Consider the following 288,358-nt stretch of genomic DNA (forward strand, 5'->3'; position numbering starts at 1 on the left):
CCCCGGGGCGGACAACGTTCGGGCAGACGCTCTCTCTCGGCGTATCCTGGCCCCGCACTAGTGGATGCTCAATCGGGAGATATTAGGGATTATCTCCCAGTTGTTCGGGTCGTTCCAGGTGGATCTGTTTCCTTCTGGGGGGACGAACCAGATTCCAGTGTTTTTCTCTCGGATACCCGATCCGAGAGCCATCGCCTCGGACGCTTTCCAGTTCGATTGGACGGGCAGGGTTCTGTAGGCATTCCCGCCAGTACCCCTGATTCTCAAAGTCCTCTCGCAGCTTGCCACCCAACCAGCTCGACTTCTTGTGCTCCTTGCACCTCTTTGGTCGGCTCAAAGCTGGTTTCCGGTACTACTCAGGTTTCTGGCTCAGCCTCATGTACTAAAACACTTTCGACCGGACCTACTATCCCAGAACTGAGTGCCACACCCGAATCTCAGGATTCAGTGGGTGGCCTGGCCACTGTCCGGAATCTCCTCCAAGCGAGCGGAATTCCTGCACCAGTTGCAGACACAATTCTGGCTCCTCGGAGAGATTCGACAAACATTTAAGATGAGGATAGATGGGCCTGTTATACGCGCTAGTGTGTCAGCAGAGGGATTCTCGATCCCTTTTCTTCAACTGTAGTTGAAGTACTGGAGTTCTTACAGTCTCGGTTAGAGGCCGGCTTAGCCGCGTCTACTATCCGGGGCTACTCCAAGGGAATCTCTGCCTTCCATGTACCTGCCGACGGTGCTCTCTTGGGTCAGCACCCTCTTGTGCAGCGCTTTTTAGCAGGCGTGGACAGAATCCGTCCGACTGTCCGGCGGATTAGTCCCCCGTCCCTCTTTCACTCCCGCTGTTAAGTTGGAAGGCTGCCTTTCTTGTGGCGCTAACATCTGGCCGGCTGGTAGGCGATATCCATGCGATGTCTGAGGTTCCTGCTCTGACTGCCTTTCACAAAGACAGAGTCAGTATTTGGTTGCCAGACTCTTACCATCCTAAGATCGCAGGCGCCTTTCACATAACGGCGCCTATTGAACTGCCAGCTTTCACTCAGCCTCCATCACCCGGTACCTCTCTTCGACGTGCTCACGTCTTAGATGTCCGTAACACTCTCAAGGCTTATATCAAACGAACAGCTGCTATCAGGAAAGATAAGCAGCTGTTCTGCTGTTATGGCAGTGGTAAGGCTGGTCTTCCGGCGAACAAGCAGACCATATCTATGTGGCTTGTCTAAATGGTTAACTCTCCCTGATGGGTTAAAGGCTCATTCGGTTAGGGCAGTGGCGACATCTAAGGCATTTGCATTTGGAGATCTGCTCAGCTGCTATTTGGAACCGAATCGAGTACGTTCATCCGCCATTATCAACTGGACAAACACTCACGGGAATGTGCTCAGTTTGGCCAGACAGTTCTCACCAGTGGGCAGTGTCGTGACTCTCTAGCCAAATGAGCTTTCGAAGTCACGATTGTTTTTATTTCCTGGTGTCGGTTTTATAAAATTCCACAATTTTTGTTGGTGGCGGTATCAGATTGGTGGTGGTTTTTACCGATTTTATTGGCTCTAGCGTTGTCACACGCTGTATCCACTGTTTTTCTTCCCTGCACCACGCTTCGCTGGTTTGGGATTATGAATGGTATGTTTAGGACTTGTCCATACATTCCTTCCCATTTTGATGGTGGGGGATGGGTGGGACTTATGTCCGTCATTAAAATTCCGCCAAAAGCGTATAAGCTAGGCTCTTTATACCCCGCCTTCTACGCTACTCCCCCGCCTGATTAACATCAGCGGTCAGGTGACTCGGTAAGTGTATTTTCTCCCTCTCTCTCGGCTTCGGCTGTGCCTTCGATTGAACTAGGGGGAATGTTAGCCAGACAGAATACCGCTCACTAGTCGCCATCGTTGGGAGTCTGTATTATGCTTATATGTTCCCCAAGGAGGACTTCTTCTGAAATAGAATTGTACAAACCTGTAGAGGTTATGAATTCTTTAAAGCAAAGTCCTCCTTGGGGTACGGACACCCACCTCCCCTCATTCTGTCTGACACGCTCAGCATGAAACGTGAGGTATGAGGTAAGCAGCCAGAGTTACCTGCTCTTGGCTGTAGGGGCCCCCAATGAGGGGCCCTATAGAGGTGGTCTCACTAAACAAATCGAGTTTTTGTTTGGTAAAATATTTTATTGAAATATTGTTACAACTGTCATAGGTATGTTAAAATGGACATTTTAATGCTTATATGTACCCCAGGGAGGACTTTACTTCAAAGAATTCATAACCTCTACAGGTTTGTACAAATTTATAGCCAGGTTTTAGTATACACACAATGCACCATACATGGTATGTGAAAGCTATATTCCAGTGTGAAAATGAATGAAAACAGACCAGTGTACGCATAACGACTAGTAAGAAAAAAGACTTGTTTCCTGCTCAGTAATTCAAAGAGTTGGAGTCTGGGGGTAGCCTTAATACTCCTGATTAGTGATGCAAGAGTACAACATGTAAAAGTGTGTAGTGTAGAGCCAGTAGTGGAGAGCCACTAGTGATATAGCTGAAAAAGCTGTAATTCAACTTGGTGATTCAGTAAACCTTTTTGACAGATATTGAAAGGAGCTGTTGTTATGATAAATGACAAGGAAAACTCTTACAGTAATGGGGAATGTAGGTATTGGTTGAGTTTGGTTACCATGGTTACACTAAAGCAACAGCTGGGTCCCATTTTATACAGATCCCTTCACAGATATCTGTGTTTAATAGTATGAACTACAGCTTCAGTAATATTTCAAATTGTCTGAGTGTTGAAAATGGCTTTGTGAACCAAATCTCATTAAAATCACATTCTGATGTAATACCTCTGAACATATAGGTCAAAGCACACTGTAGGAGGTTGCATAAAGTGAACTTTCTATTCAGCCAACCTGAATTAAGGATTCTACATTTTTGGTACAGGTGATCTGCTGCAGTGCATTCCCATACAATGAACTAAACGAACTAAAAGGACAATCTATAAAATATTAAGCAAAGCTGAAGTCTTTGATTGTACATGCAGATATTATTTTCTACATTTTGATGAAAGTAATACTGTATGTACATGTAATCAGTTGCCGCCATTATGTAGTCATGGAGAGATAGCATGAGAAAAAAATTCTGTGGTCTACCATTTTGTCAATCAATTTAAGGGATCCATCATTGTAGATTTCAGGTTAAACAACACAAGTAACCATGGTGACAGCAACACTTTTCAAAATGTTTTACCCAATATACCATGTATATGAAAAATATTATAACACAGGTGTTTTGAAAAGCATTTTGCTGTATGCCAGTATGCCTATTGTCCATGTCTGTGTCAGGCCATTCTACCGAGTTGAGCAGATGATCATCACCCGGACTGGCAACCATTCCAAGGTCGCCCACAAGCTCCCCGCCTCCATCCACAGAGTATGAATACTTCCCAGCTATCTTTGATAAAGAGTTCCTGCATCAGGTAAGAGAAATCAGTAAAATTGAAGCAAAATAATTTGATACATCTGTTAGCAGGGTTAGTGATGTCATCAACATGGTATTATTAGAATAAAATGATACATGATATATGCTTATTGATGTGATAATGAAATGGTTTTGCTGTGTCAAACAGTTCTGTACCACAGGGCAAAGTATTGTCTAATCTATGTCTGTCTTTAGTTTGGCCATGCCATTGAACAGGAGATCTTCAGGAATGATTAAGCAGCATATTTTTGAGGAGGTGGAGTACTGCATTTTCCTTTGGCGATCTAAATCCTCATTCAGATTCAAAATGGCAGTTTCATTTGGAACCTATAGAGTCCAAGATATTTAAATGCTTGAAGTGTGTGATCTGTGTGTTCCAGGTTCTGAGACTGCAGAACACACTGGAGCATCTGACAACAAAGCTCGGCAACGACACCGTGAGTCTGCAGGATATTTGCTTCCAGCCCATGGCGCCAGTATACCCCAACTGTACCATTCAGAGTATCTTCCAGTACTACCAAGACTCGCATGAAATGCTGGACAAGTCAGTAAACGACAGCTCGGGTTTCTTTGTGGAGGCGGATTACCTGGACCACTTCCTCTACTGTGTCAGGTGAAGATCTCTGATCCTTAGTACCTTGTCATACAATGTTCATTGACCATGAGTACATACAATATAACCAAGATTGCTTGAGATGTCTGAAGTCTTGGAGGGGTGGTGTGGTAGCCTAGTGGTTAAGGCATTTGCTTGTCACGCTGAAGACCTGGGTTTGATTCCCCACATGGGCACTATGTGTGAAGCCCATTTCTGGGGTCCCGCCGTGATATTGCTGGAATATTGCTAAAAGCGATGTAAAACTAAACTCACTTACTCACTCACTCACTCACTCCAATGGCTGCTTTCTTTTCTTTTGAGCTTGCAAAATTATAATATCAGGTAACCTGACTAGGTAAAAAAAACTTTCCATCTAGTAAAGTATAGTAAATTAACCTAAAAAATAAGACCAATGTCTAAATACTTTGTTCGCATGCGCGCACGCACGCACAACCGCACAAACACACCCTCCCTCCCTCCCTCCCTCCCTCTCACCCACTCACTCACTCACCCAAGTCTGGGAAAAATTTCTAAGTCATACCAGAGTTGTGACTTTGAAGGAAGCTACTTCAATTGAGATATATGGTTTAGGGATCTTCCATGAACCCTGTACGTGCCACACTGCAATGTGATTCTTCTGTAGCCTGAGTTCTTTTTGTCACCAGAGCCCCTGCATCGCTGAATGACACCACCAAGCTCCACACCTCATGCCTAGGAACGGACGGGGCACCCACCTTCCCCTGGGTGGCGCTCGGAGGGTATGATGGTAGGTACAGGGTGGACTGACTGACTGACTGAGTTTGGTTTTACGCCGCTTTTAGCAATATTCCAGCAATATCACGGCGGGGGACACCAGAAATGGGCTTCACTCATTGTACCCATGTGGGGATTCGAACCCGGGTCTTCGGCGTGACGAGCCAACGCTTTAACCACTAGACTACCCCACCGCTCGTACAGGGTGGAGGTTACAGGAATACTACTGTTGTAATACTGATGTCAACTGATGGGGCTTAGTTTGAAGGGATTTACCCTGACTTGCCCAGAGGCCAATATTTGACCTTAATACAGAAGATACATTTTTTTCCAAACTTGAATTTTAAAAATTTCAAAGTACTTTTATCACAGTCATATTGCACTTATGATTATTTTGAGTTGATGCATTTCATAACTAAATAGAAAACAAAAAGGCATTTATGTTTTGTTTGACAGTTTTGCATTTAATGAAGTATTGAAATGTTTTTTATTTAAAAAATACTGACATTTAAAAACACATTTAAACAAAGTTATGGTGATTTCTCCCAGTTTGTCTGCAAAATAGCATGGAGTCCTGGTAAATACTGTAATGGTCATGTAATACATGATAAAAGCTGGTGTTTCCACCTTTATTCTAGTGAAGTAGTAACCTTTGCTTCTGTCAACAGGTGAGAACTACCATAATGCTACTGCACTGGTTATATCATTCCTGGTCAACAACCATGTGAACGAGGCAGACAACGCTAAGGCAGAAGCGTGGGAATCAGAGTATCTCAAATTCATGAAGAGTTACTCCAACCCCAACATGTCTATTGCCTTCTCCTCGGAGGTAAGCATGACATCACTGTAAGGGACGTTACAATGTTTTTGTGAGGAGGCTCTTCCCAATATGTGCATTCCTTCACCGCGGAGGTAAGCGTGACATCACTGTAAGGGACGTTACAATATTTTTGTTTTCCTTCTCCTTGGAGCTAAGCGTGACATTAATGTCAGGAAAATTATAATAGATCAGTGATCTGTGAGGAAGGTTTTGCCCAGTATCTCCATTGTCATCTCAGGAGTATGTTTGATGTCTTTTAGCATTGTTAGGAACATGTGAAGGAACATTTTGACAGCTCAGTGTAATGAGATGAAGAAATATCCATTAAGCTGTCCTTGTTTTGTTTCAGTGTTAAACAGGTGAAGTGTCAAAGAAATGTGTTATTGAAACGTTGGCTGTATCCATAACTGTATATGTATTTCATTGTTCAATTTAGCTCTCATTCTATTCTTTCCCCAGCGTTCAATCCAGGATGAGATCAACCGAGAGAGTAGTTCTGACGTCATTACAATCCTCCTAAGCTACCTCATCATGTTTGCCTATATCTCCCTGACCCTTGGCAAGATCAACACCTGTGCCAGATTCTTTGTAAGTCACTCCAGTTTCAAAATTGATATTCTATTTGAGTCCTGTTTATCATTTTTCTTCATACAGTTTGCTCTGACATAAAATTTTCATCATTATCATGAATTGTATTTGAAAAAGGTTATCTCAAAATTCGAACACTTGACCATTTGGTCTTGTGGACCAGAGTTAACTCTGCAGAGTTACTTCCCTTAGCCTATTTAGGATGGTCATAGGCTTGATCACCTGTATTTGAAGTTTTCACTAAAGTGGTTAAAGTCTGTGACCTAGCACATGTCTGTTTTCATCCACATGTAGAGAGATGGTGTCAAATAACTGAACTGCTGTCTAGCGTGAAATCAAACTATTTCACTTCATTTAACTTGTCGGCTGTTCTTTGATCTGAATAAGCAGTAGTTAAGTTTCTTGAAATGCACAAACGATTTCTATATCTGGACTAAGCTACATTGTAATGATTTTACTCCATGGTGTGGTGTACCTTTGTTGTATTTCATCTTGGGTGGCGGAAGAGCCAAGTAGTTAACGTCTTTGCTTGTCATGCCGATAGATCGGTTCCATTCCACCCTTGTGTCCAGTGTATGAACCAATTCTGGTGTCCTTGGGTCCCGATCCTTAAAACATCTGTAGCGCTACGACATTCGTAAGCCTATGATAAACTATAGAGTTACGACAGGTCGTAACTTTACAAACACTTTGTGGATCAGGACCCTGGATGATACATGGCAGGGGTTCTGTTACAACTGACTGACTCACTGTTACTGAAATACAAGTCCTCTGTCTCTTCCTCAGGTTGACTCCAAAATAACGATGGGTCTGGCCGGCGTGCTGATTGTGCTTCTGTCTGTGGGGTGTTCATTAGGCTTCTTCAGCTACGTAGGCCAGCCAGCAACACTCATCATCATCGAGGTTGTGCCGTTCCTTGTGCTTGCTGTGGGTGTGGACAACATCTTTATTCTAGTACAGGCATATCAGGTAACTTTGGATAAAGTCAGCTTTACCTAGATCATAGGACGTTAGTATCTGTACTTCAAATATTGTCTTGTGTAGAAGAGTATGCAGTAAAGAACTCCTGATCTCAACCTGGAACACAATTCATTTCTCAATCACATTACAGATTCTGTCATTACTCTGACTGCAGAATGTCCATATCAGTCACACTGAATAACTGCTAGTCCTCTTATAAAAAATCATTTTAGTCTTGTGTCTTGGTGCACATTATCTTATGTTGTTTCCACATTGTCTGGGTTATTCCAGCGTGATGTGCGGCTAGCGTCAGAGGACCTGGAGCAGCAGATTGGCCGCATTTTGGGCAGAGTGGGTCCTAGCATGATGCTCACCAGCTTCTCCGAGTCCATTGCTTTCTTCCTGGGTATGTGCTGGGTGTGTGGGAGGTTGTAGGGGTTGTTGTTGGTGTGTGGGAGGTTGTTGGGTAAATTTACTTTCATCAGTACATGTATAAGCAATACAATATGGAACAAGATTTTATGGATAACAACTTCTTTATTTCGTGAGTGCGACGTTTCGATACAGATTCTTGTACCGTTGTCAAGCAAGAGTGACAATGGTACAAGAATCTGTATCGAAACGTCGCACTCACGAAATAAAGAAGTTGTTATCCATAAAATCTTGTTCCATATTGTACGTCTCAACTTCTCAAATGCCACTCAAACAAGTATAAGCAATAGCTGTGAAATATCTGGCCCGATCTGAGCACAATGCATTTTCCAGATTCAGGGGTAATGGCTTTTTCCTTCTTTTAAACCCTAATAGTTTTTACTGGAACTCAGTCACTAGTATTCAGTGCTTGACATGCCAGTTGTTGTTTTTATTCTCCAAGGTGCCCTGACCGACATGCCCGCAGTGAAGATCTTCTCTCTGTATGCTGCAATGGCTGTCTTATTTGACTTCCTGCTGCAGGTCACGTGTCTGGTGGCGCTGATGTGTCTGGATGCCAAGAGACAGGAGGTGAGTGCCTGCAGTTATAACTGGAATATGGACGGTGGTGTAGCCTAGTGGTTAAAACATTCGCTCGTCATGTTGAAGACCTGGGTTCGAGTCCCCACATGGGTCCAATGTGTGAAGCCCATTTCTGGTGTCCCCCACCATGATATTGCTGGAATATTGCTAAAAGCGGCATAAAACTAAACTCAAAACTCAATATTACTGGAATATTGCTAAAAGCAGTGTACAACCGTATTTCCTCACCCTTACGTTAACGATTGGATGCCAGTGGTGTAATGATGCAGCAATACAGAATTGTATCGAGATACAAGGCTCATGATACAATCGACTTTCAGCTCCTGTATCAGAGCACATAGTAAACCATCATTACAAGGTGCAGTGATGTAAAACTAGACTAATATTGGTAATAACAGAAATTGTTCAACAACCAGTGTATGCTTATTCTCTAGTATTTCCTGGCTGGCTATAAACAACAGAATCTTCACGGTGGCCCCAGGGTTTAATGTCTCACCTCCATTGTCCCAATATCACTGTCTGAAATTTAATGATTCAATGTTGTGAATCCAAAAGGGGGAGAATGTGGATTTATGAAATAAAAGTACTGTACAAATCATATCGCATTCATATTATCGAGATAGCATCGCATTGCGTCTTCTATTGTTACGTCTCAACTGAATGCCTTTATTGATTAAGGGGTTGGGGTTTTTTTCTAGAAAAATCACTTTGACTGCTGCTGCTGCGTGAAGATGAGGAACGTAGATAAGGAGGAGAAACACGAGGGCCTTCTGTATACATTCGTCAAGGAATACTACTCTCACTTCATCATGAAGGAGTGGGTCCGGCCGATTGTGGTCAGTTTTAATCAAATATCATTATTCTTTCACATTCAACAAAACAAAATCTACCAGCATCAGGAACCCGTGAAGATCAGGGTTAGAATTGGTCTTCAGCAAACCATGCTTGTCGTAAGAGGCGACTAATAGGGCCTGTAAGTCCCACGAGGCGCTACCTCCAGTACTAAGCTGGTCCCCGGCTCCCTTTGCAACTGCCAACTTGCGATATGCGAGACGGGGCCCAACTTACTTCTGGTACCAGATTTCCAGTGACAAGCGTATATTCCAGAATAAGTTCTAGTTCCAAATTACGCCACCACCAAGTATGACTTTACTAGACGGCACCAAATGTACAACCATGCTTGGCTGCTACAGCCTTTGACAGTCGTAATAGTTGGCTCATTTTGGGATGGTTAGATCGGAAATGTGTTATTCCTGCAAGGATTATCAGTTCCTTACTGTCAACTGACAACCATGAGACCATTCAAAAAAGTATGAACCGTTGTTTGTCACCGGAGGTAGTAAGGTCTCGCTAAGTACTGTGACCTACTTGGGATCACGTGGCCAGGCTTGCAGACTTGGTTGACACATAGATCGATGCTTGTTACGCTGATCAGTTGGATTGTCTGGTTCAGTACTGTATAAGTACTAGTACAATTCAAACATGTATCCTAGCACAATATATGTACTTTTCCTTATCCTGACTCATGATTTTTTTGCTTATCGCCTTCTTCTATGCGAATGTTAGTGGAACACTTGAATCCCTTGTAGTTCCCTAAAGCGGACGTAAAAGTTCACTCACCCACGAGTTACCTCTCTTTTCTCGCGCAAACAGTCATGTGACCAGCCATACTTGCCACTCTCTCCTTCATCATCCAAGCGGATGGTTGTGCGAGCACTGGAGCACTATACGGCATTATATCCTTTACATTTAGATCCTTTTATCCAAATTACGCTGTGTATGGCTTTCGGTTATAACTAGCTTGCATTATATGTAAAAAAATTGAAGAATTTATTTGTATTTTGTAATCGGACCACTCTGTCATCATACAACAGGATGAAAGATACGCGAAAGCTACTAACTCTACGACAACTTCGTCTGTGAACCCTCAACGTTCGAGAACATCTAGGAATCCATCCCCAAGAGCCAGCCGTTCCAGCTCTACATCCCACAGCTCTCATACGTGAAGAGAAGGTTCACGAAGGCAAGGTTCGCGAGATGGAAGTTCGCGAAGGGAACATTCGTGAGAGACTAGTTCGCGAAGGGATAGATCAAGAGACAGAGGTTCGCGAAGGGAGGAATCACGAGACAGACGTTCGCGAAAGGATGACTCACAACATTCGCGAAAGGAAGGTTCGCACGCGGAGGATTGCGAAGGCATAGTTCTACGGAACAAGAACTATCGGATGAACATACCGACTACGTCTTCTCAGATACGGAAGTTACAGTTTGGATAGCTAATGGATTTAACTTAGAGTCTCCCTCCAAGGAATTGGATGAAGTTTACACATATAAGATGTGCAAGGATGACTTCGACTCAATCACCATTGCGCCGGTTGAACCTATATCCATGACAAAGCTTCTAGATTCCAGAATCAACATCTGCCAGCATTTAATGCGAGGAAATTGCCCTTACATCACATGGACCCCTTCATGAGAGCGCCGGACTTAGATGAAAATGTAAAATTGGTTAATGACTCTCGAAACAAGGTCTACAAGGTGGAGGATAAGAAGTTGGCTCAACTTGATACAGCGATGAGGAGATCTTTCTTCGGATTAGTGAGGTCCAGAGCAATCAATGAGGCATTGATTAACAAGTTCCAGAACCCCAGTTCGGAAGAAGATAGAATGATATTATCTGCTCTGCTCACTCAGAAAAAGGACCAATACTTCATATCGGATCATCTGGCCTCAACGTTGGCGGGTCTCACCTTATTACTGAGACAGGGTCTACTGGCATCATGTTCCTGGAGTGACAGATTTACCCAACCGCTACTTAGAGTTCCTTGGGTGGCGCCTACCATCTTCGGAGGTTAGATAGATGAAGCAGCTAAGGAAGGGAAGTCATGATGATCAAGTCTATAGACACTCTAGCCAACGTCATTCGTCATACTTCACAGAAGCACAACAGCAAGTCGAAATTCTCCGGTATCCAGAAGGCTAAGGAGAAGAAGTACTCTAACTTCAGAGGCGGGAAAAGTTCTTTTAGCCGCCCATCCGGAAACTACAGAGGAAACTCCGGGAGAGGATGTACTCCCAGAGGTTTCAGAGGGGCTAGACGCTGAAAGTGGGGTTCGGAACAACTGGATGCTTCCACCCCCAGCCATTTCTGTACAACCATCGACAGTGGGTGGACGTCTACAAAGGTACTGGGAAAATTGGGGAATACTGGATGACGACTACGTCTCTCAAGTACTGCAAGAAAGGTACAGAGTGCAGCTCAAGGCCACACCACCGTTAACCCTCAGACCAATGGTCTTCAACTATGCAGACGAGCAAGCAGACAAACTACAAGAAGCCATCAACTCACTTCTAACCAAGAATGCGGTAGAAAGAATATATCAAGATCATCTCACGCCAAGCTTCTATTCCCCAATTTTCCTAGTACCCAAGAAGAATTCCAAAGAGAAATTCAGGTTGATTTACAACATGCGGAAATTCAACCAAGACTATCTACTCAAACCGGAAAGGTTCAGAATGATCCACCTACCTCAACTCAGACTACTAATTCGTCCAGCAGACTTTATGGCCACCATAGACCTACAGGGTGCATATCTATACATCCCCATACATCCGGAATCAAGGAAATATCTACGATTCCTATTCAGAGGTCAGCACTTCCAATGGAACGTCCTACCGTTTGGAATATCGTCAGCTCCGTGGTTATTCACACGAATAACCAAGCCCATAGTCGCCTACCTACATCATTGAGGTCTACGCAATGCCTTTTACCTGGACGACGGCATACAGGTTCATCAAAGTGCCAAACAACTCGGAAAGCAGCTGAACTTCACAATCAAGTTGCTCAAACAACTAGGATGGCTAGTGAACCTGATGAAGTCGGAGTTGGAACCAAAACAAGATCTGCAATTCCTGGGGATAAAATTCATCACAACACAGAATCGAATTGTGACCCCAGAAGATCGTTGGGTCAAGATACAAGCCATGATTCCTCAAGCAGTCATGTCTCCGTTAACACTACGACCATGGCAATGTCTACTCAGTCTACTAACCTCAGCGCAGGACTTGACTTGCACTGTGATGGTTACAACTACGGCCATTGCAACGATTCCTGGCAAAACATCTGGTCAGCAGCGACCCTATCTCGCTACCAGATCATCTCAAAGTGTACCTACTTTGGTGGAATCACAGGTCGAATGTCTGCGCAGGGTCTTCGACACACATCTCTACGCAGATGCATCGCTACAGGGATGGGGTGCACATCTCAACAACCAAGTTGCATCAGGGAAGTGGTCAAATGCAGAACAGCATCTTCACATCAATCTGCTAGAAATGAAAGCTGTGATCAACGCCGTACAACTATGGTCGAGTTCGCTGAGCAACAGAATGCTGATGATCCACACGGACAACTCTACAGTGGCATTCTCCATAAATCGGCAAGGATCAACAAGATTGCCAAGCCTATTGCAACTCACATTCCAGTTGTTCAACATCACAGAGAAGGCAAACATCTGGATAAAGTCGTGTCACATACCGGGAGCCAAGAACGTACTAGCAGACGCTCTTTCCCGACCACAGCACCCATCACCCACGGAATGGATGCTCCATCCAGAAGCGTTCCGGCTCATCATAAGGGAAATAGGATCCCCATGCATAGACCTGTTCGCGACAAGGTTGAACAAACAACTGCAGACATTTGTTTCACCAATACCAGACCCCTAAGCCTGGGCAACAGATGCACTGAGCATATCATGGGAAGGACTAAACGCTTACGCATTTCCACCTCCGATCTTACTACCGAAAGTACTGTTGAAGATCAATCAGACACAAGCGCTACAACTGACTTTGGTCGTGTCCTAATGGCCAGCGAGAGTCTGGTTCCTAGACCTAATAGAAGATCTCGGAAGTACAACCCTCAAAGTACCAGATGACCGAACCAACTCAGACATCCGCACACCAAGCAAGTCCACAGGAACCCAACATTGTTCCAGCTACACATGTGCACCGTTTCAAAACCTGTCTGAAGAAAAGAGGATTCTCTGCCAGAGCAGCGAAAGCAGTAACCCTAGCGTTACGCAGATCTACTCGCAATTTGTATGACGACAAATGGCAGAAATTTGAGCAATATGCAAGGCGGAAAGGCTTCACAGCTATGAAAGCATCTCATCCACAAGTGGCGGAATATCTATGTCACCTTAGGGCGGTGGGGTAGCCTAGTGGTTAAAGCGTTGGCTCGTCACGCCAAAGGCCCGGGTTCGATTCCCCACATGGGCACAATGTGTTAAGCCCATTTCTGGTGTCCCCAGCCGTGATATTGCTGGAATATTGCTAAAAGCGGCGTAAAACTAAACTCAGTCAGTCAGTCAGTCAGTCTATGTCACCTTAGATATACAAAGCATTTGAAAGGTTCGACATTATCTACATATCTGGCAGCAATAGTAGAGTCGTCACTATGAAGACAGGCATCAAATTGACGAAAGTGCCTGAATTACTAGCTCTGCTGCGATCTTTTAAACTGGAGGACCAGCAAAAGAAATTCAGAGCACTAGCCTGGGATCTGAATGTAATTCTGCAACATCTCATGAGTGATGCCTACGAACCTCTACAGCAGACTACCTTCGAACTACTCACGCAGAAAACTCTGTTCCTGCTTGCCCTAGCCACGGCAGCTCGTATGTCTGAGATACATGCGCTGGACTTTGGACGAACTAGATTCAACACGGGGCACGGTGCTGCAGTACATCTAGGACTTAGATGGGACTTTATTGCAAAGAATCAACTACCTGGTCAACCAGATAGACAGTTCCATGTCCCAGCGCTATCTATGATCCTCGGTCCAGAGGACACCCAGGACTTATCCATGTGTCCTGTCAGAGCTTTGAAATATATCTTCAAAAGACTAAAACAAGGAGAAGAAAATTCAAGCGCCTTTTCATCCCCTTGTCGACGGAGACATCGGTGGAGGTCTCAAGAACGACAGTATCGTTTTGGATGAGAACTGTTTTACTAAGAGCCAATAAAGCAGCAGGATTAGAACCTCCAAGAGCTTCCAACCCACATGAAGTCAAAGCACTGGTGTCTACACTCGCTCTGCATGGAAATTGCTCAATATCATCAATAATGGAGGGCTGCTTTTGGAAGTCCGATAAGTGTTTGCCAACCACTACCTCAGAGACATAGCAACCGAAGACGTCTCAGGCATTCACCAATTTGGGCCTCTTGTTGTAGCACTGAGTTGGAAATCTCGCCCTATATCATGTTGACTTGTTGACAACTTTTACTATGGAAAAAGTACTAGTTTGAAAGTCCATGCGCATAGTCTAGACTAGACTAGCATGAGTGATTAAGACTCTGTACGGGTATCGATCTTACCTGTACGTTAAGGGGTCGCAACTCATTTATGATAATGATTTTATCATAATCTATGGGTTGTTAAAGATAACTAGTAAAAAGAAGATACTAGTTTATCTAAAATCCACATGAATCTAGAAGATTCACTTGTCTGAGAGAGAAGTAAGACAAGATTGTGGTCCCCCCGAGTAATAACGGAAGTTGGAAGAATAGGATCTAGGAAATGCCGTTACACAGTTCCCATGGGGGGATACAGGACGTATGGACAGCTGATGAATCCAGCAAGTGGCTTGACCCACCACCCATCCATCGGATTCTATAAGCAAAAGATCATGAGTCAGGATAAGGAAAAATATGTAATTTTTTAAGTAAAGTTTATATTTTATACTTATCCTGACTCATGAGGTCAGGACCTCCCTGCTGGAGACACTTCGGATTTCACAGTAGATCCAAGTGAATGGGCTATATTCAGGAGAGAGTGGCAAGTATGGCTGGTCACATGACTGTTTGCGCGGGAAAAGGGAGGTGACTCATCGGTGATTGAACTTTTACGTCTTCTTTAGGGAACTACAAGGGATTCAAGTGTTCCAATAACATTCGCATAGAAGAAGGAGATAAGCAAAAGTTCATGAGTCAGTATAAGATATCAATTTTACTTCAAAAATTACATTTTTCTCAGTCTGTGTGTCACATATATCATGTGTTTTGTAGATGGTCATCTTTGTTGGGTGGTTCTGTGCTAGTTGTGCCATGGCACCAAGGATTGAAATCGGGTTGGATCAAAAACTCTCCATGCCAGAGGTGAGATTCACATAATGCTGCAACACTGTTCACTATCACATTTAGGGCAGTATGAGAAAACCTTACTTGATATCTATTTTGTATCACTAAGATTACGGATTATTCCTCTATGGTTCCTGCAAAATTTTTGGGTGTCATTGAGTATTCACTCACTTTATCATTTATGTTAATAGTTTTCTTTCTGTATTCTGTATATATATTAGTCTATCGACTTTTTCATGCTAATGAATAGATTATGAATATTAATATAAGTGACTAAAACGCATGTACAATTAAAATAGGCGAGATGTACACGATATGCATTCATTATTCACTGTAGTAGAATGTATACATGTGTGATGCCTGTATGTGATCTATCAACTGTAATTACTCAGTGTTTTGTCATACCGAAGGGTTTTATAAAAATTTGTAGGTTTCTTTGTTTGTAAACCACTCGGTAATTACAGGTAAAGGTAAAAAAAATTTTTTTTTTAAATTACAGGTAAAGGTTATATATTTTGCAGAATTTAAGCAAGTATGCTGTTTCTCCAGAGCCCTGGTAAATCGTGTATCACATGTTTTGTATTTTACATTCAGGACTCGTATGTTCTTGACTACTTCAACAACATATCTACCTACCTGTCTGTTGGTCCACCCGTGTACTTCGTTGTGAAGATGAACCACAACTACACCAACACAGCTGGGCAGAATGATATCTGCGGCGGCAACGGTTGTCCGGAAAATTCTGTACTTGGACAAATCTTTAAGGCAGCACAACAGGCTAATTAGTGAGTAGTGTAGGGTTTTTACTTTCATTATAACTTCTATCAAGTGGCATACATGCAAAGAAAAAGCGTTGCTTTGATATTTTTTTTAATTACTAATTTAAGCAGCATTTCCCACAGGAACTCTTCAGGTTATAAGATTGTATTGATCAGAAGTATTGAAGGCAGGTGTTTTGCAGTATGATGTGTCCTCAGTTGTATTTTCTCTCGAGTCTAATGAATCAAGATCTACATCATAAGATATTGAAACATCCCTGTCCACGTAACGAGATATTGAAACATCCCTGTCCATGTCATGAGATATTGAAACATCCCTGTCCACGTCATGAGATATTGAAACATCCCTGTCCATGTCATAAGACACTGAAACATCACTGTCCATGTCACGAGATATTGAAACATCCCTGTCCACGTAAACATCCCTGTCCATGTCACGAGATATTGAAACAGCCCTGTCCATGTCATAAGACACTGAAACATCCCTGTCCACGTCATGAGATATTGAAACAGCCCTGTCCATGTCATAAGACACTGAAATGTCCTTGTCCATGTAACGAGATATTGAAACATCCTTGTCCACGTAACGAGATATTGAAACATCTCTGTCCATGTAACAAGATATTGAAACATCCCTGTCCATGTCACGAGATATTGAAACATCCCTGTCCACGTAATGAGATATTGAAACATCCATGTCCATGTCATGAGATATTGAAACATCCATGTCCATGTCATGAGACATTGAAACATCCTTGTCCACTTCATGAGATATTGAAACATCCCTGTCCACGTCATGGGACATTGAGGGCAGTGGGGTAGCCTAGTGGTTAAAGCGTTGGCTCGTCACGCCGAAGACCCGGGTTCGATTCCCCACATGGGCACAATGTGTTAAGCCCATTTCTGGTGTCCCCTGCCGTGATATTGCTGGAATATTGCTAAAAGCGGCGTAAAACCAAACTCAGTCAGTCAGTCAGTCATGAGACATTGAAACATCCGTGTCCACGTCACAAGATATTGAAATATCCCTGTCCATGTCCCGAGATATTGAAACATCCCTGTCCATGTCATGAGACACTGAAACATCCTTGTCCACGTAACGAGATATTGAAACATCCCTGTCCATGTAACAAGATATTGAAACATCCCTGTCCATGTAACAAGATATTGAAACATCCCTGTCCATGTCAAGAGATATTGAAACATCCCTGTCCACGTAATGAAATATTGAAACATCCCTGTCCGTGTCATGAGACATTGAAACATCCCTGTCCATGTCATGAGACACTGAAACATCCTTGTCCACGTAACGAGACATTGAAACATTCCTGTCCATGTGCTGAGATATTGCAACAGCCCTGTCCATGTCATAAGACACTGAAACATCCTTGTCCATGTAACGAGATATTGAAACATCTCTGTCCATGTAACAAGATATTGAAACATCCCTGTCCATGTCACGAGATATTGAAACATCCCTGTCCACGTAATGAGATATTGAAACATCCATGTCCATGTCATGAGACATTGAAACATCCCTGTCCATGTCATGAGACATTGAAACATCCTTGTCCATGTCATGAGACACTGAAACATCCTTGTCCACGTAACGAGATATTGAAACATCCTTGCCCACGTCACAAGATATTGAAACATCCCTGTCCACGTAATGAGATATTGAAACATCTCTGTCCATGTAACAAGATATTGAAACATCCCTGTCCACGTCATGAGACATTGAAAAATCCCTGTCCACTTCATGAGACATTGAAACCTTCCTGTCCACTTCATGACACATTGAAACATCCCTGTCCATGTCATGAGACATTGAAATATTCCTGTCCACGTCACAACACATCGAAACATCTCTGTCAACTTCATGAGACATTGAAACATCCCTGTCCATGTCATGAGACATTGAAACATCCCTGTCCATGTCATGAGACACTGAAACATCCTTGTCCACGTAACGAGATATTGAAACTTCCTTGTCCACGTCACAAGATATTGAAACATCCCTGTCCACGTAACGAGATATTGAAACATCTCTGTCCATGCAACAAGGTATTGAAACATCCCTGTCCCCGTCATGAGACATTGAAAAATCCCTGTCCACTTCATGAGACATTGAAACATTCCTGTCCACTTCATGACACATTGAAAAAATACCTGTCCACGTCATGAGACATTGAAATATTCCTGTCCACGTCACAAGACATTGAAACATCTCTGTCCATGTCATGAGACATTGAAACATCCCTGTTCACATCATAAGACGTTGAAAGATCTTCAGACACGTTATAAAACATTGAACAGATGCACACTGTGTGTTGATCTCATCTCCAGAGTACTGATTAATACCGGGATCAATTCTCTACCATGTATTGTGATGTTTGGTGGCCTCAGAAGTTTTTCATCGTTAATTGCAGCACCCGCATCGCTCACCCTGCCTCCTCGTGGCTGGACGACTACTTCAGCTGGATCACCCCCCGATGGCAACCCACCATGCTGCCGCTACTACGAGGACACAGATACTTTCTGCAAAGCTACAAGTAACAACATTAAACATTGTTTGCAGTGTATTTTCACTTCTGGCTTGGGTTCTATTCTATTTTACTGATGAATCTTTGCTACATTTTACCAAATATTTTAAAAGAAAATACTAATTAATGCAGCATTTATTTAAGAAAATAAGTGGAACCTATTTGGAAAGAGCTCAGTTAGGTACCTTAATTAACTTGTTATGTGACCTTTATTCATAGCGGGATGCTATAGATTTATGTTTGGATGTAAGGGAATTATTCTCCTGCTCAGAAACATATATTCCCTCCCAGGGAGGTTACTGTGTAGTCATGTGGACCAATCAGATCTCAACATTCTAACCAGGATAACACAGCTTTTGAAATTCTTGAAGAGAACTTTATTGATCACCTGTACTTTTTGATGACACCAGCTCTACGTCATGTTTCAGTTGTTAATGACTCCTGTGTTAAATGCAACTTAACCAACTTTGAAAAAGGACGTCCATCTGAAGAGGACTTCATGACTTATTTGCCCTGGTACTTAGATGACATTCCAGAAATCAAGTGTTCCAAAGGGTAGGTTCCTCTTGACTGGCCCACAGTGGCATGTCCATGTTATATTCTAATGAAGGTGCCATGGATTGATTGGGTTGTCAGACTCTGTGAATATGTCGTTACAGTGGCATGGATCATTAATGTTTCCAGGTAATGTTTTATCTTGACCAGATTAGACATTTTGATGGCGTTTGTTATAGGTGCTGACTTTGGTGTCAAACAGCATTCTTCCATTAATTTATTAGAACCCGTGAAGATCACGGTTAGAATTGGTCTTTAGTAACCCATGTTGAGGCGACTAACGGAATTGGATAGTCAGGCTCGCTGACTTGGTTGACACATGTCATCGTATCCCAATTGCTAAGAGTGATGCCCATGATGTTTATCACTGGATTGTCTGGTCCAGACTCGATTATTTACAATCCGTTGCCATGTAGCAACGCCATATATGACGATAGCTCTATCACAGTGTGTGACCTTGCGGATGGTGTCATTGTACCAGGACAGTGGCTGTTGTTCCTGAACCGAATATTGACTTTTTTATTGACAATTATGATTGAGCCATGCCTAGACTCATTAATCCAGGCAAAATACATCCCTATAATTTCAGGTTTGTTGGGGAAGGGTGGAAATAAGACTTTTACAGTCAGTTGTCTCTGGAAGATAGAGGACAGTAGAAAGAACAAGATGTAGTTTTGACATGAGTACGTGTCTAGTGCAGTTACACATATTTCTGATCAGTTCTTGAATTTCATATGGAAAGTGATAAATGTAAGGGAGAGAATTTGTGTCAACTTCGTTATTGTTCCTGGTAATAAAGAAGTTGACATCCAAAAGTTCTCTCCCTTTTCGGATCAGCTATTGGAAGTGTATTGTTTCAGATACTGGTATATGTAAAATGTATGACTTCAACTTTGCAGTGGTCATCCTGCGTATGGGTCTGCTGTAGAACTACTGAACAAGAACAAGACTGTAGGAGGTTAGTCAGTTTCATGTAACACTCTGTACAGCCACCCACACAGGATTCCTCGGCAGTTAGTCCCTAATACCTCGTTGGTTGATGGAGTGGCCTGGTTGTTGCTGGGGGATTAGAGTGCTTTTGCCCTAAATCTGGAATTATTATTTTTCATTATTTATTAATATGTTTATCCATGGTTTTTTTTGTTGAATCCACTTTGAGAGCCAACGAAACAATGATGCCCAAACTATGCTGTCCCTCCTTTGTCATTGTGCGTAGTGATAAATGCAATTGCTCGTCACACTGAAGGCCCAGGTTTGATTCTCCAAATGGAAGGCCATTTCTGGACTCCTTGCCATGATATTGCTGGAATACTACTAATAATGGTTTAAAGTGAGTGAGTGAGTTAATATTTAACGTCACATCGGCAATATTTCAGCCATATAGTGACGAGAATAATGGTTTAAAACCCCACTAACTCGCTTTTTTTATCGGTGACTTGGCCCATCATGGTTATGATTGTCCGACAGTGTGGGATGTTCCTTATCCTCTCTGGTGTGTCTGGTCCATACCTTGTCTTATGTACCTCTCACAAGTCACAAATCTGTTGAAGCAAATGGTTCAGATGGTTGTTTGATTAGAATTGGTCTTCAGTAACCCATGCTTGTCGTAAGAGGCGACTAACAGGATCGGGTGATCAAACTCGCTGACTTTGTTGATTCAACATCATATCAAAATTGTGTAGAACAATGCTCATACTGTTGATCACTGGATTGTCAGGTCTGTAGGCTCGTCTTGACTGTGGGAGACACACTTACACCCTAGGGATTACAGCTTAGGACTACAGACTGCCGCCATATAGCTGTCATTCAAACTTACACCCTAGGGATTACAGCTTAGGACTACAGACTGCCGCCATATAGCTGTCATTTCAAACTTACACCCTAGGGATTACAGCTTAGGACTACAGACTGACGCCATATAGCTGTCATTCAAACTTACACCGCCCCCATGATTGGATGTGCATGCTGAAGTAACCTGTGTTTTTGTGTGTTTCTTCACAGCAACATATTTCATGACGTACCACACTATTCTGAAGACTAATGAAGACTACATCACTGCTCTCAAGATAGCAAGAGAAATAGCCAGCAACATCACACGGGATCGGAACTTCACAGAGGAAGGAAGTTCTGTCTTCCCGTACAGGTAAGGAGGCAGGAGGACATGACTCCATGGTCTTGGGTTCCCTGTGACTTTCTGTAGTAAAATGACAAGAGTTTGAACAGCTGACATAGTTGTGTCGTGTTTGAGGACTTCCAGATGCCATGTTTGACCGAATACAGGCCAAGTTTAAGGCAAAGCAGTGTCAGCCTGTCTTAAAGCATCTTTGTTTAAAAGCATTTGTAAGTCTGCCACTGAATGTTTTCACAGTGCATTGCCTGTTTATGCATTGTTACACATTAATTGGAAGATGTACCATTACAAAAACCTTAATATAATTCATAATCAATTTTTTTGTGAGAAATATGCATATGAATTTTTAGAAAGTGTAAAAAGTATACACATTTAGAAGGTTGTTGTTTGAGAGTGTGTATAAGGTAACCTGAATTATTGGATCAAAGTTAATGGTTGAAAGAAATTTTATTCAAAATCCTGAAATGAAATGACATATAAGACATTCAAATGAGACAGAGCAGGTCATCGAAATCACTAAAAGTCCCAGTTTCCTGAGTAAGAATGTTTCTTTAAAGTAAATATGTAATTTTATTTGCTAATTGTCCCCCTGTCGGCATCCGTACGCACGTACGTCCAGATTCTTGTTAACGCGATATCTCATGCACTGTTCTACCCAATATCTTCAAATTTGGTGACAGCCTACATTGGAGGATTACCCAGACACCAGTCGATTTGGGTGACCTTGACCTTATTTTCAAGGTCACCACAACACTTTGAACACTTTTCAAACTCTTGTTAACGTGATATCTCATGAACTGTTGTACCCAATGTCTTCAAATTTGGCGACAGCCTACATTGGGGGATTACCCAGACACCAGTCAATTTGGGTGACCTTGACCTTATCTTCAAGGTCACCAAGCGTTGGCTCGACATGACACTTGACCACTTTTCAAACTTATTTAAAAGCGATATTTCATAAAACATTGCCCCGAATGTTTTCAAGTATGTCGACAGCCAATTGGGTGATTAAGCAGACAGCAGACACCAGTCATTTCAGGCATCGTGGATCTGACCAAATAATAATAAGTAGTAAATATGTTATAGATGTTCCATTCTTTAGCGGTGGTGGACATTGCCATATCAGTGGCAAACACTTGTTGTGCTTAGTGTTAGCCTGTGGCCAAATTTAATGCTTACTCTCAATGAAATTCTTCAAAAGCATTTAGAAGTTGGTGTAGTGATACGAGGTAACTTCATGTTACTCTTAATGGATATGGTTGCCTTTGTGCTAAAGGCTAAATGCCTGGCTAGTAACCTTCACTCTTTGTCAAGGTGTTCCAATTTTCCCTGTTCCAAGCTCACTGGTTGTAAACTGTAATTAATGAAATTCTGTTGATGGAGTCCTTGGTAATGAGCCATTTGATTGCCTCAGGCTGAATTTATCACTTCCTTGTCTGTTTTCCATTTCAGCATTTTCTACGTCTACTATGAGCAGTATCTGACAATAGTGCATGACACCATCAAGAACCTGTCCATCTGTGTCGGCGCCATATTCATCGTGACGTTTGTCCTGCTGGGCTTCGAACTGTACTCTGCCATCATGGTCGTCATCACGATTGCCTTCATCCTGGCTGACATGTTGGGGCTGATGTATTTGTGGCAGATCTCCCTCAATGCTGTGTCACTGGTCAACCTTGTCATGGTAACTTCATGTTGGTTTAGGGGCTGTGGGGTAGCCTAGTGGTTAAAGTGTTCGCTCGTAGGAACACTGGTCAACCTTGTCATGGTAACTTCATGTTGGTTTAGGGGCTGTGGGGTAGCCTAGTGGTTAAAGTGTTCGCTCGTAGGAACACTGGTCAACCTTGTCATGGTAACTTCATGTTGGTTTAGGGGCTGTGGGGTAGCCTAGTGGTTAAAGTGTTAAGCATTAGGAACAGGAACACTGGTCAACCTTGTCATGGTAACTTCATGTTGGTTTAGGGGCTGTGGGGTAGCCTAGTGGTTAAAGTGTTCTGTAGAGGAACACTGGTCAACCTAGGAAGGGGCACCTGGTCAACCTTGTCATGGTAACTTCATGTTGGTTTAGGGGCTGTGGGTAGCCTAGTGGTTAAAGTGTTCACCTGTAGGAACACTGGTCAACCTTGTCATGGTAACTTCATGTTGGTTTAGGGGCTGTGGGGTAGCCTAGTGGTTAAAGTGTTCGCTCGTAGGAACACTGGTCAACCTTGTCATGGTAACTTCATGGTGGTTTAGGGGCCTTAGCCTCAGTGGTTAAAGTGTTAAGCTTCATGGTTGGTAACTTCATGTTGGTTTAGGGGCTGTGGGGTAGCCTAGTGATTAAAGTGTTCGCTCGTAGGAACACTGGTCAACCTTGTCATGGTAACTTCATGTTGGTTTAGGGGCTGTGGGGTAGCCTAGTGATTAAAGTGTTCGCTCGTAGGAACACTGGTCAACCTTGTCATGGTAACTTCATGTTGGTTTAGGGGCTGTGGGGTAGCCTAGAGGTTAAAGTGTTCGCTCGTAGGAACACTGGTCAACCTTGTCATGGTAACTTCATGTTGGTTTAGGGGCTGTGGGGTAGCCTAGTGGTTAAAAGTTCACCCAGAGGAACACTGGTCAACCTTGTCATGGTAACTTCATGTTGGTTTAGGGGCTGTGGGGTAGCCTAGTGATTAAAGTGTTCGCTCGTAGGAACACTGGTCAACCTTGTCATGGTAACTTCATGTTGGTTTAGGGGCTGTGGGGTAGCCTAGAGGTTAAAATGTTCGCTCGTAGGAACACTGGTCAACCTTGTCATGGTAACTTCATGTTGGTTTAGGGGCTGTGGGGTAGCCTAGTGATTAAAGTGTTCGTTCGTAGGAACACTGGTCAACCTTGTCATGGTAACTTCATGTTGGTTTAGGGGCTGTGGGGTAGCCTAGTGGTTAAAGTGTTCGCTCGTAGGAACACTGGTCAACCTTGTCATGGTAACTTCATGTTGGTTTAGGGGCTGTGGGGTAGCCTAGTGGTTAAAGTGTTCGCTCGTAGGAACACTGGTCAACCTTGTCATGGTAACTTCATGTTGGTTTAGGGGCTGTGGGGTAGCCTAGTGGTTAAAGTGTTCGCCCGTAGGAACACTGGTCAACCTTGTCATGGTAACTTCATGTTGGTTTAGGGGCTGTGGGGTAGCCTAGTGGTTAAAGTGTTCGTCAGTAGGAACACTGGTCAACCTTTGTCATGGTAACTTCATGTTGGTTTAGGGGCTGTGGGGTAGCCTAGTGGTTAAAGTGTTAAGCTCGTAGGAACACTGGTCAACCTTATCATGGTAACTTCATGTTGGTTTAGGGGCTGTGGGGTAGCCTAGAGGTTAAAGTGTTCGCTCGTAGGAACACTGGTCAACCTTGTCATGGTAACTTCATGTTGGTTTAGGGGCTGTGGGGTAGCCTAGTGGTTAAAGTGTTCGCTCGTAGGAACACTGGTAGGAACCTTGAACTGAAAACAGTAAACAAGATAATCAAGAACTAATATATCCAGGGTTTTGCAAGATACAGAAAAACACACTTGTGAACATTCCTTACACAAATTATACAGTTCCTGTAATTTTAGCTTTTATTTAGTCTTACAATACAGTACACTACTCTGTTTCATAACCGGACCCTGATATTTCCTGTATTTACCCTTGATTTTAATTATTGAGAGTTGTCAGGACCCTTAGTTTTGTAAGTCACGGTAGAACCCTGATATTATCTATCAATCGGAGTTTGTGGTTCAGGGTGCCGTTCTACAAAGCGATCTTAGTGCTAAGGTGATCTTAGCTCCCATACCTTAACATAGACTTACAACTGGCGTAACGCCAAGGTTGCTTTGTACAACGGCACCCTGGATCACGATCTTGTTGTTCAGTTTTATTTAATCATTTATACATGGTAATGTTTGGAATATGGTCAAACATTGTTCAGTAGTGTTGGTCCATGACAAGTTGTTCAGGAAATGTGGGATCATTGCTAATTTAATGGATACTGTAAACGTACTTATTTTCGCGTGGTGCAATTTTCGCGGAATTGACAGTTTAGACTACACCGCGCGGTCAATTATTCGTGCAATCAGTAATTGCCGGAACTGCCAGCTGTCTCTTTGGCCGCCACTAATAGCAGTGAAAACAAACAGAGTGGCTTAACCTGTCAGGCGGCGTTTATTGCTTACTCACCGGAAATCCCTATCTGTGCGATATACTAGTACACAGTAATCCGTTTACTCACGGAAGAGATGAAAAACACATCAGTCTTATGTTCCCGAATTCTGACGATCTGACGAATTAACTTCTACTGTATATGAAGCTCTTTGTGATTTCAAACAAGCCGGGTTGTTGTGAATGAGATGATTGAGTGTTAAGTGACTATTAAGCTTCATGATGTACTGGTAAATAAAATCTTAATGAATAAATAAAATACTGCTGTATTATTTCTTTCCGAGTCGTTTCATGGTAATCTGTTTTGTATCAAACCATCTGTCATGTGACCAATTTCCATGGCGGCCACAATACACATTGCTGTTTTCGCTAATTCGGCGATGGGATTTGGCTCATTATTTAATTATGTTTTGGGAAATCCATTATAGCGACAGTTTAGTATGATTCTTTATGCTACTATCAGTCGTCATTTTAAGATTCCCGTAGATTTCTGTCTTCAAACTTGATGTGTTATGGTAACAACTCAGGGCGAGTGCGTGGCTAGACTGAATGAATGACAGGTTTATTCGCGGTGTATAAATTTTTGCGCTAAAATGTTTTGCGCGAAAAGCGCGAAAATAAAACCTGCGCGAAATATAATACGTTTACAGTATTTCTAGCCTTTGGGGACAGATTGTCTTGAAACAGTGGCTGTGATAAACTGCCTGATGACTGGTTGATGTTGCCTCGCTGTATGTGTTGTGATGTGTTTCAGACTATTGGTATATCGGTAGAGTTCTGTTCCCACATTGTGAGAGCCTTCACTGTCAGCACCATGCCCACTCGCAAGGAGCGCGCCAAACATGCCCTGGCACACATGGGGAGCTCGGTAGGTTACCTAGGCAACAAGCTTTAGGAATTACATCTCGATGCACCCTTTTCTGTTGAGGCATACACTGTGTCTGTCTTCCCTACCTCCCAGTGTTTGAAATATGGAATGCCTGGCTGTCATCAGGAACCACAGACTTCAGTTCCGTGATAGAATTGATCTTCAACAACCCATGCTTGTCGTAAGAGGCGTTTAACAGGAGCTGGTGGTCAGGCTTGTTGATTTGGTTGACACGTCATCCTATCCCAGTTGTCTAGATCGATGCTCATGCTGTTGATCACTGGATTGTCTGGTCCAGACTTGATTATTTACAGACTTCCATCATGTAGCTGGAATATTGCTGAGTGCAACAACCAGACTTCAGAAACTGCAGGCCCTGACTAAATATAGCAGACCCTAATTGATAGAAGCTGCTGCTTTTTGTGACAAATGAATCAACACGTAAAGTTACTGCAGGCCATCATGACAGCATGTTCCCACCATCCTCTTTCATTCCTTCCCTCCCTCCCTTACTCCACTCTTCCCTTACTCCACTCTTCCCTTACTCCACTCTTCCCTTATTCCACTCTTCCCTTACTCCACTCTTCCTAACTCACTCATTCACTCAGTTACTCATTTTCCTGAGTAGTCATTCACTCACTCTTTCACTCATTCATTCACTCGCTTATTCACCCATTTACTCTCTCTCTCTCACTCACTCATTCACTCACTCATTTACTCACTCGTTTACTCATTTATTCACTCACTCTCTCACTCACACTCTCTCCTGTTTACAGGTACTGAGTGGTATCACTCTCACCAAGCTGGGAGGTATCATTGTGTTGGCTTTCTCCAAGTCGCAGCTGTTCCAAGTGTTCTACTTCCGCATGTACCTGGGTATTGTCGTGTTCGGGGCAACACATGGCCTGATCTTCCTACCAGTTCTGCTCAGCTATGTTGGTAAGTTGATTGCAAACTGTTCAGATGGAGAATCTTTGTTATTCATAAGTAAGCACACAGTCCTTGTTGGGAATCAAGATAAGAGGTTTTCCTCAGCACAACATAGTTGTTAGAACTGAAATGTGATGGTTTAATGTGTCCCTGAGCTGTCATCAGTGTGGACTATTGCTCCTGATATCGACCACTGGTTTGGCTTGCCTCGATCGTATACAGGCTGCCATATTATAACTGACAATGAGTAATACATTCACTTTTATGACAGATTAAACATTTATTTGATAATTCTCTCCATAGAGTATTCCTTACCTGACCCTCCACAGTGTTTTACCTGTGTGGCGTCAGGTAAGTACAAAGTCATTAGGGGTTATCATATTTTACCTTACTGGACACTAGGCAGCTAAAGCACTGTGTATCACCAGGAAAGTTGAAAGACGTTGAGTTAATGCTGAAATGCTCATGTACTATCATATAGTGTCATCTCTCTGCAGGGCCTCCAATGAACAAGGCTAAGGTGTACTATAGTCGAACAGAAGCAATACAGTAAGCACAACTGTTAGAAAGATCCTTGTTGGGGATCGGGGTGCTGTTGTACAAAGCAACCTTAGCACTAAGACCACCTTAAATCTATGTTAAGGTATGGGAGTTATGGTCACCTTAGCTAAGATTGCTTTGTACAACAGCACCCCGATCCCCAACCAGGATCTTTCTAACAGTTTCCTCTAACGATGTCCTTATTGTTAGAGTCAACTAGTGGTGTTGGTTATAATATGTCACCAAGCTGTCATTAGTGTGGACGTTGGTCATGATATCGACCACCAGTTTGCCTTGCCACAATTATATACGGGCAGTTATGTTATAACTGACAATCAGTAGTGCATTCACCTTTATGACAGATTAATAATAATAATAATAAGTCATCTTCTATAGCGCACAGTCTCCAATCACCAAGTGACTGCTCGCGGCGCTAATCAGAATCTGATGATTATTACCCCGGATAACCCAAGCTGCCTGTTAGGCGCTAGAAGGTTATAGTCACATGACTTTATCCAACCGGGTACCCATTTTCTGCTGGGTGAACAGAGGCAGTTTTGAACAAACTCACTTGCCTAAGGTGTGACCACATGTATCACATGTGCTTCGTTGTGGGGCAAGACTGAAGTCCTAGAAACTCTCAGGAGTCAAGCTGCCAAACACGGTCACCAATCCAAGGACTGTCCGAGCTGTCCGAGCTCGACGTTGCTTAACTTCAACTGATTCGTGACCTGACGTATCCCAATTGCATGGATCCATGCTCATGCTGTTGATCACTGGATTGCCTGGTCCAGACTCGATTATTTACAGACTGACACCATATACCTGGAATATTGCTGTGTGCGGCGTAAAACTAAAGTCACTCACTCACATATTTGATAGTTTTCTCCATGAATACTCAGAGCATATTTGATCTTACCTAACTCTTTAGAGTGCTTTAAGATACTGCGTACCGGTAAGTTTGTCAAGTCTGAACACATTTACCACAGAATAATCATACATTACCCCAGAGGCCCAGATAAGCTGTGTATCCGGGTAAAATACGCATAGAAAATTTCCAATTACGCATTGAAAAATAATTGTAGCGTACCAATTACGCAATTAAAATGTTAGATACACAAAAAGTTTAAAACAAATGCGTACGGAATATATTTATAAAAATCGCTTGCGTAATGAAAAAAGACATCGATTGATATCAAGTTGTACTGTTAGTATAGGACTAGTGTTGTACTGTCAGTATAGGATGAGTGATTTTTTATGAAATCATTTCCATTATATTTAAGTTGGTTTTGATTAGGTATGATATAAGGCAGGACATACCTGCTTAGTAAACTTACTCAATGACATAATACTTAGGTGAGTAAAATGACTGAAATACGCACATATGTGAAAGCAGTGGGTAACAGAAAATGAAATACCCACTCAACATTCACAAAACCCACTCCAAAAAATTACAGTGGGTACAATACCCACATTAGCTAAATCTTATCTGGAGCTCTGCATTACCCTACTGGATGCTAGACAGCTAAGGTACTGTGAAACATTAAGTTTGAACACATTACGTTTACTCCAAAATAAACATACTTTACCCTACCTAGCGGATGCTAGAGAGCTAAGGCACTGTGAAACATCAGGTAAGTTTGAAGAAATTGTGTTTACCCTGTGCTAAACCACTGTGTAGCATCAGGAAAGCTTAAAAACATTTCGTTTATCCCAAAATCTGTGTACTATCATATTCTATCATCTCTCTGCAGGGCCTCCAATTAACAAGGCTAAAGTGTACTATAGTCGAACTGAAGCTATGCGGGATGCTGACAGTAACATCAACCGCAACATCGAGCGTCGCAACATCATGTCAGACCAAGATGACAACCCTCCAAGCTATGATAGCCTCCATTAATGTATACAAGCAAATGATTAACAACAAATCCAAAGTTCTTTCACTTTCATAGTATGAATGTGTGCGTGTATGGAGAGTTCTGTTTGGACGTATTGGAGGCTGTATAGTGGACCTTTATAGTGCTTTGACACTGCAAATGATATTAAATGTTAATGAAGGCTTAATGTATTTTGTTTGTGATTCAACTTTCACTCCTCTTCATACAAGGTAGTTGATATATCTATGTAAGAAAAAATGTACAGGATTTTTTGGGCTAATTTCCTTTACAAAACATTATTATATATTATTTATATGAATCCATCACCCTACCTGTGTGCGTGTGTGTGTGCGTGCATTTGTAAGCATGTCTAAGATGTGCATATTGATCATTTATGATTTATGCTAAATTTTTGGTAGGTTTCATTAATGTAGAAGAAAGCTTGGTTTGGCCATTATGTTCCACCTTGTGTGTGAGGATGTTTTGTAGTCCTCAACCACCTAGTGATGGCTTGAAATATTCCAGGGTGCTCGACCATCGTTAAAAATACGTCATTCCACTATCACTGCAGCAGAGTGTGTACATAGTGTAGTTAGGATCTCGTTGACAGGATTATCATGATACGCTTACTGTATCATGGTACATGCCTCTTCCAACAGTTCATTTCATGAATAAAATGAAAACAAAAGTCGGTAATAACAAGCACGGGCATGGTCTTGTTGATTGTTAGATTTGTTAGTAGAGGTAAGAAATACCTGACATGTTCTTCAGGGAATGGTCATTTAGTATCAGAGAGCGAATGACCTAAAGTCATGAAAAGGTGACACAGAAAGCGGGGAGCAATATTCATGACAGCTATGGGCCATCCACAAGATTTGGAACAGTCTCTTGACATCTCATTGACTGCTATCCTCTAACTCCCCAGAATACATGACCAGAAAAGGTTTGAATTTCTGCATTGCATCATTGTATGCTAATGTAAATGTTCAGTTGCTGCAGTACCTCCACAGTAAGCTGACATGCTGGGATGTAACTTGAACACTGTTCAAAGAGGCATTCTACTCACTGGTTCATTTACCTGAAAATCTAGAAGATTTACCTGTCCATCCTATTGCTTGTTTCTATGGACAGCAAACATTAGAGTGTCAGACAATAGTGTCGTAGATGTGTGTTAATACAAGCAGCTGTATAATGTATGTCAGGTTCTGTCGCTGCTGAAGTGCTGGCCTCGTGTAGATATTGTAGGCATTCTTACATATAGCTTTATTGGTATTGAATGAATGGTGTGATGAGGTACTTATGACAGATGTTAAAGACAGGTACAGTACAAATATCTGAGGTATCTCAGAAATAGATGGCAACATATATGAAAGAGCATTGCAGAATTTGCACTTGAAGAATTACAGGTGAAATATATGTAGTAGACAGCATTGTTTCTTATTTAATCTCATGTGTATTCATAGTGTTACCATGTTTGAAAGATTAACTGGTATTTGAACTGGATAAGATTCAACATTGATATGTTCAATAAAGTGATCAGTATTTTTGCTGCACCTTGCTCAAGAAAGAGCATCTTCTTTGATTGGTTGAAGGGAGGAGTGTTTTTGTAATGAATGCAAGATGTAATTGGGACAGGTTCATGTAAATGTGCCTTTGTAAAATATGTCATTGTGTATTGGCATGTAATGACCTGCCCTTCTGATGTATAGAGTAGTAGTGTTGAGATCATTTGTGGTATGTTTGTTTGTTGTATTTTAAAACTTTTGTTGTTTCATTATTGTTTGTGTATTTGTATTGTTCTGAAGGCTCCACATGTCACCTTCAGATAGAGCCTTTCAACAGGCATTAACCTTGAGAAATATGTCACAAATTGATCATGTATATTTGATCAAAAAACATTTTGTTTATATTGTACGGATAACATGGAAAAAAACAGTATCTGTGGCCATTAGCAAACACAGCACAAACAATGCATATGATTTATTTGATTGTACCAATTCACATGGCATATATGGTTTTTTTCACACGTTCCATTTTGTCCTTATTCATACAGTTAATGTATTTTTGCCTGGGTCCATAAACTGGGGACGTAAGTGCTACTATCACCATGACTACTGATGAACCATTTTGTTATATTCTTCATTAAACAGCTCAGTGGAAGGGCTCATTATGAAGGCATGATTGCTTACTTATTAAGTTGACTTCATTTCTGTGTGAATGAAATTGTTAAATTCAAACTTTTTTTTGTAATCTTCATCTGGAAACTGTTGAGACAGGGTCTACAAAGCATACTAAGCTGGTTAGAACTGTTGAACCTAAGTGTTCGTCTCTATGTAGGCTGAAGATGTCAGGGGTGCTAGACATCTAGATATCATTTTGTACCCTAGGTGGAAACACTTGTAATTGTGTTCAGATTCTAATCGTTGCATTACCACTAATTACAATCAGAAGACTTGCCCACATCCAAACAAATGAATTAATGAAGTGTTGGTTCTTGTGATACCAGGCAACCCTCATCTCTCATCGGAGCGGTGAGGTAGCCTAGTGGTTAAAGCATTTGCTCGTCACACCGAAGACCATGGTTCTAATCCCCACATGGGTACAATATGTAAAGCCCATTTCTGGTGTCCCCCGCTTTGACATTACTGGAATGTTGCAAAAAGCGGTGTAACACTAATCTCACTCTCATCATTTATTCTGTCTTGGGCAAATAGTCTTAATTGGACATTCCTAGCCTTGTGTATTCTTCATATTACCGGTACTTGATTCAAGTTCCAGTGGACATATTTTGAAATCCTAAGTTTGTGGAGGTGTCTGTACAGGAAACTAGTCTTCACAATTTTGCAGACCTGGGTCCCGTTGTACAAAACACCCTCAGCACTAAGACTACCTTAAGTCTATGTTAAGGTATGGGAGTTTCGGTCACCTTAGCCCTAAGATCACTTTGTACAAGGGGACCCTGTTCTTGCAAAAATGTCCATATATTATAATGAGCACTTTAAACACTGAATGGCCTATTTCTTTGGTTACAATGCTCAGTATGTTCAACCATTACACCTCAAACTCACATTTTATAGCTTTACAACTCATGCTGTTGGTAACAATGGTACCATGTAACATTTCTTCCTTTTAATAAAACCCAAATACACGACCCCCCTCTGATTGAATCAGCTGATTTGATGGTTACCCTGACTAGAACTTGCGAATCTTTCCTCACACACAACAACCTGATGTACATGTACTCAACATGTCTAACCAATAAATAAAGAGTAGGCTTTGCTCAAAGGCCATGAACAGAATAGGATCTTATAAAATTGAAGTGTTATATAAAGCCTCATTGATAAACCTGAAATGCACTGTAGTAGTGACGTGTATCTATTTTAACTGTATGTAGTAACGAATGATGCAGAATCATTGTATACGAACCCTATGCCAGCAGGTGATGTGATGCCTGGTTCTGGCCATATTCTGCACAATGTATCACAATAAACATTAATAACAATCTAGCCTTGTCATCTTTCCTGGTTCAGTTTATCCCCAAGAACTTGCACAACTCCACTGTGAGTGAGTATGGTTTTAAGACACTTTTAGCAATATTGTGGTGGGGGACACCAGAAATGGGCTTCACACATTGTACCCATTTGGTCAACTCCACGGTTATTCAGGAGCATGTCAAGAGGATAGTAGCATTTAACAGACCTTAATGGCTACTTTTACTTGACGTACCAGGATACTAAATGGATCAGTGGACAGGACTTGTTACTTTACAGAGAACATTTGGAAGTTGATCAAATTACTAATTATCAATTACTTACATGTGGTGGGAGTTCACTATGACACAAAAAATCATCTTTGAAGACTTATTGACCTGAGACACATTACTCTCTCATAGCTCAAACTCTTCCTTATGTATACACCGCTTTTAGCAATATCACGGGGGGAGGGGACAAGAAATGGGCTTCACACATTGTAACCATGTGGGGAATCGAACTCAGGTCTTTGGCGTGACGAGCAAACGCTTTAACCACTAGCCTACCCCACCACCCCTATCTGGAATTGGAATTAATAGTGGGCTTTGTATTCAAGTTTCCAGTAACATGAGGCTATAACATGTGGAATATTACCACATTAAACCTCCAGCTGTTTTAGCAATATCAATTGCAATATCACACATTGGTCTTGTAACCATGTGGGAATCGAGACTCAGGTCTTTGGCGTGAACCACTAGCCTACCCCACCACCCCTATCTGGAATTGGAATTAATAGTGGGCTTTGTATTCAAGTTTCCAGTAACATGAGGCTATAACATGTGGAATATTACCACATTAAACCTCCAGCTGTTTTAGCAATATCACGGGGGGAGGGGACAAGAAATGGGCTTCACACATTGTAACCATGTGGGCTCAGGTCTCACAACATTAGTAACCATGTTGGGGAATCAGTAACTATAACATGTGGAATCTTTCCAGCTGTTTTAGCAATGGGACAAGAAATGGGCTTCACACATTGTAACCATGTGGGGAATCGAACTCAGGTCTTTGGCGTGACGAGCAAACGCTTTAACCACTAGCCTACCCCACCACCCCTATCTGGAATTGGAATTAATAGTGGGCTTTGTATTCAAGTTTCCAGTAACATGAGGCTATAACATGTGGAATATTACCACATTAAACCTCCAGCTGACATTGTGAATGCAAAAACCATGTGGGGAATCTCAGGTCTTTGGCGTGACACAGGAAGTATTTTGCAACACATTATAAATGTGGGAGAACAATCACACCATGGACACTCAGGAAGTATTTTGCAACACATTATACCACCCCTTCTGGAGAACAATCACATTCAAGTTGACATGAGGCTCCACTCTCGGAGAAGAAGAAAGAACTTATGGTAAATGAATTTATTACAGCAAACATGAGATGAGGGCTTCTTGTAAAACCAGGAATTAAGTATTCAACACTGTCCTTCTTTGTACAGTCTTGTGAACAGAACATAAAACACGTAACGATCAACAAAGATTAAAATAACCTGTTCTTCCACAAAGAAATGGAGTCATATATTACAAAACATGCAACTCTTTGGCAACAATCTCTAACATAACAACTCTAAATTTAATTAAACTGAGACAAAATTGGAGAGAATTACTCTGCTGCTCACCTGAAGTTACGTCTCTGTCATGTAAAGTTAAAGTATAATTGTCTTTCTCTCCTTAGTCTATTACTTTTATGAACTTTCTGTGATCACGATTGTACACAGCTATGCAGACAGTTCTGTGATCACGATGATTGTACACAGCTGCACAGACAGTTCTGTGATCATGATTGTACACAGCTGCACAGACAGTTCTGTGATCACGATGATTGTACACAGCTGCACAGACAGTTCTGTGATCACGATTGTACACAGCTGCACAGACAGTTCCGTGATCACGATGATTGTACACAGCTGCACAGACAGCTCTGTTATGATGATTGCATGATTGTACACAGTTGCACAGACAGTTCTGTGATCACGCTTGATTGTACACAGCTGCATTCTGTGATTGTACACAGCTGCACAGACAGTTCTGTGATCACGTACACTTGTACACAGTTCTGCTTGTACACAGCTGCACAGACAGTTCTGTGATCACGATTGTACACAGCTGCACAGACAGTACTGTGATCACAGCTGAAGACAGTTCTGTGACACGATGATGGGCACAGCTATGCACAGACAGTTCTGTGATCACAGCTGCATTGACAGTTCTGTGCACGATTGTACACAGCTGCATGCACAGACAGTTCTGTGATCACGATTGTACACGATTCTGTGATCAAGACAGATTGTGACACATTCAGCTGCACGATGGGCTGACAGTTCTGCAGACAGTTCTGCACAGACAGTTCTCATCACGATTGTACACAGCTGCACAGACAGTTCTGTGATCAAGACAGAAGATTGTACACAGCTGCTGTTCTGTGATGATGCATTGTACACAGACAGACAGTTCTGTGATCACATGATCACGATTGTACACAGATGCACAGACAGTACTTCCGTGATCACAGAAGATTGTACACATCTGGGCTGTGCAGACAGTTCTGTGATCACAGTTGTACACAGCTGCACAGACAGTGATTATCATGATTGTTAACAGCTGTTGACAGTTCCAGGGTCATCATGATTGTACAGAACTGAAACTTCTGTGATTGTGTCTACATGAAAACACCAAACCACTCAGGCAAAATAACACATCACACACAGACATTTTCAACACTATGTCTTCTTTCCAGAACAATTCAGAAATATCCCATTTCAAGGTAAACATTATTGACAACAATATGCCATGTAATGTGCTTGTTTTCACCCAATACTTGAGGTGAGCTAAGACTTAAAAATACAGTTTTGATTCCCAAACTTTGTCATGTGTAGATCACCAAATTAAAATAAGTTTCTCAGTTTAAAATCATAAAAATTCACAGCTAATGAATCAATTCATGACAGTCGTAACAATGCCTTTCATACGTTGGAATTAATTTTCAACTACCTTTGTTGATAATACACCAATAAATGCAAGCAATTACCTTTTGATTTAAACCTCAAATAGAGACTATCTAAATCTATTTGATTTGATTTTGCCCAAGGCAACTATACTAAAATCACCTATCTGTTTATGCAAAGATCCTCTTAAATATCATTCCACTGTACATTTCCCCAAATTCAGTACCAAAATAAGATGTACAAGTTTGCATAACATCATTCATCAAAAATAAATGCCCTTGAAAACCAAGACTGTTTAGCACGCTCAAATAACAGAGCGTTCATTCAAGGAGAGGTTTCAACATCTTAAATGAAAATTATTCCCAAGTTTTCACAGTCCACAAATAATCACACTGTGTGACCTATTGCGTCCTTTCCATGAATTGGATGAGACGTAATATGTACAGAAAAAACTACTTCATATACACAGGTATGAAACAATTAGTAATTATCATGATTATTCTTATAAAAGACATAATTACATAATTACACAAATGCTCAATCAAAAGCTCTGAAGGTGATGCTCTTCCATATGTGATCATAACTTTGGGATACCACTTCCATGAGCACTGTGCCAGATGTTTGTATCTATGTTTACCCATCTTGTAGGTGACAAATGTACATATATATATAATAGATACTGCATGAAATGTTCCTAGACTGATAATGTGCAGGAAAATATTTTTAGCATCATTGCTAAGACAAGGCTTGGAAAATATACACTACTTTGTATGTTAACACAAAGATACTCTGATAATGTTTAAAGATGTTGCTATGAAGAATATGATTATGTACACGTTTCTTGTTGATGAACAGTTGAAATGAGGAAAGTCTTTCCCTTGATTATCTATACAATATCATCTAGTACATAGCAATTCCTCACTAGTGATTTGGGAAGGGTTTCAGAAATGCAACTTGTGATGGTGACTAGCTATTGTCCATTGGGCTCTGTTCAAAACAATAACAGATCCTGCTTCACCGATCTGTGTGTCTGCCACACTGTCGGATTGCTTGTATTGTCAGCTAATACTGCCTCACAAATCTGATCCATGTGTCTCCTAACACTGCCCTCAATACTGGATTTCTATGTATTTCAAATGTCTCATTCACTATAAAACCTGAACATTTCTTCATCTTTGAAATCCACAACATTCTTTGTAACTAACCACAATCTGCAATCTCCTTGAACACATTTTCTCTATCCAACACATAACTGTGACACACTTCATCTTCGGCTGTCCCTGTGATAATGTCTCCTATCTCTATCTCTATCTCTATGGAGATCACTCGAGCGATGGTGTCGACTGGATCTGTCATCTCGGTGCCAATGACGATCTCGGTCTTCCCTATGCTCACTCCAACGAGAGGAGGAACCCCCATCATAGTCACGTGACTGTTCATGTCCCTGAGGGGGTGGCATCTGGGGGGTAGATTGTGGGGGGAAAGGTGGAGGAGACAGGAATGGCATTCCAGGTTGACTTTGATGCATCAACCCTTGAGAATGAGGACGAGGTCGTTTGTCCTGTGGTTCCTCCCCGACACCATGCAGAGGTCTCTTCTTCTCCTGTGGAGGCTCGCTTGAAGAGGAAGGGTGATTCTTGCTTTCCAGCAGTGATGACGTGGGCATAGGAGGAGGCCGCAACAGTCCAGGACCACTACTGTCTTTCTGCCTCAGGTCAACATCCTCCCCACCAAAGTTCCCATCACTTCCTGAACCAGGCCATGTTGCTATGGGTCCTGGTGGTGGTGGTCCTTTTCCTGGCCATGCCATCATACGATGATCAACATCTTCACCAGCAAGGAGACCAGGCCTAGGGGGGCCCTCAAAGTCTAGTTTAGGTGGTCCTAGGAACTCAGATGGAGCTGGGAAGCCTTGTTGTTGACCTGGAAACTGTTGAGATGGTCCTGTGAAGTGGGGGCCTTGGAAGCCTTGGGATGAAGGGAACAGTGAAGGAGGGTCATCAACTCCAGAGCCCTGGTTTCCAGGACCCCACTGCTGCTGGGGAGTGAGTCGAGGAGGTGCAATCCGCTCATCCTTATCCATAGGAGGACCTGATGGCAGGATGCGTTCATCAATGTCTCTGTGCCGCTCTAACACACTAGGCTTGGATGTTGCCATAGAAGACAGGATAGAAATACTGGGCTTAATCCGTAAATCCACATCACCCTGTACTCTCATGTCTGTGTCGCCTCCAGAAGGAATGGGTTGAACTCGCATGTCCAGGTCACTTCTCGACAGCTCCAGCTGCTCCACCTCATCTGACACTGACGAGGACAACACAGGCTTATCATCTTTGTGCTTCTCGATTATATCACTGAAAATATTTTTGGGTTTTGTCTCTGCCGATTCATCAGCTGCACCAAATCCTGGAATAACGTTCTCCGACTTATTATCATGAGTTTCTTTGTCCTGTTTCTCAGGCTTCTTTTCCTCCTTTTCCTCACTGGTTTGCTTTTCTGTTGTTTTTGACACCACTGGAGGAGGATCCTCTACCTTAGGAGCAGCAGGCACTCTGCCCATCACATCATTGATCAAGGCCTGAAGGGCAACAGGAATGTTGGGAGTTGGTTCCCCCTGAGCCACAGCTGAACTTGACTCAGTGTTGCTACTGGCCTTTGCTGCCTCATCACTTGTGTCCTTGCCTGTTTCTGGCAACTGACTACTAGCACCTGTGTCAGATGTTTCACTAGAGTTTGTCTTTGATGGTTTAGGTGTTGTATCACTTGTCTTGTCTGAGGTCTGGGGAACCTCTGCCTTTCGTCTACTCTCAGAACTACCTTGACTATCCTTGGAAACCTTGTTATCAGACTTTTCTCTGCTCCTGTCCCGACTCCTGTCCCGACTTCTGTCAGGACTTCTGTCCCGACTCTTGTCCTGACTCTTGTCCCGACTCCTATCTCTACTCTTATCTCGGCTCCTTCGGATGTCTGATCGATCTCTTCGTCGCTCCCGGGATCGATCTCTGTGACTGTGATGTCTATCTGAAGACCTTCCTCTGTGACGGTGTCTATCCCGATCTCGACTCCTGTCCCGGCTCCTTCTATGTCTATCTCCACTTCTCCGATCCCGTGACCTTTCAACACTTGATGATCTCCGATCACTTCGCCTACTATCAGAATCCCTTCTGTCTCTATCACTTTTCCTACTATCGGAACTAGAAGATTTTCTACTACTGGATGAGGAATGTTTATCTTTATCAGACTCCTTAGATTTCTTTTCCGGTGGTTTCGGAGAGTCTACTGTTAAAGCCTCAGACCCAGAACTGCTGGCCACAGATTCAGCCACAGACACTGCTGACTTGGATTCAGACACAGACACTGGAGGTACCACTGTTGGTGGAGGCAATAATGATGGTGCTGCAGTTGTTACGGTTGCTACTGATGCAGTAGATGCTGCTGCTTCTGCTGCTGTGCTTGCCACTGCCTGAGCGAGGCCCTTCACAGACAAGTTAGATGCTTGCTGGCCTTGAAGTGCTTTCCTCTGCTCCTCAACTTTTTGGGTCAGCTCCACAAGCAGCTTCTGCTGGTTGGTGGCATCTGTTGCTGAAGCCAAGGCAGCTACCATAAATGCAGTGATCTCTGCAGGATTATTACTTTTGGCAACTTTAGAGATCATCGAGTCTACATTAATACCTTTGAGTGTGTCAGTCTGAGACAGAGATTTAGCTGTCCCTTGGGATGAAGCAGGCTGAGCTGCGGGGACGGAATACACTTGGGATGCAGTGGAATCGGACACACAAACTGGCACGGGAACAGCTGCTGGAGGTGGTGTTGGCAACAGAGGGGTCGCAGTGACTGGGGGCACTGGGACAGGTACAGGAGACACTGGGATCGGGAGAGGAATAGTTGCAGACACCCCTGCTGGTGGTCCAGAGGTCACCTTGGGGACGTTACTTCCAGACTGGGTGGAGATGGGAGCAGAGGTGGCGGTTGTTGTAACAATTGTTGTCGAAGTCAACTTAATGATGTGACTGTTATCAGCAGGATCATAAGCATCATCATCGCCATCATCGTCCATTCCACCTGGTGAGTATGGAGCCATGCCTGCAAATAAACCATGGTATATACTATATAACAAGACTTTCTTCAAGATACTGACTGACTGAGTTTGGTTTTACGCCCGCATTTTAGCAATATTCCAGCAACATCACGGCGGGGGACACCAGAAATGGGCTTCACACATTGTGCCCATGTGGGGATTCGAACCCGGGTCTTCGGCGTGACGAGCCAACGCTTTGACCATTAGGCTACCCCACCGCCCCCTTCTTCAAGATAACAATACAAAACCATTATGTTTGTATTTACATATTAACCAACCATATTTAAATAAATGAACTTACACAACACTTAAACACTAAAATACAATCTGAAGTCATGACTGCTACTCCATTCCTGCTAGAGCTACATGTGTAATCTGAATCTACTTGACATTCCTCAAGGACTCGACATTTAGACAGAAACTAGACAGAAACTGTTCTACTTACTGTCTTCTTCCTCTTCCATCTGACTAGACTTGGTGGAGGCATAGGCCTTCACGATGGGGTCTTGCAGCGTTGCAGTTGTCTGACTCAAGTCACCCGAGGGGGAGGATGAAGAAGATGATGACGAAGACCTGGACAGCTCGATAAGCTTCTTGGGCATGGGTTTGTAGGTGGGCACAGGTTTCAGAGGTGGTGTGAAGGCTTTCTCTAGAGGCTTCAGGCCCTGTGGTCTGTAGTTTTTGCTCCGTGGATCATTAGGGTTCAAGGTGACTTTTGCCTTCTTTGACGGAACTAGGTGTGTGGAGACATCAATGGGGCGTTTTGTTTTTGTCACCACAATGATTCCCAGAATCATGTGGGGTCGATTCTCTTCCAAACCTGCAAAACAAGAAAAGTCAATGGATGTATTATTTCTCACTAGCAGGACTTTTAACATGTGAGTCATAAGCTTTGTCATGAATGGATGATGATGTTTTCCACTTTGCTGAAACCAATGGCAAATCAGTCCATGTCTTATCTATTTACAAGCAGGGTAAGTCCTTATGTCATTTTTTGTGATATGTTCAGTTATAGAACCACGACTTTGTTTTTGATGTTTAATGCTATGACAAACAATCGGGTCTGGACCAGACAATCCTGTGATTGACATCATGAGCATTAATCTTTGTAATCAGGGAACCATGAAATGCTGAAGACCAATTCCAACCCAGATCTTCACAGGTCAAACCACCTACCTCCATCTTTGGCCACAGACACAGTGGGCCAAGAGTCTATCAAGGACCTATCCTGAACCATACCAAGGCCCAAGGACCTATATTTGCTGTATATGCAGTACGTACCTGGCCCATCAAAGGGCAGGAGTATTCGTGGGATACGGCTGTGGGAGGCCAGGGGGACCAGGTAGAAATCCTTCACCTGCTTGGCTGTGTTTGAGACCACACCACATCGACTCAGTCCATTGAGATAGGAGTAGAGGTGGATGTAGGCCATCTTCTCAGTGTCACTGCCTGGCACAAACCTCACCACACAGATGTCCTGGTTTCATAGAGAGACAGCAATTAGTTTCATGCATACTGCAACCTGTGGTAAAAGGTAGCTTTAGGAACTGTAAGCTCGCCTAAGTACAAGGATTATTACCTTTCTTACACTTTTCACTGCAGCAGCTGGCAACAAACAGCTGACAGTGGCCCCGGATTTGGCCTGCACTTGTCAAGTTGCCCAGGTTACACAGTAGACACTTATCCAAACACCTACCTGACAGTCACCCAACCCCAGTTACACAGCTGAAACTAACCCTGAACCCACATTACCCAGGTAACACAGATGACACTCTCTCTATGCCCATCCCACTGCCTTTCCCTTATAAGGAGAGTTGGTACTCACCCATGACCCACCCTGTTCCAGGTAACACAGATGACAATCTCTCTATGCCCATCCCACTGCCTTTCCCTTATAAGGAGACTTGGTACTCGACCATGACCCACCCTGTTCCAGGTAACACAGATGACACTCTCTCTATGCCCATCCCACTGCCTTTCCCTTATAAGGAGAGTTGGTACTCACCCATGACCCACCCTGTTCCAGGTAACACAGATGACACTCTCTATGCCCATCCCACTGCCTTTCCCTTATAAGGAGAGTTGGTACTCACCCATGACCCACCCTGTTCCAGGTAACACAGATGACAATCTCTCTATGCCCATCCCACTGCCTTTCCCTTATAAGGAGAGTTGGTACTCACCCATGACCCACCCTGTTCCAGGTAACACAGATGACAATCTCTCTATGCCCATCCCACTGCCTTTCCCTTATAAGGAGAGTTGGTACTCACCCATGACCCACCCTGTTCCAGGTAACACAGATGACAATCTCTCTATGCCCATCCCACTGCCTTTCCCTTATAAGGAGAGTTGGTACTCACCCATGACCCACCCTGTTCCAGGTAACACAGATGACAATCTCTCTATGCCCATCCCACTGCCTTTCCCTTATAAGGAGAGTTGGTACTCACCCATGACCCACCCTGTTCCAGGTAACACAGATGACACTCTCTCTATGCCCATCCCACTGCCTTTCCCTTATAAGGAGAGTTGGTACTCACCCTTGACCCACTCTGTTCCAGGTAACACAGATGACACTCTCTCTATGCCCATCCCACTGCCTTTCCCTTATAAGGAGAGTTGGTACTCACCCTTGACCCACTCTGTTCCAGGTAACACAGATGACAATCTCTCTATGCCCATCCCACTGCCTTTCCCTTATAAGGAGAGTTGGTACTCACCCTTGACCCACTCTGTTGGACACGCTCCAGGTAGTCCCACATCTGGTCAGGTCCAATTCGCCCACATATGTGTATCAGGTCAGGGAACTCCTGCAACAGATGGAAACATGCAAACAGTTACACAATCAGTAACAAAGCGTACAACAATCTTCCTACCCAGGACTCCATATTTAATCCCAGTCTACAAAACACCCAACTTTATGACAACATCCTAATGATTTGAATTCACAAAAACTGGTGATAGATATCATGAGCATTTTTCCCACAATGCCATGCACATTCAACAACTAAGTCACAGATTCTGACCATCCAATCTCTTTAGCTGAACCAGTACTGGTTACCTATTCATACGCACAATTGGATACCTATTCACAAGCACAGTTGGATATGTATTCACAAACATACCTGGATACATTTTCACAAGCATAGCTGGATACCTATTCATAAGAATAGCTGGTTACATACCTCACAATGTGTAACAACTATTATCTTATCCTAAATTATTTTAATGAAGGTGTTTCCTCACCACTGACTCTGTGGGGCCAGACACCCGGTAGGCCGATGTGGAGAACTTGTTAAAGTCTTCATTGGAGATCAATCCCTTCCACAGACTGGGTCCAGCAGGCTTGAACTTGGCCTTGGACTCAAGGCCCGAGGACAGGGCAGAGTCAGGGGACCTGTTGATGCAGATACATATATTGACATTATTGTTCGTCTTTACAAATATAAATGGGGTAGCCTCAAACAAAAATCAACATGGGCTGCCAACATGGGGTAACAGCATGATCACTTTGTACAACAAGCTTAGTTTCCTGGGAATAACTTCTAAACAAGAATCAACATGGGCTGCCAACATGGGGTAACAGCATGATCACTTTGTACAACAAGCATAGTTTCCTGGGAATAACTTCTAAACAAGAAGCAACATGGGCTGCCAACATGGGGTAACAGCATGATCACTTTGTACAACAAGCTTAGTTTCCTGGGAATAACTTCTAAACTAGAATCAACATGGGCTTCCAAGATGGGGTAACAGCATGATCACTTTGTACAACAAGCATAGTTTCCTGGGAATAACTTCTAAACAAGAAGCAACATGGGCTGCCAACATGGGGTAACAGCATGATCACTTTGTACAACAAGCATAGTTTCCTGGGAATAACTTCTAAACAAGAAGCAACATGGGCTGCCAACATGGGGTAACAGTAGGGTCACTTTGTACAACAAGCATAGTTTCCTGGGAATAACTTCTAAACAAGAAGCAACATGGGCTGCCAACATGGGGTAACAGTAGGGTCACTTTGTACAACAAGCATAGTTTCCTGGGAATAACTTCTAAACAAGAATCAACATGGGCTGCCAACATGGGGTAACAGCATGATCACTTTGTACAACAAGCATAGTTTCCTGGGAATAACTTCTAAACAAGAAGCAACATGGGCTGCCAACATGGGGTAACAGTAGGGTCACTTTGTACAACAAGCATAGTTTCCTGGGAATAATTTATGAACAAGTAGCAACATGGGCTGCCAACATGGGGTAACAGCATGATCACTTTGTACAACAAGCATAGTTTCCTGGGAATAACTTCTAAACAAGAAGCAACATGGGCTGCCAACATGGGGTAACAGCATGATCACTTTGTACAACAAGCATAGTTTCCTGGGAATAACTTCTAAACAAGAAGCAACATGGGCTGCCAACATGGGGTAACAGCATGATCACTTTGTACAACAAGCATAGTTTCCTGGGAATAACTTCTAAACAAGAATCAACATGGGCTGCCAACATGGGGTAACAGCATGATCACTTTGTACAACAAGCATAGCTTCCTGGGAATAACTTCTAAACAAGAAGCAACATGGGCTGCCAACATGGGGTAACAGTAGGGTCACTTTGTACAACAAGCATAGTTTCCTGGGAATAATTTATAAACAAGTAGCAACATGGGCTGCCAACATGGGGTAACAGTAGGGTCACTTTGTACAACAAGCATAGTTTCCTGGGAATAACTTCTAAACAAGAATCAACATGGGCTGCCAACATGGGGTAACAGCATGATCACTTTGTACAACAAGCATAGTTTCCTGGGAATAACTTCTAAACAAGAATCAACATGGGCTGCCAACATGGGGTAACAGCATGATCACTTTGTACAACAAGCATAGTTTCCTGGGAATAACTTCTAAACAAGAATCAACATGGGCTGCCAACATGGGGTAACAGTAGGGTCACTTTGTACAACAAGCATAGTTTCCTGGGAATAACTTCTAAACAAGAATCAACATGGGCTGCCAACATGGGGTAACAGCATGATCACTTTGTACAACAAGCATAGTTTCCTGGGAATAACTTCTAAACAAGAAGCAACATGGGCTGCCAACATGGGGTAACAGCATGATCACTTTGTACAACAAGCATAGTTTCCTGGGAATAACTTCTAAACAAGAAGCAACATGGGCTGCCAACATGGGGTAACAGCATGATCACTTTGTACAACAAGCATAGTTTCCTGGGAATAACTTATAAACAAGAATCAACATGGGCTGCCAACATGGGGTAACAGTAGGGTCACTTTGTACAACAAGCATAGTTTCCTGGGAATAACTTCTAAACAAGAATCAACATGGGCTGCCAACATGGGGTAACAGCATGATCACTTTGTACAACAAGCATAGTTTCCTGGGAATAACTTCTAAACAAGAATCAACATGGGCTGCCAACATGGGGTAACAGCATGATCACTTTGTACAACAAGCATAGTTTCCTGGGAATAACTTCTAAACAAGAAGCAACATGGGCTGCCAACATGGGGTAACAGCATGATCACTTTGTACAACAAGCATAGTTTCCTGGGAATAACTTCTAAACAAGAATCAACATGGGCTGCCAACATGGGGTAACAGCATGATCACTTTGTACAACAAGCATAGTTTCCTGGGAATAACTTCTAAACAAGAATCAACATGGGCTGCCAACATGGGGTAACAGCATGATCACTTTGTACAACAAGCATAGTTTCCTGGGAATAACTTATAAACAAGAAGCAACATGGGCTGCCAACATGGGGTAACAGTAGGGTCACTTTGTACAACAAGCATAGTTTCCTGGGAATAACTTATAAACAAGAAGCAACATGGGCTGCCAACATGGGGTAACAGCATGATCACTTTGTACAACAAGCATAGTTTCCTGGGAATAACTTCTAAACAAGACTGACTGACTGACTGAGTTTGGTTTTACGCCGCTTTTAGCAATATTCCAGCAACATCACGGCGGGGGACACCAGAAATGGGCTTCACACATTGTACCCATGTGGGGATTCGAACCCGGGTCTTCGGCGTGACGAGCCAACGCTTTAACCACTAGACTACCCCACCGCCCCTTCTAAACAAGAAGCAACATGGGCTTCCAAGTGCGGTGAAACAGTTGACAGATGAGGTGAGCATACAAAACATTTATTGATGATGACTACACAGGACTGAAGACAAGACGAGACTGATGCAAACATGCAGCACGGACGACCCACTAACAATACTCAGATCTGATTGGCTCACTGTGTGACATGTGTGATGCACAGGTATTGCAATACTAAAAGGGACCATTCGTCTCATGTTTACATCTCACAGAACACAGTTTGCTGGGAATAACTTCTAAACAAGAAGCAACATGGGCTGCCAACATCGGTCAACAGTAGGGTCACTTTGTACAATGAACATAGTTTCCTGGGAATAACTTCTCAACCAGAATCAACAGACTGCCAAGTGTGGTGAAACAGTTGACAGATGAAGTGAGCATACAACAGTCATCTATTGCATGCTCATGGGCTAATCACACCCTCAGGATCTAATCACACCCTCGGGATCCAATCGCATCCTCTGGGTCTACCCACCTGACAGTCACATCCTTGGCGCCGGAGTATGTGGAGGGGGCTGGGGAGTCAGTCTTACTCTGACGGATGGCTCTTAGCACCTCCTTTACAACCTCCTCAGCATTAGAGAGGTCTTCCTGCTTATTGGTTGGCTTCTCCACCTTCTTGCCACCCTCTCCCATGACCTTGTGGGCAACCTTCAGCTTCTTGACGGCTGAGTCGCCTGCAGGAGGCGGCACCTTGCCAGTGCACACCTTACAGTTGAGATCAAACAGGTGGTTGCGGTGCTGGTCAGTGGTGTCAATGGCAGGGTTTTCTTGAGTCGTCAGATCCTTGTCTTCAGTCTCCTTCTTTGCATCACTCTCACTCTTCTCAGGCTTCACCTCATTTGACTGGTCAAAATAAATAAGCATCAATTGAAAGAGAGACTCAGTCACAGTTACAACATTGCTCAAGGTAGAGCAATCCCAACTCACCCCACGCTGCCCTTCCCCACATCTCATGTCCCCCCTTACCACCAGTGTGCTCAGATTCTCGTCCAGCTCCCCCTCGCCCCACCCCACATCCTGTGTCCCCCCCTTATCACCAGTGTGCTCAGATCCTCGTCTAACTCCACCTCACCCCACCCCACATCCTGTGTCCCCCCTTACCACCAGTGTGCCCAGATCCTCGCCCAGCTCCCCCTCGCCCAATATCTTTGTCCCCCCCATATCACCAGTGTGCTCAGATCCACGTCCAGCTCCCCCTCACCCCACATCATGTGTCCCCCCCCCCAATCCCACCAGTGTACTCAGATCCTCGTCGAGCTCCCCTCACCCCACATCCTGTGTCCCCCCTTATCACCAGTGTGCTCAGATCCTCATCCAGCTCCCCCTCACCCGACTCCATATCCTGTGTCCCCCCCTTACCACCAGTGTGCTCAGATCCTCGTCCAACTCCACCTCTCCCTTGTGGGTCTTCTTGCGGATGTGAACTGGCTCCTTCTGCGCCTCCTTCTCAGCAGTTTTGATCATCTCCAACGTCTGCAGCAAAAAGTACCACAAGTTAGACACCATAACTCACAAAAGTCCAGAATACTTCCATCTATCTGTAACGGACCCTGTATGTGTATACCTACATGTTTGGTCTCATTCTCTCTCCACAGAGACAGCTCCTTCGATGCCAGTTCCTCCGTGGACATATGTACCAGACGGTTGGGCTTGATCTGACCAGTGAGGATCTTACGGAACAATCCCTGTAAACAAACATAAAACATTTACTTCACTATAAATACCACTTAAAAGACTCTATTCCCAAACTAAAGGGTTAGCTGAAGAATGAGGACTATTTTTATGGATATACAACATTTTTTATTCTGTATAGGCGACATTTCGACATAGATTCTTATGTTGCTGTCAAGCAAGTGGTACATGAGAGGTAATATTGGGTCATACATGCGATATGTTTGAACAATAGATGAGGGATGAGGCGAAATTGAGTTGTTTATACAATAGAAGAGGTTGATAACGGGTTAGCTATAAAAATGATAATGAAAATGAACAAAACATTCCCAAATCATTACATTTTGGTCCGGAGAGACCTGAAATATGGCTAAAGTATCTGCTTACCTTGTTCTTGGGGTCGCGGATGTTGAAGATGAGAGTGCGGTACTTATTGCGGTACTTGTGGCCAGAGGTGTCCTGGTAACACTTGAACAGTTCTTCCTCCACAGCAACAGCCAGCTGTTTGATTTCACTGTTGGATAGCATGATGTCATCCGCATCCTCGGCTCTAAACAACAGATTTGTTGGTCAAAAAAGGTCAATTATCCATAGCATCACTGATCTTAACCACAGTGATGCAAGAAATACCTTGGCTAAAATGTTAAGAAATCACATATATTTTAATCTCAAAACCAAGATAATTTTGAATCACAATACCCAAGAGGTAATACCGTGGAAGACATTTGATAAGGATAAATAAGTGACAGCATAACATTATACATAGCGATGAACAATATTCTAATGATAATCAAGTACAGGACATACAGTGGTTGATAGCATATTATACCTTGACACACAATAAGCCAGATCATTGAGTATAACCGTCTGAACCTCATTCTGGTCACCGCTTACGACAACCATAGGTTGCTGCCTTCTCGGCCCTTAACTCCCTAACAAAGTGAATTATTTAACAATGCTAACATAATGATATAATTGTTTAAATGTCATGATATTATGCTATGAATAATATACAGCACTATAATAAACTAGAAACATGTTTGCATTACAAAGAAGAAAGATGCAATCAGATCGAAACATTCTCCTGCATGATGCAAAATGTTCCCACAAGAAACAAGTATGACTCATTTGACCTCACCAAACAATAATTCCATCTTGAGTTATACAGTGAACAAACTTGTCCTTAGGCAATGACCTTGAGGATGACCTTGACCCTTGACATGTCAAATGATACGCTATCTACATGACAAGAAAACCATCTGCACAAACAATTTAAACATACCTTAAGAATAGACTCAAATGTTAGTCACGAATAAATGTGTGGCAGTAGTGACAAATCAGGCAAAATCAAAGCATCAGCATATACATGGACAAAATGGCTACGAGTGATCCGACTCTAACTACTACATACAAAATTGTGTTTACCTGCCCTGCAGAGCATCTCGGAGTGCCTTCCTCACATTGATGCGAACTGGATCAGGGCCATCACTGCGAACTTTCCTCAAAGCTTCTTCCCTCTTTTGCTGTTCTCTCTCCTTTTCTCTCTTCCTTCGCTGTTTTTCTCCCTCTCTCTTCTTTCTCTCTCCATCTGTTCCATTTCTCTTTCCCGCCTCTGTCTCTCCCGCTGTTCTCGCTCACGGTTCTTCATCCGCTCTCTCTCAATCTCTGTGAATATACAAGGGGTAATCTATCATACAAATGTCTCTAACATCACTTACATTGGGAGTGTAGCAAGTACCTTTGGCATCAAACTTGTTCTCTGGCCCTCAAATACGAACACTAACAACTGGACTACCCTATAATAACCACAAAATCTCAACATTTAGAGCGAATGACACAGTTATCATCATGCTAGAAAAAAGTCCTGAATATAGCATCATTATTCTGGACTGGAAACAACAATGGATTAATGTGCAGGCTTGGTATATGTGTTGAATCAGTTAAAATACAAACCATTACAATTCCATCTTCATTTAAGTTTGTTTGTTTACCGTTTTATGCTGCACTTGGTAATATTCAAGCCATATGGCAGCAGCCTCTAAATAGTTGAGTCTGGACCAGACAATCCAGTGATCAACATCATGAGCATCAATCTATGCAATTGGGACATGATGACATATGTCAACCAAGTCAGCGAGTATGACCTCAAGCATGGGTTACTGAAGACCAATTCTAACCCGGATCTTCATGAATGCTTCATTAAGTTCGCTTTTGTAACAAAAGGTTACAGAAGATACTGTGTTCGAGTCTGTTGAAAATTCTAACAATATTACAAGGTTATCTTTAAACTTCTCAGACAAACTTACTGCAGCAATAGTTCATATTGTCACACCCCTATATCTGGCTATTAAACTGAAAATGTGAATGCAACATTATATGGGTAACAAACAGTCCGCAACAACTTTAAGGGCTTCAAGCTTCCAACAAGATGGCTGCTATCTATCTCTCTCATTTATGTATTTTATAAATAATATTTAAGGTATTAAAGTCTTATAACTAAATACATGTTTCAGTGATCTGAAATGAGCACATTATTCAGTATCAACCAGTAGACAACTTTGCGATGATGTTGACTTACGAGCTCCGTAGAACTTGCTGGCCATCACTCCCGGACGGAGAACCTCAAATGTTTGATGGTCCGATAGCCACATCTCCAGGTTGTGTTCTGTCGGCGCGTTGTTCCCCATGAGAAGGCGACCTGTACGTCGCTCCAACACCACAACCTTTTCCTGCCCAGGCCGAACTGGAGACTTCACATAGTCAGGCTACAAACATGTGCAAACACATATCAACACATACAAACATGTAGAACAAACAATGTACAAACATCACCCTGCAAGCTGACAATCTCTCATATGCATGTTCTCTGAAGGTTCAATCTACATGACTGGCCTGTACTTGTTTTTGCCCTACGAGTTGTCACTAGGAGTTAAACACGAGATTGAAAATTTTACTATAAATTGTATATTTTATATACTTATCCTATCTCACGGTATGCACCTCTCTTCTTTTTCTATGATCATGTGTGGAAACGTGCTGTAGGCTAAGTTGAATCAAATCTTACTGACCTCTGACCCCACTCCAATAGCAGACCTGTCAATCATCTCAATAAGCGTGCCGATTGCTCAGATGATCACGTGACGTTCTGTGCTTGTCAATCTCGTCTTGGAGCGTCCAGTAATGTGTGATGTCGGGCAGGTCGGGTGGGTATCCATCGCGTGAGATAGGATAAGTATTTAAATATACAATATATAGTAAAATTTTCAAATTTTTAAACTTATTCTATCTCACGTTATGCATTATCCCACGGTTGGATGGTGGGCCCGCAGATTACCCTGTGTCAACTCTACAACCGTGAGGTCGCATAACACAAGGAGGCCAGGAGAAAGCACCAACTCCCGATATGCTTACTCCGAACTTGTGATGGGTTGCTTCTGATAACCCCTTAGCTTACACAGCACAAAGACTCTAGGGAATAGGCGGTCCCGAATTAATGTGGTTTTCAGCCGCAACTTTTGACAAGCAAAAGGACGCAGTTTGGCAAGTGGACCCAGCCTCCCCGCGATTTATCAAGTGACCCCAGTGAATTAAAGTCGAAGACCTTAATCTGGACAGTCCCTGCTTCGAAACTACCCCCCACAGACACACACTGGAAGGCGGTGAAAGAGGGAATAGCCCGGTTGCTCAACTTGTTTAACATTCAGTACCAATCCCCCTAACTTACCAAAGGTGAGAAAGGACTTACGAGTGGAACGCTTCGAAAACCACATAGGTAATCGGGAATCAACACTTCACTGACGTAATTGCTCAGTAAGAGTAGAGGTCAGTAAGCGGAGCACCGACCACCTCTGCATGTAGCATAAGACTGGCCTCTCAGTCTATCGAGTCATATCTATGACAGTGCAGACAGCTCTAGTTCCCTAGGTGAGGTGATCTATGCCCAAACATAATCCATACCAATAAAAAGATAGGACCGACATCTTTTATGATACAGATAATGCAAAACCTACACGAAGGCAGGAACTGCATCTTATCTGCGTTTGCTGCGCCAGAACCAATGGACCCAGTTGGTGAAGACCTTCCATGTCAGAGACAGACAGCTGCCGGAGGTAGGGTGAGGCGAAGACTGTGACCAATCTCCAAAAACAACCCTCCATGATGCCATGAAGGGAACAGTTCTGTGTAGCGCCATCGTAGAGGCCAAGGCTCTTGTCTCATGAGGGTTGACCGTAGTAGGAAGAGGAAGGTCAGCGTAGGCGTAGGCATGAAGGATGGTAGATCGCATCCAGAAAGCCAGCGTGGTACGAGAGACCTCTGTAGATGAGGCAGGTTACAGAGGCATTAACAGTCTCTTGCGTAACCTACGACGGCCCTTGGAGGCAGCTAAAAGACCCGTAAAGTCCGGAGACCCTGGCGGGAAAGTGAATAGTCTGTCCGTCTGTCCAGGCAACTGGTTTCAGCGACGAGATCTCACCTCAAACCAGGAGGGCTTTGACATGTCTGGTCCTCTCGAAGCGCAACCGGATGACATCCAGTGCGTGAAGCTCAGAGATGCAGGCAGCAGTCGCAAGAGCCAGGAGGAAGAAAGTCTTAAACGTGACATGCTTGAGGTTCATACTCCTCTGACGTGAGATGATTAAACAACCACGGAAAGGTCCCAGGCTGGTGGCCGGAACTTCCGGGATTGATCAGCAACTTTGTAAGATCTGAGGAGAGACTGGAGCTCAGGGACAGTTGACACCTTTGCACCCGTAGCCGGCGCAATAACTGTATTACGCATGGCCAGGTATGATGACAAGGTAGAACCCTTCAATTCCTTGGAAGTTCTAGGATGCTGGAGGTACTCCGCGACTATCTGAGGCGATGCCGTAGTGGGAGATATAATACCCATAGTTTTGGAGTACGCTTCAAAATTCTTCCATAGTCATCACAGAGTGGCCTGGTAGAAGGGCCAAAAAGGTGCGACCCAAAATCAGTGTCATCCGCTGCGTCATGCGTAACTTGAGCAGTATGAGTGGAAGTAGTGCCACTGGTGGAAACGCATACCCGTTCAAGTCATCCATGGGATGTGATTGGCCTGGACCGGTATGTTGAGAGAGTCCACTAAGTGGAAAAATTGTTATGTCCACTGAAGAAGCTGAGGATACCCCGTGGATCCCATGCGATTGATGTGCCACACGACTGCAGCATAGTCCGATCAAATCAAAAGCTTGGTTGATTGTAACAGTTGTTGCCAATGAGTGATCGCAAGAACCATTGCCCTGAGCTCCAAAACGCTGATGTGACATGCGCTGTCTGTGGGAGACCACCGCCCTGCCACCTGCTGATCGAGAAAGTGAGCTCCCCACCCGTGTAGAGAAGCCTCTACGTACAGGTGATGTACTGGAGCAAACGGTCTTAAAAAGACTTCGCCGCAAACATTCAACACGTCCAAACACCACTGGAGATGGGGATGGAACACTGGAGAAAGAAAGATCAATGCGTGAGGGTCGCCGACCCTGATGTGCAGACACAGAAAATATTGGAGAGGCCGTAGTTGAAGCTATCCCCTCTGAGTCACAACTTGAGCTGCCGTCAACAGGAAAAGGTCTTGTACCTGATGAAGAATCTTGGGTTGCAATAGCGCTATGGGTACCATAGAAACTCCAGCGCAGATATTCAGTTGGTCGAGCCACCACTGAAGGACTGGACGAAGCGGTTCTGGAAAGCGACTCAATTCCTTAGGGTTCAATTGACGGCCTCGAGATACGGGCATAGAAATTGCTATATCGGCCGAAGTAGGAGATGGCCTCTGTACGTTGAGGCTTGAGCTGATATCAAAAGGCCTAGCAACTACTGCCACTGAAGAAGAAATCTCTCCTGAGATAGGATACTTTCGATTAGTCAAGCCAGTATGACAGTTCTGAAGAAGTGCTGAATGTAGTAGGTTCGTGGCATGGAGATTGTCAGTCAATCTACAGGAACGTTCACTTTGTACACATAGTGATGCAGGCTGTATAATCAGTGATCGCTGGAACGTATGGTTCGCCAAATGAAGTGTTGGTCCGCCAGATGGAGTGAAAAGTTAGTAGATGCGAGGCAAGGGATCGTCAATCTACCGGAACAGTCGTAAAGTTGATGGCATGGCGGAGGTAAAAAGACTAGTGACCCCAGGAACATTCGTAAGGGAAAGGAAGGTAGTAAAATCGATGCTTGCGGACAGTCCAGACATAGCTGCAGTGACCTCTGAACCGAGTAACCCTAGCCAAGTGAAAGTGTTCTCGGGCGATTCTGTCTGACACCCTCGGTAAAATGCTTCTCTCGGATGACTGACGAAACTCGACATAATCACTCCTACCGGGAATGGCACCGTTCATCATCACTGGCAATTAAAGGCTGGGATAGGTATCCGCTTCGTGGGACCAAGACAAGTCTGTCAGGGTACTTCATAATCACTGTATCATCAAAAGTCTCCAGTAAACAAACAGTAGTCCGCCATTGCAAATGCTACCGACAATGCAATAACGATAAAAACCCGGACAACACGGATGTCAATCAACCAGGCAAGTCCCAACCCATAGAACCTGGGTAAAGTGACGCTAGCTACTTGATCAAAGATCACTGCTGGTACCACACGCAGAAACTGTGCATAAGTAGACCAGCTTGATATTAAGGAATATTGTACGACGCTCAGGCGATCAGGATTGATTAGGTGATCTGATTCAGTACTGTGATCCGGTTCAGTCAAGTGATCTGGTTCTAAAGCGCCGAGTCAATCAGGACCGGTGCATTCGTCTAAAACTTCGTACCATACAGTAAAGGTGTACGGACTGAAAGGTGTTCCAATCAAACAACAGTTCACTAATTTGAATCGTTGATCCAATCGAATACGGAACACTGGTCTGAAGCGTTGATCTGATCGAAAAAGGCACACTGGTCTGAAGCGTTGATCCAATCGAAAAGGCACACTGGGCTGAAGTGTTGATCTAATCGAATGCGCCGCACAGGGCTAATGAGTTGGACCGAACGAGAGCGGTGAACTGAAGTCAAACGATGAACTGGTCTCTTCTTCCCTTGTGAGAGCGACGCATTGGTACAAAGTGATGACTGGACAGCAAGTGCCGCTCTGGTGGTAAGTGGAGTACTGGAACTCGTCGGTGGTTCAGAGACAGGTGGTGCAAGATACGGGAAAGGTGTTGAAAGCGCCGCACTGGATACTACCGTCATGCCTGATGTCACCACAGAAAGATATGAGAGCACCGAACTGGAACAAAGCGCCGCATTGGAAGCAAGCGGTGCATAGGTTAAAGCGCCGAACTGATCCCTGTGGTTGAAAGCGCCGAACTGACTGCACTCGCCACATGAGAGTGAACGCTTTGACCAAGCACACCCAGGATTGCAGAGGGGGGTGGAACACTCAACCAAAGAGGCGCACTGGAAACAAAGGCCGAGACTGTGTTAGCACTAGCACTCTCGGAGCAGATAAAACTTGTCTGGAGACGGGACTAGACGTGGAGGACGAGAGACGACGGAGATACTCGCTCAAGTAGGAGTCTGAGGCCACCTCTAAAAAAAAACTTCCTCCGGGGACGGTGATTAGACCGACGAACTGCTCTCATCGAACGGTGTTCCTATTTAGCACACTTAGAAGTTGAAGGACCTACAGCAGTTGTACGCCGATCTCTGTCCGATCTACATCTAGATGCAACCCGTCGATATTCAGAAAAAACATCATCATTCAAGTGTGAACAAACAGAACACCGATGTGACCAACTACAACAGCCTATACAATCCACAAACAAAGCGTGGATCAGCAGCGGAAAGGTTGCTGTTGCACTGACCACAAAGTTTGTGTTACTTAAAAAAAAACTTCGTTTCGATTTATTTCCCATATTGACAATCAAATAATGTCTAACTGAGAGAACAACACACGTCCACACGGTAGTAGCGACAAGAAAGAGAATGACAGGCACAGAACGTCACGTGATCATCTGAACGATCGGCACGCTTATTGAGATGATTGACAGGTCTGCTATCGAAGAGGGGGCAGAGGTCAGGTGGTCAGAGGCCAGGAAGTTTTGATTCAACTTAGCCTACAGCACGTTTCAACGCATGGTCGTAGAAGAAGAGAGGTGCATACCGTGAGATATGATAAGTTTAAATATTATATCCATGGACAATTTAATTAACATAATATTTTGCCTTTGTATCTGCATGATGGTAGATGGGATTCAAACCCTATCAAGATTAACACTGTTTATATTTCCACATTATCTTTTGTCCTGGTGGAGTCATGGACACAATTTTTTTTTTTTTAGATGTTCCATGTCCAAATCTCATCGTTGCAATAATGGGCCTAAAGTTATTCTCAAAGGTTTACATGTCAATGTATCCAAAATGCATAGGTCGATGCTCATGCTGTTGATCACTGGATTGTCTGGTCCAGACTCAATTAACTACAGAACACCGTCATTTTTTTGCTGGAAAATTGCTGAGAGCGGCGTCAAACAACAACCAAACCAAACTCAAATGTTTACAGCATTGGCAATACAGTATACAGCATAGGAATCCCATAAACTCTTATTAAAACCACTAATCTTGAAACATTTGTAAAACATATCTCAGATTTCCCTTGGGTTTAAATAAAGAAAACATTATTTACTGGAAGACAGCAGGGACACCACTAATTATAATGGATATCACGAAGAGCCAGCTAGTCTCCATGGTAACCAGTTTCCCCATCCGAGGCATGTACTCACCCTGCCTGCATTTCTATCCCTCTCCTTCCTCAGCAGCCGGAGTGACTCGCGTGCATGGTGCTGGATACATTCGTCACTACAGTACACAGAGCCTGGCCGAGCCTCGCGCCGACAGTCCATCCGCACACACTTCACAAACTTTACAGAACCCTGCAGATCAAAGTATACATATATACACACTGTGATCTGCACATGTATATGCATGTTATTGGTTTTCTGATGCTTAAGAAAACCTATAGTTTTCTTGATTATCACAATTGTAAAACATGTTACTGACTTACTCGAGTCAACTTCATCTTAAACTCCATTCAAGAATTTACAACGTCTATGATGACACAGCACAAGCAAACAATGCCGTCTCAAACATGTGACATCCGAAAACCTCCGATTTGACAAAATATACATATATATATCAAACACATATCAATGCACTGAAACCAAAGGAAAATGATTATGGAGAATATTTCCAACATTTAGATACATCATTCAGCTGTTTTAGAGATAAGCATTTGTGTACCGATGGTTTCTTGTGTCCCTTCTTCTTGTCAACCAATTCCTTGTTAGGTGTGGAGGTGCTAGGTTTCCCAACAGGTTTGGAGGTCTCCACCACCTTCCCTTCAGGTTTCTGTAACATATATATACATTATAAGTTGTTCACTGGTCTCGAGGGGGACATGGGCTGATGTACCCTTGATTTTTGTTTATGTTCCCTAAGCCCGAAGAGCGAGGGAAACATAAAGAAACATCGAGGGTACATCAACCCATGGGCCCTGAAAAACCAGTGAACAACGTATTTATCTTACCGAATACCTCAATAGTAATTTTGAACTGTTTGAAGCACGGGTATCGGATCATAGTATGGAGTACCAGACGACAAGAAAAAACAAATTTAGAGTTATCTCCCTTCCATCGATTTGCATTCGCAAAACATCGGTAATTTCCGTACATCATACTTGATTCAATGTTATTCGAGATAAAGAATTACTACTATGAAGTACCAAATGAGTTCGGCATTCCCAGCAGGGTACATAGAAAATGTTACTTGCTTGTAAGTGGGGTATATTGAAAATAATAGAAGAGTGCTCAGCCAATCAGAAAACGACATTTATGTGTGAGGCAAGAAACACTGTCACTGGACCTCACAGAGATTCCCAAACTTTCCCCTAATCACGTTACTGTAACATACACGGACACCACCGTTATATGGTTGGTTGGTTTGTCGTTAAACGCTGCACTCAGCAATATTCAAGCTACTTGGCGGCAGTCTGTAAATAATCCTGTCTGGACCAGACAATCCAGTGATCAACAGCATGAGCATCGATCTACGCAATTGGTATATGATGACATGTGTCAATGAACTCAGTGAGCCTGACCACCCGAACACGTTACTCGCCTCTTACGACAAGCATGGGTTGCTGAAGACCCAATTCTAACCCGGATCTTCACGGGTCCTGTTATATGGTCAGCAGGACCACAATGAATGTCTTATCAAACCCATAGCCCTAACAAAGATGGAGACACCCAGAATAGGGACTTTGTGATGCATAAACCAAAACATGGATACCCACTCAAACTTTCCAATGTAAAACAAGAAAACAAATAAAAGAAAGGGTATGATACATATTCACATTCTCTACAACATACTGCCTGACAAAACATGGTACTCTTTAAGTAAAAAGTGTCTGAATAAATTTGCTTCATATAAGCACCCAATCAGCCAAGTCGAGCTAGGAGAGAACTATAAGTCGTATCATGGAAGGTCTTTTACATACCTTTTTTACGCCTGCTTTTGCTGCTATTTTAGCTTTTTCTGAAACAGAATACATAGAATAAAGGATATGTAAATATTTATCGATAAATTAGTACAATTGTAAGTATGTAATCAAACAAAACTTTCACACAGCATGAAGCATTTGTATGCTGTCGTAATGCCACACACAGCAGTATTCCAGCTGTAGGGCAACATCCTGTAGACTATCCAGTCCAGACCAGTCAGACCAGTGGCTGATGTCCTTCTGATGTAACAGTGAGTGAGTGAGGCTTTTCCAAGCAGCAAGCACTTAACTAAATTCACTCACTACTGTGCTTGAAGAATGTAATGAGGAATGGTTTGCTTGTTTGGCATCTTATTTCACAATACTTCAGCCATATTACAGCATCCAGAATATAATCAGCAATAATGTCCTAGACATGTGAGTACAATGGCAAGAAAATCATCAAGTCTGACAACCAATCCAGTTTTGTCATCTCAATGACAGACATAGTTCACATGAGCTCAGTTCCAATCAGGCAATGCCTATGCAGCCATCTGTGAACCTTACAAAAGAGCCCATACAGCCATTGGTATACGTGACACAACTGAATAGAAAACCCATACAGCCATTGGTAAATGTAACACAAGTGCAGGCAGAACCCTTGTAGCCATTGGTAAATGTAACACAAGTGCAGGCAGAACCCTTGTAGGCATTGGTAAATGTAACACAACTGAATAGAGAACCCATACAGCATTTGGTAAATGTACCACAACTGAATAGAGAACCCATACAGCCATTGGTAAATGTAACACAAGTGCAGGGAGAACCCATACAGTCATTGGTAAATGTAACACAACTGCAGGCAGAACCCATACAGCCATTGGTAAATGTAACACAAGTGCGGGGAGAACCCATACAGCTATTGGTAAATGTAACACAACTGCAGGCAGAACCCATACAGCTATTGGTAAATGTAACACAACTGCAGGCAGAACCCATACAGCCATTGGTAAATGTAACACAACTGAATAGAGAACCCATACAGCCATTGGTAAATGTAACACAGGTGCAGGCAGAACCCTTGTAGCCATTGGTAAATGTAACACAAGTGCAGGCAGAACCCTTGTAGCCATTGGTAAATGTAACACAACTGAATAGAGAACCCATACAGTCATTGGTAAATGTAACACAACTGCAGGCAGAACCCATACAGCCATTGGTAAATGTAACACAACTGAATAGAGAACCCATACAGCCATTGGTAAATGTAACACAACTGAATAGAGAACCCATACGGCCATTGGTAAATGTAACACAACTGAATAGAGAACCCATACAGCTATTGGTAAATGTAACACAACTGAATAGAGAACCCATACAGCCATTGGTAAATGTAACACAACTGAATAGAGAACCAATACAGCCATTGGTAAATGTAACACAACTGAATAGATAACCCATACAGCATTTGGTAAATGTAACACAACTGCAGGCAGAACCCATACAGCCATTGGTAAATGTAACACAAGTGCAGGCAGAACCCTTGTAGCCATTGGTAAATGTAACACAACTGAATAGAGAACCCATACAGCCATTGGTAAATGTAACACAACTGAATAGAGAACCCATACAGCATTTGGTAAATGTAACACAACTGAATAGAAAACCCATACAGCCATTGGTAAATGTAACACAACTGAATAGAGAACCCATACAGCATTTGGTAAATGTAACACAACTGCAGGCAGAACCCATACAGCCATTGGTAAATGTAACACAACTGCACGCAGAACCCATACAGCCATTGGTAAATGTAACACAATTGAATAGGGAACGCATACAGCATTCGGTAAATGTAACACAACTGAATAGAAAACCCATACAGCAATTGGTAAATGTAACACAACTGCAGGCAGAACCCATACAGCCATTGGTAAATGTAACACAACTGAATAGAAAACCCATACAGCATTTGGTAAATGTAACACAACTGCAGGCAGAACCCATACAGCCATTGGTAAATGTAACACAAGTGCAGGCAGAACCCTTGTAGCCATTGGTAAATGTAACACAACTGAATAGAGAACCCATACAGCCATTGGTAAATGTAACACAACTGAATAGAGTACCCATGCAGCCATTGGTAAATGTAACACAACTGAATAGAGAACCCATACAGCCATTGGTAAATGTAACACAAGTGCGGGGAGAACCCATACAGCCATTGGTAAATGTAACACAACTGCAGGCAGAACCCATACAGCCATTGGTAAATGTAACACAACTGCAGGCAGAACCCATACAGCCATTGGTAAATGTAACACAACTGCAGGCAGAACCCATACAGCCATTGGTAAATGTAACACAACTGAATAGAGAACCCATACAGCATTTGGTAAATGTAACACAAGTGAAGGGAGAACCCATACAGCCATTGGTAAATGTAACACAACTGCAGGCAGAACCCATACAGCCATTGGTAAATGTAACACAACTGAATAGAGAACCCATACAGCCATTGGTAAATGTAACACAACTGAATAGAGAACCCATACAGTCATTGGTAAATGTAACACAACTGCAGGCAGAACCCATACAGCCATTGGTAAATGTAACATAACTGCAGGCAGAACCAATGCAGCAATCAGTAAATCCAACACAAGTACCCATGTAGTGACCTGTAAACCATCACAACTACCTATGTAGCTATCTGTTAATAACAGGGGCAGTGGGTAGCCCAGTGGTTAAAGCGTTTGCTCTTCACACTGAAGGCCCGGGTTTGATTCCCCACATGGGCACAATGTGTGAAGCCCATTTCTGGTGCCCCCTTCGTGATATTGCTGGAATATTGCTAAACGTGGCGTAAAACCCAACTCACTCACTCACTCTGTTAACAACAAGTATCACAATTACCCATACAGCTTACTTTAACACCAATACAAGTGCTTATGCAGCCATCTCTAAATGTAACACAAGTACCTATGCAGCCATCTCTAAATGTAACACAAGTACCTATGCAGCCATCTCTAAATGTAACACAAGTACCTATGCAGGATGAACACTTGTACTCCTCGTTCTTCTTCTCCATCTCCTTGCCCTGCTCCTTGCTGATGCCAACACAGCTACCATGGAACCACTCCCCACACATGTCGCAGCAGATCATGAACCTGGAGAAATATAACAGCATTAACTCTCCTATTGCAAAACACTTAGTATCATTAGGGTAAGGTATTACTTTCTAGCTGTTCGTGGAGTATGTTAGTGAAGGTTGTTCAAAATGACAAACTACCAGTTGTTTGACGGATTACTTGTTGCCATTAAGTAAGAGTCTGTCCAGTGCATGACACCATGACCCACCTCTTCCCATGTGGCTTCCTACAGATACAGTAGAGAGTGTTGGGGTCGGTGCTAGGGTCCCAGTCCGAGTCATTCTCATCATCTTCATAGCTCAAGTTCCCTCCTTCACTATCTGTAAGGGAATGTTTATATTTCTCATCAGCATTGTCAGTGTGTGTGACTGATCAGCGTTATATCAGAAGTAAAAACAGCTAGACAACAGAACTTCAAACCAGCCTTGAAGAAAACCCATAACATAGACATATTCCTCATACAAGCAGCCACATCACTGAGAAATATTTGCCTTGCACAGGACTTTCTTTAAATGGCCTTTCATTGCCAACTTGTAACTTTAACATTTGAAAGCTAATGCTGGAATGTTTGGGTCCATGTTAAATATTGTGGCTATAAAATGTATGATAACATGTCTCAAAATTGAAGCACATAAGGTTCATGTCATAATTGACCAACTTCTAACCACTGAAATATTTGTTTATGGGTTCTCCTTTCCAGGTAAAGAGAGTATCTTTTAAATTATGTGAAGTCAGAGTTCACTGGTCTTGGAAACATGAAATAATCATCAGTTGAAAGCTAACTCCTTTTGACGTGTACAAAAAAATCAGCTAAAGTACTTGCCACTTCCACCATCAATGTCTGTTCCAAACAATTTCTTCCTCCGTTCTCTCTTCTTGACTCTCTGCTTGTCGCTCTTCTCGCTGTCTGTGCGACGTCTGTGTTTGACCTTCACTTCTGACCCTGACCCTTCTGTTTTAACACTGCTGCTGGGATCCACTGAACTTTCACCTTCGGCCTTCGTAACCTCTGAACTTTCACCAGCCATTACTTCTTCAGTTTTAGGTTCAGATTTAGTTTCCTCTTTCACAGGCGTTACTTCCATCTGTACTGTCTCTTTACCATCTTCTGTACCAACTTCAGTGACAACGTCCTTAACCTCTTCTGTTTTGACCTCATTCGCCTCTTTGACCTTTGACCCATCTTCAAGTTCCTGATCATCTTTCTTTTCAAGGTCTTCCTTCTTTACAGCACCTTCGTGTCGAATGAGAGCATCTGGTTTGAACAAATCAGTCATTGTTGGATCCAGGAATACTTCGGTCTCGGACAGCTTGTGTGACTTGCGCCGCTGGGCCTTGTGACTACTGTCAGGGTTCTTGGATGGGTAGCGGCCAAATTCAGACATATCAATATCAAGGTCTTCCTCCTTCGTTCCCCTACTCTTCTTCGAGTGTTTACCCTCTTCCCCCTTCTGGTCCTGAACAGAAACATTACACATTACAGGGATGGCAACAGGAAAATTACACACAAGAAGACAAAGTCATCAATATCCCCTGCAATGGCAAAATACTCTTTATGATAATGTCTATGAGTTATGATTATGTCAAATATTTAGGTGTGTATATAGAAAAGTGGAAGGAGAGTATTGAAAGGTTTTTAAAGTTCTGCTCCAGAAAATAGCACTATCACCAATTTCAGTCAAAGTGAAACTTGTTGCCATGGAAACGCCAAAATATTTTATTCAGAATTCCAAAACTACCAAAAGGCACCAGTACACCACCAGATCTATCTATGTGTCAAGTTTGGTGAAGAAATAGTGAACAGGTTTAGAGTTCTGCTCTGGAAAAGAGCACTACCACTAATTTCAGTTTTAGTCAAGCTTGTTGCCATGGAAATGCTAAAAATATTTTATTCAGAAATCCAAAACTACCAAAAGGCACCAGTACACCACCAGATCTATCTATGTGCCAAGTTTGGTGAAGAAATAGTCAACGGTTTTAGAGTTCTGCTCCGGAAAAGACAAAAGTGCACGGACGGACGGAGTCCATTTTAATACCCCCTGCAAAGCGCGTCACGGGGGAAGGGATGGCAACAGGTAAATTACACATTACAGGGATGGCAACAGAAACATTACGCATTACAGGGATGGCAACAGGTAAATTACACATTACAGGGATGGCACGGGAAAATTGCACATTACAGGGATGGCAACAGGAAATTTACACATTACAGGGATGGCAACAGGAACATTACACATTACAGGGATGGCAACAGAAACATTACAGGGATGGCAACAGGAAAATTACACATTACAGGGATGGCAACAGAAACATTACAGGGATGGCAACAGAAACATTACAGGGATGGCAACAGGAAAATTGCACATTACAGGGATGGCAACAGGAAATTTACACATTACAGGGATGGCAACAGAAACATTACAGGGATGGCAACAGGAAAATTACACATTACAGGGATGGCAACAGGAAAACTACATATTACAGGGATGGCAACAGGAAAATTACACATTACAGGGATGGCAACAGGAACATTACACATTACAGGGATGGCAACAGGAACATTACACATTACAGGGATGGCAACAGGGAAATTACACTTTACAGGGATGGCAACAGGTAAATTACATATTACAGGGATGGCAACAGGAAAATTTCATATAACAGGGATGGCAACAGGAACATTACATATTACAGGGATGGCAACAGGAACATTACACATTACAGGGATGGCAACAGGAAAATTACACATTACAGGGATGGCAACAGGAAAATTACATATTACAGGGATGGCAACAGAAACATTACACATTACAGGGATGGCAACAGGAAAATTACACATAACAGGGATGGCAACAGGAAAATTACACATTACAGGGATGGCAACAGGAAAATTACACATTACAGGGATGGCAACAGGAAAATTACACATTACAGGGATGGCAACAGGAAAATTACATATTACAGGGATGGCAACAGGAAAATTACATATTACAGGGATGGCAACAGGAAAATTTCATATAACAGGGATGGCAACAGGAACATTACACATTACAGGGATGGCAACAGGTAAATTACATATTACAGGGATGGCAACAGGAAAGTTACATATTACAGGGGTGGCAACAGGAAAATTACACATTACAGAGATGGCAACAGGAAAATTACATATTACAGGTATGGCAACAGGAAAGTGTCATATTACAGGGATGGCAACAGAAAAATTACATATTACAGGGATGGCAACAGGAAAATTACACATTACAGGGATGGCAACAGGTAAATTACACATTACAGGGATGGCAACAGGGAAATTACACATTACAGGGATGGCAACAGGAAAATTACACATTACAGGGATGGCAACAGGAAAATTACATATTACAGGGATGGCAACAGGAACATCACACATTACAGGGATGGCAACAGAAACATTACACATTACAAAGATGGCAACAGGGAAATCTATTTTCAGCTGAAAACTTAATATTGTGTCATCAAATGGGGCGTCAGGGTTTCTCAAAGGATTTAGAAATGATTCACAGAATTGATCAATTTGAAATAAAATCAGCTGAAATCTGTGGATCAGCCGAAAATTGCCATCCCTGATATTACTTCAAGGTGCCACTACAGTACACATGAATCATTACTTTCATGCAGGTTTACAACTATGGTTGACTCCTGACAGACCAAAGATCAGAATCAGTTCCAATCCGGGATTCAAACACAATAAACAGCAAATCCTAGCATGTCTAAGTTACATAACTCTGCACACCTAACTGCTGCCCTTAAACCCCTGGTCACCTAAGTGCGTAGTGACTCACACTACTTGAGCACGTTGAACAGTCAAATACATTAAACACATGACACAAAACATAATACAGAAACACTGCTATTCCAGGCTCTACATGCAGCATCAATATACACAAACTGTACATTGTATACATGACACACAACACACCTTTTTATCTTTCTTTCCTTTCTGTGGCGTTATCTCCTCATCGGAATCCTTTTCACTCTGCAACAACAAAGACATCATTTTAGCACACTGATCCATTCATCATCACAATTCTTTCTGAATTCACCACCTTTAAGAATTATCATCAAATCAAACAAAGGAAGCATTTGTGTCTTTGATTCTCAAACACAAAGGTTAAGTAGAACATGTTGAAATCTAATGCCGTATATTTCTCCAAACACATGATAAAGGGCAGGAGAATGTCAAACATGTTAGAAGCTGTGAAATATTCCACCCAGAATCCTAATTGAAGCATATTGTTAATATGACTAGCAACACAGTGCTGTACCAGTCTTAACTTAATGGTAAGCTAGTTACAGAGTCATATCAGTTGTAGTGGAAGTTAAAAGATTGAGATTAATCAAAGTCAGAGTGCTACACCAGTTGTAAGTCAGTGTTAAACTATAGGAATACAATAGTTTGAAGTCAGTGTAAAACTATTGGAGTAATGACTTGTAAGTCAATGCTAAACTGTGGGAGTAATAACAGTAGTAAGTCAAAGTATGGGAGTAATGACAACTGTAAGACAGAGTCCAACTACTAGAGTAATGAAAGTCACATCATCATATTTGAAATAACAACCAGCCTGCACTTCCTGTTCTCCTACCTTCTTGCTGTCTCGCCTTTCTCGCTTCACAGAATCCTTGCTGTCCTCACGACTCTTCTTCCTCTTAGGCTTTCCCCCTTCTTCGGACTCCTTCCTCTTTTTTCTCTTCTTCTTCTTGACCTTCTCCTCCTTTTTCTCTCCTTCCCCTTCTTCCTCCACCTCCTTCTTCTCATCGTCTTCAGACTGCATGTCCTCCTCATCACTTCCGAATATTTCCTTGATATCATCATTGATGGAGTCTCGCTTTTCCTTCTTTTCCTTCTCATTAACAGCTTCATCCTTACTCTGCTCTTCTTCGTCCTTCACTATGCTATCAACCACAATCTGTTTCTCTTCCTTACCTTCTTCTGATTCTGGAGGTTCTTCAGGTTTTTCTTCACCCTTCACTGCAGGAGAAGCATTTTTAGACGCAGCACCTTTTGTTCCCTTTCTCTTTCCTTTAGGAGTAACCTCTTCCTCAGTTTTCACAACCTCCTTCTTTCCCTTCCCTTTCCCTTTCCTGGTCTTCCTTGGAGTTTCCACCTTCTCTGGCGCTTCTTCAATATCAGCTTGCACCTCAATATCCTTCACTGCTGCCTTCCTTCCTCTTCTCCCTTTTGTTTCCTTTACTTTCTCCTCTTCCCCAATTTCTTCTTGTTTACTTTCTTCTTGACTAGCCGCATCTTCTACAGACTCTTCTTCTTGTTGCTTGGCTGCTTTCTTCTTCCCTTTTTTTCCCCTAACTGGCGTGTTATTATCTTCCTTCTCTGTAACTTCTTCCGTTTTGTCTTTGACTTTCCTCCGCCCTCCTCTACGTGGCGTTGTCTCTTCTTCTTCTTCACCAACATCCTCTGCCAGCTTTCCTGCACCTCGACCTCTCTTCCCCCGTCCTGGTTTAGGCTCTTCAACCTGGGTTTCTTCCTGATTTTGACTTTGACCCCTGCCACGCCCCCTGCCTCTTCCTCGTCCCCTGCCCCTCCCTCTCCCCCGGCCACGACCTCTGGTCGGTGTGACTTGAACTGGTTCCTCTTCCGGTTCACTCTCTTCCGTCTTGGTGGTGGCTCCTCGTCCAACCCTGCGTGTGATGATCCTACTGCTAAGTGTTTGTGGACGCCCCCTCCGTCTCTGAGCTGGGTTGTCTGCAGGGGGCGTCCTTCCGCCTGAATCCTCCTCAGCTTCCTCGTCTTCACCCTCATCTTCTTTCGTAACTTTTTTGGGACTTGGACTCGGCTACAAAGAACACATCAAGATTAGTTGGTTGTTGGATTGTTGTTTAAGGCCACACTCAGTAATATTGCAGCTCTATGGCGGCAGTCTGTAAGTAATTGAGTCTGGACCAGACAATCCAGTGATCAACATCATGAGTATCAATCCACGCTATTGAGATACGATGACATGTGTCAACCAAGTCAGCAAGCCTGACCACCCGATCCTGTTAGTCGCCTCTTATGACAAGCATGGGTTACCGAAGACCAATTCTAACCCGGACCTTCACTGGTCCCATTGGGTAATTACTGGATGTAATAATATTTGCATGTAATGATATGGATATAGCTTCTGCATGTGATCATGTGACATAAATCATGAAAAATCTTATACAACTGCTAAAATAATGCTAGTGGTTTAGTGATACAGCAATACAATGTTGTATCTTGAGACCTTTCTATGCAATGAAGAAAAGATATCCCCTAAAGACACGCATGATATGATTCTTGAAAAGCTAGATTCTTCCACCTGCATTATTGATGCCCCAAGGATGTATTGACATATGGGACAGTAAGGTTCCCTTGTCCTAAATGTGGGCTTTTAAGCGCTCCATGTTCCCCTACCTTGCTGACGTCATTGTTGGTGTCTGTGGGCGTGATGTCTGTGGGAGTGGTGTCCCCCTGATCTCCGGGCTGTGTACCCCCTTTCTGCTTCCCCTCCTGGACCTCCTTCACTAGGCGCCGGTTCTCCTGGCGTATCTGCTCAGCCTTTACTCGCTGCTCATGGTCACTGATTCGACTGGAACGTCTATAACAGACCACAAATACATACATAATATGGGTGCATCATATGCACATATACATTAAATACAGATCCCCAAAATGCAGAGCGCTTCCACTGAGATGCAAAAGGATTGTTGGCATGTTAAGGAATGAATGCTGCCATATCTCATTTGAAACCACTATCTACAAATTTGTGTACATAATGTTTAAAAATATTTAGAGTCGTACCAGTTGCAAAATTCCATATATATTTTCAAATATTGGCCTCCCAGCATGTGCATTTGTGTTGGAATAGAGAATTCAGTGTCTGACATTTCTCTGGGACCACCATTTTGTAGCATTTGATCCTATGCATGTTTACAGATGAATGCTGCTATTTCATAATTTACACATAACAATACTGACCGAGTTTGGTTTTACGCCGCTTTTAGCAATATTCCAGCAATATCACGGCGGGGACATCAGAAATGGGCTTCACACATTGTACCCATGTGGGGATTCGAACCCGGGTCTTCGGCGTGACGAGCCAACGCTTAAACCACTAGGCTAGCCCACCGCCCCCACATAACAATAACTACCATATAATGCTTCACAATCTTCCAGCACAAATACCTGTAGATTTGCTTCTGTTGGGGACTACATATTAGACTGATTAAATGTATTGGTTAATTAATTAATTTCTATTAGATTCTTGGCCCCTGAGCATATGCAATCTTATTTCAATTTTGGTAGAATGAAGTATTGAAGTGTTAACTCTTCTCTGGAATCCCAATTTTTGACCCAAGTTAACATATAGCCCCTACAATTTGACTCTCTGGACTGATAAAATAACACCCCATGGATGTAAACCCTTCTTGGATAGATGGACAACCTACATCACTGACAGGCTGTCTGGTACCTAGCTCAAGACTTACCTGGATGGTTGTGGTGAAGCATCCTCTGTTTTCTTCTTTCTTCCTCTCTTTACTTCCTTCACTTCATCCTCCACCATACTATCTTCTTCTGTCTTCTCCACATCGCTGTCAAGGTCTGCCCCCACCCCCACATCAGCCTGCTGGACTGCCGGAGACAGGGAGGAGACTGCCACTGCACTGATGCTGGGGACAGCAGGAGGAGGGGCCTCAGGAGGGGTGTCGGGGGTGTCATCAGGGGTATACGCCTCGGTCACCTTTGAGATGGACGGTTGTGGTTTGGGAGGTTGACAAGCGTATGCATGATCGTTAAAGGCAGCAGCTACTACTGCTAATTCATGTTCCCGGACACTGTCCTGCCAAGGAGATATCATGCATTACGTGGTTGTTCATTGTTACCAGTAAACATATCATGCATAGACAGGGTCTCATCAGCTTCATCACACAAATAAACATTAACGTGAACATATTGAGTGCGTTTGTTTTTATGCCGCTTTTAGCAATATTCCAGCAATATCCCGGATGGGGGACACCAGAAATGGGCTTCACACATTTTGCCCATGTTGGGAATCAAACCCGGGTCTTTGGCATGACGAGTGAATGCTTTAACCACTAGGCTACCCCACCGCCTGAACATATTGAGCTTGACTCCTGAGAGTTTCTAGGACTTGAGTCCTGCCCCACAACGAAGCACATGTGACACATGTGGTCTCACCTTAGGCAAGTGAGTTTGTTCAAAATTGTCTCTGTTCACCCAGCAGGAAAATAGGTACCCGGTGGAAAAAGTCATATGACTATAACCTTCTAGCGCCTAACAGGCAGCTTGGGTTATCCGGGGTAATAATGTGCTGTGCCTTGATTGTTAGCGCTATGAACATACCTAGTGTGGAGTTTGGCACTACATAAATGGACACATTATTATTATTATTATTATCTTGACACAGTACGGTTCATCAATAGTCAGTTACCTAAATAAGCCAAATCTTCTTATACCCTGGAATAGGTGATGTCTCAATACACCAAGATTTGATGAGTATTGCAATACTTAATTTTTGAGATTTTGCTGTCATATTCCCCTTGTTTCATCCTACATATACATCCCTGCTGGCAACTACTACCCAGTTTGTGTTTCACTTGGGATCAGCAACATAACTGTGATGGACAATAGATGCTGACTTAACACTTTTATCCATGTATGGTTTGAACCCATTCTGTGTCTAACAAGCCAATCACTGGGCTCATAATAACAATGTACTAATAGTCCAACTTTACAGATGATTCCATAGCAAGTCACATGATCGTAAGGACTCGTATTCACGCCATATTTATGTCAGGGCTCCAGATAAAGGCTGTATCGGCGTATGTACGGATAAAAAATATGCATGATATGGTAGGAAATAATATAGGAAACGTAGCAGATACGCACTACAGCAATGGTGTACGATCATTTACAGACGTATTTATCTGAAAAAGTATTGTTTTATTGTTTATTGACCTGTTTACACAAGAGTAGCAATGTAGTGGTTCATATATGAAACAAAACACAAGATTGCCGATACTCCATTAATTTCCATTCAGTACTCTAAATGTACTCTTAAGTTTTTTCCAGTAATCCTATAATGAACAAATAAAGAGTACGTACTCCTGATGTTGAAAAATTATCTGGAGCCCTGTTTATGTCATTCTGTTGACCTCAGAGTCACTGACACATCCAGTCACTACCGGAAATGCTGTAGGAGTTATGAACTATTATAGCTAAAACACATGGAATTATCAGAAATTTGCGGGCCGCTGCAAATGATATTGGCCTGCTCAACCTTAATGACGGGCCACTATCAGTTCTGTTGTCAAGTGACGTCATAGTGGGTGCGTCGGTTCATTCGACATTGGCTTTGGACTGGCAGATATTCTGGGTCAAACAAGTCAAAGCAACCCGAATTCCCGCTTTAAATAGCTGTAATATTGGCTTTCTTGCTGGTGCTAACCTTAACAATTGCACTATTAACGTTGTTGTTGGACCAAAACCAAACACTGACATAGTTTGACATGTTGCAGACTATGGTCTTGTTAAAGGCCAAGGTCGAATATCGTCACTTTCTGTTGTGACGTCACTTGAATTGTTCCATGACGTAATTGCATTCGGGCAGTCAACCAACCCCGTCAGAAGTTGGTTTTGAGTAAACTTACAGTCAAATTCCTTCATTGTTTCCTTTTTCTTTTCAACACAAATTCCATGTATTTTAGCAATAATAACGGTAATGCTATTTTTGAGGGCATTATCATTTGCAGAAGCCTGCGGTCTTCCATTAACTGCCCGGCGAAATGCTGTAGGAGTTATGAACTATTACAACTGTACACTAACCCTTATTAGTTGATGAGCAGAGGCCTCATCCATGACGTTCTGTCCACCAAATATGTCCAGCTTGAGTGAGTCATCAGATGAGTTTAATGTGTCCACTTTATGTACTGGTGCACTGGACCCCTCGGCGGCCATGTTGGATATCAAGCTGTGTTCAAGGGTCTCAAGGTCTGTGGTCTGTAGGAGCTTCTTCACCTCCTCACTGGACAGTACATCTTCAAGCTGCCCAAGCTGTTCATCTGACAGCCCTACAAATGGGTTCTTGTCCTGGTTGGAGCATTATGAATACATATATCAGTGGGTGTATGGTCTCATAAAGAAACAAACATGCTCAATCAGCATATACAGTGGAAGCTGTCAAAACCGGCAGCTGTCCGGTTCACATGACAATCAAATTACATTACTAAACACTTTGCTATTGAAGTTAGTTGGCTGTTCTTCTTACACTCGACCACTGGTTATGGGAGCTAACAAACTGAAGTGTGTGAGTTAACATTTAACATCGCATCGGTATTATTTCAGCCATATAGCGATGCCATATAATGATAACAAACTGAGTGAGTGAGTATGGTTTTCCACCGTTTTTAGCAATATTCCAGCAATATCATGGCGGGGGATACCAGAAATGAGCTTCACACATTGTGCCCATGTGGGGAATCGAACTTGGGTCTTCAGCGTGACGACCGAACGCTTTAAATACGCGGCTACCCCACCACCGATAACAAACTGAAAACTTGTGAGAATGATTCATAAATAAGTAGAATAGTGAGTGAGTGAATTTAGTTTTACGCCGCTTTGTGCAATATTCAAGCAATATAATGGCAGGGGACACCAGAAATGGGCTTCACACATTGTAGCATTTGTACCAATGTCGGGAATCAAACCGGGCCTTCAGCATCACAAGCAAACGCTTTAACCACTAGGCTACCCAACCGTCCAGTAGAATAGTACCCTCGTGTCTTTTGATATCAAATTTATAAACACTCATCCATAAATGTAAAAACTCCTGAGTAGGCCTCAGAGTTTTAAACTTTTATGGGCTCACATTCTATTTATTTTTTATATGCTACACCTGTATTAACAATGCAAGAACTGACCTCTCCAGGGAGTAATGTATCCAGATTCCACTGATCTCCTTCACTGGTACCTACATCGTCTGTATTAGTGGCCACTGACGTGCAGGCAGTGACAGAGTTGTCTTTCTTTGTTGTCTCTCCTCCCCACCAGAACCACCCGTCACTGAACTTGTACTGGCCTCAGTTTCTGGTCGTGTCCCGGACATTTCACGGTCTCAGGATTCTAGGAAGTAGAATACATCAATTACTTCTCAAGGTCATGCTCTCAGCTTACAATCTAATTAAAAACTGATCTTTTAAACATGTTAAACAGTAGTGAATGAGTTTGATTTTTATTCCGCACTGATCTATAATTACAACGCATTGAAGTTTGTTTTCAGGTTTTGAGCAAGTGAGTTTTAGTTTTATACCATTTTTAGCAATATAACAGCGGGGAACACCAGAAACGGGCTTCACACATTGTACCCATGTAGGGAATCAACCCAGGTCTTCAGCGTGACGAGCGAATGCTTTAACCACTAGGCTGCTCCACCGCCCCTTAAACAGTAATGAATTCCAAATCATACCCATCTGTGTAAAGATCTGATGACACCTCCACAGGTCATATAAGGTACCGTATATTACAGTAGATAAGCCGACCCCATAGATAAGCCGACCCCCAAACTTGACCCTTAAAATCAGTGTCAAAATGGTATGTTTCGTACATAAGCCGATCCCCCGCGACAGGTTCCTAATTGTGGCAAACACAGACCGCAGACAACTGGCAGTTACCGATAATTATAACTTTGGTCCACATTATTCAAAGAATTCACAATCATATTGCGTCTTCACAATCATATTGTGTCTACTCACGCATCGAAATGAAGTGTAGTTGACAGAAAATGGATAATATATTTTGTTTCTCTTAATATCATACTTATTGTAGCTGGACAATCACATGTCAACAGACTGGCTTGCTTATTTTACCCCATTCCATGTGCGTACAACTTCTGCTTACCACGTTTATGAAGGTGCGTTTTTTGCTCCAACCGCGATAGCCAATTTCACATCATATTATCAACAATCATGAACTGATTACCGCCTCGTTTTCCATGGACTGCTAGTTTACAGTAACATCGGTCAAAATGTGTGAATTTAAATGGCTTGCTTCTTTTACCCTATTCCATGTGTGTACAACTTCCGCTTACCACGTTCATGAGGGTTGTATAACCTTAGTGTTGATTATATATATTTTACAATTATAGAGCAAAACCTGTATTTAAAATTACACAATGCTAGGATATATTTCTTTGGGTTAAATAGTAGTATTCTGTATTATATTTTACTGATGATTGCGTCAGAATTCATCCCGTTATATTATTTGCATGTTTGAACTTGATCGCCGCGAAACGTGTGCACAGCTGATTGCTCTTTCCGGCTCAAATACACACGGTAATGTTAATCCCTGCAAATAATACAATGCCCAACAAAAACAACTTTAAACTTAAAAGGTAATAAATCTTGTCTAGGGATGTTTAATTGCAAATTTGACGTCTTTACTGCCAAAGTCGTCTTCTGTTGTTTATTCACGCGAAGTGATATGATGTTGTTTTCTTACCCCTGGAAAAAAGTTTGACGAAAGCATAACCCATAGATAAGCCGACCCCCTTCTACAGACTGCTTTTATTGGTCTTCAAAATTCAGCTTATCTACGGTAATATACGGTAAACATTCTGATCATCATGAAAATCACATCAGCATTGATGGCTCTACATTGTCTATAAAATAGAGCACCACACTTTACTTCTATATCTGAAGCATTTCAAGACAATAACAAAGAGAGTATATAGTAACTTATCAAGTCAAGTTTTAGATACAAACAAAATTTGAACCATAAAGAATGTACAAACAAAATTCTTTCTTATGGAAGGCAATAATTGCCTGGGATGATTGGTATCACATTTACAACTTAGTTAATGAGAGAGTTGTAGAGAGTCCAGTTAATTATACAAGTACAAATTTGATGCAACGTTAATAATTAGGAAATGGTTATGAACTGATGAAATATCTGGCTGTTAACATGGTGAAACAGCATAATATTCCAAACTCTTCTAATGTTTGAGATGACATCAGTGGTGGGCTTAGTACTTTCTGTGGAAATAGTGTTTACAGTGTGAGGAAATAGTTAGAGAGAACTTGGAAGCACTGTTTAAGTGCAAAGGTCAAGCAAAGGTAAAGATTTACAATATCAAAAAAACATTACCAGGGTTTTACACAACACAGACATGTGCGTCCAATATGCACAAATGTATAGAATGGATGCAGAAACATATATATACTTTGACTCCTGGGACATATAATAATATTTACTTTTAAAATTCGTGACAAGAAAGAATAAGTCCATGTAGCTAAAGTAATCATTAAATGTTACAGTACAGTCTGCTACATCACTTCATTAACCTTAGAGGACCCTCATATTTCATGTAGGGACCCTTGAAATTAGTAAGTTGGGGTCCTGTCGATAGCTGATTCTGTTGGTCAAGGTAAAACGCTGAGTACACATGTGCAGACAACCACTGCCAGAGGTGATAACTAAAGTACTGTAGGAAATAGAAAAAAACTGTTTTCAGACTGTTACTCTGTATCCCTAAATTTACACAACTGCAAATAGCATATGTCGAAATAACCCACTTCGGCCTAACTGGGCATTCAGTGGGATGCGTAAAAGGATATCCAGAAAAGCATCTTTACTCATAAAATTGGGCAAAACTTAGGAAAAGTACGAATAGCTGCTGAAAACAATAGATCAGACTATAGATGGCAATTAGGTTGCTCAGGCAGGTATGACGTTGGACAATTGACTCACCTGGCATGAAATTCATGTGCTGCCTACAGGGGGTCATCTCAAAGATACTTTGTGCTTTTTCATGTGTCTCATCTATTGATTAACATCTTATGTTTTTCTTTCATAAAGTTTATGTTGAGATATGTAAAAGAGTATGATACCTGATAACCATTGAAAAGCATCGTATTAAATGTCTCAAAATATATAGGTGGCATGATATAATTTGTAAATTGTTATGACATACCGTGTACTTCTCCAGTATAATTCCCCTAAAGGATTATCTTATCTTGGCTGATATCTCTATCCCACAGCCCGACCCCAACCATCATCTGCGACACCCGTCCTGGTTTTGCTTTTGTGACGACCCCTCTGTATCTGTTTCTTTTTATAGTGACAGTGAAACTCCATGGTAGCTACATCCTTTATAGTTTCAGCATGAAAGTTGTTAATATTTACATCAGATATCGTTAATAATGAAGCTAAGTCTAATTTCAAAATGGGCATTTAAAAGTTTCCTTTGTAATACAATATCATCACACACTAATTTGCATAAAGCCATGGTCTGTTCTAAATAAGTCGCTTTGGACTTGAAAAAAACACATTGATCATTTCTGCACTAATCTCTCCTCAGTAAAGTCCTTTTTTTTACGTTTCCTATCTCCCTACCACTGAGACTGTAGTTAGGCCAAACTTAGTTTAACAGATATTTCACATATCAACTCCATACATTGTAGAGATAAATGTGAAAAAACAGGGTTTTTTTATTTCCGACAATACTTTAGTGAGATCATAAGGTGAAGTTATTTGTTTGCATAACACGTCGAAAATTGTAAACAAAAATCACAGAATGCCTGATCAGAATTTTGTAAACAATCCTGACACAATACAACCCTGAAAGAGGAGCTTCATTTCATAATTAATTTCAAGTATATTATATTCTTGTTGATTAAAGTTCACCAGTTACTTCGCCAAATTTCTCTTTTATGGCATGACAACAAAAAGCAGCAGTGTTGGCCTTGGTATATCATGTTTAAAAATTAAATATCACATCCTCTCAAAACGAAAAGAATCCTGGAAATTTTGTTTTATAGCAAATAAATATTAACGATATAGTAAATAATAGTGTCTGTTTGTTGTGCAATGTGGAACTCAGCAATTTTCAAGACATATGATGGCAGTTTGTAAATAATAGAGTCTGGACCGGACAATCCAGTGACCGACATTATGAGCATCAATCTACACAATTGGGATATGATGATAAGCATAAACCAAGTCAGTGAGCCTGACCACTCGATTAGTTGCCTTTAATGACAAGCATAGGATGCTGAAGATCAATAATTTTCCTAACCCTGATTTTCACAGGTTGTAAAATACAATTAGTGTGTGAGCATAACATCACAGAGAAGATGTCGAATTCTAATTTATCAGTCTGTCAGTTGGATATGGGATGAAAGCTTGAAGTATGTAAGGAACAATGTTTATATTGTCACATTGACATGAACATTGTAGGCTTTCCTGTGCGTAATGATAAACACAACATCAACGTATTACTATCTGATCCTATAATCTCTGTCTTTTGCCTAAAACTGTCCCTGCCATCATAAGGTTTGTTGTAGTCAGTCCTTGCTGTTAGAAGCGCATTGGACAAATAACTGTTTCATCATGTTTATAGAAGCTTGCCCCATCTTGGTACTCTTACCTTGCATTGATGGTAAGGTACACAAGCAAATGGGTATCTTGCATAATCATGACTGTGTCATATCATGCTATATATGCTCACTTTCAAAAGATGATTGCTTTAGCAAAATATAAATAGCTTTCAGAGCCGACATACAGAATGCCTTTGTTAACACGGATGGTCATGTGAATCAGAGATTTCAACATGCACTATGACCTCTAGCTGCCTGTCTAAAAGTTGTGCATGAGTACAGTTCAAAGTTAAAGTTGAATAAATGCGTTAACATCAGTGAACATTAACAAGAAGACTTTGTAAATAATGAATGAACATTGTCGAAATGATCTTTATTTCTGATTCTTGGCCGGACAGGTGTAAAGAAATATGAACGCACAAGAACCCCAAAATAAGGGGAACCTACTCTTCTTTAGAGATGCCTTGCACGAATCGACGCGAAGTTCCAGTACTTGATGCAAGTGCAAAATGATACTGACAGATAAAACTGTTGCCTAAGTGTGTTATGATAACGAATTCCCAACCTTTAAGCATTCATCGACTTGATCAACATTGCAAACATTACGATTGCATTTTTTATCCATTTCCTGTATTCTGACAAGTATTTTTGTAATTCCAAGATCATCATACTCACCTTATACATACCATAAGTTGCCAAATGTCGGATTAGATATGCAATCAACTGTCAGGTTAATAAGGCAAGTGTTTTCGACAAGATCCTACGATGTTTGGAGACTCACTTCTACACGTTTTCACAGCGACTCCGCCGCCATGATAAAGACTTGTAGTATTTTCCCTACAACTAATTTCAACAGAGGGATGTCAACGAACGTCTGCTGCGCGTCAATTGATCACCAATCATCCACTCAGAAAAGTATGTTTCACGAGTGAAATATATTTCACACATCATTCCAAGAAAATAAAAAAGCTTATGAAAACACTTTTTTTCACGCTGATGCCACAAGACATCGAAGACAACGTAACAGAATTTGTAGGTTTAGCAAACATGTGAAATTATATTGAAGATAGTATAGTATGACTTAGCTGTTTATTGAAAGTAATATCTCATATCTCGTCTAAATATGTTCAGTATTGCAGATATTCTAACGGGATTTGTTCAACACTTGTGCTAAATATGGAATTTGGGTTTGATGAAACAATTAGCTTCTCACAAACATGTCTCATTAAAAAAGATGTGCAAATAGACCCCTACCGTTTTTTTCAATACAGAAACGTCATATATAACATCTTTTCAACATTTCTCTTTCATTCTGTAGCAGAGCAGCAAACATTATTGTGTGGAATTGTAAGGTTGGCATGTGCTTTGTTATAAAGTATATATGTTGCTTTCTGTGGGGTTTTTATTGGGTTTTTCAAAAATTATTATTGTTGACAACAGAAATCGTTATTTATATTAAAAATAAGTTAGATTAGATTGGCGTTGCCTTTAATGCGCACTGTTACATGTTATGGTAGATATCATCTGCTTGCTACAAGCACCACAGAAAGGTGAAGAATGTATATTCTATTATTTCTACTTCATTTAACACCTTTAAAAGAGTATTCAGTATGACAATAGCAGTTTATGATGCATAAACAATTATGTTATTTTCCCGTGCTCGTTTTGAATAGTTGAATCATATACGAACTCAGTTTTCAGAGAGGAGATATAGAACTAGTCGTAAGACTAACATCCCCAGACAGAACCAGCATCAAGACACCTGCTTTATCACAATATCCAAGCCGGGTTTAGTTATGTTATTGAAACAAACACTCACACCTGGCATATGAAAATAAAGAATAAGAAAACTGAGGTACACTGACATATGCATGCTCACAAAGCTTTGAAAATGCAGAATGTCTACGCTAACCATTCACCTCGATTACCCATACGCACGAATTCATTTCAACGAGGCTCACTCAGTGACGTCATTACTTTCAGTACCTGTGACGTAATTACATTGTTCCTACGTTACTTGAAAACATGGCCGTCTTTCAAACGAACATATATTTTCAACCTTCAAAGTTATACAGTTTGTGCTGAGGCCGAGATTTAGACCCGGAATGATGTAAGTAATCTTATGCAATTATCATTTAAGAATGTATTAAATGTAATTTTCTCTGTAGCCATTGAATCATTTAGTTACAACGTTTAGTTTGAATCGTATTTGAAACCTCAAACCTATATTTTTAACTATATTTGTTTGTTCTTGCCTTCAACAACTATTTTTGAAGTTCTTTCTGAGACCATTTCTGTAAAAGTCATTGTTATAAAATGTCTTTCTTCCACTGTATTCACAACACACGTTGTTTATTCCGAATTGCTCCTATCCACTTCATACGCTTTACACATTTCTTAAACATTTTCTCGAATAAGGTAAACCACTAGTAGAGAGCAAGAGCAAAGATCAACTTATGACCAAACATTGTCAACCAAGGCATATATCGTTACAGTTTGATCCTCATTAAGTCGTCTCCATGACACATGAAGTAGTAAATTAAAGACTTCGTAATAATATTTTCCTTCTTCTCTAAATAAATTTCGTCACCGTCTCGTCCTGTTTTCACCTATTTCATTTCCCCATTTGTAGTCTCTTTAGCTATTTCCATTAGCTTCCGATTTTGTCACTTCTGTTGCCAGTTCGTGAATATACAACAAAAGAGTGGTTGGCCTATCATGCATCCTTGTTGTGTACCAATAACAGAGAGTCGACTCTCTAACACAAGACCTAATTATAAGCTTTGAATAATATTCCTTCCAACATCTACAATATATATCTGAATTTCGCTTTGATAGATATAGCTCTGATGTGGATATACCCTTTCACATAAAATGTAATCTTTGACCATTGATGTAATGTTTCGTTTATGATTTTAGTCGATGATTTCCCAATAGCTTCACTCGGTAAACTTCCTCTGTAGTTCTGTATATATTTTCTTGCGAAGCAACCATATAATCATTAGTAAATAATCCGGCATGGGGGACAATATTATTAAAAAGACTTGCGTCCAAAATATTAACAACAACAGGTGACGCCATGTTGCATAAGTCTTGTGCAGTTCCTGGCATATAGTTCCCATACCGCCACAGCAGGGTATTTAACTGTTGTTGCTGTAACCTTATAATTATGTTGAGGGACGGTGGGGTAGCCTAGTGGTTAAGGCTTGTCACGTCGAAGACCCGGGTTCGCTTCCAATCATGGATACAGTGTGTGAGTCCCATTTCTGGTGTCCCCCGCCATGTTGCTAAAATCGGCGTAAATCCGTCCTCTCTCACTCACTCACTCAAAATGTATTAAAGGAACAGTGATTTCTGGTATATTACTTGTTTGTATCAACACACGTCGGCTCATGCAGGACTATACAGTCGTGTACAATATACTGTATATGTCATTGTTGTTTCTTTCACACCATCATTAAAATTCTCAAAAGCTTCAAAATAATCAAACCAGTCGACAGGGATTTTTTTCATTTGTACATATGTTTAATATCTTCAGTTCCTTCCGTGGCCCAGGCTTCTGAGCGGCAATTCGCTATGCAAAGTTGCGTCCCTTGCTTTGCCCAGACAAAGTGAGTGAGTGAGTATGGTTTTTCGCCGCTTTAAGCAATATTCCAGCAATATCACGGCGGGGGACACCAGAAATGGGCTTCACACACTGTACCCATGTGGGGATTCGAACCCGGGTCTTCAGCGTGACGAGCACACGCTTTAGCCACTAGGCTACCCCACCGCCGAGACCCGACAAAGGATTTAGGGCACCATTCTAAGCACTATACCCGTACTCGTGGGTTTCACCAAAATGGCACAAACGTCAAAGACCTGCACTGCTTCGGGATTTCCTTTTAATCTCAACTGACTGACTGACTCACTCTCTCCCTCAGACCCTACCATACATCATTATTATTGCGACTGACGGAATTCCATTTATTTTGAAGTTTACGGTCAAAGTTGGCTTTATTCTGTGAACTTATATTCCTGAAATAGATTTCGACGTTCTAATAACATGTTTTTCTAATATGCTTCGCTAAGAGATCAAAGGCGCCGACAGTACTTTATCAGGCGACAAAGTACAATTATTGCTTTACGTCACACTGAATTGACGTCACTACACCATAATAGTCTGCCCCTCGTAATCAAGCGTACCCTTGGTAATCGTACCGATTTACGTCATTTGTCATTGCCTCCGACAAGCGTCCTCGTGCTTCAGCTGCAAAATAATTAAGGGCAAAATTTACTTTTTTACACGACACATTGTTGTAGATCGATCTGTATTTCTTAAATCGATGTCAATTTCTTTAACCTCACACACGAAATTTATCGAAAACTTCATATATCTGCCTATTTGTATATCTCCCTTTACACCGTTTTCACATCACACCATATATGCTGCACTTTGGAGAGTGTGTCACGTGATCTGTGTCGTCTGCTCATATTCTCTGTGGCTTTCCTGTAAAACTATTATGAGTTCTGTGCTGACATGTCAAAACTATTATGTGTTCTGCTGACATGTCAGTGTCTGTAACAGTTGTTCGATGATAGTTTCAATAGTTTCTTGCAATATCACCCCTTACTAATTGTTGAAACAGCGTTAGTATCGACCGTTCCATATATACCTATATAACAGGTCGTCCTACTTTTAGACAAGGTATAGAAAGTCAGACTTTGACAGTACTGAGAGGTGATCCCATTAACCGAAGTCACAAATTGTGAAGTCTTTCGCTATGGACTATATGCATACATTATATTGGGAAGCCAGGGCCCCGATCCACAAAGCGTTCGTAACGTTACGACCTTTTGTAACTCTATACATTATCATAGGCTTAGGAATGGCATAGTGCTACAAACATTTTGTGAATCGGACCCCATACTGTAGGCTACAGCCCACAACACAATGTCTGTTGCTGGATGCGAACGTAAAATCTCCAACCTTATTAGGGAATGCTGAAGTCTATCTTCCAGACATAAGACACTTTAAAACTAGGTATCCAACTAAAATCTAGAATGAATGGGTCAGTCTGGGTTGCCTGAGCTCTAGGCGCCTTGTTTAATGCCCAAATATCATCCTACGCTACAGAATTAGTGTGTGAAAAAGGCGACAACGTTCAAAATATACAGACAAAATTATTCCGTTTACATTAGTATGATTTAATGTTAGTAAACCCCAATGTCAAAGCCATTGATACACGCAGAAAATTACTAGAAAAATGTTCCCAAAGGGCGGGCAATCTTAGCAGTAACACGCACAAGGGCCCTATTTCAACAAACAGTTTGTAATTTTGTTTTATCAAAATTGGGAGCTAAACATTACATTTAGGGGTACAAAGTCATTTAATTCAAGCAGTTGTGTTAGGGGAACCCCTCAAAAGCACCCCCACCCTCACCCTACTGTAAACGTTAGTTCAGTGAGATAGCTAATGTTCAGCGTCTGAGAAACTTAGACACGTACTACTAAAATGTGTTTTGGCATATGGCAGGTGGAAGGTATTTTTAGAAATGGATTCTTGCCATCCTCTCATCACGATTGGTACTCTTCGTCCACTACAGATGAACCTTGGGTTTCACTGAAGAATATTAACAGCCTATAGCATGCGTCAGTTTATAGGCATTCTGGTATCACAATCACCTGGTTGGTTGCGTGGCAACGTATCCCGACGGGTCATTCCTGATTATATCAACCACTGTGTTGTCTGGGCTAACCTCAGTTATACTTACTGGGGGTCGTGGTATATCTTTACTAATTCTGTCTGCGGCGTAAATAACAATGAGGGCCTTTAATTGATAGCCAGGGTGTTTGCAGCCATATACTGTACATGGCATCAGCCTATCCGCTCATGATTGTCCTCATTACACAGAGACAGTTTCTCAGTTTCACACAGGACACAATAGTTACAAAGTCTATACGTGTACTGGAAATGAATACCTGACCGTTGGCAATACTTGGTCTGTAAGCGGGATACGAAAGCGCGGAAAAGTATGAAAGGCGTTCTTAATTCATGTGCGAAAATTTTGTTATTGTGTATATTATTTCAGACGTTCCTTGACAAGACCCCAGGCGGACCCGTCGCCCGAGGGTGTGGTATGTAGTCTGTCCTGGGAGACACACCCAGGTCAGGCACGGGTACATCCCCCCAACACACAGGCAGGAGACATGTTCCAGATACCACTGCATCATATCTCCAACGTACCATTTGACTGGAATATCGAAGGTGTTGACGGTAGGTGCTCCGCTCAAGGGATAGATCTGCCGAACTGCGACGAAAGTGACTCGGACATTAGTCAAACCGGGAATTCAGTGAGAGGAAAAGCTCTGCTACAGTCCAAATATGCAAATTCATGTTTAAGAGCAGGTAATGAATTCAGATCAAGAGCTACAGCACAAAGCCCTGACGGACCGACTGTATCGCCCTGCTCCTCCACAAGTGGGTCCTCACCTGATGCCGCATCCAGATCCACATCCTCATTAGACGAAAGGATGCTGCTGAAGGAAGTGGCGTCGAGGATGCCGTGTATTAAGTCCGGACAAACCATCATGGCTTCATGGACTGACATCCGAGAGATATTCTTCCCTCAATGCACCTCGCCTGGATGCAACATTGTCTTGAACGGGCTCAAGCTACAGCTGAAGTATCCACACGCACCTTCCTTGATGCACGTGTGCTCTCAGTCGGAACAGATGTCGTTCCTGCAGCGTCACCTACACCTAGTGGTGCCTGGGACTCTGCTGGTTGATGTGGAGGTCTTTCTCAAACACAGATCCTTCCTTCAGGCCATGGTGGAGACGAAACACCTTGTCACAGCCGATGTCAGGAGCCTCAACTGCTGCTACGGACAAACAAGCAGCCTGAGCAGCGACCAGTCATCACAGGTAATGAAGGTATATTTACTTTTTACAATGTCAGGAGAGTGGGTGCCCACAATGGTTGTTGAGTGTAAATTTACTAATTAAGTGACGTAAGGCCGAGACTAATTTGATGTCATCGCAGATGCCATCGAGGCTTACACTCAGCTTCATAATGCAGGGTCAGTTACAATACAGACTGAGTGGAAGTCGCAGTGGCTGAGCGGGCTAGGCGGCTGACTTTGTGTGCTGGCGATTAGGTGCCTGACTCTGAGGGTGTGGGTTCGAATCCCGGATGGGATTCAACCCAACAAAAGTACCAGAATCTGTACTTTACTAAGAAAGTGTAATCCCCAATATAGCATACGTTACATTTGACCACTTTCTAAAATGGCATTGTGTAATCATAGACTGAGTTTAGCATATCACTTTGGTTCTCTACTGGTTTGGTTGTTGTTTAACGCCGCTCTCAGCAATATTCCAGCTATATGGCGGCGTCTGTAAATAATCGAGTCTGGACCAGACAATCCAGTGATCAAGTGCATGGGTCGGATCTTCACGAGTAGTTCTCTACTGTACTGGCGTAAGTACATGGTAAAGAGTGGAAGTTACTATTATGTAAAGTTTGTGCTACTGTTACTATAAGACAGGGCTGTGATCCGGATCCTGCTCAGTTATAGATCCAGTCTGTCAGGACCTTACTCGTGGTCGTAGTACACATCCGGGACACTTCCAGTTCGACTGTATCATAAGCAAATGTGATGATGTGCGTTCTGAAAATGGTTCTGTCCCGGCTGCACCCACCACATGCAAGTCATATGGTACAGCTTATATTATACATAAACCATGTACATTGACGAGGATCATCACACTGATATCTTCATCTGCTTCGACAGAATCCAACGAAACAGAAGCTCAAGATGCTAAATGGGCGCGTGCTTCCAGTAGTTGTTGCACCTGGCAACATTACAGAATGGACAGAGGACGGTAAAGAAGCTCGTGGTGCCATGGTCCCTCTGACCATGCTACCAGTGTTGTTTCCAAGGTACCAGAGGCAGCTGTTGCTAATGGCAACACGATTTATAACGATGAAAAGTAGGGCTGTGATACGGAGATGTTCCACTGCTGAAGCAAGGACGTTGAATCTCTGGCACCTCAACGCGCAAGGTATGATATCAAACCTTATAGCCATATTGAAACCACTAACCCGCATTATCAATTCCCAACAGTTGAATATAGCGAAAGTACAGGTTGTCCGTCAGTAAAATGCGCCACAATTGGCTGAGCAGTCTGACCTAGGACGTATTCACAAAATATCTAAGAGTGTGTAAAGCTTGATAAAGGTCTAAGAAATGTTTTAAAAAACCGAGTCATATTCAGAAATACGTGTAATACTGCGAGTACCTAAGCTAATATTATCAGATAGGCGTTTTATGACTTATGAACTTTCCTAAAACCTTGAGTTCGAATCTCACTTTTGCCCCGTTTATGGTCATTGGTTTGTCAATACAAAACGTGTTCTCCAGTATTTTACAAATTTGTAAACGCCATGACTTTCATCACCGGCGGCCAGTATTCAGTTGACAGTCCTGCTGTAACAGCGTTTAATAGAAGAGCAAGTATCTTTAGTTAATTGGTGTATCATTATTGTGGCATGTTTTGTAATACAGCTTTCTGATGGCATCAACTTAAGCTTATGTTACTGAAACAAAGTACAGCCGAGCACCGTTGTGACGAACTCTGATATCTCGGATGTCTCGATATAACATCTCTGTCCCGGCAAAATCCTTCATAATTTGTCATTATTCAAGCTCTTTTAACTCGATACGGATGTCTCGATATTGTATTTACTGTATGTCAAACAAAGTGCACGTGTTGTACTGTATGTCAAACTAATATTGTGTAACAAAGTACATGTACTTTACTGTATGTCAAACTAATATTGTGTAACAAAGTACTTGTACTTTACTGAATGTCAAACTAATACTTTGTGTAACAAAATGCATGTATTTTACTGTATGTCAAACTAATATTGTGTAACAAAGTACTTGTACTTTACTGAATGTCAAACTAATACTTTGTGTAACAAAGTACATGTATTTTACTGTATGTCAAACTAATATTGTGTAACAAAGTACATGTACTTTACTGAATGTCAAACTAATACTTTGTGTAACAAAATGCATGTATTTTACTGTATGTCAAACTAATATTGTGTAACAAAGTACATGTACTTTACTGTCCCAAACTATTGTCAAACTAATACTTGTGTAACAAAGTACATGTATTTTGCTGTATGTCAAACTAATATTGTGTAACATGCATGTCAAACTAATACTTTGTGTAACAAAGTACATGTATTTTACTGTATGTCAAACTAATATTGTGTAACAAAGTACATGTACTTTACTGGTCAAACTAATATTGTGTTACAAAGTACTTCCAACAACTGTATGTCAAACTAATATTGTGTAACAAAGTACTTGTACTTTTACTGAATGACAAACTAATACTTTGTGTAACAAAATGTATGTATTTTACTGTATGTCTGGTTACGTCTATGTCAAACTAATATTGTGTAACAAAGTACACTGATCTCCTACATGTACTTTTACTGTATGTCAAACTAATACTTTGTGTGTATACTGTATGTCAAACTAATATTGTGTAACAAAGTACATGATGTACTTTTACTGAATGTCAAACTAATACTTTGTGTAACTGTATTTTACTGTATGTCAAACTGAATGTCAAACTAATACTTTGTGTAACAAAATGCATGTATTTTACTGTATGTCAAACAGTGTAACATGTACTTTTGTATGTCACTAATACTTTGTGTCAAAGTACATGTATTTTGCTGTATGTCAAACTAATAATGTGTAACAAAGTACATGTACTTTACTGTATGTCAAACTAATATTGTGTAACAAAGTACTTGTACTTTACTGAATGTCAAACTAATACTTTCTGTAACAAAATGTATGTATTTTACTGTATGTCAAACTAATATTTTGTGTCCCGCATTGGGATGCTCAGGTTCCAACAAGCAGCTGGTTACGTCTAACGATCTCCTTGTGAGATGGCAGGATGTGGTGACAGTTGTGGACCCTCTTGTAAAGCACGCGGCACGGTTTGGGCGCTCTCAGTCACAGCAGGGCAGCGCCTCCTCAACAAGCAGTAGTTGCAGTTTGAGAATGGCGCGACATCCCGTACAAGTCGTCACTGGTGTCAAAGCCAATCTGATGGTACCTATTGTATGTAACAGTCTGATACATACAGAGTAGAAGTCCCATTTGTTGTTATCATGTAATATATCTCAATTTGCCATTTTAAGTAATCATTATGATTTTCCAAAACCGTTTCCATAGCAATGATATAGCAAAAGTGACAAAATGCTTTCCATTATCATAATCTCTCCCAACAGAAATAACGTCTAATACATTTCCTTATGTCATGTGTTCGGGTGTTCTTTTTTGTTTTGTAAGGGTTGGGTTTTTTAGGGGAACAGTTTACTTGCATTTGTATATGTTTATGATATTTGTATATATTTCTACAATGGTATACGTTTATGATATTTCTATAAATCTAGTTTATTTAGTTTAATTAGTTTATTTCTACAATTCAGGATTATCCGTTTCAGGTGGGATCAAAGTCTAATGAAAAACAATCCGTGTCATCTGATGTATCCGCTGAAACATGGTTGCCTAAAATACTTAACTGTTACTCTACTTCTGACAAAAGAGTTGAAGGTAGTGTGGGCTCGTCTTGTGCACTATCATCATCATCATCATCATCACCATCAAACAGTAAGGCGAGAGCTGTCGATCAGGTTCCCAACAAAGACAAAGACAAAACGGATGGACAACATGGTGAAGACTACTTGGATCAAAGCCAGAAGGTACAACAGTACATCACCATGCAGCCATCTCCAGATGATGATGGGGATGAGCATGTAATGCACCAAAAGCCTATCTCGGAATGCTCTTCATCTGCATCTTCGTGTACTTTAACCCCCGATTCTTCTGACTCCGGGACACTTGATGCTTTAGAGAAGCTGTGCAGATACGACTCTCCAGAAGAAACCATAATTTGTAACACACAGGTGTTTGAAAGACCACCAGAATCAAAGCAACTACAAGCAGAGCAAAGAACGCTCCAACATTTGCCATCAACACAGGTGAAGTTCAGAAAGTATACTGAAGCAAAACCCAACCAACGGAAATTATTTCGAGAGGGAACAAGGAGGAGTGAAAGAATTCGTGACCAAACAAAGGTGCAACATTTTCAAACAACCAAAAATGTCCCTGTAAAGAAAATGGAGATACCCATTGTTGTTCCATGTGGAACCCCAGAGGAGACAGCAAAGCTTGGGGCTGCCTGTAAATACCCGGACAGTGATAATACAAACACTGATAAAAGCATTTCGTGGGGGATTTCAAGTGACCCAACCGGTGCTTGTGACAACAGTTATGACCAAGGATCTCCAGGTGCACTTGAAAATGATCAGAGGCAAAGTCTGGTTCATGGTTTCAAAGATATTGCAAATCTGTTTACAGTACTGACAAATGAAGAAGTCTCCCATAAATCAACACAACTTGCTGCTCCTGAAATAGAAGACCTGGCAAAGAAAAATACAATGTCAAAAACAAGACAACTTGGAGACCTCTCAAGCAAAGGATTACAGATTCCTATATCATCTGATATTGCACTTCTTCTTCCAACATTGGAAACCAGTAGTCCCAGTAAAAGCCCTGAAAAGGATACAAGAGACACGACAAAACGTTCTGGGAAGAATAGGAACATCTATCCTGAGATGGTGATTGAGGCCCAGAAATGTTCATTGGGAAGTTCGACACCAGTTGCCAGACAAACCCATATCAAAGGAAATCAAGTGTCTGTGACAGATATCATGAAGAGTATGGATGAGACATTCAATGCCTTTAAGTCCGACCCAATTGCCCTGGTGAAAGCAAAGATGAGTTCCTCAAGAAATCTAACTGGGTATGTAAATACAGACTACATCCGTGTTACTGGTCCTGAACCAAACATCACATTATCTCAGAACGACTTCATACACGGAAGTTTACCTCCTCTCATGAAATACAATGTTGAATATACATCAAGTGGTGTGACATCCAAAGCCCCATCAAATATCAACCTTCAAAACACCTTCCAGAAGAATCATTTTGAGCCAGTTGAAGATAGCAGAGATGTATCAGCTCTCCTGAAGTGTCCCACACCTTTGCATCAATGGAGTCTTCTCGATAATAGATCTAGCCCCACAAAACTCAAGCCTCAATTGCGACCTTTAATAGCTTGTCCTCCAGTAGATGATAGTGCTACATTAAAACCAGAAGTCTCCTCAGAAATTTCAAATCCCAAAGATCCCAAAGCAGCAAGGACTGTCACACCATCCCCTGTGAAATTGGTTCTCATGAAAACTCAAAGTAGTAGTACAAATCCATCGAAAAAGCCGCAATGGAATATTAAAAAAGTGATAAGAGCCTCAAATGTTCCAAAGAAACCAGAAACGAGTTGCAATGAACGAAAAGCAAGAATGGATGCAGAATTTAATGCTATGAGAGCACGAGCTATGGCTAAAGCTGATTCAGTGGCAGCTGCCACAGTTGCAAGACATACGTTTGCCATGACCTGTAATGTAATGAAACCTTTGTGTAATAAGTCAGCTTCACCAGGTCGCACGACAGGACCTGGGACAGTAGCCTGTGTCAAGAATAATCCTGATTTGGCAGGCCAGGTCAGAGTTCCTGTAAAGAGTAACGTGGTCAACAGCACGTCACAATCTACGTCTTTGGGTCAGATTCAAACCTCTGCATCACCAGATACAGTGGAATGTGCTGGTACTTCAGTACCTCCAGGGCTTGTTACCCCAAGTAATTTATGCGAAAATGATACCACTACATCCACTGTGGCAGATGTGTCTAAACCGCATAATGCATCTGATAAACTGAAACTCTCTGAGGCTAAAGCTAATTTGCAGGTAAAATCTGGAAAACTTGATGTGGATTCCCTCAGCATAGTACAGAAAGTAGATTCTCTTAATATTGCTGGTATCAAGCCCAAAACGACTGACTATCTCTATACTGAAAATGTAAAGCAAATAGCTTACCCTCAAGACAAGACTCTGCCAGATTCAGTTGAAACCTCCAATAGTGTTCTGAAAGAAAAGGTTTCCCAGTCAAAGAAGCGGCAAAGAGTTGGGGAAGCAGAAGAAAGGAGGTCCCTAGAGTCAACAGCGTCCACAGTGTCATCAGAGAACATCTCAACATACTGGTCAGGGTTCCCTCTCGGTCAGAGTTCCCGTAGGCTAAATGGACCTAAATTGTGTTTTCCAAGTTATACAGTTGATTACTTCACGCCACCAGATAATGCCCCATCTCAAGAGAAACTCGAGAGTCGTCCTCCAAACACTGCTCCTCCAGCTTGCACACCAGCATCAGCAAGTGTTAATATATTCACCAACACTGGAAACGACTCTCTGCCCAGTTATGTTAACTGGCAAAGAAATGTTCAGCCTATCAGATACTTAATACCAGTCTTCACAAATGCACCATTGCTCCTGTACCCCACCAGTCAACAGTCTAGCTCAGAGGCACAAAACAGAGAACATCTTATAAATTCACGGTCGATGTCTGCAGATAGATCAGAGTTTGCTGCTCACCATGAAGGTCGTTATCTATCTCAATTAAGCAGATCAGCCAGTTTAGGGTATAACGACAATGAGGCGGTCCCCCATGTATCCCACAGAGACAGTCGTTCCAGGGGTGCATACGAAGCAGACACAAGCAACCACCACTTAATCTCCAGTGTTGATGAGGAGCAATGTGGTATTAAGCATGTGCAACTACCATCTTTCTACAAACCATTAGAGGAAGACAAAACTATATCAAGAATGACCACTAATAGCACCGGTAACAACCAATCTGTAAGAGAACCATATGTCAACAGTGGAAAGAACAAAGAATCAGTTACAAAATTAGATCACACTAATTCCAACACAAACAAGGCATCAGTCGCAGTAACCCTTAATCTTGGAAAAGGCCCTGATGTGTCTGAAGCTGAAAAGGCTGAAAGCACTACAAATAACACATCAGGTTGTTCTGAGGTGATCAGTGAAAAGGCACTTAAAGTCATATCACTGATACCAAAGAATCCTGTAGTGGCTGATGCTTGTATATCCTCCAAATCTGTTTATCCTTCTCCGTGTTGTACACAGTCACAGGACATGAGCCTTGCAATGCAGCCTGGTCTTGGGAGGAGCCTCAACGGTAAACCCAAACCAGCAACAGGAGCTCTGAATCATCAGGCAGAAGGTCTTGAAGAGACAGAGGCTCCGGGTCAGAAAGCTGATTTTCACAGGGGAAAAGATACCAAACTGTACAGACACCACTGCAGAAAGTAGAAGTGGTACAAGTAGCAAGGTATTAACCGCAGCCAGGCCCCATATAGGACCATTCCATGAAAGAGTCCGCTTAGAGGCATGTGGAAACGTTCATAATATCAGAAACACAGGCACTGTGTCCAAAAAGGAGGGTCATCTGGACCAGCAAATCAGTAACCTGAAAGAGAGAGGCCCTATCGAGCTTGCCAGTGGAGAGTCAATTAGATGGAACTCATCAAATCATCTTTGGGTTCTTGATAAGAACACAAACAATAACTGTTCTGATGCTGATGATGGCGAGGAATGTCAGGGAAGTCGCCATTATCAGTTAACTTTATCCCAAAAGAAGATGCGTAGATCAGATTTACTACCTCTGAGAACGAGGACAAGCAGATGCAGTGAGAGAAGACCAGCAAAGAAGAGTGTACATACGGTTTCAAGTGTCACTACCCTTAAAGCTCCAGTGAATCAAACTGATGTGGATGATCTGTTGGTGACTGCAATGGTCACTCTACACACGCTGGAAACATGTTTGACAAAGGGAAGATGTGGATCTAATTCCAACAACAACTGTGATGAACATGTTTCCCCAGACAGTAAGACACGACCTGTTAACAAGCCAGGATCATCGCACCCAACAGTTAACTCAAGTCCATTAGGTATCTGTCAAGTCAAAGTACCTACTCCTGCTGTAAATGCCAACAATCAACAGCCTATATATCCTTTATATTGTTCAATGGTTAAAGATGAACCCATAAAGAAGAACATTTTACTTCGTGAGACACTGAGAAACAATTTCGAGCTGATCAAAGAAATCAGTAAATGTATCTGCACATGTAAAGACGCTGTCATGTTTGTAAAGCCAGGTGAAAGGGAGTCCTACACACGTTTTCTTAAGAAACAGTACTTGAAGTCTCTGAGACACTGTCCTTTACATTCTGGAGAATCTTCGAGGCAATATAAACAAGAAATACTCATTCTACTGGACCGTCTGTGCAATAAAGTCGGGAAAGGTCAGACCGAAATAGGAGGCAAAGGAAAAGCAAAACGTGGGGCAAGGAAAAAAGGACAAAAAGTCAGGAGGCAAGGTCAAGGATGTATAAGATCAAGGCCGGTTAAAAACCAGTGGGAGCTAAATGTTGCCAGACATTATCTTGCATCCTATGTCAACCAGCATTATAAGAAGGAGTTGTTGAGGAGATTTATGCAGGAGGGAAAATGTCTTCAAAGTACTACATTATCAGGTGTAAAGGGAACTATGCAGACAAAATTCATAGATGTTAAAGACTTTGATAAAAGAGTATACAACATTGACTCGAAGACTCTAAGTTCTAAATGTGAGGTGAATAATTCCATTGATGCAGATCGAGAGGTGAGAAGGCAGTTAAAGGCCCAGGACGGGCATTCTGCACAGCAGGAGCTCTTCATGCAGATCTTGCTGAGGACTAGGCAGCGGAGTGGCAGCTCGAGAGAAGATGCCACTGCATACAAAACAAAGGACGAGTCTACACACGGTGACTGGTGCAGCAGGATCGAACAGCTGAATATTACTGAGGACTGTCAGCACAAAGAGGTCGCTCTGAATCCAAGTTCTGTAACCTGTGGTGATAAACATTTCTTCACTTCAGCACACTTCAGATCAGGGATACAAAGATGTGAAGGATCCAAAACAGTCGGCCATGGTATAAGGTGAGTCCATGTATCGAGTTCTGTTACCTACGAGGGCGAACATATCGGGGTTCATATTTTTCATACGATGCCCTAGGGCAAAACATCACTTTGTCATGGCGACGTGACGTCATTAACAATGCTATGACATCACGTTTCTTCTATGACGTTCCGTTCTACATGCGGCAACAGCAGGTAGCCAGCCGATGTTTGAAAGTAGATTTAGGTTTATTTTCCTCAATTTGACGACTTCGGTAATAATTAGAATATTATATTCGTGCCCATATCATACTATGGTTAAAACACTCGTGCCTAAATTTCGGTATATCCCTTGCTATTGCTCGGGAATTACCAACATTAAGCCACTCGTGTCGTAAACATAGTATGACATGGGCACGAATATAATATCCTCTATATATTAACATCAGAGCCTACTAACTACTCCCTGGTTTGCCCCAAGTGATTCTATGTTGTCAGCCACATGCAATTGTGTTTCCAAGTGGTAAGACCTGCATCCCGGCTTTCCTCCCACACCAAGCAGACACCTTCTGATATAATTGAAATACTGTTCAAAGGTTAAACCAAACTTATCAACTGCAAACTGAAATTATATCTGAGATATGGTGCATGTTGAAACCTATATCCACTCTATGCAAACTGGTCTTCAGGTTTAACTGATTTCATAATTCTTTTATTGGTTTTCTACAGCTACCAGGAAGTGTTCAGTGACTCCAATCCCGACATCAGCTACTGTGGGAGAGTGCACATCAGAGGTCTCTCTCTATCATACGTGATGGAGAATGGTTACAAGTTTCTGCCATTGAAGCAGGCTATCCGTCTGTTCCCGTGGTGCTGTTGCTCGATTTCAAAGGCTGTTCTCAGGACACACCCAGGCCTCGTTAGAACCTTCAGCACATGGGAGCATGTATGTATCTGATCCTTTAAAGGGAAAGTAAACCGATAAAGTAATGATTGCGATTTTGTTGAGAATATCAGTTTTCCTAGATACACTTTGCCTATAAAAAAATCATGACATTCACAGAATGTATTTCAAGTGAAAGTGCTGAAATCACGATTTGTAATCGGCTTCTAGAACAAAAATATTTTGAACCGTGGCCTATAGGTACCAGCAGTGATGTGGAACAAGTTTTTGTTGCTTGTGATTAGCTTAGCTGCTGTATATATTCCTTCTTCTGCATCTGGTAATCCTAAAAAATAGCAACAAAATGACAACATGGCATGCAATATTGAATATATGAAAAGTCCTCTTTGTTCTTGAAATAATTAAAATACCAATTTGATCTAGCAGTATGTGTCAAAAATTTTACAACCAACACCCAAAAATACACAATAGAAACAGCTTTTTATTACATGTCAAAACATTATTAACATCTACACTAAACATAAGACAGCAGAGCCGTTCACTTGTTTCCGTTGACCGAAAGATAGATCTTTTGTTTTGGGTGGCATCAAGCAAGCTGGACAGTGGTCACAGAATCATTCTGCTGAATATGAAGTATCTCAATGAATGTATCCTATTTCGATGCCATCTCCTAGAGATGATTGGTTACTGTCGCTCAGTGAAACATGATTGTGTTTCGTGACAGTGTTATCTTTGATATTAACGAAGGTTTGGTATTGCCTTTGGGAACATTTGCAATGAAGTTTGACGTGAACTTTTATCATTAAAAATACAGGTGCGGACTCCTCTTAGAATTGAGAATATACTTTACATCCATCTGCGCATGGGAACTTTGTTCCTTGTCCAATTCCTTAGATGGCCCAGGTCATATTGAAGTATTATTATGTTGATACTGATCTTAAACGTGTTCACTCAATACAGTAGTATGAAAATAGTTTACCAGTTGTGTTGTTATATTTTGAGTTGTGTTGTGACACGACCTTATCGCCTTATGTCAAACCAATTGTGATGTTCGGGCAAATTTGTACCTGTGACAACAGGTGCTGGACAAGTTGGGAGACACCCTGAAACTACAAACAGGGCGCCATCCCGATTTGACGGGAGAATACCCTCAGCGACGGTTTCCTTTGGAAGTTGTGGTTATCGTCTTTTTACAGCAGTTTCCCCCTTTTCAAATTATTTTTTGGTCAAGAATTTGATTAAGTATGCTCTAAACTTCATTTGCAATGTTGTTGGTCCTTTCAGCAAGGAACATTAGGTGCATTTTTAAAAATTGTGTGTGGTGTGACATAATTATCACATCCTATATGTCTTTGGCATCAGTTATTTAGAAATGTAAGCACATCACTTTACAAATACCCCATCCATATGATGTATATTCTCTTCTTATGTTGTCTTGAGAAGTCAGAGTTGGCGGTTTTGCTTTTGGTTTACCTCAATAATACTCCTTATGGTAACATCAAATGGTTTGATTGTTTATGTTACCAATCACTTTGTCTGACCAAGAAATGATGGAACACCATGATTTAGCTTGAACACTGCTGTCACTCATTCACTTCACTCAAAACATAATGCCTTTAGTGCTCAACTGTAGCATACATTGAAACCTGTCTTTTTAGGTTCGTCTTCTCGACCTACTGAGTGGAAAAGGGAATCAGAACAATGTCCAAACAGGGGATATTCTGGTCAAACTGGACACTATCATCACCTGTCTGCCAGACATAGAAGCTGAAGTGAAGCTCAGGCATCGGACAAAGAGACCCAAAAAGTGTCTCACCTGCAAATACTAGCTGCAAGCCAAACTACATCTCTCTCCTTTATAGGACAATGCTCACCAAATACTCCAGAAATATCTTCTGGTTCAACAGACAATCATTTCAGACAACTGCACCACTTCTGGATGAAACAGATACACTGACCTACAACAGGAGGGATTTGAAAAGGACATCTTCCTCTTTGGGCAAGGAATATGTTTATTTTGAAATGAACAACCTGAAGATGTTTAATTTCAATGACATCTATGAAGTCAACTGAGAGAAGAGCATCCAATGTTCCTATAACCAAGCCAATTTTGTCCAATGAATTCCTAATCATCATCAGAAAAAGTAGAGATGCACACATTTTGTGTTTTCACGTGTACATCAATGTCAAGATGTTTGAGGGTGCTGAAATAAAAAGACTCAAAATGAACAGATCTTTTCCATTTTTATTCATAATGTTGGTGCCCCATACATAGAGCTGACCATGTTTTAATGGAAGCAAATTTCTCACAATGTCCACTTTACAATAATGTACTTGGGGCATTGTAGTAGTGACATTCAAATTAAATATCATTGTCTAAAGTGTATACATCTTCAATATCCCCACAGGCTAAAACAACTGCCAACAATCAAAGGCAGATGAAAGTGGCACAGACCTTGAAACTTGAGTTACAATGGGCACTGAATCAGTAAATGTGAATCCATTCAAGATCAGAACCAAGGCACACCCATTGTTGTCACATCAGGCATATGGTTTGGTGACATCAGGTATTCCCATGAGCAACACTTGAAGAAATGCTGGTCAACTATTTTCCCTTTTCTTGAAGACATTTCACTTTTACTTTCAAAATTTGACTGGAATTAACCTTTATTTTTAAAAAAATACAAAATATAAATTAAACTTTCCTCCTTCAGCTACAGGAAAATTGAACAACAATACCATCTTACTGAATTCTGTAATTACAATTTTAATCTTAAATTCAAATAAATGGTGTTGTGGTAGTCATTTGTTCAAACAATCACAGTCTGTATCAACATATTACATGTGTTCTATCACTGTTGTTCTTTTGGATACATTTTTATGATTCTGTCTGGGTTTGCACTAAACAGCTGTCCATGCTGTATCAAACATATGGTAATTTTCAACTGTAAAATCCTTTTTCAACAAAGAATGGAGTCACCATTACTTGACCCTATCCCACATTGTTACTCAACACCAAAACGTCACATATCTACAATTGTCTATAAAATCATGATAGTACAATTCCATTGAGACACTGCAAATATACAAATCATGAAGTGTCCAAATACAATTCCAAATCTGTGAATATACACACCAGCGGGTTAGAGTTGCTTAGTCAAACAATGCTCAAACATTGGACAATTATATACGTTACAAGGGTATTCAGGCATTTTGAAACAGTCAAAGGGTCCTAGTCTTATATATGTTGTAAACTATAGACAACGGAGTGTGATTCTGATACTCCTACAAAGGAAACACCAACATACCCATACACATAGAAGGTTTCTCCTTGTATTGTTACATAAATACCTGTGCACGCACGATGAACTGACTTAATTACTTTACACAAGCATGAGCTGTCAATTTTAGGACAAAGGTATATTGTTTGCTAAGGAAATTGTTTGGGTTTACATTTTCACTAGTGAACACAAAAACACATTTCATCCACATCTGCATTATTTGGCATTGGAATCGTCCACTTTGATTTAAGGGAAGTGGCACTGATTGAAACTGTGGACTGACTTGAAGGACAACAATATGCTTGTCTGTGAGTTTCACACAGGCACCTAATGGAACAGTTGACTGTAACTTATCAACACAGCTACTGCCTTGGAGGTTGGGTACAGGTAGGATTCAAGGGGGCTCTAAACCAAGTACGATCCCAATCCTAAACAAATAATAAACATCAAATGCCTCAAAAAATAAGCATATCTGGAGTTAAAAACACAGTTCCAGTGAGAAAATACTTTTGCAAATTTTGTCAGTTGATACTGCAAACTGTCAATATTCCAATGCTGATAGACTTGATGTTGGCACACACATCACTGGCACTGTGTGGAACAGCTCACCAAGTTGTCAATGGCACTGCTCATCAAATAGGGCTTAGCATATGCTAAAAAGACATAAGCATGATAAGCTTGATAAATTGTTGTAAACAAGATTCAGTTAGCTACAGCAATAACACTGACAAATATGAGCTTCAGCGAAAAGAAAGCTATTTTTGACCCGTTTCCATGGTTATTTGAGTGTTACTATAAACTTTCAACATTTCCACAAGTCCATAATTTCTTTCATAGCACTGAACTAAAAATACTGAAGCAATCAGGATGTACAATCTTAGATGAGCATCCCAGATGTACAATCCCATCAAAATACCACTATCTTGGAAAATATAGGCACCATTTGTTTCTATGTTCAGGATATAATTCCATCCAAGTCAAATTGTAACGTCAACCAACTGTAAAGCAACAAAACCAACGCTACTTTCCAGAACTTTGATATCTTCTACTTATGTGAAAATGAGTGTTTTTGTGTCTGCTACGACAAATGCAAAAGATAAGACTACAGTTCCCCTTTCCAACAGCACAGGAAACCCAAAATGAAGTTTGCATGTTTTGATCTTGAGCATCTTGACTTTTCTACCTAGAGGTAAACTAAAGCGGTGGTACTGCAACCTAGCACTGAGACAATCATAGCTCCCTGATTCCAAGCTAGCAGTCCACAGTCGACTCCATCAAGGGAAGACAGACAAACCATCAACTCATCATACAGTGAACAGGAGAACCCAGAGGATGGTAGGCAGGTCCATGTGGAGACATACTCAACAAACACAAGACATTGACTGATCAACTAAAAAATCAACATTTTGGTGTGCTCAACTGACTGAGTCTGTGCTAAACAAAACAAAATGCAGCTCAGAGGAGCAAAGATGGCAGTATAAATAACGATTAGCATCCATGACGGTGCCTCTATGCAATGTCACCGTAGGTAGAAGACGCAGTTGTTCACAGTATGGTGCAGTTCTGGTGGCCATTGCGGTTGTTCTTCTGTTTGAGCCGTGACTTTGGACGGTAATGTTCCAAGTAGGACAGCTGTTTAGCATTGATTGCACCCTTTCGTTTCCTGGAACAAGATTTTTTCCATGATGAGTAAGCATCAAACAACAAAAACATGCTCTTAAAGTCTTTGTAAAGACTCCACCTTTATTGGTAGTAAATTTAAAGTGAACATCACCTAATCTAACCATTCCATCATTGAAATATTTCTGAGATCGTTACTGCATACGCTCACTAACTCTCGCTTGGGCATTACAAAATTTCACACTCGTTTCCCATAAGTCATATGACACACTTGCTCGAGTGTAATAATTTCTTTATTATCCATTTTATTCATGTACATTTGTGCTGAAAAAAAATCCCACAGTAAGCAGTACATTTTGGACATTTGATGTCTTCCAATGATAATTTTGAGTAAATGTCTGTAATTGTTAGACATAATTGAAACCCTAAACATTAGAAATATTGTGAATAAACATAAGACAATTAAGCAAAAACACAGAGGCTGTTGCAGAAAAAACAAGTCCCCCAAAATGTCTTTCAGATTCTTGCTAACAAATATGCAAGTGACTTGGACTGAACACATTTGTGAATTTTACAGGCATTTCCAAAGAAAATCCTTGACGCATGTGGTTGTTTCTAATGACAAATCTGGACAGCACACATCATGCTGGACAGTTAGGACTTACTGTCTAATGAGTTCCACAGCGTCTTCATACTTCATGCCACTTTCCATGAGTGCTAGGGCCACCAACACCGGCGCTCTGCAACATCAGCAGCAGCAGCATTAGTCTTAATGTTACATGTACACATTTCACTTACCACACTTCTAAAGAATTAAATAAACAGGAGGAACTGCTGGTATGCAAGTCTAAACAAATACAGGGTAAACATGTATCTCACAAATGAGGGTTGACACTTAAATAAGGGAGCTGTGATGCAGCAACATACACCTTCTAAGGGGTGTCTAATTCTAAGGGGTGTCTAATTCTAAGGGGTGTCTAATTCTTTAACAACAAAGCAACTTTTGTTTGCCTGTCTTAGCTGAATAAAACAAGTTGTAAATTTAACTTCTGTTGGTCAACCAGTACATTTCTACTTACCCCAAAAATGTGATTGTTTCTGCCCCTCTCATGACCATAATATTTAAGAAATTTTTAAATCCATAGACACAGACGCTAAGAACAGTCTCAATAGATTGTACCCATGTCGGACCTTGAAATAATACACTGTCCCATCTTCCCAAACAGGTGTCGTTATCAGTGACTACCATCCCATAGAGCATGTGTGCCAAGATCATGTCCGTCTAAGATGCCACTTTGACATGAACCATTTCACAATCCCAAACAAGGTTGGTTTTTATTGAGAGATCGCCACCCTGTCTGTCACATTGATCTCTATATGGAGGAAAGCGACTGACAAACATTCCCCTAGAGTATGTAGTACAATGTACCTGCCGAGACCTGCCACACAGTGTACTGCCACGCAGCAGCCTGGCTCCTCACGGAAGCGTGTCTTGAGCAGGTTAAACCAGTCTTCCACAACTGCAGCTGGTGGGGGGCTGCCGTCATCAAATTGCCAGTCCTAGGGAGACAAAACAAATACAGTCCATCAACTTTCAATAGTCATCCCAATGCTCATGAAAATACCTTCCTTTACCGTGTTGTACACTTTAACAAAACATAGTAAACAGTTACCTCCCTTTGACCACATGAATTTTGCTCCAACATATACCATTTTCACCTTTCCTGATACATAGCTTCCTCCCACCCTATTATCACTAATTATTAATCTATCTTTAAATTATCAAAGTCATCACAACCATGAAAGCTTCAGCCATGATCCATGCCATTAGGTAACAATGACAAACTAACAGCCAGTTCATACATACAAGATTTTCATTTTAGAAAACTCCTATAACACGCTAAATGGGTTAAAGAAACTGGTTCTTTCTCGGTCATGCTGGACTAAAGAAAGAGCTTCCACTGTTCAAAAATCATTTCAAATTGGTCCAGAAATTAACAAGCAGAATGCTACACATTCATCGGCTTGTTGTCAAGTTTCGTTACTATGTAACAAAAACCTTTAATATGGCGTACCTCCGTAAGACATGTACCTTCATTTGTCTGCAAAGTAAATACTACTGAAAACTTTATCAATTTTGTAGCTAGAATTTTCATGGGATGCTCAATGGCTTGGTGAGGTGAGATGAAATTGGGTTTTACGTCGTGCTTGAGAATATTTCGCTCATATGACGGCGTGCATGCGTGTGTATGTGTATGTGCGGCTGCTTGTACTAGCACATACTTAAGCTGGTTTTATAGTGCTAGCCCACTGAGATACCATGCCGCAGTGAAGCATGAATACCCCACTCAGACACATTATAGTGACTCCGAGCCGACCAGTCCTTGTTGTACCCATTAATGGTGAGCGCCAGGCAGGGACCAACAAGTACCATATCTCAATGGCTAGGAAGCCATCAACATAACTTTATTAATGTAAGGTGGATTGTTATCAGCAAGACAGTTGCTATCTACATGACCTATAGATGATTCTATTTTGTATTTCAGATGAAAACATAAACATATGAATGACTAATTTGTTATGCACTTGAAATGGCTGAAAACTGAGCTGAAGTTTTCGAGCCTGCGGTGTCCATAGACACATGAAGACTTGGCTGTTTTTTCTGCTATGTTGAATGGGTTAACTAACAAGCACATTCCACATAGTAGACCCTCACCAAGACTCGGATGCCCTCTTCCTTGAGTCTTTCTGTCTTGTAGGTGGGGTCACACACTCTCACCACATCCTTTGCCCCACGCTTCTTCAGTTCCTGCAACACACAACCGGGTCTTAGCATCATCAGGCCAGCATACACTTCTGCGACTCCAACACTACTTTCATGGAATTGACTTGGGGCTGCATTTAACAAACTTATAAACCGAAAGTTATGCGTCAACATGGTTGAGTTCTTTCTACAATTAACGTGAGTGTGAACAGTTTTACACTGCTTTTAGCATTATTCCAGCACTATCACAGTGAGAGACTCCTGAAGTGGTCTTCCCACATTGTACCTCTGTGTGGAATCAAACTCGGGTCTTTGGCATGACAAGCGAACGCTTTAACCATCAGGCTACCCTACTGCCCTACAATTAAACTAATGAGAGAACTCAGGAGTTCATATTTACCTCAATGAACTTATCAATGGTGGAATCAGTTGGTCTATCCATTATCAAGTAGCGCATACTCTTGAACTCAATCTCAGCTGGCTCGGGTCTGCGTGCTTTCATGGCTGCTGTCATACTATTTCTCCACACACAAGATTACACCGAGAATCATACACAGAAGCAATGTTATATTAATCTTCTGCTCACACCAAGTACAAAGTAGTATTGCAATTCTTGAACAAAAATGCTTAGGCAGCTGGTAGAAAATATTTTCTTCAAAAATATTTTCTCTGTGGTGATATTTCTTTGTTGTTTGTTTTTCACTCCTGGCTACAAAACATAAGCGATGAAAGACACAGGGGTTTTCAGTGTCCAAGGGAGTGGGTCAACGAAACGTTCTTAACCCATCCAAACTCCAAGCAATGAGGGCCTTCGGAGCCCCCACACGAAGGTCAGTTAGCCAATCAAATGAGAGTAGCGTGACTGCAGCACCGTGGTTGCCGTGACAACGTTGTCAAGGGCAGGCGACTCCGCAAGCTCTCTACTCGTGTTGAGCCTGACAGTAATCCCCGCTGTTTGTCACAAACTCCATAAAGGTATGACCGTATTCACCGTTAAACTGCAACAAAAGAACAAAAATTTAATGCTTCATGAAAAGAAATATACACACACACTCAATTGATAAAAAAGACTAATAAGTTGTGCCTGCATCAAATAATTTTCTTTCTATGTTTTATGTTCAATGTCACACTAAGAGTATTCCAACCATATGACAAACTGTAAATAACCAGAGGACCAGACAATCCAGTGATTGATGTCATGAGCATTACTAGTGGTGAGTTCAGGACATTAAGAGCTGAATGGATTAGTACACCAGTGTTTGATATTTGGCTGGGTAAGTAACAGCTTTAACAAACCAAGATTTCACCTGATGTGAAATGGCATGTGCTTTTTTAAAATGTGCTTTATACATTGTGTAGTGCCCTAAACCTGTGCACCAGAATTGAGTTGCATGTTATTAAAGGAGATCCTTGACTCCTGAGGGTTTGTTGCTATGATTTAAATCTAGGGATCAGACATTCTTTTAACTTTTAACATAAGGATTAGAAAGTGACCTTGATTTTCATGCTTGGTGAATGAGTGAGTGAGTGAGCACTTGACTTTACACATTGTACCAATGTGGGGCAATCGAAACTGAGTGTTCAATGAGTGTCTTGTAACCACTAGGCTGTAGTGCTGGACATTGTACGCCATTAATAATGCTAACTGTCATCTTTTATAAGCCATTTCCTCCCACAATCACATGCTCATTGGACCAGTTCTCAGTACTCTAAGTGCAAACACATCCTTGTGTAAATGCCAAGGAACAGATGGTGTATTCAGAAACATGTTTTAAAATAACTTTAAAAAACAATAGGTTTAGAGTTGTAAAGCCAAACAGATCACAAATTATGCCAAGATGTCACAATCTAAGCACTTCTAACTATTTGAACCAAACTGCCTCATTCCCCAACCTGGCACAATAAAACACGACCATTAGAACCACCATAGCTCTAAAACTGCTTTCTGGATTTCTAAATCTAGGATTTCATAAATTCACGCCAACAGTTCAACACAAACAAATCCTTTGAAAACTGTCTCATTGACGCTTAACAGTAACCATGGTAACAGAACATTAACTAACAAGGAATTATCCTCCCCAATAAACATGATCAAGAATAATGACTCGTCTTTTTCATGACAGATCATGCATGTTTCTACATTAAGCAGAAGCATGCAATTTCAATTTACTGAGCAGCCACCTGAACATGCTACCTGCACGCTGCACTGAAACACGTACAGCTGACATACATCTGCAGATATTAGTTGTCATGTTATAAACACGTTTTCAAACCAAACAAAGGAATGAATGATACATGAATTACTTCAAATAAAACAGAAAGAGATGCTACACCAGCAGAATCCAACGCTCCATGACACACCACTGTGTTTTACACATGCACCTATAGTACTCTACTCATGACCGATGAATCAGCTGAGTGTGACAATACACCAGATGCACTCCATAGAACTCGGCAATCTTGCAGCAAGGTTGTGGAGCGTTCAAAACAAGCCACTGCATACAATGTTACTGGGTGACTGGGTGCACAACCACTACCTAGTACACAGATACACACAGTACCTGGACAGTAGACTCAAAGAGTGTACTTTCTTCAACAAGTACAAGCATTTTTTCAAATGCCTTATTACCATCAGTCTATGACGACTTTGGTGTCCACAATCCCAACATGGCATTTACTAGAATATTTTGCACATTTTAGTGTTACATGGATTATTGTGAGCTGATATTACAGATTAATCAGAATTTTACTAGACGTGAGTTCCAGTTGTTTGTCAAAGACTGTTACCATAAATGTGTTAGATGCTAGAAAATCCATCTGAGCTAAAACACAAAATTCATTCATTATCTCAACAGTTTCAGGTACGGTAAGAATATATATGTAGTTCTCAACACATTTAGTCACAGTATGGAAATGTTGCTCAGCTGCATCTACAAATAGGTGGGCTCCTCAAATGTACTTCAATTAGCAGTAATTACCTTAACATATGACTTATGTACTCTGACAAAACAGCACGCCTCTTAGACCAGATATAATTCCAAATATATTCACGCATTTCAATAACACTAAAAACAGTTAATTTTTAATTCACACTGATATATAAAATATTGTGAATGATTAGTAATCCAATCTGTTTAAAAATAATAAGATATTCACACTAAGTATTAGTTGTTCAGTTTTTCTATATGAACCATTATTGACTGCTCTTAATGGATGTAACATTCCTTAGACAAGGCTTCAGGAACCAGGGATAATTTTTACTTATTGACATCTCTATATCTGGAGTGTATATCAGAAATCGAACTGTAGGCATACCAACTTACATCATGTTTTACTTGCATGGACTCTACATGATTCCTGGATGTTGATTACTTAACATTTGGTCTTTAATCAAGGGTTAATTTTCTCCTTTGTGTACTTCATCAGCAATCAGTTCTACATTTGGTCTTGTATGCCAATATACATTATTTACTGTACATGTGATTAGTGGTGAATGAGGACACGTTGACACAGACAGAGTATTCCACTTGTACCAAGTATAGGCACTATTAAAGCTATTAATGGAGATCATTTTGTTATGACATCGGTTTATGAGACACCAAAACCTTCAGATCTTGCAACCAAGCCCTATTGTTGTTTCCATAGTAATTCACTGTTTTTGTACCATCCAGTTCTGTAACACAATCATCCAGTGTTTGAAATTATCAAAGACCTTGTCATAAAATTAACGTTAAGAATTGAACATTATGTGAGTCAAGAAGAAAATACTAAAGAGGGGGGAAAAGACAAGGACTCTTTGACCCACTTGACCACTGGACAATATCATTGGCGCCAGATATTCATTACTGACCACCAAGCTGACAACAGGGCAGTGTTACACACTCAACACCATTCCATCAACATGTACATACCCAATGAAATAATCAGTTAAAAAAATTCAATAGTCTAATCACAATGTTCAATAACAGACAGTATCCAGTATGATCACCATGGTTACATCACAAGTCATCAATATGCTAATGACCATCTGGGAACTCATCCACTTGTATCAATACACTCAAAGTTATCCACTAATCCCCAAAACATTGATCAACAACATCCTCCACAAAGAACATTGATTTCAATTTAGATCTTCGTTCCCATCTCAACACTTGTGTTTGATAGCCATATTTTTTTCTGCAGCACGACAGCTTCATCAACAACGTTACCTTGATCCCAACTGCCACACGGCATGCAGAGGTCCTGATTTACCTACGCTAATCAATCCCACGAGATTGATACAGCCAGACTGCACCTACACTGATTGACTGTCTCCTGATTTACGGCTAGTCATTTTATCTACACATGGCCAGCTAATGGAGAGCTACACATCAGTCAGGATACTGTCAAGGATTTGGCAGCTCAAGTACTGCCAAGCATCTTGAGTAATGATCCAAATATTGAACAATGAGATAAAAAAACAATATCCCTGAGGCTGATGATGGTGGTTAAGTATATGCCTATGATGTACTTATATACATGAATCAATTTTGTTGTTTGGGAACTATAAAGAACATGGCTGTATATATTGAGTATACACTTTGATCCATGTGGCAGCACTCATCAGAAACAAGTTAATGGCCCCATATGTCATATTTCCTACCCAGACAAAACAGAGTGAAATATGTAGGCAATTAGATGAATAACATTCTGCCAAGCAGTTTGGTAAATGTAATGGTATAGCCCTGAACAGTATTTCAATCTAAGTACATCCATGACCAAGACAAGGACCCCCTAAGCCTTTGATCATGTTGACCTTAATCACGCTTATTTTGAACACTGACTTCTATTTCTATTCAATCATTCTGGGGTTGTACCTGTAGTACTGGGTTTGTTTGTGGCTCTCATGGCATTCTCAGAAATCAAACAATGTCATTTGATTTCAACATATCATCTGTCCGTATGACTCCTACATGCAGGCACAAATGACAGTCAGTAGTTGTATCACAATGTTAAACAGGAACATCAATAACAGTCCAGCTGATTGCAAACATGCTATTCATGAAACACACAAGGCAATACCACAAACACTGACAAACTGCAGCCATCCATCTAAATCAAACTGGAAGCTATTCAAACTTGAAATTATTCTAGAATATTCTTCAAATATGACCAAATTGACATTATTCAATCACATCTCTACATCCTAACCACAGTTGCAATACATCTGCAATGAGAGGCTCTGTTGTCCTTGATCATTATTCAAGTAATTACCAGCTGATTACAAAGCTAAGAAAAGTTAACATTTTTCCATTGCTATGCTAAAATAAAGGTTCCTGAACCCCTAAAACCATTACCATGGTTACAGTGAGGTTTCATGTTAGTAATCAGCAAATGGAGATAGCAGACTGATTAACAGACCTGCCCACAGCACCAAAAATCAGTGCTCAGTGAAATAATGCATCTATAATAGAAAGCAGATTTTAAGTATATACATTTACCAAGCTGGCAAGTTGATCATCCTGGACAAACTGTTTTGAGCGCAGTGACTTGCCACAACAATATAGAGAACATGCCTCACAGGTCTGATGAACAGCATCAATCATGCCAGCCTTTATTGCTAACAATCGTTTATGACATGCTCGTCATCGTCTGGGAATTGTGACAGTTGACTGACAGGTAATCCATTACAATAGTTCATTTAAGTCATATTTATCACAATCAGGTCAAAGATCACTGTCCTCAGCTTTTGAAAATTCAAAATTAACATTAAACTTTCAAACATTGGTTTGCAAATTTACCTGGACAAATTTTGAATAAAGTGACAGGACAGTAAGTCTGATCAAATTTTAAGAAACGATCAGGTTTATTCGATATCAAAAGGATAGATGAGAATTATTAACAGTCATGCAATCTGTAATAATGGTAAGTAAATTGATGTATTGTTGGGTTCTTCACAATAACAATTCCAGGTGAGCTGCATAGCTATGTAAATTATGCAAAAACAATGTTGAAAACTCAGTTAAATGGTTAGTTCCAGGGATATACAGTTAAGTCAACAACACGTGTGAACATACCTGTAACGTTTATCCGACACTTGTGTGTGTAAACATACTGACAGATGCTCAAAACAACATCCTAGGATATAAAAAACTGCATATAATATAGCGTTTTGTATGTGAAAATGATGCTCAGCCATCCGGATTACGGAAAACAGATTTCGGATAAGTTTCGGATAAGTAATTTTACAACATTGTGAATTCGTTCTGGGGGGTTTTTGTTCGGAAGGCGAGTTTTCCGGATAAACGGGACAGGACTGTATTTATTGGAGACTGTTTGTCAACTTAAATAAGAGTTGTTATTGAAGAAAATGCACTGCACAACGTTTGTTTTGGGGTGTTTTGTATTTTGTTTACTGGGGGTTACTTGTGGGCAGAAGCATTGCAGAATCAACCTTGGTTCACAGTACCAAGCTGACACTTTCAGGTTCCATTACAACACATTTCCATAGCATTGGTGCAGCCATTCTACTCATCCTGTGACTGGTGAAATAACTGAAAGAATGTTGTCAGAGGCACTAACCCTGACTCTTCAATCAAAGATCTTTACCTTTTAATAAAGTGCCTTCTCTGTAGCTCATTTTGAAAAATACTCAATAGAGCCGAGTTAAGGAAAGTAAAATATATTTGCTTTTTAATCAAAACTTGGGATAGCCAACTAAAACGATTGGTTTGTTGTTTTATGCCCCACTCAGCAATATTCTAGCTATTTGGTGGTAGTCTGTAAATAATCGAGTCTGGACCAGACAATCCAGTGATGAACAGCATGAGCATCGATCTACGCAATTGGGATGATGATGATGATGACTGTCAACCAAGTCAGCGAGCCTGACCACCCAATTCCGTTAGTTGCCTCTCAGGACAAGCATGGGTTGTTGCAATTCAAATACATCCTCAATGACACAGACACAATAACCTGGATGTCTGTGAGTTAGAACAGCTCACATTATCGTGTTACACCAATTGTATACAGGAGGCAAGACCAGACAATAAGTGAATGAATCCATGTTGATATTACCTTCTCATACGAGTGCGGAACATGACATGACTCACTGAATACTTACTGCCATAAATATAACAATGCCCCACAGTATAGTGAACTAACAATAAGTTATATACAAAAGCGGAAAACCAGTCAAAATAACAAAAGGCACATCCTGATAATGGAAGCTTGGCAACATGACTTTATTGTGCTTTTGTGATAGCAGGATACAGATAAAAATGCACTTAGCTCACCTGCACAGAAGACACTGTTAGTAAGTTTAAAAACAAATTTTAGAAAATGGTCGCTAGCAGAACCACTTATTAATGAAGATACACATAAAAATAAACGAACATCTACAATCTGACAAGATTATGGGAGCAAAGAGGCACCATGTGGATTGTTTGGCCTGATAAAGATCCCCAGATGGTGATATGGTAGGAAACAACTTTTTGTGAACTCGATCAGGCTAGTTACAACCAACTTTGGTCACCCATATCACAACTTCATCTTCGACAGTTTCCTAAGGTTGAGTTGGGTTTTACGCTGCTTTTAGCAACATTCAAGATTTACCATAGCAGAAGACACATAGAACATTTTCAAGCATTGTACTCATGGAGTGAAGGGAATTCTGGGCTTTGACTTGACAATCCTACACATTAACCACTTGGCTAACCAACCCAGTTTCAAAATAACATTATACTACAAAGTACAAATAGACAATGACAAACTTACATGGATCTAGCACATGCAAGGGAAAAAGAGGATGCTGCCCTTGAAAAAAGTAGTCACATACAATGATAGGTGAAAAAGCAGATTGACTTCAGCAGGGAATTCAGCTAATGCACAGAACTGATGCGATTCTCACCTGTGGCTAGTCATTATTGACAGCAACCACACAGTACAACTCTGCACAATGCATGTACAATGCATCCAGCATAACTAATGAGACCTGGATATCTGTCTACCACTTTATGCCATCCTACCATAAACCATACTCAAATGGCCACTAATGTCTCATTTTCGAACCTACACTTTTTTCCTTCAAGTAAACTTCCTGCTTGGCAATATCATTTCAGACATGTTTGCCTTCCCACAAACAAGATCACATTATCCTCTGGTATCTACTTAACCACACTGACAATGTCAGAGCTTGTGAAAAACTACTTACACACACCCTTCATAAGCTTTCTATTTAACATGTTTAATGAGACACTGCAAATCACAACTGGCATTTGTCTATCAGCCTCACAGAACACTTCATTCACAACTGTTAATAATTCCGTAATGTTTTTCACCATGTACATTCATCATACCGATATTACAACATTTGTACATCTCTATCATTTTCTCCCAAAGTTTTGAAAAATACTTCCATAAAAAGATCCATCATTATATTAATTATGATTAGTTTTAGGCATGCCAAGTCAAAGAGACTGCAAGAAATGAACAGGAATGTGTAACTGAATTAACATCAGGCACTTCAATACTGTATCATTTCCAACAAAACCATAATATACAAATAAATGACTTCAGTCTAGTGCTCGGGAATGTAGATAACAAAATGATCACAAAATTGCACACATCATAAACTTTAATGACATTAATCATGTAATGTCCTTTCAAGGAATGCCATTAACACAAATTCTGGATATGAACTATCACTACTACACAAGCCATAAATAACGCTATACACATACCGACACAGAAAAAAAAGAATTCTTTACAAAATAACATTACACAGCCACAAAAACACAGCTAAGGACGAAACAAGGTCAGTCTGCAGTATCAAGGGCAAACAGGCAAGGTATTTAATGTGAGGAGTGAGTGTGTCACAAATGATGATTTCACACACATAAGCAAACCAGGTAAGATAGGAATACCAGGATATGTTTCACGATTAGCCTGTATATGAGGTGACATGAGAAACAGTTGTAATGTTCCAAGAATATGATATCAAATTATTGTGAAGCAAGAGCAAGGGCAGAAGAATTGTTTCACAATGCCACATGTACCGTACTTCGAGTTGTAACAGGGCTTAGAGACAACCCACTGATGACATCCGTACCATGTCAGCTTGCAGATTGGGTTAATCTCTTCAGTCATTTAGACAATGGTTTTGACCTCATAAGGTCTGTGGTTTGAATCCCATTTCGGGACTCGGACAATTTATGGCCCATGAATGTTGGGCTGAATACATTCATATCAGATTGGAGCAAAGTAAGTCTCATTGCCCTACTATGAGGACACTGACTTGCCTTCTGTAGATGGGGAGTATGTAGAAGGGTGTGGAGAGAGACATGTCAACTTCCTTGGTCATGTGGACAAGTTGCCCCACCTTTCATTACATCCAACACAAAATCACATCTGGGACACCAGAAATAGCTTTGAGATTTTGTAGTCTTACACCTAGCCACACAATGAAACCTGGGACTAAAAGCAAGACTAATATGACACATCAACCAGTAATTACTGATAGTGTCTGAAATTAAGGGACTGATTCAATAGTATCTCATGTTTGTGACTTGAATGCCTCAAATCCTCAAGAAAATTCAAGTTCCCCCCCACCTCAATATCATTATTTTCACCTAATGTTGACATTTTCAGACATTACTACCCATATTTCCCAATAATGCTTTCATCTTAGTTATTAATGGTCATAATAGATTAAATTTACAAACCATGGTCTGAAAGTTCTAATTTTACAAAATCATGCATCACTGTTATTTATACTGGTATAGTGAGTGAGTTTAGTTTTACGCTGCACTCAGCAATATTCCAGCTATATGGCGACGGTCTGTAAATAATCGAGTCAGGACCAGACAATTCAGTGATCAACAGCATGAGCATCGATCTACACAACTGGGATACAACGATATGTGTCAACCAAGTCAGCGAGCCTGACCACCTGATCCCCTTACTCGCCTTTAACGACAAGCATGGGTTGGTGTAGACCAATTCTAACACAGATCTTCACGGGTTTATACTGGTATAAATTCACACTTTCATCTACAACAAGTTACAACACCTCCATCATTTAATATCAATACCTTATCAGAATACCCACTGAGAGTGTGGAGACAAAGGACTTTCTACACAGTACTGACATTCCAAACAAACTTATGAATTCTAGGTCATAGGTCCTGTTCAAAGCAGTGTTGCGCAAACTCGTGTGGGTGGATAAGTGTCCACTAATCTCGTCCTCACTTCAGATTCACCTTGGCATGCATGAAGGTGTATACAATATGGGTCAAGGTGAAAGATGAAAGTAATCCTGTGTATCAGTGACGGGTGACATCTCCGACTTGCACAGTGTTATAAGTCAGTATACTTATCAGTCACTTCCACACCTCGTAATTGTTCAGATAAGCCCAAAACCGCCTACACATATTGGCTGGGGTACATTCAAAACAGGTGGGATTCTCTTCACCTAGATAGGTAAACCTGGTGCTGCTTATTGGCAACATGTCACCAGACCTGCTCAGAAAGCTATCAGACATGCTAATGGAAATTCCTACCATACTTGTACCATGCTTTTGCTGCATTGTTCATCACACTATTAAGAAATGTAGGCTAAGCACAATTCAGTTCTATCCCTGAGTCCAAGCTTGAACTGTGCGACAGCAATCATACATTAGATAGATATACTAAATATACTTGTGACTGATGGAAACACAAGCTGTTGCTACTCACTGCATTGTAACTGTCACCTATACCATTAGACCTCTCTTGCAATATGAGGAGTTAGCAAAATGAACAATCACAAACAGTATTTAGAGCAACGAACAAGTGGCAAACACCAGCTGTGCTATAAAATATGCATCGAACAGTCCAAATCTGCTTACATAAGCATGCCATTTATATACACCCAAAAGGACAAGCCAATTATAGTAGATTACTACGTCTAGTCCATTTTCATTGCTACTACCTTCTAATTCCTACAGCTTAAGCCATGTCACAAACAGAAAATTCAGACACTGTTCTTCCAGTGTAGTGGGAGACAGACAAAGGCACAGATTACACCACATTGGTCAGCCACTGTGGTGATTATGGTGTTTCCGCAACATGGGCTTCCAAAGTATCTCTTGTATCTGAAAATCAGCCCTACTTTCCCCTGATCGCAGTTAGCATGTCTGTGAGCATTTCATGACTGTGTATTGCTGTCAACTTGATCAATGCAAAAGAGAGGCTGCTAGTTGTGGTGTAACCTGGTTAACCTTACACAGCACATGAAAGGTGATCTCCACCTACACAATTCCATTTCCTGGAGAAGGATTGAATGTGACACTTGCTATGTACTGGTTGGGCTAGTGCATCCTACTTAAACAATGTTAAAAGGTTTGGAAAGTTCTAGTTTGCATTACAGTTATAAAAGATAAGGTTAGAAGTCAGTCTGATCCTTTTACGTTGAATTCTTTTTCTTCCAATTGGTTATATGAAAGCAGCCTGAAAATACACAATCCAACTTATTAGGGTATGATGACATGCAGTCAAAGTCAAAAGTCTGACCACAAATGAAATAGGAGGCGACTAACAGGATTGGGTGGTCAGGCTCGCAGACTTGGTTGACACACGGCATCATATCCCAATTACGTAGATCGATGCTCATGCTGTTCATCACTGGATCATCTGGTCCAGACACGATTAATTACAGACCACCACCATATAGCTGGAATATTGCTGAGTGCGGTGTAAAACTAAACTCACTCACTCATAAAGTCACTACCACCATAGGTAGCTAAGTATAATTTCTAACTTAAATCAGAATCAGATCTTGATGAAATTATAGGTACTAATTGGTCTCCAGGAATCAGATCCTGTGTGAGTTCTGGCTAGATCCTTGTCATGACAGGGTTTGTGCCAGTTTCTAATGCTGTTAAACAGGTTCCAGTTTAAATCACTTAGTTGAAGTCTGGCATTCAATGAGACACAAACCTACAGCCTACTGCCTGACAATTCTCACGTTAACCCGCCAGTACTTACACACGGGAGGGGCATATTCAGGGCTGGTGATAGGTCAAATAATGCAATATCTGTGCAGCATTACATGGGTGTGTAACTACTGTTACAGCATACCTAAAAATACACATCAGGAGATCACATGCAGTGTCGCCCTGATTTCTCATTCACTGAGCACCAATACAAGTAAAATATTTATGTACATCAAAACTTAATTTTCATTTGAAATGCATTATAAATTGATCAACTGTTCAAATGTATTTTTTTTCCCACACAACATTTGAATAAGGTGGAAATAGATTGGTTTCTAATCTGATTTGATCTCATTTCAGAAGTATCTATTAATCATGTTTATCATGTAACCATGGTAACAGGGACAAGATAGATTGTGATGAATTGGAAACAAACTATTTAAACTCCCAATAACCATGTTTAAACTTTAAAATGTTCTGTTAAACACTGACATACAGTGGAACACTGAAAATCATTAGTTCAGTCAACAAGCCATAGTTTTCACTAACAACATTTTCTTCAGTCTTGGAAAAGCAATGTATCACCCTATTAAACTTGTTAATCCACACCAGTACAAAATGGAAAGCATCAACAACTGATTAGTGAATCTATATTCATGGATGGAGAATGAACACGATAAAGTAACAGAGAATGTTTTTGCCCTTCTGAGCAATATATTTACAGATGTACTGCACATGTATTAACATATGCCAGGTATGGGAGTGACCACTGACCACTGTCACTTCTTGTGACAAGTACTCTTAAAACATTAAACCCAGTAGCTCATTTACCTCACTCAACATCAATAATGATCAAGGATAACAGCCTACGACTTTAGCTAATGGTCTGATGCCCATGTCTCTTAATATTCTGTTTGGCCTAATGTAAAGCTTAGCTCCTGTCCACATCGTAACCCTAAAATCTACTGAAAGTGACGCTAAAAGGATAATTTGGACTTAAACCTTCCTGACACTGACTGGTTTAAACTAAAGAAAAGAAGTTACTGATAACAAAAATTTTGGGATGATGTTTTTGTAGTGAAGACTAAGCACCCAATTTCTGAAAATACCCACCAAAGATATTCATGATCCTCAATTCTTTTCATTCAGTTTGTATGTTTCGTATACAGGCACACATGGAGGTGATACATGAAACCAGAAAGACCTTTGGCATTTGCCATGTACACTTGTGGTACCTCAAGAACCAGCATACCTTCCTGACCTAATGCTAGTCTCTAATGCTAGCCTCGCATGTCTCCAGATCACAGTGTCACTACAAGCGTAAAGGATACATGGATATACATTCCAAAGAACTTGTGGCCATGGACATGAACCCTGATAAATGTAAACAGTCAGCTCTAGCTATGTTTGTTATTCAATATATAGGCATCAAGAATACCACACAATTACATAAAAAATAACATATTTCAATCACATTATCACATTTATAATATAACTTCCCAAATTAGCCTTGAAACTTTGTGAACAATATAAATAAAATAAACGAGTCAAGATCTAATAATACTAACCGATAAACATAAACAACATACTGTAAACTACTACACTAACCACACTGATCACACGAACATTAGATCAGTAAACATTAGGACAGACCATCTATTCTTTTCAAATTCCTTCAAAAACTGACCAATATGACATCCTCAATGGTGTTACCTGACCTTGAAAGTGATTATTATTGTGTGGTCATCTTGAACTCCACCCATGCCGAAGACCAGGAAGAAGCAGTTGTTTATCAACATGTTTACCCACTTTATCTACTGACATCAAAGCTTCCTCAATATCAAGTCCTAAGTCAGGATATCTACTCTTACCGTCCTGTCATCCACCAACCAACTACATATATACAGCCCACACGACATAATAAAGGAGGGGATTTACCACCATTTGCCAGCCTTGCTAACTATAGATTAACAATTACATATAGACATAATGCGCTTTAAATGTACTCTTTACATTCTATTTTCTACTCGCACACATCAGCCTTTTAAGTGAGTGAGTATGTTTACGCTACTTTTGGCAAAATTCCAACAATATCATGTGAAGGTGAAAAGACATGGGCTTCACACATTGTTCTCGTGTGGGCAATGAACCAGAGAGTTTGGCGTCACGAGCAAAATGCTGTAACATCTAGGCCACCCAACAGCATTTTCACCATACCAAGTGGTCTTGAATACAAAGTGGACACCAACCTCACCGTTTTTACTTCTTTTTATGGTATACAAACATGTCAATACACATGTATCCTCATTGATAACATTCCCTCAGCATGACAAAACACCAATGTCAGGGCATCTACATGAGTGAGTGAGTAAGTTTAGTTTTACGCCGCTTTTAGCAATATTCCAGCAATTTCACGGCAGGGGACACCAGACACACATTGTGCCGATATGGGGAATCGAACCCGGGTCTTCAGTGTGACGAGCGAACACATTAACCCCTGGGCTACCCATCACCTCGCGTCTACATGAAATATGTATACATGTGTTTTACAGGAGTTTCTTATTCAAACAGAATATTTTAATAATTCAGAACAGTGTTCTAAATTAAATGGGCCCTGAAGTCTTCTATTAATAATTATATTTGAATTTTAAATGTTTAACGTTTATCTTTTCAGTTCTGACAAAACCCCTCATCTATCATGCTTGATGCAGAAAACTGATACTTGACACAAAAACTGAAGATACATATTTCATGATTTCATGATGCTTATTATCACTCAGATGAGGAAACATGAGACTGTAACACAAATCAATACTACTGGACAGCTCCTGGTAACTGAGACTCATAAATTCCAAGTAAACCTATAAACTATGCCCAGAAAGACAGCACCATTAACAGAAGAATAAGTTCCAGAAAATGTCATAAGAACTGTCCACTAACTTTGTTCTTCAAAAGCTGAACAACTGCATTCATAAAGACAGGAACTAGAGCTCATCTTCTTGTACACTCCTACATGTTAAAGAACCCAGCCTTGGATTTAGACTTGGATCAATCACCTTGACTTTAAGATCCCTTGCTCAGAACCACAGGCTTTATTTACTTAGGATTGAACTATTGCAGACTGCATAGTTCCACCGGGCTCATTTATCCACGTTTAATGTGTCAGAAATGTCATGAGCCGAGTCGAGACAGATTTCTATAAATTAGGACTGCAACGAATCCACTCTGAGGCAAATATGACACATAATGAATATGATTATTGGGTAACAAAGTCAGCAATTGACGTATTATTAAATATAGTCTATGAAATAATTATAAAATATTTATTTGACATTTTTTCACCATGTTGACAGTGTTAACTTATTATGACAATGACCAGTGACCACATGAATGTCAAATAAAAACATGAGAGAGTTGGCTATCATCTTGCCTGTCTTGGATATATTCCATTTTGCATATCTCATTTTGATAAATCCAAACTCAATAAAAAAAATAATATTAAACTTTATTTAAAAAAACCCATGAATATTTGATTCTAGTGATCATGAATAACAAAATGAAGAGATTAATTCACATCTGTTTGTTTGATTCACTGAATACACAAGTGAATGGTAACCAGTAGAGGACGAAACGTGTACGCGAGACGGTCCTCCGTTAATTGGGGTCTAATTAGTTTGTTTTTCTTCATAACTTCTCGGTGTCACTTTACAAACTGATGTATCAACAACGGAAAAGTGTTATAGAAGCATATTCACGGTTCTAAAAAAATATCCATTTTTGAAACTGCTTTTAAGGGGGTTCAGAAACGTTTTAGCAACATTATCATTTGGTTGAAACATTTTGCACAACATTCCATAAATGCTTCTGAAAATGTTATGTTTATCTGTTTGCGATATATCACAAACAAATAATAGTACTTAAAATACACTTGCCGTATGTATGTGAACCTTCAAACGATCGATATCGGTTCCAAAGACACGAGCCAGGTTTACAAGTCTGTTTGCTTTCATCGTCTTGAAAAAGAATTAATGCACGTTGATACCAGTGAAGATATTAACAAAAATATGTATCATAGCCTTAAATTCAACCTTTTTGGGATGTGTTTACAAAATCCATGTGCATGCCGATGAAACTGGGCGCTTCCGATAACACCTCACATATGATGGCTTCAGGCTCCATTTGATTGGCTGAAACAGTGTCGCGCACGCTTGCAGGGTATTCTGTAAAACAGCATACACGGCTAATGCGAGTACAAGCTGAAAGATCCAATATCGACACGTCAACATCACGAGCTGTCGTCAAAAGTCGAAGAAACGGCGCTGCATTTGGATTTAACACTAATTTTGATTAGCACGAGATGTCAACTAAGACTGACATTGACTTCATTTCGGGATTCAATTTCCGAATATACCCTTGAGTCACTTTACATGCTATAACAAGCAAAGACAACTTTTACGTAAGTATTGAATTGATAGGTTACTTTTACGATTACAAATACGTGAAAATTAATGAGGTGAACAGGTAAGAATTCGTAGCTGTGTAATGCCGAAACCAAGACACTACAATCCGGGTAGCAGAGACATGCATCATGGGACCCCTCCATTTACGCGATAGGTAATGTTATTGGTATCGGGATTATGAACGCTTATTGACATTTGGCATTTTTTAAAATATTAACGGTTGACTGATGTTTTATCTTTAATTCTGTCGCGTATAATGTGGCAGATAGTCGCAACTCATTCAACACGATGACAATATACAAACCATTGTCAAACATTTACTTAGGACAATTAACGAATCTAAATAGTTTAAATTATTAAAAACTACTTAGGAATTTCGGGAATTGAGATCAGTAATATCATAATGTTTTAACCAAAACATTTGAGACTTCTATTCATTTGGATACACGATAACAATAATTTTTTCCGCTTTTTCAAAACCGAGCCGTGTGCTGTATTTACTGGTGAAGTTACACAGTACGTCACTTCCGGAAAATATGTAAATGACTTTATAGTTGTCGCAGGATTACTCTTGACGAAGTAAGTTTTGATTCATGCAAGATGCAATGGCAGTAGAGGTCATATTAGTTTCAAAATGTTCCAGAACTTACTTTAAAAGATGAATACTTTAACATTTCTAAAATTAGCCATGACATTCCACTGAAATATCACTTTTTCAAATGCGATGAATTGTTTTTACGTAATTTGCAATTTACGGGACGCTGTAATCACCCCGCACCGTGTTCGCACCCAATCGAGTTGGTGCACGGTAATTGAATTAATTAGGGTCAAGCGCTTCAGTTAGTACCACTGCACCCGTCTCACGTACAAGAGACGATAGGCCGTCTCGCGACACGTTACGTCTCTGACTGGTAACAGCCCTGGTATAAATCAGAAATCCATCATTACTAATAGAATCTTCATATTACCCCTTGCTGACTTCATAACCATGCCTCAGATCAATATATGATCTTATTTGGAAATGTAAGTATGTGAGTATTGTCTCCAAATATCAATGTGTAGAGCATTTTAAACTAGGTTCCTGTGAAGATTTTACCTGTCCAAGGATAAACATAAAACAACACAGACCTGTTTGGAAGACTAACAGAATGCAAGGGCACAATATATCAACTCTGCTATAAGTTATTACAGGGTTAGACATCCAAATTACATCCCCAGACAGGTGACAACAACTGGCTTCATTCATTCAATGTTAACACCAATTTCCCCCATAGAAAGGCAGGAACCCTAGCTTCATTCATACAGGGCAATAGCCCAATCTCACCCAAAGAAAGACTAGAAGCACTTGACTCATTCATCCAGGTGTAAAGACAGACTGTATCCAGGTGTATCTGACATTCACTGGCCCACTGCGAGCTATATAAACATTGTGCTGAACATACCAGACTGGGAGGGGAGACTAGGTCACAAAGCTGTGACTTCCCTTCGCTACCCTCCCCTACCCATACTTCCCCACACAAACACACATCCAGGTGAGAGGTGCCAAGGACGATGGCGGGATCTGTCTACACCGTGTGACCCCCTCACCGACATACTGAGATACCACCAAATGGCAAAATACACTTGACTACATCACACAATGTCTTTCAGTTGTTTGCATTGTTCTATCATCTGGATCAAATACTACACACCCAATTACACAATGGTCAAGATAGTCTGACATAACATTTCTAGAAATACATTCTCAAAACACTCACAACTGGTTTGACCGATATCCTTTTCCCAGGAAGGACAATTTATTGTTTTGTTTTTTTTGTTTCAGATTCTAAAAATACAAAGATAGCGAGGGAACTATGATCAGACTCAGAAATAAATCCTGAGCCAGATAGAAACATATTCCTTTAGAGAAAAAACTAAAATGTGAAGCAAATTACAGCTTTAACAGATTAAACATATTAGGGAAGTGGAAATATTAAAACCGGTAACTGAAAGATATTGACAGGTAAACAGAAAAAATCCACTTGTCTGTAGACTGGAAATGGTGTCTTAATCATACAATCAGTCTATTTTTCGTTTGGCTATCAATGAATCAGTTTTTGTCTCTCCATTGCTTTTCCACTCAGAAAATGAAGTCTTCCATTTCTAGGATAGTAGGATGTAATCAATGAAAACAACATTATTACAGTTGCTAGTGCAATGTCTTACGTATATTGCACAACTGCCGTTACAGTATTCTTATCAACCAATCAGACAGTGTGTCCTAAAATGAGATTAAAATCAGGACAAGGAAGTGACCCAAAATACCCTACTGTCTTTTGGAGTAGTCATTATATTTAGTAAATGTCATGAAATATGTTTGCTTTATCCAGCAATCATCTTAACTCTTTCAACACCAGTCAACCAGAGGCTTTTACTGCCATGACACCGAGATCCCATAGACTCTGAGGTCATAGATGGAGCCTATGTTTATCAAGGAAAATATCAGCTTGTAAAACATTATTGCTACTACAGACATACACCATTTGAAAGGTCTAATCCTACTGTTTATAAATATGAAATTTATTTTTGATCATATTATTCAAATAATCCAACTACAACGTAAATAATTTAATTTTTACTGAAAATGCAAGCTTAAAAAATCATATCATGTCCAGATAAACCACGAAGGGAGCAAAAAATGCGGCAATTTTTTCGATTTGTTACATGTCATAATATCCCCTTACCTTTTTCTTCTATATTTTCATTTTTACGTAATCAGAAAATTATTTTAAAAAAGATTTCTCAAATAATATGTATGGTCGTCTATTTCCCGATATCAGTGACTTTCCGCTCGGTAACGTGATACAACAGCGGGAAATACCTCGGTTTTCGAAGCTTCATATGAATAACATGTGAGGCGATTCGTTTGATGGCGGGTATCGTTCGAAAGCTCTGAACATCAACAATATCACTGTAAGAGTATTTTCACAGTTGTAAGAAGCGATTTTATTGGATAAAAATTGGTTTCTAATGACACTTTTCGCCACAGTCTGATATAAGCATCGTGATTGGTCAAAATCGTACACGTGACCTAAGGCAGCCAATCATATTACAGCAATGGATACCGTCCTCGTAAACGAAAACTAATGTTTCAGATGAAACTTTGGGTAAAATCACGCTAGTCTGAACATGTTACGCAATAAATCACCACCTATACGTATATTATGGAACTTAGTGGACGTATCGTGCTAGGTTATGACCTGTGACAAAAATGCTTCATGCATATATTTTAGCATTAAACATCGTGTCCGAGCGTGAAGTTCGAGGCGACGAAAGCCGAGATGTCACTTGAATTACAATACACGATCGCTCAAAAGATGGAAATAGTAAGTTATAATGTACGTTTGACAACTTTTATGAGTACTGTTGTGGATTTTATTCTTCAGTTTATTCAGTTTGTTTAATTATTTTCTCGAAACATCGTTACTTTGCTCTTTGACAACTTTGCTGTGGACCCTTGCCGAAGCATGTGTCCGAGAATTGTTTTTTTCAATAACATTGCGAAAAATAGTTTATAATTCTAATCCTGTCGATAATATATGGACATTTGAAATTTAATAAGCTTTTTCAGACATTGTGAAAAGTGATAGATTTGATAAAAGAATCATATGTTAGTTAGGTTCCTAAAATTATAGATCATTTTGATGCGACTACTGCCTGGCCAGTTTACCGGCCTACGGTGTCTGGGGGACTCGTGACGTCTTGGTCGGTTTTCCGGCCTACGGTGTTGAATGGGTTAAACATGAAACTAATGTTTTTACTACAAGCATGTAACTGATTTTAGGACAAGCATATATCTGATTTTACCACAAACATGGAACTGATTTAAGTACAAACATATACCCAATTTTAGTACAAACATATCTATTTCTATCCAGCTTCAAGACAGCATACAGGTGAATGGTGATCATCGTTTTTAGGTGACTCACTGTATGAGAATTTGAGATGAACTTCAACCCTTACTAATCCTTACAGTATGCCTCATCCATGAACCTTCAAAGCTTACAGCTAAAATTTCATATATTTGAACAGCCTATGGTTTCAGTTACTGTAATTACAATACCAACATATCTGAAACCTCACAGATAGCTGGTAAACAAAAGCATGACTGAACCCTTTCAACGACTTGTAGTTGCTTTTATTGTGTTTTAAGTTGGGGTTCCAGAAGTTTAACTATTTTCTTTTCAATAATCTTTCTCAACATGCTTACAAAAAGTTCTAGAAACAAATCTGAATTGTTAGGGTCCATTTTCTTGTGCTAAATTTATCCATAAAGATTGGTTTGAGAGCGGCAGACGTGGAATTACTTCAGAAGCTTGAATACTGATCTTAACTAGATTAGACTGTTCATGTTATTTAGGTTACTTTTTCTTGCATCATCTTTCTGAAGCAGCACCAAGCCAAGCCTAAACCTCATCAGTTTGACATTAGGTAACATTTCTGCTAGTCTCGGTGGAAGGCCAGTGTGACAAAAGCATCACAAAGGAGCAAGTAGGTTAGATCCACAACATCCTGTGTCCACAACGTATATCAACCACACTTAAACGTGAAACCTTTCACACTAGGAAGTCCTATTTAATTACAATCACTATTTTTCAAAATGCTCATGGTCATAATTACATCTTCCTGTTAACATGGACAAGCATTTAGAGTATTATTCCAATACTGAATAAACAAAACAAAAAAGAAGTGGCAATAAACACAGATTATTCGGATAACGGCTCTTAAAACTCCAGTGTTTTGGGATCCAGTGTCTGAAATATAGAGGTCAATCTCTCAGCCTTGAAGCTTCCCAGATTGAAAGTGGAGGCACAAACAGCTCCAAGAAAATCAATTCGGCACAAAGGACAACTAATTTTTTGTTGTGGTAGTGTGACAACTAATATCATGGTGTTACCATCCATTGTACTTTGAAAATCTGATCCCGACAACAATAGAACAGTAGACTTGAACTGACATAAGAATCCATCTTCGGTACCAGACCAACAGTCATCCCCTGCATGCCCCGAGATACCTGGGGAAAGTGTACTATTATAGATTCTTCATTTATATTACAGGGCGGTGGGGTAGCCTAGTGGTTAAAGCGTTGGCTCGTCACGATGAAGACCCAGGTTCGATTCCCAAACATGGGTACAATGTGTGAAGCCCATTTCTGGTGTCCCCCGCCGTGATATTGCTGGAATATTGCTAAAAGCGGCGTAAAACTAAACTCAGTCAGTGAGTCATTTATATTACAACACACAATCACAATAATGTCCAAGCTGTCCATGCTCTAAAGGCTTTGAATGGTAGAAAAGTGAGCATTTTATATCACATGATGAATTGAAGAATGTTATCACATGATCAAACCAGGCTTCAATTTGTCACTTGGGCAGTAAAGTAAATGAATTCCATCGTTGGTGAGAGAGACAGCTCTGTTTGTTTACCATTGCTCACTCGTATTCAAACCACATCACTGCAACCAGTGAACCTGTACATCATCATGTCATGAGACGCTACCAACGACTATATGCATAAGCAACAAAAAATCAACAAGTATAGGTTACTGTAGACAACTGAGAAATCCCCCATGGTGTCACTGCTGGCATGGCTGTTATTACCTGCGATATAGTAAAAACATTTCTACAAACACCTAAAACAATAGTTACTCCTACTGACACATAAACCTCCCTGTACAACACAGTTACTGCATGTGGAACTTTCCTTAGGCCAGACCAATTTTATTTCTTGTTTTACGGATTTTTGTCCTCAGAAAACCTAAAGGCAGGAGGAAAAAAATAAATAAATAAAATCACCAGTCAAAGTAATATTCCTTCTAAATACTCAAAGTATTTTACTTTTGGCCATTTATGAAGTGTAAAGGGGGCAAAAAACAATCTAAAAAACATTTTTCTTGTAAGTTTACATTTTTGGCCAATAAAAACATTAGGATTGTATTTTTTGAGCAGGGAAAATTAATTTTTATTTTTTTTCTTATTCTTGAAAAAATACGACAGGAGGATCCATAAAACAAGATATAAAATTGGTCTGGCCTTAGCAACATTTGCAATGTCTTTTGATGCATGCATGCACAAAAACACCATTTCATGTACATAGCATGAATAGCATCACAATTCGCCAGGGATATTATTACAAGTGCTTGTTCCAATGCAGTTACCATGGTGAAAACATTACATAATTGCCCTGATTTGCCCTGCACGAGAAACGTACCTGCTGAACATGTCTACTGCATCATTAGTGATGACTAACACACTGATACTGATCATGATGACACTTTAATCACAGGATTCTAACAACTGTATTAACCACAAACAATAATGTCATGTGATAAAAAATAAACAGGAATATCATCTGTAAAAACATAACTAATAACATTATACAAAAGAAACTTCAACAGTGTCTTTTAGCATGGTTTGGGTTCAGTCCTACAGGAAGCATATTCAATAACCATACTATTACTAGTTCATTGTAAGCATAGTGAACAAATCAAACGGAATATTGAAAAGTTATGTTATTCTAAACACTGTGAAACATTGAACCATGCGAGCAAGTAACAATCTAGTACAACATGAGTACAACAACTCCTACATGCTGCCTGTGGAACAGCCTTACCGTTGGCAGAACACAACACCAGTAGTGAGTGATCAGTCGTCCCAAATAACAGTAAGGCGACAAACCACCTGTACTACATAAAACATTTCTCCCCAACTTTCACCAACAAGACTCCCTGTAAGCAACATGATCTCTGTGCCATTCCCTCTCTTGCCTGTGCTAGTGGCCTTTACACAGATAGAAAACAGACCAGCTTCATCTAGATTACTGTACATTGTCTATGTGGTCATTGCTTGAAGGGCACAACATTCAAACCATCTTCAGGAAAACAAATGTGCCCCAGCTTATTCCCTCTCACATGTACTGACAACTATCACGCTTTCAGTCCAAAAAGAGTTGGCATTTCAGTTGAAGACTATGACTCCTGAGTTACTAATCAAAAGATGAAAAAAGACAACAAACAAGTGAGTATGGTTTTATGCCGCTTTAGCAATATTCCAGCAATATCACGGCGGGGGACACCAGAAATGGGCTTCACACATTGTACCCATGTGGGGATTCGAACCCAGGTTTTCGGCGTGACGAGCGAACGCTTTAACCACCAGGCTATCCCACGGCCCCTAACAACAAACAAGAAATCCCACAACCAGTGATTATTCTTTGCCTGAAACGAAACCTGTTTCGCTCAAACACAGATGCTACAATCACTATCCATGAAATCAGCCATGACAAGACAAAAAGGTTCATAAACACGTAAAAATGTGAAAGACACAATCGTCTTTTCCAGCAAAAGAAATGTCTTACAATACCTACACTCTGGTATCAACAATCCCATTCGATGTGACCCGTCAGTAACTATGAATATATTGGGATTATGGTCCACCACAGGGAGACATCACGTGTATATCACTTAACCTACATGTGAACCCTACAGACATGCTTCTGCGTCTCATGTCATTTTGTGTACAGAGTATGGCCAAACCATGCAGTCACTGGATGCTCCTCAGAATAATGACTAGCTCCTGTTTCATATACAACAGAACAGTGTAACCTACATTGTGATAATAGTACAGAAACCATTGTGTACAGTATACAGTGTTTGGCACCATCTAAACGGTATGTTGTGTAAAACTGACAACAGTGTTACATGATTAACAACCTACGATCTAAGCTGAACAGAACACCATGGACGGAATGACCTCTGAGAAAGAGCACATTCATGATTATCTTGCTCCCATCTAAGAAGGTGCATCAGTGTGATTAGTACAAAAAAGAAAACTTGTTCAACGAGATCAGATTATCAAAAGAAGATCATTTCTTTCCTGTCTTATACGTCTATCACTGTCCCTTACTGACAGTCTGTCTAAGTAGCACACATTCCTCTATAATTCCACATCAGGGCCCAAAGTGTCCATAGAACATCACTGTAAAGCAAACATGACGAAGTGTGTTAAATGATAAACAAGACCTGGTGCCGCACCAACTTTCTACAATGTCAATGAACTCAGCTATGTTAACTTCTGATAGATGTGAGAGGGTAGCTGATGTCAAACACGGGCATCATATTGGGTATAAATTAGAGTGCCAAACTGTCCTGTGAACAATGCACCAGGAAGTTGTCAGACTAAACTGTCACTCAGAATTACTTGAAATAATTCGTCGGTATACTGTAGAGAACATACAAACTTGGACACTTCTTTTCCTACTACCATATCATTCAGTACCCTGACTTCTACATCAAACTGTAAGTAATCTTCATATACACTCCATATCACATTTTCTAAGACCGAAAATATATGATGGTCCATATTTTCTAATATTTCCCTTTTGGAAACAGTGCACAAGTGTATCATTAGAAAAGATTTAGTTTGGCCATTGTTCAACTACCTTTGTTTACTATCACTGTAAACATAAGCATAATAAGCACCATTTTTCTAAATCTTCTACACATGCAGGGAGATTGTTATGATCTAAGACATATATCATTGCTTGTAACTGAGTGTGGCACTACATATTTACAACACAATCATCAGGTTAAACCACTGTATAGGTTCAGTGAGATCAAAACAATATTGATGACTTAATCGTGACTGCAAAAACAGGAGTATGGGTCACACTGAGCGAGACTGGCTAAAAATCCCGGAAGCAATTAATTATTTATCTAAATACTCCTGTTCAAATTTGTACATGCATCCTATAACAATGTCTATTGATTGAATGATAATGTCAAACTGGATAAATTGACTAAAGCTAAAGGATTACGAAAGGAGACATGATAAAGGTTAGAACTAAAAAACACTGGAGGAAACAACTTCCGAAGCCTTATCAAATTATGAATGTATTCGAACATACAATTGGATAACCAGAACTGCCTACATGGCAAGGATATGAGATCTACACATTTTACCATGTTAACATCAACAAGGGATTTACCATCTATTTTACATCCAGCAGACTCAGTAACACATTTCATGGGTCCAAGGTATGAATATGGATGTCGTAAGCAGGCTACCTCTGACACGCTGCCCATTGTTTTCGACACGATATTAGTTATACCATTTACATTTTCAGAAGCCTTAATACCGTTTAAGATGAGGATTCTAATGTTAGACTGACCCACTGACACCCTAACTTTGAGTATGACCACAAAAGAAATGTTAGTTATATCAACTACATTTTAGATAAATATAATTATTCAGTCTTTACTTTTGTGTCTCCAAGGACTGGCAGTTTCAATTAGCTGCATCCCTTCTTAATGTGTATGCATATGGATGCAAGATTGTTGCTGGTAAAACCTTAAACAATGTTCATATTTGTTCTTGTGAACATATTGGAGAAAGCTACTACACAATTTGCACACACTGAGTCTCTGTCATCAGTTTGTGTTTCAACCTTCAGCCGGAAACCTTCCTGAAACTATACACAGCCAGTAACCTTACCTAATAATACCCAAAAAAGGAAAATCTGTGCAATTGAAATTGAGGCTACACAGTGAACTGTGCAAGAGAGTTGAAGTTATTTTAGGATAAAGGCTGTGTCACTAACACAATTCAAACACCATTTCATACCAACATGCTAAACAAACATGATAAATCCAGTGCAAAACATCCATGGCGCGACTCTGGCATGTTAAATCACCTCAAGAGAAGCTTCACCTGATCACCAGGGTCATAACAAACCTGGCTCCTATCTGTAAGACCCCAGGATGGACCAAAACAAGTGGTAATTGGTCAGAGCCACTTACCTAGCCCTCACAGCTGCCCACTGCCACTACATCAAGGACCTTCACGTCCATCAAGTCTCTACTGTTACACCAGTGACAGTGCATTGACACAGGTAAACTCAAGTGCCTGTCTAGCAATAGAGGGGACATATCACGACTCAGGGGAGAAATTCCTCCTTGATATACACCGACTGTGGCCAAGTACAAACATGATGTAAACACTCCGCTGTAGCCTACACATGCCCAACACATGAGCTCCCTCGCCTACTCCGCTATTTTAATCCTAGACCATTGCAATGCCAGAGTCACCTTGTAGACAACACTGTTGCATGTGAAGACACACATCAAGCTTCTATATTATCTAGTTAAAAACATGGGGAAAATAAAGAGAAAGCAACACAGAAACTCTAGCCCTTGTCTGTCCAAGACTTATATTAGCAATAGAATGTCAACAAAGCTGTACCTGTATACCTGTATATTTTTATGGAAAATTGAAGGAGATGGAAAGAACTTTTGGGGAAGATGTAAATACAAAAACATGATATTTATATTTTTAAAGTTTCACATAAACGATAAACGCTGTGTTTAAATGCCCTGGATAAAAATATTCCACAGACAACAATACACTTATCATTTAGTGTACAGCTTACTTAAAACGATTTCAGTGCTCTTGATGAAATAACACAAAAATGCCTGCCAGCTCATTAAAATGTTTAATGGTAAGTATATATAACAACGATACTAAATAGACTGGAAAGTAGACAGACATACGACTTCTTAATCTTAATAAAAAGAATGACTATCAATGTTAAGTTAAAGTACTGCCATGATCTGAAAAGATCAATCGGATCTCCAATGGACTATTAACATGCATCAAGTCTTGTTTTAAAGTGAAGCCCTTTTCTTGTGCCCTCGTCGTGATATTGCTGGAATATTGCTAAAAGCGGCGTAAAACCATACTCACTCACTCTTGATTTAAATGTATTAATGTATTGTACTGCTATAGAGTGTGGTGTCAACAACTGAGCTGCAAAATTTGCCTATCACCTGACCAGAAGCACGCATGGCTGCCCAGGAATGTCTCCACACAAAGGCCATGCATGGACTAATGGTGGTGGGTTTCACTTAAGTATCTGTCAATGACTATCCCCAGCCAGATTCTACATAGCCCTGACAAATGGCTAACAGTTAAATGACCTTTGGACATTACAATGTAGACAAAAATAAGAAATACAAAACATATTATTATTACCATGAACATGATTAAGCCATTTAATATGTTCTAGCATGTGTTAAGTTATGTGTGAGATGGTGGAGTGAGAGAGTGGGGTGGGGTGGGTTGGGTTAATGCTGCATGCAGCAATATTCCAGCTGTATGAATGCAGATAATCTGAACCTGACTGATATTGTGAGCATCAATCCGGTATACAGGTATGGTGGCATGCCTCCAGTGTGAAACCCAATAATTAAAAAATACGTCCGTTTCCGGGTTACCCGACCCAACCTATCCTAACCCTCTAACCCAACAAACTGGAGTGCATTTTAACTCATCATTTTCATCCAAATCGAGTATGATATTATCATCTTTTTTCAGCGTATATAGGTCTAAAATGGATTGCACTGAATTGGCACAATGGGTTCCCTCTGACAAAACCTGCAAATAATTAGCATGAATAATGATTTGATATAGAAATCTTTCAATTTATCACCACACAGAATTGTCACTACATGATATCATACTCTTTAAGGCATTCTCAGGTGTCCACCTGGTGCTACTAAGGTGCCTTAGGAACCTTAGGAACCTTTGGAACCAATTCTTACTAGGGCTGTTATGATTCACGCACTTACTCAGTGAATTAAACCATATCACCCATGAAATCAATTCATTATTTGTGATCAATAGAATCACGACATTTTATTTTTCTGTAAAAAGTGTTTTACGTGAATTTCAGTGTTATTTATCACAAGACATGCTAAATGGAATATTCCCAGCCAAGTCAGGGTGATACTGAACACGTATATATTTAATCGGATACTAATGGGGTCACTGGTCATTGTCAGGATAAATTAATGCTGTCAAATAATGTATTTAGTTATTGAACCTAGAGATTTTTTCTGGGTTACATCTTCTTTTTATTCTTGAGTATAACGTTTCAGGGCTTGTTCTGGTCCCCCCATCATCAGGTAATCACATTTAGTTATTGTTTCACTGAATATACTGAATAGTACATCAACTGCTGACACGTTATTGTATTTATTAACCAATATTCGTGATATGTATTATATTCTCCACCTCGTGGATGTGTTGCCCTGATTATAACTCAGAATCCCTCAATGGGTTACGTAGCTGAAGCAGAGAGACTTGTGAATATATATTACATGAACAGTATTATTGAATGTACCGTGTCATGTACATAACACAGGAAATCTCCAGGGCACAGACGTCTCATAGGGACCTATCTAGAACTGATTAGTGGTTGATATTCATCCCTAGGACTGTACCTAGTAAGTAGTGTTGGGAATTGGTTAAAATCTCATAATTGATGATTGGTCCATTATGACCGATCAATCATCGAAAATAATTGGTTAGCGTCATTTATCAAATCAAGGTTTGTAAAAAATAAAGAAAAAAACATGTAGTAATTTGGGTTGTTTTTTTCAAATTAAACAAAATCCATTTGCAAATTTCGCATATTTAAAGGATTATTAGTATGTTAGAAACACAGATTTCCTGGATTCTTTAAGATAAATTCAATCATGACTTGGAACGAGCTTGTTGTGCTTATGAAATGTAAATTTAATGGCACAGACAAAAGCAACCTTGTGAAAAATATTGTTGATGCAAACAAGTGTTCCAAGATTGGTTGTGTTCGATTATGAGAAAACGTTCGATTGCTTGGTCGTTTAGTCACTGCGACCAATCTTCGATTATTTCAAAACTCGGACCACCACCACTAGTAAGTAAAACTTCCCAAACTGGAATTTAACATTGTCAAATTCATATAGTTAAGCTCTTAGTCTTAAGTAATGTTCAGTGCCTGTAAGTGTTTTGTCTTTCACTGATTAGGACTAATAGTAATATAGAGGAAGAGGCTTAAATACTTAGTTTAGCCATACAGGATTGTAATCTATGTTGAACTTGTATTTTTAACAAGAAAATACCTCTGGATTCAACAACAACATATAATAAATCAACAATTTTAAAAACATTCCAATTTTGAACAAACTTTCAATACATTTCTTAGGTAGCCACTTAGTTTGGAATTCCTGACACTTGAACATGATAAGCTCACAAGCAAGAAATTCTTATTCACGGTCCTTAGGCATATTTGGAAATGATGATCTGAATAGATGTTCATAACACAAAATCAATTTCATGAAAGTCTATCATGTACATGCAATAGTTAGATTCTATTCAAATCCTCTGGTTTGGGTTGGCAATGACAGTCTGAAACTGACGCATGGTTAGAATATATAGAAAGGCTAAAAAAGGGTTGGTTTTTTTAAAAACATGTAGACAGGGCTAAAAAAGGGTTGGTTTTTTTAAAAACATGTAGACAGGTCATCACAATTATCATTATAATTGGCAACTGATGTTAAATTAGTTCAAGAGACACCAGTCTGTGTCCAGTGAAGAGGTGGTAAATGCTCCAACCCAAGACCCAGTTATCACAACCATTCCTCTAACACATGTTCACCTGTTGTCTAAGACAACTAAGCCAATGTCAGGCTACCCTCATAAGCCAAGTAAACACAGATCCTTGAACTCTCGGTGGCATCACAAAGATCATTGCTAACCATGCCAACTACAGAATATTAACAATAGTACTGTTAGCTACAGACACCTCAAAATCTTGGCACAAAACCACCAGCTTACCATTCTATGCCTAATGAGCAGGGTTCTTCGTGGCGTTCTCCCGTGTTCTGTAAGAAAAAAGCTGTTATTGTATCCCAACCTTCTCTGTACCAAGAGTAACCTCCCTTTGTGTGATTGGTTTAAGCTCTTTTGGATAATAAAATGATCCTGCAATATGTGTTGTAGTAATCCTGCCCTCTGCTACATTGCTTCAATCCCATTCTACCATCACTTATCACAATATCATTTCGTTGTTATGGATTCGGAGCATGGATTACATTCGTTGTCATGGCAACAACAGAAACTTGCTGAAGCATTGAAGATCAGTGGTGGTCTGGTGATAGCCAAGTTAGACGATTAAAACAGAAACAAGAAAGGAAAAAGGGAAATGATTGATAATGTCTGAGACTTACAGGATAATAATTCATCAATCACCCACAAAAATAGCTCCCTTGAAATGTAAAGCCAGGACATGGAAGAGATGAACATGATGAAAGATATTTAAAATTGCATGACACAGTTCAAAGTATGAAAACAGCAGAGCAACTGATGTGGTCTTCTGTTGCTATGACAAGTCATTAGACAAAAGAAAGTAGGTATCTGGAGAGTAGACTTTCCATTTAGAGCTCTTAGTTCAACCACATTACACGGACTATGATTGGTTGATGTAAAATGTATAAGTTGTAGAGAATAAATCCACTGTCTGGTGCCCATGTGACCTTCACAGCATATAACCTATAATACATTCAAACTCAAAGCCTGGAAAACTGTTCTTTTAACTTCAAGCTTTCAAATAAATATTGTCTGGTTATTTTGTGGTATGAATATTTAATTGACAGAATAAGCCATGGATCCACAGTACTACATACTGTATGAGCATCAATACTTCAGATTTGTATTAATAATCATGATAAGTGTGTGTTCGTGCACGACAGATGGTATAGAAAGCAATACTTGAGAATCATATAATTTCTCTTCTGTAGATTCTGGTATACAAAGCAATGCAGTAACAGATACCCTGCAAATTTCCTGAGAATATACTAAATGTGACTTAAGGAACAATATTTTTTTCATATACCGTCTAACTTAACTTATACAGAAATTTTTATTTTCTCAAATATTGTCAGGATATAATTAATTCTGGCGAGCAAGCAAAAGAATCTGCACATGAAACAATTATAATATCAGAAATAATATGTTCCAACATTGCAAAATTTGACTCCAAATATATATTATATAATAACATTCTGAGAGGCTAAGAAGGTTAAGAGCCTCATTGTCATCTCAACCTACTGGGTACCCATTCACTGATGGGTGAACAGAGGCACACTTCAAACAAAGTCAACAGCCCAATCAACAACCACATGTGCTTAATGATGAGACAGAACTGAAGCCCTAAAAACTCCCAGGAGACAAGCAACCAACCAGTCACCCAACCAGGACTCTCTTCAACCAACATTGCTGAACATCACCTTTATGACCATGTGTGCTGTGCACAAGACCATATCCTACCATTATGAATAAATATATTACAGACAGTTTCCATTGCACTCTGGACATGCCATGATCACTTCAAATAACCCGAATTAAATGAACGGTGGTGGGTACATGATACCCATTCCTTTGAGGCTGGATGCCAGGTGATGAACTGAAAGACAAACATCATCCCTGATCATTAGTGGCTGTCCACTAAGTGGGACACGGAAGTGTGTATGTTGCATTGTTGGTAATAGGAACTCACTGTCCAGATCTGGAAACCAGATTTCCAGATAAATGAAACCATTTCAGGCAGTATTTGCTCTATTCCACACAGCTGATGTTGAGAACTATTTTGTACCATTAAGTCTGTTTGACTGACTGACTGACTGAGTTTAGTTTTACGCCACTTTTAGCAATATTCCAGCTGGGGACACCAGAAATGGGCTTAACACATTGTGCCCATGTGGGGAATCAAACCTGGGTCTTCGGCGTAAGTTTGTTTGAAGCCATCCTTCGCTCTCTGAATCAACAAAAACTTTAACCAATTATATTCCTAAACACCTGTTGGAATAGTTTGATCCAAGATTTCCACAGACAATCGAGAAACTAATGGTCCACAGTACACAGGTTGCGGCCAGTCTTGTTAAGTCTGCTAATTCACTGAATAACTTCACCCCCATGACAACTCTACAATTGCAAGTCTCACAATGCAGTAGTATATCAAAGTGGTATATGCAGTTTATTTACATGGTTCAGACCACCCTGGAATATGATCAGTTTGAATTTGTAGAGAATTATAAACATGATAAAGTTTAATAAAAAGAAACATAAGTTTGAAAGGCATTGTTTAAAAGCATGTTGGTATTACATGCTCTCATCATGGATAGTTATTCTGCAGAGAGAAAAAACTCGGTGGGACTGAAGAAGGTTTGCATTAATATTTACAGGGCTCGATTTAAGAGATGTTCACCCACTTGCACCAGGTGCAACCTAAGATAAAAACCTTGTTGCACCAGTCAAATTCCAGTTGCACTGTTTTTATTGCAATATGTAATATCAGAAATATGCTATTGAATTATTTAGATATTTTATTCAGAAGTTTACCCACTCAAAAATTGATTTGAACCTGCTGCAAGTTAGACTAATAACTAGGTTGCACTTTGTAAAATTGGGTTGCACCAGTGCAAGTAACAAAGCACTAAATGGAGCCTTGATTTATCACAATACTATTCCTTTCACATGTTACATAATCAGTCAATTTTAGTTCCTTAACTACTAATAACACTTTAATAGCAATTAACTCATTGTTTCAAAATTCAAGAATTTTCTACAGAAAAGGACTTAATCATGTTAATGATTTTAGAATGTACAATCTACTACAAATATGACGGCGCCTTCAACTTTTGCTGGAACAGTTTGTTTGACATTATCCTGTAACCTTTGTTTAAATACTGAAATGAAACCAGAGAAATTACCAATAATTAATTCTCTGTAATGGCAAAACACATTGTGCATCAATGTACTCTGATACCTATTGCAATATATTGCGAGCTGAACTTTTTGACAGTGATTGACACTGATAGCACTACAGACCCTGTTTTCTACATACTAATGTAGATATTATGATGTCAAAATCAGCAAGGTAAGTCGACACTATTTTGTAGTCATGGTTACAGGTGCGATAAGGACGTGAGGTAAATCACTTCCACGGTATTGTCAATCAATTTCTAAAGGAAACATCATTTGTGAATATTCCAGTGTAGGCTTTGGGTTATACAATCCAGGTAATAACTATACTTATATTCTTTTACACAACACACCAGCAAAAATACTGCAACTCATATCATTTAAAAACATATTTCAGTATTCCGGTAACACAGTGCAGTCCTACCATTAATCTACATCCGTAACTATGTACGATCCTATAAATAACATTTATAGAGAAACTTGAAGTGTTTTACTCACTTTACTGGATACAAATTACAATACAACAATCCATATACTCAGTCTTACCAAACCTTCTTGAATTTATTGGCAGTATTTTTGCTTACCTCTAAACTAGGCTAAGGTCAAGTCAAATTAAAAGGACAGTAAGTCAATGGTTCTGTATGTTTTTAAAACACACATGATATTATTTCTGAGTGTGGTAAAACACCATCAGTTCAAATAAATTCTCAAACTGAAACAACAGAGCTCCACACAAGCGCTGCACAGAGTAAACTGGCTTCAGTCATGTCTTTTTATTTGAAGCAAATTAAAGAGAAAGCTAGTGTTTCTTTCTTATCATGCTTATAGTTGAACTTATACAAAATACTAATTATTACCTTCATAAGATTAGATGTCACAACAGATTACAACATAAAGCTTTTGTGGCATCCTCACAGTCTCTTCATAAGCAGTAACCTTTCAAATATCGAAAGTTTAAACTCACACATATTTTAACATGTTTAAAATGAGTGAGTGAGTGAGTATTGCTTAACGCTGCTTTTTAGCAATATTCCAGCAATATTACGGCGGGGGACATCAGAAATGGGCTTCACACATAGTACCCATGTGGGGAATCTAACCCGGGTCTTCGTGACAAGCCAACGCTTTAACCACCCGCCCTGTTTCAGTGTTTAAAATGATGACTATCTCAGTTTTCATGTTCACCACAAGTATGTCAAGGTATAAACTTCATGGAGCAAGTAGGTCTAAGCAGGTAAACCATGACTTTTAGCTGGAGCAGTTACACTTTAACAATACCAAATAACAAACTACTGATTTAACCATAACATATTCACAGGAGACTGAACATTGAACTGAGCACATTGATGGTGTTGATGAGAAACCCTTCACAGGTACTGTTTGTTGTGACTGTTAATCAACAACGAGCTCGCACTTCAACCAGTGCTGCAAAAGCTGCGGCTAGAAAAAAATCTTCTGGTTTAGTGAGATAACATTATATATTAGTTGATTTACTCAGACTACAAAAATAGAAAATTAATTTCAGGGTTGTGGAAGTATTTTCACTTTAGAAGCTCGTGAAAAGTTTCATTTAACATATTTAAACAAATAAATGTAAAAAGTAATGTACTGAGTTTAGGTTCTTCACTGTTTTTAAAAATGATTATGAAATTTAAAGCATCTTGTTTTTGATATTTTTATGGATTAAACTTCTTTTTTAATTTCTCTCACAGCGTTTCGAGACCATTCCAGGTCCCTTCATCAGGTGAACACTATGCACCTGATGAAGGGACCTGAATGGTCTCAAAACGTTGTGAGAGAAATTAAAAAAGAAGTTTAATCCATAAAAATATCTTGGACATCAATGTACAACTTCTAAATGCCACTGAAAGACATCATCTTGTTTTTGTTCTGCAGCTATCATGATCTTACATTTTCAGAGTTATCAGATAAACATTAAAGGTCACATGTAACGTAACACATAACTTTGCAGATTCTGATATCTTTCGGTATGGACTTACAGTAACAAATTATCAAAAATGCAAATTCAACTTATAAAGTTGAAAAATAACGCGATGAAAATAAATCCCACGAAATCGGAGTTCAAACGATTCACTAAATTTACCCCAGCTGGGGTGAAAAGTGGTTTCAAAAGCTGTGCTGCGCTCATGGCGCATGCGCAGTGAATAGGCTTGCGCAGCTTGAAGCGAGGATCCTCAGAATATAAGGTCGTGAGCAGGAGTAGTCTAATCTTGGTTGTGTACACAAACAACAAAATTAATAGTACTGACTGACTGAGTTTGGTTTTACGCCGCTTTTAGCAATATTCCAGCATTATCACGGTGGGGGACATCAGAAATGGGCTTCACACGTTGTACCCATGTGGGGCTTCGAACCCAGGTCTTCGGCGTGATGAGCCAATGCTTTAACCACTAGGCTACCCCACCGCGCAAATTAATAGTAAATAATCTACTCGTTACATAAAAGAACCTTGTTAAGGACACGTTCTTCTTACAGAGTCACTTTCCCAGTTTGATACTTAAAAGCAACGTCATTATTTAGTATTGTCAGAATTTCAAACTGTCATATGGATATGCCTCTGTCACAGACAAAACTCAATGTCTGTTTTATTGACACCTATGTCTCTGCCTGCCTGTCTGCTAATGACAATATGCAATTTACAACTTTGATCACTGACTATACACCATAAACAAAAAACATTGATTTATGGCTCGTGCACCCGAGTTTGGTCTCTGTCACATTACGTAATTACACAGACAGGCAGGTGTGATACTTGAACACATGACATGAAATGATGTTTGTTGATTGCAAAATGTTATACACACAAAATGAGCATGTATTTACAAAACCCAACATCTCTATACACACACAAAGAGCCCAAGCATATCGGCAAAGGAACCAGCCAAAGAAAGGCTTCGTTACACTTTAAGTGCACTCCCACCCGCTCTGACTGGGTTTGGTATCCCGGGTGCTTCGTTTCGAGGGAAGTAAACCCAAGTACAAACTTTTGCACTTTTGATTTGCAATTGTACACTTATAATTTTGTTTATTTGGGTTTTTTCATTATCAGCAATGTATATTATATGTCATGAATAAGTGATAATTGTGTTTTAATTATGGTTGTTTTTTTTGGTTGCATGGGGCCTTTATATGATTTTAAGTGGACCCATTGTAAATTCTTGACATCCCAAAAGGCTCCAATTTGAGAAAAAATATTTTTTCAAAACCTATTAACTCCACCAGATTGAGTTTGTCGTTTGGTATCATTGTCAGGTCTTTGTATATGGGCTAGTACAAGCTTATCTTACTTGACTGAAACAAAATTTAGCAGACTCTAGCATGGGAGTAGTGGCTACAACTGTACGATCGCAGACTGGACAAAACATATCATATCTCCCATATCAAGTATACATACATGGTCAGCTGATTTGGCCACTCGTCTAAAATCTGTTGAAATAATACTTGCCAAGGTAGTTAAGTCAAAAGGTTTTGGCACAGACTGTGTATTATGGTCAGTCTTGGGTGATGAGTATGGCTTACCATGGTTACTTTTGGTTAGGCCTAAAACATTCCTGATACAGAGAACATGTGTGATTCGGCATGACAATTTCGCCAGTAAAAAGTAATGTTAATAAATTATGTATTTCAGAGTTGATTTTATTCATGCCAATATTTGTCAGATGAGCTGTGGACGTTATTAGATGACACTATCTTGACAGAACAGGAGGGGACAAAAACTCGGAGTGTGAGGTAGTATTTCACTAATCCACACCCAACAAACATATGTACGAGACTTCACGAAGAACAGTAACCAAGTTGTAACATAAATATGACATTTTGCTGCATTTTTGGCTGGTAACCACTCGGGTGATATTTCACATCGATGTCTCGGATTGTCTCATAACTGACAACAGACAGCTGTCATTTCGGCGGGGAAGGTCCGCACTTCCTGAGCGGGAAAAGCCGAACAAACACAACACCTAACCTTTTCATAAGAGAATTCTTCCCACAATATAACTGCATAAATCATTTACAGTTAATCTAGACATCAAAACCTTCCCCAAACAAGACAACATGGCTGGTTTAGGTGATGAACATTCGTGACTTACCATCGCCATCCGAAGAGGAGTTCGGCCTAACTAAAAAACTACTGTATGTCGTATCTTTACATAACGAAGAATATACACACTTAGGAGTGATCAGAACTGACTTACCACGATGTTTCTGCACATTGATCGTTGCAGTTTTGTTAAACTCGCTGTATCAGCGAGACTCCACACAAACGTATGGTCGGTGTTCCTGTTTCGCCAAAATGGCCGCTCGTGATTGTGACGTCACAAGTTTAGGAATGTCATACAACTATCTCACGTGGGAGAGCTGTCAGATTTTAACAAAACAACAGAAATCGTAGACGGTAGCTTCTGGCATGCAGTTTGTAGAGAGTTCATATCGTTCTTATGGTATATATAATTATTAGTTCTTTATTCATACACTGACTAATCTGTTGATGGGAAAACGTGACTAAGTATCCCTATTTATACAATGCCGTTCATCAGATGATTGCTCGTGGTGTCGTCATGATTGACATTTCACAGCCAACTGCAATACAACCAATCTTTGTTCTTTTGGTCTCGGAATTACGAATTATTACAGGTTTTCAGTTTTGAAATCCCAATCCTTTCTGAACATAAAACCAAACGAAAAATAAGGTAAAACGAAAAAAAGTGGCGTACTATTAATACCAAAAGGACAACCAAAAAAAAGCCATTTTTCACTTTTTTGTAATCCAGTTGAATCTAACTTGGGTGAAAGAATAAGTTGGGTTAACATCGCTTCGAACAGCAGTTAATTTATATCACGTTTAAACTTTATTTGTTTGCCGTTTTGATGAAACCAGCAACCTTGGGGACATCTAGTCAGACATGAGACTGGTTTTTGTGTGTTTACTTGTTGGTAGGGTGAACCTGTTAGTTCCGAAAAGATTTATTGGGCGTTTATGATGTGCGTAGATTGTGGTGAGGTGATTTATATAAGCCGCCGATGTGACGGTACCGAACCTACGTGACAAATATATATTAGTGCATATACCGCATAAGTAGATATAAAGTTTATATCTACTTACATTACCATAAACACCGGTTACTGGGGTGTTATAACGATGAAGAAAGATGCTTGCCGAAATAACGTCAGTAATCTTGAGTGCAGATCTACTGACATTCTTCAAAAGACAAGATAGTTTCTAAGAGGCTGGTCATTTATAATTGGGGAGGGGATTGGAGGTGCATGGACTGGTCTTGGGACTAAGTCATATTTTACTGCACGATCTCCCACTTCATGTAACATTTTCCATGCCCTCCTGTCAAATAATGAAAATTCATACCCAAATCCCTTTCATAAATGACCAGTCCCTAAACTGTTTTCAGATCAATTAAATCTATTTTTCGAAAAAATAAAACTGTGTTATTTTTCATTCCCAGCCTCTTTCGCTGTGCCATTTCTTTCTTTCGTCACATCAAATATATAGTATGCCAAGGATGAAGCATGTGCCTAAATCGACGAAATATATAATGTCATTTTCAGGTCAGCTTTGACCTTCTCAAGCAACCAGACAAATATTCCAGCATGAAATAGAGGATATTTGGTAACACCATTTTTCATTAAGTGACACGACAAAAGCGATATTTTCATGAGTGGCGAAGTTATTCGGAAAGAAAGCAAAATGTTCTTGCTTCGTATTTTCCAATCGGTCTTCATAATCTTACACTGAAAATCACTTTCAAAGTTGATTCACAAAGACATAAAAAGACAGTATTATGCTACAGTAGATCCAGATATAGCATAATACATACACGTATTGTCACCACCCTCCACCCTTAATGTATCAATATACAGCATATAATACGTACACGTACAGTGTTAAGTGGCTGTATGTTTGTCACAGTTTATTTCTGATGATCTGTAGTGGCAGCTAATATTGAAGCGCTCGTAAATTAGTGTGACCTCCCTTAGTTGTTCACTCGTGCCTAAATATCGGTATATCCCTCGCTCGGGCAATACCAACATGTAGGCACTCGTGTCGTAAACATAGTATGATATGGACACGGATATAATATTCTGTTTATTACCGAAGTCGTCAAATTGAAAATATACCCAAATCTGCTTTCAAACACAGGCTGACAACCCGCCGTCGCCGCATGTAGAACGCAACGTCACAGAAGAAACGTGACGTCATAGCATTGTTCATGACGTCACGTCACCATGACAAAGTGATATTTTGCCCTAGGGCATCGTATGAAAATATGAACCCCAATATTTTCGCCCTCGAAGGTAATAAAATAGTAATACTCAAGGTTTGAATCGGTCTTACGCAACTCATGACGTCATTGGATGATCAGTCTCGCCGATGCGGTTGATGCATGTCGTCGTATCCAAAATACGTACGAAGATCGATGGTCACGATGAAAATCACTGGATTGTTCGGTCTTGCCTCACTTATTTACACACCGCTATCATATAAAAAGGAATATTGCCGAGTGCAACCTTAGGCAACAAACAAAGACTCTCCAACAAGCTTCTACAAAATAAAGGAGAGTGCTCTACATAGGATATAGAAAAATGAACAAGTAATCAACGTATAACGCTGACTGTGGAATAGGGGCGGTAGGGTAGCCTAGTGGTTACAGCGTTAACTCGTCTCGCCGAAGATCAATGAGTGAAGCCCATTTCTGGTGTCCCCAGTCGTGATATTGCTGGAATACTGATAAAAGCGGCGTAAAACTGAACTCACTCACTCACTCAGTCCCTGTGGAATATGTGGGGTCTCCCCGTTGTTGCCGATCGAGCCCAAGGATTAACCGTCTAAATTAGCATTTTGTGATACAGACTATGGCTCACCTGGGCCAATATTTATCAAAACATTAACCCTAGTCAGCCAAATCCCTGTTTTGACAGAATCTGGCTCATTGAGAGGACACCGATTAACCGGACTCTCTTGGGCGGCGTTATGGAGTCAAAGTAAGTAGTGATTTTCAGTAAGATCAAAATTGATTTAATACATACGTTTTTCATCTGAATGATTCCTTGTCATTCCTTGACGTGTATACGCCATTGACTTTATCTCTCCGGGTACACGTGATAGTGTTTAGTCTTCCTATTCTAACTGCTGATCGTTTGATGTCATTGATATGTACATGACGCGAGTTTCATTCATATCTCACGTGACACGTGACCCAGTTACGTCTGTCATACTTGGAGACATTTCATTCAGCTAAACATGCTTGGCCCACAGGTCGGGTGCTTCGTGAGTCTCCAAGCTATAATTAGACACGTAGGTAACTAAAATGACTATATATAGTCTTATATTGACTGTCACATGACGTGAAAGGTCAGCTGAGATTGCGGGAGGTCCGGGTTGTGTTTGTCGAGACCTAAAAGCGGCAAAGGGTACTTCAGATTCGTGTTTCAGGAAGACCACGCCCCTCCTGCTTACCAGACTCTGATTAACAGTGGGGGAAGGAGATAAACAAACACTAGGCATCAGTTTCGAAATACATGATATTAAATAAACTAAATTCGTGAGTGTTGGAAGAGATGTGGATAATGTGTAGTCCCTGTACTGAAACAAGAGCGGTGGGGTAGCCTAGTGGTTAAAGCGTTCGCTCGTCACGCCGAAGACACTGGTTCCGTTCCCCACATGGGTACAATGTGTGAAGCCCATTTCTGGAGTCACCCGCCGTGATGTTGCTGGAATATTGCTAAAAGCGGCGTAAACCATACTCACTCACTCACTCACGCACAGTACTCACTGTACTGAAACAACTAGCATAGTTGTACATATCGAACCTAACTGTGGTATCAGTGTCAGCAGTAGCAGAAGACTAACATTATACATGTACTTCCTTCTGACCATTCTGATAGCAATATATGGAAACTATGGTCACTCCTGCAGACAAAATAAAATGTATGGGCGTGCCCGTTTGTCTCGCGACATGTGATATCGAATACATACATGGATACATTACTGTTTGTATACAATGTATCAGTGATATGGGTCGTTTACTGAAAGATTATGGAACAAACTGCTCGTAAACAACCGCTGACGGCGAAAGGCGCAATTACAAAAGCTGCTAGGGAAAACCCACTGTTATCAGTGCCGTTGTTTGGAGAGTTCTGATTGGCTGATCAGCTAGGGACATGTAAAAACACCCACATCAATTGTGAAAGATTCAGTAGAGAAAGATTTAGAAATACATACACTTACAACTAAATTTCGGGAGTGTTTGAAGAATTATAGAGATGCTGTACTGAATGAAAACCAGTATAATTTGACATAGCGATCTTGATAACCTGAGTTGGCAAGATAATGACAATAACCTCATTATATAAATAATATATAACTAACATATCGATACTATGACGATATCATTTCATACTGTTAATACATAGAAATATATGACCACAGTGTAATACACAATGCCATTTTAGAAAGTGGTCAAATGTAACATTTGTTATATTTGGGATTACACTTTCTTAGTAAAGTACAGATTCTAGTACTTTTTGGGTTGAGTCCCATCCGGGATTCGAACCTGAACCCTCAGAGTCTGGCACCTAAACGCAAGCACACAAAGTCAGACGCCTAGACCGCTCAGCCACCGCGGCTTCCACAAAAATTGAAGTCGGACAACTGGTAGTCTAGACTGCCCAAAAGTACTAGAGTGAGTGAGTGAGTTTAGTTTTACGCCGCACTCAGCAATATTCCAGCTATATGGTGGCGGTCTGTAAATAATCGAATCTGGACCAGACAATCCAGTGATCAACAGCATGAGCATCGATCTGCGCAACTGGGAACCGATGACCCTGTCAACCAAGTCAGCGAGCCTGACCACCCGATCCCGTTAGTCGCCTATTACGACAAGCATAGTCGCCTTTTATGACAAGAATGGGTTGCTGAAGACCTATTCTACCCCGGATCTTCACGGGTCAAAAAAGTACTAGAATCTGTACTTTACTAAAAAAGTGTAATCCCAAATATAACATATGTTACCACAGTGTAAGGTGTAAATGAATATTTTGGACCCACGTGGATTCGTAGGTATAAATGAGGTGAGGTGAAATTGGGTTTAACGTCGCGCTGGAGAATAATTCGCTCATATGACGACGTGCATGCGTGTGTATGTGTATGTGCGGCTGCTTGTACTAGCCCAGACTTAAGCTGGTTTTATAGCGCTAGCCCACTGAGATACCATGCCGCAGTGAAGCATGGATACCCCACTCAGACACATTATACTGACTCCGAGCCGACCAGTCCTTGTTGTACCCATTAATGCCGAGCGCCAGGCAGGGACCAACAAGTACCATATTTTAACGTCTTTTGGTATGACGAGGTCGGGGATCGAACCCGCGACCTTCCGCTCTCGGGTATAAATGAAGCATTAATTCACACAAACCATTTATCAAATAAGCAACAAAACCACATAAAACCAAAACATCGCAGAAAACACCGGTTATAATGTTGATATCGTAAGGTATAGTTACGAGTTCTTGTGTTAAAGTTCACTACGTCTGATAATGATGTTCACGGCTACTATGATTTGCAGACGTCCAATACACGCACCTTCTGTTATACATACACGTACTTACGTCCGCTCGTCATGCTGAAGACCCGGGTTCGATTCCCCACATGGGTACAATGTGTGAAGCTCATTTCTGGTGTCCCCCGCCGTGATATTGCTGGAATATTGCTAAAAGCGGCATAAAACCATACTCACTCACTCCTAGGTACTTACAGTGTAATAATCACAGACGCGGTCATCTTGTTGACACGTCACATTGCTCAGCGGTACTGTCTGAATGGTATCATTGGACCAGCCCAGCCCCGCCCCTTACTGTCTATACCATGTATGTAAGTTAGTTCGCAGTAACACCCCTCCATTATCCGAAGTCCTCTGGTACAAGTCAGCGGGTACAACACTGAAGGTGATCTTTAATGCGTCGTATGAATATTCATAGTCAATGTTCTTTTCTTTTGTTTGCTTGTAATTAGTTAGTGAACATTCAATGTGACGCTCATACTCGCTGTTGTCCTAAACCTAAAATACATTACATTCTCTTTGTTGATTTTTATTGCATCTACTTGAAATGTTTTACCACATCCGAATATCGTAATAACTGCAACTTTGCATTTTGAAACCTATAATTGTACATATTTTGTTGTTTAACACCGCACTCAGCAAATATTCCAGCTATAAGCGGTTGTCTGTAACTAATTGAAGTCTGGACCAGACAATCCAGTGATCAACAACACGAGCAATTGGGATGCGATGGCATGTGTTACTCAGGTCAAGCGAGTCTGACCCCCGGTTCCCGTTAGTCGCCTCTTACGAGAAGAATGGTCTGCTGAAGACCAATTCTAACCGGGATCTACATGGGTACATAATTGTATATATAATTTATGTTAATGTGCCTGTCGACAATGACAGAAAGAGAAGTATCCATCAAAATTACCTTCCACGGTGACCCGGCCATCAGTTTCCCCGTTTCAATCAGTAGAGGGGAATTATTGTTATTTGATAATCACTCATTTTTTAACTGACCAATCAGATTCCAGTTTCATAGTATAGTATTGATTTATAGGTCTCAATATTGTTACTATTGAATTTTGAAATATCGTTGTTTACCGATTGCTATTTTATAGTAAGTGGACCTATCCTTTTTAAAGAAATAGTGCGGCGTAAAACTAAACTCACTCACTTACTCACTCACTAAAGAAATAAGTTATCCAGATTATAATTCCTATAATCGTGGTTTTATATTGTGCTTTTGTGGTTATTTGTTTTAATCTTGGGCGGTGGGGTAGCCTAGTGGTTAAAGCGTTGGCTCGTCACGCCGAAGACCCGGGTTCGATTCCCTACATGGGCACAATGTGTTAAGCCCATTTCTGGTGTCCCCCGCCGTGATATTGCTGGAATATTGCTAAAAACGGCGTAAAACCAAACTCAGTCAGTCAGTCAGTGTTTTAATCTTATTGAGGCTCCAGAAATAGACATGGTTTCAATTTCATGGAATCCTGAAGATTGTGAGTGGGAAGCGACTCTGGGGAGTTGAACACGAGGACAGCGCTCCGGTCTTCCGACATCTGTAGGCGGTCGCGCATCCAGTGCACGGAACCTATAAAATGGAGGGAATGTATATTAGACGTACCAGAATTACGTCCCTTGTTGTAGCGGCGACGGAAAAATGGATTGTTCGGTATGAAGAAAATAGGAGTTTCCACAAACAATGATCAAAACGTGCCCAGGCAAATAACACACAATTACACAAAGTATTAATCAGCATAACATGAAATACTCCTCATCATGCCCCAAATGACGAAGCAATTAAAGAAGGGCATGTCATCGAAATCAACTCTCGTGTCTGTCTCATGTATATCATTAAGTTAGAATATCTTTACAAGCATTGTATATATTGTATCCTGAAATATTTCCTCTCGATCTTTGGGTAAGTAAACCTGATCCTTGTTCGGAAGACCAAGCACAGCTTTTGGGATAAGTGAGTGAGTATGGTTTTATGCCGCCGATAGAAACACTCATAGTATCAAGGCAGCGGGTGCAGCAGAAACTGGAATCGAAGAAGGGTCTTCAGCGTGACACGATGATATCCGCCGCCCTATGTAGGAAAGTGAGTGAGTGAGTTTAGTTTTACGCCGTACTTAGCAATATATACAAACTATATGTCGGCGGTAAATATTGGAGCCTGGGACAGACAATTCAGTGATCAACATAACGAGCATCGATCTGGGAACCGATGACATGTGTCAACCAAGTCAGCGAGTCTGAACACCCGATCCCGTTAGTCGCCTCTTACGACAAGCATGGGTTGAAGATCAATTCTAACCCGGATCTTCGCGGGTCCCCTACAGAATAGATCCAGTGCCTTATTGGCTGCATGGGAGGGCAGTGTCAAGCTGTAATGCGGCTGTGGGTTTACACACAAAGTTCTGTTGTGACTTTGACTCCTGTCGTGTCACCACCTGTATGTTCAGGGTTGGGCCTGAACGGCCACCATAGTATAACTTTAACTTTCTCACAAAGGGTCGGATCCACTGTTATCAGATGACATGCCTTCCTAGTAGACCTCTGTGCTACTTGTGACACGTCCTGTTACTTATGTCATATAATATTTTTGCAAAACTCCATGGTCCTTAACAAATGTTGAACAGGATATCATTGACTTCTTTTGGACATTTTAGAAGTTAAGGTGATTTAGAATCACTTGCTTGACAACGACATTATAATTTATGTAGAAACGTCGCCTTTCACAGAATAATTTAAAGAAGTTGCACTTATATAAAATTATCATCATTCGTCAGTATACTAGTATCATTGGTTGTGGCATATTCAAGGTACTCACCCAGCGTGTACGGATTATACATGTCGCATAAACCTCAACTAGTACAGTATCCCCACTATATTGTTGGGTGGCAATACTGTAATTTCCTGACAGAAATATTTAGACGATGCAACAACACTCCGTGAATCATAGAAATACTGAAAAAAAGGTTGTGAGGGTAGTTTTTGATACCTTGAGGAAAATCACATTGTTTGATTGTATTAGAAAAGCAGACTCCTCAATCTGCTTGAAAATACCTGTAGTCAAGTCAAAAGTCAAAAGATGTATGAAAGGCCTCCGACCCATATTCATGAGAGTTACAGTGATAAAGGAATATTTTGGATATTTACATATATATTTAAGGGTATACAATTCGTTTTATAAGAAGATCTCTTTTAGCTAATGCATGCTTTATATACAAAGACAATTGAACAAGAATATTTTCATTATTAGTTTGTATTAGCGCCATCATCTGTCATCAAAGTGGAAGCGTTACAAATTTTAATTGCTGGTTCATTGATTTCTGAATTGTTTCTTGTTATTTTGCTTTTGTTTGTTTGATGTTGATTACTTCTCTATTAGGCGTGCGTGCGTGAGTCTGTGTGCACTTATTTTTTCCAGTGAATGAAATGAATGCGAAGCGCACATAAAATCTTCATTATGTCCCGCTCTTTATTCTCCGTTCGCCTCGTTAATATGTACGGTATTTATATGATCATATTTATAGATATACAGATGTGTCAGTATGGTATTAAGTTGTTACATCAGACTCAGCAGCTTTCAGAATCGATTACTTGAGCAAATTATTGAAAGTTCCTCCACTCCATAATTCACAACGGACAGATAATGTTTAACGCCAATAACCTGCATCGTAATAATTGTTCGATATTTTAACACGGGGATTCAAACGTTTCTCATAGAATGTCTTGATGCCTATGGCAGCATTGTAATGTTGACAGTGCCATATGACCATATGATGTAATTTCACTAGTCGCCAGCTCTCCTTGTCATAGTGAAGCCAATGTACATTTCAATGTGTTAGATTCGTTTTAAAACACATTTGGTGATATCTTAAGATGCACTTATGATATCATAAAACGTATTTCTACATCGCTAAACCGAACCTTTGATATCTTAAAGTGATAAGTGAAGATTGTTTTTCATCAGAAATCCGACTAAGTGATAATATTTCCTTTTATGGTATTTTATACTTTATTGTTTATTTTGCGATATCTTAAAACAGTGGTGAACAGGAATCTTTACGCCCAGTTCTCACTATAACAGCACCACTGGATGAGTGGATTAGAAGGATTGTGAGCTGATGTTTTGTTTGTTTGCTGTACAATTCCAGCTATATGGCAACGGTTGGTAAATAATCGAGTCTGGACAAGACAATCCAGTGATCCATCCGCGCAATTTGGATACGAACAATCCTGCAACCGAAACTTAGCAATGAAATGGCCGTTTCCTCCACCACATAGATTATCACAGCATAACAAACATCAGGATAAGCAGGGATGTATGTATTACCAAACATAACTCTATACATAATGGTAAATACTATGAAGAGTACATCTATATGGTACAATCAGTCCCTTGGGAAATGGAGGTAGATCATCTATCATAGCCATGTTCCTGTATTTGATCACGTGAATAGTCTGGAAGTTGTACTTGTTAATAGCTTACATCTGGCTGTCAATAGCTGTCAATCACATAAACATACGTAACATTGCATTGAATTCGAGGTTTTAAAGGAACACTAACCTCACCTCGTCATTTTCTGAATGAACACATGTGGGTTGACAAAACAGACGCGGACTAACATTGATATGGTATGTCCACCGGTAGCCCGAAAAAAATGATGATTTCACGCACTTCAAGGTGTTTGTGACGTAAGTAAAATGCAATATTGTCATGTTTGATGGTGTCATAGTACGTGATGATGTCACAGTTTATCATAGGGTTGAGTTTGAGGTATTTGAGTTATTGCCGATGTTAATAGACATACCCAGAAGCAAATACTCAACTGCTGAGCTGCAGCAACTCTCAGTAAAGTTTCTCTTCAAAATCTGTACACCATGATAAAATGACACTGAATATAAGGAAATCATTTTTAATCATCATTTCCATTTAATTTTCTATATGTACTTTCTTGTGGAATCCTAATTTACATACAAACTTCCACAATACTGGACTTCATGAACTGCCAGCGTTTATGTACAGGTATGTCACAGCACCAGAACACAAAGAAGATCCAAGATACAGTCTGCACCTGTACACTAGCTGACCCATCTTCCAGAAATAGGAAACATGTGATGCCAAATTTTGGAACAGAGAATCCACAGTTATTCGAACAATTAACTAGCATTGAAATAGAATGTTACACAAAATACAAATGTAGATCTATTGTTTTTTCATCAGAGATGTTTAACTGCTAACTACTAGTGTAAATAAGGTGCAAAGAATATATCCTATGTTCAAAGCCTTCTGTCAATACAATTATTGCTTCTTAATTAAACAATGATAATCTTTGTTTTATTAGATCTGAGACCATATCCTAGAGGACATAACACTGATTTTGATCTATTTCCTTTTCTGAGATACTTACTGGTGTCATAAAAATTATAGTAAAGTTGATTCAAAATTTGGTAAAAGTCATAACAAAGGTTTAGGAAAACAGACATGAAAATGTCCTGAAGCGTTCACCTCCTACAAAACCAGTGTGCAATTTAATAAGAAGCTCATTTTGCAAATAACCATCAACAAACCTTGAACAATTTGTCCAAATCCACCATCTTAATAAACACTAGCTTTGGCTCAGTCTTCAAATAGTAGTAACCTCCTAAAAAACTTATGGTTTATCAGAAGAACTATATCAAATATGGATTAAATATATGTTTCAATCTTTATTCCGTTACATGAAAAGTCACCTGAGATTTTTGTAAGTTATTCTGTTCCAGAACTAGATAATGCCTGACCAGGGTTTGACCAAAAACGTAGCCTTTGCTTTTTCAAATTTTCTGGATGTTGAAATAACTTTAATGAGTTATGATACTAGCAATCACTTTCAGAATTATCTTATTAGTAAATGTAGTATTTAAAAAAAGACATCTAAAAGCAGGAGCCAAGAAACTAAGTTAATACCAAGTGATTGTCCTGCCTTGATATGTATGGTGTTTGTTTGCCTAGTTCTGCCTTAAAATCTAAAAAATCTGATATGTCAATCAATTAAATAATTATTTATTATTGATTTGATTATTAATTTTATTACCCTTCCACGTTTACTAAAAAAAGCAAGATTCTGAAAACATACCTTGATATCATTTCCAGTGAATTAATCAAAATTACAGTTGTAATATTACTCCTAAAATTTACCATTATATGTGAATAATTTATGTGGTAACAAAACTTCAAATAATGTTCTCATAATTAAGATATACACTTTATTTCACTCCGTCCAATACTCCAGAAAGTCACTATTCTTCTCACATAGTTTTCGTATTCGATCAACCTGGAGGAAGGTAATTCAGTTCAAAGTCCCATGCAATTCTTTATAAAAAATCTGAAATATTTAAAGCATGGTTTTATAGGCACTCATATGAACTAATTTTGATACTTGGATATTGCATGATAGGCAACTGCTGACACTGACAATACTTCCGTTTGAATAAAAAATATTACTCCTCGAATATTTTGCTCTGTTAACAAGATACTGTAGGCCTTCAGATTGTGCTTATGAAACTTAAAACATCCTAAAATGTGTGACAAATTGAAGAATATCTAAGAGCGAAGGGGACAATATCCGCCACATTGTTCTTTCATGTAACATGTTTTGCTATTTCGGTTGACCCTAACCGAAATGAAGATTTGTTTACATTGTGTCACGGCTTTCTCGCCTGTCTCTTATGCGCTTTGAGGCGTACCAACTCAATGCCAAGTAGTGACTAAAAACGTTAAGCAAAAACAATTTTGTAGTTACAAGAATTGTCCGTGTTTATAACACTTGCAAAGTCTTAAACTGCTATTTGTTGTCATCAATTGGTAATAATTTTGCACATGTGCAAAAGTGTGCAAATTCGTGCAAATTCTCATCAGCAGGCAGACGTAGGTTTCCTGAACGATGGTGCAGACATTTAACTGATCGTCAGGCCTATCGCGTTTCTTGATCCGCCTCCATTTTTGTTGTCTTGGCCGTAATGGTTTTGTTAAGGTACACATCAAATCGCAGCAATATGTAATAAATATAGCGAGTGTAAATGGCATAATTTGAAGCACATCGCTTCGGATGCATCGTTTGACCCCGGAAATAAGTCTGACAAATCCACACAGCGCGCCTGACCTGCTGATTGGCCAAAATTGACGCATGCGCCAGTTTTGATTGACAGACTGGATCGGTCTATTGGTCCAGTTCTTGATTCCTTCTTTGTTGAGAACAATACGTGAGATGTCATCCACTGTTTATGACGTCACCTATTCAAAGTATTACGTCATACGAACAAAATGTTAACTTCAGTGATGCCCGTCGTGATGGAGATCTTTGAAACCAGCGAATACCGATATGTTAATAACAAATCCTGGAAACATTAATCCCAGCGAACTGGGATTCGAACCGACAGTGAAAGGTGACTGCTTGATCACGGGACGCAACTCTGCATAGCGAATTGCGGTGCCTTAGGTGACTGGTAACTTTCCCTTGGAATGACGTCTGAGAAAACAGAGACACACCGACTGCGAAATATATTTTCTCAACACAGGGGCGACACTGGCACAAAATGTTAGTTTTGTTAGAAGGTATACCGTACATCCATTACACTATGCCATGACGCGATAGGTTTCATCGCTATCTAAAGCTATTCTTGTTTCCTATGGCCAATCCGTCACTAACAGGAAGTGACGTCACAGCTGAGTGAAGTTATTCACTTCCTCCTTCTTTTCGGGCGTGGCATATTCTCGTGGCACAACGATGAAAGACCCATCTTGAACTGGTAACAATTAAAACAACAACATTCAACGAAAAAGATTACAGTGAAAGTTGCATGTTTAAAAATGAGCAACGTTTATTGATAAAATTACTCATGATAATTAATTTCTCATTGCTAAAAGTATTTCTAACAATTATGTATAAATAATAATAACGATGATGAAGATGATGACGACGATGATGATGATGATTTTGACTTACGCAGTGTTTTGACAGCTTCGTCCATCGTAGGTACACCTCTGTAGGGGTTGATGGTCCACTTGTAGAGGACAGGTGCCACAGCCCCTGCAAGTATGGGCCCTGCCCAGTACACCTGCAAATAGATTACATTTGGGTCGGTTAAATTTATCAAATCTACTAAACCATAAGACAGTGTTCGTATAGCATCACAACACGTCTCAAAGAAATGTGAACTTAGCATCGAAATTGTCTGATTGAAACAATGACACAATGGACAGCAAACACCTACTATATACTAACATACTGATGGGAACGAATAGGGGAACACATGAAAGCACAAGTTCTCCGTTATTCTTTTCCAGAATTTCACCCACAGAACAATACAATGCTTGTGAAGAAACCTGGAAAAGAATATAGGAACACTTGTACTTTCAGGTGTTTCCTTATTCGATTCCATGAGTATATAGAACAAGAAACTTGTTCTATACATGAAACTTGTTCTATACATGAAACTTGATCTATGCTTAAAACTTGGTCTATACATGAAGCTTGTTCTGTGCATAAAACTCGTTCTATACATGAAACATATTCTATGCAAGGAACTCGTTCTAGACATGAAACTTGTTCTTTACATGAAACCTGCTCTATGCATTAAACTTGTTCTATACATGAAACTTGTTCTATGCTTGAAACTTGTTCTGTATAAGAAACGTGTTCTATACGATTTATTTTACATTCTCCTAATTAGATATAATACTGAACATCATTTAAAACGCACCACTATAAAAGTTCAGATTATTAGTAGCACGTGTAAGGAATTGATAATTTTTTTAGTGGATAATAACAGATGGACGACTGACAAAAACAACAACACTGAAAAGACGCTCATTCATTGAAATGTTCCACAGTCAGAAAGGATCAAACACACGTGGGGTCAAATCGAAAAGTCAATATCGCGTGTGACCGCCATTTGCATTGACACATGCAGTTCAACGTCTCCTCATTGAGTCAATAAGCGTCCGAATAGAGTTCTTCTACAGTAGTGAAGCCTCAAGTTCCCGGATGTTTCACATCTGTTGTCGCCGCGAAAGACTTTGACCAATTTCGTCCCACAAGTGCTCCACGGGGGATACATCTGGCGACTGTGCTGGCCAGTGATAACCTGGATGTGTTGCTGGGCCAGATACTGCATGGAAAATCTTGTTGTGTGTGCCCGTGCGTTGTCCTGTTGAAAAGTATGGACATCTTGGTGGTGATTGATCTGATTCTGAAGAATCTGCTCACGGTAATAAAGGGCAATAACTCTCCCTTGACAGACATGAAGGCAGTCCTGTGATTGTAATTTATTCCACCCCAGACCATGACACTCCCACAACCCAAAGGTCTGTCTGAACCACACAGTCATCAGCATAACGTTCACCACGTCTACGCCAAACACGTAATCGGCCGTCAGCATTACGTAGATGAAGAAGTGACATGTCAGTGACTACCACACCATGCCATTGTTGTAACCTTTACTGAAAATGCCTGCTTGTCCATTGTATACGCTCATGACGGTCAGTCAGAATAGGTCCAACCCGTAAGGACGTCGAGCATGGAGCCCTGTAGCGTGTAGACGGCGTCGCATGGAGTCAGCGCTGATGACCTCCACGTCAACCTTGAACTAGTGCAGCAGTCCTGGCAGTCGGCAGTGTTCAATCACTGATGTGGACAAGGTCAATATGGCGATCCTGATTGAGCGTCGTAACACGTTGTTGCTAAGGTCATTGAAGGTCACGGGTGCTGCCTGTCTACTGATGTCGTCTATGAAGCCTAACGATGGTGGAGTGGCCAAGTCCAAGTTGTCGAGCAATATCCCTGCTGCTGGTGCCAACCTGAATAATGCCTAGTGCACGTTCCCTTTCGTGAGGTGTTAACCTCGGCATCTCTGTCCTCGTTTCACAATAGTTAGTGAAGCAATGAGAATCGGTTCTCATACACCTGTTTTTAATGTCACAGTCAGTATGATTTCAGAATGAAATTCGCGTTTTTTTCATGGCGTGGCTTCATGTTGATGCATTTTGGAATTAAGAGTCATACTGTGGACAGGAATTTGTTTCTAAAGCATTTTTTCAACTGGACATGCCCTTCGACTTCATGTTAGTTATATTCATTGATCATTGTCATGCTGAAATCCATCTTGATGAAAATATGGACAATTTTAGACTGGTGCGTTTTCAGTGATGTTCAGTATATATAAGGTGCTGTAGTATGGAATGTGCTGTGGGCTGTGATATGGTCTGGGTTGGATACGTGATACAGCATGTGTTGAAGTGTGTGTTGTACATATTGTGTGGATTGTGCTGTGGATTGCCCTGTAGTATGTGCTGTAGTGTGTGCGGTAGTGTGTATTGTATTGTCTGTTATAGTAGTATTTATATCTTAGTAGTTCTATTTTCTTGCAGAATGTGTTGAGGTGTGTGTTTGTTGTAGTCTGTGTTAACTATGTGATTCACATCTGTTGTACTCTGTGTTGTGATCTGTGTTGTACTCTGTGTTGTACTCTGTCTTGTATGTACTGATGTTGTGGCGACTATACCCAGTGATCCTTCCAGAAGTTGGCGGCGACTGCTGGCCCCAGAGACCAGGCGGGGTTCATGCTGGCTCCCGTGTAGGAGATCTGGGGGCAGATTATACCGTACAGTTAGAGGCACCATACCAGCATCCTGTACTATTCATACACATAATGTCATCTACAGTATCATACACTTAACGACATGTCACCTACAGTATCATACACTTAATGTCAGCTACAGTATCATACACTTAACGACATGTCACCTACAGTATCATACACCAACGACATGTCACCTACAGTATCATACACTTAATGTCAGCTACAGTATCTTACACCTTACGACATGACAACTACAGTATCATACACTTAACGACATGTCAGCTACAGTATCATACACTTAACGACATGTCACCTACAGTATCATACACCAACGACATGACAGCTACATTATCATACACTTAATGTCAGCTACAGTATCTTACACCTTACGACATGACAACTACAGTATCATACACTTAACGACATGTCAGCTACAGTATCATACACTTAACGACATGTCAGCTACAGCATCATACACTTAACGACATGTCAGCTACAATATCATACACTTAACGACATGTCACATACAGTATCTTACACTTAACGACATGTCAGCTACAGTATCATACACTTAACGACATGTCACCTACAGTATCATTCACTCAATATGTCACCTACAGTATCATACACTTAACGACATGTCACCTACAGTATCATACACTCAATATGTCACCTACAGTATCATACACTTAACGACATGTCACCTACAGTATCATGTACTTAACGACATGTCACCTACAGTATCATACACATAACGACATGTCACCTACAGTATCATACACTTAACGACATGTCAGCTACAGTTGAACGTTGTTCATTACTTCAATCACTGGTTTTTGGTAGTTCCCTAACGTTGCACTATAATATGCAGTATTCCAGCTATGTGACGGCGGTCTGCCCGTGTCTGGACCAGACAATGCTGTGCCTGTCTAGACATTACCTGCTGTGATTTACGATAATGTAAGTTGATTAGCGTTTACCATATGTGCGTGTATCAAGTCTCAGTCCACTCAACTTACTTAGCCTACTTATGTATCTCGTGAAGGGAACCCAGTCTTCGAGGCAGGATTAGTACAGTGATACTATATCTTATATCGTACTTCATGAAATACCACAGCACGTGTCTGTTACAGTGTTTTACCCGCGTCAGGTTTGCCAGTCAAAGCAAATGCTAAGTGATGTCTATAAGTTTTAGAATTCTAGAAGCAAAACGGCACAGAGGTTAAGGAATAATTCTGTGACTTCTAGCTCTAAGTGCAGTCATCTTTCATGACGTCATGCTTGCGTCTCCCCTTCTCCGAACAAGACAGGGCGATTATTCCTTGGTGTAAGATATAACTTACGGAAAAAAACATCACTGATACTAGATCACAGGACAAGTCAATATCAGATTACATCTAACAAACAAAGAAGCGGAATTAATCGCGTTTTAGTCAAGAACAATGGTCGTGTCTGATTTTGTCATTTTGCCGGATTTCTAACATGTGTCTTTTGATCTTGGTTGGTTGGTTGTTGGTTAACGATGCACTCAGCAGTATTCCGGTTATATGGCGGCGGTTTGTAAAACATCGAGTCTGGACGAGACAATCCAGTGATCAACAGCATGAGCATCGATCTACGCAACTGGAGTACGATGACATGTGTCAACCAAGTCAGCGAGTCTGACCACCCGATCCCGTTAGTCGCCTCTTACGACAATCATGGGTCAAAGTAGATTTATGTATATCTTCGGTTGATCTAAAGATTGAGGTTACTCTCATTGAAATATGTCTATACAGACAAAACTTTGCTCAGAGCATATCTGTCAGTGGTATAACTGTAGTAATGGAAATACCTTACCAGAATTTTAACGGCCACTGTTTATCTTAAATTATTATATAATCCATCAGTCTGTTCTAAATATCTATTATGTCACACAATGATGCATATATCATATTTGGGATTATACGTCGAAGATACGTTTAGAAGGTTGAGCCCCATCCAAGATGCGTATACAAAGTGTACCTTTAAAGAACACTGAACTCGAGAGGGGTTGTGGGTTAAGGTGTTCAATATCAAAGGTCCGAATTTTATTCCCTTTAAAGGCAAATGTGTGAAATCTTTTTTCTGCTCCCCTCCCCTCCCCCCCAAAAAATCTGTGTAAAATGGCGAGGAGTGAAAGCAAACATTCACGCATATTTCTATATATTTCATATTGATCCCGTGAAATAAATATAAAAATGTTTACAACAAATCGCACAAATGAAATGTATGTGGTGGAGTTGTGGTCTGTACATAGAGATTATGTTTTATCACCCAGCTGTTTTACTTTAACATGTTTAAATAATGTCATTTGTATATTTCAGGAAAAACAGTAACTAATACCTATATACTGGATTAATTTCAGATGTATCAGTCATCTTTATTGATTAATAAATAATCAAATCTCTCATTTCAGGCGGCATAAGATATTTAAGCAGTTGTAAATAAAGTAATATTATTAAAGCTATTTTCTTCTGCCTTACCCCCGAGAAGTGCAGCATGCCGACAGTGAGGCCTATTGCCAGGGAGTGACTCCCCATGTTAGGTTTATTAGGGTCAATAGTGGCGTGGATGGTCATGATGAGGGTGAAGGCCAGGAGAAACTCCACCACTGCCCCCTGGAACGGAGTGATCCCGAAGCCTGTGTTGACATACGCAGCGCCCAGGTAGCCTTGGAATTGCTCAGGTGTGACTCTGGAGTGGGAAAGTGAGTTTAGTTTTACGCCGCAAAAGTCCAGCTATATGGCGGCGGTCTGAAAATAATCAGGCTGGACCACACAATCAAGTGATCAAAAGCATGCGCATCGATCTACGCAATTGGGATGTGTGTCAGCCAAGACCACTCGATCCCGTTAGTCGGCTCTTACGACAAGCATGGGTTGCTGAAGATCAATTCTAACCCGGACCTCCACGGATGTGTGACTCTGGAAATAAGGTACTATCTATTTTATGTACACACAATGAAGGAGACTCTGGGTATGTCCTCCAGACACTGTATTGTAATAACGTGTAATAGAAAGTCCCAGAAAGAAGAACTCGTTTTGGAGGGCACAAAATGAAGGTAATTTCCTTATTTTCTCCAAGTGGGAACTACGAATTGGAAAATAACTGTAACTCGCCAATAGTCTATTAAATGCTGGTACACGGCAATGAATACCCTGTACCTAACAATACCTGATGTTTGTTGTTTCTATACCCATCACTGGAAAAGTTGCGTCAGAAAAAATAAATGTTGTTACAGGGGTTCAATTTTTTTTTATAAAAAGCCACTTGCCACAGGGCAAGTGACTTTAAGAAAGTAACTTGTCCTGACTAATTTTCCACTTGCCCTGATTTTATGACATAATTATGATGATGTAATTACGAAAGAAGAAATCAACATGGTATTTATTTGATGTTAATGTTTACTGGACTATTTATTGAAAAGTGATAAATAGCAAAGAAAGATAACTCTTTATTATCATTGCGAAATTTAATAGCTACATTTTGAGCAGATATGAAATTAAATCAAAGTTTATTTGCAGTTTGAAAACATAAGTGGAAATTATCTAGTAGCCCACTGACAAGTAAGATACCATTATTTGATGGCCCGAAATGAAAACTGACTTGTCCCGGGCGTCGGGCGATGGGATTTGTGAACCCCTGATTGTTACGTGTACATGTTGACACCATTGACGGATTGGGATCACAACGGTAACAAGGAACAGCGCAAACACGTCGTTGTTGATTGAAAAAATATTATTAATTTCCAATTCATCGTTCTCATTAGGAGACAAACACACTATTGTATTATAGTACGACTACACAAATGTGTTCGGATAAAGCGCGTTCACACGATACGACTTGTAACAACTTGGCACAACACACTTGTCGTAACGATTTTGAATCACATACAACTAGTTACATCTGAGTTGTAATTCATAGCCCTATTGTGTTACATAATTCCTACTACAAGTCGCAGGCTCTCGGCCAATCAAAGACCCGCGGCCACCCTAGAGTGGCGTCCCTTTGTGCTGCCATCTAACTAGGTCCTTGGAATTGCTCAGGTGTGACTGGAATTACATAGGTATCAAGACGAAACCCAGAGAAGAAATTATACATACGCCTTCAGAATGTATGCGCCGACGATGCTTCCGCCGCACTGAGCAACGATGTACAGCAGTCCCCGGATGAGGGAGATATTCTGGGCCACAACGAAGCTGACGGTGATGGCGGGGTTGACGTGGCCTCCTGACACGTGACCAATCATCTGTATCAACGCCATGATGGCGAGGCCAAAGGTCATAGAAATCTGAAAGACGGTGGGCATAAAGGCAATTTAATCTTTAAGTATACTACAAACAAAAAGTTTGGGAACACCCTAAAATTTGATAGTCATATATAAACTTAAGCGTGGTGAGGTCATTTATACTCTAGGATCAATGCAACTTTTTGTGTGCTTAATGGGCACTTTAAACGACATGTTGGAACACGAAGTGAAGCAACTGATACAATATTCGTTGAGTTTGAGTGAAATGAAATATTGTCAAAAACAGCGACAACCAAGGGTGCTGAAACACACCAGCACCATGCTTGATTCGAACACCCAAACAAACCAACCTAGTGCATGTGGAAGACAGACTGCCCATGCAGCCTGTGGCAACGTTTCCTTTACAAGAAGCTACTGACAGTATTGAAGCCTCACGACGTCTTCACCATGTCACAGCCCAGACCGTTAAGCGCCCACGACAGAAGCAGGGCCATTGCTTGGTTACAGGACGGTGAATCCATAAGAGGTGTTGCTCGCTGTCGTCAGGTGTTTTCCTCTGTCATTCACAGACTGAGGGACAGGTTCCAGGTAGAGTACAGGACAGACTTCGCTCTGGAAGACCCAGAAAAACATCAAGATCAGATGACAGCTATGTTGTGCTCCAAACCCTTCGGAACCGATTCACAACTGCCAGTCCCCAGTTGCCACAAGCTGCATAGGAAATCTGTCTTCCACATGCACGAGGCTGTCGTGTTTGGGTTTTTCAATCAAACATGACGCTGGTGTGTTTCAGCACCCTTGTTTTTCGCTGTTTCTGACAATGTTTCATTTAACTCAACTCAAAGAATATTGAATCAGTTGCTTCACTGCATGTTCCAACATGTCGTTTAAAGTGCACATTAAGCACACAAAAAGTTGCATTGACCTTAGAGTATAAATGACCTCACCACGTTTAAGTTTATACATGACTATCAAAGTTTAGGGTGTTCCCATACTTTTTGTTTGTAGCATACTATCGATATCCTAGGACAAATGTTCAAGGACATTTAATGTATGGACAACAACGTCACTATAATGATGATCACATTGACAGTGTGAAACCGGTGTGAAATTAGATTTGTACCAAGGATCTATAGACTTTTGCGTTGAAAAGTGAAATGCTGGCCGAAAGTCTAACTAAGCCGTTGTTTGCACGTTCATACATGTCTTGGTCCACGTGCTGGTATAGGATAGTCAGGCCTTGACATGCAATTCTTATTGCATTCCATGTCTTTGACTGGAATTACATAGGTATCAAGACGAAACCCAGTGTCAAGACGAAACCCAGTATAGCTCCACTGATGACTCCGTAAGAAACACCACAGTACGACGTATCACTGAGCAACGCGAGAACACGTGTGTGTAATTAACATGAGTAGATTGTTGTGTCATGATATTTATCCCATTCGCTAATACTATTGATAGCGATATGAAAACCAACAGCTTCAAGATACTACAATCGATAATTGTGTAACCAAATTGCGCGTCCCAACTGAATTTATGTTTTTAAATTCAATCAGAATTGTGATAAAACCAGGCAGAGGAAACAAGTACATGAAAGCGACACACCCACTTACATGATCACTACGCCAATAAACAAGCATGTTTGCATGAGCTAGCATCATAACAGTGTTCAGTGTAAATAAGTTTGCTAGTGGAAGCGGCAATAAACTAAACTGACGTACAAAAGAAACTACCCACCTGTTTGGGGGGATTATTTTTTTTTAAATAACGTAAATATTTGGAAACGTGTTTTGATTGTAACTTACAAGTCACAGACACTGTGTACGTGCTGCCAAAATGAAACACCACTGAATCAATTTGGGCTTTTCTACCAACTTAATCTGTGCAACTTCACACCAAACTAAGTCTCTAATCAACCTTACAAATGGCCTTTAAATGTGTTTCTGTCTTGAGGACTGTGAATTGCTGGTTGTAGGATCTATTTACCAATGTTTTCATGTACAGTCAGCGATGCAGAGACGAAAGAACAGCTCATCGACAATACTATATATTCATAGCAAAATGACCGCAAACACAAGAACTCAACAACCCAACACGTTATGCGATGACATATAGAAATGAATGTCGCAGACAATGACCAATAGCAATTATAACACTATATGTTCATGTATTACATGTAGGGGTAACAAACACAGCGAATACATTGGGGAATGTTACACACATTAAACAAATACATCAATACATCAACAAAAGGAAATGCGTTTCGCAATATTTAACGACGCTAGTGACATTTAGCTGTTTGGATCCATGATGTAATTATCTTACTGCACTAACGGTAGTGAACGATATTGCAACATATATACATGGGACTGGCTTCCGGCTGTACAAACAGTACAATCATAGTAAAAACACCACCTTGTAAGAAAAAAAGTTGCATTTTGTTTTGAAAGGTGACGTTTCTTTTGCGGTTCAGTGTAGTTAAATGTTGTTATATGATTAGATTTTGTTAGTTAGCCCCTGTCTATCTCGTTATTTACCATGAAAAGGCAAAGTTATTAATATCGTGTTCCTTTATTCCTAAGACAACCCGACGCGAACTTTGTTCATTCCATTCCACTCTTCATGCAGGGCAGCACAAAAGTTTCCTTCCGTTATGTTGCAGAGACGTCGAGGAAGTCCAAAGCAAACCCTGATTAATCCGAAAATACAACGTTCGCCTTACGATTGGTCCAGCTCTGCCGCTCTTGTCATGAACGACGCCTAGTAGTAATGTGACGGTCCGTCCAATCGTTGGTTAGATAACATGTTGACCTCGGACAGGCAGGGTCCATCTATGTAGCCGATTAAAAATCGGTTTTGTGCGCCAGTTGTCGCCCTTGGTCGACCTGACCGACGTCTGTCATCAACGTTATTTGTCTCTCGATAACGTGATTTTCGTAAATCTTCTGTCTGTCTGTCTGTGATACGTTAGGAGCCCGTACCACAATGCCCAGTCATGTTCCAAATTGCCATATTTCAGCTGCACGTTCCGGACGTAACAGGCGCTGCATGATAACAAAACCCCGTTTAACTGAGCTTAAAGAAATATCAGCAAAAGTTTTAGTCTGTTCTTTCATCACTGAAATTTACAGCATTAAATGGTTCTGTCTCCCGACCACATCATGATAAATGCTTGCACGAAAGTGGCGAGTTTACTCGAAATTCATAATATGTTGTGAATGGAATCATCGTTTTCCAGGCGCGTAGCAAGCCAATTGTTTCGTGTAAGCCCGATAGGTTGCAAAGCTTCATATTTAGATAGTATTTGAGGTATTTTTGGCAAGTTTTAGAAACAAAATAATTTTTAAGCAAAACATCATGTGTAACCACGGGCTTTTTTTAATAATGCTAGCTACACCCCTGTTTTTAAATCTATATACAATCATACAATTTGGTTCCCTAATAATACCATCCCAAAATGCAACACCCCATTCTGTTTAATAGTATACATAGAAACTAGGGGTTACACTGTTACAGGGAATTATATTATGAAAATCTACTTCACAAATGAGTCCAGGGGGCTATAGTATTAGCCTATTGATACAAATGGGTGCAACTATTATATTTTAATACGAACAGTGTCACTCCTATACTTTAACATAGTGCACATGTTATATTTTAATACGGACAGTGTAGCTCCTACATTTTAACATAGTGCAACTATTATATTTTAATATGAACAGTGTAGCTCCTACACTTTAACATAGTGCAACTTTTATATTTTAATACGAACAGTGTAGCTCCTACACTTAAAACATAGTGCACATGTTATATTTTAATACGGACAGTGTAGCTCCTACACTTTAACATAGTGCAACTATTATATCTTAATACGAACAGTGTAGCTCCTACACTTAAACATAGTGCAACTATTATATTTTAATACGGACAGTGTAACTATTACACTTTAACATAGTGCGACTATTATATTTTAATACGGACAGTGTAGCTCCTACACTTTAACATAGTGCAACTATTATATTTTGATACGAACAATGTAACTTAAACACAGGTAGTGTAACGTTTACTTTAACATAGTATAACGCCCTACAGACGTTTTTTACCAGAGACTCCAACACTGTAACATAGAATAACACCACGCACTTTAACATAGTATAACACCACGCACTTTAACACAATCAGTGTAACAATTTAGCATAGTATACCACAGATCGTGTAACCCTTACACTTTTACATAGCGAGCGTAAGTCCTACACTTTACCATAGACAACAAAGCACTAGCCCTAGGATCTGTTTGCCTGTGATTCAGGTCTCTGAGTCAGTACAAACGTTTAGGTCCACGGTAAATGGCTCACTTTCTGATCATTTGTCGCAATAATCCAGCAAAATGCAGGAGATTAACTGTCGTCCTACACCAGTGAAATGCCTATCAATGCTCACTATACAGACACATTGAGACATCTGGCGTCAAGAGTTCGGGAGAAGCCGTTGAATATGCAAATGTGAGCAGGTATTATATCAACATCAATATACAGCAACTCCTGACATGTATGTTTGTATACACCATTCACTATACGGTGAGGGCACACTAGTCATACATACGTTGACAAAACCATTTCTTAACAGTATGACTGCTAGTTCCCAAGTCTACAGAGATGCATAGAAATGACATAGTTGAAAAATGAAAAATCGGGAGTACGATGAGAATGTGTTTCAAATAGTGAAACTCTTATACTTGAATATGGAAAGTGAAACTCCCACAATTTAAAATGTCATAGGTTGTATACTTTAACATAAACGGTGTAACTTCTACACCTTAATGCAGTGTAACGCATACGCTTTAACGTAGTGTACGTTTCTATTCATCAACACAGTGCAACTTATATTTTTACATATTGTAACGTTTAGAAATTGACAGAGTATTGCTTCTATACTTTAATACAGACGGCGTAACTCCTACACTTTAACATAGTGTAACTATTATATATATACTTTAACACAGGCAGTATAACTTATACTTTAACACAGACAGTGTAACTCCTACACCTTAACACAGTGTAACTATTATACATATACTTTAGCACAGACAGTGTAACTCCTACACTTTAACATAGTGTAACTATTATATATATATACTTTAACACAGGCAGTATAACTCCTAGACCTTAACACAGTGTAACTATTATATATACTTTAACACAGACTGTGTAACTCCTACATATCTACATACAGAGAGTATAAGTCCTAAACTTTAAGAGACAAGGAAACTTGTGCACTAGGATCTATCGGAAGTTCGATGAGAATGTGTGTGTTTCGTGTGTTGTGTGTTCAGATGAAGGAACTGACTGATCGACCCAAGCCGGGGAAAGCTGTAATAGTCCAGATGTATGCCGGTGTTAGAGTGCAAGTCCAGTGAGATACCATGCTGCAGTTCAACATGGATACGCCCTCCTATAGTGTATTGTGACTCCGAGTCATTATAACATGTCACAAAAGGTACCATCTTTAACTTCTTTTGGTGCGATGCGTCCGGGACCGAACCACACACCTTCCACAATTAGGGCAGACACTCCATCCACAAGACCCACGTGGGTAAACTGTATGATGCCCATTTCTGATTTCACCGCTGTGATATTGCTGGAATATTGCCCAAGTCACTCACTCAACTCGTTATCGACAAGAACATGGAGGCAGGCTATCATGTCAAATAGTGCTGTGAAATATGTAGCGTTGGACCTCGTAGTCTCCACGGTTAGAATAGGTCCGAAGCAACGTTCGTGCTTGAGGGGACTTAATGAGTCGTTGCTTATGATATTATTCACTGGTTTCTCTGATTCAGATTAGATTTGTTATTGTTACAATAAGTAAATGGCCCTTAGATTAAATCACGCAAATAAGCCAGAAACATGTTTTAAGCTGTTACAGCTGTTGTGTTGTTGTTGTTTACAACAACACAACATCTTTTGCACGGTTGGTAAGTCATGAGAGGAACAAGTTATATGCATGCACATGATATCTCGCTTTCAAATCTGTAGAATAAACATGTGCTTAGTGAAGGGCTAGCTAAGAGGTTAACCCTGAAGTGAACCAGGTTTGATTCTCCTGAGGGGAATATTTGCTAAATCGAAATGAAACAGAATTCACTTTTTGTTGTTTGCCGATATACACTACAAGCCAAAAGAAACGTTACCCTCCTACCTTTATAAATAACTGAGAAACTATGAAAGATATGTTCGAAGGTATTAGTTTACAAGAAAGCTGAACAACACAGCTTTATGCAAATTACGAAATAGATGTCTCAAATGCATTCATATTTAGGTGAAATGCATCTTTTTCAGAAGAGTTACATTGTCCTATTTTCGTCCATGCCGAAATAAATCAATAACAGTGATTTAGACGTTCAAAAGAAAGGTTGAAATAAATTCTGCTTGGAGACGAAGATAAACAATTTAAAGTCACCATTCTTCAAATATTAAAACAAGAAACAACTGTTGTAGAGTGTGTAAAATCGTAAAAACATCATTCCTATGATTTCAGTCTTATAAAACATTTTCTGCTGATTTGCATTAGTGAAAACAAGTAAAACGTGTCTTTGATATTGTGAAAAAATGTTAAGGAACATCTAAAATTATCTTTGTTAACATTTTTGCTTGCAAAATAACATTTTTCCATTTTCTGTTTTCACATAGCAATATCAATCTAATCTGATTCTATAGGGTATGAAGAGAGTCTAGAATACATGATATGATACACAAGTACGAGAAATATGCCACGATTAACAGCTGAAGGGAGAGAAATAGCCATTGGGATGGTACAGATGGGGTCGACGTACAACGCTGTTGCCAACGCCCTCGGATACCACCGTATCACGGGTATAAGACTTATTTAGGGCTTCCGACAGACTGTGGTCACCGTAGACAGACCAAGAAGTGGACGTCTACGCATCACAACGCCAGCTGAAGATAGGTACCTCCATCATTAAGGAAGGAGGGTAACGTTTCTTATGGCGTTTAGTGTATATTGGACACGTACCGCGGCCTTTGCTTTTATCGGAAACTTCATACGATTATACAAAGGATTTAAACCTTCTGTTTTATGATATGATAAGTTCCATTGACTTTCTGAGAAGAGATTTAAAATAGTTCAAATATATAAACTGAAACAAAACATTATGTTCCTTAGACAATAAGATGTCTGGATATTTCCTTTCTAATAAGTACAGTAGTTTGAAACGTGCATGGAAACCGAGATGAAACGCGTCGTACTTTTTCACCCCAATATTCACACGGGTGAGATTTTTTTGTGAACAGCTAAAGGTATTCAGTCCTCAATAACATGTTATTATAATTTTTTACCAATACATTGATATGGAAGGGGATGGGATGGTGTGTGTGTGTGTCTCTCTCTGTGTGTGTGTGTATGTGTCTCTCTCTCTGTGTGTGTGTATGTGTCTCTCTCTCTCTCTTCTCTCTGGTGGTCTCTGGTGTGTGTGTGTGTGTGTGTGTTTTTAGAATAGGGGAGGGGAGTGAGGAGATGGGAGGGGCGGGAAGGAATTGTTACTTCAGCTGTTTGGGATTCCCTGGGAATTCCAGGTTTGAATTGGTCCCGATGTGACTTCAGTGATAGGGTGGTCAGGCACATTTAGCGTGGGTTGTTGTGTGTCCCCGTTGCCCCGCAGTGTGGCACGATGTTCATAGCTAGGATCACCATTTTGTCAACCCCAGACTGAGTGCGGCGTTGAACAACAATCCTTCTGATATTTAACAAGTACACTCTTAAAACGAAAGTAGGGGAAGCTGAACTTTCAATTTGGATAGGAAATATAAACGTTAACAAACTTTTCAAAGACATACCTATTATGAACGCACCACCATTTCTTTTTATCACCACCCCTAAACACAACGCAGGGGATGCACGTGCACAACGCCGTAACCCCATACACGTGCATGGAGCGTCATTCTTGATTTTGACGGTTTTTAAGAAACGGTGCACATGCAAATTTCACGTCATACACCAATCATCTTTCAAGAGCGATCACTGCACAAACAACTATGGTCATAGGGGAGTGCAAGTGGTGATGCACTCTCAAAACATTCATTATTATCATATCAACATTGATTGATCCGATATATATCTCCCAATTCTTTCAGTCGCAAATTAAAAATGAAGTTCCCCTACTTTTTTTTTAGAGTTTATATCCGTGTAATGGCTTCTGTGAGGAACAAATCTAACCATAGCCATATGTGTTTGGCGGTTAATAACGGTACATGTCTTACCGTTATTTTGTTGCCATCAAAGAGCACAGACGCAGATCCAACAAACGTCAGCAACAGCGTGCCCAGGAACTCGGCATAAACTGCCCTCCAGAAACAGGGAGTTTTCACTTCTTTGACATCAAACGTTTTAGCCTTGACACTGGTGCCTAATCTGGTTGAATGGAGTTTGTTTGCAACATGAATGTAATATCCTTCCATTGTCCCTTCTTTAGCTGAAGTTCTATATGTTAGCTTGTTTCACAACCGAGATGACATCTATTCAAGGCTGAAGCACAGCAACGATTTGGACAAACGTTGATTGGCCAGCGACGTATGTCACGTGACCGCTGTGATGATTACAAACTTTCGGTGAAAACTATTTATAAAAAATATAACACATCCTTCTCGGATTTTGCGATGGTTCTTTTTTGTCAACGAATGCTTCAGAAAGTATCGCTTGTCAACATGCAGATGCCTCGCAGATCATTTCACTCTACGCAATGGAGCGTTACTGGTTGTATGAGCGTGTTGCCAGCTTTGGACATCGTGGCCCTTTCACCAATACAGGGCATATGTCTCCAATACAAATAGTATACATTTTAGTCACAGCGAAAACCGAGAAGCTAAAGTGTCGCTGAGGCCTTCTACAGTAAGAATAATAATGTGATAAATTGTGGTAAATATTGACAGGGCGATACGTCTCAAAAGCTTTAATCCTCCATTGAACTTTTAAACCACGGTCTTAGTTTACACGGACGAGGAATACGAGCCAACATGAGCTAATCTTACACTTTAACACAGCCTGTTTAACTTTCACCACCAGAGATAAATACGTTTAAGCTCTGAAAATTAAGTCATATATGTGAACAAAGGACACAATGAATATTTCAAACTGAGTATGTGTGGTGTGTGTGTGTGTCGATTCCCAATAATCAGTATTCTCGTTAGGGTTTCTATGAGGGCCAACAGCAGGTGTTGTGGATTTATTGCATCAAGTGGTCGTATTTCAAACTGTCAACATTTGTTTCCTTGCTGAATGTGTTTAAGGTTAAATAATGACGAGCATTTGGGATAATGGTTTCTCTTGTTTTAACTACACGTGAAGATCCGGGGTAGAACTGACCATTAACCTCGGCTTGTGGAAATAGGCGACTAACGAGGTCTGTTGGAAAGTTTGCCTGGCTTGGCTGCTTCATGCCATAGTCATTCATTTGATTGATGCTCATGACGTCAATCTTGCATTGTCTGTCCCAAACTTGACTATTTACCGCCGTCACACCTCTGGAATATGGCCTAGTGCGACGTTAAACAACAACAACAATAACAACAGCAACAACAACAACAACAACACTAAAAACCAAAAACAAACAATCTTATTTTGATTAAGAATACATTGTATTTTCCTTTCCCTCTGGGTGAACACGCTGCTAAACTGAGTGTGAGTGTTGGTTGAACGGTACGCCCCAGTTACATCACGTGAGTCTCCATTCCTTAAAAATAATATAGTCGAGGCCCAATATGGTTAAGGAAAGTAGATGTACGTGGATATCCCTCTACTTTAATAACATTTGATGTGTATAACAGGTCTTGGTAATTTCCCACACCCTAAAGCAAAGATATGATGCCATTACATCAAAACCATCGCGTCAGAAGCGCACTCTCATTGAGCGTCTTACAACACCAAGCGCCATGCTGTTGTCTGTACCTGCTTATGGTGTACACTATCGCGTCAGAAGCGCACTCTCATTGAGCGTCTTACAACACCAAGCGCCATGCTGTTGTCTGTACCTGCTTATGGTGTACACTATCGCGTCAGAAGCGCACTCTCATTGAGCGTCTTACAACATCAAGCGCCATGCTGTTGTCTGTACCTGCTTATCGTGTACACTATCGCGTCAGAAGCGCACTCTCATTGAGCGTCTTACAACACCAAGCGCCATGCTGTTGTCTGTACCTGCTTATGGTGTACACTATCGCGTCAGAAGCGCACTCTCATTGAGCGTCTTACAACATCAAGCGCCATGCTGTTGTCTGTACCTGCTTATGGTGTACACTATCGCGTCAGAAGCGCACTCTCATTGAGCGTCTTACAACACCAAGCGCCATGCTGTTGTCTGTACCTGCTTATCGTGTACACTATCGCGTCAGAAGCGCACTCTCATTGAGCGTCTTACAACACCAAGCGCCATGCTGTTGTCTGTACCTGCTTATCGTGTACACCATCGCGTCAGAAGCGCACTCTCATTGAGCGTCTTACAACATCAAGCACCATGCTGTTGTCTGTACCTGCTTATCGTGTACACTATCGCGTCAGAAGCGCACTCTCATTGAGCGTCTTACAACATCAAGCGCCATGCTGTTGTCTGTACCTGCTTATCGTGTACACTATCGCGTCAGAAGCGCACTCTCATTGAGCGTCTTACAACACCAAGCGCCATGCTGTTGTCTGTACCTGCTTGTCGTGTACACTATCGCGTCAGAAGCGCACTCTCATTGAGCGTCTTACAACATCAAGCGCCATGCTGTTGTCTGTACCTGCTTGTCGTGCACACTGCATGTAACACGTGCACCGAAACAACTTCTCTTTATTACTTGGAATAACGTATTATTATGAGGTCATACAATCACGTGAGATACGTGCAGATTAATAATGAAGCATACAACTTTATAGACAACAACTTCTTGCTTATGGCATAGAGCGACGTTTCGGTGTTGATTTTTAAACCATTTTCAAGCTAAGAGTGACGACAACTAAGTGATATGAAGTTCATATACATAGCATGTTGTGACAAACGTCAGAATAACGTTAAGAACAGCATGCAGTTGAATAATTGGATGAGGCCAGGTGGAGATTAAGAATAACAAATAGCACGGGCCATGAAGCCAATAAGTAGGAGGGATTAAATAGTATAACAAGCTGACAGGGTGCTTTTATAGCGTCTATAGCTTGATTAGCTCTTCCTAGACCGATGGTCTGAAGATATCTTCCCATAAGACAGACCTCCCAAAAGACAGACCGCTTAAAACAACACATTTTATGGTTGGTTGCATAAGGCTTAATTAAGCTGTACCCTTGATAATAATGGTATGTGCCCAGATAAAAAAAGACAACATTAGGTATTAACTATAGTTTTATCAATTCATGTAATGAATTATGATTTTTGAATTAAGACATATTGCATCAACATATATTTGCCATCACATTTACTTGTGACCAAAAACAATGATTACCATATGTCATTTTTACATCACGTTTGTCAGTGCACAGATAACACTTATGAGAAGTCACTTGAACATCATCATTTTCTACTTTCACCTTGCTCTTGGCATAAAGGTAGCCATCTAGAAGGGTGATCGGAAAAAAGTCATAGGAAAAATAACTATATATTATAAAACATCCTGTTGTCCAGTTATATACTTTGTTTATACTGAATTTTATAAATACTATTCCACTTTCATCTTCAGTAATAAAACCACCATGTTCTCCAGGTATTTGCAAACACTAATTCAACAACTGTTACAAAAACGTCCTTGATCTTGAGAGTTTTCTTTATGAACATGATGTAACTGGCCTCGGAGACACACACACACACACACACACACACACACACACACACACACACACACACACACACACACACACACACACACACACACACACACACACACACACACACACACACACACACACACACACACACACACACACACACACACACACACCTTTGTGATGAAAGTTTGTTAAATGGCCTTTGAGACTCGGGTGAAAATGAAGTGTGCACCCCTCCTTTTCTCAATAGTGTGCACCCCCACCCCTCCTTTCTCAAAAAGCTGCATCCGCCCCTGCGATGGCTTCCAAACGTTTCCTAATCGTGATATCCTGATTGTCAAAATGGATTAGATAAATGGTGAATTTTTGTTTGTGGCTCTGGAGGGCTGATTTGCTCTCTGCCCTGTATGGAATCCTAAGAGGGATTGTCGCGTTGTCGCGCGTTTCAAGGCTTTTTAACACGTCTTATATAGATGGGGCGACAACCCGACATATTTTGACCTTGAAAATTGTCGTTATGTCGCCCTTTGGATGAGTAAAAAAATATCATTCACAGCGACAATGCGACGCTTTGGTTAATTTTGCCTCGTTTTTTCTTGTTTCTGTGAGAGCGACAACGCCCCTTCTAGGATTCCATAGCCTTGGCTGCTGAGGTTTTATGCTCTTCGATTCGGGTATCTACGGCACGGGAGCACGTGGCCATCGTTGTAGTAAAGGATCGTCATGACCTGGAAGACGGAGGTAGACCAATAACGGTGATGACCGAGTCCTGGCAAGACCCATTGAGTAGAAATGTGCCCGCAATGGAGTGTGCGAGTCCGACTCTTCACCAGCACCATCAGGCCTGAGGGAACGTCATCCCATCTGTTCATGGTCTGATGAAAGCTGCTATATTCTACACTTTACCCACTGCAGTTGTTGCGTATGGAGACGTCGTAACGAGGCACATCACCTGGAGATGATCCACGCAGCTGTACCCTTTGGTGGTGGCTCAGCGAGTGTGTGAGGTTGCGGTTCATATCGCTTTAAGTTGGGTCTCATTACAGTATCTACGACTCTCAGTAGTCAACGTTGTCAACAGGAAGTACTGGACACCGCTGACGTGTGACATTTTGATGACCATGCCTTTGCCGGGTTTCGTGGATCACAATGCTTGACCACGCCGTTCTCGAGCCGTCATATCGCATTTGCAGAACAACACCATCGAAACAAGGAGCCCTGCTATGATCCCATCAGACATCTTTGGGATTGCCCCGGCAACCAAGTTCGAACTTCCTGTCCTTCTTGTTCAACATTTGCAGGAATTAACGCAGGCACTCGACGAGGAATGACAGAGGATTCAGATGCTGAGAATTCGAAGTTTGATTGCAAGTATGAGAAGGAGACTGGCAGATGTTATCCGTGTGAGAACCTTTTCTCAGTAACTGATCGGGTGGTTGATGGGACGAAAGACGATGTGACAAGTGCTAACGCTGCTTTCCTCATCTGCCATAAATGGATACAGCTTGAGAGTCCCTCCTCGCTCCATACCACACAACGCTGTTTTCCTTATCGGATACATTCTGCAATATGAGTGTACACAGGAGAATTTCTCCTGGCCTCGCAGCACCTAAAACCTAATGGATGTGACACAATACACCCCAAGCCCCTTGTCGGGTCACTCACTTCAAGTCGTTTTTGTATTTCAGATTTGCTTTCAGGGTAGCTCTCAGTAAGGCTGGGGTAGACGACCTCTAAATATGTCAAGTGATTGGTCATAGATCCATGGCTGTGCATAACTACAAGCATACAACAGAATATCAGAAGGTTGTGAGGAGCGCTATTCAGAGGTCGAATGAGACCGCCTACAGCGGCGTTTGCAGACTTTCTTGACAAACACAATATGAACATTACCATAGATGTGAATGTGCATTAAATGTCAGTGCATGTGTGCCTATGGAAATACTTTTCGCTATTAAAGGATGTTGTTTTCCTAATTTATTCGAATCTAATTCTGATAGTTGGTTGGCTGGTTTGTCGTTTAACTCCGCACTCAGCAATATTCCAGCTATATGGCGGCGGTCTGTAAATAATCGAGTCTGTAGACAATCCAGTGATCAACAGCATGAGCATCTATCTACACATATGGGATACGATGACGTCAACCAACTCAGCGAGCCTGACGACCCGATCCCGTTAGTTGCCTCTTACGACAAGCATGGGTAGCTGAAGACCCATTCTAACACGAAATTTCACGGGTACTCATTCTGATAACCAAAGAGTACTAGAGTGAGTGAGTGACTTAAGTTTTACGCCGCTTTTAGCAATATTCCAGCAATATCGGGGCGGGGGACACCAGAATTGGACTTGGTCTTCAAGCGACGAGCGAACGCTTTAACTACGAGGCTACCCCACCGCCCCCAAGATTTATATACAGTATAGAATCTAGATACTGATATCTGATATCTCTCAAATCAAAGGAATGACGACATAAATTCAATTTAAGTCTGGTTGGAGGAAGGTGTTTATTGATTGAAACATATTTGGTCATTCAAGAAAAGGATTGGGCACAAGTTATCCAACTTAGAAAAGCCCTCTTCCAATAATAGGATTTGTACAACAGAAGTTAACTGAGAAAACGTTTTGGAAGTAATGAAAAACATTCTCACATCCATGGCCACATTGACATAATGCGCCATTTTTTATATTTATTCTAAATAAATCATAAATAAGTGTTCTCATCATATATCTTAATCTTGTAGGCAAAACATTCAACTTCCTTATTCCAAATGAATAATATTTAGGTGCTCATTTTTCTTTCAAGTGGATATAAGATTTAAATAACAGAGTCGCAATTTCTAATAGCTAAGGGAATGTTATTCTACTTTTCACCTGCTGATGGAGTAAAAGATAATATTTTTCTTAACTCATAGCTTGTCCGGTTGCCTACTACTGGTGGGAGTAAATCCTGAAGAAAAACTGGTGTTGTTCTATTTAGTAAGAAGTTTAATTTCTGAAATGTTTTCAATATGATGCCGCCAACTCCCGTTAGACGAGATGGTTAAACCCAAATGTTTATGAAAATCAACTATTTTTACATTGCAGCAATCCAAATTCAAATTAATATATTTTGGACCATCTTTCAAAGTAAATAATATAGCTCCAGTTTTATTCTTGTGTTTTTATTTGGACTATTCCATTATAATGTGTAGGTGACAGGTAGTAGCTAATCTATTCATTGAACCGTAAATGTTGTTGTTTTAAGGCGTCTGCGAACTGCCTGTCTGCGTAATGGGAGGATACCAGACTAGCACATTGTCACTTCGCTAAATAAGCCTAAATACTTTTAACAGACCATCACCCGACACAAAAATCTTGAACAGGCTAAACTATTTTGTCTGACGCCCATTTTGGCATCCCCACACTGATAGTGCAGAAATGTTGTTCAAAACGGTGTAAACCCAAATCACACGCAAACAATCGAAAGATTGCTTCGTTTCGTACTTGCTGGCTGGTTGATGAGCATATGAATCGATGGACACCAAGTCTTTGTTACACTCGTAAGGTTAACTTTTAAATGTTTGATATTTATATTAATAATGTAAATTGCTGTTGTCAATCTTAATGTTACCATTGTGTTTTAATGTTGGCAATGAAATATTTTATGGCTGTTGAATTTTCCAGAGCTCTTATGTAAACCAAATTTCCCCCCGTGGATAATAAAGTCTTGTCTTACCTTAAGCTTTAATTTCTTTGAGCCTTTTCCCTTGGTCTCTAACATCACATTTGTTTGCTATTTAATTACGCTAATGAAACAGTCAACCCGAATGAGATACTTAGAATGTGTTTGTACACCAGTTGTAATGGGATAGTCGTTGAAAGGATACATTTGTGCAGCGTTTCGTGACGTCTATGCATTGTTTTGTGGCTATACCAGGATTTAGTTGCACGAAGTCAGCTTAAACTAGGTTATGTCATCGTTAAACCTAAAATTGCCTCCATTACACATCATATCCCTCCAATAAGGATGGAATGGGAAGCCCGTATCTTTCGTTTATTGGCTACCTAGCTTCGTATATTGGCGACTTTATCAAATACTGGCGCCCTATTACTGACCCGGTCCTAACGCTGAATCAAAACAGTAATACCCCCCATTACTGAAATACAGAAACAATTATCATCCATTTATTTCTTGTCAAATGTCACTTTAGCATCATTACGTTCCACAACGAAGTGTACAGTTTTAGCACTGGAACTGCAGCAGTATAACGGGCGGGGGACACAACGCATGGGCTTTACACATTGTGCCTTTGCGGGGAATCGAACCCGCGCCGCAGGCACTATAACCACTAGGTTACCTCACTTATTAATTACGTCTATGGGCGGTGAGGTAGCCTAGTGGTTAAAGTGCCTGTGGCGCGGGTTCGATTCCTCAGTCATCACAACCCACTGGCCTGCAGTCAAGTTGTACATACATTGCATACAGGCTGCACTGTAGTCGTCGTGGTTTTTTTTAAACAAACTATTGTTTTAAAAGATATGAATTTCATTTTTTTTCAATTTTAAGTAATCACCATATTATTCACTCACCTCAATGACATGTACTTTTGGTCAAGTCTATATAGACAACGGCCCATTCAAATAAAAAGCGGTTTCAAGCAATTTTCTCCGGGGTGTCATCCCGGACTCCCGCAATGCATCCTCCTCCTGTGGTGTTATGACTTTAGCTTTCCTAGCCTTCTACGGATGCCGGTGATTACAGACTGTGCCAGTGATTACATGTTAGCGTCTAAAATGGTTCTTAAACCCCTAAAGGCAAAGTCGGTGGTTAGGTTAACATCTCGACCACTTTGGCGCAAGAATCTCTCGTCGAAATAAGAATCTCGTGAACCATGTTGCCCTTGTTGACCTCCCTTTTGGTTCCTTACCCGTGAAGGTCCGGGTAAGAATATTGGCCTTCAGTAACCCATGCTTGTTGTAAGAGGCGACTAACGTGATCGGGTGGTCAGGCTCGCTGACTTGGTTGACAAATGTCATCGGTTCCCAATTACGCAGATCGATGCTCATGCTGTTGATCACTGGATTGTCAAGTCCAGACGCGATTATTTACAGACCGCCGCCATATAGCTGGAATATTTCTTAGTGCGGCGTAAAACTAAACTCACTCACTCCTTTGGTTTCTTACTGCTGTGACAAACACTCAGCGTCCTATTCAGATCTTCATCAGAAATACTTAATAATCTGCTGCCTAACTGGGATTCAAACCCATCCCGTTCACGTTGCCAGGAATCGAAAACCCGCACTGCCCACTGCTTTTCTTTTCTGTATTTTTATTTTTTGCGAGATTTTCCAAGCTTTGATATTCAGAAACTGAGAGAGGGTTGCCAAAACGTTTGGTTGTTGTTTGTTCACTTTCTTTTTCTATCTGCTGAGAAGCAAGCATCAGTTCATCATCTGCTGAACTATTCATTTGGTCAAATTCCCGTTCTAGGTTTTGCGACTCACGCAGGAATTCCTCATCCGAAGAACTATTCCCAACTGTATCTACATGATTTCTGTCTCCTTGCAGAGTGATATCAAAATTGACACTCGAAATACTTCCAATCAATTGGGGGCGGTGGGGTAGCCTAATGGTTAAAGCGTTGGCTCGTCACGCCGAAGACCCGGGTTCGAATCCCCACATGGGTGCAATGTGTGAAGCCCATTTTCTGGTGTCCCCCGCCGTGATGTTGCTGGAATATTGCTAAAAGCGGCGTAAAACCAAACTCAGTCAGTCAGTCCAATCAATTGCTTCGGAAAATGTATTAACTTTGAGTGACAAAGACATCGCATTAAGAACCCCATTCGCCTGACATGATTGAAAACATCTGGTGAAATGGATGCAGTAAAATATTTCGTTTGTTTTGTATCCCTCCAACACGCTTCCACGTACACAGTAGAGCGTGTTCATAGCGTGTGTATCGTGCATACCGTGCTACCCAGATGTAGGACGCCAATATTGATATTGCTGTGTTCGGGTGCAAGAGTTACGAAACTAGGGCGCCAATATGTATGATTTTAGGTTTAAGCGCAATAAACTCCTCAGACTCAGCCATATTCGCGCGGCTGGGTGGGTCCTCGGCCTAACGGCCTCGGACTCAACCAGCCGCGCGAATATTGGCGAGTCTTCGGAGTTTATTCCTTACATATTCTTCACAGCACAATACTTATCTTACCTTCATGACCTGAGTAGACTATTTGTTTCACCTTTGTTCTATTTGGGATCAGATTAGTCAAGGGGGTGTTTTTTGTTACAAGAGCAGCTTCGAGAGGTGAGTTTTGTGGCAAAGGCGATCATTTATCGTACCCGATAAGGAAAAGTTAGTTCTAAAAGAAGCACCTAAAATGAGAAATTATGGAAGCGGACATAAAATATTAACTCTTCTCGTGTATGATGCTATTTTATGGAATCCTGGAAGGGACATTGTCGCGTTGTCGCATTGTCGCGTTGTCGCCCTCTCAAACACAAGCAAAATTAAACAAAACGCGACACGCGACATCGCGACAACGCGACATTTCGCCCATTTGTCGCATTGTCGCGATGTCGCGTGTCGCGTTTTGAATAATATATGTTTTCATTCCTCCAAAGGGGACGCGACATAGCGACACATTTCAGGTCAAACTATGTCGCGTTGTCGCGCGTCGCCCTATGTAAGATGTGTAAAACAGCCTAAAAATTTACTAACGAACGCGACAATGCGACAACGCGACATTTTGATGAAATGTCGCGTTGTCGCATTGTCGCGTGACGCGCTTTGTTAAAATATTGAGTATAGTATGTATTATAACATATGACTAAAACGCGACACGCGACAATGCGACATATCATATGTCGCATTGTCGCGTGTCGCGTTTTCGATTACCGGTGCGCATTTGTAGAAAGTCAATTAGTCTACGCATGCGCGAACAATGTTATACTCTATTTCAGACTTCACTGGTCTTTGTTTTACCTCAATGGTTTTACAATGAAGTAGTGCTCGTAATGGCAATGGGGCTTTTTCTTGAACTTAATGGAAATCTTTCATTGTTGCTTTATCATTTTATATATTGTAACTGTGTTTAGCCAATCAAGTGTGTTTTAGCAGCAAGACAAATTATTAGCGCTACTATTCATTGTAATCACGGCACACGGTGGCCCTGTCATTCAAGGCGAGGCAATTTGCTATGCAGGGTTGTGTCTCTTAGTCACACTAAATAACTATGATCATAGGTTCTAATCCCAGCACCATACACATTCATCACTTTGAACATTTCACCCATATCAAGCTCACAGGTTGTGAAAAAACTCAAATATTGTTAAAATTCAGGCCACATCGGCATAAACATCAGGTGAAGTCCTCCAATGGGTCACTATGTTCGACAGTGTGGCTCCTGACAGAGTTTCTTGGTACAGTCCTGTCCGACGCTGATGAATTTGTCCGACATCTGCCTCATTTCAACCAGCAGTGGATGGATACCAGGTAGAATGAGATGGTAATATCACTTAACCATCCAGCACCTCAAAGACAGTTTAGGTCGGCTTTGAACGTGATATTCTTCTTGGGAAAACGCCATACAAATGGACTGTTATCATTATGATATATTAGAAACGATGAAATCGCTTAGCAAAGTTGCGTACCCTTGGAGTGGCAGAAAGCAACTCTCCCTCTCTCACTCTTCTCAGTCCGCTCCGCTCCACTCCACTGCGCTCCGCTCCGCCCCACTCCTCTCTTCTCCACCCCGCTCCTCTCCGCTCCGCTCCTCTCCTCTCCACTCCTCTCCTCTCCTCTCCTCTCCTCTCCTCTCCACTACTCTCCTCTCCTCTCCACTCCGCTCCACTCCACTCCACTTTCACTCCTCACTCACTCACTCACTCAAGGTTTATGGAACTTGGTAAGTTAGCAAGATATTTCATTACAATAATGTGTTGTGATGTCTGTTTTTCAATTCTATTTGAATCCTATATTATTTATAATAATAATAATATACCAAGCGATACACATGTACTTGTATCGTTTCAAACATACACCTACTCAATCATAATAATGTTCAGCAAAATGGCCAGTTTCAACACATCCATTCCATTAACCAAGAACTCTTAACCCACAGACTTCACGGCCACATTTATTATTACTCTGAGTTCGATCCCTGTGTACCTTAGCCCTTTAAAAACATCTAAACATAATCATCCTTGTAATAGTTTTGAAATTCCGTTGCAGTAACTAATAAAACGCGACGCGCGACAATGCGACAACGCGACATTTTGATGAAATGTCCCGTTGTCGCATTGTCGCGTAAATCGCGTTTTAGTAAATACGTTATAATACATACTATACTCAATATTTTAACAAAACGCGACACGCGACAATGCGACAACGCGACATTTCATCAAAATGTCGCGTTGTCGCATTGTCGCGTGTCGCGTTTTATTAGTTACCGCGGATTCTATAAACTATCACAAGCATGATTACTTTTCGATGTTTGGAGTGGATTGGAGTGGAGTGGAGCGGAGCGGAGTGGAGTGGAGTGGAGTGGAATGAGTGAGTGAGTCGAGCGGGGAGTGGAGTGAGTGAGCGGAGCGGAGCGGAGTGAGTGAATGAGTGAGTGAGTCGAGCGGGGAGTGGAGTGAGTGAGTGGGTAGAGGGGAGCGGAGCGGAATGAGTGAGTGAGAGAAGTGAGTCAGTGAGCGGAGTGGAGCGGAGCGGAGCGAAGCGGAGTGGAGTGGAGTGGAATGAGTGAGTGAGAGAAGTGAGTCAGTGAGCGGAGGGGAGCGGAGCGGAGCGGAGTGGAGTGGAATGAGTGAGTGAGTGGAGCGGAGTGGAGTGGAATGAGTGAGTGAGTGAGTGAGTGGAGCGAAGTGGAGTAGAGTAGAGTGGAGTGGAGATGAGAGTAGTGGAGAGGAGCGGGGTGGAGTGAGTGAGTGGGTGGAGCGGGGAGTGGAATGGAGGGAGGGAGGGAGCGAGCGAGCGAGTGTTGATTTCTGGCGCTCCAAGGGTACGCAACTCTGCCAAGCGATTTGCCCGCTTTTAAAATCATAATGATAACATTCCATTTGTATGGCGTTTTCCCAAGAAGAATATCACGTTCAAAGTCGACCAAAACTGTATTTGAGGTGCAGGATGGTTAAGAGATATTACCATCTCATTCTACCTGGTATCCATCCACTGCTGGCTGAACAAGTTCATCAGCGTCGGACAGGACTGTACCAAGAATCTCTCTGAGGAGCCACACTGTGGAACATAGTGACCCATTCGTGGACATCACTTGATGTTTCTGCCGATGTGGCCTGAATTTTAACAATATTTGAGTGTTTTCACAACTTGTGAGCTTGATATGGGTGAAATGTCCAAAGTGATGAGTATGTATGGTACTGGGATTAGAACCTATGATCATAGTTATTTAGTGTGACTAAGAGACACAACTCTGCACAGCAAATTGCCCCGCCTTGAATGACAGAGCCACCGTGTGCCGTGATTACAATGAATAGTAGCGCTAATAATTTGTCTTGCTGCTAAAACACACTTGATTGGCCAAATACATTTACAATATATACAATAATTTTCAAAGCAACAATGAAAGATTCCCATTAAGTTCAAGAAAAGCAGCCCCCATTATCATTACGCGTACTTCTTCATTGTAAAAACCATTGGAGGTAACAAAAGACCACTGAAGTGTGAAATAGAGTATAACATTTCCTGCGCATGCGTAGACTAATTGACTTTCTACAAATGCGCACCGGTAATCGAAAATGGCGAAAACGCGACACGCGACAATGCGACATATAATATGTCGCATTGTCGCGTGTCGCGTTTTATGAATTTTAGCTTCTTTTTACACATCTTAGATAGGGCGACGCGCGACAACGCGACATATTTTGACCTTGAAAATTGTCGCTATGTCGCGTGTCGCCCTTTGAAGGAATAGAAAATATTATTCAAAACGCGACACGCGACATCGCGACAATGCGACAAATGGGCGAAATGTCGCGTTGTCGCGATGTCGCGTGTCGCGTTTTGGTTTATTTTGCCTCACTTTACTTGTTTTTGACAACGCGACAATGCGACATAGCGACAATGTCCCTTCTAGGATTCCATACTATTTGACAAAAATTGAAAATACTTTCTGATATTATTGAAACAATTGCGTAGAGAATTGTATTCAACGTAAATGCTTCCGGTGAAGACAGAGCGTACGTAAAATGGTTTCACTGTCCCCGTGTGTAAGTGTTAATGAGTGTTGTTTTATGCCGCCGTAAACAACATCTTATGGCAGAGTGAGAGAGTTTCAGTTTTTCGCCGCTTTTAGCAATACATGTATTCCAACAATATCACGGTGGGGAACACCAGAAATGGGCTTCACACATAGCACCCACGTGGGGAATCGAACCCGGATCTTTGGCGTGACGAGCGAACGCTTTAACCACTAGACTACCCAACCGCCCCTATTAAGGCAGATCATTTCACATACACATGTTGGGAATCGAACACGGGCTATTAAAGTTACAAACGCTTCAACCGTTAAGCCAAACCACCGCCCTCTCAATATACATAAACAGTATGGCATCATGTTTGTATTGATATAATATGCACTCAGTATCAAAAGAAATAGGTTTTCGTCAGTGTACGAATGGTTGATCCACATGGCCACCCAACACCCAAATTTCTACAAACCTCTCTCTCTCTCTCTCTCTCTCTCTCTCTCTCTCTCTCTCTCTCTCTCTCTCTCTCTCTCTCTCTCTCTCTCTCTCTCTCTCTCTCTCTCTCTCTCTCTCTCTCTCTCTCTCTCTCTCTCTCTCTCTCTCTCTATCTATCTATCTCTCTCTCTCTCTCTCTCTCTCTCTCTCTCTCTCTCGTATGTATTAATATATATAATTTAGACACACTCAACAAAACACATCTGGTGAACATTCCAAATCGAAAACTCAGTGTGTCTTCATATATAATTTAAACATTTGTAGATCTAGCCAGGGTTTAAACCATTTAAACTGCGTCTGTACCGTGGCTGGGATCATGTTACAATCGATGCTGATTATCCGGGGATTCCGGGGAGAGCGGGAGGAGACACTATAAATGTGATAAGATAAGACATATATATATATAATAAAATATATCGTTAAACATTTACATTTACATTTTAAGTGTACAGATTATGTATGTATACTTTGCTGAAAACAGAAGAAGATGTTTTATTCAATTGTCTATTCAATATGTCACCATTTTAACATGTATACTTGGCTGGAGACAGATCATTAAAGTTCACTGAGACGAAGCTGTATTTTTGTTTCTTGGATCATTCCATTTTATTACAAAGGTATTACAAAGGTAGTTGTTGGTGCAGTCAACCATACCATATGTTGTTTTAACCCGTATGACTAGTGGGACGTATGACTAATGGGAGGACACCGTGAGGCAAGGACTGGATGGCTGATGCGGGTCAACTCGCTTGTTGCTGAGAATTAATAAAAAGACCACTCACAGAGACAATTTACAAAGGGGGAAATGAAGGATTAAATGCTTTTAAAATAACGAAAAATATAAAATGTTTATTTTCTATGATTATGATCGCTTTTTTACCGTTAAGCACGCTAAAATATATATATCGAACTGAATAAACTCGATTATTGACACTGCGATTTTATACACGTTAAAACCTTTATCTACTGGGTTGGTGTTGATGCGTAAAAGCTTGTCTATGCTTGTATGCTTGACATGACATTGGGGAGGCAATTTAACTATTTTTAAATGCCCCCAAAAGCTAATGTATGTAAATATTTGCAGCATACATTCTCTTTAAACAGCATGAACGTGAAATTCTTAATGTAAATTTCTTTCCGTCGACGTCAACCCGAAGTCAGGTGCGCGTTCTCGCTGATATTTCTGTCTGACTTCGTGATATCCTTTATCAGATGTAAACCAACACCGATGACATTTCCTTACCCATCCAGGATTTGTCTTGAGTGACTTCGATGTAAGTAACGGGCATTCTGAAATAACAACTAAGAAGATCTCCTGGGCGCCATGTTGGAAATGCATATGTTGCTACAAAAGATGTTACCCTTTGTCTATAGTTCATTGAAGCACAAATATATACGTCTATGGGTCTCGTCAGTTTCTAGGGGCTGCTAGTATAGTGAGTGAGTGAGTTTGTTCGGAAAATTTGATTGTTTCACGTTTGATCGTTAAAATAATGAAACTGCTAATGGACCGAACATCATGCCATACCCACTGCACAATGTCATTAGGCTATCGGGATGGTCAATGGGGAATGTCTCAAACTCAGATGGCTGCCCATTTCCATTGCTTCCTGAACACCATTTCAGCACTGATCAACAGGAAGTAGCCGAGCATTCACGTGCAGGCCTCACTTTCAAAAAGCACTAAGGTGATCGTAATGGGAGTTAAGGTTAGTATAGGTTAGTAAAGGTTGCTTCGTGAAAGGAGCCCCAGGACGTCAACGCGTCACAACGCAAAAAAAAGGACAGATGCAAGAGGATGACCCGTCGCCGGCACAGGTTCGGAACTTCCAGACTGCAATGACTACTGTTCAGACCATCCGTGAAGATCCGGGTTAGAATTGATCTTCAGTAACCCATGCTTGTCGTAAGAGGCGACTAACGGGATCGGGTGGTCAGGCTCGCTGACTTGGTTGACATATGTCATCGTATCCCAGTTGCGTATATCAATGCTCATAATGTTGATCACTGGATTGTCTGGTCTGATTGTAACGTTCCCTCAACATGCCGAAGTGTACCCCACATGGTAAATTGCGTACATCAATGCTCATGATGCTGATCAATAGATTGTCTGGTCCAGACAGACCGCCGTCATATAGCTGGTATATTGCTTACTGCGGCGTTAAACAACCAACTAACCATTCCTGGACTTCGGTGTATCTACTCCAACACAGTCAGGAATGCTATTATACGTTATTGTGGGAAACGACAACGTCGTCCCGCCATGCAACCTATCCTGACGCACGGTCAAGGTCGAAATCGTGGCCGTCAACCTCGGATGTGGTGGACTGCTGGAGTCCAGATTTAACATTTCCCGTAGCGAAGGACGGACGTCAACGTCACTACAGACGTCTTGAGGAACGTCACGATCCCGCCTGTGTGCCTGGACAGGAATCCTCCGGGGACCTTTCGTGATTTGGCAGCAGAGTTGCAGAAATATGACAAGCCTTTCACCAGCCTACCATCCCATATGATAGACTCTATGGGACGGCGATGCACTGCTGTTCTTGCTGCTCACGGTATACCCGTTCTTGGATTTGTTACATTGTTGGTTGATCCCTGACCTCAATCAATCTTTATTTCAGTACTGAGGAGGCCACAGGCCTATAGAACATTTCATATATACAATTTTCTAATCAACATGGCTTGATAAATGAAAACCGCAACATTTTTAATTACAAATTCATTTGAAGAATTCAATAGAGAGGAAAATTTATCGATTGATGGATGGACAAAATAGAGTTCTTTGATATATATTTTACGTATAGTATTATATGCTGGGCATAGTAGAAGAAAATGATATTAGTCTTCTATAACAGTATTATTACAACATCTACAGATTCTATCCTCTCTTTTGATATTCATAAACCTACCTTTTCGACTCTAACACGACATACGACAACTCATGCTGAGCTCGTTTAAAGGAAACACTAAACAACTGAGGACAGAGACTTGTCTTATTTTAGACCTCCACGTGGATATAATTCAGTACAGCATTTCGTTCTATAAATATCTGTCTTTATATTTTATCCCAAGGAGTACGTGGCATGGGTGGTTCAGTGGTCTAAGGCGTTATACTCTGTGCAGAGTTGCGTCCCTTGGTAACGCCAGAAAATCATCATCGTTCGCCTAGTTTTTGCGAGAAACCTAACCGTGATCAAGTTTTGTTGTTCTTTTAAACTAAGCGGCATAAATCTCCGTCACAGCATACATAGCACGTACACGACCATGAAGCACCGGTTTTCACAGCGGCGTTAAACCCAACTCACTCACTATTAAGCATTTGTCGTAAAACAGTCCAATAACAAAATGTATCTAGACAAGATGAACAAGATACATTGTGTATGCTCCTCCGCCTTTATAGGTCTCTGTCAGCTGCTATCCTGACACATACATAGATAATACATGCCGTACACATGCTTCATACATCACTGAGCTGTCGGGCGCTATTGTCAAATAAGGGTCGTGACGATTTTACGAAAACTTGTTCTTGTAGCATCGTCACTGAGGACCAATCAGTGTCCCTGGAAGGTTGGAAATGTGGCGTGACAAATTTTGCTGCTATGTTGACCTTTTTTTGCCCATTGGAGACTGTCTTGTCAATAATCGAGACTGGTTAGTATCTAGCGTTGACACGTTATAGTAGATAATGATGCAATTCTATGATAAAATGATACAATACTTTTCAGGAAACTACGTCCGCTGTCAATATTGCTTTTGTTCTGTCAACAAAAAAAGTCCACAATTCGTTATATTAAATTACAGTGACTGACGAGAGACATTTCAAAATACAACGCTTTGTAAGTTTGAAAAGTCATCAATGAATAGAGGTGGTGGCGCAGCCTAGTGGTTAAAGCGTTCGCTCGTCAGGCCGAAGACCCGGGTTCGATTCCCCACATGGGTACAATGTGTGAAGCCTATTCACTGTGCCCCCAGCCGTGATATAGCTGGAATATTGCTAAAAGCGGCGCAGAACTATACTCACTCACTCATCAATGAATAGCAAGTTAGGCTAGTAACTGCTACAGATGTGCATTTCGTTCATCTGACTGACTCCGACCTGTGACCGGTGACCGTCATGCTGTGTCGTGATGCGACCTATTCACTGTAAAGTAAAGGACTTGTACTGCAGTATCACACCTTGAGTGGATGATGTACTTGGTACAACCGTCGCACTGAGAGTTGACATCGCAGATCCCAGTCCATTATGCTTAAGAGGAACGGCGTTATAGTACACCCCTGTTGTGTGCCTGCAGGGAAAGCTATTTTTTCTGGTTATTTCGTGAAATGATTTAAAGTCATTACTGAACTGTTTTTCGTCTGGTAACGTCCTGATAAAACTTGTTTTATTTTTAAAATCCTATTTTCGAGAGTTTACCCTTTCTCGCCCGATAGTTTACCTCGAGCTATCGTGAGAGCCTATATGTCACAAGTGCATATTAGGTTTTTATAGGCACATTATCACCGACAGGGTTTCATCGCGGTGACATCCTCCTCCACATCCAGCGCATCCTTCAACAGGTTATTGTTTATTCATAAGGGTGTCGTGACTAGATGTGTCAGACGGGGGTGGGCAAGACGGTGCACAGGTATGTTTGGGGTCACGGTGATCTGCTTGGGGTCGAGGCCCTTCCATTTGTAAACCTGCCTCGGTAAAGAAAGTACACACATAAATATTGGATTTACCCGAATATTTATTGTAAAAACAGTCGCCGACTCACTGCAAACAAACGGTTCACAACACAGCTGCTATACCCGTATCAAATATACTGGACAAAAATAGTTAGGGATATATGTAAATTTTGAAATTATGAATAATGATCCATTTATTCATTGACACACTTGATAAAATATCAATCATAAACATACCAATATCCCTAACTTATTTTGTCCAGTACATATCACCATAGAACAACTAGTTCTAGTCTATTTCATTTTTTCGACACAACGTTGGTGTATAGTTTCTTTAGTCACGCCGTTTACCTTGTTCAGTAACTACGTTTATCACGAACACGCTTATGACGAACTGACGGATATAACGAACTGACGGATATAACGAACTGACGGATATAGCGAACTAATTGATTTAAGCCGTGACCATTTTCTGCTTATTTTCGTGGAAATGCGTATGCCCTGTGAGGGACTTACATGAGGATTGAATGAATAACATGGCCGCTGAGATTGGATTGTACGTGGAGCGGAAACGTCTACAAAGTCACCAACAGTAGTGACTGAGATTCTTAATGACATCACAGCTTTGTGGGTTATCTTCGCGTCATGACTGACTTACCACTAGTCTCTTAAATGAACATATTTTACAGAAAAACGGTGACATCACTACCTCATCAATGTGAAAACAAAACCCAACTGAAACTGTGGTAATCTAGACTTTGTGACAGTGGGGAAGCCAAGTTAAAGTGTTCGCTCGTCACGCCGAAGATCCGGGTTCGATTCCCCACATGGGTACAATGTGTGAAGCCAATGTCTCTCACATGTTCTAGATTTGCATGGGCTATAAGGGGTATATTTTCCAGTGTCCGTATGGCAGATTCGGACTGCCGTGAATCTTTGTCAAATATTATGTATTAATGATGCGATGGTTGTAAGGCTTTTGGAGAGTGTTAAATATTTGAAATAAATATTGATTACAACTGGGTTGAGTCCTAACCATTCACGCACTATATCATGTACAGTTATATTGTATATATCAGAGCAAGGTAAGTATTTTTATCTTATCTCCTCGTCAGAATGTTGAGATGTGATTGGTTCACGCAGTCTTCATGACATAGTCGTACCCTACAGCCGCGAGTTGCTGGAGAATACCTGAAGCGGCGTAAAACATTATTATGGGAGGAATATATATGTCTGAGAGTGAGAGTGACTGAATGAGTTTGAACGCCACTTTTAGCAATATTCTAGCAAGCAATATCACGGTGGGGGACACAAGAAGTAGGCTTCACACACTGTACCCATGTGGGGAATCGAACCCGGGTCTTCAGCGTGACGAGCGAACACTTTAACCACTAGGCCACCCCGCCGCCCCTGGTAATATATAAATTGTGTAAACATCGAAGATTTCTGGATAACTAAGGAACACTCATGAATTAAACATATATGAACGGAACATTGCCTCATCACAGAATTTACTGAGGTTAATTAGTTGGGCTTAACAAACATCAAAGGAAAAATGCCCCTGGGTCCGACAGTGGACATACAATTCAATGATCGTAATCCCAAGTACGTCATTCCTGGCATCTGTGAACGACGCCATATGTGGCCGACGCTGACACTCGCGTCATCAGCTGTAGGAAATGACGGTAATCTAGTATCGCCATCATCTATCATAATCTGACAGAAGCGACAAAGGTAACGAATCTATGAACAACAGTAAAATAGCAAATGTCTCAATATCACTTTAAGACTAACTGTTTACAAATTTATGTTAATTGCCGTGACCAGTGCATACAGAAAACCCGATGAGTAATTCTTTTTATGTGATAACTTATCGCCCTTCTTAGCTCTGTTTGAAGCTGATCCAGAAAGGTTCTTGCAACGATTTCTGACTGGATGAATCTTGGGATTAACAGTTACAAACAACAATCAAAACTGTTATGCGTGTATGGTCTGTTTTTTTCAATGTCCCTTGAAAGGCCAGTTTCCATTCTATCTGTCTGAACTCACCGTGATGGCTTCATGACTTGTCGTCAACATTCCATGCACCCTGGAAACATTTACCTTCCAGGGAAACAATATTGAAATACCCCTGAGGATGTTTGCGCATACAAGCGAAACATACAGCTTTACTTTCCGTGAACATACATGTAGTTAATTCAATGACCACAAACCTAATTGTTTACTTTGTACCTTTAATGTCGTGTTTTTGAGGCCTTAACAAAATAACACTTTGCACCGAATAAAGAGTGTTTCGTCTAAGATCGGCGAGAACGTGTGAACTAAACACTACTCTATACCTGTTGTTTGTTTAATCTGTTCATTCTTCTTATCATTATTCGACGTTTATGATAAGGGCTTTGTAAATCTTGCGTCGATTAAATACCGCCCCAAAACAGAAATCGAATAATTGGGACCAAGAGCATGGGTGAAAGCATATAGGCTTTTCAAGGCATTTATTCTGGAATTTAAGGTATGCACAAATTGGGAGATAGCATTACGATTAGCCATGAATCACTGAAACCATAATTTTACACACTGAAAAAAGGTAAGCCATTTTTATAGCACATACTGTTTACGAGATTCATCTTTCATTTGGATGTGAAAAAACTTGTGTGAAAATAAAAACAGTAAGACGTGGAAGGCATAGCAATGCTTCATGTTACATTATTCTCTTCCCAGTCATCTGACCGAGGCACTTCTTACACTAGTATTGGATGCTCAAGACCAACTTGTTGGTCATCTGTTCCAGTTTTTTCTATGATCTTCCATGTGCATGTAATGACCAGTCAACACCGTCAACTAAGCTTACACAAGACGATGCATTGCTCACTGAACTGAAATATGTCATAGCTCGAGTTCCATTATTTTTATACGTACTGATTTTGAATAAAACGCAAAGAGACATGTTCGATATATTTTTTTAAAGAAAATAGCTTTTAGAACCTGGAATATCAATAGACATTTATTCTTTGCAAAAGTTAAAATCAATGTTAATTTTGTCTTCAAATATTTGCAAAGACATTTCTCAATATTTTACTAATTACGTGTTCATCGCTGCCCATCATAATGTGTATCGAAATTGGCATTCGAACTGTCTGCTCTTGTGCATGTGGTCATTATACAATGCGTCAAATCAAATCAAGTTCTACCAGCATCTCTGTCTGGAAAAATGACAAGTTGAACCAACTGCCCTGAGTGAAACACGTCTGTCACAAAATGACTCACCTTGGGAGCAATATATCCACCTTATTATAAGACATAGAAGGCATACTATCAACGTGAGTCAGCACATTGAACGAGGCACTGGCGCGCAGCCAAAAAAGAAAAAAATCTTACACATGTCGGGTGAAATGCGTGCTCGGTGTTGATCGCAATAACCCGCAATATTCATCTATACAGACACACCTACATTCCAGCCAATAATCCATCTTGAACATAAACATTCCAGCTATATGGCGGATGTCTGTAAAAAATCGACCAGACAATCCAGTGTATGAGCATCGATCTACGCAACTGGGATAACATGACATGTGTCAATCAAGTCAGCGAGCCTGACCACCCGATACCGTTAGTCGCTCTTACGACAAGCATGGGTTACTAAAGATAAATTCTGACCCAGAATTACTAATCTTAGTAAAGATTACAAACTAGAAACAGATAACATAAATACATTAGTAAAATTATAACAGAAATAGAAGTGGCTTTTTTCAGTGGTGTCCCTAAACATTTATAAATTGTATCGTACATTGTTACATATTTATTTCATGCTGTTATTTCTGATGGGTAAGTAGAAGATGTTTCTTATATCACTACAAGTGATAATCACAAAGTCAGCCTTAACTTTAAACCCGCAAAAGAAAGTAAAATCGTGTTTAATAGTGACGGAAAGTGAAATAAATACTGACTGACTGACTGAATTTGGTTTTACACCGTTTTCAGCAATATTCCAGCAACATCACGGCGGGGGACACCAGAAATGGGCTTCACAAATTGTACCCATGTGGGGATTCGAACCCGGGTCTTCGGCGTGACAAGCCAACGCTTTAACCACTAGGCTACCCCACCGCCCCAGTGAAACAAAAAACAAATTGTTATTCGATTGTGATGTATTTGAAGAACCATTATCTTTTACCTAAAGTTACCAGTGTTTCAGCTACTGTTTTCATCCAAGTATTGTTCAAATCCATTGTTCATGTGTATACTTTCTTTTGCCCCTCAGTTTAGTCACATCCGGGTACATGAGTTGAAAGGAGACTAACTGTGCCCGGATGAACCAGTTTTCACTATCGTCACGTGACTATGCATCTGTTTAGTTCAACATACATGTATTTCATTTTTTCAAACATCTCATGTCGTAATCTCATAATATTTGATCAATAAAAAGACTAAATAAAGACTAAGTGTTAAACCAAATGTACGATATAGCCTATAAGTTGAACTTATGCAAGCAATAGATTTGTTATACATATTTGAGAAATGAATGCTAAATTTATGAAGGAAGTTTCAAGGAAAGAATGACGGACAGAATTAAGGAAATGTCTATCTGTGTGTGACTGGCCTTATTATTAGGTTTAGTTTATCCTCAACTGGTTATAGACGTATGGCGTGGTCTTTTCTTCAACAATATTTGACAACTAGAGCAATTTTTACAGAATTTATTGCTCTCCACTTTTAATGCGTTCAAATGAAACTGAGGAGCTATAGAGACTACAGCGTGGGCGTTATAACGTGTACCCTGGAATGACGATGGCAGCCTGCCAGTAGAAAACCTGTTTCTTGAAATTTGGGAGTGATCTTCGAACGTTTCAATGCATGACGATGATAATGACCAACCAGGCGACTAGATCACAGTCGGACCCTATTTGAGGGGGGGCTTTAATTAAGTTCTTTGTGCATGTTTAACAGATGACCCCCATGAAAATTTAATAGCCAAAATTCAATTTGTACTAGCCACGGGCTAGCGGACCAACGGCTATTTCGCACACTGGCTTGGAGAGGTCTGGTTTAAATGATGTGGTGACTCGTACATCGATGAAACTCCAATGCCCCACCCTGTAAGGATTGAAGAACACCAAATCTCTGTGAAGGACAAAGACGCTAAATCCGTCATCTCAGCTCATCCAGATATTGTGAAACAGCATCAACGTACTCATCAGCAATCAGACCCACTGCACGATCAGGAAACTACTAGAAGCCATTCACATCAAGTACCTCGACCTCTAAACGGCCATAGACTGAAACCAAGGTTATTACATCTCCACTGCCTACCATCAACTCAGCACGATCATAATCCCATTATTCTCATTGTCCATCACGTCACTGTTTTCCTCTTGATCTTCTCCTTGTTAATTCTGCAGTGTGTAAACATGTATCCTATTGTCACATACATCGCGCTTTCTGCACCCACCTCATCTATTGCGTGAAAGACCCGTGAAGGTCCGGGTTAGAATGAACCTTCAGTAACCCATGCTTGTCGTAAGAGGCGACTAACGGGATCGGGTGGTCAGGCTCGCTGACTTGGTTGATACATGTCATCGGTTCCCAATTGCGCAGATCGATGCTCATGCTGTTGATCACTGGATTGTCTGGTCTAGACTCGATTATTTACATACCGCCGCCATATAGCTGGAATATTGATGAGTGCGGCGCAAAACTAAACTCACTCACTATTGCGTGAAAATCAATCAACATTATCAGCCTGTACTTTAGCTGTATAAACATAACGGTAATCCTGTATAGAAATGCTTTACCTATAGTACTGCTCATCACTTGCTTGATAACGGTGTTACCATCTACATCGAAATATGGTACTTCTTGGAATAAAGTTGGTTGGGTTGTTGCTTAACGCCGCACTCAGCAATACTCCAGCTATATGGCTACGGTGTGTAAATATTCGAGTTTGGACCAGACAATCCAGTGATCAACAACATGAGCATCCATCTACGCAACTGGGATACGATGACATGTGTCAACCAATGTCAGCGAGCCTGACCACCCGATCCCGTTAGTTGTCTCGTAATAAAGAAGTAGAACTACCCCCCTTGTTCCACAGGCCCGCGTGTCTTTGCGAGGATTAAAGATTTAAAAAAGATATACAAATTTGAGATGACCCCCCGACTCGAAATGCTTCACAGTACAATACATCATGATCTAAATGCCCATCCAATGAATTGGTTTAACGCCGCCTTTCACAGTATTTCAGCTCCACCACGGCGTGTCAGTTTGATGTATGGAGAAATCCATACTTAACAAAGGTCACTGCGTTTATCACTTAAGTGAAGCCCACGAGCAAGGGGGCGGTGGGGCAGCATAGTGGTTAAAGCGTTCGTTCGACACGCCGAAGACCCGGGTTCGAGTGCCCACATGGGTACAATATGTGAAGCCCATTTTTGGTGTCCCCCGCCGTGATATTGTGGAATACTGCTAAAAGCGGCGTACAACAAAAACTCACTCACTCACCCACGAACTAGGACATACCAGTGACAAAACTAATCAGCGAGAACCGGAATTCAAAGACACACGTTTCTGGCACTTCTAAGAAATGTAACACGCTTGCGACGCCTTGGATAATTGGTCCACATTTGTGTCTTATGTTCAAATAAACTCTCAGAAAATAAATGCACATAAATTGTCCATATCTTCAGCTTAACCTTTACAGTCTGATCTTCTTCACGACAGAAATTAACCATATAACTATGGTAGCTGATTAGGGCCATCGCTTTCTCGCCTTAAAATTCGGAGGCGAGAAAGCGAAAGCGATAGCACGAGACGAGAAACCGATAGCGCGAGACGAGAAAGCGATAGCGCGAGACGAGAAAGCGATAGCACGAGACGAGAAAGCGATAACGCGCGACGAGAAAGCGATAACGCGAGACGAGAAAGCGATAACGCGAGTCAAAGCGATGGCCCTGATCAACCACCATATATAACAGCGTAATGTCAACTACTCCACTTATATAATGTTTTGACTGAATTTCTAACTAAGAACAAATGCTATTACAGCTTATTAGCCATTCATATAGTTATCCCAGAATGGTTCACAGTTGCAAGAACGATGTGATGACAGAGATTTGGAATATCAATTTCATCCGACCTTTCAGGATTTTTCACAAATATCACAATTCATAATGAATGAAAGATGAGCCAGAGTCAGTTGAAATGGCGAACCATCTCGAATGAGTTTCTTTTTTTATTGTTTTGTTTTATAGTTTAATCTATTCCCCATGTTTACTGCTGCTGTTATGGAGCGGTTCTGGTGTGGTTTTCACAAAAGAAGCGTCAGAATCCAATTGATTATTCGACCCTACCATTGAGGCAGGCAACCCAAGGGACGCAACTCTGCAAGCAAATAGGTCACTCGTCGGTGGTGACAACGAGAAAAGTAAGGACATTGTCGCTTTGTCACACATTCGAAACATTTTAGATGGGGCGTCAATGTATGGTGGCTGATTAGGGCCATCGCTTTCTCGCCTTAAAATTCGGAGGCGAGAAAGCGATAACACGAGACGAGAAAGCGATAGCACGAGTCGAGAAACTGATAGCTCGAGACGAGAAAGCGATAACTCAAGACGAGAAAGCGATATCATTGCGAATGGCGACTGCGGTCATGCGCAGACAGCACTGAATTGTGGGTAATATCGCTTTCTCGCTCTACCGCTTTCTCGCACAATGATATAGCTTTCTCGTCTCGTGCTATCGCTTTCTCGTCTCGCGTTATCGCTTTCTCGTCTCGCGTTATCGCTTTCTCGTCTCGTGTTATCGCTTTCGCGTCTCGTGATAATGCTTTCTCGACTCCGAATTTTAAGGCGAGAAAGCGATGGCCCTAATCAGCCACCATATCAATGCGACAGTACCACATATTTTGATCTTGGTGTTGTTTAGTTTCATTGTTGCACATTGGTAAAGGGCAAAACTAGTTTTCAAAGCGCGACAATGCGACCGTGTGATTGATTCATGTGTGTCTTTGAATCCGCTGTATGCACCACCAAGTAAGATTGGTTCTGAGTAGAGTGATTGAGTTTAGTTTTACGCCGCTTTAATCAATATTCCAGCTATATCACGGCGGGGGACACCAGAAATGGGCTTCACACATTGTACCCATGTGGGGAATCGAACCCGGATCTTCGGCGTGTCGAGCGGACGCTTTAACCACTGGGTTATCCCATCGGCACTCTGATCTCATGACACGATTAAATAGCAAGTTTTTGAGGAGGAAGATTCCGTATTTCTGAGACGTATATTTATTCTTGGAAAATAAATAATGAAGTGTTATTCCCGTTGAGACCACTGATTGAAACGATCGATTTTCTGTCAGTTTGCGACATATGCCCCTTTTTTTAGAATTACTTAAACAACAGATAAAAGAACGGTACTTGTAATAGGATTGAAAATAAATACATGTTGTATTTTGTGGTGAACTGTTGACTGCATTGACCTTAGTAAGTGGGTTATGTCAACGAAACCATACTCGGTCACTATCATCGTGATAGAGACCGGTTTATTGATAATTACAGATGACGACAACCCGTGGCGTTGGGATACGTAACATTTGCCAACTTTGTCTCTCCTCTGCAGGTCTCGTAACATTAAACAACACCTGCATTGTAGAAAATATACATTTATTTTATTGCTCGATATATAATTTACATTGTACATCGTTGAACGTGAACATATTTGGAATTATGATGTGTTGCCATGGTAACTGAAGATGCTTTTAGTGCTTCCTCCACACTGTAAATTGACAATGTTCGTTGCCCATTATGGCAAAGAACGTTTTCTAACACAGATGATGAAAGATAATGTTAATCCAGAGATAGGACAACCAGTTGTTTAGTCCACGGACGCTGAAACCAAGGTTACTAGCATATTTGCCTGGTGTAACTATACTGCAGGCACCGTTGATGATGTCTTCAAGAGAAATGGTGTTTGGGTCACTTTTAGTATAATTTTTGCCTTATTTTCGAGGTGGTTTTAATCGCAACTTTTGATTGACAACTTGAACGATGCTTGAACAATATTTCAGTTGTATCGCAAAGGGCGTAAGCTTTATGTGGGAGGGAAGCCCGAAGTACAGTTAGTCTCACGTTTACCAATTCGGAGGACCCTACCATTTCAGGTAGCTCTATCATCTAGGAGCTCCGACACAAGCTCAGCAGATCCTGACACAGATAAGAAATACAACTCTCCAGCAAGTGGCGGAGACGTTCTTTCCAGCACCTTAAACGGGTGACAGTATGACCATCGACCAATGTCAGTATGGGTACAATAACGCCAGATCTGCCTCCACAGAAGCTGAGTATTGGTCTCAGGTACTTAACAGTCTCTTAGGCTACCTAAGTTTGTGTGTTAAAGCCAAACAGTAGGAAGGTCTACATCCAGTGAACAGTCAAGTAAGAACAGAATAATATCAAAGGGGATGTGCAATACTCGTCAAGCAGTGCAGCTTAAATCAGTTGGGCTAACTGACAAAACACAGAAACATCACACCATTTGAATTAAAACGGGAATAAAATATTTGTAAAATACAAAAGTGTATAAAAGGTAAAAAAAAGGATATAATTATTATCTATCCAAATTTATACACAACCAAATGACTTTTCTATGCAGAAAAATATCTGTAATTAAGATATTTTAATTCAGTGGTATGTTATACCTTTTATGAAGTTTCTATTTCAATGAGTTGTTGATATGAGGAACATGATATACGTTTACAAACATAACAAACGTTACATATCATTCCGTCTTTCTCCAAACACAGAGATGATCTTGGTTTAAACCCACATCCCAGACTGACAGACTGAAATACAGTTAAACACTGTTGTATCGAACTTTGATTAGTCGAGTTTGCAGGTTGTCTCGAAGTAAAGCTTGGTCCCTTCGTATGCTTTCTTTGTTCATGGCTTTTCGCTTCTGTCGACTGACTGACTGAGTTTAGTTTTACGCCGCTTTTAGCAATATTCCAGCAATATCACGGCGGGGGACACCAGAAATGGGCTTAACGCATTGTGCCCATGTGGGGAATCGGACCCGGGTCTTCGACGTGACGAGCCGACGCTTTAACCACTAGGCTACCCCACCGCGCCCGCTACTGTCGAACATTGGATAACTCCAGTATTTACGTAAATCCCCTCAACTTCCACACACTGGTGTTTGACAGTTTGACTAATACAAATCTGTATTTCTCCTTTCATTTCTGCTATAATCTATAATAGATACACTCCGTAAATTACCTTACTTCTTATATGTTGTCTTCCGAAATCAGTCAAACCTCCGATACCAATATCATCAACATCGTCATATTTATTGCTCAAGCAACCCACAAGAGGTGTCTTTGAACATATTCAGGTGAACAATCAACATAATAACAATAACAAGAAGAACAATTGTCATATAACAGAGCATACAGGTAGAGAGGTTTATTTGCAAACACAGGGCTTGTAACAGACACAATAGCATCAAGGTGTTTGTTTCACCGCCATGGTCTCGGCATGAAGACACAATGCCATTTAGAACGTGGTCAAATGTAGGATATGGGAATACACTTTCTCAGTCAAGTACGGATGCTCGTACTTGGGTTAAGTTATGTCCCATCCGGGATTCGAACCCACACTCTCAGAATACGGCAGCAAATCGGCACACAAACACAGCGAACCCACTTAGCCACCGCGGGTTTTGAAGTTTGGTGCCTGACTCTGAGAGTGCGGGTTTGAATCCCGGATGGGACTCAACAAAAGTACTAAGGTCTGTACTTTACTGATGTCTCAGCACTATACATACTGATAAGACCCAGACAGTGATAATATACTGATGCTAGTTATGTGCGTTACAAGCCATGGTGTTTTGCAATAAAGTTCCAACATTAATATCACCTTCATATGATACAACATAAATACTTTACAGTGATACTTTGTATCAATCTGTACGAATCATTCTCCTTTACAATTACAACACATCAAGATATTAACATTTTACAATTTTTCCTTGAATACAATGGCAAGGTACGAGTGACAAATGATATTACGAAATAGGTTTCGAGCAATGTATTCTTTCATAAAAGTCAACATTTACTCTGAAGTTACAATTTACATACATACAAATATATATATTTACTTTTACTGCATATGGTGGGTGCTACCAACTGAATCCAATAAACCCGTTTGTTTGTGATCACGGTTTCAAGAAATATTTGTTCCGGTTTCATTTCTTACTTTTTATGAACTTAAAAAACCGATAACTTTTCAAATATAACTCGAACATTGATACCCCAATAAAGTATAATGTTGAAAATGTGAAATAACCAAGAAATTGTAAACCAATCATCGGGTTTGAGCACTTCTGGTGTTTCTATATACATGTGATGCCAAGCATCCCTGCAGTGAGGAATTTGGTAAAAGTTGGTGTTATGTTCAGCATGAAGAGAACCAAACAGAAGCTCTTCTTTGGAATCGAAGAAATGTCAGTCTCAGGTCATCTCTCAGACCACGCCCCGAGGCATGTCCGTCAGCAGGCAAATATTGACATCACGTGACAGGCAGTTGATGACATCACAGGTTGGAGGAGGCGTTCATGTTCTCCTTCTTGCCTTCTTTGAAGTAGTCACGTGGTATTGCCACAAAGGATTCGTCTTGCACTGTTGACCGAAAATATCTTGAATTAATTTCAAAATGGTATACGTACATACACTAAAATATAAGATAAATATACGTCCGTGCCCGACGTGTCTCATTCTTTTAGCATGCAATTGACCATCGGCGTCATTTAGAATTCTCTATTGTTTATGTATATGGACTAGTTTCAGGTGAGGGTACTTGGCCAAAAATGTGCTTGGTTCGGAATAGTTGCGAACGCCGCAGACCACTAATGAGTGAGTGAGTGAATGTACTTTAACGTCGCTTTTAGCAATTTTCCAGCAATATCACGGCGGGGGACACCAGAAATGGGCTTCACACGTTGTACCCAGAAATGGGCTTCACGACGTTGTACCCCCATGTGTAAGTGAGGAATCGAACCCGGTCTTCCAGCAATATCGTGACGAGCTGACACTTTATCCACTGCGTTACCCCACCGACTGGCAGACCACTATTGGCCGCTGACTGTAACCAGCACGACCACAACAATCTGAACGGGTCGTTTAAGGCGATGTTGCCTTTTGGTGCCGGTGATTCCATATTAAAGTCTTATATCGACGTTCCGGTTATCTCGAAGTTCGGACTGCAGTCTGTGTACATACGGAGTGGTAGATACAAAAAGAAGAACTATATAGTATCGTTCTACTTACACAAAGTCTGCGCGCTTTCATCCATGGTGGGTACACCTCTGTAGGGATCAAAGACCCATTTGTAGAGCACGGCTGCTAGCACTCCTCCAGCGATTGGTCCGACCCAGTAAATCTGTATCAGATATCAATAATGTCTTATTCAAAGTCATGATAACATGTTTAGTGCATCGTGTCAGTTCATTCAAATTAAGTACTGAATAATGATGTAGAAACAGAACAGGTCAAGATTCAACCACAATTGGTTCGCAGCCCTTTGATCTCTCCCTCGGACAAAACCCCGTGTCCACTTGACCCAACTAACTGAAACCCTGTCTCTTCCGTGTTCACCAGCTATTGTTGGCCCCACAGTCCAAAAACGTCAGTCTCTTTCCGTGACAAGTGGCATTATTGACCCCTCTTAAACGTCTAACAGCTTCTGGGTCTTCCTGCTGCTGTGGGCCCCATTGAAACCCATTTCAATCACCTCATGGAGATCGTGCCCACGACTGCTTGCTACTGTCCATTCACGGTGAAATTGAGGTCCTTTGTGGGTTACCAAATCACCATGTACCGGGAGTTTTAAGATATTATCCAGATTCGATCCTTAGTAAATGTTAAGTTGTACACAGCTGACTATTCTTATTACCCAGTCATTGACAAGGTTTGTTGTAAATGAGATGTTAACTTTCGGTAATTACAGATCTCACGTTTTCACCTCGAGCAATTTAGGTGTAACATGAAACTAGGCAATACAGCCATTGTTTAACAGCCAGCATGCACGACAAATCATGAAAGCTCGAGATGTTGCCGATGCACATGGAACGTTCAGTTACTTCTTCATGTAAACACAAAGGGTGCTAAGCAATGAAAATCAAAGCGGATATCAACATTAGGCCAGTCCGTTTCAAAGAAAGATGCAACATCCTCATCAAGGGGCTTTGTTCTTCATCACGGGATGGGCCCGATGCAAAGTCGTGGCGCTACCCTTCATCATTTCAGTTCCAAAAACGTGTTGCTTTCATCATGCAATCAAACCATATAAGTTGATTCTATCATTATTTACGATGATCTACAAATAGATATCCACGACGTTTCAACCGTAAAGGAACTCACCCACAGGTTTGCATAGGAGTTTGAGGCGACAGCTGACCCGAGAGACCTGGCAGGGTTCATACTGGCCCCAGTGTAGGAGATCTGAAGTAGAGTGAGTGAGTTGTAACACATGTGACTACCTTCACATATCTAGTACAGTCACTGAAGTTGCCTAAACCAACTGAAACTATGGGATGGTACTTGAGTCGCTGCAGCCTTTGATTAACATTCATACATTGTTTTGTTTGTTTGTTCACCCAGGTATTTGACCACGGTCTGTAAACAATCGACACTCTGGACCTGACAATCCAGTGAGTGACACTATAAGCATCAATCTACACAATGACTATGCTAACGACACCTGAAGGGAATTATGAAGAAATAGTCAGAGCCCGATATTCCGCCCAAGGCCCCGTTTCACAAAGCTCTCGTTAACCTAAGATCTCGTAACTTTTCTCCCTATACTGTAACATAGAAGGTACGAATGCTACGAGAAATGTTACGTCTTAGGCTTACGAGAGCTTTGTGAAACGGGGCTCAGGTGGGCAGCAAATATCGGTAAAATGCCCTAATGGAATTACAAAACATTTGTAGAGATGTTTATTTAACTAACAGTACCATTTAAGAGGAATATCCATTTATGCTTAGTTAACGGTATTGCATATAGTGCACTGTGTAAACAAAATGTTAAAATGCTTCTGAATTAAAGAAATTTAAACTTATCAAATCCCAATTTGTCTGTCCCGAGTGTCTGAAAAGCGCATTTAATTGGTAATCCCATCTAACACCTGGACGTAAGGTTACGCGACAATCACTGTCCTCACCGCAGAGAAGTGACCCAAAGCAACTGTTAGACCAATAGCGAGTGAGGCGCTGCCGAAGTTGGGTCTATTGCCGTCAACGGTGCCGTAGATGACAAAAACGAGGGTGAAGGTCAGGAGCAACTCCACCCCGAAGCCCTGGGCCTGGGTGACCCCAAGGGCGCTGTTGATGTTTGTGACGGCCAGGTTCCCGTGGAAAGCCGAGGGCGTAACTCTGAAACAAAGTATGACAGAACATTAGCCAAGTTACGATAATTATATCCATTCTTCAACATACGTTTTGGTAGCCTAGCTAGTGGTTACACCGTTTGCTGATATCAGGTTCGCTCGAAAACATGGGTTCAGTGTACAGAGTCACTTCTCTGGGTCTTCCGCGGTGCTATTGTTGGACCATTGCTGGAAACACGTGCTTATTCTAAAATAGTTGCCTTTTTTAGGATGGCCCAAATTCTGAAGCCGTTATTGGGTAGTTGTGTTCTTCGTTAGGCATGCAAGAAAACTACGATCGTGGGTTCGAATCCAAAATCGCTCTGATGAAGTTCCTAGGTTTGTGAACACCACACCCGTACTGCCTGGTTTCACCAACGTACTTGACTCACGTGCACTTCACACATCAGGTAACATACTGTCACAACTGCAATTTTTAATGAAATGTAACCTTTAATGAGGATTTACGTTTGATCCTATTTGAAGCTGACTTTAAATGTAACCATCTAAACTGAAGTACAAAAGAAAGTACACACCTGGTGCTTTGGGATTTCTTTCCAAAGAGCGACGCAAATGTTTTGAAAAGAGTTTTAACAGTGATATATAAGTCACAGACTTTCCTAATATGTTGCCAAAACACCACAGATATCGTGCCCAATTACGAAGTTACCAGTCAAAATCACAACACTTTTCAAATAATCCCCAAACACCAGGTGTGTACTTTCTTTTGTACGACAGTCTATTTTATAACGTAAATGATACCGACAAGTTTATTTCTTATGAAAGAAAAGAATTGCAAAATATTTTAGCATGATATATGTACATCTTATATTAATTTATCGTATATATGTTTCTAGTGTCTCATAAGCCTGTTTGTGGCTAGGCGCACGCTTCTTACTGTTGTATAATGTATTGTCTGTGAAATGTACTAACTTTAATAAAAAAATATACTACTACTACTACTACTACTACAAGTTTAATAATGCTCACTTCGGCGTTAAGCCTACCGTACTCTATCGCCAACTATATAAGACCCAATGTCGAAAATCCATGTTTTTATAACCTTTTCAGATTTTAATATTTTAGATATATAACTGTTTAACCTTTAAGACATTAATCACTTTGTTTTTCAAGCTATGTGGGCACAACCATTATCAGTGGGTATCATTGATAGACATTCCTGAACATATTCATAAAAAATATATTTTGTATGTATGTGATTTTCGCCGTGAAGTGTAATGAGACAGACAACATACACTAGGGTGTGTGTGCGAATTATGATTCACATTGGCAAACTATAAAATGTCTAGCTATTACAGTTCTGTTATAAATTCACTATAAGTATCAGCAGATCGTCTGCTTTATATTTAGTTTCAAAATGCATACAAGTATGATCACAAACTAATTAGGATTATAAGACCAAATATAAAGACGCACATTGACTAGTATCTACATACTGGTGAGTGGACATTAACCATGTGAATGTAGCAAGAAATTTATCGCGCAGTATTGTAACTTCGACCCCCACCTCGCTTCCGTGGAAGAAATCGTTATGTTATAAGTTGTGTCATGCAAAATCCGTTTGGTTATGATTCCAATACATATTTAACTACGAGTAGAAAGTAGTTTTGATTTTCTAACTTGATGAAAACAAACTATAATCTCTTTAATTCTAACAGACTTTACGATTTTCAAAAATGGCGGCGCCCTGTCGGGAACATCCGCCAGTCTGAGGATAAATGCTATTTAGATTTGTTTTCACCGAGTTACAAAATCAAAACTACTTTCTACTGGTAGTAAAATATTTATTTTATTGATGGCCAATAGGATTTTGCATGACATAGCCTATAACATTTCTCTCCTGGCAGCGAGGTGGGTGTCAATATAATACTACTTACAATATTATTGTTACTTCGACCACAACCTCACTTCCGAGGAAGAAATCGTTATGTTACAAGTTGTGTCATGGAAAATCTTTATGGTCATCAATCATATACATATTTTACTACAACTAGTAAGTAGTTTTGATTCTTTAACTTCCGTGAAGCGATCTGAACACAAGTAAGATATCGTTTCAGGCTTCCACAACGCTCGCTTCGCACTCACAAACATAACCCATTTAGCACGAACTGCGGGGTCCTGTGGAAATCTGTGCATGGTGACACCATCGCCCGACCCCTAGGAGCAATTGACGACAAAGCAACGATTCGACATGTCGTCGTTGATGTCGAGAAATCATCAAAATGATGAGCATGCTACACACTTTCTTTACAACTAACTGAAAATCGTTCCTCATATGACGTCACTGCAGTGCTCTGGCGACAGAGTTACGTAACCTGTCTGTGGTTTCGTTGGCGGGCGAGAGAGAAGCAGGCGACTTTTTTGGCCACTTTTAATCGCTCGGTATTAATTAACCACAAGTTTTTAAAGAATAAATTTGGTGTTCCGCATAAGACTAACCACAAAACTTTCATATGTAATGGTTAAAAGAGTAACAAAAAACAAAGTTTAGTGGTTCTTTAATTATTTTTTGATAATTTATATCGATATCAACTCGAAAACATTCTAAAGAACAAGTTACGTCTAACTCCCAACAAACTTCCTGATGATAGGTCTTTCATAAATGACTAGATGGTGAAACAAATAAAGTGCTTTAACGTTAACTATAAACTGTAACCGTCCAAGAGAAATTAGGTGAGTTGTCGTTACCGCTGCATGGTATTTCAGTAGCATCGTGGAGGAAGAATGTCACGTATGCCATGTGCAAGAGTAAGCATGGCTTTGTCAGAATCGACCCAACGATGCAGCGGCTGCTGACACGGATGGATAGTCGGCACCTTCGACAAAGATGCCACATGATGTTAAATATCTCTGAACCCGTGAAGATCCGGGTTAGAATTGATCTTCAGTAACCCATGCTTGTAAGAGGCGACTAACGGGATCGGGTGGACTGGGTTGACACATTCCATCGTATCCCATTTGTGTAGATCGATGCTCATGCTGTTGATCACTGGATTGTCTAGTCAGATTATTTACTGACCGACTCCCCATGTCTAGAACTACCTACTGCATGTGTAGAAAACAGTGTTATCGTGACAGGTATTACTCCTTGTGTTGCGTGGTTACGTAGGTGATATATCATAAGTCGCTGGACGTGATGTTGTTGATCAGAGTACACATGTATCGGAACTAGTGCGTACTGGTATTGACAGTTATTGACAGAGGCGAATACCCGATCCGTGTTAGAGTTGGTCTTCAGTAACCAATGATTGACGTAAGAGGCGACTAACGGTATCAGATGATATGATCGATGCTCATGCTGTAAATCACTGGATTGTCTGGTCCAGACTCGATTATTTACTGACCGGCACCATATTGCCGGAATATTGCGGCGTTAAACAACAACCAACCGCATAGTCGACTTGTGTAAAGGGGGACCCGTAGAGGGTAATGTCCGAGTAACTCTCCATTCCTGAAAAATAATGGAGCTACTCGGCCCCTATAAGTACTGGTTAAAGCATTCCCCGTCATGCCGAGACCAGGGTCAGGTTACCCGTACGGATGCCAAATGTGACGCCCGTGAAATTCCTGGAGCATTGCTACATGCTGCGTAAACCCATAGTCCGTCACTCTTACGGGCTGATAAAAATCTATCAGCTCCACACTTTGTTGTTCCCTGTGATTACCTGGTCTGTGTGTAGCTAATGACAATCTATAACGAGCACCTACGTCCGCAGACAGTACTGTGAGATAAAGACGTCTCGGTCTGTGGATGCTTACCTACCTCAACCCGCTGATTAATGCTAGCATCCCGCCCGGATACAGCGGGAGAAAACAATCTCCTGTCTCAGGCAGGGCTAATTGATTAGCAACCTTGAGGGCAGGTACGTTTTCCCTTGCTAATGAGGGTCATTGTAAAACTGTACTTATGTCCGAAACGAAGAGTGCTGCGTGAGAGCGCATGGTTGGTTTGTTTACATACCGTCGTAGCATGACGGGGTATTGCTGTGGGGTGTCAGACAGATTACCTGAACACTATTTATGCTAATTGGGTGGGTGGCAGCTGTTACCTGTGTGACAGAGCACGATGGTTTAGTCTGTATTCGCGCCCATCTCAATTCGCCTTTAACCCATATCATATAAAAACATTGTAGGCTAATTGGGATAAAAAAAATGCACCTGGTGTCATAGTTGATATTCAGGGATCGATTGATAAAATTTATCACGATTTTACCTTTAACTCCCTCTATTATTTGTGTTGAATGTTGGTTCCACAAGGGCGTAAAACCCCATTGTTTGGGGCCCATGTTATATACCTCTATCCATCTCTCACCAGGTAACGTTCCCTCAACATGCCGAAGTGTACCCCACACGGTAAATTGCGTGCATCGATGCTCTTGTCGTTGATCACTGGATTGTCTGGTCCAGACTCGATTATTTACAGACCACCGCCATGTAGCTTGAATATTTCTGAGTGCGACATTAAACAACCAACCAACCGACCAAACCACAAGGTAACAACATGTGAAACCCATATATGGTGTCTTCGCCGTGATATTGCTGGAATATAGCTGAAAGCGGCGTAAAACTTCACTCACTCATCCACAACACGGTAATGAATCGTTGACCCACCAGTGAAGAGTGTGTAAGTCCCCACGCCGATCTAAACAAAAGTTTAGAAATAGTTTGTTACGTAAGCTTTCAAGTCCAATAGACTACAAAGCGATCGGGACTTAGGCCTGTATCACGTCGATGAATCACACATGCACTAGAATGGTGCTCATAAATTAAGTATCATAGGATTTCGAATCCAAGATCATCGGATCCTGATACACCTAAGAGAGGCCAACCCGCACAGCGATAACTTCATGGTCCCCATGATAACCATAGGTGGATTTGGGACCAGAAGTCAACACGGGATCTGCTATTGAGACTTGAACGCGATGTCGTTGACTGGTAGCCAGTATGTACCACAGGCTACCGCCTACACTCATGTGTACCTGAGCGTGGCAATACTAACAGTGCTGAAACAGAAATTGTTGGGGATTACGGCTATTAACATACCTGCTATTTTGCACACGCGATTCGGATTACGTGATATTCGTCAAAATAAACAGTGCATACATTGCATAGCTAGGTACACTTGATTGTACAAGAAGCTGACTGGCCTACATTCCGCAGTACCTATACCCACAACGATCCAAACAACTTGTGTAATCAATACCTTTTATTAAGTGTATCAGTTTGAAATTTGTTCGTGTAATATGCACAAGACAAATTCATTATCCATCTATATCTTTAAGCGTGATCATGAAATGAATCGATCGTGACAAGACGCCGTCATATTTAGTTTCAAAGTGACCTTTTCGTATTGTGCATTTTACTGTTTTAATTGGATGCTATAAAATGGCCAATGAGATAGCGATTAGTGTCTGAAGAGGTACAACAAGCCCTTCGATCTGTTACCTAATCTGGATCTGCATTTAAGAGTGTAATATAATTCATTTTCTAGATTGTTCAGCTGAGGTATTTTCTTACTTAATGTCAATATGATTATGGTAAGTTTTAGATTACTGTGCATATTGCACTTGGCATTTGGGCGGATTGAATCAATGTGGTCAGTGATGCAAATATTAGAGACAGAAGCTGCAAGATTAACCGGTTAATGAGTCACCTCCATTCGTCATGTTTTTGGGAAACATTGCAACACGTCTCTGTTAAATAACTAAAATCGATGAACGTTAATTCTGACTGGGCAGTATCCATGCACTCACTAACTGTTCCTTTCCTAGTTGATATGTTATCGAATCCTAACAGGGACATTGTCGCGTTGTCGCTCTCTCTAAAACAAGCAAAAAGAGGCAAAATTAACCAAAGCGCGACAATGCGACAAATGGCCGAAATGTCGCGTTGTCGTATTGTCGCGCTTTGGTTTATTTTGCATCTTTTTGCTTGTTTTAGAGAGAGCGACAACGCGACAATGTCCCTTTTAGGATTCCATAATATGTAGTGTCGTTCATTTGACGATAAAATCGCCCGTCAATTGCTATAGCCGTTGTCACAGTGATTAGTATTCAGTTCAGAAAGGTACTGCGTGTTAAGAGATAAAATATTCTCCCTAAAGTTAGCAAAATAATGTAAAAAGTTGTGACACTTTTATCGACTTTTCAGTCAGATTAAATAAATGAACTGGGACAACAAGTCAGAGCCGGAAATTCCTGAAAAAACATGGCGGCAAATGACTTTTGTATCTGGCAATAACGTCGCGACGGAAAAGGTCGGAAACGATTGTCATCATCCGACCAAGTGTTTCATTATTCCTAATACACCTTAAGCAGGTATCAGCAGAAGAGGGTGTGCCTAGCCGATCGATTGAACGCTTTGAACGGAAACAAATCCACATCAATAATACAGAAAAGGAAAGATAGTTCCGTAATTGATTTCCTTCATTTGAACAGTATTGAATAACAAAACCACAATAAGTCCACCGCCACGAGTGCTGTCAGAAGCGCTGGACTTCCGGTTGGGTGTAACATCTCACTGTTGGGGTCTGACTGGAATAAATGGGAATATCAGTTTCTCGCGAGGAGGGACAGGAGCTGTTTAACCTTTTCGAACACGTGGTTTCATATAATTTTAGCGACCGCCCATGTGGCTTTCATCCTTCTATTCACTTTGACCGCTGAGATGATCAAGAGTGGTTGTTCCTGGGCGTGACGTAATATATTTATATCTCTCATGGCGGTGGGGTAGCCTAGTGGTTACAACGTTCGTCACGCTGATGACATGGGTTCGATTCCCCACATAGGTACAATGTGTGAAGCCCATTTCTGGTGTCCCCTGCTGTCATATTGCTGGAATATTGCTAAAAGCGGCGTAAAACCAAATTCTCTCACTCACTCTTGGCGGTGGGGTAGCCTAGTGGTTAAAGCGTTTGTCACGCTGAAGACCCGGGTTCGATTCCCACATGGGTACAATGTGTGAAGCCCATTTCTGGTGTCCCCTGCCGTCATATTGCTGGAATATTGCTAAAAGTGGTGCAAACCAGACTCGCTAACTGACTATTGTCATCGAAATTTAAACCTGAGCTGGCTGAATGTGGCGTTAATCAAAATCAGGAGCAACTCCTATATGCTGGTCACCCACTCATGTGATACCAGTACAGGGTCCACGGTCGCGGTCAGATGCCGCGGGGTGAGGTATGGCCGTCAGAGACAATCAGATCTTCATCTCAACAAGACATACGCCTCGGTTCTCCAGCTCAATGCCTCCAATGTCGTGTATTTCAGTAATTCTACCCAGATGCCCCATCGCGCTCACTGCTACTCATCACTTCTCTAAGAATTGTCTTACTTCAAAGTAATTCTCCAAAGGGGACCCCGTGATGACCACCATGCCCAGACATTGCATGTTCTCATATTCTCCACAAACATTCTATATAGGTACTTCTAGTAATCCAATCTAATGGTTTATAAGGCTGAAGTATCTCCAGTGTTCTGAACAATCCGCCTTGAGGCACGTGTGCACTGAAACCCGTTTATCCGGGTTCACCAATAACTGTCATGACATTTATGTATGTGAAGTACACTATCAGTAATAAATGCATGACGTAACATTACACGCGCGCGCGCGCGAGCACACACACACGCACACTCACCATACTATATACATACATGCTCCGTACACTTACTTTCACCTTACACACACTCACAGTACAAACTCACCACACACACACTCACATTACAAACTCACCACACACACAGACTCACATTGTACACAAGCTACACTCGCCGCACACACAAACTCATTATACTCACACACGCACAATACAAAGAGACACAGACACTCAACGTAGAGAAACACATACACACTCAACGTACACACATGCACACTCAACGTACACATATGCACACACACGCACACACAGACAGACATGCACCACAACCACCGCCACCCGTTGCACATACATGAACAAGAGCAGCAAGATTCCATCCCAGGGTGCTCAATGTCAAAACACGTTTGGTAATCGCCATGGAAGATTTACCTCAACTGGCAGTAAGTTCAGCAAACATGTAACGTGATTTCTGCATTTTACTTTCACACTAAGCACACATTTGTGGAATTAAAACATGTTTAACTAAGTTTGTCTGTTTAATTCAGATTAATTCTGCCCGTTTATAGAGTTCAGTTGATACTGAAATTTCTTCAGTGTAGATGGTCGTGGTATTCAAATACGGTTCTTATTTACTTTTGCCGTAGGACAAAATGGACCTCAAGATACATCGGCAGTTTGCCGTAAGAACATGACGCCATGTTTTTACCATGTTATTGCGACAGTAAATCGCTAAATCTCAACTTTGCTACAAACACATCATGCATTTGAAAGAAACGAACCAAACAAATAAAAATCTTACGCAGTGGCGAGTTGAAGGACAATAATCAAACATGACCATCGGAAATACGTCGACATATCCGTTGTTCGACACAAGCAGGGATTCGACTATACAGTTTTGGTCGAAACTACTTGGTTAATGTGGGAGATCTAGTCAATGCCGATTGAGATAAAGGTGTTGCAGTAAACTGAGATAATGATGTAAATATTTCTATGTTTTGAGACATGATGTCAGTGTGTATATACGTACCCCTTGAGGATCAAGGCCCCGATGATAGCCCCTACAATCTGAGCCACGACATACATGAACGCCCTCAACACGGAGATGTTCATAGAGACGGCCATGGCGATGGATACGGCAGGGTTGATGTGTCCGCCGGACACGTGTCCAAACATCTGGATCATCGCCATGATTGCTAGGCCGAACGCAAGGGATATCTGAAGGATAATATTAGTGAAAATGAACAATAGTGATGGTGATGATGATGTTGACGACGCCAAAATCCTTTCCATATCCAAATTCCTTTGTTAAAAGCAAAATGTTCTAACACTGAGAAAGGGGGACGTCAATGTCGTTTGTAAGGATAGTTTCAGCTGGTGATTCATGTGGTAGGAAAGCCAAGTAATGTATGTTCTGGGCGTCTTCACTACCATCTAGTAATGCATGTTTTGGGCGTCTTCACTACGATCTAGTAATGTATGTTTTGGGCGTCTACACTACGATCTAGTAATGTATGTTTTGGACGTCATCACTACGATCAAGTAATGTATGTTTTGGGCATCTTCACTACCATCTCGTAATGCATGTTTTGGGCGTCTTCACTACGATCTGGTAATGCATGTTCTGGGCGTCTTCACTACCATCTAGTAATGCATGTTTTGGGCGTCTTCACTACGATCTAGTAATGCATGTTCTGGGCGTCTTCACTACGATCTGGGTCAGGACTTGCGAGTTATCAAAACGCATCTTGGATTCGAACACATGACCTTGTGTTACACCCAACCAAACAGTTACTAGTAGCTAAATGTTCGATCGAGAGAGAGAGAGAGAGAGAGAGAGAGAGAGAGAGAGAGAGAGAGAGAGAGAGAGTGAGAGAGAGAGACGTGATGAATTACATGGTGTATTGTTACCCATTAAGGGCAACTCCCCATCACAAATACGGTACTTGCAAATCTTCAGTTATATTTATCTTTAATAAGGTAAGAGTGAGTGAATTGCGTTTAACGCCGCTTTTTAGAGTATATTGTTATATATCGGCTTTATTTGAGCTTTATGTGGCAGGAAAGACCGGAGAGGTATTGTTCTCAGATGTTTACAGCTTGGAGGAAGCCTACAAGCACGATTATACTGCCGACAAACCTAGCACGATAATCGGGGCGATGCGGTGTCAGTCATAGGTTTCTGGCATACCCAAGGGACGCAACTCTGTAAACGAATAACTGTACGCAGTTCACTCTCCAGTAAAGGCGCCATTGCATTAACTGTACCAGTAGTCATATCCATAGGCACGCACACGCACACACACACACACACAATACTTGTGTCGTTAGCATACCTTCTGGTTTGGTACAGCTGTGCCAGGAACAGAACTTTACTTGTGACATTCGTGGGAGGCAATGCGTTTGGTTTTATCCACCTCTCAACAATATCCGAGCAATATCACTAAGGAGTACTGTTAGACTGGGAATGGTGTACCTTTGTGGGCAAATAGTCTCATCGTGACGGGATAATACTTTAACCGTTAGGCTACACTTCATGTGAATTCGTATGACAAAACTTGGTAAGGGAACTGCAAGCAATTCACACACAGGTCAGATCCGAGCTCCTGACAGCTCGCTGACTTAGTTGATACAAGCCATCGTATCTCAACTGCGTGGACAGATGCTCATGAGGCCAATAATGAGTGAGTGAGTGAGTTTAGTTTTACGCCGCACTCAGCAATATTCCAGCTATATGGCGGCGGTCTGTAAATAATCGAGTCTGGACCAGACAATCCAGTGATCAACAGCATGAGCATCGATCTACGCAACTGGGATCCGATAACATGTGTCAACCAAGTCAGCGAGCCTGACCACCCGATCCCGTCAGTCGCCTCTTACGACAAGCATGGGTTACTGAAGATCAATTCTGACCCGGACCTTCACGGGTTCATGATGCCATTAACTGTATCATTTACGGAGCTCGGTCCCACACAAAACAGGAATATTGATTGGCATTAAACAATACATAAAGCAAACCAGAACCATTCTCTCGAAGTCGTACCTAGTAAAGTGCCTAATTACAGGGAAAGGTGGATGAATAGTCGGTCTGGAAGCTTTCCAAGGTCAGATGGTCATGAAATATTGACCGACATAACGATATTCAGGTACAAATCACTGGGTTGAGGACAAGTGCGTTATACTTTGGTCATACATAAACTGGGGTTCTTACTAGAGCTTGCCATACTATGTTCCCACCTGTAAAGCCAAAGATCGGTCTATCCATCGATATTAGATGTTCATACGGACTTCATGCTTACTTTCCATACTTCCGACAATAGTGACAAAGCAATAAGTGACATTTAACATCCCATATTAATCTTACACCTTTTGATTTATCAAGACATGAGGTGTCAGCTCAGATCACCAGATCCAACAATGAACCGCTATACCCTTCAACTGCCTTCAAGCTGCAATCGCATAACGTGTCTACATCTTCATTACCCACCACACTCTTCACTATATATCTCACCTGTAACCTTTGTAACTCACACCGAAAACTGTCTCATTGATACCGGTACTACTGTGTTATTGTCTAGGCTATATGCGATACACAGCGGCACCGCCAGAGAATAATCAATATCGATTAAGAACGGCAAGATCAATACGGAACGGCATCGTGTTCAAACGTTTTCATTATCTGACTTCATCTGGGCGCCCATACAAGTTCCTCTATATAATCAGTGCCTCCGTGAACTCGCTTAAACTGCCTTGAACAATGGTATTTCAGTTATATAATCCCACGTTATGTTCACGGAAGGAAAGGTGACTTTAACGTAGTACTTTTTCGCTCATATGACGACGTGTATGCGTGTGTATGTGCGGCTGCTTGTACTAGTCCAGACTTAAGCTGGTTTTACAGTGCTAGCTCACTGAGATATCATGCCGCAATTAAGCATGAATGCCCTACTCAGACACATTATACTGACTCCGAGCCGACCAGTCCATGTTGTACCCATTAATGCTGAGCGCCAGGTAGGCACCAACAAGTACCATATTTTAAAGTCTTTTGGTATGACGCGGCAAGGGATCGAAAATCACGGAAGAAAGTCCGTGATGCAGGTCTGAGCCGTTTCCTTCCATGGTAAACCCCACGAGCACGAGTATGGCGCTGACAAACCCATAATCAGGGCCAACCGGGATTCGAACCCAAGATCAAAGATTTCATAGATAATTCAAATATAACTTGTGACCCCAAACTGTTATTTTATAAAACACCCACCTTATCCATTGAACGAAATACTTTTGTGAGTAATACTTGCGAACAGCAGATTTTCAAACACTCTTCAGATTCCCCTACCCGGAATATTCAACTGTCGACACATGCTGTGTCTAGGGTCAGCTGTGTCCGATGTGTCAGTGTTTTTTCTCGACCCGTGAAGATCCCGGCTAGAATTGATCTTCAGTAACCCATGCTTGTCGTAAGAGGCGACTAACAGGATCGCGTGGTCAGGCTCGCTGACTTGGTTGACACATGTCATCGTATCCCAATTACGTAGATCGATGTTAATGCTCTTGATCACTGGATTGTCTTGTCCAGACTCGATTATTTACAGACCGCCGCCATATGACTGGAATATTGTTGAGTCCGGCGTAAAACTAAACTCACTCACTCATTTGTTTCGCACTGGTCAGGATACACCGATAACAGAATTTGTTAAGCCTCGTGTCGTCGTGGATGGTTATACCGTTATCAGCAGAGATGCTTTAATGCTTGTGTTATTTCTTCCTTTGCTATTCCTGTACATATAAGGAAATGGCATGGCGTGTTTCGCTACAGCTCATATTGTCGTATTGCCTTGTAATTAATAATGTACCTTTATAACCACGAACCAGCTGGGAAAATGTCATTGGTGCATAGTTACATGTAACATTTACTCTCATTGCTCTGAACAGAAGAGTTCTGAACATTATCCATTGGCAGGGCCAAAGACAATGGGGAAGATCGAGCTTAATCGTCTTCAGGTATACTAAGGTGAAAAGTTCACCTGCAGAAGTGTGTTCTTTGTTCCGCGATTATTCATTAATAAAATAACAGGATATTTTTATTTTATCTTAGATTTCTAGTTATATATCCGAATATCGATCCGGGCGGACGGCATACCATGAGGAGTCCCACGCCCATATAGATGGTTTTAGCGAAAACAAATTATATATATGAAAATTGAGCAGAAGAAAAAGCACATGTTCCTTGACGGTTTATTAGGTTAAAAAGCTGGATCACTATTTTAATCAAGAAAAACGCCGGACTGCAGTCTCTCTTATATTCAAGATATTATTTTTGGCAGCTTACGTCGTGTGATATTATTGTCCAGGATGAAGGTGATGTTTTATTATTGCTGCTCTGCTTACGTATGTGGGATGTGTCGGATTGACAAATTATACAATAACATCGCACTAATGAAGATTCCGACAGAATTGGTCTTCAGTAATCCATTCTTGTTGTATACTTCGTCGGAGATATACTTGCTTTGTTATTTAACGCCGCACTCAGCAATATTCCAGCTATATGGCTGAGTGCTGTGGATGCGTGAGTGAAGTTTTACGCCGCTTTCAGCTATATTCCAGCAATATCACGGCGAAGACACCATATATGGGTTTCACATGTTGTTACCATGTGGTTTGGTTGGTTGGTTGGTTGTTTAATGTCGCACTCAGCAATATTCAACCTATATGGCGGCGGTCTGTAAATAATCGAGTCTGGACCAGACAATCCAGTGATCAACAGCATGAGCATCGATCTACACTATTGGGAGACGATGACATGTGGCAACCAAGTCAGCGAACCTGATCACCCGATCCCGTCAGTCGCCTCTTACGACAAGCATGTGTACCTTGAGGCCAATTCGAACCCGGTCAAACCATACAGCGCCAACACAATAGCTGCCTTGTCTGTCCCCATAATGAAATAAACTGAAGTAAGATGTAACACGAGAGAGTAATCTAGTCTTATGTCAGGGTATAGAGAAACAATGCCAGCACTGTACGAGTATAAGCCTACCCTGTGACATCAAACCCAGTGTCAGTCAGACACATTAATGTGGCTTCGCATTGCTGAACCCACACGTGAAGGCAAGTATATGGAGTTTAAAGCAGTAGGTGGTCGGAGAAAAGTCATGATTTGATCGCTAATAGCTGGCTTTTGCCCATTTTGTAAACCTAAATTACAAGTTGTTAGATAATATAAATATTGTTTACACGCACGCCTTATGAATGGCTTTGAAGTCTTTGACAAGAAGCTAAAAAGATGGCGAACACATGTAATCTTTGAAGATAACAAGTTTTAATTAATGGCTACTTCTTGTCCTGTCCTCGGGTGAATACTGAGTTAGTGTTTAGTTGGTTTATATACTGGTCGTCATATATACAAGGTCTTATTGTACATATTAATATAAAGGCGATTAGTGCGGAAGAAACTAATCAAGTGCCAGCAATACGTTCATACGTTTACTCCTTGTGTGTACTTGGTGGGTGGTGGTGGAATTGGGTTTAACGTCGTGCTTGAGAATATTTCGCTCATATGACGACGTGCATGCGTGTGTATGTGTATGTGCGGCTGCTTGTACTAGCCCAGACTGAAGCTGGTTTTATAGTGCCGAGATACTATGCCGCAGTGAAGCATGAATACCCCACTCAGACACATTATACTGACTCCGAGCAGACCAGTCCTTGTTGTACCCATTACTGCCGAGCGCCAGGCAGGGACCAACAAGTACCATATTTTAACGTCGGGGATCGAACCCGCGACCTTCCGCACTCCGGGCGGACGCTCTAACCACTACACCACGGAGGCGGTCTGTTCTTGGTAATGTTATCATGTTAAACCCAAAGACAATGAATGCTTTTCACATCCACTTACCATTCACAAACATATCACAATTAGAGCACTCTGCAATATTTTTGCAACTGAAGTTTGCAGCATGAAAACAGAGCTAAATCGCGTTGAGTTGTTTTCCTTTACGGAACTTAGAACGTGTTATCGATGAAGTTTCAACGACAATATATTGATTTCATGATATTCCAGTGATAATATTAAGGGATTCGCATTCTAGTAAATGCTGCCTTCCTCCATCATACCCAAGGCCATTCACGGGAACGTTCATTTAAGCCGGTCATCTGTTTTCGGTCATCTGTTTCACACATTGCTTCAATAACGGGAAATGGTGGGAGATGTACAACGTTCATGTAATAAGTAGAGTGGGTGAGTGAGTTAAGTTTTACGCCGCACTCAGCAATATCCCAGCTATATGGCGTACATGGACAGACATTCCAGTTATCAACAGCATGAGCATCGATCTACGCAATTGGGAGACGATGACATGTGTCAACCAAGTCAGCGAGCCTGACCACCCGATCCCGTTAATTGCCTCTTACGACAAGCATGGGTTACCGAAGATCAAGTCTAACTCGGATCTGTAATGAGTAGAGATACTTTGATTTTCGTGAATTGTTATTATAGCGACCTCGTTTAACTGATGAAAATACGGACGAATACGTGCGCGTAATACATATGCACTGTCTGATACATCACAGTAATTCATGCGTTAGTACATGTAGGTCATATCGTAAATGGCCGTGACTCTGCGTAAATCGTTAAATGTTATAAATCAGTATTCGAGAGGATAGTCAGCCGGTTTTGTCTGAGACTTGCACTTACTTGATTTTCTTTATCATAGGATTTACTATACGTTCAAACACATACAACATGTGTGTGAACGTGTGGTGAATGGAAAAAACCGCTATGTCACGGACATCGTGCAGGCCGCATACCTTAAGCCCATTGACTAACAAGACTCGCTAATAAAGCTGACCCGTTTATCGTGGTGTTTTATAGCATTTCGTTTTCTAAAGCCAGAATGACTTAGCAGAATACTGATTTAAGACACATGCAGTGTGTTCCACAAGTTCCATACCGCCCTGAGAGTAAGTAAGGCAGGTAGTTATTGTTTATAGAAAATCAGAACATGAGTCAGCAAGACAAATTGTATTGATTTGCCCGAAATATTCTTATTGAGAAACGTTTTCTTCAGTTGTCGAGGGACAAATACTTGTATTAAGAGTCGATTGTATGACAGCTCGGAGGGAACCAAGCGTTCTTCATGCTATCAATGGGTGTGCCTAAGGCACTACTGACCAGATTGTTAAATCCACCGTTGGACCAACCATGTTTGCTGTAAGGTCACTTTCCTTGGTACAGTACATTCACTTTGTGCACTCAAAAGGAACCACACATCCGTCGGTAACGCATAAAGGTACGGGTTAGAATTGGTCTACAGCCACCTATGCTTGTCGTAAGAGACGACGAACAGGATCGGGTGGTCAGGCTCGCTAACGTGGTTGACACATGTCATCGTATCCCAATTGCGCAGATCGATGCTTATAATGTTGACCACTGGATTGCCTGATCCAGACTCGATTATTTACAGACCGCCGCCATATAGGTTGAATATTGCTGAGTGCGGCGTAAAACTAAACTCGCTCACTCGTTCGTGGGTAGATGACCATACAGTGGAAACACGAATACGTGCATACAGACAACTGTCCTGTTTGATGTCGCCCGTTTGCCAAGTGACTTAGTTCAACGGTTCCTCTGTTCACCAGCACGCAAAGGGTACCCGATATTGAATGTGATAACCTTTAAGTGCCTGCAGGCAGGAAGAACTCGAAACTACTGATAGAGAAACGAATACAATAACGCATCCAAGCAGAGATGTACATGTTTGGATAACGAGCGCGGTAATTAATTGAAAAGTATAATAAACATATTCAGTGGAATGCGAAACCTTAAGATCAAGGGTGGTTCGGTTAATACCATGCTGAACTCAATTATTAAACCAACATGCGATACGTTGGGAGAGCCATTCTCCGATACCGTTAGAGCCTCTAGGACTACCTCCTTTGTGGCTTAGCTCCATCCAGTGTATCACTAACGCCGAGGGAGGTGGGGAATCTAAGTTAAGGCTCCTTCACACTTATTTCGAATTGACAGGAATCAAGGACAATCAGCCAGGAAAAAAATATTTCCAACATTCGAACCGCCTTCGGGAGAGAATGTCAAAATAAACCATTTTTTCAAGCTTTGTAAGAATGCTGTTGGAAAACTTAGAACGCACTTCGAACCCATCTCGAATGATTCTTACTCATTCAAAATGTACTAGATCACGAAAGCAGCTCGAATGAATCGGAACACAGTAGGAATAGTTAGAATGCCGTTACAATTTACGAAGAATACTTAAAATGAATTTCGACTGCCCTACGAGTCTGATTCGATTGCTGCGTGAATAGCACTCGAATTGCAGTTGGAAAGTACCTCGAATGCTGTACGAATTTATATAGAATGCGTTCAGAACCCTCTTGGAATGACCCCTGAATATGGTTCGAACTAAAACAGAATGCAGCTCGAATATTTCAAATGTCCTTCAAATACAACACATGTTTCAAATGTAACACCAATGTCCGAAATGCATCAAGAATGCTGCCGGAATGTTCCACGACGGGGTATAAAAGCCTGTTGAACCTGGATCATTCATCAGTCTCTGCCCAACTCCTATACAGTATAGAGCTGTGTATCGTGGCCTAAGTGGCGAGACGATATATCCCGATACCAGTTTAATGAGGCGAGACGATATATCATGAAAGTATTGGCAAGGAACCTGCGAGACGATTATCATCACGATACAATAATGGCGATATGATACGTATCCCGATAATTTACAATTTCTAACAACAGAACAGATATGATAGATAAAATGACTGAAACTTTATTTGTTATACAGCAGAACTTCTGTTCCATTCACACTCACTTAAACAGCTGTTGATCTAATAAAGTTTCAGCATTTAATGCTTATGAAAGTACAGCCAAGCATATTCAGTATACTTTGATCTAATATATATAAATTTGAAAGTGAAGTTTCCTTTGGGAAGTTGTGTTTCTACACCAATGCTTTCACAAACAACTTAATGTAATTTATATCAGAATTCCGAATCACTGAAAAAAAATCTTAAGTCTGCCTTCTAAATTGTATCTTCTCTTTGTTCATAGTTGTTAATAGTGTTATTTGTCAAACAACTAAAACATATTTCAAATACTTGAAGACAAGTATTCTACAGTTCACAGAGTTTGTAAAATGTTCACACTCTTTGACTTATACACCAACTCCTTTGATCATGTAACAAACATAACAGACACAAACAAATTGTTTTTAAAATTCAGAAGGATATCAAAGAGACTCCTTTCCTATTACTAATGCAATATTCCTTTAAGTAGTATTTAAGTTGTGTCGGGATATATCGTCTCTTGTGGCGATACATCGATGTATCATGGACCCTAGCGATATAGATATCCTGATATATTGCTTAAATGTGTTTTGTATCGATGCACTCGTATCGCGTAGTTAACGATGTAAACATCAATACTATCGATGAATCGTTACCCCACTAATACAGTATGGACCCCTGGACCATGTTGCGTTGCTCCAGATTACTGTCTTCCAGCAAGACCTGATTGAAAGAGATGTGGAGGAGACCAGGAGAAGAAACAGGAGATTCCAGGCCAGACCATGGCTGACAGAGGAAAGGAGGAGGCTGTATGGACATTACACAAGACTGATGGAGGAGCTCAGAGTTGAGGACACGCAGTCTTTCTTCAACTACCTTAGGATGGAGCCTGTCATGTTTAATGGTGCAGGGAGTGGGGATAAGAATACAGAAGCAGGATACACATATGAGAAAGGCGCTACCTCCAGGCTTCCTAGCTTCAGGTGATAGGTACCCCAGCATCATGTGCAGCTTCCGAGTGGCAAGGAACACATTCAGCCTGATCATCCCAGAAGTATGTAAGGCCATTGCGGAGGATACAAGGATGAGGTTATCATTTGCACTACCACTCGAGAAGAATGGGCACCCATTGAAGAGGTATTCAGAAACAGGTGGAATATTCCTCATGCCGTAGGAGCTTTAGATGGCAAACATGTGGCCATTAGGAAACCTGTCAAGAGCGGCTCATTATACCACAACTACAAGGGCTACTTCTCTGTGGTCTTCATGGCCCCTGTGGATTGAAGTTCCTGTGGGTGGACGTTGATGCTTACGGAAGTATGTTTGATGCTCTGATCTTCAACGAGTGCGAGCTCAAGGATTGTCTTGAAGAGAGGAGCATAGGATTTCCTGATCCGTTCTCCTTACCCCAAGATGACTAACATTTGTCATGCTTTATTCTGGCAGATGATGCCTTGGAATAAGGACCTTTTGATGAAATCGTATGGTCAGAGGACTCTCCAGAGAAACGAGAGAATCTACAACTACAGGATCAGCAGGGGTCGACGGGTAGTGGAAAATGCATTTGAAATCATGGCCCAGAGATGGCAAATCCTCCTCACCACCATGCTGCCAAGGTCTTCCGTTGTGAAGGACATCATTGAATGATGTGTCGGCCTGCACAACTTGATGAGGATCCGTTATCCTTATCTCAACAATGGTATGATGGATGAGGAAGCAGCACAACTTGGTGCCAGGAGGCTGGAGACAGCTTGCACAGCTTGAAGATATGCAGCATGTTGCAGGAGGAAACAGAGACACCTAGGCTGGAGACAGCTTGCGCAGCTTGAAGATGTGCAGCATGTTGCAGGAGGAAACAGAGACACCTAGGCTGGAGACAGCTTGCGCAGCTTGAAGATGTGCAGCATGTTGCATAGGCTGGAGACAGCTGCAGATGTGCAGCATGTTGCAGGAGGAAACAGAGACACCTAGGCTGGAGACAGCTTGCGCAGCTTGAAGATGTGCAGCATGTTGCAGGAGGAAACAGAGACACCTAGGCTGGAGACAGCTTGCGCAGCTTGAAGATGTGCAGTATGTTGCAGGAGGAAACAGAGACACCTAGGCTGGAGACAGCTTGAAGATGTGCAGCCAGGAGGAAACAGGGAGACAGCTTGCGCAGCTGTGCAGTACCCGGGGTGTTGCAGGAGGAAACAGAGACACCTAGGCTGGAGACAGCTTGCGCAGCTTGAAGATGTCAGCGGGCAGATCCCCAAGCATTACTTCAACAACCCAGTTGGAGCCGTGCCCTGGCAGAACAGGATGACTGATAGATATGTGACATATGGACATTCGATTTGCTGACTTTTTATCATTGATCAGGTTTCTTATAAAAATATGACACCAACATATTACTGTGTTATGATGTTACCAGTCAATTTGTGTCCTCTGTCCTCAATTAAACGTACTTCCCATTTACACTAGTAATGGTGTTTTTTGTTTCAAATAAAAACAATGATATCAATATTTCACCGCTACTAAATAATAAGTTTTATGCCACAAAAAGATCACAGATCAACAGACAACATTTCAAATGTACATATCTTTATTAGTAAGACATACAACCTATTTTCAAAAACAATGAGACTTAGATAGAAGAAATCTGTTGAAATGTGTTTTATTTGCAAGGATTCAAATATAATAAAATCAACATATTTTAAGGCGTCTGTATACTAGACACAAAAGATTAAGCCAAATAAATACTTGCTCGAAATTGGATAATTGGGGCAATTAAGAAAAGCGATTAAGTGACAAAACATTAAAACCAAAAATACGGGGGCTTGTATTGTGTATATATGTGCTCAGGGGACGGTGATGAAATATGACCATTTGAAAAGCATTCGGGACGTTCTGACTGTATTAGAGGTTTATTCGATGTACAGTCGAGCTGTATTCTAAGTGCAATAGAAATATTCCGATACCTCTGAAGAATATTCCACCTAAATTCCAGCAGCAATCGAAGCACATTCGAGGCGCATTCGGGACATTCTTGCATGATTTGAAGTGGCTTGCCTTTTCGATTTTCCCTCGAATACGTTCAGAATACTTAGAGTGCAGTTAGAATGCAGTAAGAATACTTAGAATGCAATTAGAATGCTCTTCCAATGCTGTTCGATATTTTTCCACTTCGAATGTACCTCGAAAGTTTTGAACATGTTCAAAACATTCGAGCATGTTACAAGAATTGACACGAATAGTTGGAGTGCATTCGGAATGCAGTAAGAAGTTTTAGAATGCAGTTCGAATTTCCAGGAATCTCCAGGAATTTTCATTCCGACAGCATTCCGGCTCATTCCGCCTCAAGTGTGAAGGGGTATCAAACTTCACGAAGAAATCCCGGGTTCGAGTCTCAACATGGATACAGTGAACGAAGTCCATTACAAATTTACTTTGCCGTGACATTCCTGAAATATTGCTTAAAGGCGTAAAACTCACTTCCTCACTCCTCATAGCTACTTCAGTTTACATGTTTACCATTGTGTAGAGATAAACATCCAGTATCTTCTATCTCACACTTTAAAACATTACTATCTCAGTAACTGAGAGCACTGGACACGCTACAGAATCAATAACACCTGATACATCGGTACCGTTAGATCCGTGACCACCATTAAGTCCACTAAGAAAAGATAGATGGTGTTATTTCGGGGAAAGAGGACACAGAACGCCGTGCATACGGTCGATTACCGGCACACGACATAAGTGGACTTCCTGTTATGGACCGGAAATTGTCACCGTTGCTTAGCAACACATCAACATTGCATTTACGTTAGAGGGATCGATATACTTACCTTTAGTTTAAACTTTAGTATAAATTGGTATGTTACTGTATTTTATTGGAATATTTCCTGTTAATCATTAAATTTACGAAACTGACGTTTTTTAGTGTCCAGACAACGACAACGTGATTTCTAAATCTATCTAATTACCCTATCTCCGGTACACGTACATCCATCTGATGATTATTTATAAGTGAATGTCTCAGTGCGATCAGTCACATCTCTTTATGAAACCTCATAAAGGAGGCATTAATCTAACAGCAAAAACTTAAGAATCAAAATAGCGAAAACATATACATTCCCATTCAACAAAGCGACCGAAACACTATCGTAACGAGATCGTAACTCATCGTCTTTAACATTCTCTTACGATTACCGTAGCTCTACAGGACTAAGGGGTTTTTTATGTTTTAAAAAATCTATACAATCCACAGCTAAGAGTACATCTATGTTTCTTGAAGTCACAGACATGTAAAATTGTGTAGACGTGATTAACCCATTTCTGCCTCACCCAAGTAAGGCTACTAGGCTAGGCTACCCCAACGCCCCCTACAGCTCTGCAACAGTCGGTTCTGTGCTGTATTACTTTACACTTGCTTGACCAAGGTATAAGACTCTATACCGAAACGTCACATCATAATATAATAAGAGTGAGTGAGTTTAGTTTTACGCCGCCCTCAGCAAAATTCCAGCTATATGGCGGCGGTCTGTAAATAATCGAGTCTGGACCAGACAGTCCAGTGACCAACAGCATGAGCATCGATCTGCTCAATTGGGAACCGAAGACATATCAAATCTTTGAAGGGCATTTAGAAGTGCAATGCATAAGAAAAGCAAGATTTATGGATGTTAAATTCTTTATTGTGAATAACACGACGTTTCGGAGTGTATGCTTACTCCTTCATCAGGTGAATGGTGGGGAGTATGAGGGGGGGTATATATATATACATATATGAGGCACTACCAAGAAAACATGTTTAACAAAGTAAACAAACATGAGGCCAGTGATACACTAAAACAACATGATGTGATGGGAGTAAGTTTCGAAGACATATGTCAACCATGTCAGCGAGCCTAACCACCCGATCCCGTTAGTCGCCTCTTACGACACGCATGGGTTACTGAAGATCAATTCTAACCTGGACCTTCACGGGTATAATATAATAAGAAGTTGTTATCCATCAAGTATCGTGCCTTTCTTATTATTCATCAACTTCTAAAATGCTAATCAAACAGATCACTGCAACAGCCATGATATGTAGGCAATAATGTCTCGCTAAATACTATCATCTTTTGATGTCTTTTCTGTTCAAAGTAACATGTTTATAGGATGCCTTTCATATGTTTTGCTTTGTCAAAAAAATATCAAAATTACATCACGTATATCAATCGGCGCGTTATTTCTTTGTCACTGTGGAAACGTGTGTTGTATATTTACATACTGAGAGCCGTCTCTGCCAACGCCCTGTTACTTTTATCATCACATGCATGCAAACATACACCCGGTGATGTGTGTATGGTTACATGGTGTTTATTTCCATGGCAGTGTCAGGCCCACCAAACCTTGTCATCTGCATCTTCTGTCAGTGTGATGGAAACATTACTACGTTGTTTGGTTACTGATCGAACGATCGGAGTAAATATACGCGAAAGATTATGAGACTTTTTTGACAATGGAGAGAAGTAAAAGATGCATTTTTCTCTTTCTGTCTCTTTATTCGCTATCTGAGTGGCGTTATCTGGCTTGCATCCACTGCTAATAGTGAGTGAGTGAGGAAGACTGACTGACTGAGTTTAGTTTTACGCCGCTTTTAGCAATATTCCAGCAACATCACGGCGGGGGACACCAGAAATGGGCTTCACACAATGTACCCATGTGGGGATTCGAACCCGGGTCTTCGGCGTGACGAGCCAACGCTTTAACCACTAGGCTACCCCACCGCCCGTGTGAGGTAGAGAGAGAGAGAGAGAGAGAGAGAGAGAGTATGGTTATTTCAGCAATATAACGGCAGGGGACACCAGAAATGGGCTTCACACATTGTACCCATAAGGGGAATCGAACCCGAGTCTTCGATGTAACGAGCGCACGCTTTAACCACTAGACTACCCCACCGCCCATCAACGTACTGTGGGAGGACAACATGTAATGTAGGTCCCAAACGTCCACCACTTCGGTGACACCTTTACGTACAAGTAAACTTTGAAACATATTTTGAGCGCAACATGGTTTCTGGGACGCAACTATCATAGCGAAAAGTGCGCTCTGCCCCCTATGTCAATCCCCGGTACGGATCCGATACTACACCTTACTTAATATGATCAGAGATTGGCGTCACAGCAATAGAATGACACGTAAATGTATTATTGATAGGAACGATAAATATTCACTTCTTTGCAGGTGACAAGTATTGTTACGCTGAATATAGTCAGAATCGTTCAACTGACCCTACTTTTACAAGAGATTTCATATGAATATATAAATGGTGTTCTTGCTTATATTGTCCTACTTTGTATGCATTGATATACACTCGCATTGTTAATGTGGCATGTGCCCGTCGGCCTAAATCAGCCTTTCACACTCTGCATAACCACCCACGATATTGTATTTAATTTGCTGTACAGGTTACGGTATTATGGCGGACAATATTTCAAAGGACATGTCCAAGGAGCTAAAACAATCCCAGTATTAGACTCACGCTTAGTCTCTGAATATATGTATACTTTTGAGTAACAAATAATCACATTTTAATTGAAAAGGAGATTTAGTGAGATTCAGTGAGATTCAGACCCTGAACCTGAGTAAATCTAAACTAGCTTCATTTAGAGCTTTAGCATTGCAGGGAGGGCTTGGCAGTAGGGAAAATAATGTGGTTCAGGGACTGTGAGACAGACTATCCCAGTATGTGCCCGATTAAAAGCAGCTTTTAGTTTTATATATGTGCATTAGTCTTTCAACATTGTTTCAGAATAGACACTCGGTATTAGTGAAGAGTTTAAAGTGGATAGGGCAAGTCATTGTTATGGTAAGCTGTATGTTCAACCAGTTAAGTGCATCGCTCTCAACACAACCATCTCCAGGCCTAGAGAATGGAGCGACTGTCCGGAGAGCTGAATGTACATGAAGGTGGTTCGGTCCCAGTCGCGTTAAAAGATGGTATTTGTTATTACCCTGCCTGGCGGTCGGCACAAGGGGATTAAACAAGGACTGGACGGCTCGTGCAAAGGTAACTGAGTGTATGTGAGTGGAATATCCATGTTAAACTGCCACATGGTACCTTAGTCGCATAGTACTATAGAATCGTAAATAGCTCGGACTAGCGCACACGCGCGCACGCATGCACACAACGCACTGCACGCACGTCGCTACAGCTGTTCACCCCGTGCAGCAGCGTGCTAATTGTATCACGGATCATTTAAGAGTGGTACAGACAAACCAAAGAACATAATCGGGAATAATCTGGGATTCGAACAGTCATATCATGGTACAAGTAGGTGAAACCAACATTCACGGGAAGTAGCAGCACCTGAGATACACGGCGACCCGTCTTCCAGCTCAGCGCTATTCCTTGCCAGTAAATGTCACATATATGATGACAAGGCTACGTTTGCTCTGCAAACAGTGGTACTGGGTAAAAATTCAATTACGCAATTAAAAATGTACGCTACCGTTATAAATCAGCTTGCGTTCCTTAGACCTGGGACACTACTCAAGACTGTAGTCGAGGTACCACGGGACGAATTTGTAGGGTGGACAGTTAATGCTTGCATTTGTATACAACCCGAGTTTCTTGTAACTGAATATTTAATGAAAGTTAGAAATCGCCTTTAACATTTGAGCTACAATCAATACGCTTAGTATTAAATGGTTTAAGGACAAGAGATGGCCTTACACAAATTAATCTGATTCAGTATTTGTTTTCAAAACATTCACTTAAACTGATAACCTAGATATGTCTGGGGAAAAAACTGAAGAAAATTACAGTTCAGCCACACTGAAGCTAGACTATAGATACCATATTTATTCAGTTTTCTATTTATCATAAACCTATCTTACCTATAATATTAAACCCGTAGGCTGTGTTGATTTGAATGACCAACGCTTATCAATAGCGCTTAGCTATGATAGTACATACACTACACGCCAAAAGAAACGTTACCCTCCTACCGTTATGAATTATTGAAAAACTATCAGATATGTTAGAAGGCATTAGTTTACAAGAAAGCTTAACAACACAGCTTTATGCAAATCACGAAATAGATGTCTCAAATGCATTCATATGTGAAATGCATATTTTTCAGCAGAGTTGAATTGTCCTATATTCGTCCATGCCGAAATAACCAATAACAGTGATTTTGATGTTCAAAAGAAAGGTTGAAATAAAATTCTACTTTGGAACAATGTTAAACCATTTAAAGTCACCATTTTTCAAGTATAAAGACAAAAACAACTGTTATAGAGTGTGTAAAATTGTAAAATAATAATTCCTATGATTTCAGTCTTTTAAAACATTTTCTGCTGATTTGCATTAGTGGAAACAATTAAAACATGTCTTTGATATTGTGAAATAATCTTTAGGAACATCTAAATTTATCTTTGTTAACATTTTTGCTTGCAAAATAACATTTTTCCATTTTCTGTTTTACACATATTGCAATATCAATCGCCAAAACGCAGCAGCCATTTCACATGTAGAATGATTCTATAGGGTATGAAGAGAGCCTAGAATACATGATATGATACACAAGTACGAGAAATATGCCACGATGAACAGCTGAAGAGAGAGAAAGAACCATTGGGATGGTGCAGATGGGGTCGACGTACAATGATGTTGCCAACGCCCTCGGATGCCACCGTATCACGGTTATAAGACTTATTTAGGGCTTCAGACAGACTGAGATCACCGTAGACAGACCAAGAAGTGGACGTCCACGCATCACAACGCCAGCTGAAAATAGGTACCTCCGTCATTAAGGAAGGAGGCTAACGTTTCTTTTGGCGTTTAGTGTATGTATATGGGTACATGTAGGTCATGAGGAACACGTGAACATCGTATATGACCGTGACTCTGCGTAAAGTCTGTAGATGTTATAAATCTGTACACGAGAGGATAGTCAGCCGATTTTGTCCGCAACTTGCACTCACTTGCTTTACTTTATCATAGGATATATACTATACGGTCAAACACATACAACATGTGTGTGAATGTGTGGTGAATGAAAAAAACGCTATGTCATGGAAATCGTGCAGGCCGCATACCTTCCGTTAATCGCCTCTTACGACAAGCACAGGTTACCGTAGATCGATAGATGAAAATCGATCTACGCAATTGGGAGACGATGACATGTGTCAACCAAGTCAGCGAGCCTGACCACCCGATTCCGTTAATCGCCTCTTACGACAAGCATGGGTTACCGAAGATCAAGTCTAACCTGGACCTTCACGGGTCTAATATAATAAGAAGTTGTTATCCATCAAGTATCGCGCCTTTCTTATTATTCATCAACTTCTAAAGTGCTAATCAAACAGATCACTGCAACTACTTCATCCTACTTTTTGCTGATGATGTGATCTTGGTGTCCGATACTATTATTGGCTTACAAAATCAACTCAATATCTTAGAACGTTACACAAACGACTGGAAACTCTTTGTTAATTTCGAGAAAACAAATATTGTAATCTTCAGAAGAGGCGGTCCCGTCGCTTCAAAAGAGAAATGGTTTTTCAATGGCAAGTTACTGACTATCGCTAATCACTATACCTACCTTGGTCTTATGTTTTCTCACACGATGAATTTTAAAAAAAGTGTTCTTTATTTGCAATCACGTGCAAAGAAGGCTTTCATAAATGTTATGTCTGTTTCTCAGAATATAGGTGCCTTCACTCCAAACATATTTTTCAAACTATTTGATTCACAAATTCAACCGATTATGCTTTATGGGTCAGAAATTTGGGGGTTTCAGCGTCAAGAATGTCTTGAGAAACTTCATCTCTTAGCTTGTAAAGATTTCTAAATGTTGGACAAGCAACGCCAAATTGTATGGTTTATGGGGAATGTGGGAGATTTCCAGTTTATATAAATTCACAAATCAGATGTTTGAAGTATTGGCTTAAGATTCTGGAAATGCATGAACAACGAATACCTAAAATAGCTTATAATATGCTTGTTCATCTTGATAGCATGGGCAAGACAACTTGGGCTTCACATATTAGAAATCTTTTATTTTCCCATGGCTTTGGATTTGCATGGTTAAATCAGACAGTGGGTAATGTAACTCTGTTTCTTAAACGTTTCCGAGAACAGTCAATTAATATGTTCTATCATGAATGGCATTCGACTCTCGAAAATAGTTCAAGGTATGATCTATATAGGTCCTTTAAGAGCCTTATCCAACCAGAAATATATTTATCTGTATTGACATCAAGAAATATCAGACGCACATTTGTTCAGCTCCGACTAGGTTTATTAGATTTAAGTATTAATAAAGGTAGAAGATTGTCTATAGACAGAAATATGAGAATTTGTCCATTATGCACTTCATCTATTGAAGATGAAATTCATTTTATATTTGTATGTCCATATTATGATGATCTTAGAAGAAAATATATTTCAAGTAATTATCTATCAAAATATCCAACAATAGCCTTTGTCTCAATTCTCACTTCCAGAAATGAAACTGTTATCCGCAACCTTTCTCTATTTGTAAAACATGCTGTTGTCTTGAGAAATGATAGGTTATCTAAGCAATAACCATTATAATTGCCATTGTATTATGTACTGTAATTATGTATATGTATGTAACTCCTTGTATATGGGCCGGAGGCCTTGAATACAATAAACTTGACTTGACTTGACTCGGATCTGTAATGAGTAGAGATACTTTGATTTTCGTGAATTGTTATTATAGCGACCTCGTTTAACTGATGAAAATACGGACGAATACGTGCGAGTAATACATATGCACTGTCTGATACATCACAGTAATTCATGCGTTAGTACATGTAGGTCATATCGTAAATGGCCGTGACTCTGCGTAAATCGTTAAATGTTATAAATCAGTATTCGAGAGGATAGTCAGCCGGTTTGTCTGAGACTTGCACTACTTGATTTTCTTTATCATAGGATTTACTATACGTTCAAACACATACAACATGTGTGTGAATGTGTGGTGAATGGAAAAAACTGCTATGTCACGGACATCGTGCAGGCCGCATACCTTAAGCCCATTGACTAACAAGACTCGCTAATAAAGCTGACCCGTTTATCGTGGTGTTTTATAGCATTTCGTTTTCTAAAGCCAGAATGACTTAGCAGAATACTGATTTAAGACACATTCAGTGTGTTCCACAAGTTCCATACCGCCCTGATGGTAAGTAAGGCGGGTACTTATTAGTAAATCAGAACTGTAAGGATTAGTCAGCAGGTTTTTCCCAATGCTTTATAGTTGGCAAATCGGAATGACGAAGCATATGAACATGTTAAACATTCTGCGGCATTCAGTTTGTTGGTCAGGTGAAAGTACCAACTTTGATACTGTTTGAAAGACACAAATCATAACAGAAAATGACGAAGCACTTTTCATTCGAACTTCCAAACTGTCACACCATCTACAGTCCTGAAAAGGTTCTTTCTGTACTCTCCGACTTGAGAGAATTAGCTTGGCCTAGTTTTCGTAATTTACGGTCATTCTTTTCGGAATACCTGTATGATAAATTGGCTTTCAGTACATCTGTCCGTGCTTGCTGGCTGGGCACAAGGCACCTCAAAACACACGTCGGCCATTAAATGTTGTTTTATTAATATGAAATATATCAGCCTTGGTAGATAAAGTAGTCCCCCTTGGAGGCGAAGCTTATCGCCAAGTATAATATGATAAATATTTCATGGCACAAAGGGAAATCTTATATCTTATCCATAGCATTTACATAATTAAGCAAGACTATAAACAGGGAAAGGGCTTGTTCTGTGTATGAATTTGTGCATATATTGATACAGTTTAATATACATCATGGGTATATCGGTTTCTTTGATGAGGCTATATATTGAATTATTTTTGTGAGGTCGTCTATCCATGGAAAATTCAGACACTCTGAAGTGAACTTTAAAAAAATCGATTTAATCTTCATTATGTGTTGTTTCTAGATGATCTAAACAACCAAGCTAAGTAGCCATTCAGAAATTAGAAAATAAATTTAACGCTAAAATGTCCGATACAGCCTCGAAAATGTGTTTAACGACGACAAATCGACGATTGGTCGAATTACAGCCCAGGACATACATGAACAGATCACGAAGAATTAAGCAAAGAGAAAACTTGTAACAATGTATTTCCATGATCGATCATGCGTAAAATGCCTAAAAACAAACACTGGACAACGAAAGTCACGCCATGTGATTGATAGACGTAGACGAAACAAAAACATGTATTTGTTAATGAAAGGCTAGCAGATTTCTATCCAATTACAATCTTTTCGTATGTATATATAGCTCGTGGCATGATGTTAAAGTGACAACCTCTTGCATGGTAATTAGTAGGGCTGCGCAATATAACCGGTATTTACCGGTTCAGACATGAAATCGATACGTAATGCGATACGCTGATCGAAAATCGGTATTTCGACATGCATTCGGAAAACTTCGAAACACTCGGAAATCTTCGGATATTTCCGTTTTTCACACCGGAAATCAGGTTAAGTTCGGTTTGAAGTTGCGTTCTTCATTTTTGTTCAAGTGTTTCGCAATGTTTTGTATCTGAATGTTTAAATATTTACTCATTGATGACCAGTGATCTCGGAAATATCCTGACCAGATCAAGTTGCTTTTTTTGAGAGTGGAGAAACTTGTTCAAACTTGTAACCACTGTGTTGATGCTAAATTGATCTTTTCCTTGTTTCATTTGTGCCAAAAATTATTTATTTTGTCACGATTAAAAGTTTTTACTAAAGCATAGTGATTTTGTGGTGTTTTTGCTTTTTAAATCAAGCATTAACTCGATTATAAGTAGTTTTTTTGTTTTACAAAAATCTTGCAATATATTGCAATACATATCGCAATATATACTTTTGCATCGCAATATTAAAAATTCTCCGCAATAGCCACCCCTAGTAATTAAATCACTGGGATCGTGTATCGCGGATGAAGCTTAGTAATGCTTCATCACAGGTTAGTGACTACATACAGTGGGATGTGCAGCATATTTACATCAGCAGCATGAACTGAAACCCCTCCGGGCAGATGTATAGAAAGAGCAAATTGCAATTTTTGTCATTAGTGTAAGCATAGGCGGATCCAGAGGGTGGTGCAGAGGTCCGCACACACCCACCCACCCTCGTCCTGAAAGTTTATCAAATGACGATTTAAACTCGCGTGAAAACGGGTGAAAATGCCCCCAACCCCCTTTCACAAAAAGCTGTGTCCGCACCTGAAGTGTAAGTAATGTTCCTTTCCAGCTGACTAAATATGAGCACACGTGCATCTGCCTTTGTTAAGTATTGCAATATTTCATGCTTCTATTTTCAACTGCTAAATATTGCATGCTTCTATTTAGAGTGGCGAGGACTTTAACGCTGCCATTTCCCCGTTGTGATACTGTAATGATGGTGATCGATCGCGAATAACACATCCTCTGTGAATCCCACCCGTGACAGGTGTTTACAACCCGGATTTTGTCACTAGGGCGTTGCCGTATCTTCACGACACGAAATGAAAGTATGTGAGTTAATTGGTTCTTTGCCGCTCGGAACACATTCCGTTTACATCACGGCGTGTCAGCCTGAGGTGGGAGTGAAGTCCGAGGTGAAGGGTTCCGAAGGTTTACCGCTCGAGCGAACACCACGAGCACGGGTAGGATGTTGGCAAACCTGGAAACACAATCACAGGTACCTGTCGTAACTAAGGGAGGCAACTCTACAAAGCGAATTGCGGCTTCTTAGGTGACTGGGCCACCCGTGTCTCAGAGTGAAAGAAGTGTCTCCGATTGATGTCACAGTGAAAACGTATCAAACAATGCGCATTCTGTTTATAAACAGCTTGGGTTCCTGGTCGAAGATCCGGGTTAGAATATTGATCTTCAGTAACCCATGCTTGTCGGAAGAGGCGACTAACGGGATCAGGTGGTCAGGCTCGCTGACTTGTTTGACACACGTCATCGTTTCCCAACTGCGTAGATCGATGCTCATGCTGTTGATCACTCGATTATTTACAGACCGCCGCCATATAGCTGGAATATTGCTGATTGCGGCGTTCAGCAACAAACCAACTAACCTAGTAAACAAATATCCCTGTATCACGTGCTCCATTGAAATGGACGGCGGTCAGACCCCGAGACTGGCTGAGTTGGACTTGTGGATTGTTGATCATTGCACGTGTTTTCAAGCAAAGATCTGTTTGGGTCATACTCGATTATTTCCATACCTCGTGCTTTAGCGTGAATATTGCTAAATGCATCGTCAAACACCGTTTAAATAACCTCTCAATATCAAATGGTTTACGGACAAAAGAGCCTTAATTGGCAAAGAAAGGAATTTGAAGTTTTGGGTATTAAATTCACACCTGAATTGAATGACTTATGGGTAATCAACACAAAAAAGACTTGAAGAAATTAATAGATTATTGGCAACATGGAGAAAAAGACATCTCACAATGATCGGCAAAATCACTGTAATTAAAACATTGGCTCTTTCAAAACTTGTTCACATTTTCAATTCTTTACCTAATCCAGCTGATGAATTTATCACTTCCCTTTAGAGACTATTTTTCAGATTCATTTGGAACGACAAAAATGATAAAATTAAACTTAGCACTTTGAAAAAGGATTATACAGAAGGGGGTTTACGCATGATAGATATTAAAACCTTTGTTAATGCCATGAAATTATCCACACTCAGACTTTATTTGAGAAAAACAAATATGAGTAATCCATGCAAGTTTCCATTAAATGATATACTAAAATATGGAGCAAATTTTCAGAATATTGTTGAAATTGATAATCCTTTTTGGAAAGATGTTTTATTGGCATGGAAATTATACTGTAATAAGAATACCATAGAAGCAGAAAACATTAAAGGAATTTTAGCACAACCTTTATGGCTGAATAGTAATTTCAAAAACCCAAATCACTTTATCAGGCATTGGGCTAAAAATGGAATTTTAACAATTAAGGACCTTTGTAATGAAGATGGTTTTATGTCTCTTGAAGATCTGAAGTTCAAATTTGATATTAGAGGTACATATATGGATCTTCGATATGTTTTCTATATCATACCTGAATCATGGAAATTGACCATAAAACAATACAGAAATATACATAACAATGATCTGGATGATAACTTTCTTTATAAAGATTTTATGGATTTGAAAAAAGGTTCAAGATTATTTTATGATAAACTCTTATCTGACAATATTAAACCTCATATTTGCCTAAAATGGGAAAACTTATTTTACGATATTGATTTTGATTGGCGTATGATTTTTAATATTTGCAGAAGGAATGTGAAAGATGTAAAACTTTTAGACTTTCAATTTAAATTTTGCACAGAATTATTTATACAAAAAAAAGAACTTATGAAAATGAAACTGGTTGACAATGCAGTATGTAGCCTTTGTAATGTTGATAGTGAAACTTTATGTCATGTATATTGGGAATGTGTTGTAACCCAAACCTTCTGGAAGGAACTGGAAAACTGGATAATCCAAAATATACAGAAATTTGAAATAACAAAGACCTTGGTTTGGTTTGGAATTTTGGGTAATAAGCCATTGCTAAATCATATAATCTTATCTACTAAAATATATATATATACTTGCACTTTGAAGAAAATAATTCCAAAAGTTAATAATTTTTTAAAATTTTGAAAGACATTTATACGGTTAAAAATTTCATATCCAGAAGGAACAATAAATCTGATAAATTTTCAGACAAATGGTTTCCTTTATTCTCAATATTTAATTTCTGACGTAATCTTTAATGAAAGGGGAATAATTGTTACTGGGGTATATTCTCTCTATGCTATCAGTTGACCTAACATTTGTGTTGAACCCAATGAACTTTGATCATGTATTTATGCATTTATTGCTTTACTTTATATGCTTGTACTCAATTATGGGAACAAATAAAAAGATTTAAAAAAAAAAAAAGCCTTAATTAACATTCACGAGCATTTGTATTCAAAACGTGCCATCACAAACATATATACATATTTATATATTTTTCTGCTTAGCGTAGGGGCGGTGGGGTAGTCTAGAGGTTAAAGCGTTCGCTCGTCACGCCGAAGTCCCGGGTTCGATTCCCCAAGTAGGTACTATATGCGTGAAGCCCATTTCTGGTGTCCCCCGCCGTGATATTGCTGGAATATTGCTCAAAGCGGAGTAAACTCACTCCATCTGCTTAGCGTAAACCCTATGTTACCTATAATATTGAAACCCGTAGGTCGTCCAACCCGTTTCAATAACGCTATTATAATCCCTTTGTAGGTGTACCACACAGTACGTACTTGTAGGTCTTATGTAATACATATACGTTGTACATGACCGTGATAGTACACAAGTCAGTAATTTGCATAAATCAATATTCGAGGGGCCAGTCACCCAGTTTTGCCTGAGACCTGCACTTACTAGCTTTCCTGTATCTTAGGACATACTATACGGGCAGCGTATGCGACATCTCTGGTGAATGGACAAAATCGCGATATCACGGAAATCGTGCAGGCCGCGTATATGAACCCTATTGACAGAGAAGATCTGCAAACAAAACTAGACTCATTGATCGTGACGGCGGTCAGTCTCCGAGGTTGGTTGCGTGACGCTTGTGAAGGGTGGTTAGTTGCAGTATTGTTATGTCAAGATCTGCGTGGCTCATACTCGATGGTTTCCATACCTCGTCCTACAGCTTGACTATATTGCTTAATGCATTGTCAAACACCATTCGTCCACAAGCACTATCAAATGTCAACGACATATCCATATGAGTGAGTGAGTTACCATAGGCGAATCCAGGGGTGGTGGTGGTGGGGTTGTACAGGGGTGTCCCCCCCCCCAACACCCCTCCCCTTTTGTGCTGAAAGTATGTTAAATGAACATTGAAACTCGGGTGAAAATGAAGCGTGCACCCTCCTTTTCTCAATTGTGTGCAAACCCCCCTTTCCCAAACTGCTGTATCCACCCTGGTTAGTGGATGATCTATCACTCTCTGTTTGATGAGAATTTAGTTCTGTATGTTGGTGCGCATATATCCATTATAAATAATTTATCCGTTTCTACTTCAAATGTAAATGTCTAGTTTAAATATATGTGTGAATGGTGTAATTATTTCGTTTTATGACATAAAACTCATTATTTCTAGTCAATTAAACAATGTATTCAGATGTAACTCTCCACAGCTTGATCTTGTTTCGACTTTTATTACCCTCTGCAACAGGGAAAGCAAAAATACAAATGTACATTTTAAAAATTGAAACCACGTTGAGCGATATTTCACCGATTTGAGAATTCGTGAAATCTTTCAAGGTCTTAGAATTGTGGATGGAAACCCGTGTCTCAACTAAGTACTGAGAGTCGAACGCAGATCCCTAACTTACGGTACACTAATAGTACTAACGCCCAGTTCCTCGACTCACGTCTAAGTGCCGGGAATCCCATCCGGGGTCCAATGACGTCTACTAGCATTGGGAACTGAACCCGGGTCTTCGAATCACGTCTATATACTGGGAATACCCACCCGGGTCTTCGAATCACGTCTAAATACTGGGAATACCCACCCGGGTCTTCGAATCACGTCTATATACTGGGAATACACACCCGGGTCTTCGAATCACGACTAAATACTGGAAATACCCAGCCGGGTCTTCGAATCACGTCTATATACTGGGAATACCCACTCGGGTCTTCGGACCACGTCTAAACTGGGAATACCCACCCGGGTCTTCGAATCACGTCTAAATACTGGGAATACACACCCGCGTCTTCGAATCACGTCTATATACTGGGTCTTCTCGAATCACGTCTATATACTGGGAGTCTCAGTCGGGTCTCGAATCACGTCTATATATACTGGAAATACACGCCCGAGTCTTCGAATCACGTCTAAATACTGTGAATACACACCCGGGTCTTCGAACCACGTCTAAATACTGGGAATACACACCCGGGTCTTCGAATCACGTCTATATACTGGGAATACCCACCCGGGTCTTCGAATCACGTCTATATACCGGGAATACCCACCCGGGTCTTCGAAACACGTCTTTATACTGGGAATCCCACCCGCGTTTGGAATCACGTCTAAATACTGGGAATACCCACCCGGGTCTTCGATTCACGTCTATATACCGGGAATACCCTCCCGGGTCTTCGATTCACGTCTATATACTGGGAGTCTCAGTCGGATCTCGAATCACGTCTATATACTGGGAATCCAACCCGGATCTTCGATCGACTCACATCTAAATACTAGGAATCCCAGCCGGGTCCCGAATCACGTCTAAATCCTTGGAATCCCATCCGGGTCTCGAATCACGTCTATGTATTGGGAACCCGGGTCTCTACTCACTGGGAATCGAGATAGTTACACCCGAACGACCCTCTAGAAATCGTTACCAAGTTTCGATCACACGAAAACTTTGTAACAATTAACATCTATCAAAGTAATTTCGGTATCGCTGCAGGTAATTGCGACACAGCCATAACAAGATGCAAACACACATAATGACTACACGTGCACAAAGGCTTCTCAACGTACCATTTAGTAGGTATAACCGTCCTGGCATCTGCAGACGTAGTTAACAGTAGAAACCCCACCTGATCGTTATCGCAGTGTTTACATTAACAATCAACTTGTCTTTCACTCTCGTTCGAGACAGTTTCGATTTTCACCGCCGATGCGAATCCTTGATGTGTAAACACAGATTCTGACGTCTTTCTGTGAAGTTCAGGCATGGAAATATATATATAACACGTGTGTGGATGTATATGTGTGTGTATATTTACATATATGATCAATCATTACGTAAATACGCAGGTGGATGACACAGGCTAAAACTAAACTATATAGGTTTAATATGGATATTTCTATCATGCCATTACAGTCAATTACGCTTATAACAAACATGTATATAACTAGCTTTTTGGGGTATTGTTTTTCCTACTTGTTGTTTTTGGTCGAAATGGGTATGACGTTTAAAACTAAATTAGTGGCCCCTTTGAGTTCGTTATAACCGTGGTTTACTATATATCGTGTCACTGATTACTAAGAATTTGGTCTTGATTCCAACCAGAAAGACGGGCGGTGGGGTAGCCTAGTGGTTAAAGCGTTCGCTCGTCACGCTGAAGACCCGGGTTCGAATCCCCATGGGTACAATGTGTGAAGCCCATTTCTGGTGTCCCCCGCCGTGATATTGCAGGAATATTGCTCAAAGCAGCGTAAAACTACTCACTCACTCATTGCTACCAGAAAGACCCCAATTGACTTGTGAAGTGAAAATAAAATCATGTGTACACGGATCCATTATACGGGGTAATGACGTTATTGCCTATTAGCATGATCCATCGGTGTATGGAGCTTAACACACATTGATTATTTCATTCATTAATGTATACCTCGAGTGATTAAATCCCTCACACCCCTTGTCTCACGCTTCACATACACACCCGCATGTATCATATCCATATATTCTCATATCCCAACCCCCCTACAGACCCTAAAACACAAAACACCACCCTGGGTTATATCTAAACCAGTAACCCAACTCGGTCCGTAGCCCAACCCCTAAAGAATGTATTACATAGGAGTCCGACTCAAGTCTGAACTTATTTGTAAGTCCAGATTGAATAATTTCTGAAATTAAACATTAGTTTCGGCTCCTTCTGAATTTTACTCTTTGTATGTTGGTATATATTTATCAATGGATTTTATTAATTCATTATGTATTTCTTGGATTAAACGCTCGTCACCTGTAACAGTACACGTGCTATCTCTGGCGTAAACGTTTTAAATTTCCAAGGTAAACTGTTGTTTTGTTTGAATCACTTTCGTCGGTCACAAAAATGTCCGCTTGGGCTTTGATCTGTCCTGAATCAAACGTCGAGCACTTAGTTCCCAGACTGCGACTCCAACGGTGAAACGAAACGTTCCTGATGTCGGAGTTGAAATACGTTTTTTAAATCCTCTGCAGTTTAATTGTATTTTCACAAGGATTAAACCGGTTGTCCTAATACCTGAAAATAACCGACGCGGGTCAGAGAAAAGAATCTATTGCCAACAAGGCATCCGTTTCTTTTATCAAAATATTACCCTATAAATCTTTTAGGATACATTGTGGTTAAGTGTTTTATGTAGAAATGGAACAGTATACGAGAGGGACTTCATTAGATCGGTTACAAGAGAATGTCCTCGTTGAGGTCCTGTCTAAAGATAGAACGAGCGTATACTGTCTAAGTCCTAGCTAACATGGCCTTCATTCAGATCCCCTTATACAGAGCCCTTGCTGTTAACAGTGGTAACGTCTTGAGAACACAGACCTAAGCCCTCTGAGCCTAAGCAAACACATTTCTTTGCCCCACAAACTCCCAACTCTTGTCTCATTGTGCACTGGGTGGCGAGGTCTCGTCACTCAAACACCAGAGCACGTGCAGGGGACGGGAAATGTCTGATCAGACGTCAGGGACTGAGGTGGGAACAATCGGAGGCGTTAGTGGGGCATAGCTGAACATCAACCGTTACACTATTAACGTTCCAGATTTGAAGGTGGAGCGAGTAGATGACGGACTTCATAACAAAGAATTACCTCAGCCACATAGGAATCCATCCTTTGCTATATAATCAATATCCACCCACCCACTTCAACCACAGCACTCCCTAAAGACACGACCCACCCTAACCCTACCCAGCCCCACCCATGGGATGGAACAATAGTCCCTTACGCCATAATCATATCCTGCTGTTGAATCAAATATTACAATGTGACTATAATGATAATATTAATAGTACTCACGATCTTAAAATTGGTGCTATGACTTTTTCTGCTTTTAAATGACAATGTAATGAATACATGTTTTTGAAATAAAACTCATTCCGAGTATGTACTTACAATGTCTATTAATGCAAACTTGTTCTCGTCACTATATGGCTGGAATAATGCCGATGTGACGCAAAACCCAACTCAACCCAACTCACGATAATGGCATGGTACTATTCCTTATCTGAACGGCTTTAGCAAAATGTTCTCACCAATGTTTCACTGATTCTATAGTGCTATCCACCCTGTTATCACGTCTATATACTGGAAATACCCACTCGGGTCCCAACTCCATGAAGGTAATTATGTGAGTGAGTGATGTTACGGCATTAAATGGCGAAGAAACTCCGCCGTATTGTGTTGGTTTGTTGTTGAACGCCGCACTCAGCATTATCCCAGCCATATAACGGCGTAAATACCGAGTCTGGGCCAGAAAATCCAGTGATTGACCTCACAAGCTACGGAGGTGCAACAGGACGACATATGTCAACCAACTGCAAGTCAGCGAGGCTGGCCACCCGATCCTGTTAGTCCTGTGACTCAGACCAATTCTCCAAGCCGGATCTTCACCGGTCGCAGTAATGAGTAAGTGAGTGTGTTGAGTTTAACGGTGCTATGGACAGTATGCCAGTGACATCACTGTGTGTCAGCTAGATGTGAAACCCGTGTGCATTAGCATATAACACACAAATTCAAGTTAAAAGACCTTTTTTAAAATGCAGGAATATTCGATTCTGGTGATCGCGTACGAACTGATTTCATGAAGGGGTGCGGTTCGATTCCCCGAATACCCGAGTGAACCGTAACAGCCATACTGTACATGTTTGCTGGTAAATACAAAGCGTATATAGGTCAGCAAACTTTGACCTTACACATAAGCCAAGCAGAGAGATCCGTGTTTGTTGGAGTCGTCACCGCATATTACACACATCAAGAAACAATTGCCAGTGGGTTGCCATGAATAGGACAAGAATAGAAGATTCCCTTCCACAGTCAAATCAGCGACATTCAGATTTTGAAGAGTTTTACTTTATTACGGCCAACGTCGATTTAAATAAAAGCGACAAAACATGTTCATTATCATAACAAAAGCCATCGTATTGCTCCAGCTAGGACACTTGTTTGTGTTGAAGAACCACTGTTATAGTGATGACACCCGGTGTTTGCGAAGAGGTAAGCTTAACATGCTCCACCGGCCCTCGTCTCTGTGAGAGGGGCAGTTTACGCGAATGGAAGATGGTTCCAGCTTTGGTTCAATCCTACAAGCACCACAAGAATCATCAAGGATCGCGATAGGAGGGCAATATCGACCATGCGACCTATACATTCTATTGTTTTCAAATCTATGCTAGTTTCGGTGGCCATTCTTGATTATACACACATTCAATAACAGTCCTCCCAGACGTTGGAATGTAAGTACTTCTGGGCCAGGCAATTCAGTGATTGACTTCATTACCATCGATCGATCGCATGCAGTCAACCAATTCTCCGAGCGTGACCACCTGATCCATTTCGTCTCCTCTGACAGCAAGAACTTGTTACTTGGGATTGTTCTATATTATTACCACTAATTCCCACGGACTAGGCCATCAAAAGAACCAAAATAGACAGATACATTGAACGTTTGATGTCTACAGATAGGGACCTAAATGTATTATCGAGACAACAGATATATGGTACACTGTAACTCAAGGTTGATGATGACAGTCCAGTGTATTTCTCTGGAAGGGAGTGGCGTGAAGCGTCCAATCGTCAAAGACGCCGCACTTTACTATGCAGAGGTGGGCCTAGATTTTCGAAGCTCTCTTAGAACTAAGATAGTCGTAAGTTAATGTTAATGTATGGCACTTACGCCTATCTTAGCGCTAAGAGAGCTTCGAAAATCTAGGCCCTGAGTCCCTTTTGAATGCCAGAAGCCCATGATCCTGGGTCCGAATCAAATATTTCGCCCTAGTATAATTCTTGTTTTGATAGCTGCTTATCGGTGAGTCTGGGCTCTTGGGGAACACCTAAACCTGCATCACTTCAAGCTTTTCTCCCATAGCAAGAAGACACGACGAAATACTTTGATTCTATTTAAAGCTAAAATTGCAACACTCACTCACTCACTCACTCCTCTGTATTCTGAGGCCTACTTTTACTCCATCAATATAAATCGTTTTTCGTACAATAGCACGTCGGTAGAACAGCACATTCTATTCAGCAAAGTTGTTATCAAAATATATTGAACGGTTTGCGCACCACCATTCCTTTGACAACTGTTGCATTGATACCTATTCATAGGCATTCTGCATAATGTTCCCCAAACACATTCAAAAAGGCCAAATGTTTAACAAATGGGCGTCGAAATCGAGTTGTAAATGAAACTCGTAATGTCCACAGTTGAAAAGCAGAGCAGCTGTAAGGATGATAGCAAGTCATTCTAAAGACATAACACGCCAAGTTGAGCGTGTTGTATATTTCGTTTCTGGGTAATTCAGACTCAACTCCTCAGATGGGTGGTAGAGGTGGGTTTGTCATGATTTTGAATGGATATTGCTAAAACCATCCATACGAGGTCATTGACTAGTCATTTTTCCAGAATAATAGCACTGCTGACAGCTAGCAGCTTAAACCTGAATTATAGGAGAACCCCAAGGATAAGGACGAATCAGGGTGGATTTAGAGAAGGGGGATTCAAGGTGGATTTCGAGAAGGGGGATTCAGGACGGATTTCGAGATGGGGGATTCAGGATTCGAGGATGGATTTCGAGAAGAGAAGGGATTCAAGACGGATTTCCAGAGAAGGGATTCAGGACGGATTTCCAGATGGGGGATTCAGGATGGATTTAAAGAAGGGGGATTCTGGACGGATTTCGAGAAGGGGGATTCAGGGTAGATATTGAGAAGGGAGGATTTACAGAATGGAGGATTCAGGGAGGATTTAGAAAATGGAGGATTTAGCGAGGGGTGGATTCAGGGTGAATTTAGAAAAGGGAGGAAAATCAGTCTAGAATCAGAGAAGGTCGCAAGGGTTTATCTGTCACCGTCAAGCACGCTTAATATGTTATAGTATACAAAACAAAAACACTTGGTGATATGATACGACAATTGAAATTACCAAAGGAGACAATTGAAATTACCAAACTCATCTGGGATGTTGTAATGGGGCACCTGCTCCATTTTCCAAAACAGTTTATCCGTGCTTGATTGAAAAACATGACCTTTACATTGTAAACATATATATCAACAAACATCTCGTCCCTCGTGCTAGACTATTATGCATGAGGGCCCTGGCTATGTACCATCTAGCGTTTTGATAAGAAATCGTTTTCCTTGCGGATATTTTGCAGCGTCTCCCCCAGTAAACTACACTTCTACATATTTTAACATGCCCTTTCGATAATGAAATATGTGAATTAAGCTACAGTACTAGATGGTACCTCACTCCATATTGTTCAAGCCAGCCGCGTTTATTAGCTGGGCGTCACCTTTTGAATGACGCCATTTGTATATGTGTACCAGTAGTATTAGGCACGAAGAAAAACGATTCGTGTAGTATTCTTCCAGTCGTATCATATCTTAATATAAGAGTTAGATCACGACATGACAGCTGAGGATGGGACGCGCGAGCTGAACATTGTATGGGCTTCTTTGCATTAAACATACTGCGTACAATAAAATTCCGAATACAAGGATGATATCGTTCCAAATCAGAGATTGAGTTTGATTCAAAGCGATTTTGAAGTCTAGTGTCAGCGTAATTATGGAATGAGAGCCTGGAGTGGAACAGGTTTCGGGCGTTTACCGATTTGGCGAAAATGACAAACTCCGACCAAATCAGTGAGTGAGTGAGTGATTTGGATTTAACTCGAACTGATTCCAATCATAGACCACTTTGGTGATTTTCTGCTCCATTCTTGTAGACCATTAACTCTTTGTATATGTAGACGTTTCGTGCGGTATATGGGGATTCTGGGTTGTCGGAGTACGTCCTAAGAGGTTCGTACTAACGGGGTTCTTTAATGCGCCGACGTCCTGGTGTAAGAACGCGAAGGTTGACACTGAACAAACCCTCCGATTATTTACGTTGGCAATACCTGTGTATCATATGACTAGAGTAATTGTAGAGCTGTATCAGATGACCGTCAACAGGGGGACTGTGACCTTGGTTTGTCATCTTACCCGTTGCCATGGATGTGAGCTCACCTAACAGTCCCTGCCCTGCCTCCCTCCCCTCCTGACGACCTGCCACACATCACAGCCCTAATGATTCTGCCACACAACCCCACTCCCCACCAACAACAAAAATGGCCGCGTTCCACAAAGCGATCTAGCTATAGTGTTAAATTACGACTATCGTAACTCTGATGTTTGAACATTCGCTTACGTTAGTCGTAACGCAGGAACAAACCACAAACCACAGAGAGATCGTAACTGCTGTGGTTCCTACACTTTAACGTAGGTTAAAACGGTCGTACTGCTAACACCGCTTCGTGAGACAGGTCCCTTCTGAAGTAAAAGCACCTGAATGAAGTCCGCTGTGTAGGGAAACGCCTCCTGCCCGAAAACCTCAAGTATTTGACACTAGACACTGAACAACTATCCCGTGTTGAAGCTAAGTAATAAATACTCTTCAGTCAATGTCCATATTCAGGGTTAATCAACACAATATTGACTCGTGTTCCTACTGGAGAATTCCGCGCTGTTACGAAGGTAACGGCACAGATTAGTTGACGTAATGGTGTGGGAACAGATTCGTGTGCTACTTTTAACGACCTGATGACGTTATTTGATAGGACATATTTGAACACTAAATACAGTGTGGCTATCTGTATGAAACAACACTGATAATCGGGTTTATAGGCTTGTTATGGCTAATATTGACACAATAACCCATACTACTCGTTATATTGTGCATCAAGGACGAACTTGGGCCATGAGTAAGTCGACTATTCATGAGCACATCAGTTGTCGCCCCTAGACAACAACCTTGAGGTATTACTGTACGACACCATCGTGCATTTGTTTGCACGTTATGAACCAATCATAAGAATTTGTGGCCCCACATTAGACCATAAATTTATATTGCTTGATCGGATGTTGAACTGAAAGTGCTGGCTTGAGATAGTATCGACAAAGCGGCGAAATCGTGTTAGTCGCTAATGTAAAGCTACCATTCACGCCTTCAAAAATGTTCATAAAAGTCCGTCGCTGAATTGAATGAGTGAGTGAGTTGGGTTTTACGCCGCCTTTAACAATATTCCAGCAATATCACGGCGGGAGACACCAGAAATGGGCTTCACACATTGCACACATGGTTTGAATCGAACCCGGGTCTTCAGCGAGACGAGGGAACGCCTTAACCGCTAGGTTACCCCATCGCCTCCCGAATTGAATTGAATTCAGCCAAACCTTTTCTTTGGGAAATGTATTTTTATAAGCGTTGGTCTAAAAACACGATGGGTTGATTTACTACCCGTGCTGTATTGTTTTACGTTTATATATACATAGTCTCTGACAAATACCTAGTTTAATCGAAACATTTGATGTAATAAAGATATATAGTGTTGGAACAAGTCTTAGGGTAATTAAAAATCATATATTATAATTTGCATTGCAGGGTAGTTTCGACAATGGTTTTCGAATATGCATCATAACAAATTTCAATTTCGGCACCAAAATGAAAACAAAAAAGGACAAGAAAACAAACACGAAGTTTTTAAGCCGTCTGAAACAAATCTTTATAGGATAGTGTCGTTTGATAAAGCTGTCGGAACGCTACGGATGTCGTAAGTCTGCGTTACGTACGACCGTCGTAAGTCTGCGTTACGTACGACCGTCGTAAGTCTGCGTTACGTATTTTTGTTACAATGATCTTGAACTGGGGCCACGGTGCGCGCTATTCTATGACCCTCCTCATTATTCTGCTTCGGAGCCCATATCGCAATGATAATTGACATACATGTCTCACGGACAGCTAGGGATTCTGTGTTCTGACATAACGCCCCAGGCTCAACAACCGTCAACTGCATCCAGAACGGGACATCATAACATTTCGCACAACGCTTGCCCCGCTTTTCTTGTTTAGAAACAAGGCAAGGACCTTTTTATGTTATTGGTTAGAATGAGCAACACGGCCAGATGACTTAGAAACAGTTTTCAGGATTTATACATCGTAGACGTGGTCGTTGTGGCATCGGCAGTTTCTACTGAGAGATTTGAACCAATGACCACCGAATCCTTTCATGGGTAAGGGATACAAGGTCTCAGACAAATTATTACAAAAACACACCTCCGTTTTAGATTATTTAGAGTGAGTGAGTTTAGGTTTACGCCATATTCCATTAATGTGGTCATCAGTCTGACGCACGTTTTTATCAGTCTAGGGTTTTGGGGTTAAAACCATGTTTCATGGTAAAGATGTGAGAAGCCTATTGTTTTTCTTCAATCCATGAAAGTCGTAAGGGTCGACTAATGAAGGATGGGGATATCAGACTCACTGACATGTTGATTCATGTCATCGTATCCTGTCGGCGTAGATCGATGCTCATGATGTCAATCACTGGATTGTCTGACTCGGTGATATATGATCGCCGTGTAATAACAGGCATTTTGCTGAGTCTGGCGTTAAACAATAAACACACTCACATCATTAGACAGCTCTGTCACGCGGTCGTCATCAATACCATGTTTACATTTCGTGACCTTCTGAACACGTATAATCGGTGTAGACGAAAGCCACATATTCATAAGACATTATGCTGACAATGCGAAAGAGCCATTACCGATTTGTTTAGGATCCAGTTACAAAGGAATTTAAGAAGGAGAAGTCACGCCAAGCCTCAGTTAAAATCTGCGCACACTACAAGTGATTTAGTCTGTCTCACAGTCCCTGAACCACATTATTTTCCCTAAAGCCTAGCCTTCCCTGTAGTACTAAAGCCCTAAACGAAGCAAGTCTAGATTTTCCCAGGTTCAGGTTCTGAATCTCTGGTCTCCCTAGGGCTCCTTTTCAATCAAAATGGGCTTGTTTGTTACTATCAAAATTATATATATTCAGAGACTAAGCCTTAGTCTACAAGTGCTTATGACCCCCAAACATATATTCGTATTCACTGACTGACATCTTTGAAATACGTCACTTCAGTTTGTCAGGAAATATACTTAATGTTTCGAGACATTCCGGCGTTTTAGCCCGTTTGAAAAATCTTAAATAAAATTGTAAATCAGGTATGCAATTTAACTGGAATATATCATTTGTTTAAGTGACATTGACATTAGTAATTATGGAGTAGATGGAGTAGACCTCGTATTCGTCTTCCGAATAATCAAATTATATAAATGCACTTCAAAGTAATAAACCCCGTGGAGACTTTGTCTGAAGCCTGTTGAGAAGTCATATGCATTGCAATTTGACTGAAAATACACCTCTATCGGATTTTAATAGGAAATCTGCCTTTCTGTAACATCCTCCTATTAGAGTGAGTTAGCAGCCAAATTCCCTCAACATACATCCGTCTACACACAATGGTGAAACACGAACTGGTCAGATTAATATCTTGGATACTCGTGTTACCATGTAATGAGTGAGTGAGTGATAGGGTGAGTGAGTTAAACGCCTCTTTAAATAAAACAGTATTGCAGCCTCTGTTGTTTACAATCTCAATCTACCAAATAGTACTTAATAAGTTCGTTATAACGTTAACCCATTTTCTCACAGAATTAAGTACAATAATTGTGTGTAGAATTCTTTAGTTATGCCATCCCAGTATATTTCAGATTATTTCATTTGGTACATGTTATATCTTCTCTTTAGTATGGAATATATCATATAAATTTTCGAATCTAAACAGGAGACAACAAATACAAACTAGAGCTAAAACTCCCAACACATGGCATGAGAATAACAAATCAATAGAGAGTACGCATAGTTACAGTTATAACAAATTACCATGACATTGTCTATATGTAGCGAAACCTCCATAATCCGGACAACCGTTTCGGGACCAAAGGTAATGCACCATTGGTAGAAAGAGAAAGTAATGTCGGTCTGTGTATATAGAGAGTCTGCAATTATGTATATACTCTACTCCTCCAACAGAAACGCCCGGAAAGGCAGGTTTCCGTCTATTGTTGACCTTGGACTTTCACTTGAAATGGTTCTTCTTACACGAGCAAAGAAGTCAAACCGCAGAGTGCATCGTCTTTTAACAATACTGTTAATAGATTTCAAGTCGCCCAAAAACAACCCCACAAGTCAAGACCGTTCAGACAATGTACAGTTATTGTCGACATTGGAGGAAATTGTAGAATTGTACTTGTACGTTTCATATTCAAATACTTTTGAGGATGGATGAGCGAGCTTTTCTCGCGATGAGGGGAATTATCGATCTATGTCTTCTCGGGACACAAAGACTGGAGGAGAATCTTTGAAGTTACCGTTGCCATTGCTCGCACAGGTAAGGCATCGCAGCTGATCTACGAACGTACGAGTACAAGACACATAAAAACCCGAATAAACAATCCACCTACCTTGACTTTATCGCTGTCGAAAATCGCAGACGCACATCCGAGAAACACAAACATTAATGTCGCCAAAAATTCGGCTAAAACTGCTCTCCAAAACGGAAAAGATTTCGCCTCTCGCAAATCAAATAATTTTCCTGCTGCGCCAGGTCCGAATCTTATTGAATCAATTTTGTTGGCGACATACATGAAATACCCCTCCATGGTGAATGATTATCCGATGAACAAAGACCTAATTGCTGGGAAGAACAAGCACTGCGTTCGAGCAGACGACACAAGGCGAGCAAGCAGCATCTATTGCTCGTGCGAAGTGTTTGACATGTATTTATATTGGTCACCAGTGTCACGTGACTGCTGCGACAGTTACACTCATTCATAAGAAGCACTGGAGTTGTGCTTCACGTTGCCCTGTGGGTCATTGGCGTTACTACGGCCATCGGAGTTGATACACTGTGGATACACGTCGCTTTTGCTCTTTGTGTAGTGTTTGGCTAGCTGGGATTGCGGGCTACAGTAGAATGATTTATTGAATAGTTATGGGTGGTTTAAGTGCGGCGGCACTTCGTGAAAGATTAGATGTGTCATTTCGTTGAAAGAAAAAAGGTGTTAATGAGCTTATGATTATCATACGTGGTTATGTTCATGAAATGTTGCGTTATAACATTTTCATGCAGATACTCGTGTTCTGTGCAACATGCATGCCATTTGTGTAGTGTTTTGTGTCTCTATTTTTGTTTTAATTTTGCGTGGGGGTGGGGGTGGGGTTGGAGTTGTATGTCGGGTGGTGATGGGGTGGGAGAAGATTTGGGGCATTTTTACGAACAGTCTTGGGAATGAGAGTAAATTGGTTCACGGTTTGGACTTGTCCATGGACCTTTCTAATAAAACTACCCATTAAGATCCGGGTTAGAATTGGTCTTCAGCAACCAATCCTTGTAAGAGGCGACTAACGGTATTGGGTGGTCAGGCTCGCTGCGTAGATGATGATGATCGACTGCTGATGCCAGTCACTGGATCGTCTGGTCCACTGGATGTAGCTAATTCGACTTTTTCATAAATTGTTTTAGTCTTTTCCATGGCCCTTACTTATTATATTTCCTTTCGATTGACATAAGGCATGTCCACGGACCTTACTAATACCCTTTTCTACAGATATCACAAGATATTTTCCTCGGACCTTACTAATACAACTTCCTACATATAACATAGGGAGTGTCCACCGACTTTACTAATAAGACTTTCTTTCAGATGGCATATAACTTTACGCTAGTCCACCGGCCGCTTACTTATTCGACCTTCTTATAAATAACGTCAGGTGTGTCCACGGACCTCACCAATACGACCTCCTTATATATAACGTTAGGTGTGTCCACGGACCTCTGCAATACGACCTCCTTATAAATAACGCTAGGTGTGTCCACGGACCTCACTAATACGACCTCTTTTAAATGACACTGGGTGTGTCCACGGACCTCATTAATACGACTTTCTTTTAAATGACAGTGGGTGTGTCCACGGACCTCACTAATACGACTTTCTTTTAAATGACAGTGGGTGTGTCCACTGACCTCACTAATACGACTTTCTTTTAAATGACAGTGGGTGTGTCCACGGACCTTAATAATACGACTTTCTTTTAAATGACACTGGGTGTGTCCACGGACCTCACTAATACGACTTTCTTTTAAATGACACTGGGTGTGTCCACGGACCTCACTAATACGACTTTCTTTTAAATGACACTGGGTGTGTTCACGGACCTCATTAATACGACTTTGTTTTAAATGACACTGGGTGTGTCCACGGACCTCACTAATACGACTTTCTTTTAAATGACACTGGGTGTGTCCACGGACCTCACTAATACGACTTTGTTTTAAATGACACTGGGTGTGTCCACGGACCTCACTAATACGACTTTGTTTTAAATGACACTGGGTGTGTCCACGGACCTCACTAATACGACCTCTTTTAAATGACACTGGGTGTGTCCACGGACCTCATTAATACGACTTTCTTTTAAATGACACTGGGTGTGTCCACGGACCTCACTAATACGACTTTGTTTTAAATGACACTGGGTGTGTCCACGGACCTCACTAATACGACCTCTTTTAAATGACACTGGGTGTGTCCACGGACCTCATTAATACGACTTTCTTTTAAATGACAGTGGGTGTGTCCACTGACCTCACTAATACGACTTTGTTTTAAATGACACTGGGTGTGTCCACGGACCTCACTAATACGACCTCTTTTAAATGACACTGGGTGTGTCCACGGACCTCATTAATACGACTTTCTTTTAAATGACACTGGGTGTGTCCACTGACCTCACTAATACGACTTTCTTTTAAATGACACTGGGTGTGTCCACGGACCTTACTAATACGACCTCCTTATAAATGGCATTAGGCGCGTCCACGGACCTCACTAATACGACTTTCTTTTAAATGACACTGGCTGCGTCCACGGACCTCACTAATACGACTTTCTTTTAAATGACACTGGGTATCTCCACGGACCTCGCTAATACGACTTTCTTTTAAATGACACTGGGTGTGTCCACGGACCTTACTAATATGATTTCCTTACAAATAACATTGGGCGCGTCCATGGAACTTACTAACAAGACAACTACACTGGGCGTGTGCACGGACCTTACCGATGCAGCAGTTGACAAACCTATGGACCCCGCTGTGGCGAGGAGAGCTGAGAAGCGAGATGGGTACACATGCACTTTGGTTTCCAAAGTCAACAACAGTGGCCACACGGTCTTCTATTCGGTCTCTGTCAGGCAGGTTATGAGTAATATTAGCCATGTGTGCCTTGTTATTTCACGACATGTCTTCGAGTGGTTTGTGCAAGCGCACGGCAACTAAGTAGGACATGCTGGACACAAAGCCGGCCTTTCATATCGCACAGTTACGTCAACGGTTAGGGAGCGGTAGGGTAGTCCAGTGGTTTACACTGGTCACAGCGTTCACTTTAGTCTTGCTGCTGGGCTGTACTGAGTGATAAGCCCACGCATTTATAGTAATTCTATCCTTTAAAGAGGCAAGTGTAGATAAGGCTAAGACCCCAGTCTGTTATTAACATTTTTGTTTTAGAAATTATCATATAAACTATTAATTATTACCTTAGAGACTTGTGCAAGTCTACGTTCGCTCGTCACGCCGACGATGCGATCAATGTGGAGCCTATTTCTGGTGTACCTTGCAGTCATGTTGCTTGAATATATCCGCCTCCGTGGTGGAGTGGTCGCGGGTTCGATCCTCGGCCGCGTCATTCCAAAAAGACGTTAAAATATGGTACTTGTTGGTCCATGCCTGGCGCCCGGCATTAATGGGTACAACAAGGACTGTTAGGCTCGGAGTCAGTATAATGTGTCTGAGTGGGGTATTCATGATTAGCTGCGGCATGGTATCTCAGTGAGCTAACACTATAAAACCAGCTTAAGTCTGGGCTAGTACAAGCAGCCCACATACGACCCGCATTACACACAGACAACTAGTTTTACGCCGCTTTTAGCAATATCACGGCGATGGACGCCAGAAATAGTCATCACACACTGTACTCACCACGGTTAATACTGGAGAACTGAACTGATCTGCGATATGAGTTTACTGCAGATGTATTACGGTATATGTAATACATGCTCACCATGGTTACTGCTAAAGCTCACATATGCTGAGCTACCAATATTTTCTGATGAACTGATGTATGCAGTAACGAATCTGAATATGACGGAGTCTAAAATAAGAATTCTAAAACTAAAAAAAAATTCTAAACGGATTCTCAAACAAGATTCCAAAACTTGAATAACATTCTTTTATGATATTACATTATATCTCTGCGTTTCTTGCAACACAAACCGAAACATGAGTATCATTAACGAATTCAGACAATGACCTACTTTTCAGCCGATCCGGCTTTTCTCGTGTAAAAGTGAAAAGAGACACCACAAACACCTATGGTTACACTGAATTTCAATTCCTCGTTTCATATGAAAATGATATTTACAAGTTCATTTTAATTTTAAAATTTAATAACATCGTATTTCTGTTTTATGGCGAGGTGTAGGCAGCATGACCTTTACTAAAACGTCACAGACTGCCCCTGTTTGATGAAGTCGTACAATGGTTCACAATTCGTCTGGCTCATTGGTTTCACCTGTTATGTGTTCTTTGTGCTTTTCCGAATGTAGTTTTATAACGGACACTGTGATTGATATAATATCAAGTCCGTACCAGACCGCCAAACATTTCTAGCGGCAGAACCTCGTTTTGAGATTTCCACGATTTCCGTTTGTCAGAGCACGTTGTACGACACAGAACGCTGCACGACGTGTTTGCAAGGATTAGAAGGAGCGTAGTGTTGCAATATACAAGTGGTTAGATGTATCAAATAATACTGATTGATATTTATGCATCCAGTTGAATGAATCTTGTCTCACAATTCTGGACTGTTTATTGTACTAAGTTGCGCAAAAGGACGGAACCCAGTCAGCAGGAAACGAGACTGTTGTAATCAATGTTTTGACTTGTGGGTGAGTGAGTTTACTTTTTCGCCGCACTCAGCAATATTCCAGCCATATGGCGGCGATCTGTAAATAATCGAGTCTGGACCAGACAATCCAGTGATCAGCAGCATGAGCATACGATGACATGTGTGAAGTCAGGGAGCCTGACCACCCCATCCCGTTAGTCCCCTCAACGGCAAGCATGGGTTACTGAAGATCAATTCTAGCCCGGATCTTCACGGGTCTTCTTGCAACAGCTTGCTATAAGGAGGATCTGATGTTTGTGGTATGTCATTGTGCCGGACGGCGAGCATCGTCGCTCATTCCTTCTACGGCTGTTTTCGTCGTCTCAGAATCAAATATATATGCAGGGCTGGATACTGGTGACAGGGACGACATAATACCATGCACTAGTGGATGGCAATAATCCAGTGATACAACGGTGGGGACATCAGAAACGTTCAAACGTTGTGCCCAATTGGAGAATAGAACCCGCGCCTTTAGGTGTGAGGAGTGAACGCTGTAACCACTAGGTTACCCCACGACCCCATCCCGAGTTATGTTTTGCATCCGACATTTTTACACGATTTATGGGGGTTCAAGTTGATAAATAGCACATATCAAAGTCATATTTTACTCTTAAAATGAATTATATCTCCCCCAGAGGTATAAAAACGAGTTGTGTTGAAAAGCAGACAAGTGTACATACTCGAAAGGTAAATAACGCAGGTAAAATCACTACCAGGTGGGCTTCACTTGTGACATTAATCCATTTTAGGACCACAGGGTTTACACAATTACGTTCAGGTTGGTGAGTTAGGGTGTGTCTTAAAACATGTTTTCTCTTCTATACTACTTTTGAACGACTACCTAAAGCGATTGTTCGTTATATATAGACCCGGTTCACCTTATGGGCGGTCAATATTGATCGTCCCTTGCATGAAGACACAATGCCAGTTAGAAAGCGGTCAAATGTGGCATACTTTATATTTTGGATAACACTTTCTCAATAAAGAACAGGCCCCGATTTCTCGAAACAAACTTAAGTTTTTACTCAAATTTCAAACTGAGTTTGACTATTTGAAACAGCTGAATTTTAACTCAGCTGCATTTTTAAAATACAAAAAGCCCAAACAACTTCAGTATTCTGTTCACCAAACTTAAATTATCTACTATGTTTGAATTAAATATCGATTTCAGCTCATTCTGGAAAATGCGTTTTCTCAAATTTGAGTAAAAACTCTAACTTAAGTCAAAACTCAGACTTAAGTTTGTTTCGAGAAATCGGGGCCTGATTCTATTACTTTTGGGATTGAGTCCCATCTGGGAGTGAAGCACCTCATCGACCTGGCAGAATGTTTATCTTGTTGGATGCACCGAACAATAGTTTTCATTAAAATGTAAACTGCATAAAGCTGCATGAAAAAGTAAGAACGACTTCATATTTATGTTCCGTTAGCTAAAAAAAGTGCACCTTCTGCTAATCTAATCCACAGGGGCACGGCGCTGACATTGTTGAATTTTTAGTTTACAAATCATTGGGAAAAGAACCATACAATCTGTAAGATGTTATACGTTGTTGTTCAGGTTAAAGAATCGTTTTATAACAGTGCATATTGAAATAATATGGCTAGTAAATGCATGTCAAATCTGGAGCTGTATGTCATCAAAACGTTCTTCAAATTGCTGATCTTCACAATCTTGAGTATCAATCGGAGAATCAAGTATGAAACAGCAATATTCCAAGTTTGGATACCCAAGTTCCTTACCACGTTCATGACATACTTTTAACATACCACAACAATTACGTGGATAACAAAATACACAAATACATGATACAAAATGCCAACTATTTATCACAGATAATGTCGTCCAAACTCCACACGCACGGTCGTTTGTGAAACTTTTTAGAAACTTATAACCCGTTTTAATTAACAGCTTTGAACTTTTCGATAACGTGCCTCTGCTGGAGCCTCAGATGGCAGAGCATACAATAAAGCAGGAATCATCTTGTATCAGTGATCGTCACTGGAGTGTGAAACGGTAACGATTTGTAGCCTTTAAGTAGATAATACACATGAACGCTGCCTGTACACATAATGTCTAACAGGAAATGGACCAAATTAATGTGAACATATGGACAAGATCATTCATACACATATATAATGTGCTACAGTTTGCACACATCAATAATCACGAGACTTCGTTTTCCTTTAGCAGCAATCATTCTATAGACAATTATTGAGTCATATTGTATTAATCTATAAGACCTTTAAGTCAACAAGCATATCAAGGGCATCCAACCTTCCTTGTAAGTCAACAACACAATGACTGATCCAAAGAGTGTAACGATTGCTACAAGCATCACACTCCAAAATGTTATGATTCTGAACAAAATTAAAAGCTTGATGAAATTGTGTTGATACCTTCATTTTCTCTGGATTTAGTATGTTCTTCAAATAATCACATCAAGTGTTGACAGTAATAGCACAAGCACCGTTTCCTGTATATAGCAGTTATGATAATTTAATCTAGATATTTTTAGTTATAATCAAGTACTATCTTCTTGGCATGATTCACTATGTTCTCTCTATACAGTCCCTGTTTATCACAATATAATTGGATATTATTTTTGCCTCTGAATTATTCCACATATTTCTTAGCCAAGTGATATTCTTAGCCAAGCAAGCCAATAAATTAGAAATATATTTCATAGTAAGATCTATGCATGAATAATTCTTTCCGTACGACCGTACGACGTGAGGAATGCCATCCCCAAAGGGCAGCATCGGCCCTCTTCTTGCCGAACCGTTTTTCTTTATGCATACATGTATGAAACCGTAAAGATCCTGGTTAGAATTGGTCTCCAGTTGTCGTAAGAGGCGACTAACGGGATCGGGTGGTCAGGTTCGCTGACTTGGTTGACTATGTCATCGTATCCCAATTACGTAGATCGATGCTCATGATGTTGATCACTAGATCGTCTGGTCCAGACTCTACCGCCGCCGTATTGCTCTAATATTGTTGAGTGCGGCGTTAAATAACAAACAAACCAAAATTATACATATGAATCGGAATTTCTGCACGAATAGGCTAAGTCAAAACAAGGTAATTTACTTAAGCTTCAGGTGTTTCGATGATCTGATATCGTTCAATAACCACGAAACTGTCTCTGCCTTTCCACTGATTTACCCACCATAACCAGAAATAAAGACCAGTGTCACGTGTATCGTATGTTCCCGTGTTTCTTCAGGTAACCAAATTTACTTGCCTTTGGAAGTGTTTGTATCTGATTCATGCCCATATACTCCTGACTTGGTCAGAATCGCGCAATGATAGAGTATGGACATGGTTTTGTAACTTTTACCAATTACAACGGATGGTAAATAGTCGAGTTTGTGTCAGTCAATTGAGCGGCTGACCGTATGACTGTTGATCCCCGCTGTCAGAGTACCACGATATCATATCAACAATGTCAGACATTGCAGCCAACCGATCCCCTCTTCCGGCCCTTTATCGACCAACACGGGATTCAAACTGGACATTCATGCTAATATGGATTCATATATTTGAAATCACACCTACCTTTACTAGATTATTCTCGAAAATCGCAGACGCAGCTCCAAGGAAGACAAACAACAATGTCGCCAAAAATTCGGCCAAAACTGCTCTCCAAAAGGGCCAAGTTCTTGCCTCTGACGCGTCAAACAGTTTAACTGCTTTAGCAGTTCCGAATCTGATTGAATCCAGTTTGTTGGCCACGTATATGAAATACCCCTCCATGATGCAGAAGTATCAGATGAACAAGGCTGTAATCAGAGTGCAGAACGATGTTTGGTTCGAGCAGACGACTTTTCGACATGTGTGGCTCGGGCATTTGTTTCACCGGTATTTGTTCTAGTCATTCGTGTCACGTGACCTGATGCCACAGGTACGCTCATGAATAACAAATATTTGGAATCTCTTGCGTTGCAGTATAGGTCATTCCAGAGAACAAGGCCACGGGAGTAGATCCACTTCGTATATGGACCTGAGTATAGTTGTTAACGTGTTGGTCTTTGAGCGTGGCTCGTGGGCTGCTGCAGAAGGATTCATCGAACGATGATGGGAGATTTATCATTAAAATTTCTAACTGGACCATTTTTATGGACATGTAAGTGTATTCTCAGCTGCAACGGACACGGTTACGCATTTAGAGGACTTTACTCAATGTGTATCATCCATTGATGAAGAGCAAGAATTTACCTCGGAGCGATATGTACAAAAAAAAGGTGAAATTCAGAATATTTTTTAGCCTCTACTTGAAACTTGAAACGACAATCCAAAACATTTTATGAATATGATGGTAGTTCTTCTGGATCAAATAATACGTCAGTGATTTAATATATTTCGTTATTAAAGATACAACGCGGAGAATGTCAAAACATTAAGCATTACACACCTATTCGCCAGATATATATATCGTAGATTCATCACTGTACGCAGTTTTGTGCAGACACAGGTTTCGGAGCAAGGGAAACAACAGAACTGCGACGTGAATTTGCTTGTGTGTGTATTTAATATACTAACACAACAAATTTGAAGAGATGCTTTGTCAATGTACATTGGGTTCATACAGATTCAGGCGGCGACAATTAATAAAGATATTAATATCAGTGCGGTTCGGTTACAGCCGACGATGCTGGCTTATGCAGTCGGTGTTCTGAACAGGAAAATATCGTGGAAAACTATGGAGGTTCTCTCTGATCCCGACAGTGTCCAGCAAATAATTAAAAACCTTTGACAGAGCACTGTGCCAACATTTGCATAGGAAGAGATGTAGAAACAGCCACAGTAACTACACGTTTTTGACAACAAGGTAATAGCCTTGGTCACAGCGAAAGGGGTGTCATCATTAAACTGTTGTATTAGAATGTGCATGTGTAACTCCAGTGTGTGTGTGTGTGTTAAACAACCAACCATTCCTCTTTTGTATAGTAACTGGTTTCCACATCCGTAAAATATATTGCTTTGGTCCAGGAAATGTACCACCAAATAACATAATCATCCACCATTGCCCTCTATAAGATCAACGAGGGATATTCTTTATGCAAACCAAATATATTTGAGACAAGCGGAATTGGAAGTGGAATCTCAAAGGAATTGTTAAACCTTTTGCAATCTCAGAAACTAACCAATTTGTGCAAATTTAATAAGAATGCATACAAGAATGAAGTGCTCGACTTCCTTATTGATAGGACCCGTGAAGGATCCGGATTAGAAATGGACTTTAGCAACCCATGCTTGACGTAAGAGGCAACTAACAGGATCAGGTGGTCAGGTTCGTTGACTTGGTTGGCACATGTCATTGTATTCCAATTGCGTAGATCTTTGCTCATACTGTTGACCACTGGATTGGCCCAGACTCAACAATTTGCAGCCAACCACCATATTGCTGGAATACTGCTGAGTGGGGCGTTAAACAACAAACAAACAAACCTCATGTAGAACTTCTGATCGGATTGGTCAAGTCAAAACAAGGGAATTTGGCCAAGAAGGGTTAGTTAAACTTTAGGCTTATCGCGATGATGTAATACCGATCAATAACTGATTCCCTTCCACTGATACATATCACACGAATAAGCTTACGTTCAAACAATAATGTTAGCACTTTCATTTTGCTGCATGAAGCCTTGCATAACGAAAAATGGAAGTTTTTCAATTTTACTTCTCTGGACTAAAACTTCATTTTTAAAGCATAATGAAATCGACGTGCACAATGTTTCACAATTGTATTCCTAGCACATAAAATACGCTCCATGGAACATATACGATCATATCATATGAATGTTAGATAGGTTTCCATAAACAGTTTTGTTTTGAAATATCCACTGTATATTTAATAGTCATGTTTCTGTTGTTCAGTTACCAAACCTATGGAGACCGTTTCTTGATGTCTTCTACATCAAACGGCTGTTTTAAATAATCTTTTGAAAATTGTTGATCAAATGGATATGTACCCTGAATGTTAAGGTGGTTCCCTGAAAGCAAATTCCATAATTGACAATTCTCGCTGTGCAATCCGTGTAAAGAAATATTTATCCAAATCAAATGGGCGTTTTATTGCTTACATGTAGCTTTTCGGAAGGCTTTTGAGTCCATCAATAGAAATGTTTTGCACTGTCTGTTACTATCAAATAACATTCATGATCGCATGTTTGACATTATAAGATTCATGTATGTAATATATGTTATATTTGGGATTACGATATTCTTTTTCTCAGTAAAATACACATTTTAGGACTTGTCCCATCCGAGATTCGAACCCGCACTCTTAGAGTCAGCAACCTAATCACCACCACACAAAGTCACCGATCTAACCCACTCAGTGAAAATAAAATGACTGACTGATTTGTTGATTTGTTGATTGATTGAATGAATTTCATCAATGATTTGATTTGTTTGTTTGATTTTGTGTTTGTTTGTTTTACGCCTCAGTCAGCTATTTTCCAGCTATATGGAGATGGTCTATAAATATTTGAATCTGGACCAGAAAATCCAGTGACTGAAAATTTGGCCATACTTATATATATAGTTGACCATACAGTTTTTCTGATCACCCGATCCCGGTAGTCGGGTTGCTGAAGTCCTATTCTAACCTGGATTTTTATGGGATGTCCATTAATGAGCGTCCGTAAAATGCACAGTAGCACGTATAAGAAAGTTATCACGCTCGTTCGATATATCTGAAATGTCTGCGTTAGGCCCGACTGATAGGCACGGGTTCGATCTCAAAAGTCGAGAGTAAACCAGATGAAGAACACATTAGACGAGTTGGCCAGTAACTTGCCAAAAGAGTCATCTAAATGGTGGCAAAGGTTGTTGGCATGGCTGATGTGGTGTTCTCATGCCCATGGTTAGTTTCTCATAATACAAATCACTTAGGTATCTGGTCCATACTCGTATACATACTTGAGGCTGTCATGCAGCTCCAAAGTAAAACCCTTCCAATATACTTCCTGAACAGTTCACATGTTCGTAACTTTAAAATATTGTTATCTTGCTCGACTCTGACAGTTGCAAAATGAGTGAGTGAGTTTACTTTTACGTCGCACTCAGCAATATTCCAGCTAAATGGTGGCGGTCTGTAAATAATCGAGTCTGGAGCAGACAATCCAGTGATCAACAGCATGAGCATCGATCTATGCAACTGGGATACGATGACATGTGTGAACCAAGTCAGCAAGCCTGACCACCCTTTCCGTTAATCGCCTCATACGACAAGCATGGGTTACTGAAGATCAATTCAAACCCGGATCTTCACTGTCTCACAGTTGCAAAACAACACATACCTAACCTGATAGTGTAACAAGGTCAACAAGCGTGTGACAAGCATAAACACGAGACTAACTTGTAAACTAAACACGTCAAACATCTAACGTGACGTGAATCGCTTCTAACTATGTAGGTTGTGTCAAGCTTCTCGTCATATGTCATTCTTCCTCATGATACGGAGACAGTTTGGAGAACGTAATATGTTACAGTGAATATGTAAAACCAGTGATTATGTATAATTCCTGAATTTTTTAGTGATTTATGTATAATGTCTAATTATACATAATCACTGACATTTTCAGGGATTATATAAAATCACTGACATTTTCAGGGGATTATACATAATCACTGAAAAATAGACTAGAATTTAGACATATTCCCTGAAATCACTTCTTGTGTAGCTTGAAAAATATTTCACCCAAATCTCGTTTAAAAGTAAACACTCAATCCTCCATTAACAGTAACAAGTAAAATCTCGTTTAAAAGTAAAAACTCAATCCTCCATTAACAGTAACAAGTAAAATCTCGTTTAAAAGTAAAAACTCAATCCTCCATTAACAGTAACAAGTAAAATCTCGTTAAACATTAACACTCAATCCTCCATTAACAGTAACAAGTAAAATCTCGTTTAAAAGTAAACACTCAATCCTCCATTAACAGTAACAAGTAAAATCTCGTTTAAAAGTAAACACTCAATCCTCCATTAACAGTAACAAGTAAAATCTCGTTTAAAAGTAAACACTCAATCCTCCCATTATTAACAGTAACAAGTAAAATCTCGTTTAAAAGTAAACACTCAATCCTCCATTAACAGTAACAAGTAAAATCTCGTTTAAAAGTAAACACTCAATCCTCCATTAACAGTAACAAGTAAAATCTCGTTTAAAAGTAAAACTCAATCCTCCATTAACACTCAAACATCCTCCATTAACAGTAACAAGTAAAATCTCGTTTAAAAGTAAACACTCAATCCTCCATTAACAGTAACAAGTAAAATCTCGTTTAAAAGTAAACACTCAATCCTCCATTAACAGTAACAAGTAAAATCTCGTTTAAAAGTAAACACTCAAACAGTAACAAGTAAACACTCAATCCTCCATTAACAGTAACAAGTAAAATCTCGCTTAAAAGTAAACACTCAACCCTCTATTAACAGTAATAAATAAAATCTCGTTTTAAAGTAAACACCCAATCCTTCATTAACAGACAGACAAAATTGTATTCAATATTTCAGGCCATATGACCTATAATACAGTTGTTGTTTTTTGACATTGTACAGTCGCGTGGAAATATACATATACCTGGTACATACAAATAGTAACGTCCAATTTAAAAAATCTTTATAGGAATATTGAAACAGAAAATATTATATTGGTATTTCTTGAGTTTAACCAGTTTTCATTAGTTGTTCTTCTTTGTAGCTGGAATATTGCTGAGTGCTCACTCACTCCTCACTTGTACACAGTTGAGGTCATAGGGAGGTATCTGTTTCAAACACATTGATAATGTTTACAAATGAAAAGTACATGAAACTCATCCTCGACATAGCCTTCATTACAATAATGACAAAAACTGTTATTTTTATCATATACATTTTTCCATCGAAGATTATTAAATTTTTCTAATGATATTCGTAATTTACAGAAATCTCTTCTTAAAGGTCTATCCTGTAGTTCAGATACATATTTTTCAGGAACAAGTAATGATTGTATTTTTGCATAATGACACAGTAATCTTGAGGGTGATAGTTGACAGTGCCAGTTTTGTGAAAATATGTCATTTCATCTTTGCTTAAGGATGAAGGTAAATAACTTATCATTTCCAACATCTTGAGATATCGAAGTAAGGGAAAAACCAGACATAAAAAGAATAATTGTTATATCAGACAACCGAGAATCGGTCCCATTATCATCCAATCCTTTGTAACATGTTATAACATTGGACAGTAAATCTATTTGAACTCATACGAAGCAGCTTTATCCAATCTTTGACAGCCCTTAACTGTGATGAAAGAAAGAGGCTGGCGCGACCAGTTTTTCCTAAAAAAGCTTTGTTAGAAGCATATTTACTAACACCTAAGAAATGTTTAAAATATAAAGCATAATGTTTTCGATGGAATCATTATATTTAACTCACGATATTTCAGAACCATAGAGAAGAATTGGTGCTATTTTTCTGTCAAACATTTTAGAAACAACTGGGAAAGATATAAACGTATTTTCTTTATAAACCTTAAATACAGGAGTCAAGGCTTTAGATGCTTGCAAAACCAGCTGTTTATGACCATGATAATCTGGAGGATACAATCAATCCTAAATATATACGTCCACTTTTCAAATTTATTAAGAATACCACTTTTTCTGAAAACAATAACATTTGTCTTTTTCAAGTTTACTTCAAGGCCCCATTTCTCACAATATAATTGAAGAACATTTAACTGTTTCTGGAGGCCACTGGTTGAAAATAAAAATGCCAATAGTAAGAACATTATATCAATAATGTCTTGTGACACAAAAACTCCATAACCACATTCATTGTACATGTCAGATACAAGTTCATTTATGAAAAAGGACTGGACTGAGCACACTGCCCTGCCTTACACCTGATGACGTTTTGACACATTCAGTGATTCTTTCATCTGTCCTGATACATGCCTTAACTGATGAGTACATACTCTGTAGAACATTTGACAATATACCAGTTAATTCTTTACTAATTAATAGATACATCATTTTTCTTTCTGTCTACATAGTCAAAAGTCTTTTTAAAATCAATAAAGGTACAGTAAAAACTACCTTTCGGTTTACTTAAATATTTCGTACACAAAGTTTGAAGCATAAATATATTGTCTGATGGGTCTTAATTGGGTCTAAATCCAGCTTGGGGTTCTGATAACAAATCATTTACATCTAGCCATGTTCTAAGACGTTTTTCGATTACCACAGAAGGCAGTTTGCCAGTTACGTTCAAGAAAGAAATACCTCGATAGTTATTTGGATCAGATATGTTTCCAGATTTATGTAGAGAAATAATAATTCCAATGTTCGAGGAGTAACAGTAACAAGAAAAACCTCTAACAGTTAAAGGAAAGGTTCGAATAACAGTAATGTAAAACCTTGTGTAGCAGTAAACACAAAATGCCGTGTTTAACACATATAAGTGAACCCTCGTATAACAGTATACAGTAAAACTCCGCATGGCAGTAAAGAGTAAAGACTTAGATAACAGTAAACAGAAACACCTCGCATGGCAGTAAACAGGAAAGACTTAGATAACAGTAAAAAGTAAAACCATCTAGAGCAGTAAACAGTACAACCACGTGACCTCCATTTACTCCAACCAAAGAGTTCTACCCCTGTGATCTGAACAGCAAGAGCCTCAAGCTGCCTATCTCGAAACAGGATGGCCCCTTTAACTAGGTGTCACTTGCACATCACTTGCGTTGGGAAACGTACTACTGACTTGGCGACTGTCTCTATTCCGCTTTGATTATAATAATAATAAATTGACGTACAAAAGAAAGTACACACCTGGTGCTTTTGGATTACTTTCCAAAAAGCAACGTAAATAGTTTAAAAAGAGTGTTTACAGTGATATATAAGTCACAGACTTTCCTAATATGTTGCCAAAACACCACAGATATCGTGCCCAATTGCGAAGTTGTCAGTCAAAATTACAGCACTTTTAAAATAATCCCAAAACACCAGGTGTGTACTTTCTTTTGTACGTCTGTTTATTATTTACTTCCACTTCATAATGAGTTCAATACAGATTTAAACAACACACAAACATTTCCGTGCAGCCATATTCTGGCAATACCACGATTGCACATGTAAATGATCGAGTCTGGTTCAGACAAACCAGTGGTTGAAAGCATGAGCAAGCATCTACATAGATGTGCTACGAAGACATGTGATTAGCAAATTGTTATGACACTGTCATTACAAAACATTTGGATATCAATGAGAAGGAGAGGGTAGCTTAGTGGTTAAAGCGTTCGCTCGTCATGTCAAAGATCAGGGTTCGATTCCCCAGTTGGGTACAATGTGTGAAGCTCAATTCTGGTGTCCCCCGCCGTGATATTGCCGGAATATTGCTAACAGCGGCAAAAAAACATATTCACTCACTCACTATCAATGACAATTTGTGAGCGTGAATCTTCACTGGATATTCAGTTAACCAAATGAACAACAACAACAACAACAATAACAACGACTTGTTGTAATATCCATGGACGTCAAGGGATCAGAACAGTGTGCCACATGCATACAATGAATACCTTCAAACAACAACACACGTCATAGGACATTAAGCTTAAGTCAATGAGTCAAGATGTTGTCTGTGTCTATTGCGTCAAGCCCTTTACGTTATATCTTCGTTGTGAACCAAATACGTCAAGCTTTATGACGAGTCTACGTCAAGGAATGGACCTCCGTGATGTCCCTCTGATACGTTGACAGGTAGGGAGCGGAGTTTTAACGTCATAAACATGTCTGTCCGTCTGTCCCAGGTAACAAACAGACTATAGGGTATGTGTGGTGTTGTAGCTGAGAGTTGTGTAACTGAGTAGTAAGAGAAGTAATTATGATTATTCTTATTCTTATTCTTCATAATTTATGACTGACTGACTGACTGACTGAGTTTGGTTTTACGCCGCTTTTAGCAATATTCCAGCAACATCACGGCGGGGGACACCAGAAATGGGCTTCACACATTGTACCCATGTGGAGATTCGAACCCGGGTCTTCGGCGTGACGAGCCAACGCTTTAACCACTAGGCTACCCCACCGCCCTCATAATTTATGGCTAGAGGGGGTTGATGATGATTTTTAGGGAGAAGCATGTACTATGTGAATGACACCCACCCCCAATGCATGTCATGTACAAAATCAATGACCCCCACCCCTTTCTATAACTTCTGAGCATAATTTTTTAATGTTTATATGTACAAAATTGCTGACCCCTCCTACCTCCCTAGAACATCATCCCCAGTAGCCATAAATTATGAGCTGTCCCTTAGCGCTTAACTTTATGTTACGGGTTTTAAATGTAGTCATAATTTATGGCCATGTGTGTGTGTGTGTGTGTGTGTGTGTGTGTGTGTGTGTGTGTGTGATGGGTTTTATGGAGAAGCATGTACAAAGTAAGTGCCCACCCCCCCCTCATGTCATGTACAAAATCAATCAATGACACACACACCCTTCCCATAATTTGTAAGCATAATTTTTTATATATTTGTACGTAGAAAATTGCTGACCCTCCTAGTACATGTGCAGAATATTGATGACCCCCCTACCTCCCCAGAACAAAATGGGTGACCCCCGTTTAAACCATCATCACCCCCTCTAGCCATAAATTATGAACGGTCCTTAACGGCATTCTGCTTACCTCGAGCTACCGCTAACTCGATATAGTTCCACAATTTCGAGTTATGTAATTAGTTCCACATTCATGTGCTCCCTCACAAAAGAATTGTCTTACATAACACACCGTATGTCTCCCACGGAACGTCGACACACCGGGGGTGACATTGCCTGGTCTTGTATTTAGTACTTCTGTATCTCAAACTAGGAATATCAGGACTACGTATGACGAATGAATGTAAACTGAATGAGCAACAGCGTGTTTCCAAGTACCTGCAGCATGGATGATACAGTTTAACCCACACTAACATATGTTCACACTGGCATTTAGGGGCTGTGTAGGTTTTGAAAACGGAATATATTACTTCATTAGAGATGCATGTGCGCCTTTTTCATGTATGTATATTTTATGCTGTTTGTGTAAATGTTAGCTTCACAAATACTTTCAGGTTAAATTAGCACCACTTGGGTTTCTGGACAAGCGGGGACACGCTACGTGTTATTAACAGGGGCGGTGGGGTAGCCTAATGGTTAAAGCGTTTGCTCGTCACGCCGAAGATCCGGGTTCGAATCCCCACATGGGTACAATGTGTGAAGCCCATTTCTGGTGTCCCCCGCCGTGATGTTGCTGGAATATTGCTAAAAGCGGCGTAAAACCAAACCAAACTCAGTCAGTCAGTCAGTCAGTTATTAACATCAGTTAGAAAGCTGAACAATCTAAGTTATACTACAACTGTGATTAAGGCTTTTAGTTTATTTTCCATTCCCATTTTAGATAAGCCTGAAATATCAGTCGAAATTAATTTTGCTAATATTATTTTGCACCTTGAAACAAAACACAAAATGCTATCTCTCTCTGGAACATATACCTCACGGGTGGAAGTAATTCTTTCCATCGTCATCGTCATCGCCATAACCATCATCATCGTTATCGTGACAGTTATAATTACAAGGGCTAATATCACTTATTACTCGCTATCTCATTGCTGTCCTTGAATATAATTTTACAATATTTCTTGAGTGTCGCCAGAAAGGACTTCAGTCATCAGAATACCACTTAAGGCCCGTAAACAAACAACCCAGTTTGACCCTCGGGGCTATATAGCCATATACCAGTCTGTGTATGATATACAACATGAAGCACGTGACCCCGGGTCACTCTCATAGAACAAAGCTGTCGTAAATACCAGAGTGACACCTCTAGGCGTTATAACCAGGTTATGTATGCAACACATGGAGAAACACAAGACAATCCCTCACCGCTCGCACGTCAAACTATATACACAGTTTTCATCAGAGTAGAGGGTTTTTCTAAACAATGAATTATCACACGATCCCTGATTCCCTTAGCCTCTAATGATTCAAATACGGGTTGTCCCTGACAGGTATGTTTCAATGAGTAGACAAACTGGGAGTAATCAGCTATACAGGTACAGTACATTATATGTTTATGTTTCAATGAGTAGACAAACTGGGAGTAATCAGCTATACAGGTACAGTACATTATATGTTTATGTTTCAATGAGTAGAAGAACTGGGAGTAATCAGCTATACAGGTGCAGTACATTATATGTTTATGTTTCAATGAGTAGACAAAATGGGAGTCATCAGCTATACAGGTACAGTACGTTATATGTTTATGTTTCAATGAGTAGACAAACTGGGAGTAATCAGCTGTACAGGTACAGTACATTATATGTTTATGTTTCAATGAGTAGACAAACTGGGAGTAATCAGCTATACAGGTACAGTACATTATATGTTTATGTTTCAATGAGTAGACAAACTGGGAGTAATCAGCTATACAGGTACAGTACATTATATGTTTATGTTTCAATGAGTAGACAAACTGGGAGTAATCAGCTATACAGGTACAGTACATTATATGTTTATGTTTCAATGAGTAGACAAACTGGGAGTAATCAGCTATACAGGTACAGTACATTATATGTTTATGTTTCAATGAGTAGACAAACTGGGAGTCATCAGCTATACAGGTACAGTACATTATATGTTTATGTTTCAATGAGTAGACAAACTGGGAGTCATCAGCTATACAGGTACAGTACATTATATGTTTATGTTTCAATGAGTAGACAAACTGGGAGTAATCAGCTATACAGGTACAGTACATTATATGTTTATGTTTCAATGAGTAGACAAACTGGGAGTAATCAGCTATACAGGTACAGTACATTATATGTTTATGTTTCAATGAGTAGACAAACTGGGAGTAATCAGCTATACAGGTACAGTACATTATATGTTTATGTTTCAATGAGTAGACAAACTGGGAGTAATCAGCTATACAGGTACAGTACATTATATGTTTATGTTTCAATGAGTAGACAAACTGGGAGTAATCAGCTGTACAGGTACAGTACATTATATGTTTATGTTTCAATGAGTAGACAAACTGGGAGTCATCAGCTATACAGGTACAGTACATTATATGTTTATGTTTCAATGAGTAGACAAACTGGGAGTCATCAGCTATACAGGTACAGTACATTATATGTTTATGTTTCAATGAGTAGACAAACTGGGAGTAATCAGCTATACAGGTACAGTACATTATATGTTTATGTTTCAATGAGTAGACAAACTGGGAGTAATCAGCTATACAGGTACAGTACATTATATGTTTATGTTTCAATGAGTAGACAAACTGGGAGTAATCAGCTATACAGGTACAGTACATTATATGTTTATGTTTCAATGAGTAGACAAACTGGGAGTAATCAGCTATACAGGTACAGTACATTATATGTTTATGTTTCAATGAGTAGACAAACTGGGAGTAATCAGCTATACAGGTACAGTACATTATATGTTTATGTTTCAATGAGTAGACAAACTGGGAGTAATCAGCTATACAGGTACAGTACATTATATGTTTATGTTTCAATGAGTAGACAAACTGGGAGTAATCAGCTATACAGGTACAGTACATTATATGTTTATGTTTCAATGAGTAGAAGAACTGGGAGTAATCAGCTATACAGGTACAGTACATTATATGTTTATGTTTCAATGAGTAGACAAACAGGGAGTAATCAGCTATACAGGTACAGTACATTATATGTTTATGTTCATGAGTAGACAAACTGGGAGTAGTCATAATGGGAGTAGTCATAATGGTAGTCATAATGGGAGTATCATAATGGGAGTAGTCATAATGGGAATAGTCATTATGAGAGTAGTCATAATGGGAATAGTCATAATAGGAATAGTCATAATGGGAGTAGACAAACTGGGAGTAGTCATAATGGGAGTAGTCATAATGGGAGTAGTCATAATGGGAGTAGTCATAATGGGAATAGTCATTATGAGAGTAGTCATAATAGGAGTAGTCATAATAGGAATAGTCATTATGGGAGTAGTCATAATAGGAGTAGGCATAATGGGAGTAGTCATAATGGGAATAGTAATTATGGGAGTAGTCATAATAGGAGTAGTCATAATGGGAGTAGTCATAATGGGAATAGTCATAATGGAGTAATCATAATGGAGTAGTCATAATGTCATAATGGAGTAGTCATAATGGGAATAGTCATAATGGAGTAGTCATAATGGAGTAGTCATAATGGAATAGTCATAATGGAGTAGTCATAATAGGAGTAGTCATAATGGAGTAGTCATAATGGAGTAGTCATAATGGAGTAGTCATAATGGAGTAGTCATAATGGGAGTAGTCATAATGGGAGTAGTCATAATGGAGTAGTCATAATGGAGTAGTCATAAAGCAGTAGTCATAATGGGAGTAGTCATAATGGGAGTAGTCATAATGGAGTAGTCATAATGGGAGTAGTCATAATAGGAGTAGTCATAATGGGAGTAGTCATAATGGGAATCGTCATAATGGGAGGATACCACCAGATATCTGCACGTGACGATGCGGATACAGGATACATTTCATCAGTTCAACTTGTTATGTATGCGTGTCCGTTTGTGTAGGGATGGAGGGAGGGAAAAGAGAGGGCGGATATACATATATTTAATGTGTGTGTGCGTGCGTGCGTGCGTGCGTGCGTGTGTAGGTAGGCGGGTAGGTAGGGTAACAGAGGGTAGAGATTATACATACATATAATGTGTGTGAGCGTGTATGTGGGTAGGTGGGTGGGTAGGGTAACAGAGGGTAGAGATTATACATATATATAATGTGTGTGAGCGTGTGTGTGGGTAGGTGGGTAGGTAGGGTAACAGAGGGTAGAGATTATACATACATATAATGTGTGTGAGCGTGTGTGTGGGTAGGTGGGTGGGTAGGGTAACAGAGGGTGGAGATTATACATACATATAATGTGTGTGAGCGTGTGTGTAGGTAGGTGGGTGGGTAGGGTAACAGAGGGTAGAGATTATACATACATATAATGTGTGTGAGCGTGTGTGTGGGTAGGTGGGTGGGTAGGGTAACAGAGGGTAGAGATTATACATACATATAATGTGTGTGAGCGTGTGTGTGGGTAGGTGGGTGGGTAGGGTAACAGAGGGTGGAGATTATACATACATATAATGTGTGTGAGCGTGTGTGTAGGTAGGTGGGTGGTAGGGTAACAGAGGGTGGAGAGATATACATACATATAATGTGTGTGAGCGTGTGTGTGGGTAGGTGGGTGGGTAGGGTAACAGAGGGTAGAGATTATACATACATATAATGTGTGTGAGCGTGTGTGTAGGGGTAGGTGGGTGGGTAGTGTGTAAGCAGAGGGTAGAGAGATTATACATACATATAATGTGTGTGAGCGTGTGTGTAGGTAGGTGGGTGGGTAGGGTAACAGAGGGTAGAGATTATACATACATATAATGTGTGTGAGCGTGTGTGTAGGTAGGTAGGTGGGTAGGGTAACAGAGGGTAGAGATTATACATACATATAATGTGTGTGCGTGTGTGTGTAGGTAGGTAGGTAGGTACGTACGTACGTAGATCTGATTACTTGTGTCACCATGTTGTATACCGATCGATACTTTGTTTAGTTTGGCTCACTATTTAAGTTCTGTACGTCTTGGTTTCCCAATAACAGAAGACGCTGCATTATAAGGCTGTTTCTGGCTCCTGCATTCTTCATGTTAAGCATCTTTGGTTTTAAACCAACATACACGTGGCTTTCTCCAAAGTTGTAACCATCTGAAACAAGTGTCACTTTCCTTCCGGGTGCGTACACTATCAGTGTACTATATACGGAATCGAACTCGGAGCTCAGCATCTGACCTGTCAAGATCAGAATACATGTAGGAAGCTGCAGTCGCACTTGGGTGGCCGGGATACTGCGCGTGACGATGCGACAGGATACATTTTCACCAGTTAAACTTGTTATCAAAGCTCTGACTCACAAAAACGATGTAATGTCATGTTAACGCATGCTTGCAATATGTTAACGATACACGCAGTAGATAAAGCACTGTATTTCATATATTCACCTTTAGAACAGACTGCATGGTAAGTAACAACACGTGCATTTTTTTAGTACCTTGGACGTCAGGTAAAGAGGTATGTTAAAAAGCTTTTTAAACACACACTTGTCAAAGTTCAAAATGGCTTTAACCAATAGTGAAGTAGTTGTGCCCAGTTGACATTTAACCAGACGTCTGCCCTTTCGTAACCTTAGCAAAGAACAGGCTTTCTTTAGGCCTTGCTTGAGTGGAAATATTAGAAAAAACACTATCGAAAAGCAAAACCTATAATACATTATTGACTGATAATACGTGTAAATACGCTAGATTTCAAAGTTTTGATAGCTAAGTGGGCAAAATAAATATTAGAATACCGGATATCTGAAAAGGGGATTTTAAACTAAGAATTACAAACATTATTAAAACATTGGCAGGCTGGACAGTTGTGGGACACTTAAAACTTTGAGTTTAAACCATGATACCCGTATTACATACATCTCCATCAAATGACCAGTACTGGTGTGTTCCTTTTTGAACCAACATCAAATATGGGTGCATACATTACTTTCCCGAATGTTAATGTAATCCTTTTCCCTCAGTAAGGAAACTATGCCACACACCTTGGTAGAATATGTTTCATATGACGGGAACATTATATATGACATGACACATAAAGCAGGATTTATCTACCTTGGTGCGCGCAGGAAACTGTGATTCAGGTTCAAGTCCCAGACCCCTTCTGATAAGGCTTCCAGTTTTGTTAACACTATACACATGCTCCCGTGTTTATCAAAGTGGTAAACGTTTGAGACCTGCATCGCATAGGGATTTCTACCACAGTTCCATTTCAAGCTAGTCTGTCTCAGAGTCCCTGAACAGCATTATTTTCGCCTCTGCCTAGCCCTTTCTGCAATGCTAAAGCCATAAATGACGCAAGTGTAGATTTCCTTAGGTTCTGAATTTCATTTCTTACCGGACCATTTTCAACTTAAAAGGAACTTCTGTTTCTGTCAAAATGATATATATATATATATATTCATTTAACATACATACGAGTGTAAGGCAGCCACGATGGAAAATGATCGTCAATGTATCTGAAAATGATCCGGCACACCGTCTAAACCGGCATTTTATTTCGGTCCCGTGGGGTGCCGGTTTAGACAGGTTTCACTGTACTCACTTTTGTGTTTTCACTTTTTTTATGCCACATTCGGATGGATTTCAAATATATATCACAGGGCGTAATAACTGAGTCAGGATCAGAGAATCTAGTGATCGATATAGTGAGCAGCTCCCCACGCTGTTGGCGTACGATGACACACAATCTTTAGGTGTTTTGCTTGTTGTGTAACTCCGCATTCAGCACTCGGAGGTCTATAAGGGCGGTGGGGTAGCCTAGTGGTTAAAGCGTTCGCTCGTCATGTAGAAGACCCGGGTTCGATTCCCCACACGGGTACAATGTGTGAAGCCCATTTCTGATGTCCCCCGCCGTAATATTGCTGGAATATTGCTAAAAGCGACGTAAAACCATACTCGCTCTACACAGAACCGATCTTACTTGGTGGTGCATACAACGCATTCAAAGACTGTAAATAAGATTCTGTAAATAATCGAGTCTGAATCAGACCAGTGATCAACAGCATGGTCATCGATCTATACAATTGGGATACGATGACATGTGTCAACCACGTCAGCGAGCCTGACCACCCGATCCGTTAGTCATCTCTTACGACAAGCATGGGATGCTGAAGGCCAATTCGGATCTTCAGGGGTCAGCGAGTCTCACTACCCGAACCACCCAACGGACTGGCGTAGGTTTCTGTGGTATTACTCAAATGCTCAATGAAGACGACATCTGTGATTTTGTGTCAAATAACAGGCATTTATTATGAATATCCTGCTGATATTTTCACGGGCTACGCATCCTTTTACGGATAAAAGGTCAAATCTGTTACTCAACAAGGAAAGGCAGATGTCATTTATTATTCATCCGTGTGCATGATCGTCACGAACCTATTCGGATGTTGCAGTGCCATTTAGATACACTGAAAATAGTTCCGGCTTTAAGCGAATTACTACGCGAGTTCTCTGTGTAATATCGCTTTTATAACTGGAGATGAAGACAACACTTCATCACGAAACACACGGCAACACTCTTTTCCCCACCCCCCCGCTCATCCCCGAAAAAAAATTCCCTGAGGTAGATGTCGGGTGGAAACGTGGAGCTATATTAGTCACCGGTAGATGTCGGGTAGAAACGTGGAGCTATATTAGTCACCGGTAGATGTCGGGTAGAAACATGGAGCTATATTAGTCACCGGTAGATGTCGGGTAGAAACATGGAGCTATATTAGTCACCGGTAGATGTCGGGTAGAAAGGTGGAGCTATATTAGTGACCGGTAGATGTCGGGTAGAAACGTGGAGCTATATTAGTGACCGGCAGATGTCGGGTAGAAACGTGGAGCTATATTAGTGACCGGTAGATGTCGGGTAGAAAGGTGGAGTTATATTAGTCACCGGTAGATGTCGGGTAGAAAAGTGGAGCTATATTAGTGACCGGTAGATGTCGGGTAGAAACGTGGAGCCATATTAGTCACCGGTAGATGTCGGGTAGAAAAGTGGAGCTATATTAGTGACCGGTAGATGTCGGGTAGAAAAGTGAAGCCATATTAGTCACCGGTAGATGTCGGGTAGAAACGTGGAGCCACATCAGTGACCGGTAGATGTTGGGTAGAAACGTGGAGCTATATTAGTGACCGGTAGATGTCGGGTAGAAAGGTGGAGCTATATTAGTGACCGGTAGATGTCGGGTAGAAACGTGGAGTTATATTAGTCACCGGTAGATGTTGGGTAGAAACGTGGAGCTATATTAGTCACCGGTAGATGTCGGGTAAAAAGTTGGAGCTATATTAGTGACCGGTAGATGTCGGGTAGAAACGTGGAGCTATATTAGTCACCGGTAGATATCGGATAGAAACGTGGAGTTATATTAGTCACCGGTAGATGTCGGGTAGAAAGGTGGAGCTATATTAGTTACCGGTAGATGTCGGGTAGAAAGGTGGAGCTATATTAGCGAAGAGTCGATATCGGATAGAGAAGCGGAGCAAGCAGACCAGCAGATGTCTGGGAGAAAAGTGGAGTGATATTAGCGACTAGTAGCATAAGTGATAAGATTCGACTGCCAATCACTAATGAGCACTATCAAACTGAGCAAACAATGCTGATATGTATGCCTGTTGCCATGGGCCCGGGACACGGAATCGCTGATGCTATATCTAGTCTATGATCACGGATGTAGGCATGTTCCGGATAATACACTAGGGTGCTCCCTAGACATCTGACCCCGTTCCTCAGAGCGATCGTCAAATGATGGTAACTCCCATTACATACTCTAACATAGACTTACGACTGTCGTAGCGCTACGATCGCTTTGAGGAACGAGGCCTAGATTTTCGAAGCTGTCTTAGCGCTAAGATAGTTGTAAGTGCCATACATTAACATTAACTTACGACTATCTTAGCGCTAAGACAGCTTCGAAAATCTAGGCCCAGGGCCTGGACTATTTGCATTCGGCATTGATTTCCAAATAGAATAATTATAATGAATGATTAATAACACTCATATTTAATAGACTGCATAAATATCTTTTTTGTCAAAATCGCTCACCATAAACGATTTACTGTACTATAATAACTCATAATAACTACAAACTTTAGTGGTTGTGCTTGTAAATATTTGTACATGTACACGAGTGTCAAATCTTAGTAATAAATGTTGTTTTGGGTTGCCCATATTTATTTAGTACGTTTTTTCTTCTAACCTTTTTCATATTGCCTCTTTGAGTTAAGAGAGGATTTTTGCCCGTGCAGGTTTTTGTTTAGAGAAGGGGTGGATTATTTATGTGAGGATTTGTTTTGGGTACACATGTAATGTTTGGGGAACAATACTACCAAATGAGTTATGGTTACACTGTTTAAGTCAGTTTACTTCACAAATGTTTTCAGTGCTGCAAAATACACCTCAACTCGCCGACCCGACCCCTCTTCACAAACGCACGCACACACACACACACACGCACACACACAAATAGAAAATAAGCCCAACTGCACACACAAACACACAGACTGACAAGACACATACACACACTAAACACATTCTTCCGTGCACCCCACCCTTCCGAACCCCACCCATCCATACATACCAACCCTATCCCTCCATGCACCCCACCCACCCCAACACTATCCCTCCATGCATCCTACCCACCCCAACACTATCCCTCCATGCAACCCACCCATCCCAACCTTATCCCTCATGCACCCACCCACTCCAACCCTATCCCCATGCACCCCACCCACCCTAACCCTATCCCCCATGCATCCTACCCATCCTAACCCTATCCCTCCAGGCACCCCACTCATCCCAACCCTATCCCACAATGCACCACACCCATCCCAACACTATCCCACCATGCACCCCACCCACCCTAACCCTATCCCCCCTATCATGCACCCCACCCACCCCAACCCTATCCCACCATGCACTCACCCACCCCAACCCTATCCCACCATGCACCCCAACCCTATCCCACCATACCCATCCCAACCCTATCCCTCCAGGCACCCCACTCATCCCAACACTATCCCACAATGCACCCCACCCATCCCAACCCTATCCCACCATGCACCCCACCCACCCCAACCCTATCCCACCATGCACCCCACCCACCCCAACCCTATCCCTCCATGCACCTCCCCACCCAACCCCAACCCTATGCCACCCCATGCACCTCACCCATCCCAACCTCTATCCCACCCCCCACCCCAACCCTATCCCACCCTATGCACCCCACCCCCCAACCCTATCCCACCATACACCCCACCCACCCCAACCTTATCATCCACCCCAACCTTATCCCACCATGCACCTTACCCACCCAATGCACCTCACCCATCCCAACCCTATCCCTCCATGCACCCATCCATCCCAACCCTATCCCTCCATGCACCTCACCCATCCCAACCCTATCCCTCCATGCACCTCACCCATCCCAACCCTATCCCTCCATGCACCTCACCCATCCCAACCCTATCCCTCCATGCACCTCACCCATCCCAACCCTATCCCACCATGCACCCCACCCATCCCAAACCTATCCCACCATGCTCCCCACCCATCCGAACCCTATCCTCCATGCAACCCACCCATACCAACCCTAACCATCCATGCACCCCACCCCACCTAGCCCTACGTCCATGCACCCCACCCAGCCCTTCCTCCATGCATCCCCATCTGGTTCCGTGTATGCAGTACAATATCATAATTGAATCAACAAATCGCTGTCTAAATCTTTCATTAAACTCCCCACGCCTAACGTGTGTGTGACTAAGTAATGTGTCTGCTGTAAGGATGTTTAATTCATCTTGCAAAGCACCGGAGTCAAGTCCGCCTCTCTTGTTTCCAGGATCTGAGGAGGTAAAGTCTTAGGTGACCAGTCGGTGGAAACACGAGTATATTCATACACCCGAAACATAAGTGCCAAAACGTGGGGCTTCACCCAGGGCAAGTTACTGAGCACAAATGTGCGTCTGTTCGGTCAGCAAGGAATGGACACCCGACATGTGGATGTTACAATGCTCCTTGGCCGTTGGTGGCTCGGGTTGCATATTCCCCAGGAAGTTGAGAATTCTCGCTGTAATCCATACTGATCCAGTTGTCGGGGAACAAATATACCGCATTTGATCACAAAACAGTATCCGGATAAATGCGGCAGGTACTATGCATTAAATAATAATAACAATCCATTTGACGACAATCACCGCGTGAACTACATGCACATATGAGACCAATGCTGGCTTTCCTGGCTTCAGTAGTTTCTTTGATGATGTGCGCTAATGTATGGAATCCGAGAAGGGACATTGTCGCTAAGTCGCATTGTCGCCCTCTCAAAAACAACTAAAGAGAGGCAAAATAAACCAAAACGCGACACGCGACATCGCGACAATGCGACAAATGGGCGAAATGTCGCGTTGTCGCGTTTTGGTTAATTTTGCTTGTATTTGAGAGGGCGACAACGCGACAATGTCCCTTCCAGGATTCCATACTAATGCACATGCAAGAAATATTGTCAGGGTTCATTTGGGGATATTTTCATTAATACACTTTTAATAAAGAGGTTACAACCAACAAGATGTACAAAAAATTAAAAATACATAGATTCCTTATTCGTATCCAGTATCATTTGATAACTGGAATGGGCGCTTTGATTGCCAAGAAGTTAAAGCATTCGCTCGTCACTCTGAAGACCCGGTTCGATTCTCCCATGAGTACAATGTGTCCCCGCCGTGGTATTGCGTGAATATTGCTAAAAGCGGGGTAAATCCTCTCACTCACTTAACAACTTGAGGATTCTTGAAAACACCGTAAATATCTTATCACTCAATGATCAAAGTCTGTCACTAAACATTACCATGATTAAATAGACAGACGAGGAACATGAACTGAGTGTTCCGCTAACTGAGGTGACAGTTCCTACAGATGACCCGCGCTAGATGTTCACGGTGTGACTTGCTCAGACTGATGTGGTACATTAGAAGGGACAGATGACACGTGTACAATCCCTACCCCAGTGTAATTGTTAAGTCTCTTACACAGTCGAACTCACGGGGGCTGGATTCCCATTACAATGTTTTGTTCAGGAAAGCTCGTTATGGTAACACCATGCATACTTGAGACGTTGATAATTGCCAAGAACCTGCTTCGATGTGTCAACGACCAAAGTTCTGATAATGTCTGAATGTGAAGATAATTTCACTGGCCTTGGTATAATGTTGTTGGACAGTCCCTAAACCATACCATTATTCCTACGAGCCCTTTCTGTAATGCAAACACCCAAAATAACGCAAGTCTAGATTGCCTCCCATCTTACGGGAGTTCCTAAAATTAAATGGAATTTGTGAATGACACCCTTAAATAAGTGTTACTTTTGTGAATTACACACTTGAATGAGTGCTACTTGTGTGAATGACACCCTTGAATGAGTGCTACTTGTGTGAATGACACCTTTGAATGATTGTTACTTTTGTGAATTACACACTTGAATTAGTGCTACTTGTGTGAATGACACCTTTGAATGATTGTTACTTTTGTGAATTACACACTTGAATTAGTGCTACTTGTGTGAATGACACCTTTGAATGATTGTTACTTTTGTAATAATGCCTAAATTGTTTGTTACTTTTGTGAGTGACGCCCTTGAATGATTGCTACTTTTTGTGAATGAAATCACTGAATGGTTTATTAATTTTGTGAATAAGACCCTTCGAAGTTCAGTTACTTTTGTGAAAGAAATCCTTTTATGGCTTTCATTTTGGTGAATAATACAAATGATTTGCTACTTCACATTGATGACAGTAAAAATCATTCTATTGACACAGGTGGTATCATTTTGACGAAGCCCCGAGATCGAGCGTGATGTAAACCATCCAATGATTGTAATTCGTATAAGGATTGTGACAATCACTACTTTATCCTTATCTAAGAGGGGCGGTGGGGTAGCCTAGTGGCAAACGCGTTCGCTCGTCACGCCGAAGACCCGGGTTCGATTCACAACATGGGTACAATGTGTGAAGCCCATTTCTGGTGTCCCCCGCCGTGGTATTGCTGGAATGTTGCTAAAAGCGGTGTAAAACCAAACTCACTCACTCACCCTTATCTAAGAACGCAACACTGCATAGGAAATTGCAACATCTTCAGTCACTGAATGAACGGCAAGCTGCATTATCTTCTTCAACTGAACGTCTTCTACAACTGAACGTCTTCTACCACTGAACATCTTCCACAGCTGAACATTTTCTACAACTGTGTGTGAGAGAATCTAAGCGAGACCAAGTAATTCTATTTAATATATGACTGACTGTTGGCTGTTTACCATATTCTTGCATTTAACACGTCCATCGCAATTTGTCAGCAATCGTGTCACTTTGGCATCAGGGATGATGAACGAGTTTGATTCTGAAACTGACGCATGCATAAGAAGCTCCAGTCAGCATATTTATTTAGCATATATGCATAAATCCAGACAGAAGACAATGGAACCAGTGTGTGTTGACAGGTTACACGTGTCAACGACGTACCCAATAGTGTTGCGATTATACAAGATTTGTATCAACAGTACAGCGTAGGCCTATTTCAGTAACCCTGTCAAAGGGTTGTATGACAGGATAATTCACACTAAACACTATATTATGTTTGAAGACTCTCTGTCTCTGTTTAATGGAGAGGTATCTGTAAGTGGTGACTGGTAACTGTTCTCATCGGTCAAGCGTGCTGACCGCAGACCGGGATTGACAAATTGCTGTCGGTGTTACAACCTGTGTCATCTGTCTGAAAGAAAGAGGCTGTAGTAATGTGTCCCCTGGGTGGGCCGGGAGACTCGAGTGTTGGTCAACACAGCACGGGCTGGGAGACCTGTGAACGCATGTACACGGAGAGCATTGTGTGAACCTTTAGCGATTTGGTTATGGAGCTCACTGGATTTCTTTAAGCAGGATATGCTTACCCCTAACATCTGGTGTCATCACCAGTGATACATTCATGTAACTTTTCACAGCTTTTCCCCTTTTCACGGCATTTGTTTCCGAGGATAGTGAAGACTGGGTATTCTTTTGCACTGACGTTCTACATTAATCATTTGTGAAAATATGTTATTTTCAACCATTAGGTTCTGGAGCTCAATTGAGACAGCTTATCCAACAATGTCCCTCGTGACCATTCATAGGGTGAGTGAGTGAGTGAGTGAGTTTAGTTTTACGCCACTTTTAGCAATATTCCAACAATATCACGGCAGGGTACACCAGAAATGGGCTTCACACATAGTACCCATGTTGGGAATCGAACCCGGGTCTTCGGCGTGACGAGCGAACGCTTTAACCACTATGCTAACACCCATCCCCCTCCCTCCCCTTTCTCAACACACACACACACACACACACACACACACAAATTCGTAGGTGTGTGGGTTTGTGGGCACTCAGCCATATTCCAGCTATATGGTGGCGGTCTGTAAATACTCGAGTCTGGACCAGACAATCCAGTGATGAACATCATGAACATCGAGAAGAACGTTTAGGTAAACTCATCGCGTAGTCCATAGTAGCTTTAATGAAAAACATGAACTCTGTACACACTCCAGATCTGATTCAGTTCTTAACACTGTGCCGGGGACAGGATCCTTTCTCCAAATTTAAATTTCAGGTTAAATTTATCCCTGTGTCAAGAACTAAGGGTATATTTCTTGTTTGGGTTTGTTTTTGTGTCGTTGTTATTATGTTGTTGTTAGAGGTTTTTGTTGTATTTATTTATTACATATTTATTTATTTATTTATAATGTTTTACAGATTAAAGATAGTATGCAGCAGAGAGGGTTCGGGTGATCCTGGCACAGTCAGGCTGGTAAGGCTCATCATCAGCTCAGGGCCCTTGCCCCGTCTACACGCAGCCCAGACAGCGAATGGGACTTCTCCCAGGAAACGCTGCCTAGTCGAACCCACCAATAACTTTCCGGAGAATATGAAGGCTCCCCAACACTGCAGCCTTCTGCATTACCCAGAGTGTCAGAAGGGCTGTGCTCCCGGTGGAGAACCCGGACATTCTCCTAATCTGCGCCAAGAGATCAGGAGGTACCAAACCTAGGGCACCGAGAACAATGGGGAGCCTGACGACAGTGTACTTGGGATGCAAGCAAGACATTTCAAAGGCGAGGTCCGCATACTTAGTATGCTTTTCCTGAATCTTGCCAGTCACATTGGTGTCAAAAGGGACAGAAAATTCAATGATATATATAAATTCATTGGCTGTATCAAAAAGGACAAGATCAGGTTTATTGGCTGGAATTCTCCTCAGGCTGTATATGGGCCTATTCCAGAGAAGTTCGAAAGCATCATTTTATTTATTTATTTATTTATTTATTTATTTATTTATTTATTTATTTATTTATTTATTTATTTATTTATTTACTTATTTTATTTATTTATTTATTTATTTTATTTTTATTTTATTTTTTATTTATTTTATTGGGGGGGGGGCATTTTGGCTTGCTTAGGTTTGGTTTTTGTTGAGTTTTGAGTTTTTTGGGGAGAGTGCGGATATAGAACTTCGCAGTTTGTGTTTCTGTCCCTTGGTGTTGTTTTTTGGACATAATCTGTCGCACTTCTGAGTATGACCTGAAGTGAATACATGCCACTAACGACAACAACAATGATGATAATTGTTTGTTGTTTTGGGTTCCACTTTGCAGAACGTTCGGGTAAACATATGAGCCAGAGAGGCCAAAACGAGCACTGAACTACCGCTGTGTATGTCATTCATTTCCTACCACTGTACCCAGGGCAGGATTCCATTCTTGGGGTATGAACAAAAAGGGGTTTCGTCGGTTATTTGTGCTTTTTTGTTTGCTTTTTTATTTTGTTTTTATTTTTGTTTTTTTTAAATAAAATTCAACTAATAACGCGAGCTGTGCTGAAGCATACAGTACTGCCGTGGCCTCTGATCTTCCTGTAACTCGAGGCTTTTATTACATAATATTCATCTCTACAACTCAAATGGAGCTCAAATAGGACCTGCTTCGATATTCAGAATTCCACTGCTGACTGCAAAACATAACTATTACTCTTGCATTAATAACTATTTCCAAGGGTGGGGATCATTAATTATGTCATATAACGTAGTTAATGTATGATTGTATTACAGAATTATACAGTACTTGGAACATAATTACCATCCAGCTCGAGCTCTAGCATCATGCCCTTGGAATATATTGGGTTATAATATTGTAAAATCCCATGTGTGCAACCATATACAGAAGCCATAGCTATGGTTTAATATCTTTCGAAAAGGGCATCATGTATTCCATTGGTCTAAGAGTGCATATGATATAATGGTCTTGTGGTGCATATGATATAATGGTCTTGTGGTGCATATGATATAATGGTCTTGTGGTGCATATGATATAATGGTCTTGTGGTGCATATGATACAATGGTTTTGGGGTGCATATGATATAATGGTCTTGGAGTGCATATGATACAATGGTCTTGTGGTGCATATGATATAATGGTCTTGGAGTGCATATGATATAATGGTCTTGTGGTGCATATGATATAATGGTCTTGGAGTGCATATGATATAATGGTCTTGGAGTGCATATGATATAATGGTCTTGAGGTGCATATGATATAATGGTCTTGGGGTGCATATGATATAATGGTCTTGGAGTGCATATGATATAATGGTCTTGGAGTGCATATGATATAATGGTCTTGGAGTGCATATGATATAATGGTCTTGGAGTGCATATGATATAATGGTCTTGGGGTGCATATGATATAATGGTCTTGGGGTGCATATGATATAATGGTCTTGGGGTGCATATGATATAATGGTCTTGGAGTGCATATGATATAATGGTCTTGGGGTGCATATGATATAATGGTCTTGGAGTGCATATGATATAATGGTCTTGGAGTGCATATGATATAATGGTCTTGGGGTGCATATGATATAATGGTCTTGGAGTGCATATGATATAATGGTCTTGGAGTGCATATAATGGTCTTGGAGTGCATATGATATAATGGTCTTGGAGTGCATATGATATAATGGTCTTGGAGTGCATATGATATAATGGTCTTGGAGTGCATATGATATAATGGTCTTGGAGTGCATATGATATAATGGTCTTGGGGTGCATATGATATAATGGTCTTGGGTGCATATGCATAATGATATAATGGTCTTGGAGTGCATATGATATAATGGTCTGGTCTTGGAGTGCATATGATATAATGGTCTTGGAGTGCATATGATATAATGGTCTTGGGGTGCATATGATATAATGGTCTTGGAGTGCATATGATATAATGGTCTTGGGGTGCATATGATATAATGGTCTTAGGGTGCATATGATATAATGGTCTTGGAGTGCATATGATAAAATGGTCTTGGAGTGCATATGATATAATGGTCTTAGGGTGCATATGATATAATGGTCTTGGGGTGCATATGATATAAGGACGTGCACTTTTGTGTGTAGCGAAATGTAAGAGTGTGTAAGAAATAAATGACTGATTTTGATGCAATACTTAGACATGAACATCACTACAACACAATAGACAAATATAACACCTAGATAGTGATTCACATTATCTTTAATGGCATCAAATGAAACATAAACTTACATAAACAAAATATCATTTATTTATTATTTTTTTTATTTTAATATTTCACAAAATATAAACTGGCAGCTTGAAATATTTACATCAGTATGCTATGTAGAAAATAATACCGGGATATTACATAATCAAAATGTAGAAAATACAGGATGCATGTACACAATGAATAAAAAGTCAATAAGGTACAAAATATTTATCAAAAACAAAACACGCATGGAGATAATCACTAACTCACTCTCACACATGTGCATACACGCATCCCACACACATACATGCACACACACATGCACGCATGCACACACACAGAAGAAAACAAAACAATCATCCTCCCAAAACCGATACCAAAAATTAATTTCCTTTCACAAGCAAAATTATCACATGCACTCATATGAACTCTCTTGAGTAGCAAGGGACATCACATAGTAAAGCCTGCAACACAGATAGACAAATAGTGTTATAGACAATTCTCAGTATCATGTACACAATGTCAACTACAATGAGCATCAAGAGGTGACTACAGCCTTCAAACCCATGAACAGTGCACTTGGTCAACTGACCAGCCACAGGACAATGTGTGCCCATACTCCTGAGCTGTTTACTGGAATGTGCAGAACGATGTAAGTACCCTGCTAGCCAAAATATAAAACAAACATTAGGCACATCAGTTGTGGTCCCTTTGTCCTCAAGCAGTCATATCTTCCAGGGGTAAAAGAAGGCATTTGGTACCATGGCTGTTTATAGACGTGAACTCATCAAAGGTCTCAAGATGTCGACGTACCACTGTGTCATAAGACACTGTGCATGAACAATAACTAATCTTCATGAATACATGAACGCAGCATTAACAATAAAACAATTACCGTAACAATAAGAACATCCATCTTTCATTACAGTAATGATTTATTAATGATAAAGTAATGATAACTTTGGATATGTATGCCTATCTATTTTCAGGCATGATTTCAAAAACTCATTTCTGTGTGAGCTTCTCTGAAACTTCCATGTTCTTGTCCAGACAACCATTAATCTCTTGTTTTAGTCCCTGTAACATTCACAGCTTGACGCACACTGTCTTCTCCTCTGTGAAGAACTCGAGGGACTCTTTGGCTCCCTCTCGTCCAATGCCGGACTCCTTTGTTCCACCAAAGGGCATGTTAAGATCTCTCACAAGCCAGCAATTGGCCCACACAGTCCCAACCTGAAAGTCACAATACCAGTATAAACCAGTCTGACACTGTATATTGTACAGCACTTGTATGGATGCAGATACAGCTATCTGGAGACATGGGCAGCATAATCTGCTAGGTGAATGCAAATAATTAAGGATAGAAATTGATGATTCGGCATGTTTCTTAAAGATGTGTGCGAGTCTGACGTTGTTGATTGTTGTTTTCTTTGCTTTTGTTAATTTGTTATTGCCAGTCTTGAACTTCTTCATCCAGAAGTTGCAAATCTGATTGAAAACTGTGGAATAATTACTTAAATATCATAAACGACTTCTTCTTTTATCATATTTTACTGAACAGATCATTGTTGGATATCATCTACATATTCTCACATGATTATGGATTTCACGGACACCTAGTAGGAAATATTGATGAAAGCATTCATAAAATCCACCAACTCTATTGGGATGCTGCTGTAGTTGTAAGTTTGGATCTGTGGTACTTACTCCTGTCACACCTGAAGTCAGCCCACAAACTATCCACCAACTTATCCAACAGCTATCCATGGTGGTTTAATGCTGCTCCTACCTGTAACTTCTGAGCTATCCGGTGCATTCGGCTGAGATTTTGGGTCCAGAGAGTTGCACACAGACCATATTTCACACTGTTAGCACGCCGCACAACCTACAGTACAACAGACATGTGACACAGTGGTGCTAACTGTACATTTGGAACACACGTCTTTAAAAAAATATTATATTTTTAAACTGATTTTACTGCATTAAGGTCTAAATAGATCAGAAGATTTTCATTACTATGCAGTAAGATTACAAGTAGATTTATTGAATGAAACTCTGCAAAGTCTCTCTGCTATTCCGATGATGTGAAGAATGGACTATGGAGGTGTCAACACCTGCCCTCATGGAGAAACCTCACCTCTTCTTCCGTCTCGAATGGTACAATGCAGACCACCGGGCCGAAGATTTCTTCTGTCATGAGGCGAGAATCGTCAGTGACGTTTGTGATGACGGTTGGCCTCATGAAGTAGCCCTGGAACATGAGTCAGTGAGTTGATAGCTTTTAGCAATATTCCAGCAATATTGATGGACAAAACCTGGACACATATTGCTTCCACTCAGGAATCAAACTGGGCCCTCAGTATAATAAAAATAATAATAGTAATAGTCTGCTTATATGGGGCTCATATCCAGGCACATTGCCTGCTTACGGCGCTACATACATTACTATCCCCAGTCATTGGACACTATCGTACTTTCCGGTACTCTTTCAACTCTACGGGGAGCATACAGCCATGCTGCCTGATGAACTAAACAGTGCAATGAACTAAACACTCCCATTGCCAGCACATCCTCACGGGTACCCATTTTACAGCTGGGTGAACGGAGTCAATTTGGATCTAAGTATCTTGTCCAAGGATACTACGCAAATGTGCCCACCTCGGGACCAGAACCTAGGTGCCCCCTAGGAGTGTGATGAACTGCAGCTTAAACAACCAAATCACTCACTAGTGCCCCACTTTTGCTATTATATTTAAAAGTGATCAAACCATCAAAAACTAAATCTCATTTGACAACTGCAAAGGAAAGGAAACAGACATATAGAACTTATTCCACAATGTTAACTCAGTGTTCCATGAGTGAGGAATACAAATTAAACAGTATAAACTTCCCATCTCAAATAATTTTTCGGTACTTGGATGTTAAGGTGAGGTGAGGTGAAATTGGGTTTAATGTCGTGCTTGAGAATATTTCGCTCATATGACGACGTGCATGCGTGTGTATGTGTATGTGCGGCTGCTTGTACTAGCCAAGACTTAAGCTGGTTTTATAGTGCTAGTCCACTGAGATACCACGCCGCAGTGAAGCATGAATACCCCACTCAGACACATTATAATGACTTCGAGCCGACCAGTCCTTGTTGTATCCATTAATGCCGAACGCCAGGCAGGGACCACTAAGTACCATATTTTAACTTCTTTTGGTATGACGCGGTCGGGGATCGAACCCGCGACCTTCCGCTCTCCGGGCGGGGATGTTAAGTAGGCATGGGTATAGGCAGTTCAGTAACACTCCTTTAGTCATTGTGCCATTGTAACATCTTACATTTCTGCATTTCTCTGGCAGATCCAGTTCCTTCACACCATCCCCACACAGGACTGTGGCTCCATCTGACCTGGCAATCTCCACATACCCCTTGACCTTTGCAAGGTGTTCCTTGCTGATGAGGGCACCGGTGAAAGTGTTGACATCTTTAGGATCTCCAACAACCAGCTCACTGAAATTACATAGTCATGATAGGCACCTTTGGCCTTTGGGATCTTAAACAACCAGCTCACTGAAATTACATAGTTATGATAGGCACCTTTGGCCTTTGGGATCTTAAATAACCAACTCATTGAATTACATAGTTATGATAGGTGCCTTTGGGATCTTAAACAACCAGCTCACTGAATTACATAGTTATGATAGGGGCCTTTGGGATCTTAAACAACCAGCTCATTGAAATTACATAGTCATGATAGGCGCCTTTTGCCTTTGGGATCTTAAACAACCAGCTCACTGAATTACATAGTTATGATGGGTGCCTTTGGGATCTTAAACAACCAGCTCATTGAAATTACATAGTTATGATGGGTGCCTTTGGAATCTTAAACAACCAGTTTATTGGGATTACAAGGTCATGATGGGGGCCCTTTGGGATCTCCAACAACCAGCTCACTGAAATTACATGCTCATCATCAGGAACCTTTAGGGACTACAGGTCATGATCAGGGGCCTAGGGGATCACCAACAACTAGATCACTGAAATTACATGCTCATCCTCAGGAACCTTTAGGGGCTACAGGTCATGATCAGGGCCCTAGGGGATCACCAACAACTAGATCACTGAAATTACATGCTCATCGTTGGGAACTTTTGGGGATCTCCAACTTGGCAAAGCACACCTGTGGTTGATAGAACAGTCTTTGAAGTGGAGTCATAGCTAAGTCATGAAGGCCATTGTTATAACATAACTAAACTATTGGTTATAACACAGCTAAACCAACAGGTCACATGGACAAATCTGTCATTGAAGAACAACTTACCTGGCTGCCTGGACAAATCTGTCCTTGAAGAACAACCTACCTGGTTGCCTGGACAAATCTGTCCTTGAAGAACAACCTACCTGGCTGCCTGGACAAATCACTCCTTGAAGAACAACCTACCTGGCTTCCATGACAAATCTGTCCTTGAAGAGCAACTTACCTGGCTGCCTGGACAAATCTGTCCTTGAAGAGCAACTTACCTGGTTGCCTGGACAAATCTGTCCTTGAAGAACAACCTACCTGGCTGCCTGGACAAATCACTCCTTGAAGAACAACTTACCTGGCTGCCTGGACAAATCTGTCCTTGAAGAACAACCTACCTGGCTGCCTGGACAAATCACTCCTTGAAGAACAACCTACCTGGCTGCCTGGACAAATCTGTCCTCGAAGAGCAACTTACCTGGCTGCCTGGACAAATCTGTCCTTGAAGAACAACCTACCTGGTTGCCTGGACAAATCTGTCCTCGAAGAGCAACTTACCTGGCTGCCTGGACAAATCTGTCCTCGAAGAGCAACTTACCTGGCTGCCTGGACAAATCTGTCCTTGAAGAACAACCTACCTGGCTGCCTGGACAAATCACTCCTTGAAGAACAACCTACCTGGCTGCCTGGACAAATCTGTCCTCGAAGAGCAACTTACCTGGCTGCCTGGACAAATCTGTCCTTGAAGAACAACCTACCTGGTTGCCTGGACAAATCTGTCCTCGAAGAGCAACTTACCTGGCTGCCTGGACAAATCTGTCCTCGAAGAGCAACTTACCTGGCTGCCTGGACAAATCTGTCCTTGAAGAACAACTTACCTGGCTGCCTGGACAAATATGTCCTTGAAGAACAACCTACCTGGCTGCCTGGAAGAATCTTGCTACAAACTCCTGATAGATGTCCTGCTGGACATACAGCCGGCTGGTGCAGAGGCAAATCTCCCCCTGGTTGAGGAAGCTAGACCTGTGATGTTTAAAACACAAGATATAGGCTACATCTTGATACATAGGCTATAAGGCCAGGAGAGTGTCTTTAAAAAGACAAGAATTTTACAATCAAACATTATACCAAACACTGCCACATACTAAGAACTCTGATGACGAAAATGGAGAATCCTCAAATTACCATAATAATTTTACCGCCATGTTGCTTTGATCACTACCCAGAATGCAATAGATGGATATCAATGACCACTATCCTGATTCTCAGGTAAAACAAATAGTCCAAAAGTGACCATTAGGTCTGAAAAAACAACAACCTATTTTACGCATTTATACCATTCTCTGGTATCACAATCACCAATATCTTCTCAGAGCAATCTGGGTATTCATCGAAACATGGAAATAAAAATACCCTGGTAATTCAAGAAAGGGATAAAAGGGTTAACTTACATGGGCTTTTTTTCAAATGAACTTTTGCAACATTGAAATAAACCAACTACTTTAAGGATTTCTTTTTACTTAGCTTTAAGATACAGCTTTGTTACAATACTATATTTTATAGAACGAGGATTGCAAAATGTTCTGGCGACAGTGTTGGCAGTATGTGATCGAGTGCGCTTGCATTACCTGATGGTGGTCAGTATACACTTGTCCAGGTCTGCATCACTGAATATAACAGCTGGGTTTTTGCCTCCAAGCTGACAGTAGAAACCATTGTTTCAAGTTTAGAAGGTTGTTTAAATACATACAGATTGCTCGAGTTGTCACGATTGAACATTCATTTTGCTCTGGACATGTCAGAGTTCAATACAAAATGGCTTCAACACAATGTCAGTTTTGGCAATATAGAAAATAGAAAATTAGTTA

The 288,358-nt window shown here is 40.7% G+C and overlaps 8 protein-coding genes and 2 long non-coding RNA genes across 14 annotated transcripts in view; 3 read left to right on the top strand and 7 right to left on the bottom strand.

The window, feature by feature from the left end:
* LOC124288488 (NPC intracellular cholesterol transporter 1-like) overlaps positions 1-29,724 on the top strand; it is a 125,178-nt gene extending 95,454 nt beyond the window's left edge. Inside the window, 22 exon segments of the mRNA XM_046725009.1 lie at positions 3,332-3,398; positions 3,400-3,465; positions 3,848-4,080; positions 4,728-4,828; positions 5,484-5,644; positions 6,095-6,223; positions 7,010-7,192; positions 7,475-7,589; positions 8,058-8,185; positions 8,896-9,033; positions 15,260-15,349; positions 15,926-16,116; positions 18,540-18,597; positions 18,599-18,662; positions 19,082-19,208; positions 20,108-20,166; positions 21,210-21,351; positions 22,792-23,023; positions 26,244-26,357; positions 27,134-27,296; positions 27,785-27,836; positions 29,582-29,724. Of these exon segments, the coding sequence (XP_046580965.1) occupies positions 3,332-3,398; positions 3,400-3,465; positions 3,848-4,080; positions 4,728-4,828; positions 5,484-5,644; positions 6,095-6,223; positions 7,010-7,192; positions 7,475-7,589; positions 8,058-8,185; positions 8,896-9,033; positions 15,260-15,349; positions 15,926-16,116; positions 18,540-18,597; positions 18,599-18,662; positions 19,082-19,208; positions 20,108-20,166; positions 21,210-21,351; positions 22,792-23,023; positions 26,244-26,357; positions 27,134-27,296; positions 27,785-27,836; positions 29,582-29,594 (2,626 nt within the window). The 3' untranslated portion in view covers positions 29,595-29,724.
* On the bottom strand, positions 23,453-25,297 carry LOC124288490. Its single transcript, XR_006901465.1, has 3 exons — positions 24,862-25,297; positions 24,701-24,786; positions 23,453-23,545 (listed from the first exon to the last, which is right to left on the bottom strand). It is a non-coding gene; the product is annotated as an uncharacterized LOC124288490 (long non-coding RNA).
* A 5,988-nt stretch (positions 29,725-35,712) lies between the features above and the next one.
* Positions 35,713-72,075, bottom strand: LOC124288474. Its single transcript, XM_046724993.1, has 23 exons — positions 72,025-72,075; positions 71,583-71,846; positions 69,224-69,576; positions 68,151-68,334; positions 66,343-67,551; positions 65,679-65,735; positions 62,544-63,177; positions 61,929-62,040; positions 61,617-61,738; positions 58,590-58,627; positions 57,335-57,442; positions 56,818-56,967; positions 50,662-50,844; positions 49,505-49,659; positions 48,467-48,629; positions 47,977-48,093; positions 47,768-47,881; positions 46,881-47,251; positions 43,515-43,665; positions 42,989-43,078; positions 41,547-41,742; positions 40,711-41,085; positions 35,713-40,270 (listed from the first exon to the last, which is right to left on the bottom strand). The coding sequence occupies exons 1-23, from the start codon at positions 72,073-72,075 to the stop codon at positions 37,452-37,454; spliced, it is 8,016 nt and encodes a 2,671-aa protein (XP_046580949.1). The 3' UTR covers positions 35,713-37,451.
* Positions 72,076-83,830: 11,755 nt separating this feature from the next.
* LOC124288494 lies at positions 83,831-91,435 on the top strand. Of its 2 annotated transcripts, none has more exons than XM_046725011.1 (4): positions 83,831-84,044; positions 84,905-85,175; positions 87,048-87,256; positions 87,652-91,435. In XM_046725011.1, the coding sequence occupies exons 1-4, from the start codon at positions 83,844-83,846 to the stop codon at positions 91,432-91,434; spliced, it is 4,464 nt and encodes a 1,487-aa protein (XP_046580967.1). In that variant the 5' UTR covers positions 83,831-83,843; the 3' UTR covers position 91,435. The 2 variants fall into 2 exon arrangements, with proteins under 2 accessions (XP_046580967.1, XP_046580968.1); XM_046725012.1 differs by having other exon boundaries at positions 83,831-84,035.
* Positions 91,436-92,149: 714 nt separating this feature from the next.
* LOC124288475 lies at positions 92,150-96,465 on the top strand. Its single transcript, XM_046724995.1, has 4 exons — positions 92,150-92,969; positions 93,045-93,102; positions 93,790-94,006; positions 95,623-96,465. The coding sequence occupies exons 1-4, from the start codon at positions 92,150-92,152 to the stop codon at positions 95,791-95,793; spliced, it is 1,266 nt and encodes a 421-aa protein (XP_046580951.1). The 3' UTR covers positions 95,794-96,465.
* On the bottom strand, positions 96,196-141,834 carry LOC124288496 (protein tyrosine phosphatase type IVA 2-like). 4 transcript variants are annotated; one of them, XM_046725017.1, is made up of 7 exons: positions 138,871-138,997; positions 131,732-131,778; positions 102,030-102,627; positions 101,582-101,674; positions 100,295-100,425; positions 99,531-99,605; positions 96,196-98,908 (listed from the first exon to the last, which is right to left on the bottom strand). In XM_046725017.1, exons 3-7 carry the CDS (start codon positions 102,141-102,143, stop codon positions 98,791-98,793), a joined length of 531 nt encoding a protein of 176 aa, XP_046580973.1. In that variant the 5' UTR covers positions 102,144-102,627; positions 131,732-131,778; positions 138,871-138,997; the 3' UTR covers positions 96,196-98,790. The 4 variants fall into 4 exon arrangements, with proteins under 4 accessions (XP_046580973.1, XP_046580972.1, XP_046580970.1 ...); XM_046725016.1 differs by lacking the exons at positions 131,732-131,778; positions 138,871-138,997 and adding an exon at positions 141,716-141,834; XM_046725014.1 differs by lacking the exon at positions 131,732-131,778 and having other exon boundaries at positions 138,871-139,009.
* Positions 141,835-151,447: 9,613 nt separating this feature from the next.
* Positions 151,448-167,607, bottom strand: LOC124288497 (aquaporin AQPAe.a-like). The gene is made up of 6 exons (XM_046725019.1): positions 167,410-167,607; positions 158,985-159,172; positions 157,365-157,575; positions 154,783-154,863; positions 152,226-152,337; positions 151,448-152,025 (listed from the first exon to the last, which is right to left on the bottom strand). Exons 1-6 carry the CDS (start codon positions 167,605-167,607, stop codon positions 151,940-151,942), a joined length of 876 nt encoding a protein of 291 aa, XP_046580975.1. The 3' UTR covers positions 151,448-151,939.
* A 7,875-nt stretch (positions 167,608-175,482) lies between these two features.
* LOC124288498 lies at positions 175,483-192,789 on the bottom strand. Its single transcript, XR_006901467.1, has 3 exons — positions 192,780-192,789; positions 186,312-186,315; positions 175,483-175,782 (listed from the first exon to the last, which is right to left on the bottom strand). It is a non-coding gene; the product is annotated as an uncharacterized LOC124288498 (long non-coding RNA).
* A 2,153-nt stretch (positions 192,790-194,942) lies between these two features.
* LOC124288495 (aquaporin AQPAn.G-like) lies at positions 194,943-247,807 on the bottom strand. The gene is made up of 6 exons (XM_046725013.1): positions 247,483-247,807; positions 209,360-209,547; positions 200,514-200,724; positions 199,711-199,791; positions 198,619-198,730; positions 194,943-197,970 (listed from the first exon to the last, which is right to left on the bottom strand). Exons 1-6 carry the CDS (start codon positions 247,678-247,680, stop codon positions 197,885-197,887), a joined length of 876 nt encoding a protein of 291 aa, XP_046580969.1. The 5' UTR covers positions 247,681-247,807; the 3' UTR covers positions 194,943-197,884.
* Positions 247,808-282,254: 34,447 nt separating this feature from the next.
* Positions 282,255-288,358, bottom strand: part of LOC124288500 (2-aminomuconic semialdehyde dehydrogenase-like) — a 12,336-nt gene continuing 6,232 nt past the window's right edge. Inside the window, exons 5-10 of the mRNA XM_046725021.1 lie at positions 288,119-288,189; positions 287,409-287,513; positions 285,586-285,757; positions 284,399-284,512; positions 284,051-284,146; positions 282,255-283,494 (exon numbers count right to left, since the gene is read on the bottom strand). Of these exons, the coding sequence (XP_046580977.1) occupies positions 283,348-283,494; positions 284,051-284,146; positions 284,399-284,512; positions 285,586-285,757; positions 287,409-287,513; positions 288,119-288,189 (705 nt within the window). The 3' untranslated portion in view covers positions 282,255-283,347. The remainder of the gene's footprint in view (positions 283,495-284,050; positions 284,147-284,398; positions 284,513-285,585; positions 285,758-287,408; positions 287,514-288,118; positions 288,190-288,358) is intronic.

The sequence above is a fragment of the Haliotis rubra genome, unplaced genomic scaffold (assembly GCF_003918875.1).
Source record: "Haliotis rubra isolate DU_JTF1 unplaced genomic scaffold, ASM391887v1 Scf419, whole genome shotgun sequence".
Classification (NCBI taxonomy): Eukaryota; Metazoa; Mollusca; class Gastropoda; order Lepetellida; family Haliotidae; genus Haliotis; species Haliotis rubra.

Excerpts from the sequence above, each read along its gene's own strand:
- LOC124288474 (XM_046724993.1), bottom strand. The coding sequence starts at position 72,075 with ATGTTAACTCACACACTTCAGTTTGTTAGCTCCCATAACCAGTGGTCG. Across the intron at positions 61,739-61,928 it reads AGGAAGCCACATGGGAAGAG|GTTCATGATCTGCTGCGACA; the intron begins GTGGGTCATGGT and ends ATATTTCTCCAG. Across the intron at positions 43,666-46,880 it reads GCCAAGGATGTGACTGTCAG|GTCCCCTGACTCTGCCCTGT; the intron begins GTGGGTAGACCC and ends CTGCATCAACAG.
- LOC124288494 (XM_046725011.1), top strand. The coding sequence starts at position 83,844 with ATGTCGTTCCTGCAGCGTCACCTACACCTAGTGGTGCCTGGGACTCTG. Across the intron at positions 84,045-84,904 it reads AGTCATCACAGGTAATGAAG|AATCCAACGAAACAGAAGCT; the intron begins GTATATTTACTT and ends CTGCTTCGACAG. Across the intron at positions 87,257-87,651 it reads GTGTCAAAGCCAATCTGATG|GTGGGATCAAAGTCTAATGA; the intron begins GTACCTATTGTA and ends TATCCGTTTCAG.
- LOC124288475 (XM_046724995.1), top strand. The coding sequence starts at position 92,150 with ATGGTTAAAGATGAACCCATAAAGAAGAACATTTTACTTCGTGAGACA. Across the intron at positions 93,103-93,789 it reads ACAGTCGGCCATGGTATAAG|CTACCAGGAAGTGTTCAGTG; the intron begins GTGAGTCCATGT and ends GGTTTTCTACAG. Across the intron at positions 94,007-95,622 it reads CCTTCAGCACATGGGAGCAT|GTTCGTCTTCTCGACCTACT; the intron begins GTATGTATCTGA and ends CTGTCTTTTTAG.
- LOC124288496 (XM_046725016.1), bottom strand. The coding sequence starts at position 102,143 with ATGACAGCAGCCATGAAAGCACGCAGACCCGAGCCAGCTGAGATTGAG. Across the intron at positions 101,675-102,029 it reads CCATTGATAAGTTCATTGAG|GAACTGAAGAAGCGTGGGGC; the intron begins GTAAATATGAAC and ends TGTGTGTTGCAG. Across the intron at positions 100,426-101,581 it reads AAGAGGGCATCCGAGTCTTG|GACTGGCAATTTGATGACGG; the intron begins GTGAGGGTCTAC and ends TTGTCTCCCTAG.
- LOC124288497 (XM_046725019.1), bottom strand. The coding sequence starts at position 167,607 with ATGGAAGGATATTACATTCATGTTGCAAACAAACTCCATTCAACCAGA. Across the intron at positions 159,173-167,409 it reads TTGATGGCAACAAAATAACG|ATTTCTATGACCTTTGGCCT; the intron begins GTAAGACATGTA and ends ACCGTCTTTCAG. Across the intron at positions 154,864-157,364 it reads GCATGCTGCACTTCTCGGGG|ATCTCCTACACGGGAGCCAG; the intron begins GTAAGGCAGAAG and ends ATCTGCCCCCAG.
- LOC124288495 (XM_046725013.1), bottom strand. The coding sequence starts at position 247,680 with ATGGAGGGGTATTTCATGTATGTCGCCAACAAAATTGATTCAATAAGA. Across the intron at positions 200,725-209,359 it reads GGGGCCTTGATCCTCAAGGG|AGTTACGCCCTCGGCTTTCC; the intron begins GTACGTATATAC and ends ACTTTGTTTCAG. Across the intron at positions 197,971-198,618 it reads TGAAAGCGCGCAGACTTTGT|TGCAAGACGAATCCTTTGTG; the intron begins GTAAGTAGAACG and ends TTCGGTCAACAG.